The sequence below is a fragment of the Anguilla anguilla genome, chromosome 2 (genome assembly GCF_013347855.1).
Source record: "Anguilla anguilla isolate fAngAng1 chromosome 2, fAngAng1.pri, whole genome shotgun sequence".
Lineage (NCBI taxonomy): Eukaryota > Metazoa > Chordata > Actinopteri > Anguilliformes > Anguillidae > Anguilla > Anguilla anguilla.
The window spans coordinates 12,166,011-12,453,621 of record NC_049202.1 but is presented as its reverse complement, the minus strand read 5'-3'; the positions used below and the strand labels follow the sequence as shown (position 1 = coordinate 12,453,621).

Genomic DNA, 287,611 nt, shown 5'->3' with positions numbered 1-287,611 from the left:
GTTCAAAGGAGAATGCTATTAATTATATGTAGATTAAGGGGATTTTAGGTGGGGGTAGGGGCCCAACAAGACGAAGCACGCTCGGCAGAGAATGTGAATAAAATGTTATAATTAAGTTGCCTAGGCGTAACGAGGGAATGAAAGGGCTTAGACAAAGAAATAAATAAGACCTTATTGTACTATGCATTTGTGAAGTCTTAATGAATTAAAACAGCTGACCATTATATTTCGTCCCCTTTCAATGCATTATGATAGACGAATGTGGTTAATTTCCCCATTAAAATATTTATGAAGGTAACATCTTTTTAAAAACATGTAATTCAAGCTATTTGCATATTTACACCAAAACCAACCCTCTATAGGTGATTGCATGCGTAACAGTAGAAAACAGGAATAGGCCCACCTGAACCAAGTAGCCTACATTAGTCCCAAATAATTGATCTGTATGATCACGTACTATAGCAAAACCAGAGCGTATTGTAGTCGTCACGTTTTCGTTTTGTCCTGTTTGTCAGTTTCTCTGTCTATGTGTCACGTGCAAACATTGAGTAGCAGTAGAATGGCCCCTGGACACTGACGTAAATAATCAAGTTTAAAACAGCTTAAACTGTGCCAGGGTTGATGTAAGCCTCTCTGTTGTTAACACACATGCACACATCAAATATTATGTTAAATCTCAGTGGATCTTACAAAAAATTGGCAACCACTCCAAATTTCATAAAATTATTGAGCTGTAACAAATTTTAATATTGGTGACAGATTGTTGGTGGCGGGGGTCGGCTATATGAGGATATTAATTATTTTACTCGCTGTTTGTGGCAGTAAAGTCGTAAAGTAATGCAGTGATTAAGCTGCTTTCTTTCTGACAGTGTGCGAGAAATAGCAAGTGTATTCAAGGCACCATCAATCACCCAACTGATGTAAGACATCAAACAGTGACACACTGACATCAGGGGATGAGAAGACTGCTCCTGCAGTGCAATATAAATAATGTTATCAAGTGAATACTTCCACGTCCAAATGTGTATGAACATGAAACCATCACAAAATTTCAGTAAAAAAAGGCTGCACTTCCAACAATACATTTGAATAGTTTTTATTATATCAAGCAAGCACACACACACATACACACACAATGAACAGGTTGTCTAGACAAAACAACAAAAGGATAGCTCTACAAACACAATCAGATATTGCAATTCTTTCTGACTGGTGAAAACGTCCAAGTAATAATAAATGATGATAACATTGCTGAGAATAATTTGGTTTACAGATTGTATGTTTCAGTATCTTCTGTGCAGCATGGATTTCTCGTTGTTGGTGACAATATGAGTATAGCAGATTGATAGCCTAATCTTTCCCTCTTTCTGAGCTCCTGGGAACATTTGCAGTGGGAAAGGCTTCTGAAAAAAAAAACAACTGAATTCTGTATGGGGGAGGGGGGGGGGGGGTCTGTGTGTTGAAATCTATGTGGGTGTATGGGTGTGTGCTTGTATTTGTGCATCAGTGATCAATACATATAGATACAATTGCATAGATTGTTAGTTCAGTCGTAAATAAATTATGCACATTGCAGTGAATAACATCACAATGATTGTTTAACATACATTCAAAAATACCAGCTGATTCAATTCACATTTTAATTCTCTACATTTAAATGATGTGGATCATAAATTGTGTTTTATATTATTTAGATCATATAAGTCAGGAACATGAATGATAGATTCAGTAATTTTCATCTTTGCCCTGCAATTCTATTAGTATTCAACATATGTAGAAAATGCATACACAGTCTTGTGAGGTTTAAAAACCTGTTTTGAATTCAAATGGTGCTGTTTTAAATGATTGCTCCAAGGGATTCAGATGCTATTCATCATACTGTAAGTAATTCATAGAGCAGGAGCACAAAAACAGTGTCAGCATTTTTCTCCCTTTGGAGATGATATATAAATTAATGACAAGCCATTATGAACTCTACAGCGCAGTTGGTGGCGAGAACTGTGTATTGCATGCTTACACATTCAAATTATTTTTTTTACACTTGTGGGTACACCTTCACTTGCCAGTAAAACACAGTAAACAGAGATAATGTATTCTTAGAAAATGCTGCCTTATCCGGGAAAATTAAATTTTTCGTACAAGGTGCCTTCATGTCATCCTGATAGTAAGGGAGCTGCTACTAACTTTTTTACACTGTAGAGTCTACACAGTGCTGCATATTTTTGGATGGTGTGCCACTGACAGAGTGGTCCATGTATGTATGTGTCTAAATTGATGGTAGGTAGAATACTTTATAGAATTTCTGATAAACAAGAGCTGAGTGTTTATACACCTTATTCACATTGCATGGTCTATCATAACTTAACATCTAGTAAACAACATTTCAGAAATAACGGGACAGAGCTGGTTTCTGTCTTCACTTACTGTCCATACATATATATATATATATATATATATATATATATGGATGGCAAAAACTGGCTGAAGGATAGCAAAGTCATTTCTGAAGGGTAATAAAATAAATACTTCACACTGGAGACCCTTGTCCTTAAGCAGAATATTCACATTGTGTTTCAGAAGTGGGCATCATATAGGGCATAGTTGAACCATATTTCAGGAAGATTTGGCTGAAATATGGCATCGATATGGGGCCTGACAATTCACCTTTGATACCATCAAATCTTAAATTAAAAGATGTTTAAGAACAGCAAAAAAAAAAAAAAAGAAACAGCCTGAAAGGATTAGCAACAATGTGTTCCCATCTCTCCAAAATATTCTAGAAAATCCAGATTTTTACATGAGAAAAAACATCCAATGTACTGAGTAAAAAGGCAAGTACATGAAATTAAAGTGCATAATTTTTAGTTTTTGTTTTTAATCTCGGCAACTGCTGATGGAAAAAACCTACACCAGGTTGGATTGAATCATAATTGCACTGCCAGAGGGGAAAATGTAATAATTCAATATTTGTAGGCTGTTTTTTTTTTTTAGATTTAGAAAATCAAAGAGCATGCAAACAGGGCTGCACCTCCTTTATAAAATGTAATTTTGTGTGGAACAAAATTATGCTTAATGATCCTGTAACACTGAGTGTTATTTATCCCCAAGACTCTATTGTTGTTTTTGTTTCACCTATAAAATAATAACATTCATTCTAATGATCTAATTTGTTTATCCACAAATTGGTCATCCAATTTTTAGTCTGATAAGTGAGACTGACTATAGTTCTGACTGCTGTTTTATTTTGCATGAACATAAAAATTTCATTCAAGAAACTCATGCTGCAACCCTGTTGAGGTACCACAGGTTCCTCAACAAAAATAAATTCACAACATGAAGTGCAAAAGATGACCAGCGGCCTGTTTTCATGCACTTAAAAACATTTTCTTTTAACATTTCTGAGCACCCCATACACTGCAACTGCTTATTGTTTGCTTGCTCAATATGTAAAATTAGATGTAAAGTTTACTCGCCCTACTGCCAGACTGAAGCTATCAATAATTTATGATGAAATGCTTCTGCCAAGGGGCTGAGCAGATGGTTTAAATGGGGCTTGGAATGCCTGCAGTACCTGTAAAACAATCTACTAATAAGTGTAAACAAAACAGCGAGAAACGAATAGCATTTTGTCTCATGGGAAACGAAAAGGTAAAAATTTCCGCAAGGTCTGACAAATCGTATTGCACACAGGGTTGCAGGCCATTTTCACGGAAGTACAATCTCCATAATTATGATCTGTATCCAATACATGGGGACTATGGTTTCAGTATAACCGCAAATTATTTTTTTAAGTGTGGGAGCACAGGGCAATTGATAATTAATGAGCTAACGGTCATTCCGTCGAGCGCAAAACCATGTTCATTTTAGGCACATTTTATGAAGTAAAATGACATGAGACAGAAGCAATAAAAGAAACACATTGAGAAGAAGTAGAGATGTATTGCATTGGCGAAGGATCATAGGTGTGATAAAACAGGATTGTGGGAGTAATCATACAGTATCTTGCTGTTTATTTTTGGTTCAAAGAAATGTCAGTGGATGTTGATGAAAAACATTGGGGGTACAATGTGTTCATTAATCAGCTATGTAGGTGGCACCAGCCTGTTTGGTTGAACATGAATATAATGATAGAATTATACCGTGCAATACCCTGTGATAACAGAAACATCTTGGATATAGTTAAATATTTTGTGAAACAGAATACTTAATTAAGATTAATTGATATTATGAACTACCAATCTATCATTAGCACAATTTATTGAAGGCAGTTGGTTTTCTGTGAAATACAATATGATCACAAAACCATAACTATCAGGAGAGTGCTTGCTATACATCTCCCACATATTGTGCATTTTGTTGATCATTTGGTATTTGGGTGCTGTTTCAAAGGGTTTCTAGCACACAAAAAACCTGAAGCTGCCTGCAGTGGTTTCCTCATTGAAAAAAGAAGCTTTTATTTTGACACTAATATTACACGCTGCATGCAGACAGAAACAAGACACAGCTCCTTTGAGCAGGTCTTTCCAAAGTGTTGTCCCCTAAGTTTCCCCAAAGCTCATATGGGAATGCTACCCAGGATTACAAATAATTCAGGAATAGATTGTTCTTAAAATCAAATTTGGTTATGTTTCACTTTTGATCAACAACTTTCAAAAAGGCCCAAACACTGTTTGCTAATGCAAACGTGATTCCAATGCAAGTGCTGGAGGTTTCAAATCATATTGACTTGTTCAAATACTCTGACAAATGGCAATTCCCCTCTGTTGTTAATCTGTAAGGTTAAAGTATCAAAAAAAACAAAACAAAAAAAACAAAAACAGTCCACCTCTGAGGGTACAGGTTTCCTCGTCTGCAAACATGATAATATGCAGGTCAGAGTCTCTGAAGACCATAATCATCCTAAAATTCAACAAACAGTTCTTTGAATTTGTACACAATGTTTGTTTTTTTGCCCTTGTGCCTCTTATTATTATCGTAAATGTTCACTTTGTAATCAAGGCTGCTGTCTGATCCTCCCTTGGTTGAAGTACTAGCTCGCACAGTAGTTTCTCACCTACAGAAAAAAACAGGTAATGACATTGTGTTTCCTGAGAGCCCTTTACTCCATCCTCTGCATGTTGTTTCATTTCTCAGTGCAGGGTGTCCTACAGTATGCTCACACACCCCTTATCAGATGAATCTATAAGCAAGCTCACGTGATTGAAGGACAGAAAACAATGTTTATTGATCCTGTTTATCATACATCCCAGGAGATGACACTTGGATGAACAGCTAATTGGAGACACTTCTTGACATAACCTGTCTGTGATTGAGTCCTCTATTAAGCTAGTCTTTGAAATATTCTCTATATGCTAACAGTGCACCTATTAGGCAAAACCCATTACAATATCTCTGACACTCCAGCTATTACATTATTTAAACTGCTGCTTGCAAAAAAATGCAATTCATTACAGTAGAAGCCTGCTTTAAGGATTGTTATTAAAAATGCATCATTCAGGTTGTTATACAACATAAGTTTCAGCTGTCACCTCAACACATGCCCACGTTTAAATTATGTAAGTCCTAACATTATCACACACAATAAGGGGTTAAGCAGTACATGGAACATGCAAAAAAAAAAAAAAAAAAAAAAAAGACCAAAGGCTGAGCACCCACTGTAACGTCAGAGCTCGGTACTCGAGGTGGTTTAAAATTTCGGATTCAATTATATTACACAGCTATCGTGTGTCCAGCCATTCTTTTTGAAGCCCTGCGGCCTTCTGAGACGTTGCTCCTGCCACATTGGATTGAACAAGAAAATATGTCTTGTCACAGCAGGACCTCAGTTTGTAACATGAACAAACACGCACGCACTCGTTTACACCACCGTTTATCAAAAATGACAAAACATGTTTCACTGTGTCCTGTGCTGACTAATAACATGATCTCTGCTCGAAGCTCTCATCACATTCACATAGACCCACATGTCTAAACAAAGCCAACAGGGCAGGATAAAATGGGAGAGAGATTCAGCGCACTGTGCACATATCTGTCTGGATATCATTGGACCAATCAGAAATGGACAGTTAACAAAGTGAGTGCCATCTCAAATTCTCACAAAGCTTATTTTAAAATCATCAATATCACCCAGTGTCACTACTATCTTAAAACATTTTCAAGATAATGTTTATAATGATTATCAGGCTATGGCAACTAAAATTCTACTAGAAACATAGCCTAATACAAGGCCACACGTGCCAATTTATTTTATTATTATTTTTTGCAGTCATTTGGACACTTTAACTTTAATTAGAGTGTGGTCAGAATTGCAATTTTCCAAGAGCCAATTAATATTTCAATTTCAATAATATTATACTAACATTCATAAAATGCCCCCTTTAGCTCTTTACCATACCATACTGGTGAGCACCCCTTTAAGAGAAAATTATTATGGGATTCTGAGGGAACACAGTGAATGTGTAATGTTAATTCCACCAGTTGAACAATAACACTTACTCGTTTTATCTACCATGCTTATTTACTCCACTCAAAATATGTATTTTACTCAAACTCGTCCTGTCAGGACAAACTCTTCTAACCCATTTCTTGCCCAACCAAAGATAGTGAACAACCATGACCTAGAAAGGTAAGTATTAATTAAGATACACTTTCCCTCACAAAGGCAGTCAACATTCCAAGTTCTGTACGTGCTAGTATATCGTGCCTTACATTGTATACATATCCAACTGTATCTACTGCAAAGTGCTGGGTTGTCAATAAAATTGAACTTTGCCACTGTTTTCAGCTTCGTACCACTGGAGAAGTAAATTCAAGAACATATTGCAACTGATAAGATATGTTTTAAAACATTTGAGCCCAGGACAATTACTCAAAAGCAAGAGACAAGGAAGGTGTACCGTGAAGTTGATTTACTGCCGCTTGTACAAGGAGGAATTAATGATTTATGCAACAACCCCTTAAGACTCAATGAATTTCATTATATACGTGACGTTAATGGTGCTGACCGTGAATATAAACAGTATTGTATAATAGGGTTCAACCACGGGCTTCACTGAGCTCAGTTAAAGAATAGGTTTTTTGTTGTGTCCGGTTTCTCAACGAGAACAACGACTGAGTCAGTGTGACTTAAAAGGCATCTAAAATTGCACAAGCATGACGTAAACAAGGAGAAGTCATCTTTGGCATTTGCCTGAATCTGGGGGAAAAACCTTCACGCTAACATGTACTGTACTGTCTATATAAGTTACTATAGGTTTAAAACAGCAGAGTGCAACAAGCACATCAAAAGCTCTTTTTTTTACCTCTTTTATTTTTTGGACTGAATGAGTTTTATTAAACAATGCAAACATTATTATTTTGTGTTCTACATTATGACTGTAACCACACTGAGCTGAACGGGACATTCCAGTATTTTGCAATGAAAACAAGGTTTTAAATTACATGGTAATTTAGGAATGTGTGGAAAGCCAAAAGGCTGTTATAACAGTCAGGAGTTTTGGATAACCCTCATAACTTTCCGGCTAAAAGAAAAGTCAAACATCTGGCTTTATGACTAAGCCAGACCAAGTGTTTATATCCTGAAACAATTTTAAACATAAATTATTCTTTTCAGATGACATAGGATTTTTCCCTTAGTTTTTTTAAAGTGAAAGCTGAGCTTATCTTCCATCAGACTGAGATAAGGCTGTTTAATAGTTAAAGTTAAGCAACATTCGGCTAGCATATTAATTCACAGTGGTACGTACATGACTAATCAAAGCCAGGTGGCTGGAGCATTTGACTCATTTTGCATGTATGAAATCCTGCGGGCTTTGTTCAGCACTTTGGCCCTCACACAAATTTCTTGAGTCAATAATACAATAAGAAAAAAAGACAAATGCGAACTTCGCCATTCAGGAATTTGTTTGTTTGAAACTGCCACATGTCGGCAGTAAGTCTGAGATGGTTATTTTCCACTGATATGCATTGTGCTATCTCATATTGGCAGAGGAGATCAAAGAGTGTTACAAGCTCCCTGTGACTACAGAGAATGCAGAAAAATAAACAGGTCTGTGTATGCAGAACATGCAATAATAAGCTCAGCTCAATATCTTGTTTGACTAACAATTATGTACTGTCAATGGGAACAGATTATGGGTCTATAGCAGGTTTCTGGTTGCTGGCTTGAAACGTTAAACCCATCTGTAGAACTGATTACAAAGTCTGGTTCTATGGTCCTGATAATGCTATGCTATTTCACAGAAAGAAAACATACATATCTCTGTAAATGTCCAGAGATGAATGTGAGTTCAACAGAAAATAAATAAGTTAAATTACTAAATAAACAATTACCATACGAAAGAAATGTGTAGGGGTACATATATATATATATATGTGTGTGTGTGTGTGTGTTGTACCATATGTTAAATTTCACATGCTTTGTCATAAACTTTGACTGGTGTTGACTTCAGGCAAGTGTTACACTTTAAATATTGTGAAACACTGCATGTCCTGTAGTCTCTGAAAGGTATTTTTGTGTTCACATTCAATGCACTCAAAATAATGTGATACTTAGAATATTAACAAAGATTACTTATTCAGTTAATATCAGGATATAGATTCAAACATTTCTTCAGTAACATGGTGTTAGAAGCTCCCTTATATATATATATATATTTCATTGATAAAGACCGTATGTCAAAAGGTTTGACTCCAGCCTCAACTGAAAAACACAGACTGCCACAAACGCATTTTCTGAATTCTTTGGATATATGTGCCTCTGCCTTTCAATTTAAAGGATTGAAATAACAGCATTATTTCTATTTATAATGAATACTTACTTTGCAAAATACAGTTTGACCTAATAATTACCTTTCCTTGTACCTGAAGCTGAAGGCCAGGGAGGGACATGCTCTCACTTGCAGTGCAAACAAAAGATAGAGGACTTGAAGAGAAGGACTGTAATTTTAAAACCACATACTCTCCATTGTTCAGAAACAGTTTAATACCAATAGGTGTGTTGAAAAAAACAAGCAGACACATAATATTTTATTTTATAGCTTGGTGAGAGCTGATTTATTTTTGACACATCTCATATCTCAAATGGGATGGCATGCAGGATTAAGCTCCTGAAAAACACAACAGAAACAAAACAACGACAGGGGAAAATAGATTAATTTATTGGTTCTTTCATCTCATTTGAATGAAGTTGATTCCAAAACCAATGTATTTTATTTTAATGGAATAAAGGAACAAACATTTGCTTCCGGGGGGAGGGGGGGGGGGGGGGGGGTGTTAACAAATAATGTCACAGGACAATAATACATCAGTGTCAAAAAATAAACCTTCTAGCTTTCAAAATATGTTTGAATTTAACAAGCTTAGCTCTGATTCAGGACTAAACAAAAGGTGATTAACTGAGGGCTCAATCTAAACTCCCCATTGAAAGATCCTGATATCTAGTAACATCTATGTAAATGTATATCTCAAAGTTACCCTGGAATATCAATTAAGCTGGGCCCAAGTGCATGGAAAGCGAGTCAATGAAACATGAAAATTACTTCGGAATCTCCTGTAATTGTAATGCCTTACATTTGTAATTGGAAAGTAAAGCCACACATAACACCTTGCACGTCTATGAATGGGCTCCTAAAATCCTTCATCAAATCACGTGTTGCTGGCTGTGTCCACCCATTTGGAAAGCCATGATACTATTCAAATGCCCCAACTTCACCAGCAGAGGGCACCGTGTGACACATGAGAGGGTCTTCCCTACCTGAGCTCCTCTTCAGCTAAACACCAAACCAGATCAGCTTGCAGTTGGCTCAGACACAAAACTATCAATCAAATTAGGTGGGGGGGGGGGGGGGGGGGTTAAAAAAAAAAAGTTGTGCCTACATGTTCTCAAGGAATTTGGACAAAGGTTCTCAACTTACCTCCTCAGGCTGAGCTCTTTTTTATTTTTTTATTACAAAATTCTGAAATGAATGCAGCATAAACAGCTATAAAATGCAACAGAGGACACAAAGTTAAAGCACTGAGGAGAAATTCATCATTATGTGTGGCTATTCTTGCTTGAATGTAATTAAAAGCTTTGCGATGGATAAGAGTTGTGACAAATGAACTTGTCACACTAAATGAACAAAACCGGGCTGAAATATTCTTTTTTTTTTCCCCTTGGGAGCCCAGGTTTGTCTTAAACTATTTTTCTTCCATACCATTCCCACAACTGAACTACAAGACAAAAGACAAAACAGACGACAGCAACATTTTATCAGCCTCCTTTCTTATCTCCCCCTGAGTGCATTTGCTGTGCTTGCAGTCCCTTTAAGTGGGAATGTTCAAATAACCCAGCTAAAATAACCATTCAGCTTTGATAATACAGCACTTTGCATAGCCAATCAGCTCCTTAGCTGGTGAACCACGCCGGGTTGCCACAGCGCTGGAGTATTTAAAGATAGTTAATGGCTTAAGAGAAACATTTACTGTAAACATTATACAAGCATTAATTTGGATATGGGCTTTGCTTGCTAAACGACGATGAGAAGCTTGCTTTGCTGTAGCATTTAACCCGTTTATAACTTAATGAATGTAGAAGATTTGAGATCCCTTAGTAGTACTTAATCAAATAATTAACATTGTTCTTTCTTTAAAATACTATATCAAACCATAAGTGTCTCAAGAAGTATTTACAAGCAATCAAGCCGGCGTAATAAAATGAGAGGTCTAAGGAACTACGCCATTACAGAACTACAGAGATAATGCTTTTATGAGCCTATTGTTCGCATTTGTCCTTCTGGCCTTCAAAAGGCAAAACAGGTTTGTTTTAGGTGTTATGTTATTGCATAATGGCAAATGATTCAGTGTATGGCTTAAATACCAGAGACAAGCTGCTATGCCAGAGTGACTGAATCCCACATAATTCTTTTAAAAATCTGTCAACAATATTATTTATATTTTACAGTTTCGTGATAAGAAAATGTTTTAAAGGCGACAAACAAAATGACATTTAAAACAGAAATCGAATACAAGCGCAACAGGGAAGTTTACGGACATTCATTAGCCCCATTTCCTAAATGTTACTTGGAAGAAGTTTTCTTAGGTCTGCCTTTTCTGGCTGAGGAAGACTCCTTCTGGACCTGTAGCTTCTCACTGACGTCCTCCTGCAGGGGAAAAACCAAGAAGGGCAAGTCCCATTTCAATCAGCTCATCGTACCCAACGCTGCCACCTCCCAGCTCTGGTAGGCCCCTGACTGTTCTGGGGCCTACAGCCTCCATTCTACATTTCAGGTCAGTATACAGGTGGGCCAAAACTAGTGTAAGAAGATTCTCCGGCTCATGTGTCCCTCACCATAGAAATGTCCTGCCTTCAGAAAAAAAGGAGAACACACCACAGAGGGGCTCGCTGAACATCCCTCCCTGAGCTTCTGGTTCATTGTCAGTCCAATTAATTTTCTTCACTATTTTAGCTCCAAAATTCTTAAATAGAAGCAGCACTCAACATAGGCTCCAGAGATAGGGAGAATGGAAGTGTAGTTTTTGCTCCTTTTTTCAACCGAGTGCCAGTCTTATTCTCCCTGATTGCTGCAGGTGTTTATTATATCTAACGGATATATATAAACATAGAAAAAACAACTTGACTGCATACATTTAACATATGTCTTATAACTCAAATACCACCCTCAGGTTTGTCAGATTAAGGGCAATTCATTTTTAAAACTGAGCTGTTGGTTTTTGACTTGTGACAATGAAATTGGCTTAAATTTGATTCATGAGCTAACTTAGTTTCAAGAGATATCAAACAAGAGTTTTTGATAAAAGTCCACATGGCACATATGCATACCAGAACATAAAAGTCCTTTTTTTGATTCCGCATTCATAAAAAGCCTTTCATTGCTCAATCCTCTTATGGAAAGTTAACAACATGGTATGAATATATGGAATTTAACTACAGCCTCCACTTGATTTGTAAATTTAAGAGTTTACCATATAAGGAGCAGTCTGATGAGCTCCACGTGAGTTATTATACCCCTGGGGAACATTTAGAACCAAAATATGCTTCAGAAAAATGGAAGCCGTTATTGAATACTGTTCTTCTGGGAGAAAAACAGCTTGGAGTGGCACAACCAGCCCACATAAAATTTACATAAATACAGAAAAGCCCTCATACTGAATGACAAGATTGACTACAGTTAACACTGAAGTTAAAAGCATGCAAATTCTGAAAGGGATTCTTCTCAAAAGTGGTGTGTGACCTGAAACACCAATACAATATCAAGAACCAAAATGTTCATAAAGAGTCAAATGTTTAACTTTTAAAATTTTAAGAATTACATTTTTTAAACGTTTCTTTATTTTTTATTTTAGGAATTTTAACATTTAAAAGAACAATGCTTCAACACCTTCAACAAACATTGCAATGTGGGGTAAGCCATTGGTATGGATTGAAATAGACTGGTCATACTGTATGGCATGCAATCCAAATTCAGGATGTACATACACCATATGTACACTTGGTCTCAAATTACAGAAAGCACATGTAATAAATTGAAGGGCCTGACACTGCAGCTGTCCAGCTATTTATGAAGCAGTGGGTAAAACTAAATCCGAGCAGTATTCATTCATCAAACATATTTTCATCTCCTTTTCTTTCTTTTGGAATCCGAAGCCATTTCCACTCTGACAGAGTCCCCGGTCATGACGAGAGAGCACAGGCTGGCTAGCGTGTCCTCCGAAGTGTGCACGGTCAGCCGTCAGCTCTTTTCACACTGCGGCCCACCTGAGCAGACCCCAAAGTAAAATGTCCAGTGTTAATTCAACTCCAACAGAGTACATATGAGTCCAACACCGACCGCACGTACTCTGTCGGAGTTGATTAGACGCCGAACATTTAACCGTGCGGTCACTGTGCTGGAAGAATGTGCAGCTCGTGCTGTGGGACGGCGGACTGCAGACTGTGACCGGAGGAGCTCCATTTGACCAATGAGACTAGGGGGGGGGGAGGTACCCTGCTGATTTAAACCCTCCCACCCAGAGTAAAGCTGTGGCAGGCTACACACTGCTTTTCAGAATGCCAATTATGATGCAGGATCAGTTGCTAAGGTCATCATTTACATAAAATGTGGACATCAAGCCTTTTATGAATTCGATGGCTTCCGAGGGTTAACAAAGAGTGCGTTGTTCATCAGGGCCAACCTGTCCAGCGCTAAATGAAAATGCCTTTTTGAATTTTTTGGAGGGATGTATGTCAATACAGAATGAAGCAATGTTCCCAAAATGAAAAACAGGCAAAAGATGCAAAACACAACAGCACTTTCAAAAGAGAAAAAGAGGCCTGTTTTCTGCAACCATGGCAATAACACAAGTAACCGCATTCAGCTTACAAAACCCTCAAAGGAAATTGAAATTTAAAATATCTGTTGAGAACTGCCTTGCGTACTTAATGATATTCCTGGAAATATTAATGTTATTAAGAGTGCAGGACGTTTGTGCAGATGATAATGTTGTTCAGAAACGATAATCGAGTCACACAGACGCAACTTCATCATTAAACCACATGAGATCGCCCGCTGTGAATACCAGCAGTTTTGAAAAACAAGGAGGCGTGCGCATTAAATTGATTTAAGTGAAGTGAACGGTCTTGTGCTTCAAATTTGGGTTGCTCTTGGACTTCCATTGTTCTGGTCCGAGTTCTCTCTGATCACACACATTTGGCATCAATAAGAATTTGCAAGAAATGTCAAAATGTCCAGAAAAGACTGTGGTCTCCAATTTAATGAACATTTTAGTGTATTTTAACATTGACCTTTCTAGTCACTGAGGCACTGACACATTGAAAACAAATACAAAATTAGGAATAAAACTTGACAAAACAAGAATTCTGTTCCTCCCCACATATTATCTTTATGTTTTAAAAGGGTAGCTGCGTTTCAATGAGAAAATAAAACCCAGCAACGTGTTTGGTTAGACATTCCATGCATTTATAAATCAACCTCATGAGCCACTGTCTTGATGTGTCTGTTTAACAGCCACATTAGTCCCACTCCCTAAAGTTCACGTACAAATATTTAATGACATTTTTTTTTCAAAAAACATTAAATGGCTTTCATGCTACAACCAGATAGACTTGTTAATGATGCCCGTAGGGCAGTAATGTTCAGAGAACATGCCCTGGGGTGCGCTTCACGATGAAGCCAGAATAGGCCAGGTAAGCCAGACACAGATTCCCGAGTCAAATATGGCCTAAATACGTACCTGCGGATTTTCGACTGGGTCTTCAGTCACCTGACCCAGAACCTCCTGAGAGGCGTCTACGGCGCCCCCATCAGACGGGCCCTTTTCCGCCGATTCGGCTTCCTGCTGTTCCTCTTCAGCGATCTCTGGAGGTCCTTTAAGCACCTGCCCCCATTCAAATGAACTTGGTCATTTTGCGTGCGTGTGTTTGTGCAACTGTACCTGTTTATAGCAAACAGAAGATTTGTGCCATGGATTGCTCTTAACGCGGTGCTGGCAGGGCACAGAAACAACACAAAGCAGGACAGGGACCCGGAGCTCAAGGTGAACAGGAGTCCTTAAGTTCTATAGGCCAGCTGCCATCAGTCCGCTTACTAAAGAAACCGAAACTTAAGCTGCTCAATCAGGCATACGAGGCAGCTAGAGAGCACAGAGACAGCTATTTATGCCCGAGCAACATTCTTCAAAGGGATTTTGAGTGACGCTTTATTGAGAATGTTTTATAAACCTTTGCTGTGACAGGGAGAAAATGCATTAAATGCACAAAAGGAAGTCGCTCAGGGACAGGTCTTTGTTTCCTGCAGGTAGCGCGCTACAGATGGTAGACTGAAGATTATAATTACTTTACTGCAGAACAGTTTAGGAGCTATGAGCTGACAGGCCATTAGGGCTTTGAGAAAGGCGCACGTGAAAAAGAAGCTGGGGCACAGCTTGGTGTGAACCTACCTTAAAACCCTGCTACAACTGCTCTCAGAAATGAGTCAATCTTTGCCACTGGAAAACCTGAACATACACTATATGACCAAACGTATCTGGACAGCCCTTGGTCTGGGGCTGTTTGTCATGGTTTGGGCTAGGCCCCTTAGTTCCAGTGAAGGCAAATCTTAATGCGACAGCATACAATTACATTCTAGACGATTCTGTACTTCCCCATCAGTTTGGGAAGGCCCTTTCAACATGACAATGCATTACGTTACATTACATTACATTTATTTAGTAGGCGCTTTTATCCAAAGCGACGTACAAAAGTGCATATCATGGTCATTGGACAACTACAAAACACAGGTTCAATAAGGTACAATACTCATTTCATACAGCTGTTTATAGCCAAGAACACAGTTCAGTTCATGCAGTGAACATTATTCTGACCTAACTTATGCCAAGCCAAACTAGGGAGAGGAACAAGCTATAATGCCCCCCCCCCGGGCACTCAGCGAGGTCCATATGAAAGAGCTTGACTGGCCTGTACAGAGCCCTGACCTCAACCCCATCCAAACCTTTGGGATCAATTGGAAAGCCATCTGCAAGCCTGGCCTAATCGCCCCAATCAGTGCCCGACCTCACTAATGCACGTCTGGCTAAATGGAACCACTTCCCTGCAGCAATTCTGTAACATCTATATGTATAAAGCCTTCCCAGAAGAGTGGAGGTTGTTATAGCAGCAAACAATGAACCAACTCAATATTAATGCCCATAATTTTGGACGAATGATGTTGGATGTCAGGTGTACACATGCTTTCGGCCATGTAGTCTATCTACAGAGAAGGTGCTCAGAAGTGGAACGGCACCTACGTGTGGTCGCCTGAGGAACAGCAGCACAAGCACAGTGTGGATTCTGCTGTTCACCGACAGTAGAAATGGAGTGGGCACAATATAATATATCCAATACTGCACTGCTGCATTCCGGTGTCTTAAACGCAGACAAATCAGGCAGCCATTATGCTGCCATGGCAGAGGTACAGGCCTCCACCCCAGGAACCCTCTCAGAAGTCAAAATTTTGAACAAAAAAGAAACCAAAAACATCGAAGTACTTAAGGCAATAAACATGTCTTCCTTCAAAAAAGAGCACTTCTGTGCTTTCTATTTCAAATAGCTGAAAAAATCTTTTTCCTTTTATTAACAAAAAACTGAATGCAACTTTGTATTATTGTTATAATATTGTATTATACCCTACTTAGAGATTCAGGATTTATTTCTTTTCATGGAAACAAAGCGCTTCAATTGAAACCACATATGTTTCGGATAGAATTTATGTAAATATGATCTATCTGGGAAAAAAAGCAAGCTGTTTAATACATGATTAGCATAACAAGAGTGGACTAGATCTTCTCCTCACATCACAGCAGATGATATGAATTATTATTTTGCCGTCATGGTTCCTTTGAAGTACAAAATATTCATTCTCGGTTCAATGCCAGATGAATGAATATGTTTCTTCTTACAGTGAAGTTAATGTTAAAATGAAACAAACCATATTGTGGGAAAATTTTGCGCTAACATTTCCTTATAAGCTTTCTAAAAGGTGTCTGGTTCTTGAGACTAGCTGACAAACAGCCCATATTTTCCTCCCATTAATGCAGCGGTGGCTTCAGATATAAGACACAGATACTCTTCTCTATATCACAGTAAATGAAAAGCCAAAGTGGGTTTTCAATGGTACCTCTTTGGCCTCTTCCACAGGGGTCTGGGTCATATAACGGAAAAAGACATCAACCGGCATGCCCTCCTCTAAGGGTGGAATGAAGTCTGTTGGGTTGACCACCTCAATGTGCTCCTGAAACAGAACAAGATATCTGTCAGCACACCTTTTCACCTGTTACTTAACCTGCAGTCCTTTGTACACCGGGCAAGGGCCTCTGTTAAAATATGCAGCACAAATTCTGAAATAACAGCAGCGTGAGACTTCACTTAACGGTATTTCGTTCTGTTCAATGTACACGCATATCTGCCATTGCCAAGGACAGCCTGTTTGTTATGATCAACATGAATGTTGCACATTTGCTCAGTAAGAGCAAATCTCAATGCTCTTATGTTGAAGAAATAAACAGTGATTGTTTTGAGCCATGCTCCTATTTTGTTTCCGACAAGATGTTAAAAGAAACATACTATATATTCAGTATAGTCGATGTATATGGAGTGTGCGTATGCGTGTATGTGTATGTGAAAGAGAGAGAGAGAGAGAGATAGAGAGAGAGTATGCATGTGTATGCTTTATAAATAATTCAGGGACCAGCTAGAGAAACACTGCCCTCTTATGTTTGGAAAGAATATTGCTAACTTAAAATGCTGATTTAAATTTCCAGTTCATTTTTTTTTTCAAGTTTTATGTTTTTCCTGGGAGCAAAACACTAACCCACATCTATAATCAGCTGAAAAAGCCACACGATGTTAAGGTTTATGTACAGAAGAGAATTAAGCTGCCAAACTTACAACAAAATAAAAACAGCACAATTTCATCCTTTCAGGCAAAATTAATTAATGAGAAAAACTATTTTGTCCCCATGTTTCCTTTGGCTGCCCTATTGTGAGGTGGACAAAACTAATTTTATTAATAGAAATGAATTGTATGCTAACGTCTATACTACGTGCGCTTCTTTTTCAAAAAAATAAATACTAAAATATTTTCAATTTATAAAACTCATGTATAGATGTTAAAAAGATGCTGAAAGCCCTTCATCAAAACGAATGAAAAATGGTTCTTTTTACATAATCTGACATTTGGGACCCATTATGACTGTGGCGCAGTGCTTGACCTAGATACTGTTTCTGATTCATGATACATTGCAGCACACTCCAAAACAAAAATCATAATCAGCTCGCAACCACTTCCAGCTCGCTGAAAAATAAAGAATCGTTCAATGCTGGCTGTCAGAAAACATTTGGATGCAATCAGTATTTTAAAATTAGAGGACATCTCCATACACGTAAATGCATGTAAAATCAAAACCCGCCAACGTTCGCTTATTAAAAAATAAAAAAATACCAACGAGCGCATTTCTCCCTGCCTCAAAAGCAACTCATTAGGGGATAAATATAGCATATGCAGCATTCAGATGCCAGCGGTGAATGAAATAGCCAGAGCCAGACTGGCGTACAAGTCGCATCCTGAACGGCTGATTTATTCCGCTCGTGTTTTTGTTTCTCTGACATGGAAGATGAAAACCCTCATTAGCATTATTTAGCACGTCTAAAGCGGAGAAGAAGACACGTCTGTGCTATCGCCTGCTTCGGTGTACCAGTCAAAAGATCTATCGCTGTTTACATAAGGCAGACCTAATTCCAAACAGATCTTGTTTCCACCTCAGACGTTGCTGTCTAGAGACTAGCTGTCAGAGGCGGCTTCAGACATGATATCAAAGCATCATTAGCGGATGGGCCTGCATACATTTCTCGTATTTCCAGTTAAGGTCCAAAGTACGCCATCTCACTCAAAATCTTTTAAGGTTTGAGCATAATTTCTGTTTAATAGTCCATTTTACCTTATTGATTTTCCTCTGCTGGGTGAGCCACGTTACATTTTTTCCGGAAGTAATTAGTTTACATTAGGCTATTTATACGACGTCCTTCGGTGTGCCACCGCCGGGTTATTGGCCTAACTAAATAGAACACATTTCATGATCGTCCGTTATTTCCCCCAGACAACATAATTAACTTGTTCACTGCTTTTTCCCCTCATATTAAAATTTTCAGTTTCTCTCTATTCTGATTTCATTGTATTTTTGATTCTCTGAGCATGGACAGTATAGGGGCTTGGTGTAGTTACGTGGGTCTTCGGTGTGACAGACAACTTGGAACAAAGACAGGAAAGGTCTGTCTCTCTTCAAGGGTCACTGCCCTTCCTAGCAACCTGATCTAGTTTCCTCCCCAGAGGAACATTTCCACCAAATCAGTTTGAATTAAATGTCAGACTATACTGTGAGGTAAAATATTCACAAGCAACTGTTTTCAGAGAGAGACCAACAGAAATTTGTTTCGTGGAATGTGATGCATAAATATTAGGATTGTATCTTGTTTCTATATTTATTCATAGAGTTTCCACAGATTTATTGGCTGGCTGTCTATTTGTTCTGGATATTATGGAAGAAGCAAAGTAAAGCCAGCTTGCTAACTATTCAGACCATGACTTAATTTCAGGGCAAACATAATTAATCATAATTGCCTATGTGCTGACACTCTATAATGGTGAGAAGGCTGGGGTTGTTTTTCTGATTTTAGTCATTCATTTATGTTGCCTGCAGTACTACTAGACTATAGTCAAGTAGGTGTAATACTTGATGTTTAATAGCAAATTTCTGTAATAGCAAAATCACTGTCAAATTTAACAATGGAATCAGTCACCATTGATAGGCAGTCAGACGTGCAGAAGGAGTGGATTCTGAAGCAACAATAGATAGATTTATTTAACCCTGAAATCAATGTCACATGGTGAGCAAATCTTGTCAAAAAAAGAAAAGGCAGGGGCAGCTACTGAGGGGATATTAACCAGGGTTATGTGCACCTCTTATTATCCAGGAGATGCAGCATTAAAGTCATGCACACTACTTTATTTATAATACAATATGAGGTAAGACAGAAGACTCTTACTTGAGTGGAAAACAGTCGTTCCTCTCTGGGCTGGGTGAAGAGAAACTCATATAGTTCATAGTGCTGAAAGAGACTGAGCAGGAAAGCCAATGTTAGTTTCAAGGTCCCCACAATGGGTGTGAGACAGTCTCAGCATTAAGCCACCTTTGTGAACCACATTAGCAACTGAGATCTAAAGAGATAAGAGCTGTCAAAATGATGCAGTCTTCAGCCACTATGCCACATTCAGGTTCTGTGCGTGGCTACAGTGTGAGCTCTGACAACAACTGATAAAAATTGTACGCCGTAGACGGCCAGGTTTGAAAGTGTTGGTGCGAATGCTATTTTTCATAGCCCCAAGCAAACAATCAACAGTGGTGAACAACGGATGCTGTTTATGATATTCTATTTTGTACGGAATTCAAAAATTCTATTTTGCATGTTTATTACCTGGTGTCTTCACCACAGAATGTCAGGTAGGGCTTTCTTCCCTTCTGTCTGTTTATCAGTTTAAAACTTGGTCCAGAATGTTACTCAGACCAAAACAATTTACAAAACACTAAATGTGCCATTTTAGGAAATTTCTGTTGCTGATCATAAATACCTACGAGTGTACATAATTAACTAAATTTCTGTTCAAATCGCATGGCCACATACTACACAAAGTACACAGCCCTGTATTCCTTTTAAAAAGTATTTTAGTGTCTAATAGATTACTTATTTTGTAAGAATATCTGATATGAGAATATCCATCAAATAATGTAATAACAGCTAGTCAGATGTTCTTGCATTCGTTTAGATCAATTCAAGGCACCTAAGAGCACTTTATTTCATGCTGACAGCTACAATCTCCAAAAAAACAGAAATGTAGGACAAAGTGAACACTTTCATGCAGAATGAATTAATGAAAGCCTTGCCAATAAAACAGAGTGAATAACAGGAAAACAGTCCAAATCTATGTCACGTTGACTCGTAGTCTCAGTGTAGTCTCACAATGATTCTATTTTTTTCCTCTCAAATAATATTTAACCACAATAATGAAACCATTTTAAGAACACAATGATGTCATTCCTAGAGGGCAGACTCAGGAACTGTATGGGAACAAAAGGGTGGCTGAGAGTATAAAGCAATATATTGTTTCAGCTTTCAAACTAAATGAACGCAGTGATTCATTTAGATTGTGTGACATGACTTCATGTTATAGACTCATCTGCAAGCATCTTGGAATGAAACTGATTATTTAGTGCAGATTATTTTTTGCGGTCGGGAAAGTTTCTTTTTTTATCTCTCGAGACTGAAGAATATTCTGTCTGCTAATGATTGCAATATGCGTTCCTAACCTTTTCACATATAAATTGCAGACTGCCAAATGTTGGTTATAAAATATCTGCGGTCATTTTAAAAGTATGCAACATGAACCACTGCTGTCAAAGAATTCAGTGCAATAAGAACTCATGACTGACTTGATTATTTCTGGAAATAAATATATTCTGAGAATAAAGTAACTGAATTATTGAAATTAGGATAAATATAGTTCAGATTATAATATACAAATAAGAATCAGTCTCTACATTCCATAAAAAAATAACAATTAGTCTGTAAATAGCACCGTTCATTATATTATATACAGTAAAATCCTCAGTGTTAGCTATAACAGAGTTTATATGAGTCAACAATCGATAGAATGTACTCTAACACATTATGAGAAAAAATGTGCATAAAATTGTACCTAAAGGAGTACAATGGTCATTGGGGCAGTACCCTCAAAGGTATGCCCATTGTACCCTTTACCCTTTTAGATTAGTACTCTACGGTACAAATATTACCCAGTGAGAGAACATTGTAGCTTAGAGAACAAAAATGATCGCCTACTGCACCCTCTTTTCTGATTGCTCAGTCAGCACTGATTTAATACTGAGCATATTCTTGGGTATTTCATAATTCAAATCAATATTTTTCTCCCAGACACGATCTCCACTTTCCAACCCCGACTAAGGTCTATACGTGTTTTATGAACAAACATCAATTAACATTTTCTGCTGAAATCTGAAACCAAACGCTTCTCTCAACATTATTGCTTGTTTATCCCAAAAACCACAGCACAAACTGGAATCTGGAATACTGAAATGGTTAATAATTTTTTGAGTTCAATGCGACATTAGGCTATATAAACAAGGTTTTCTTATTTTGGCTCTATTCTTGTGAATCGTTATATGCCTGCTCTTAAGTATACTCTCCATTGGGAGACCTGGACTTGCTAAAACACTCACTGAATCCTAACTATGTTGGTGCTGACTTTACCCAAAAGCCCCACAATGCATCAGATATTTTTCTATAGTATTTCCCAGGGAGAAAGTTGGGCAGAAAGCACATGCAGTCCCAACTGTTGCTTGAGCCCCTGATCTTTTGCCTGTCTATCGTAAAGTGCTCAGTTTTTTTTTTTTTTTTTTCGTAAATCACAGGTGGCCTTTCCGATTGTAATCTACCCCCACTTCTTAATTGCAGTGTCAGCCAGTAAAAGACATAAGCTACTAAGAGCAGCTTAGAAACACAACCTGGATTTGAAGTAGTCAGTAATGGAAATGGCTTGATCCACATCAAACAAAGGACTTGAGTCTGGTGGTGACAAAGGCTGCCTGGTTCCAGCAATTGCCTTAGAAAATTCAGCGAAATTATCAACTAGTGGCATCTGTTTTTCTGCAGCAAAAACAAGAAAGCATTGGTTGGATTACATATTGTTCGAATCACTGTGGCGGAATGATATGAGCAAAGAAAACACATGAATTCTATAAGTGCAGTCTTGTGTTCCATTGCCCTTGTTGGAAAGTGAATCATTTTTGTTTTCAGATGGAGGACTTCTGCATGAATAGAGCAAGGACCACACTACTGCACCCCACATTACAAAATTTACCTTGACCAAGGAAAGTGGCACAGGCCTTCACTGTGAATGATACAGCTGTCTTTCAGCTACAACAATCCTACAGAATATTCTCACTGTACCTCTGATATTATCCAGCAACAGTTGCAGCAAAGCCATGAAGCCTGAAACTTGCTGACATGTAAAATGCATTTCCTTGGCCCACCAGAACCCAGAGACAAAGTAATCTAACAGGGCAGCTTCCTTCAAACATGTCTGGCGGTGTTTGAAGTTGAGTGTATCTTCCAGCTGTCTGTTAAAAAGATAAAAGGCAGAAATCCAACATATAGGTTAAGCGTACCAATTAAGCCCACAAAATGCACATTCCAGTGAATTAAAAAAAAAAAAAAAAAATTATTTACAACCTCTGGCTGAAATTCCAGCCACCAGCCTAAATTGGAATCTAGCAAGAACCAGTTTCTGCTCCAGCTGGATGCCATTACAAATTTGGTGATGGTCTGTTGTCTGTATCAACCTGGTCCACCAACTGGACATGGTATTGCCAGCACGGTTGCTATCTCAGCCATCTTGTCGCCAGATTGACCACCTCCAAACTAGGTGGAAGTGCATGCCCATTGTAACCCATAACTTAAAAAGGCCTCATCTGAATGACTGGACTAATAATTAGTGTAACTAGTAAATTGGTGGATTGGTAGAGACATTTTAGAACAGGAGATGTAGTTTTGTTGTAGTTTTATGTATCAATTTTTATTTGACTTGAAAATGGTAATGGGTACATGGGCTTAATGTGTAGGCTTACCATAAGTACTTCACTACATCCTCCTGTGTAAATCATATACTGTGGGTGTATGGGCTTAATGTGTAGGCTTACCCTCAGTACTTCACCACATACTCCAGTGTAAGCCATATACAATAGACAAAGGTTAAGAAAAATATTCAGGCCTACTCTAAAAGAGAAATAATATTTCAAAACCTATACAGACAGATCCTTCCAGAATAGCTACATTACATTTTCATCTTCAGTGTTTACAAACCAAATGTTTCACTGACAATGCGAACTGTCAAAGGGAAGGACTATGTTTTGGACAAAAATGTTCTCCAAAATCAATCATATGATTTGCTATTAGGTTACCAGTGGTTTTATAATGATTGAAGACAGCGAATGAGGTCATTTAAGGGGCAATACTTAACTGTAAGAAGTTCCCATTAGCATGCTAGGATAATAGCTGTAGTAATAGAGTATTCAGTCTAACAAAGACTAACTAAATAAAGCTAAAAACTGAAAAAGTGCTACTCACAATTGCACTTCTTCCACTGTTAGGTCTAACAGCAGGTTAATTTGTTCGAGGGTTAAATGTTTCCATTCAGTGACGATAGGATGTTCTTTTTCACTGTCACCATTTTCCTGAAGTTAGATTATTAAAACAACAAATAAATAACTGCATTGAAACAAAAATGTAAGTAGGCTATAACTCCTTAAAATAGCAACATAACAATTATCAGCGAAAGTTACGTTAAGGTAGTTAGGCTACCTAGCTAAAGTTAAAAACTGCTACGTACTTAAGCGTTTTCAAATCTCTAGGAAGTTTTTATAAATAAACATTTCAGCCGATACGTACACGCTCTTTTGTATTAATTCCAGTAGTGTCTAAATCTGACGCTTGGGATTTGTTATTCGGTTTTACTTTTTCTCTTGTAGCAGCCATGTCTTATACATCCGTTTACCCAACAACGTTGCCATAGTAACCAGGAGCCAGCTGGGTTGGTAAAATGTCTACAACGCCCCTGACTGGGCGGGACAAAGCAGGATACTCAAAGTTTTATTAGTTTTCTTGAAATGATGCTCGGTCATTGACGACATAATGATCATGTCATAAATGATTATCATTCTTTGCATTGCCATTAATTGCTAACGAATCTGTATTCATAGTTTTGAACTCACATTGCTGAGCTCCGTTTTAATTAGGCTGCAACAAGCCAAAAGCAGTGTTTAACCTATGGATAAACCATAGACTGTATAAAGATTTGCAAATGCTAACATGAATTGAAGTATACAGTGTGTGTAATGGCCATAATAGATCGACCATTCATCTTTAAACAGTGAGCTGAGAGGCGATTCTATCACCACACGAAAACAGTGTGCCGTAGAGCCTCAAAATATGGTAGCGCACGGCTTCAACGTCAAGAAGTAAAAGAGAGCTCAATAATGATTGGTTTTCTTTGCGCGCACGGAGCGCGATACATTTTGATTGCCTAGAATTGGCTCTACGGGTATTTAGGTATTTAAACCAATCAAACAATTGTATCATTAAAACATGCTTGGACGGCATTAGACAAATAAAGTCTACTAAGAATTTTACAAATACTCTGCTACATTTGAGAAGTAGTGCAAAACGTCCCGACATCTCCACGAGACAAAGGCTACTAAACAGGCAATTCTATATAAACTATGTTACAATGCTGCTGCTGCTGCTGACTCTATTAATTGCAATGTAAAATACATTACAGGCTACACCCCCGATGGAGGGGTTACAACCCCTCCATCCCCCCGTAATTTACGCCCATGGGCTAACCTAATAGTAGCTAATAGCCCACGCTGACTTCGGACTAATTGGCCGCGTATGTTATGGTCCATGGTTATAATACCTAATGTAATGGTAATCTATTTGCAATCTGCATTTTAGGAGGTATAGCCTATATGCTTAGGAAAATTCAGCATTAACCTAACCGAGACGATATCATACGTTCATTTGGAACAGTCTGACAACGAATCAACGTGCATCCGAATAGTTTTTAGCTTCCTCGAACCATATCGCAGCAATTTTTCTATCTTGTATTTTGTGTCCAGCGGAGGGGAGGATGTAGATGAGACCTAGACCTAACTTTCCCCTTGAAAAACGGGGACTTCTGTCAAGGGGCGGCGCTTGTGCTTTCATTTTTTTTCCTGGAGGGTTACAGAAATAACGGGACACAGTAGGAGGTTTGAGGTTGCATTTGAGGTTGTGGATAGTCTACATACTTTATAGACTAGTCTACCGTGTTTACATAGCCTACAATATGATCCTGGTTAGTTTTATATGCGCAATTGTTACCAGATCATTGTTCATTCTTGTTTCGCTCATTTCTGTCTTAAGAGTGACATTGGTTACAAATAATTGCCGGTATTGGTTTCTGACCTTTTTGTTCTTGCCTCTGATTGTCGAAATGTTTTTCACTTTGAAAAGAAGAAAAGGAAATGGCTACAAGTGGTAAGATGAAACACATTTACAGTTTTAAGCCTAGTTCACATCACATCCTTTAAATACGTCGACTTTTCCCGTTTATGCCTTTTTATATTGTGATAATTACACAGAGATAGCTAACATTGGTTTCATATGCTTATTGAATGATTGCCCACACACACACACACATACACACACACTGCAGGTCTTTCTCTAAGAACTACACAGTTGTATTGGCTACTGCATGATAGGCATGCATTTCATAATTGTGACTATAATTAAACAGCAGTGTGCTCTGCTACGGATGTCCTGCAAATTCCATTGTTACTATACGGGGAAGGAAATCTCCGAAAGTAAAACGTGTCCGGGTCTGTAGGTGTTTGCTGGTGAACAGAACTATCTACATTTTAAATACCTTAAGAACTTTATGTTTCTGTTGGTTTCTCATCTGACAGGTTTTCGCCACCTCTCTTGCTATTTCTCATGAGCATTATACCATCTATGTGGATTTTGGAATTAGACGACCACATGAATAAAACAAATGATCTTCAGGTAGGATTTTACATATACTTACAAAAATGCTGTATCACATTTATTTCCCCCTTTCATACTACTGTGGCCTCAGATCATTGTTATGTCTTCATGAGTATATTTTATGCTATTTAATATTTTAATATTCCCTGTCATGGATAGGGATGTTTTCAATTTTTCGTCCAGTCAAAGTAGCATAAAATCTCCAGGCCTACAAACAGCATGCTGTTCTGTGTGGTTTGAATTTTCACCTGCGGTAGCTTCCATGACAACTTTTTCTGTACTCAATGCACATCTTATGATGAATGTACTGTATTTTTTATTTTCAGTGCCGGAAACTGAACTCAGCCAAGAATTGGAAAAGCATTATAAATTCCCTTATAAACAGCCCCATGAAAAATGACACCTCTGAGGTATGTTTATTTTTCTTACATTTTCAGTTATATTCCTAAATATTACTTGAGATTTTTTCCCCAAGTGCTTGTCTAGCTTAACCATTTACGAAGTGGTTTGTTTGGTAATATTTTTCTGTGCCACCAAGAAGCATTTGTGAACAGAAGGAAAAATGGTTTTATACTATACCAATAAAACTATTTAAAAAACTGGCCCAGCTTGTAATAATGACAACAAAAAAACAAACATGCACATAGGTTTTCTAGAAAAGGGCTATAGCTTGTACCTAGACCTTGCAGACAGCCAAGTACTCATAATAAAGGACTCTGAAGAGAAGTTTAGATTTTTCTGTTTCCTAGGTGGATCTATTGTTCTTTTTTAGAAAAGAGGGTTTTTTTTATGGAGCTGTTGACTGTTTATGTTCTTCTGTGCTTCTGAAGGACCCTTTAAAATTGCTGTCTTCTGTGTGCGCTGATGACTGGATTCTAGTCCTGCATGAGAGCCTCCTGGTCCTGCTTATTGTGGGGAAGTGGCTGCTGCCCCTCGGAGGTGGGGTGACCCGGGACAAGCTCGCACAGCTTCTCCTCAGCTTTGTGGGAACCGCCGCTGACATACTGGAGTTCACTAACGAGACGCTCTCAGACATAAAGTGAGTTTGCTGATCTTTCCTTTGGTACAGCCCAGGCATAGCAATGCATCACCCTCCTAAACAAATTTCCCTCCCCTTCTTTTCTCCCCAATTTGGAATTGCCAGTTTGCTTCTCAAGTGGCCACTGTGCCACCTGAATCTGTGCCATGTGCCCTCTCCTGCTTGGGCAAACCAGTGACAATTTGAAACCCAACAGACCACATAGTGCTACAGCAGAAAGGTAGTGCCAGTTAGTGGGGAACTGTAATTCCTTCTGATGAATACGGGTAACCTGTGTGCATCAGGCACATTGCGGGGAAAAACAATTGTGGCGAGAACTCTAAGAAATGAAGCCAACTAAAACACACTCTACTCAGCTAATGACATAAGGTTCGCCTGTGCTTGCACTTGTGAATTTATTGATTCTAATGGGTTTCTTTATTCTTTATTGAGTCTCTCATGAACCCACTGTTGCATTTGAAGAGCCGCCTCTTAGGGAAGCAAACCGATTACCATGCATTAAGCATTAGTACTGTGAAAGCATGTAGCCGAGATTCCAGGAAGGTATTAAAAAGATGTAAACAAAAGGCCAACAAAGACTGCAGTGGTTTTTTCAACTGTTCCAATAAAATTTAATGGTGGCCTTTTTTTGAAGTCCCTCCCTGCTTGTGACAGCTCATGGCGAATGGGAATTTGCTGAAAAAAAGATCTAAACTTTCTGTTTCTGTTTCATTGGATGTTGCTTATCCACTCTGGGCTCTGGACAGTAATACTTGGTGAAGAATGAGAGAATTTCTCATTTGTTTGATATCTGCATGTCACTTGGGAAACTGTGAGGCAGATCAGTTATTGGAAATCATAACCCACAACACCCTCATTATGGTATGTATATGTACCTACTGAGTGTTAGATTGAGTCAAGACAAACTCTAGAGGTCAATTAAAAGAGCTAAAGTGGGCTGAAGTCATGCTGTGTGTAATATGTTTTTGATGGGTCTTCTGCACCATGTGAACCAGCTGTAACCTGAGTACGTTCAATCCTGCCAATCAAGTCACAACTCTGCTTCTAGGAAATTAGCTGCTTTGCGTCATATGCTTACAAAAACACATTTTCCCCATACTCCTCATTCAGGAAACCAAACTTTGATTTCCTGGCCAACCCAAAACCCTTCTCACCCAGATTCATCTCCATTCCACAATAATATGTCCAAAATGTATGTTTTCAACAGGGACCACAGTTCTAAACTGGTCTATCTCATTTTGGCAGTGTGGACATGGAGCATGCTTCAGTTTCCTTTTCATCTGTCAGGTCAGTCTTTTAAAACATGTATCTGGCTGTCTGCTTGCATACCAACCTACCAGAAACTGTAGACCATTACAGCACTCTTGTCCCTGACCCAAACTTTTTTGTCCTATTCAGATGAAACTTAAGAAGCTGTATTAGACTGCAAAAGAATTCTGAGAAATGTTTTGTGTGAGAAACTTTGGATCTGTTACTTCCTGATTCTTTGAAGTAATTATATCCCTGGCTGGAAATTTTAAAATAGATATCTTCCCATTAAGAAGGAAGTTGGCATTTACTCTTGAGGGAAATGTTGAAATTAAACTGTGAGGCCAGTCTTTTATAGGGTTTTGAAATCCTTACATTAGCTTAATCAATTTTGCAAGCTGCAAGGACCCTTCATTGTTGGGATTTTTAAAAACCAATTTTCTTAAGTGCACCATGCTTGTGTTCCTCAGTGGTGAAATCAACAGAAGACGAATATTGTGAGGATCAGAGTGACTCTCTTCTGAAGAAGCATGGAACTGAAATCTGGAACATCATGCAGAGTCTCTTTATCCAGGACGGACCCTTCCTTTTGGTCCGGCTGATGGTCATGATCTACTTTGAGGTCTTGCATCCAATGCTGGTCTTCTTCACTGTCAAGAATCTTCTGATGATATTACTGAACCTGTACTACCTGGTTGTCATATGCCAGGATTACAGATCATCTGCCTTGCAGGTCACATGAGAGGGAGTTGTGGACTTGCTCACAAGAGTCAAGAATCAAACACGAGTCAAGAGTCAAACACATACTGAATCCAAACACAACCGCCAAAATGATCAGATAAGATCTGTACTATTTTTTCCGGTGAACATATCCGAGTTCACAAGCAGTCTAAACAGCATAAAAGCAGAAATAGTCATTTTGGCAGAATCATCTCAAATGGTTGTACTTCCCTTTTAAAGAATGTGTTGTTGAATTTAAGCTGGCTGATACTCTTTATATGGGAGCACCAATCTGAAGTGAGCATTTTTCTGTAGATTATTTTCAAGAAGATGAGTGTGAGTAAGAATCAGGGTGATATGTCTGCCAAACACTCAGTTGAGCCTCGACACAGCACCATCCCTGTTAATTAAAGGCATATGAGCTAGTGAATCCGAGAACACAATCATTGTTAAGGCTGGTGGATTTAAAAAAATCTTTTTTCATAGGTCGCTTGGTGTGGCTGATTTGTAGGGGAGCCCCGTACTCTAATAAGTGACATTATGTAATATATTAAGGTAGAGAAATTCTGTAACTCCCTTTGAGCCTCTGACAAAGTCAAGATCAGAATGGAGAATAGAATAGAACAAAATAACTGTTTCTCCCAAGGTGAACTTCAGGCATATGACAATCATACATTACATTCACAATGATCAGAGCTGTCTAAAGGTCTTGGGTGGAGGACCCCCCCCATTTCCTGACATTATTGGGAATTAATTCAAATCTGTCTGTGTTTGTTTTCTGTGTCCCCTGGGGAGGGGGGTTCAAGTAAGGCGGAGTTGTGGAAGGGAGGGGGTTTGGGTAGGGGGTGAGGGAGTTGTAGTTAAAGGAAATTAAGATCTGTGAATTCTTTGCTGATGTGTTGTTTTAACACGTTTTTGCATTCACAAACAGCCATGAACTATTTTAGTCGGTCAAGTGAAGTTCTATTTACACGTAATATGTAAATGACGCCCTTGTCACTTTTGTATGGGTGAGACAAGCTAAGTTGAAAATGTCAAAGCATTGCCCCTTCTCTGGATGCAGAAAAAGCAATATGCTTTTTTCTCTTCACAAAAATAAAGAGACCTACAAGAGATGGGTTTTATTTCTGGAGCCCATGGGCACTGCAATGTTACAGTATTCTACAAAGTTGGTATTTGCAGTGCCCATTTGCACCTGAAACTTGCAGATTGTGGTGAATCAGTAAGTTGGCCTACCGTTCGCTAGCGGGAATTATGTCGCCTTCAAGCATGTGGATCAAAAAATGTCTTTATTCTGGTGTAATGTTCAGAGTTTGAGACTGCTATAGAGTCTAAAGTTAGTGTACAGTAGCTCAGTTTCACAACATTATTACACATTGAATGATCTTCAGGTTTAACTATACACTCACCGGCCACTTCATTAGGTGACAGCAGTGGCACCCGGTGTGGTCTTCTACTGCTGTAGCCCATCTGCTTCAAGGTTTGAAATGGTTTGCATTCAGAGATGCTCTTCTGCATACCTCGGTTGTAACGAGTGGTTATTTGAGTTACTGTTGCCTTTCTATCAGCTCAAACCAGTCTGGCCATTCTCCTCTGACCTCTGCCATCAACAAGGCATTTTGCTTGGCTGATTAGATATTTGCGTTAACAGGTGCAGTTTGCAGTTGAACAGGTTTACCTAATGAAGTGGCCGGTGAGTGTATGATGGTAAAGCCTAGTTTATGTTTCTTTCTTTCGTTTTGCCTGGTGGTCTAAGGTTACTGCATGGGACAATCTGCTCTAACCAGCTCTAACCTAGCTAGAATGAGGAATGGTTTACATATGACGTGTCTTACAGATATGAATGTATATGAGCGCATGGTGCACATCTACCCTGTCTTTGTCTGCTGAACAGGGCACAATAATCTAATAGTATTTATTACAATTTAATGCTCCATTAAATCATTTCTATTTTGAAATAAACCCTTCAAAAACTGAACACTCAACTTGTTCCACATGAGGAAATACATTTTAGTTTTCACATTTCCTTTCACATTTGGCAACAACTGTGTCATATCACAGAATGTTTAGACTGAAATGTCCGATGGGTTATGTAAACATAGCGATTCTGATGTTTGATCATAAAAGATGGCCTACACTCAAGCCGTTTAGCCTTTCAACTGGCAAGGCACGCTGTCAAGTAAACAAATGAAGAGGGGGAAAAACTTCCTGTAAAAAGTCAGCCAAAATCCAACCCTAAGTGCTGAGAAAAAAGGATGTGATCCTTACAGATCTTGAGCGTAAAACCTCTCATAGAAGGATCTTGTAAAAAAAATTGCATCAGTCCATGTGATTTGTTAATACCATTAAATTTCCATTATCATGCATGGGGGTGGAATATTTGTAAGTGGATCACGGTGTGCTCTTAGGCAGAGACTGCCAAGTTTTTTTTTTTTTTCATGTTTGGAGACTTGCACCATGTTACAAATCAGCGGCCAATGTCTCAGGTGATCTTTGTAAACAAATCGGTCCATTTGGTGTAGTTACTGTTGCTTAAGTTGTGTATTGAAAGTAAACTCATTCCAGATGTGACTTTCTGCATGAGAAACTAATGTTAATTGGAAATGTCTGTCCGATGAATAAGAAGAAAAGATGACATATCTCTTCATATTAAAACAAACCCTGTCATAAGCGAGGTTTTGTTTTCATTTTTCTTGGAATAAAAAACAACGATTATAGTTTCATTAATGCTTCTTTTCCCCTCCACACTGAACTTGTCATATTGGTGATTTCTCACACCAAAGCATTTGATTTTATTCTGTTCCATTGTTATTAAGACAAGTGCCCTCACACAGAAATGGTGAGTGCTTATTTTAGAGTTTGAGCAGACACAATACTGATAAATTACACAATTTGACCAAACATATTTGTCTTTAAAAAATCATTAAATCTAAATCTACCATGATACATTATTTTGCCCAAATCAGGATGAGGGCCACCAAGGATACAAGATTAGTTTATGAAACTCAACACTGTCAGAAAGTACTCTGCCAAAAAAACGTTTTTTCAAAGAATCAACCGAAATCATGAACATTTTTATAATATATTGTCATCATACTAAGACATCAGGAATTATAACTGACTGCTATAGTATGACTGACTGACTACAGCAAGCAATGTGTGTGTTTTTATGTTTAAAAGCTTTGATGTAATCAATTTACACATATAGATATAGACTCCGGGGAAAACCACCCCTTATTTTCCATGGTCAGAATTAATTTAACATTTCCTGTAATATTTACTATACAAATAAATGTACATTTTATTATTTTTTTCTTTGCAAACACAATACAGTGAGTTCATTTGGGTGATTGCTAAATTGGTTTTGGCTGATTTATTTGTAAAAAAAAGAAAAGAAAAAAAGGAAAACCAAAAACACAGGCTTGTATTTATGTATGATCCAAATTAAAGAAAAATGTTGATTGAAAACAGGCCGTATTTTGCTGAAAATATAACAAGGGTTGATGGTTCGTGAATGTTCATTAATCTGTACTTCTTAGTTTCAAAGCACACAGCTGACGTGACATGGTATGAGCTTTCCCAAATCAGCCTTTGTGCTCGGTAGTGCCCTCTACTGCTCTGTAGTGCAAAAAAGTAATAGCACAATTATTTCACCAGATGGCAATGCAACATTAGGAAACAGTTAAACAAATCCCAAGACTCTCCCTTTGTTTAGTAAGATGGGCAAAATACACAATAAAAACAAATAACTACAATAAAGTGTGTTTCTAGATAAATTAGTTCACATGACATTAAAGATGCTTTAAATGAATGGAAATCTCATATTTAGCCTTGGACAAATACAGACCAGGTTCCAGGTTTAAGGTCAATATCACATTGATCCAGTCAATTCAGGAAGTGAATTGCCCACGACCAAGATTTTTAGATTCATAATTAATTATTTGAGGTTCAATTCACTTCCTGAATGTACATGAACTGGAATTGACCTCAACACTCCCCCCCCCCCCCCACACACACAAAGAACACAAACATATAAACACACACACACACACACACACACACGCAAATACAGCATATAACCTCAGTACAATCTATTTTGGCACATCCAAAATATTTTCTTCTCATATGATATAATATGATGTATAGGAAGGTAGCATAACATCGGACAAAACCTCAGTATAAACATACACATAAATAATTTTAGAATCACTCAACAAATCCCAGAGTGATCACTGATCATCACTGGAATTTCAAAAACTAACCTATGGGGAGACATAAATTCCTTTAGGAAATAATTTCAGCTTAGTTTATTAGAGGGGCACGAGAGTTAGATAGACAGACAAGGAGTTGTGCAGTATTCCATTTAAAATGTATTTAATTTTCACTTCATTTGCATAAATATTCATAGTTACATTTTTTTATGGTCAATAAATGAATGCCAGTTTATTAAAACTCCACAGTGACTTTTAATAAAACCATAAAATTCAGATTTTTTAAAACCCACAAAATAAAAATAAAAAACGGCTCAGCAAAGATTGCGCTCATACTTATTACTTATTGTTTATCAGATTACTCATGTTTGGTTTTTGAGTTGTCATGTAAATACACACGTTTTTCTAATGCAAATTCAGGAAGGTGAGTTACATAACTATGAGATAATCCATACTTATGCAATGCTGTCATGGAAACTGCTGGGGGTCTGCCAGTAGCACACCCAATCCAGGTGTATTGGTTTGAGAGGATTAAGTGAAAAACAGGAAGTTTGTGGGGGAAAAAAAGACCCAAAAATATATGTATATTTGTATCAGTTATGCTGCCCAATCCTTAGCCAAAAAATCAACTGAGATTTCACACAACACTGGTTCCATAACTAAAATAGGAACTAGTTAGAGATGACATGGCAGTTTTATGGAGTGATTTTCTAATGTGAAAGGGGACCAAAATCAAGAAAAAAATGTCTGTCCCAACCTTGCAGTGGCCTGGGGACAGAACATCACAAAATGTTTTACAGGAACAATAAATAAATATGTGGCCCATGATCCTTTTAGGAATTACAGGCTTTTGTATAACCCTACTCCCCCCCCAACATTATATCTATTCAGAATAAAAGCATGCATTGTCTATCTACAGTAAGGACATTTTTTTGTTTAGCATCCTCTGGCCTGTTTCGAATGAATAAGCTGTGCCGTAAAATGAACAGCAGTTTAGATGACCACTACTATGGTAGTGTGGTGTTAAATGTAATATGACAGCTTTTAAACCATACCCTGTGAACACTGATTTTCTGTACCAGCATTCCTAGTGTACTGGAGTGCTTCTGCTTCTGTTGAGCTCATTAATAAAGATAAACGGTGTATTTAAATCTCATGTTTAAGACAGGGGCAACAAACTAGAAACAGTCCCCTTAGGAACAAGTACAATAAGCCAAATCCATAGAGTATGAGAATGAAAACATGCACAAGTAAATGCCTCTTTTGTACTGAAACATCATGCATCACTCAACAAGCTGAGAACGGAAATAGGGTCAGAGTTTGCAGTGAAATTCAAGGCGCTGGAATTGCCATCTCTCTATATTGTACATCTTGCGCGACATATACCCATAGCCCTGTCTGTGGCTGCACCGTTACATTTTCATACTGCCCACCCTCCACCCTTTGTGCAACCCACTCAGGAAAAAAGGAAAAACAATCTCATCTGACTCATGGAAATCTAAAATTGCCACATTGTGAGAGCTCTATGAATAGCCAGTGTCAACTGACTGCTTTGTCCCTGGGTGACAGTAACTGAATATACCAAGGACTCAGCCTCTACATGAGCCCTGTCATTCAAGTTCTGGTAGTGATAAGATTTGGGTATTTTTCCCCCAGCAATGAATGTGAGCTTCTTTGTCAGATAGATAGATAGATTGGTGGTCTTCATAAAGTGATGACAAGCTTAAAGTGTGCCACAGCGCTTCACATAGGTGACTGGATGAGAAACAAAAGTAGAAGCTTGGAAGTTTATTGCTTTTTTCTGCCACAAATAGCTGTCAGCAATAATTTTATATAAAAAGGCTAGCATCCTCAATCTGAATCATTAAATTTTTTTTGCATCAGATTCTGGCTGTACAATACCCAATATAAAGGCACTGAGATGTCATATAATGCCAGACACAAAGCACTCTTGACTTTCAGTAGGTTCATCGATATGCTGATGGTCATCATGAATATATATATATATATATATATATATATATATATATATATATCTTAATATCCTGCAGTGTCACATGCTTAAATACTGCCCTTAAAAATTGTCAGGCGGCTGCTTTCCTCAGTCTAAAAGTTATGTTTACATCGGGTGTGTTACCTTTTGAAAGCCTGAAGCCAGTGATTTTCTGAAGAAAGTATTGGAATGTTGGAAAAACACCCAAATTTAATCAAATATTGTCATTTTCATGAGTTCATTAGTCAGTCAATTCCAAACTCCTTCTCAAATCCTACAGGATTTTGGACAGCAGTCTTCACATACAGGCATGCTCACCTCAGACTAAATTAGTAATTTCCTTCTTTTTTATGAAGACACTGCCTGCAGTGCCCGGAGAGAGACTTTTCCTGAATAGGTTAACTATTTTTGCCTTTTTCCCTCTCCAGCTTCCATAGTTCTACTTCGTTTGGCTTCTGTTTTCCTGACTGCCGCAAGAGAGGGTAATACAACAACTGCTGGCCATTTCATCCACGTTTGGTAAATGGTAAATGGACTGCATTTATATAGCGTTTTACAATTGATGCCTCTCATTCACCAGAGCAGTTAGGGGTTAGGTGTCTTGCTCAAGGACACTTTGACATGCCCAGGGCGGGGTTTGAAGCGGCAACCCTCTGACTGCCAGACAATCGGTCTTACCTCCTGAGCTATATCGCCCCTATGTTTTTGCTACCTCTTCCACATGCTTGCCTCTAACATGAAAGCACGTGGGCTTCTGTTTGACAGAGAGGGTTTGATCAACTAAGTGGTAAAATATTTGTGAAGTTTGGATACACAGGAAGCCCTTTAAAGCTGAAATACGTCAGACCAAAGAGAACAGAGACCGACGCATGAGTCAATGGCAGTTTGACTGATGACTTGTAATATGTAGCTATCTTATGACATTTCGTGTGACATTTAACTCAGGTAACAGAAACGTTTTAAAGAAATCAGTACACGGTCTTTTATTGTGCTAAAAAGGTCTTTAAAATGAAAAAAGAGATTGTCCTCAAACATCCCTTTGAGACTAGCATTGAGTGTCCAGGAAGACAGTTTAATGTCCTGCTCATACTATAAGAATAAAAATCTATATTCTTGGATTAAACAAAAGAATACAAAAAGAAAAGGCTAGTATGCATACACAGAAATGCACACCCTGGAGGTCTACCTGATTAAATCAATACACCACTACCTGGAATATTTGTTTGTTCATTTATTTCCATTTTTATGAGAACTATTAGCCATTTCTGTTCAGTTGATGCAAACGAAAATTTCAGACCATCCTTCAAGCACTGTACATGGCTGGAGTACATGGTACTTTAATCCTGCATCATTTAAATCCTAGATTCCTTTGTCTAATCATATTGCCATTAAGTTTCTTAAAAGATCTGATGATGTCTAGGAATTGGCGTTGTCACCTCCAGTACCAGTACGCTTCATAGACTGCTAAAACAGAATCATTTACAGCTGGAAAATAAGAAATGAGAAATAAAACCAATATTAAATGTTTTGATTAATACATGTGCACCACAACAATCACAGTGAACTTAATATAACCCTTTTTTGCTTGTTATGTTCCTTCAACCTTTCTTTTATTTTGTACTCAAAGACACATTGATGGATCAGTGCTCTCTTTTTCAAGAGTGCAAACATCTTTCTTTAGCCATGTCCCCAGTTATGATTGATTCCATTATTATATGCACCATCAATTATGTTCCCTATAGTATGGCAGTCATTGCATTCCGAATCCTTGTAATACAATTGAATAACCGATAATAGACAGGGTTCTATATATTTCTAGAAATGTACTAGAAAAGACAGATTGCTAAATATTTTATCATTTATTTCAACTGAGGTCCTGGCTCAAAAACTGGGTCAAAGTCTTCCTGTCTTGTTTCATATCAACTCGGTCGGAGCTGTATTGATTTTATTAGAGTTTATGTACACTAAAACATAACATTGCTGTATTTTAAAATGCACACCTTAACAATCTTAATAAATAAAATAATGGAGTTGCAAGATTACAGGAGACAGGTATCACAATATCTTGATGTAAGAATTGTCTTTAGGATGTTACTTCAAACTTGCTTAGCAATGACTAAAGTTCGCCTTTGGGAGGATATCCTTGGAGCAACAGTGTTATAATCTCATCTGGTCAAACAGCTGGCACCACTACAGGGATAAAGGAAGACTCTCCTACAGCGGCTCTGCCTGGCTTTAGGTGGAAGTAGGTGACGAGCCTCTTAAATTGCAGGAAGTTAAACAGGATCTGGCGTACTGGGTTACTCTGAAGGAGCATGTATGGAACCCTATCCTTCTAACCTGGTGGGGATATTCAGTGTAGTCAGGCACCAGGTTTTAGAGGAATAAGGAGCAGGCAATTTTTAAATGGGAGGGAAGGTTGTTTCATTTGAGCCTGGTCTTGTCGTTGGAGTCCCAGTTTTTCCCCTCATAAACCATTAGTTGATTTATTTCTTCTAAAATGTCTAAGATCCAAAGATAGAGCTGATGGATTAGATGCTTTATTTTCCAGCCAATTTCTAAACTAATGGATGCAGTATCATGAGTGTTTTGTGTATGCTAATACACACTTTTCATATTGTGGGGACATCAGCAGTAAGTATATCACACATTATCACACATAATTGGTTGTTGCATGTTCATAATCTTTATGTAGGCTATATTGGGAAATATGAACAACAATTTGTTTAACCAGTAAACCTTAAGGTCCGTGAATGTCCATGTAAACTAAATGCAATATCTGTGAAACAATGGCAAGCAACTTCTAGAACATATTGTGAATGTAAATCAGGTTGTTTATGACTCAGCTGTCGTGGTTGATGCTTACCTGTCTCAGTACTGTATTTAGAGTGGAAGAAGACTGAAAGCTAATCAGATTAGGGGCTTTGAAGAGAGTAACATTATAGTGACTTCCCTGCTGTTCCACAGATTACAGATACAGATATCGGTGACCCAATGGCCCAGAAGGAAAGGTCTTCAAACTAAAGGTTATTACCAGTTGTTACTATCTTACCATGGATGTATTTATATGGTATCCAATAAAAACATGGCGATTACAGATTGGTAGATGATTGTGCTAACCAAAAAGTAACCAGTGACCTTGTGATGACAAATGTATAAGCGCTGCTTGGATGATGTGCTTATGATCAACCTTACTGATTCTGACGATCGCTTCGTTAAAGGTCGAGGCGAAAGTGAACAAGAGCAGATTTTTACGAATACCTTTGCATTGCATTGACACCGTGGAAATACAAACCAGTACTTCTAATAAAAGCAAAACTGATAAAATAAGGTGAGTGTCCATACTTTTTTTCAGGATTTGGCATGTAAATTTTAATTTTAAAAAATGTTTTTTTTTGCATACGTTTTTTTGCGTAAGTATATTAAAATGAAATGCATTCATTAATATTATTATGCCAATGGACTGATTGTTGCTTTTACTTTGAAAGACAAAATGTAAATGTTTAATTAATTCCACAATTTTACTGTACTATAGTGGTAAATATAGTGATGTTTTAGAACATAAATCCTTTGCAAGTCGGTCGTGTAAGACCTTCGTGCTTCCACGTTATTAACTACTGTTATTAACATGCTTAATAAAACACCTTACCGGAAGTCAAATCGGAAGAAAGGCGATTGCTAGTAGTATCTATGAATGACACTAGATGGCACTGGAGAAGTAAATTAAAATTTAGGAGGCACTATGAAATGATGAAGTTAACTTATTTTATATATAAAGTGTATTAATTTGGAGGATGTAGGACAAATATGACATTTTTGTCAAATAAAAAATACAGTTGCTGTATTTTCATAATACACTTACTTAGTATTGTATTATTGGTGAAGATCTATAAAGGCGCCTATAGCAATTCACACTGTCTTGTTGATGTTTCCCTGAGAGTGGCAGAGCCAAAATATTATACTGGCATTTCAAATAGAATAACTGAAAATGAAATGCACTGCAAAGATATAAAATAAAAATATAAAATGCATTACATACATAGTTAAATATACGTCAGTTCCCTTTGATAATACATAATATTAATATGATCAGATTCAAAAGGCTTTCTTCCATAGCACCTTCATGATGTGCATGACATAATGAATGTGTCCCCCTGTGTCACCCCACTGATAACAGAAATATCATATGGCAATTTAAATATTAGCTACTTTTACAATTGTTAATACGATAAAGAGACAAGCTATTCTAAATTAAAATAGAAAGGTATGTGGCAGTCTATTGAACAGGGAGCTTAATGTGACAAAGTTTAAGGAATGCTTCAAAAGACAAAGAAATGCCTTAATTAAAAATTAAATACTGTCAGATTATGAGCAGCTGTAAGTGTGATGTTATCACTGAAAGAACAGTGACTAAACTGGAAGTTTCTCTGTGGGAAATTGTATGTGTTTGCTTGCAGGTAATAGTCATGGGGGGAAAACACTATCAAAAAACCTTCACTAGTTATGTTACACATGTAGCCAAATGTGTATCGGTCTTGTCAGTGCTCTAGTTGGCCTGCTACTGGTTGCTTGGAGGCGGAGACTCTATTGCCAGGAGAATGCTGTGATGGAGCTGTCTGTTTGATGTGTTCATAAGCTTGTTTTAGCTGGCTGTTCTGTATCAAGTGTTGATTCTGTTCCTGATTGTATGTATGAGACTTGGTGAAAAATACTGTGGCTGGTATGTTACCCATTCATATAACTAGACTGCTGGGTCAGTAAAATAAATGTGCAAATTCATTTTCAGTAATTTCAGTAAGTAATTTCTTGGTGCTGTTTTTGGTGGTTCTCCCTACTGTAAATTCTACCGATAAAATCAGACAGAATAGATTTGTGCTGGCTCTTGCCTTGTAAAACTATATTTGATGGCTTTGTAAAAGAGTTTATTTGAAGCCTTGTCCCTAATTTGTCATTTCAGTGCAGCTATCTACAATTCGATGGAATTACGTCAGTAAATCATCCAAATAAGTCCTCTCATCAATCATCCACCTCCAAGTATATTTCCGAACATAAAAGATATCTCAAACCAGCAATGCCAAGATTTATGTAGTATCCTCACATAGCGACCGTCGCATCCCACGACATGGCTTTGATTACTAACTCCCCGGCTTTGCTGACATGCCGTTATAGCATTGTTGCTTGGTAACACATGCATACAAAAGGATCCACTGTGGCCGAGGATGCAAATCCAGGATCCAGCGCATCACAAAATATCTACCATCCAGATGGAACACTGACTAACAGCCCAACAGGGATAAATGAAATGCGGGACCTGGGCTTGTGATCGTGCTTACCCACACACAGAACTTACGTAACGCAGTTGTCTGAGCAGACTCTGCAAAGGCAGATTAAGCATGGCTTGGCTTTTGCCATCTGTTTGTTTCTTAGAGTTTGATGCGCAACAGTTCTGTGTCAGCGGCCATGTACTGTCACATGAAAACACTTTGGTTTGTGTAAGAGGATCACCTCTACCCATGGTCCAATCACCTCACACGAGTCCGCCCGCTTTGCAGCAAATAACATAAATGCAGCTATCCAGTAAGTGTGACATGATTATGTAATCCAAAATAATAATAATAATAATAATAATAATAATAATATTTTTCCCATTCAATTGTGCTGTTCAAGCGATAAAACAGGAAGGGAGCTGGATGAATCTTCCCTCTTGCTGAAGTGCCTCTTCGAGTCACATGGGTCTAACACTTAGCTAACGGCTGTGGGAGAGAGAGGGTTTGTGTGTTCATATGCTGTTCCTTTAATCAGTGTAGAGCTGACCCCTGTGTGGTATTCAGGGAGGGAGGAGGGAGTGAAGCACTGTGCCCGTACACACAGGGAGATTAGTTCTAACACCCCTTAAAGGAGGAGACACCACAACCACAAATATCACGATCAAAATTTAACAATGTGACTACTGATTAAATATTATGCCCCTATAACCTGCGGCTCTCCTGTCACTTTAAAACAACTGGAGCCGAAAGGCAGCTCAAAGGATGAGGAAGTATATATTTATAGTATAAATATACAGTATATATAAATATATACAGAGTATATGTATGTGTGTGTGTGTGTGTGTATGCGTGTGTGCGCGTGTGTGCATGTGTGCGTTTGTGGATCTCATGTAACATTCACTATAAATCACACATAAAACATGCCACTTTGTGAAGTGCATTAGACAAAAATCAATGTTCAAAACATTCAGCCTGGCCTATGCTAGTAAGCTTAGAATGATTTATTTACAGTGACTGAGGCTTCCATATAGTGGAGCCATAAAATGGCTGGTGTACCAGACTTTCTGGTGCCTGATGCCATTATGCATTGGCTGTATGCTGTCTATGTAGGTTAATGCTATTATCTTACATATTTGTAGCTACAGTATAGCTATGACAGGAATGTTTTTTCTTGCCAAATTTTCCAAGGACGTGTGTAGAATTTTGAGTACATATGCACTGCAAAGGGTTCTGGGAAGTTTTAGGTTATTGAGCTAGGACAGAGAAGAATGTTTAGGGGTAAATCATGGTGGTGGCACTGAAGCAGACTGTGCTGTGACTGGTTCCTTTTTCTGGACATGCACAGTTGCACATCTCTATAAAGGTTTTCTTTAGCCAAAGGAAGATGAAGGTCTTATTTAGGTCAGAAAACTTCAAAATTGCACATGCAAACACAAAAATGAACTCTAAACAACAGTGGCAGTGTAGTATATTAGAGACTGGGCTTGCAGCCAGAGATTGCAGGTTCAAATCCCAGGCAGGGCACAGGCATTAGACACTTGAACAAAGTACCCATATAACCTTGGTAAATATCCAGATGTATCCGGGGAACATTTTGGATATGTGTATGTGTAAATACAATGGATGCTCATTTGCTCCTAGAGCCCTGAAAAAGGACTTAAAGGTGTGGGATTCAATTTTGTTTAAGGCAATTACATTTAAATTTTAAGAAAGGATAAATAAATGCATCCTGCAGCTTTTCAACAGGAATGAATGTTCCAATTTAGGATTGTAAGAGGTGACAATGTGTTCTGCTATGTCATTACATGAGTAAATACAATTTCATGGAAAGGCGATTACACGGTCAATTGTTTCCTGTAGTGTGTACGTTATGGGTGACTGTACACTTCAGTCATTTTCCTCCTGCCCCGTCAGTAACTCTCTCTCTGTCACACACGCACTTGCACACACACACACACACACACAGCATATAACCTCAGTACAATCTATTTTGGCACATCCAAAACATTTTCTTCTCATATGTATGATTGTATAAGGCCTTTAACAGGAAATGGATCATCAGAAAGTATTTTATCACCTCGTAAAATAATGTTGACATGTCAGGTGCTGTGTGTCAGAAATCTTGAGCTAATAACACACGCCTGTTGTGCGCATCACTGGGCAGGGCTGGGTCTCGCATAATGTCCCCTCAACAGTAGCAATCCGAACGAAGCGGTCCAAGGCACGCCAGCCAAGCCCGGAATAATTTAACTCCAGGAAGACGCAGCACTGCGATCAGCAGGGAGGTCTGTCTCTCAAGGGCAGCGGGAACCGCTCTTCCGGCTCACACTCCCCTCTCGCTGAGAGTGGTGCAGCTGAAATTATGAATGAATCCCCAGCAGAAAAAGTCAGACAGCCCAGGTGCTGCTCTAAGCCTCAGCTCTCTTGCTGAATGATGAATTTAGTGTGGCTAGAGGAAGACATATCTATCTGTGCACCAATCAGCTTTGGATGCCAGGTGGAACAAAAAGCCTCTATGAATTGGTTACTTGAGCAGCTAAGCGGGAAATGAGTATGTTGCTTTTCTTTCTAGAAAGACTTAAAGGGAAATCGCATGTATTAGTATGTATGGTGCAGGTCAGAGGGGGGTTTAGGAGATTGGTAAGTGACTGTATGAGAGGATGCCCTCTGTGGCCTCTCTGTGGGGGATGACACTAGTTATCTGAGCAAACAAGCAAAACAAATGATGCACCTTAAATTACTGTGAGGGAGTTGAGAGAATACCCAATGGATAATTATTTGTACTTTAAAGTCCCCTTATTCCTTGTTCAACTGACATTTCATGCATTTCTGTGCTGTGAAATTATATTCAGTCAGGTTTAAGTAAGGTTTGATTTTTGTCTCTCGGGGGAAAATGATAAAATGTTAACAATAAATATGATGCTTCTTATAGACTTCTTCAAAATGATCAAGTGACAAATTAAGATTAAATCCAAGGTAATTTCATTGTACCAATATGGGTCTGGATGGACATACAAACAGAAGTAGACTGGTAGACCCTTCCTGACAGGAAAAGATTATGCTAGGAACTTGCTCATCATTGTAACACCTTATTTATCTTCACTAATGGACAAAAAGTATTCTAATTTAACAGCATCATAAAGGGCAATATTGTGACATTCTGTCTATACCAGAGAGTCAATCTATTGGAAATAAGGTTTTGGCTGTTGGCCATGGTATCCTCTAAGAGCCTGCATATGAAACATAAACCATGCAGATCATGTTTGTTAATGCCAGAGTTCAGAACGGCTTGCTCTTATGAGAAATGAAATGCAAGAATTAACATACAATTGCATGTTTCTTTATTACTTATTAGATGTATTTGTTGCTAGAGGTATTGCGTGACTAAACTACACTAAAAATTGGACATCATGGGCTTAAAATATTGTATTTTTTATACTTTAATGAGGCCAATTTGTATTTTGAAATAAGTCTCTCCAAAAACTGCGTGCACTACAATGACAAGTGACTGCACCTTTTTAAAAGCTTAACCCAGAAGTCAATCAAGATAATGAGGCCTCAGATGTGAGGAACCATTTTAATCTTGTAAAGCATATAATGGACTGGCAGGTATTTGGGCTGTCCAGTGTCCTACAGCTGCCCACATCACTAATCCTTCTTTAGCCTTCCCTGTGTCAGGGAGCGTGGGGGGTTAGGACCCAAACGCAGAGTGAGGGGAAAAAACTCAAAACTCCAAATGGTAATTGAAACAAAGACTTTACTTAACAAAGCACGAACTAAAGCAGGGAACAAAAGGCCTCGCAGGGCAACTCTCAAAAAAAAACAAAGAAAAACCAAAAATCCAAAAGCACGTAAAAATGGAACGTGGGTAGAAACACACGGGGAGCTATTCTCAGGAGGAGACACGCAGGGCAGAAACATGGGCAGAAGCGCACACACAACCAAACACAGCCAAGGATCCAGCACCTGAGTCAGGGAGAAGGGAACTTAAATAGACAAGACACTGACGAGACACAGTAGGGCACAATGCACAATCAGGCCACAGAGAGGGAAGGGAAAACGAGACAACCAAAAAACAATAATTGAACAATTGAAAACAATAATACAATTAAACAGGGTACAAGCAGGACACAAAACAGAAGTGCCGCCATCTGGCGGCCCAACAAGGAAAGACAGAGACGGAAACACAGAACCATGACACCCTGCACAAAAGATGGTGTCCAGGTTTCCAGGTCAAGAAAATAACTTCAGGGAGTCAATAGAGGACATTGTCCAACGTGTTGTGTTGGCACGGAAGTGTTTTGGCATGGTGTATTTTTCACACTAGAGGTCACATTGGAAGACAGATACTGTAGAAAATTTGACTACCTGGAGCTTGGACTTTTGGAGTTTTGATTTGTCGGCCTGGTTTTCTCAAAAGAGTCTTTTATCATCTGAGGTCATAGATATACTTCATCACTGATACTATAAATTTAGCTGTTTTTAGTATAAAGTTTGAAATATACTGCAGTATGCAGCTTTGTGAAAATACAGCCCACTTCACATACCTCATGATATGCATTATTATTTACAAAAATGCAAACATACTGACATTGAGCACGTCTTTTTGAGGAGATAAAGAGTTCACCTATGTACAGTATATGGGAACTGAACCCTGATGTACAATTAAGCAACATTAAATATTAAACCTAAAAGCAATACTTATCAGAAACAGGTCAAATGGAATTCTGTAGGAAAAAAAAGTTTCATAGCTGAGCACCACATTGGGAGCACAAGCAGGTGAGCTGCTGAGTTGCACAATTGTCTGAAAAACTTTACAACAAGGACAGCAAAAACAGAATTAAAGGCCTGTACAACACCGTTTCTCTGTCACTATTTTGTCTGGAGCAAGGCCATCGAACCCACGAGACTATCACCTATAGATCAGCGTTTCCACATAAATCCTGTGGTGGTTTAAGACTATTAGCGTTCAAACCCGGTTTTAGCCAGCGATTTCTCTAATCTCCGTAAAAGTAATCTCTGAATAGTGTTTTTCTGCCAAAGCATTAGATATTGTGTCTGCACTGCCGTAATTAAACGCAATTTATGACAGCTAATTGTGTTCTTTTAAATATTTATTGATATATCTGATAATGCTGCAAGTGTTGTCAATGGCGTTTCAGCAATGTAGACTATTTGCAGCGCAAATATTAATTCAATGTAAAATTTTAATTTAAAATTATGTTTTGGCCCACAGTCATTGCATTGCATTCATTTAGCAGACGGTCTTATCCAGCGTGATTTACTAGTAGGCTACATATCACAAAATCAGACTCAGAAGTGACATATGCACAGTTCCCTAAATATTAAGCCGTAAATGTCGGCAGACATATTCAATCAATGTAAACAATGACAGCATGTGTAGCATCTTTTCTGCGATCCGAAATTTAAGTTTTACAGGCTATGTTGTTCTGTAGCTGCACGTATTAACTACTACTGATCTGACCTTATTGCGTAATTTCATTCGAAAGTGATTACAGTTGCCCTGTCCCGGCGAACTTGAAACCGTTCACATCCCTATATTAGGTAGAAGAGAGGGATGGAGTCTGTCGTATCGTAGTGATCGTTTGATTTTGTTTGTGATAGACACACATACAGCAAGCTAAACATAACAAATAAGTGACAAAATAAACATTTTTGTTGTTCTTGAAATACATGTTTCAGATACTGGTACGCGCATCACCACACCAGACTGTGCTCGCTACCACCTTGTTTTCCTGAATGAAATCTTATGCTCTGCTATAAATAGAACAGGGTCGTTGACGTCACGATGAAAGCTGCAACCACGTCCGTGCTGTGTGCTCACAGATGATTCTCTCAAAGAGCATTTGGATGAGAAAAGGACGTTGTTTTGGAAGCAGCGAGCTGAATAGCCTATATAGACAGTGTTTTTGCATTGGAAAAAGGATTAACTTTTTGCAAGCTGGGGGATAACATTGATTACGAAATGATATTTATGCATTTCCCAAGCTAGCACCGGCGGGCTGTTATATTGTAGGCTAGGCTACACTAACTACAATAATTGTATGGCACACTTTAAAGTATTTCTTTGAGTTCAGTTTTGGGTATACAAGAACAAAACACACAATCTCAAAGGAACGGTAGGTGCTTTTGTCATTAAAAAAATCTACTCCTCACCTTAGCTACCTAGAACAAAGACAGGGGTGGTGTCCTCGTCTAATTAAATTTTCTGAGCTGTCTTCCCTCTGCAGTTAGCTGTGCGCGTTTTAAGTTAGAATATTTCTTAATTGATTCCCGGTATCTACAATTAATTGTTTCACTTGGCTAATGAATGAATGGATGGATGTTGCTTTCATTTGCCCGTTCCATGTAAGTTGGCTATAGTGCAGTTGGGGGGGAACTATTCATGTTGATACAATATATTTATTTCGGTCCCGTTGTATTCACTTTAGTAATGTCATTCCTTGATACTGTAGCTGTCAGGAGGTGAGCAGTCAATACAGTGTTACAAATGAATGATGAAGAATGTATTGAGATCTAAACAAAACCCAAATATTTAAATAACATTTTTATTCATCTTACATGAACATTACATATACATTGTCCTTATCTACGTTTTAAGGGCACGCATTAACATTTAACTTACAAGTACTTGCCATTTATATTAGAAATCTTTTTTTTTTTTTTTTTTTGTTAAACGCTGTGCGGGTTTTTTCACCTTCTCCTCAGACATAGACTATAGCCTGTCATAAATGTATGAGTGGCGCTCGACTGTCGCTGTCAATGCAGCACCTGTATAATTGTTTACATTGTGCTCTTTGGTTTGCAAGCAAAAACTATATTCATATAGACCTACCAGTCGCTATTTTTCGACAGCAGCATGTTCATTGACTGACAAGACCAGGATAGCGATAACATTCCCAAATGTAATCGGATAAGTGCTTGACATTTAAACAATGATACCAGTGGTTGCTCATTAATGCGGTTTCGAAAAAGGCTATTTCAATGAACTTGACAAAATTACGGAGGAGTTGGTGCTGGGTATACTTATCTTCGTAATTGGTTAAATAATCAATTTCCGAAGGCAGATGAATACAAATGTCTACGAGCATTGGAGACAATTCAGAGTCGTTGCCAAATTGTGCGTTGACGTCAGAGCTTTGTTTTATGGAGCTACACGTGGCCCGTTGAGTGTATAACCGTCATCAGGATCAGCAGTCTGTTTTTATTTTACTGTATCGACAACCAAGGTACCTAAACTTCTTTTGCAAACGATCTGCAAAAGTGTCTGTGCTGAGATTAGAAAATCCTAACATGAATTCTGAATTTGCGTTATTGCATACATAAAATATGTTCAGTGTGCACTGATATACACAAGCAAACTCACCAAACAAGTCTAATCTTGGCAGAGAAGTTTTTGTTACTCCTATAATTATTCTCAAACAGCTCAAATAGAATTCCATGGAAACTATGAGGATGTTGGTACTGGGGTGTGTTTTGGAAATATTCCAGTCTAATAACGTGCAGAAAAGAGCTACGGAAAGGCAACAATGCTGAATCAAAAGAGGTTCACTGTTGGGGTCGCTTTTGAGATAATTGGTTTGTTGATAACTAATGCGTTAGTTTTGTCTGTATTGCACTGGTTGCAATGTTTTTTTAATGAAACGTGCATTTTTTTTCAGGTTTTTTTAAACACACTGGTTAATTTTGTCTGTGCTGTTTATTTGTGTCACGAAGGGAGAAAGTCAGTGAGCCCTGAAGTTTATTATGGACTACGAAAGACCGAACGTAGAAACCATCAAGTGTGTAGTAGTCGGAGACAACGCCGTGGGGAAGACTCGACTCATTTGCGCCCGAGCATGCAACACAACCCTGACCCAGTATCAACTCCTGGCAACCCATGTACCAACCGTCTGGGCTATTGATCAGTACCGGGTCTGCCAAGAGGTATGAGAATTGTATGCCCCGGGGTGGGGGATCTCAGGAGTTGGTTAAATGGCATTGTAATACAGGGACACACAAATCCTATGAGGCTGTTTGTTGTTGAATTTACTTTGGTGCCGTGTCGCTTTGACAGACTGTTCCATTAACTGCTCATTGTATTTTTTGTTTTGTTTTGTTTGTTTTTAACGGGATGACTGGTTTCAGGTCTTAGAGCGTTCTCGTGATGTCGTGGACGAAGTTAGCGTGTCTCTCAGGCTGTGGGACACTTTTGGGGACCACCATAAAGACAGACGCTTCGCATATGGAAGGTAAGCCTGGCGTGCGCTCCAGTGCTCAATTTTCAACTCAAAATTATTGTGCCTAGTGTGTAGTAATTAAAATGGCAGATGGCGTTATAACTAATAGCACTGACCTTGTAGCAAATCACAACAATATTCCTGCTAAGGACAATATTGAGAATGATATGACTTAAAGAGGATAATTTCTACAACAATAAACAGGACTGCACGTTATGAGTGTTGTAGCAGTTCATTCAGAATTAGTGAAGGAAGTTTTATCATGGACATAATACTTTGTAAAACTGATATTTTTCATGGAAGAAATATGAAAGCCACCTCAAAATCACGTTCAGTTTTTGTATGGTACTTTCCTTGTTTAAAAAATGTAGTCTGAAAAATATTGCTTGATTGCTTTGACCTGGTGACTTCATGTCATGTTCTTTTTTTTGACTTAGTGGTTGTACTTTGTTTCATAAATCACATACATGCATGTGACATTAATCCATAAATGTTTTTGTAACCAATGAGTATATTATCTAACCGTGCAAGAGCAGTTAAGATTCAAAATCAGAGAGTACAGTGAAAAACTATAAGAACAAACATTTGGACCCTTCATGTTACAGTGGTATCATCAATACGGGTCGTTCTGCGTTTATAACAGGAACAACAATGCAAATTCAATATTCCAATTTCTGTGATGTGAGAGTAAGGTGAGCTCTTTAGGATGGAGAGGGCGCCAGACCCTCTGGCCACCAGGTCATGTGACACAAGCTGCTGGGTGAGGCAGGTGGTGCCGGGGAGAGATCAGCTGACCCGTATTTGGGGGACTGCAGTCGCTCCGCTGTCAGGTGATAACGGCGGGGATGAAGTTCACAGAAGGCTCCGGAGGGAGGCATACACTTTAATAAAGGGACAGGCAGTTGTGGAGAAGCTGGGCAGGCAGTGTGATAATGAGATAGGCGACGGATCCGCCTGAGATTTCCGGAAGCCGTTCACCTTTAAGAGCTCCACAGCTCTGCCTTACCGTCAGAGCAATCAGGGAACATTTCCTGCCTGATTTAGTGCAGTGGTCAGCTTACACAGCGCCAACCATTTTTTTAAGATGACAGGGCTTGAATTCTCATGCAGTCCACAACCACCCCCTCCCCCCCACCACCCCCACCCCTCCACCCTCTGCCTGCCCCCACGCCCTTGGCCTTCTCACCATCTCAGCCGAATTAGTCTTCATGTTTTATTGCTTTCTTAATATAAATTAATTGATAATATGAAAAAAGGCATGTCCCCAACATGTCCCCAGACCAGCCACTGATTTGGAGGTGAGGGGATTCTGTGTGTTGGAGACACACGCAGAGGCTCTGAAGAAGTCTCAAGAGCGTTTCCTGGAGCACTGCCTGAAAATCTCAGATATTATTATCGCCGGATCCTATGCCCAGACAGCAGAGTGTGATGATGAGTGTCAACCAATGTGAAGGGAAAAAGGAGCCCATCAGTAACATGTCTGTTACTGCAGATACGGTCTGATCACACCAAACACTTCTATCTGGCTCTCTGGCACATGGCATCCTTATTCTGAAACACTTCTTTCACAGACGGAGGTACTCTAATGGAATATGGGAGAGTTTTAGTGAAGGAGACGTCCCCACTTGACAAATACTTCAAAAGCGAGCCACTTCAAATGACGATGAGTAAGGACTGGATCATCGTCTGTGAAAATGTATATTCAGGAAAATCCAGTTTGCGGTGTTCCTTTTGTGTCTGTGATTGTTGTGAGCAAGTGCTGAAACCACAGGAGCTCAGAATTCCTCCTCCAGCAATGCAGATGTCAGATTGTGCATTGAAGCATAAATAAAAGCATCTTGAGGGCAAATTCAGATGGTATAAGGATGCACACCATTGGCAGTGTGATGCTCAAGGGCAATTTGTTCACATCATCGGTTTTTCTGGAACGCAATTGCGCAATCGATGATTTGGTCAACCATTGATCAGCAAGTCAATAATTTTTTTCTGGCCTCCCTACATTAGCCTCACTATAGACCAGATGGGTGTTGAAATAATCAGGACTCAATAACCTCCTTTAAAGTCCCCTTGAAAAGAGACCTTTAGAGGTTTTAGTGCACTCTCTTAGCTTTGTTGTGCCAGACTGAAATACTTAAAAGTCTTACAGATTTCATTACCCTTCACTGGACTTCAGCCTAAAACAAGTTAAAGCATTAGTTTGCCTTTTGTCAGTTTTCTCAGTTCCACTCAGGGTGCTCTTTAAACAGGTGCTACACAATGAAAGTGGGCCAATGCTAAAGCTCTGGTGCTGATTTTCATCCAGAAAGGGCTGGTGTGGGTGCAGGCTTTTGTTTCAACCAAGCGGTAACATACCCAATTCTACTAATCAAGGTTCTTAGCACAGACTCTAGTTGTTCGCATGGTTGGAATGAAAGCCTGTACCCACACCAGCCCTTTCTGGATAGGATTGAGGACCCCTGCGTTAGAGCATCCAGCTAATTGGGTACCTGCAGTCTGCCTCCACAGATGTGTGTGAAGTGTACTTGTCCGACACAATGTCTGTGCAGTCCAGTTGATAGCTTTCAGATTGAAAAGAAGCGCTGGCAGGCAGACTGTGCCTAACGCATGCTCGTCTACGCACTTCAAAATTGACAGAGGATTTTGCAGAAATTGACCAGATATACCAATATAGTGTATTGGCACCAAAAAAATGTAGCTTTAATTTAAAAAAATGTAGGACAGTGCTCTATTTGTCAAGCTTAACTGTATGATTGTGTTTACACATGCAGATTTGTCTTTTTTTTTTTAGCCTGTTTTCATTTAACCTTCAAAACCTTAACCTGAATTATGTTTGTGCTTCTTTTTCAAAGGCTATATGTAGCATTGTATTGTGCCTGTTTTTGTTTGTAGGGTCCCTATGATCTATATACAGGACTTGGCAGTGAAAGAAACTGTAAGTTTGTTAGTCATGTAGTCACTCATGACTCATGCTTTATGCGTTTCCAGTCTGCAAATGAAATCCAGTCTTGTGTGGCCCTCGTAACAGAACCCCGTTGCTTGCCGTGTCAGCTAGTGGTGCACGACTCCTTATGTTCCAATGGTCAGGCAGCGAGCATACATTCTTTATTTTACCTGTATGATGAGCGGTGTTGTTCTCAGACTAGCCGATGCACTAACCTCACTTTGAAAAGGTATGCTAGCAATGTGTCAGTACTTGTGTGCATGGTTTCAGTTTTTTTGTCGTGATTTTTTTTACTTATATTCACCAAGGCAGTCTGAAAAAGCATTGCCAAAGGAGTTATTCACTAACAAAAACTTGTTGAAAGCTGGTGAACAAGGCAATATTTTCATCTTAACTCATCAGAGGTCAATGTGACAGTCTCTCTGGCTGACATTGAAAATGTGGGGAAATTCTGCATGAACACCTGATACTACAGGACTGCGGTGCTGCAGCTGGTACAGCTTGGCGTCTGTGATGTATGACACTTTTTCGCTGGGTATTGTAGCATGCGGTGTAACGTGTTGTTTGCTCTTCGTTGTTCTTGTATGGTGGAGTGGGTGTGATGCACCGCTGAGATGTCCTTGGCTGTTCTCTAATGTCTTCTGCAGGTCTGACGTGGTGGTGTTGTGCTTCTCCATCGCCAACCCCAACTCCCTCCATCACGTCAAGACCATGTGGTACCTGGAGATCAAGCACTTCTGCCCGCGGACACCAGTCATCCTTGTGGGATGCCAACTCGACCTGCGGTATGCTGACCTGGAGGCTGTCAATCGAGCCAGGCGGCCATTAGCGAGGTATGGCTGATGCTCAATGTCCCTTTTGCTGTTAGAATATTCAGTTCAGTTCAATTTTATTTGTATAGTGCTTCTTACAAAGAGCACTGTCACAAAGCAGCTTTACGGAGATTTGATCCTGAACCTGAATGCGAAATTACTCAGGTCCATGCTTTCGAAACGTATGCTCACACCTCACAATCGAAGTGGACAAGACCAGACAAGATTAAACATGACTTCTGGATGAATATCCAATGACTTTTGGATGTTTTCCCTGTCCTTGTCAATATTGACTTCCAAACTGCTTCTCACAGATGACTTATCTCTTGACTTTAACTTGCTGCACTGTCCTTCACCTAATTAGCATTTTATTTTGTGAAAAGGTTCCATCTTGACACTTGTAAATCTTAATTTCACTAATAAGGGGCTCTATGAACTGAGTGGCTCAGTAGACTGGTGATTTATGATGGACTGACAGATAACAACAAGCACTTTCTCACAAAGGTGGTGTATCTCAGTCCTGCTAAAATGATAAGTAATAGCGAAATAAAACTGGAAGCAGTCTCACATGTCCTCTCGGTTCTATCAGCTGTAGGTGCACATACTCAAGACCTGCAACAATCATATGGGATCCACCCCAAACCTGAAACAAATTAAATTTTACATCCAGACTGGTCCTGGTTCAGGTCTCTGGTAATCAGGTTTTGGTTAACTTGAGAAGATTTGTGTAATAAGGCAAAAACAAGAACTCTTTTTCTTTTAAATCTCAAACAGGCCTATAAAACCCAGTGATATCCTACCACCCGAAAGTGGCAGGGAGGTTGCCAAAGAGCTTGGCATTCCCTACTATGAGACAAGTGTCTTCGATCAGTTTGGCATCAAGGACATTTTCGACAATGCAATTCGAGCCGCCCTCATCTCCAGAAGGCACCTGCAGTTCTGGAAGTCACACCTGAGGAGGGTGCAGAAACCACTGCTGCAGGCCCCGTTCCTGCCTCCCAAGGCTCCCCCGCCCCTCATAAAAATCCCAGAATGCCCTCCGAACAACCGAGATGGTCCACGGCAGCTGCTGGAGAGTCCGCTGTGCGCCGATGTGATGTTCATCCTGCAGGACCACATCCACATCTTCGCCCACAAGATCTACCTCTCTACCTCATCCTCCAAATTCTACGACCTCTTCCAGATGGACATCTCAGACGAGTCCCAGTGCTTGGTGGTGACTGAGCGGCAGGGGAGGGACCACCTGATGCGGACCCTCAGCCTGGACACGGAGGAGGACGCTGACGTCCTGCACACTCTCTCGCCCTGCTCCCTCAGGGCATCCAAGAGCGACGGCACACTGAAGATGATGAGCTTCAGTGGGAAGCACCGGAGGACCAAGCTGTCCCTGGCCTCCTGGAGCAAGGCCTTCTACAGCATCCACAAAGAGACGGTCACCAACCCTGTGACCGCCACGCCGGCATCCATGACCGTGGTGAAGATGGACTACTCCATCCAGCTGGGTCCCTTCAGCGCGGTCCTCCGCTTCCTCTACACGGGGGAGCTGGACGAGAGGGAGAAGGACTTGATGAAGATTGCGCAGATTGCTGAAATACTTGAAATCTTTGACTTGAGGATGATGGTTGAGAACATCATGAACAAAGAGGCTTTCATGAATCAGGAAATCACAAAAGCATTTTACGTTCGAAAAGCAAACAGAATTAAAGAATGTCTGGCCAAGGACACCTTTACAGGTAGAGACCCACTTGCCAGTAAAGCACTGTACAGTTGATATTATGATTGCAGACACAAAAATCTGAATTCGTATTCCTGAAATATGATTGCATTGAGAATCGTTTGTTTATACTGATTTTGTGACAAAGCTGGAGATCTTAATTGTACTGAGACATCACCATAGTCTTGGAAAATCAAGGTAAAGAAAACCAAGTAGGCCTTCTTAAAAACAGTTAAGGTATAGCCCACACTGTGCCAACTAAGACAAACAGTACTGAAGCAGCTTCATAGTATTTTGAAAAGTAAAGTATAAAGAAATAGCCCAGAAGGCATTATGAAAAAAGGTTCTTAAAAAGTAATTGAAGGTAGATTGCAAACGGTGCCAACAATGCAGGTACTGTGTGCATATTCAATTACTTAAAAAAAGAAAAACGAAAGATAATGCCGTTTCCCATTTTTCCTGGCAGATGTCATATTCAGATTGGATGATGGAACCATCAATGCCCATAAGCCTTTGCTGATATCCAGCTGTGACTGGATGGCTGCTTTGTTTGGCGGGTCTTTCTTGGAGAGCGCAAACAACGAGGTGTGTGAGACACAGACTAATGAAGTTTTGGTCATTAATCGATTTGTTTCCCTGCTGGTTTTTCTTACATTCTCTTCTCTGCTCTTGAAATGTTGCCAGCCCACAAGTAGATGGCACTGTGTCAGACAGCTTGTGCGATCGCACACGTTTTTGGGCTGTCAAAGCATGTGCCCGGGTTCAGTAATTCAGTATAATCTAATCATGGTGTCATTAAAAGTGTAGTCAATAGTCTGGTTTTAAAAATCGGAAATATGTCTATCAATACAATATTTTGTCACTGCCCAATCTCATGCAGTGTTTTCATGCTGCCGTCATTGTGGAAGCCTATTTTTAATTCATAAAGACTGTGACAAGCTGCGACATTGCCTGCTCTTCACACACCAGTTTTTCAGAAACCCTGCCAACGGAACACATTCAGAATGATTACTTAAGCCTGCCTTGATTTAAATAAAACAAGCTCCATGTAGTATTGAGGCTAACAAACACAACAGGGTCTTCAAGTTAATTTGAAAAGATTTAAAGATTCACAAGACCTTAAAATGCCCTTCAGGCTATGTGGACACACAGATCCAAATACAGTACCAAGTGAGATTGTAATGGCTGGTGTGCTGTGCCCAAACAAATCTTTAAAGAGACCTTGCTTTCGGTTACCATTTCATACCAAGATATGATATGAATTAGGACAGTTTTATTTTAGCTTGGAGGTGTCCTACTTTTCGCTTTAAAATTGAGCGCATTGATAGAAATGCAGTATTGACAGATATGTGGCCTTTGTGTTCACCTCAGTGCGCTGTGCACCGTACAAGGTTTACCCTTGAAGAACATCATGTAATTAGCTTCGTAGTAATTTTCTTTGCTCCTGCTGAAATGTGCTTAGTAATGCCACACTGAGATGAACTTGATATCGATCACAAAGAGGTTTAAGTGCCAAGATGAAAACCATTAGAGGCCAGGGGATAAAATGCACTTCTTCCACTGGAGAGAAGTTATTATAAGATTGATATTAGACATAATTTTATAAACGTGTTAGAAATGTAATTTGTTCATAGTTTGACAGCTGCAGGGGGAGGAGAATCGGGCTGGGGTTTATGAGGAGACAATGTGAATAGTGTTATAGCATTCTGCCAGAGGTATGAACTGGCTCCCATTCCCCATGCATGTATATAATCTATACATACCCATTCTCCAGTTAGCTGTATATATTGCTAATATATGTAAAAAGAATGCATTTAAAGATAGATGGTGAGGTATTATGAGAGTACACTCTTGTGTGAGGATGCATTATGCTTGTTGTTGTGTATTTTCGTTATTGAGAACCTGCTTTTACTTCTCTCCTTTCCTTTGGCTGCAATGTCATGTACAGATTATAAATTCCTGTTTTTTTGAAATATAAAATGTTGGACTGCTTCCCTGATCAGACAGTGAGATTGCACATTTATATTCATCCTTAAACTGTGAGTGTTCTCAGAACAAAAATAGCCACAAGCTGTGTTTTTCCTTCTCATTAACACCCAGAGAGTGTAGCATTTATCCCCCCCCTCCCCCCACAGACACAAGGGCTCCTTGGACTCAAACTGTGGGAGGGACTCAGACATTAGGAGGGGCAGACGGTGGATAGTGGGAGGGCCAAAAACAATGGGCAGTGGGATGATCAAAGGCAGTAGGAGCAGCAGAGAGAGAGAGGAAGGCATATTGGATTTTGGATTTCAGACTGTAGACAGTGACAGAGACTCGGGAGGAAACCGCTCATACTGGGAACTGTTTTTCCGCATACTTTATGTGTAAATTTTGACAGCATGCATATACGTGTGTCATGCCAATAAAGAAAATGGAAATCCATACAACTAAAAAATAATTGGAAGAACATTAACTTAATTGGTGGTTCTCTGCTCTCTGTCTGATTACTTTGGCAGGTGTCCTTCCCCAACACAAGTAGGGCGTGCCTGCAAGCAGTACTGGAGTACCTGTACACCAATCAGCTCTGCCCTATGGCTGACCTTGACCCACTGGAATTAATTGCTCTGGCCAACAGACTGTGCCTTCCCCGACTGGTGGCTCTAACAGGTCTGTACTATGTCAGTGCTGTCACTTGCCTGTTTCTGCCTCAAAGGGTAGTGTTTAAAGAATAAAAGGTTTTTGTGAAGTGTGTCACTAAAATATTTTATCACGTGATCATGTTTCTGCATGTAACCACACTTGCATAAAATACTGGTTTAACCACCTGTGACACAACTGTTAATATACAGTACTTACATAGAACATAACTAATGTTCTAATGTTGAATGTTATGTTATATTTGTGAAGCATATGCAAGAAGGAATACAACTGTATTATTTGTTCCACAGAACAATATGCTGTGAGTGAGCTGGTGAAAGCTTCAAAAGAGGGACAGGACACAGATGGAGAAGTCCTCACATACCTTGAACTGGCTCAGGTCAGTCACAGAGTGAAACATTCAACCTTGCACTTTGTAAATCTTAACTACTGCACCTGGATGATTATCAACATATTTTTCAAAAGATTCTATCAGCTTGAAGGTATCTTACTTTTAGCTTGACATTCTTGCAGATAACATATTGTTTAAACCATTTTATTTGCAGTTCCATAATGCTAACCAGTTAGCTGCTTGGTGCTTACATCATATCTGCACTCATTACAACAGTGTCTGTGCCAATTACCGCAAGGAAATCAAATCTAAATCAGCAGGTAAGATGTATCAGTATTTTATGGAGGCTATTCGATCAAAGCAAAAAAAGCAGTTTTACTTACATTTCAGGAATTAAATTAATTAAGCTTCAAAAATTCAGCAGAAGAAAAATGAATGAATTGTTTGTGAATATAGTGTAAATGATCCCAGTCAAGGTCACTCCTTCTCATAGCTGGGCAGTGCCTTCTCTAGAATCAGTCAGAGTGACCCAGATAAATGTGGTGCTTTATTGGGTGTGTAATAGCCAGCAGTGCTCTGTGCCCGCTGCATGGGATAGAGGTTTGCGGGGCTGTTTAACAACGGCATTCTCCTAAATAAAACCGAATTTGTCTAAAAGGATACTAAAAATAACGTGCGGTCATTATAAGTATTTCCACTTGCAGTATACAGTGACCATGGTGGAATCTGTCCACCGGGGCTTTCTAGCCCTGAAGCTCGTTGTTTTCTTGTGTGACGTGAACAGAGAATCAGGAGTACTTTGAGAAGCACCGCTGGCCTCCGGTGTGGTACCTGAAGGAGGAAGACCACTACCAGCGCGTGAGGAAGGAGAGGGAGAAGGAGGACGTCGTCCACAGCAAGCACCACTCCAGACGTAGGTGGTGTTTCTGGAGCACATCTGCCGTGGTGGTCTGAGCAGCCCCCCACCCCCCTGTGACAGGGAACCATGGCAACCGCCGCGGTGAAGTGTTGCTCACTCCCCCCCTCCTGTATTTCTGTCTTAATCTCCAGAGGACATACAGTATCTATCAATGCACTGACTTTCATTTTTTGTCTTTAAAAAAAAAAAACTAAATTGTGGGTCGTTACTGCACTTCTGTGGTCCGAAGCACAACCTGTGTGCACGAGCAACACGTCGCCATCGGGGAAGGAGGGGTCATCATTGGAAATTGTTTTTTTTAAGTGGCTTAACTCCCATTGCTTAACACACCAACGAATGGAAATTGTATCCGTTTATTGTACCAGTGCTTTTCGTGACTGTAGGTTCTGTGGCTTGCCAAACAGCACCTGGCTCAAACCACAGTCTGGGCATAAAGCCATTTGCCAGCAAATGTATGTAAAAAATGGGAGTTTTTCCACAATTATTTGTGAATAAGACATACCAAATACTGTTACAAGCTGCTTAGGTTTTCTGTTTCATGTAGATGCCATTGTCTTTTACATCCACAAAGTGATTTAAGTGCTAAAGTACTCATTGTAATAGCAGTACTAGTAAGAAATGTGTGCTATAATGGCTCATGAACCACCACAAGACTCACAGGCACGATGACCCAGTTTCCAAGTGTGCTTTGATTTGAATGTTATTTTGTCACTTCTGACATTGAATATTTGGGCACAAAGCTCACCGTCGTAAAGTCTGTGTTTGCTGTAAGTGTGTAACCACATTGGTGTAACGTGTTAAATATTAGATTGCTGAAGTTTAACAGCAGTCACCAACCCTTAGATGGTATAAATCAGCATTAATGCAATAACTTTTTGCCTGGAGGAAATGAAGTCTTGTCAGACAAGTAGGTCATCAGCCTACCAAGTGTCAACAGACTTCACCCAGAAATGGAAATATACTAGTCTTGCTCCAGATAAGAAATTATTTTTGTACAACTTCTCTATATTCTTTGTTGTTGCACAGTATTAACCTATGTGGTTCAAGAGTTATCTCCTATGGTAATTAGAAGGGCTTAGTACTATGAATTAGTTCAGGGTTTAGTCATGGACATTAACTTCACAACACAACCTATATCTGCGACTGGCATAATATATTATTGTTACTATTGCCCTAGTAGGTGTTACTTAGTTTGTAACACGAGTTGATTTACTTGGAATAAATAACATATCAGCCAATATCAAATCCATTAAGAGTGTTCTACGTAGATATTGCCGAAGGGAATTACAGCTTTCAAGCTTTCAGCATAGGATGAAAAATTAGAGGATGATAATTTCTGCCTGTGTCATTGTAGACCAGTATATAAAGAAGCTGTGCAGTACTGTGCTGTACTGTAGGTGTTTGTGTTTGTACCTCCAATGTATGAGCCCCCTGGAGATATGGTCATGTGATCCAGTTGGGAAAATGTAAGCGGGTTTGAACCTGCCCATCAGAAAGGGGAAATACTTGAAAAAGTGTTTAATTTTCTATTCGTAGAGTAGATTTACTTAAGTTAACCGAAATGGTACGTAGACCGTCACACTTATTAGATACCATGCAATTGTTATTTATTGGCGAATTTGCTAAATTTCTTCATCAGCTGCTAAAAAAAAAGAAAACCAAGTGGCTGGTTCATTTGGTTCCTGCTGTCAAAGGCCTTTGATCTTGCTGGTAATTATCCTTAAAGCTGTTTGTTTATTTATTTATTTTTTAAAGGGAATACTGTTAAATAAATTATTGATTTTACCTAAGTACAGTGTGTCTTTTCTATTTTATTGTACTTTGTTGTACTCTGTTTTATGTTTTACACCACCCGCGGTGTAGATTAAAAAACAATGATATATTTATATTTATTTATATTATAATAAATTTGGCATGCAACGTATGAACACATGGCTGAGCATATCCGATTCCCACCCTAACTGCAGCTGGGTTAATGCACGAACCTCACTGCTGATCCGTGGTTCACCTCCAACACACAAGAAGTTGCTAACTGCTTCGTTTCATACAGCAGACTACAGCTAAGTTTGTATAGAATAGAGTTGGAGGAAGACCTGTCATATTCCATCTATGTAATCAAGCAGTGCCCGATCGACCAAAGGGGGGCGGGGGAGGGGGGAGTTGCTGAAAAGCAATGAGATGCCAACCTCTCACCAACTGAACTTTCCCATACCCTGGGTGACACAATCACCAAATGCGCATCGCCCTTTGATGCTATACACGGTAGATTTTTGACTGAGGAAAACTCTTGTCTTGGGCAGACGTTTTATTACACGGGGGGGGGGGGGGGGGGGCAGCTGGATCAACCAGTCAGGGCACTGTTCATGTGTTTGGACACTCGCAAATAAAAGGTATTGAATCTGGACTGTTCTAGTACCGACCCATGGGGTGATGGAAAATTGACCATAGCATTGTCCAGGGAGGAATGGTTTCCATTGGCTGGGACAGCCGCATCTCTTCATTTACCGGCGAACCCCACTGGTTAATTGGACAACTATAGCCTGCTTACTGCACAAAAGGGGGAAAATATTTAAAAGGAGCATGATTACACTGCATGATTCATCTACAGAAGTTCAGGGGTTTTCATCCAGAATCTGACACTGGGGGAGTTAGTGATAATTTGGTATAGAGTCGTAACTGTGTTATCTTGTGATAACTCATGAGTAATGCTCTGTACCTTACTTCAGTGTTGCAATCTATTGTCCTTTACACTAGAGTGAAAGCTAAGTGCATTACTTACTATATTGTGTGACAACCATGTCTTCTGTAGCCCTCTTCTGTTTCCCTGCTGGCGGGGATGTTTTCTTGTAATTAACAGGCGTGTTGGGTAGCGGCAGTGCTAACCTGATTTGATTGCTAACACCTGGCCTGCCCTTATTTAGAAGACTTATTTGCCACTCTATGGCGTCTCACGCTTTTTCCTCTCCATGCAATCAGGTGAATGTGGTTGTGCAGTTTGCTTATTTTTTGTTGTTGATTTTGACTTTTTGCCTGCGCAATACCTGTTTACTGGTCTCATGGTGCTCATACAAGCAATCATTCATACTCCATTTGCGTCACTCTTCACACCTCATGTTTGGTAATGTCGGATGTTTGTGAGTGACGCGTTTAATTTCATTGTAATAAATTGTTTCTTGTCATCTCGTGCATGTGTTGTCTCCATCTTGTGCCGATCGTGGCCGATAAATCGGCACAGCTGGCATTTACAAGACATTATCAGCAGATGGATAGGCCTATAAGCTTGGCATGATCAACGGCGGGAAAAAGAGCCATCATACAGCTCAGGGCATGGAGCAGTGAACCTAGGGCTGGAATTCCTGGCTGGAAACTGCTGTTGGACCCATACTTTTGAAGTCACCACCGGTAATGTGATGTCATTTACTGAGCTAATTCATAACATAAAAATAAAATATAATTTTAAAGCTTTTGACAAATTGCTTGTTAGATAACATTTTAGACTTTTGAAAGAGTGACATACATTCATGTTAACTTTGGTGGAAGAAAATTCAGGTTTAATGACAAGTAGGCCCATGTGTTTTATGCCTTGAAAGGTTTCGACAGTTGTAAATTCACCTAAGAAAGTTTCGATTAAGCACCTTGCTTTAGGGTACAACGGCAGTCTCAGGCCTGGGAATTAGACCCACATCGCAGTTACAAATATTGCCCTTTTTATTTTGATTGCCTGAGCAACAACCATATTTCACTGCCATCTGCCATTGACTGCAAGAGAAAAAAGCATCTTAGATCACAAAACGCTAATATATTTGCCTTCAGGAGCAGATGTCTGAGGATAGTAGATCATGTAAAATGTGTATCCAGCATATCTGCATTATTTTCAGTTTAGAATGATCTGGTCTGGTCCAATGAAGAAATACAAACATATTTGTATATAAACATATATATAATTTATAAGTATACTTCCACACAGAACACAATTTATCCAAAACAATATGTATAATTGTTAAATCATGCAAAATATGAACTGTCTAAATGTATAATTAAAAATCAATATTAATGGCCTTTTACCTCTTCAAGACTATTCAGGAATATCCGGTAGATTCATTAGTAGAACACCGTGTGCAATCCGGGAACTCGATTATGAAATCATGGAAAAGGCAACAGGAAATACAATACGGATGTCCCGGGTAAATATATTCACAATGTCAGAAAGGACAACAATTTGCAATTTTAAGCCATCACACTGAGCTCTGATCCAAGATGAGACAATGTTCTTTCAACAGCCCTGCAATGGGATAGAGTTACAGCAACCTTTAAGAAATGTGATATAATTACATTACATAACATTATGTGTTCGGTAGGATTTAAGGCCCCCTATGAAATGTTAGAAGATGGAACAATTTATAGCCAACAAAATCCAACAAGGTTTTTGCAAAGGTCATAGATGACAAGTGGTCACTGGTTGCAGTGGGTACTGATGTTTGGTCTGTGGTTCAAAATAATCAGGCTCACACTGAAATGTTTGTAGTGTGACACATTTCTGACAGACAGCTATTGGAGTGTGGCATCTCTTGCTTTTTCTTTGTAAATGAGACGTCAGGGAAACTGCCTCCAAAGACGGATGAATTACAAACATCTTCCCCTTCCACATTATCCATTCCCAGGCTGCATTTGCATTTTGTAAAAGAAACAGAGCATTGTTCAAGGCATAGGTTCTGTATGAGCAGCGGTCATTCATTGGAGAGAATGTACAGTATGTGCATGCCTTCATTTTAGTTACCTTTGGAAAAAGCTGATTATGCAAGTTGACTTTCATATGTGCATACATACAGTACCACATAAGGTGTATGTGATGTATTTTGTGTGTTAGCTCAGGATTGCACTAATACCCTGGCTTGGCAGGCTGAGTAGAGTTACGGTGGGTGAAGGACTCCTTGGCGGAGGAGGTAATCACGTTGTCGGCTGGAGAGGGTCGTTGACTTTGTGTAATTGCACAGGCAAAGCTCTTCATGGGGTCACATTTCAAGAGCAAAGTGTCCCTTGGAACAGGAAGTGAGACCCACATATTGTTTTTTGCTATAGTGGGTATACACTGAGCTCACACGCTCAGAAACTGTCAAAAGCCAGACTAGTCAAATGATGAGGCTGTGTTTTGCTTTTGTTAAATAGTGTACACTCATCCATCAACTATGACTATAGGAAAGATAAAGCATTGTGAAAAATGCAATTTAGCACCACAGAATCAATCCAAGGTCTGAACTTCCAAGAGAAACAAACAAGAATTTATGGACAAATCTTTTACAGCTTTAACATTTTTCAGTGTTTCTCTAAAAGATACCAAACCTCCATCTATCTTGCATATCAGTAAGAAATAATATAGGCTTGGGATTTTTGAAAATACAGTTGTCAGTGCTTGAGTTAAACAGCTCACCACAGTGCACTTAAAAATAGGGCCTTTCAAGGATGTCTCATATTAACCAATCAGATTGAGGTAATGAGTAAATAATAATAATAATAATAATAATAATAATAATAATAATAATAATAATAACAACAATAACAACAATACAAAAACAATTGAAAATAAAATACTTCTTTTCATTCCAGTATTTGCAAATAGTGCATAGTTTGCCCATTTCATAGTATCACATAGCACTATAACACTCCGCATAACAGTGCATTGTGCTCAAACTCCATTAAATTAAGTCATGATACCAATATACATATAACATACATTAATTCAGAATACATTCACCCTTCAGACACATGGCATACAAGCAACAGGGTAATTCAACTACTTCTTGCTGGGTGCCAGATTCTTTTTAGACATGCATACATGCCAGCCATCTCCCAACTGCTATTTAAAATACAATTTAAGAATGCTTGCAAACATCAAAGACATCAATATAAAATTTGCTTGGCTGTTAGTTATTATTCTGTCACTAGCAAGAGGTATTCTGACAGAATGCAGAAGCAGACCTGGACAGAGAATTTATTTTTTTTTTTTTTTGATGCTTCTGAATTATACTTTTGATATGATTCTTCCTTTCCTCAGAATGATGAATGGGCCAAAAGCACATTTTCAGCTGACCACATTTCAGCTCAGGGCTGCAAGTTAAATAGTCCTTTCCAACATCATGCTGGCCTATCCTGCAGGATATCTCTGTGATGTTCCCAGAGTCGTTGAGAGGCTGGTATTATGTGCTCCCTCTGACCCAATAGCCTGGATATTGGACTTCTTGCTCTGTTCACTGCCTTTAGCTGAACATACAAGTCCTCTGCAGACCGAGTCAACGATCCCTACATGTAAAAATGTTTCCTTGATGACAGAGACAAGGTAGATGAACAACCTTAACCAGGACAGCAGCCAAATCCCATCCCAAATCCCAAATGATGCCACTTGGGAACTATTTCAGAAGATTGATCTGGTATACATTTTGGCAAACAAAAGAGTATGTCAACTCCTTAGCAGTCTGTCTTTTATGGTTTTTTGAGATTCTGGTTAGGCTGTAGCCTGACTAAACAACCTATTGCTATCGTGCACCACAGATACGGCACAGTCAGTATGTTGGCATGAGAAGCGCAAAAGGTGTTTGTATAGGGACACCTAGTGGCCCAACTCAAACACAGTTTTGGGATAAAATATTCAAACGGCCTCTTTTACATGAAATACACTGTAATCCAGGGGTGGGCAATACCGGTCCTGGAGGGCCGGTGTGTACGCAGGTTTTGTTTCCAACAATTACTCTGACTAAATGAGCCAATTGGCTGCATACACCAACACTGGTTCACTTGTGGATTAGATCACAGTAATACATTTCATTTAGGGACACAAGAACAGTCTTTGGCTCTCAATCATTCACTTATCAAGAAATGTAGGTGACATGTCAGATGGCGTTAATATTACGGCTAATTAAATCATTAAGGGCGGAAGTTGGCATGAAGACCAGAAACAGATACGGCCCTCATTGCCCACCTCTGCTGTAATCCCTGTAGTGGAGACTGCTCAGTGTTCACTGTTAAATCAAGGATTTAAATGAATTGCAAAAACATACAAAGCATGTTTGCAACAGAAAAAAAATAAAAAAATACTACGGCACGTTAATCCACGGAAGCATATACATAAATACTTGCATAGTCGACATTTTAATCGCAGACAAGGAAGATGCCTATATAAAAATATAATTCACATATTTTCCTATGCACCATTTCAAATATCCTTAAAACTGTTGAGATGTTAAGACAAAGGACATCCTATCATTCCATTCCAAACCACACCTTTTCCTGATCAGTATGCTGGAGACACACCCCACCTACTTGGCCAGTATTGATGAGGAATTGTGTGCATATGACAGCTCCCCTCCCCTGGTGGCTGTATGGTCAGAATGTCAGATTGTTTCAGCTATTTTTATGCCTTGATCTGGTGATGTTAGCTATAAAGTTTATTCCAACAAAATGAAATGAAAAAAGAATGCTTGTTTCGCAGACATATATGATTGACGGCGAACGTCTTAAATCAAGTTGAGATTTTGAAACCTGATGTTTCACCTCTTTAACATGGAAGTTAGGGACTGCACCACAGGTTACAGGTAAATTAATACAGTAGCTGCATAATCTTATAGCTCAGTTTTTCCTAGGTTGCTAAATACTTGTGTATTGCATGGACAACAGTGGACCAAGCCTCATTATATGCCAATCCTCAGCTTTGCGACAGAACAAAAATTCATTGAATAGGAGAGTTAGATTTCCAGTGTAATAATAAAAGCAGTAATTTTAAGGGTCCTTTTTTTTGTTGCTATAATTTCCACAATGTCCATGAACCTTGGACTTAGCAGGTAGGTGCAGAAATACATTGACTAAAGATTTTTTTTTAAGTAATTGGTGCCTGTAAAGACACACACTTTGATAGTATTGGCAGAAAATATCAGTCACCAGTAACTCGGTAACAGGATCAGCATGAGTGCAATGAGCTTCTGGGCAATTGCTGAATAAACTGTCAACATTATGAGTGTTAAGCATGAGTTACATAAAATAATCTAAATGGAAGTACAGAAAACCAGAGGGTGTCAAGATCGGATCTCAAAAAGTGCACTTTATTAGCATTTCTTGCAATGAATATACAAGAACAGATGATGAAAAATGGGAGCTCCAAAAGAAATGCCCTTTACATTTGAAATTATATACATATACAAACACCTGTCTTTCCATATTTGTCTGGTGGTATTATACACAATTTTGAGCAAAGATCTTAGACACTATTTACAGAACACGAGGACCAATAAGAGAAGAACTCGGTGAGTATAGTGATATACATGAATATGTAACACAAAGACAGACTGGAAAGCACACAGAAATGAATAAAAATACATAATTATGGGTGATTATTCAATGTGAGGGGTTTCAGAATTTGTTGATTGTGCTGGCTGGGAGGGTTCTCTTGTCAAGGTCATCAAAGTAGGGGTGGCTCATTGCCTGCCTCGCTGAAATTCTCTTCGGAGGGTCATAGATGAGCATTTTCTACAAGAGAATGAAACAAAGTCAAAGACATCCAAACTGAGAATAAACCACACAAATCATACATGGATAGCTATGCTGACAGGGTTCCCACAGAAATTCTAATCCAATATTCAATGACATTACATGTAAATTACCCACAAGATTCTATAGGCTATTTAAAAACATTTGTTTAAAGACACCCTCACTAAACAGTAAACAGTTTATCAGGGAGTACGTGCTCTGAAAGATGGGACCCTGTGAATTGACAAAATCAAAAAATGTCCATATTATAAAATATATGAAGCGCAAAAGAAAGGGTTCTGTGAACTGCATAAACCAACACAAAATAAAGCCTATCGCAAATTCCAGCCCTCTGACAACTAAACTTCCATTCCAAATCAAGATTAAAAAAAAAAAAAAAAAAAAAAAAAAAAAAAAAAACCAAACATTTTCCATTTAATTTAGAAACTGTTCAGGTATATTTCAAAATGAGGAGGTGAGTGGGGGACCTTACCGACAGCAAGTTGATGCCATCGTCATCCAGATTCTTCACCGCAGAAGAAAGGTTGCCCGCCTTCCACTTGGGAAAAGTATTCTTGTAATCCGGCAGGGACTCCACTTCTGGCCAAACGTCGTTGTTGGGAGTTCCCAGAGTCCTACAAACGTGACACAAATCCACACAATGCATCATTACTACAGTAACATATGAAGAATTCTGCCCATCTCACAGCACCAGTGCAAGGACAAGTTCTCAGAGGCAGCCTCCATTGCCTATCCTCCATTACATTTAAGCACTCGATATAAAACGAGCTAGCTGGACCAACCTTTTCACCATTTGCGACCATATCAAATATGTTAAGGATTTAGCAGACACTTAGATTAATTTTTACAAACGACCCATTTCTACAGCAGGTTCGTTGTAACGAGACAATTCAGGTGAAGTACTTTACTCAAGGGTGCAATGGCAGTGCCCCACCTTGGATTTGAATGTACAACTGTGTAGTTGCAAGCCCAGTTCCATAACCATTATGCCACATATCTGCTACTTGGCAGGGAGGACCAATAAAAATACAGACTGCTGCTCGTCAGGATGAAAAAAGCACCTCAGGATCCTTCAGAACGGGCGTAACTAGATCTGCCTACTAAATCTCAAAAATCCTCTCAGAGCCTGCCCAAGAAACACAAGACTGAAAAGAAATTTTAAGCCCTTACCCAAAAATTAATCAATTTTTGTTTTTATTTCTGGATAGTAGACAAAGAAAGAATTGATAAGTTATCTTGAGCCTAACATTAGACTTCTGTTACATTAGCCTTTATTGTACACATTTCCCCTCACCAACTGCCACTTCCCTACCCAGTCTACCCAGTAATCTTATCGCACAGAAAATTTGTCCAATTACTCAAGTGAACACATAAACCACAGCACTTTTTTGTGTTCTGCTCCTGAACATTGCAGAGGTCGGTCACCCCTGTCAGGGGGACACTGTTAAGAAGTGAAACATGTAGTAGGACATTCAGCATTGCCAAGGACAATGCCCCCCCCAAAATACTATATTCCCTTAGCAGCAGTGGGAATAGGACACAATGTTCTCAGTATATATCACTGGTGCCCTACATATATTTCACATTTTTAATTGACTCATAAGACTAGTTCAGGACACATACCTCTTCCAGAGTCATTAGCACAGTGAACATCTAGTCTTCATTTTTTAGAGCAACTGGTTTTATAACCTTTCTTGTAGCAGATGACAGAACACTAGCCCTTAAAGGCCAGCTCTGGTATCTGACCTTCCTGTACTACATTAGTGTTTAATATTTAACTCAATTGTTTTCCATTTCCTACTTACGTACTGCCAATGTTGCAAGACTCAAGTTGGACTAGGCAACTCTACATCTGCGTGCAATCGCCATACCTGAAAATCCTAAACAGCTGGTCGATTTCGGAGTCGCCATGAAACAACGGCTTCTTTACGGCCAGCTCTGCGAAGATTGTTCCGATGCTCCACATGTCCACCGGGGTAGAATACCGGGAGGCCCCCAGCAGCACCTCAGGGGCTCTGTACCAGAGCGTCACCACCTGCGCACATAACCAGATTTCACATCACAAATCAACCAGTGGAGGAGCAGCCGTTGCAACAGCCACATGGCTACAGATCATGAGTCACACAATCACTGGGTACAATACACCACATGGTACCTCGACCCAGCACTAGCACAACATGGCCGCTCACCTCGTGAGTGTAAACCCGCACAGGAACACCAAAGGCCCTGGCCAGCCCAAAGTCAGCCAGCTTGATCACCCCTTTGTTGTCTATCAGCAGATTCTGTGGTTTCAGGTCTCTGTGAAGGACTCTTCTGCAGTGGCAAAACAGTATCCCTTCCAAAATCTGGTACAAGTAGCTCTGAGGGGGCGAAAATAAATGAATAAATAATCAAATCAGCAAGAAACACAAACATGCAATTGCTGGTTACACAATACACAAACACCACGAAGAACAAAGTCCCATTTACCAACTGACATCCCCAGCCCTTGTGTTTTCACACTCCTAAACAGAAATCTATACCATAGTAAAAATAAATAATGTTAAAATGACATTTAAATTAACATAAGTGTGACAGTATGTGCGTGGCAAGTCGGATTATAAACTACAATTTCATACCTTCACAAGCATAGGGTCCATGTACTGGCCAGACGGTATGGAATCCAGGTACTTTTTTAAATCCATGGACAGGAATTCAAAGATGAGGTAGAGCCTTGAGTCTTGCATCAGGACATCCAACAGGCTGCAGGAAGACTCAAAATATTTTAGGAGTCCCAGGGTACAAAACTTAAGATACAGGCTATTTACTGCTTGAGAAGTTTTTATTTTTAATAGACTATGCTTCCAAAGGATGGTCACTGCAATATACTGCACGCTGGATGTGCAATAAATAAATAAAAGCTTACCAAACAACATTGGGATGCTGAAGTTCCTTGAGCAATGAGATTTCTCGAACAGCTGTACTGGGAACTCCCTCTTCCTCACTTTCCAGCCTAATTTTTTTCATGGCCACCACCTGGCCTGTAGTCTTGTGCTTTCCCTTGTACACGACACCATAGGTACCTGGCCAAAGGGAATGGTTGGCATATTACTAAAGGAGTCAAATTGTGTACGTTAGATGCTGGTTTACTCGAAAACCAGCCTACACAGTTAACGTTACCTAAAATAGAACCGTTGAGTATTAAGTAGGAAATGGACTCTAGTCTTCAAAAGGAAGATGAATGTGTTCGAAAAGGAAAGCACTGGGAGGCAACTGGACGGATAACGTTCATTGGAAGGGTTAGCATATTTAGTCACATGCATACTCACCCTCCCCAATTTTCTCTATCTTCAAGTAATCCTCCATCGCTGCAGTTTCCTAACGAAATGAACATGTCAGCCAAACATTTGACTCATGGTACGCTAACAAAAACGTTAACTGGCTGGGCTCGTAGAGTGCAATAATTATCAGCAAGAACGGTCTTAGGGCGCAAGCTAGCTACGGTTAGACACATTGGCAATAATCCGCTAAATAAAACCAGATACCAAATGAAAGGAATGTAACTAGGCAGTAACCAGAAACCCCACGTTATCCAAATTAGCCAACGTTAGGTTAACGTAACTTAACGTTACCTAGCTACAACCTAGTGAGCTTGTCTCATAAGCTAACTTGGATAACTCATAGCCTGTTCAGTTAAATCTCCCAAATTAGTCAACGAACTTCGAAGGCTAGGTGATTAATTGCAAAACTGGCAAAATACTAGCTTGCTACGTTCGAACTCCCTGATGTCTGGGCTAGCGTGCTAACGAATATACTGACCGGCTGAACTTAGCTAACCAGCTAGGTGAATTATCTTGAGTAAATTAGCTAGCCTAGGCTAGAGCAAGCAAAAACTCGCAATAAGCAACTTAAAGTAACTTAACGTTAACTAACTCTGTGTTAGATTGAGTTCAGCTACGTTTCTGAAATATTATAGACCTTAAACCCTTTTACTGAGGTAGCTACCCAAACAATTACTGTACTAGATGTACGTTGGCTAACTTTATTTTGCTAACAAAATTTACCTCAGTGCTAGCTAGTGCATAATTTTACATAATGTCATAATGTTGAACCATCTTACACCAAGCTTGGTAACGTTAGAAAGGTAATGTCAGATTGTTAGCTAATGTTTCAATAAATGTTTTTCTTTTCTCAGCCCAATTAAAATTCCACATGTAAACTGCTGAAGTGGTGAGGTAGAAAACTACGCATCATAAATAGCTTAAACAATATTATCTTAAATAATCTCCTTTTAAACCACGTGTATACAAGTTACTATAAAAGTTAAAATAATAACGTGAAAATTACCTTCGAGAAGTATTTCTTCTTGCGGTGCTAAGTTACACAGGCTCTATGAATGCTGGATGACAATATGCTTTCAAACTGGCGGTGCTGATGCCTTTCAAATTCAAGCAATCATGTTTCTCGATTACATTCAAAGGAGCCAATCGGGAAGTAGATGTTTTGAAGCGGGAGAAGGGCTTTAAAACGCGGTGATGAAAAATCAGAAGGGGGCGGTGTTGAAAACCATGAAAGTGACTTCCATGTTTCTAAGACTTTTTATCGAAGAAAAATGATACAGTGGTAGGGAAGGCTTTGTTTATTCGTCGCCAATAAAAACGAGCAAATATTACAGCTTATAAAAATCTTCAGTTTTCAGTGCTCAGGTTTCATACCATTGTGGATAACCAAGTTCTCATGGTGAGAACAGGCTACTTGTCCCATTTTTACTTGTCTTTTGGTCAGTGCTTACTGACTATTTGTGGTTTAACATGAACAAATACTTCTTGCACAACTTTTTTTTTCACAAATTTTTATTTTAAATCTGAGATCATCATAATTTAGGGCCCACATGATAACTAAAATTGCATATTAAACATTACTAAACCCCAGAATTAAGTCAATGCAAATGCTTTTTTTTTTTTTTTTTTTTTTTTTTTTGCTGCTGCTGCTAATGCCTGTAAGCACCATTTATGGAAGAGCCTAGGCCTCAACACCAAACGGTGGATAAGTCCACTTTTTATGACTTGTCAAAATGTGATTCTTTTTTCTAGTCTTTGGCTTATCTGAGTGTCTTTTCATTTCTCCGTATAACCAATTTTGTATCCTCTGTGAGGCAGGTTAATTCCAACAGGCTGCAATTTGACAAGTTGGTAGTTCATGAATTCCTTTGAAAATACAAATATTTAATATCCTGAAACATTTCATGGCATCCTTAAAGTAGTCCAAAATATTTTTAAGCATCGTATTCAAGGTTTGTGCAGTGCCTTGGTCAATGTTAGCTATATTACTCCCCCCGACCTTGTGAGTGGTTTTTAAATTTCCTCCAAGTTGTTTCAATACATTTATCCCATTGTAGTTTCCAGACTCATTTGGGTGAAGCAGAGGTATCCAATCTAACCAAAAAAAAAAAAAAAAATGTGTGGATGCAGATTTACTAGCCCAGCACTAAGACACCTGATTCTAATTAGCAAAGCTCTTGATTGTGGACGATGATTTGTTAATTATCAGGTGTCATAATACTAGGCTGAAAAAAACCCCCTGCTCCCACACTGGCCTTTTTGGATAAGATTTGACACCCCTGGGGTATATTCTATAGAGCAATGGTTCACATCCCTGTTCCTGGAGCTCAGCCTGTAGGTTTTCATTTTAACCCTGATTTGGCACCCCTTACTCTACTAACTAGCAGCTCACTGAGGTCTCCAGTTGTTGAATGAGGGCTGTGTCCCATTACTCTTCATTCCTCACCTCCTTTCCTCCACTCCCACTCATCTTCTACCTGGAAGTATATGGAGGAAAGGAGAGAGGAGATGAGTTTGAAGCTGCTTCACCCGTTCTGGATAAAATTGAGGACCCCTGCTCTACAGCAGGGATCAGTAACTCCAGTCCTAGAAAGCTGCAGTGTCTGCAGGTTTTGTGGTTTTCTTTCAATCGGCAGGCAAATGAAGTCTTGGAAACAAGGTTTGTGGATTCTTTAACCAATCAATCTTTGTAGCAGCTAAGCATTTAAGTGTGTAGCCAAGCACTTAAGTGCTGACCCTGAATATGTGTTTTTATGATGCAATCTATCCAGATCAGAGAATTGTGTTCATGCATGTCCACTCTGTATGAAATACAGAGGCATTCATACTATTCAGACAGGGTGAAAATTAGCAAGAAAAACTTTGAAACTGAACATTTATTCCTTGCCAAGAGGTCTGGGGCCTATATCACAAAGCGGGATTACTAAATTTTCTAGATAACTGCACTGAACAAAACCCAGAACAGCTGTTTTTACTTCAGTCCATGTTCTAGATTTGGGAGTGTTCTGGGTTTTACTCCATGCAGTTATCCGGCTAACACAGGATGTTCTCACAAGGTTACTGGAATTATGTCAATGTAATGTCATAAAATTGTCACTACATGGCAGAAATATTGTAAAAGTTTTGTGTTACATGGGTCTGTAATCCTACTTTACAATACAGGCCCCTTGCCTTTTGGTTTCTGTGGTCTGTTATGGAGTGAGAGACTAATTTGGTTCTGCCTCAAGAACCCCTCGCTAATCAAAATACCATTGAATTCCTCAAGATGACATAAAATACCAAAAACCAAACTAAAACATTTAATCAATATCATTAAAACTTCATACAATGTTATGATGCTCAATATGGCAAAATTTCATACATTGAATCAGATGTGGTAGCCCACAGGTATATCTCTACACGCCACTTATAATATTATAATTTTCAATATTTTCATTAATGGAAATTTGATTTATTGAACATTTTGGCTGCAGCATCACTGCATGTACATACTGAAACCACCCATAGCCAGAATGCAATAGTGCTATTTTACACAGATAACATAAAATAAGAGCAAAAACAAAAAACACTCCACCAGACTTCAATCAATTTTGTTTGATATTGTTTATTCCCTTCAGTGTCACCAAAAATAAGGAAATCTGCTAAATGACAATTATAATCTCATCCCTGTCATCACAATAAATGGGAAGAATGTGGTTAATATTAGAGAAACAAAACTGCATTTGGCTACAGTTTTTGTTTGTCCATATTCATGACTGGAGTTAGAGCTGTTGACAATACATGCTTACAGCATATAGCAGGCATGTCCAGTATTAACCAATAAGGACCGTGTTGGTGCAGTTGTTGTTCTGGACTAGCACTTTGATTCTACTTATCGAGGTCTTGATTGAAGACGACTTGTGCAAAATTTGCTCCACACCGACCCTTTTCGGATAAGACTGGACATCCGTAGCTTAGCCTCCCACCAGGAACTTTGGCACCCCCTGTTGATAAATATTGGCGAAATTTTTACGAGCAGAAGAATAAATAAAACGACAATGGCGCCATCTAATGTTTAATGTCATTAAATGGATTAAATGCATATGATATGAATATGAATGCTTGTAACTCGGGTTACAGTTAAACCTCTTCCAGATGGAACATGTACATAAGAAACGGCCAGGATTGGAAAGTAATTATTTAGTAGTCTGTTCTGTAAATATTTATTAAGCAGCTTGGTAGGCAACTGAAACTAGCACTTACTGCAAGGGTATATGAATATATAGGCTAATCAATTAAAGTTGTTTTTCTGCATCCTTAAAAAACATGAGTGAGAGGAACGGAACTTCGGTTATTAGCCAAGAAAACTGTTACTGTAAGCAGCATGTAGTATGCAAATAAAGTGCAAATCCCAACACGTATAACGTTTTTTGACATAAGAAAAACGAAAGTGGTTATTGATTTGCGTAGCCAAAGTGCCGCACCCTGCCCCCATGGTGTGCTGGGCTATACGGACTATGGATACGTAAAATGGAATTGCTCCTTTCTCCGCTCAGCCCTGAGCAGCAGTAGACTTTACCTGTTTAGTCCTGTCCCACAGGAAACTTGTGCCATACAGTGCCGCTTGCGACTCCCATTGGGGAGACGTGCGCAGTTCGCAACAGTTGTCGCGGTGTAGTGAATTTAACCGAGTAATAATTATATAAATGAGATTTAAAGTTTATGGATTTTGTTGGAAAGTTTTCCGGTAAAAAGGACGAAAGCAAGATATTGTGAACCTGTCCGGTAGTGCTGGCTTCTGGTGCAACATGGCCTCCTCCCCTATCGCAGGTGAAAGCAACTTCGTACAGGTGAGAGCATATTGGTGAATCTGGAAATGTAGATGTGCTGTTTTATTTTATTCAAAATTAAATGTTTGAAATCAGTGTTTTGCTCTACTATGCTGGCAATTGCGGATGCGTCTTGTTTAGTAACTCGCAGTCAGGTAGGCTATTACTGCAGGTTTTGCGAAACAGAAAGTTGCTGTATGGACGTCCGATTGGATCTGCAACTTTTTCCAAGTATAAATATGTTACTTTAAAAATATGCACTCCATCAGATATATTTAAATTGAAATTCATATGGACTATTTGAGATTGATTTCAATATATGATCCATGCCCATTACGTTTACCTTTCTCACGGAAATTTCACTCGACTGTAAACTGTTGCATTTGGAAAGGACCAGTGGTATGCTACCGATATTCTATGTCACAACATGATTTGAAATCAACACATTTGGCCTTTATTTGTAAAATTTTTATATTAACATTTTAACCAACTTTGTTATAAGCAGCAGTGAACTTGCGTAATTTTGGAACTTTCTTGGAGTAGCCTAATGGTTGTTGAGTTCACATTTTTCTTATTTCTAGTGTCAGCACAGGGGGTCCGATTTTTCCGACATTGTAGTTTACACTATTAAATTACCCCCAAAAGGCAAAGTTAGTGTTATGATTAGTTCTAGGTACTACAGACAGCGCTACATTCTTGAGTTGCGAGGAGATGCGAAAGCGTAAAAATGGGCTGTCCCCGCTGTTCTGTCACACATCCTTGAAACGAGGCTATGTTTAATCTTGTCTTCTTTTCGACTAGCCTTAACCTCCTGATTAATCGAGGGCCAGATAGGCTATTTGAGTAACATGTCCTCGTCACTGATTTCTAAATTGAAAGCATATACGCATTTCCTTTTTCAGAGCTCACAATGGGACATTGATGACTCAGGATAATAATACTATAATTAAAAGGACTGGCCTACTATTACATTGTTTAACTGAATATGGATCCGCACATAGATACTAGGTTGACCCATACAAGGTTAACCAAACCCATTTTATTTTAAGAAAAGGCACAGCATTGTTATCCCATGGCAAATTTTAACAACATACTCATTCATAAACGATACATATAAAAAAAAAAAGGATAAAACATGGTTTTTTAAAGCTTAATGTTTGAATATTGTCATTATCTTGCACATTTTTATTTTGCATGCAAATTTAATTTCAGTGGAGGGCTTGAACCAATAAATTTAGTTCTGCAGCAAGACTGATATATTTTTGACAGTGTTATGCACGCTGAATACTCTCAGTACATGCCAGAGATTCTGCTGATTTCACCATAGTTCCAACTACTTTATAGTTGTGCTGTAGGCATTTCAGATGAAAACATCATCCAAACGAATCATGTGGAAAAAAGCCCACCTTGCTGAGTGATTTGGGGCTGACAGTCAAAATGCACCTCGGGTGCCTGTATCAGATTCAGTACCTCTTATGCGGAGAACAGGTTGTACTACAAGCAGGTGTAAGTTGCTCTTATTAAAGCACTCACTTGGTGCATGCCTTATTAAATATGTGCTCTGGGGATTATTTTCCAAATACATACTGATATTTTCATAGTAACTGAAAATACATTTTAAAGTCCAATCAGATGTACAACTACAATGATCATTTTAATGTCCTTTTGAAGTTATTGTCAAAACCACTGTTAGTGAATTGGACAGATCTGTCTCACATTTCATTCTGGGTCAGCTTTTTGGGCCACTGGCATAGTTAGATGGATATTTTCCTATTTTGACATGTTTTGTCCTGAATTTGTTTCCTGACATAAACTACCAACTGCTGTTTCCATTATTGCCCTCTTTATTGCACAGTATTCTATTATTAAGTAATATTTAATTGCCATAAATTGTTGAGAAGCATTTACACTGCAAACATTACTCAATGCACTGAAGCACTTATGATCAGGTCTGGATAGGTAGTCATTTTCATGCAAGCATGCTTTTGAATGAAGAGTTTATTAAAAATGTATTATTTTTTTCCTTTTCACTATTGTACAGTGATACATGACTGCTTCATGAATCAGAACATAGAATCTCTGTAGAGCCAAATGCGTCAAACCAGCTTTTTAAGTAATGGTTGTCCTGTGATTTAGTTTAGGTAGACAAGCTGGCAGGAAAAGTGGTTGTAATCCCAGTCTGAAGATGCCAAGAATGAGTTTGATTATCAATTATTAAAAAGTGTTCTGAGTGCTCTCTATTTATGAACTCCAGAGAGACGCTTGCCAACACATCATGTGTGAGGTAAGCTGCTCAGTGTAGGGGCATCCTCGTGTTACTGGTGCACTACGTCTAGTGCTTTTAATGCGACTGCTATCAATTTTACAAACTTGTATTGATAGCAAAATTTGAATAAATAATTGCATTATTTAGTGTTCGATTTGTTAATGTGTGTGAAAAATTATGCAAAAAAGTTATACTTTTAAATCTCATGTCTTCAGGAAGACTGAAATTCAAAAATTATAATTTTTGATATGACAAAGTGGTTGAGAGGTTGAGACTCCAGCAAGGTTGAGACTCTAGCACCAGGTCTCAAGTGCGGTTTTCTTTCACTTGAACACCAAAATATTTTCCTTGCAATTCATGCCTTTTATTTGCTTTCTCTTACGATGCAGCAGTAGCTAACCCGGCTCATATGCCATATGTTCTAGTTTATGGGCCTTCTCACTCTGTATACACAGGGAACACACCATTTTTGTGTCTGGAGCTACAGTCTCTATTGTTGAACAGGGGAAGGCTTAAATGTACCGTTGCGACGACGTAAGCCACCGAAGTGTCCGTTCTGTATAGCAAACTCCTCAGCAGAGCAGATGAACAGATGAACTAGTGTGATGCATTTTTCACGAGAGGGGGCGTGTATTGCCCTGTGTCTGCCTAAGACTGTGGTCCCCTTACAGCTGCAGCTGTAGGTGATTGTAAAATGACTGAATGGGCCCTGTCAGTCGTGACCCAGACTGGCACAGTGAGAGAGGGCCAGGCTTCGCGCCAGGGCTGAGCTTCGGGAATCATCTTGGACTTCACAGGTTTTTTTTTTAACAATACAGGGGCCTGGCGCTCACACGATACCGTTTACCATGAGTTTCTGTGCCACGTCGACCCGGCGACAGCTCTCGGGTCATAACAGCAGCACTCTTTATGTTTCGCACCCAGCTGACAATGATGTCACGATCGAGTGAGCGGACAGCCGCTTTAGTCCCGTCCTGCTGCAGCCCTCCCTGATGACACAGTGCCACCCATCTCACTGGTGCTTCAGTTTCCACTTTCAGAAAACAAAACAGCCATTTTGCTTAAAAAAAAAAATCCAAAGGTTATTAGAGAGTGTCAGACTTTACAGGCGTTCATCTGAAGAGTTTCACATAAATGATTGTCCCTATTTTGTCCATCTTGCTGATCACGTGTGTGATTTGGTACAGTGCTGGGAATAATCAATGTGGAAAATGTCAACTGAATAGTCTCAGATGACAACAGTGAAAACAGACTTGCCTGAGTGTTTACCTCTTAGTTTGGGCTGAAATGTAACTGATAAATGGGGTCATAATATCAAGATTGTGTGAGATGTAGTTTGTACACAAACGTGATGCGTATATTTTATTGCAATGTAGGATGTTCTTTTTCTAGTCCAGAGGAAAAATTCAATATCGGTCGTGTGTTTTTATGATGGTTCCGTCTTTACGTCCTGCAATTTGTCAACTGTGCTGCCTGTCCCACTAAATTGGGGCCGTAGGACAGAGCCTGGGCTTGAGAGGTTAGCCACATATGCTGAGGCAAACAGGGTTATTTCAGGCCAGTCTTCACAGTGTTACGGGTTACTTCCTCTGCTGGGCTTTAGATGAATGATCCAAATATCACATTTAAAAAAAATAAATAAATAAAAAAGTTCTGTTTGGTCTGCCAGCTTGTTTTCTTTTGCTAAGTCACAGTTATGGATTTTGAGTAAATAGCACATTTGAAACACTAAATGAGTGTCTTGCAGTCTCTTTCTTATATTGGAAAATATATGATGGTGTTTATCCACCATAGTGACACTTTTTAGGGGTTGTTCTTTTCATTTTGACCCCGTAGTGGTTAGTGGCAATGGCAATTTGATGCACCAAAAGAAGTCCTGCATGGTGGTTCACTGGTATTATACAAGAATACAGTGTAAAATAACCTTTTGAGCCTGCTTCTGCAATTTAGAATGTACAGTCAGTACTGCATGTAAATCCTTCAATAGGTTTACCCTCAATGTTTGCAACTGTGATTAATACTGTACCTTTAATTTAGTTGCATCTAAGCCAAATTGCTGGCCAACAAACTTAATTTGCAAGTTTAGAAGTGATGCAGCCGCAAATGTTATCTATTTGCTCGGAGACTATACTATATATAGTATAATTAATTTTTCCATTTGTATCACAATATTCACCCCCTTGAACATGAACATGAAAAAATTATCTCATTAAACAAATATGAGTAAACTTGTACTTATTATAGATTTCTGTTTTAGCAAGACTGTGTCTGCAATTAAGACTTAATTAGATGTGTGCATTTCAGAACTACATGAGGAGTCACATTAATCATTCAAGGGACAGTGTTAAGTCCTTTTCTATGCATAAGTGGCCAGGGAGTACATTATAAATAATTTTTAGAGGATCCTTAATTGCATTGATTTAAAAGATTTCTATCATTGTATCACAGTGCACTGTGTGGTAGATATTCCTTGTTGTAGTGAAACTGCTGCAATAGGGAGCGATTATATTGTGTAGTTTAAGATTTTTTTGTGGATTGTTCCAAATATGGGGTTTAGAATAACTGAAACCGATAGTTTTTTTTTTTAGAAGTAGCTATGACGTGTCTTTTTATCCTGAAACTAAAACAAGACTAAAGTCTGACTAATGCACCTTTTCCTGGAAGGAATTATTATAGCTATCATTTGCCAAGTCTGATTGCATCACTTGCCTAATGAGTTGGAAAGGGACAGCTTCATTCTCTTGCTGCAAATTTAGAGTGATATTCAATCACCATTTTTACCCAAAACTACGGACGTGTTTGGACTGTATCCTTGTTCTGCCTAATTCGAAATGCTTCCAGTGTTTCCCCTCATTTTGGTGCCAAACCAATTCAGCAGAGAGTGGTGTAACAGACATTTTTATTTAGCTAAAAGCTTTGTGGTACGTGTGTGAAATATATTGAGATGAGAACCTAACAGAAAACATGATTTAGAGGTTTCTCTGTTAAAGAACATCATTGTGTTTTTTGGAAGTTAAACAACAGACCCAAGATTTCAGAGTCAGCACAAGGGTTGCTCACCTCACCTCATCTGTGCAGTGTAACCAACTGCCTGAATTTTTGTGCAACAACCAAAAAATTGGGAAATTGGGGGGCAGGGCTGTGGGCCCTCTAATATGCAGCCACCCAGTGACAATCCCTGTCAGCTGATGTGAAGGAAAGGCAGACTGTCACTGATGCACCGTGAGAGGAAGTTCCGGATTCCATTTCGTCCCAATAGCCAACCCACTCCAGCATGTATTTTCAAACGTAAAATTTGTCATACAGTCAGATGAAGTTGGTTCTTTTGCACTGGGCAGAACAAAGTCTGACCTACCTTGAAATTAACTGAAAACATGATCCTGTTTCATCTCATGATCAAGGGTGTATTCAAACAGTGGTTTTTACATAGGTTAGAAGCCTGGTCTGGCACTCTGTGGGTTATTAAAAACAGACGTAATGACTTTGTAGCTGTATGCTTCCACGTATGTCATTGCACAACTCTCTGTGAGGTAAATAAACTCAGGAAACCTCCCCCCTGGTTGGGAATGTTTCTGTCTGGTGCCTCTTAGCACCTCGACACCTCTATAATTTGGAAAATGACATCTGTCAAACTGTAATGATGAGTATTTTGTGTGTCCAAAGTGACATTTAAACCTGAGGTACAGGAAGGAAGTTATGTTGCTGTTGCTGTATACATCAGGTGTGCCTTACGGAGTCACCAAAGGTGTGTGTGCGTGTGTCTGAACAATTACCGTAGATGGTTATTGCTGAACTATTTGGCCACTGTGGGTTTTGCCATAGGTAGATTTTTTTGTGCATGACTTTGAGCAGGTGGCGACTGGTCACAGTCCACATTGGAAATGAGAAGTAAGCTATGTCACATGACTGCTGTTTTCTCTCTTTTTTTTGGCTCTTGAGGGAATATTCTTCTCAAGAGAATGCTTTAAATTTATGTCAACTTGGAAATGGTAATAGCCAGCTCATGCTGGAATGCTGTGCTCATTGGCTGTTCCTTGTCAAAGCAGGTCTTGTTTGGACTTTATTGGTGTCACATTTCTGGATATACACTGTCGTGCTCGGCGCTGATAAGTCTGTCAGTGGCTGTTGTGGTCAGAGTCTCCCCTTTCAAACTCAACCCTTGTTTTTGCAGCATTGAGAAGGAAGTGAACGCTGGCCTTCAGTGCTGTAACACTCTTCCGTTGTGCTGTTTGGACAGATTCATGTTTCTCTGGGATGACAAGGAAACAGTACAGGTGTAGGTGTTTTTGCCAAGTGTATAAGGAGACTTGGCATGGTTCTTCTTGCCAGTGTTTTAGAGTTACCTGTTGCTGTTTTGTCAACACTAGCGAGACAAATTAGCAGAGTTTCTCTGTATCTAACTGATGTATGTAGCATTAGCATGCACAATCATTTGCCTTTGTTTTTGTGAAAAGTTCAAAAGACAATATAGAGTAGGTGCATTCCCCTAGGTGACTACGAGTCTAGTGTACTTTGGGTATCTCAGTGTCTGCTACTTTGCTATTATGATCAAAACAAGTTTAACAACAGTGCTCACTGCACATTACCTGGTGTAAAAATATTCCATGTGTTTTCATGTCTGCATGGTCTTTAATTACTGGTAAGCATAGCTTGAATGGTGCTCTAGACATGTGGAATTCCATGAACTTGCTTATGATGTAACAGGGAATGTGAAACAAAATTGATTGAGTGGATGTGGCATTTAACTGAATAGATTACGATTTTTCTCCTTGTGAGGGACACTAATATGATGGAAAGATGCACTAAAATTATTATTTGATTGCAGGTGTAGGGCTATGCTGCTCCAAGTTAATAATGTGTTCCACCTGCATGTGGGCATTGTTTTGCCCAAACATTCCAGCACATTTTATTTTTAGACACGACATGCCAAACTTGTTTACACCTCCAGCCCCTCCCACCATTAACCTCATTCATGTCACTTTCTCTGTTTTACTGTCTTCCTGTAGTAACAGCACTGCGTGTGTGGGTCAACAGAGCAGTTACTATGGATATCCGTAAATTCACTGTGGAAGTTCAGAACTGCCCTCACGGTTCGCTCACGGTTCTGAACAAGTGCACACATTACCCTTCAGCCTTAACCTTCCAACCTTAAAAACAAATGCAACTTTTGTCATAAAGTCAAAAAGAGACACTATCGAAGGTATCTGAAACCTAACGAATGGTGTGAATCTGCAGATCCCCTTCGCACAACCCATGGGCCCAGCACTCAGGTCTGCTCTTTATTTCAATATCAGGAGTTGATACTGCTGTTCAGGGAGCAGTGATCTCGATAATGACACTTTTGAATGCTATGATGTATTTTGATTATTCAGCTAGGAAATTTGTATTTACGACTGAAGTCAAAGTATTGTGAAGTCAAGTAACTGGGAGCATGCAATGCTTCAAATTGTATTACAGGTTCATGTATTTTATCATTTAGAATTAATGTGTACTTCAGATATATATATAATTTTAAGCACAGTTTAAGGATACAAATGTAAACTTCTTCACATGTTAAAGAGGTTTGATGCTTGTAGGCTCTTCTATAGTGTATTTCCTGCAAAGAGATGAGGTAATCTTAAATGCTTAGGTAGGGATGTAGGGGTTCTAGCAGTGATTCCTAGGCATTTTATACTGTGAAACACTTTGACCAATGGGAACTACTTTTTTTACATTGGAAAAAATGCAAACAGTCACTGTTTAGAGCGTTTCCAAAAACAAATTTGCGCACCTCATTTGTGTTCACCGTACAACCATTTTAGGAGTTGAAACATGCCTTTTACTGGCTTTTGAGTGTAAGCCAGAACATAAATCTGACAGTAATGTGTGTGTGTGTGTGTGTGGGGAGACCTTGCTCTCCGATTTTGTGTTTGGATCTGCAGTTCCTCAGATGGACTATCCTGTCTGGAAGCCTGTCTTTTGTAAAGACCCCGGTGTTCTACATGGGAATCCTTTTTAGTAAATGCCTCTTTGGTTGTCACAGACACTGCAAAATAAACTCTGTGTTCCCCTGACTTACTGTTGAGGCTGCCGGGGTCTTCTTTTAGCGAGGGTGAGAACTCCGGGGATGGTATGCGGCTTGTCGGCGATGTGAGTTTTACTACCGAATGCCCTGTTGTGTGCCGACGGGCCTTGCCGGGCCTGCCAAACAAATCCTTTTAAAATCGCCACCACAGTGCCCTTGGACAACACCAGAGCTTTCTTGTTCAGGTGGAAATGTAGCTTGGCGTAACCTCATTACAATGTGACCCCCTATAACGGGGGACTGCCATAACTTTCTTTGTCAGCCATTACACTTTTACTGTCTTGGTGCCAAGCAACTGCTTTAGCAGTCTGCGTGGCCTGATATTGATCTTGACAATGCCTTAATAATTAGGCGATGCTTTGTTTTTGTTTCCGAATGACGAAGCCTGAAAGGGGCTGACATGGTCACATGGTTTACTTCAAAATGGCTTTGAAGAACGCCAGTGTGAACGTGTGCCGCGACCTTAAATGTACTCTGAAGTGTATCCTCAGTGCAGCTGGAAATGAAGTGCTTCATTGTGCTTTGTTCACCCTTACAGTCATTGGACAACACCTGTTTCCAGGTAATTGACAAACAGGCTGGTGATTTTAGGATCTTTGTTTTCTTTGGAGTACGGTAATAGCAAACGGTGAATGCAATACCCCTTCTGGAATTTTTTAAGTAAGCGCATTATGGGAAAGATCTGCCCCTATTCTCCACACCATTGTGGGCAGGGAAACAATACAGACAGGACAATACAGACAAGCTGTTGAAATGTTCTTAAACAGATCTTTTTATTTATTAAAGATTAATTTGTTGTAGGTTTACTTTCACTTTCTCTGCTTTAGTTCAGCCTGACAGATTTGCAACTTGCCTTCATTTAAAAAAAAAAAAAAATTCATTATTTTTGGACTGGAAACAAGTAATTTTACTCCCTTTATTTAAAAAAAAAAAAAAAAAATCCTGCCAACGATGTCTGCAACAATAAACATGCAATTATGAGCAAATCCTTTCAGCTGGGATAGACTTTCGTTGTGGATTAGTCCTGCCATACTTTTAAGTAAACATTTGGTGTGGACAAATTATTTGGATCAATAAAGCTACTTTGAAGTATCTGGGTGGACACATGCCAAACAGAACCCCATTAAGGCAAGGTCAGTTGGTCACCTCTTGCTTCTGTTATAATATAAATGTATTGGACGAGTCAGTACTAGTATATAGTAACAAAATCAAAGTTTGGCCAAGAGTCATTCTAACCACATTGTGGTTTGACTTGACAGTGAAACAAAAAATAATTTCTGTTACTTTCTATGCTATTTATATACATAATAATGCACAAACCCAAATGTGATATTGGTGTCAATTCAGTAAGGCCTGGAAGGTACCCGTTTGCCAAGTGTGTACAAAGAGGGCTAATCCATTTCTTTACAGCTTCTGCACTGAACCTGAATTTTGCCCAGTTATTAGTTTGATATGAGATCATCAAAAAAGTCACAAGCCACATCTGTAGACTGCAACTGTACCCTCAATGAAAACATTTATGCCAGTAATCTTCATTCCTGGCCCTGGTGTGTTGCAGGATCTGCTGGTTTTTGTTTTTTGCCTTAATATCAGCAACCAATTCCGAACCAAGAAACCCGGTGAGGTGCGTTAACTGTGTAATCGACTACTTATTTAATCAATTAAGTGCAGAGTAACAACAAAAACCAGCAGACCTTGTGGCCTGCCAGGACCAGGAATAGTGTATGCAGCTTTTTATTGGCAATGAAGCCAAAATAACTTGGTTAGAACAAAAACTAGCACATGCACCGGCCCTCCAGAATTAGAGTTGCAGATCCCTGCTGTAAGCAAAGCTGATGTGGTTTATAAGAATGTGTCGGAAGGCTTCTGTAGCATCTGTTTCACTTTCAATCACAAGTAGTAAAACATGACTCGATAAATGTACGTCATTTGAATGCAAGAGACACGGCCCAGCGATGCTATCTTCATCCATAAAACGTGTCTCTCTTATGTCCTGCTCAGGTCTCAGCTTGTGCAACGTGTCACAGCGTTTGTGACACCCTAGGGCTGAACTGTTGTATTGCTGGACCACGCAAACCTTCACAATTGCTGTAAAACGCTGTGGCACTGTCAAGTTAATTCACGCCAAGGTGAAAATCCTTTGGCACAGGTGACATGTTGTTCTCTGCCTCAGACCAAAAGAAAAACAAAAGTCCTTTTTTTATAATGTGATCAACATGTGAATACTTTTTGAACTGTTATTTTAATTGATGAGCTGCCTCTCTCTGTTTCAGACTGATAAACATTTACACAGAACAGGTCCTGATATGTCCTTTGTACTTTGTGGATCAGAACCAGAACAGGGTGTCAGTTGAAGAATAGCACAGTTCTCTTCCTCTGCTTTGTTTGACTTGCAAAGAGTTCAGAGTATAGAGTTTTTCTATACCAGCACATGCCATTCCTAAGGCTGCTTTTTATCCCCTTTATTCACTATCTCACAATGTTTGCTGAGGCTTGCGACATTTTCTTTTTACTGGCAAATTGACTGAGAAAGCCAAAGTCTTATTTCTCTCTCAGAGGTCCAGGGCAGCTCAAGGGCAACCCTAACTAATTTTCCAGATAGTTTAAAGATATTTACTCGCCCTCTGACCTGTGCACTCTGTGCTTGAAGGCAACTGACCACCCAGTCATCCAGTTCAGGTAGGTCTTGTCACAGCTGGTACAGTGATCTAAGTTAAGCCGAAATATTTAAACAGAGCTCTACAGCTGCCTTATTGCATATGTATGTGAATAAATCTAATTTTACATTACCTATCACTTGAAGCAGGTAGTGTAGGTCACAGAGCAGTCCAGAGCCATGTTTTCGAAGGCTTAGAATAAAGTGAAGCCAATTTTATTTAAGGTTGTAGTGTTTTAATTATGTTCTTTTGTAATGAACGCAGTATTATTTCTTAATTATTTCTTTCCACCTTAAAAGAGTACCTGAAGACAGGAGTAAGTAAACACATCCTTTTCCAAGGAATATAGTATGTGTTCAGCATACAACATTGTCATGTAGAGGAAAATTGATTGCTTTCTGTAATGTAAAATTCAGTGTTCAAAAAGTAAATATTATATACGCTGATCACCAACATGCCTAATAGTTTGGCTTAAAGCTGTACAGCCAAATTTTAAAAGAGACAATCCCAGTTCAAATGGCGGAGTGGAATTCTGTATAATTAGCGTGGTGAGAGAACACACCTTTTAATGCTTTCTTTTTAGTGATGAGTTTTCTTAATGAAATGGTGTGGTAGGTACGATTGGACTTTAATCTACCTTTATTGCCAACTGTATAAATAAAGTCTTTACAGCCTAGTCTGAAGAAGGGGGAGGGAGGGGCAACTGAATCAAGGATAAGTGACAGGTGGTGAGCTTCTTCTTCAGAATTGATTATACAGTGTGAAATTAGAATCTATTTATAACCAATTGTGATGCCTTGCTTTTGTGAGTTTCAGTAAGAGGTGATGGCTGGACAGAAATAATTTCGTTTGCCTTTCTAATGTGTGTGTGCATTTGTTTGTTTGTTTGTGTGTGTGTGCGTGATTGGTGAAAACAAACCTAGCTTTGCACATATCATGGAATGGAAGTTTTATTATATATTACATTACAGGCATTTAGCAGACGCTCCTATCCAGAGCAACTTACACAGCTTCTACATAGCATTTGTATTGCATCCATTTATACAGCTGGATATACACTGAAGCAATGCAGTTTAAGTACCTTGCTCAAAGGTATAACGGCAGTGTCCTACCCAGGAATTGAACCTGTGAGGTTACAAGACCAGTTCCTTACCGATTATTCTACACTGCCGCCCTTGGGGAGATTACGGCATAGTATTATGAAGATTCATAACCGGTAGGAACAATTAAAACCACAGGTGTGTCATCACTGTACTGCCCTTGAATTGAACCTAAAGTGTCTCAGTAATTATTAATCTATTTAAGTCACACACAAGCATCAAGACCTGAAAGAGTTCATACAACTTTTTGTCCTAGCGTCCACAAGACTGCATTCATAGATAACATTGTCTTGGCTTGTCCTACCTATGATTTTTTATGACCTGTTCTGTAGGTTTCCTTTTGACTGGTCGTGTGAGCGTGTGAGCGCGCGTGAGTGCGTGAGTGGTAAGCATTTGCTAAAGAGATCTGGATGTGTACTTAATTTATTATGGCCTCTAAGGAGGACCACCCCTGTTATGTGGACACCAACCTAACCTAAAAAATGATAACATATCTCCATGGAAGGCTGGTCATTTAAAATTTGTGGGGTTGGTTGTTGTTACAGTAAAAATATGTTTTCATGTTGTCATGTTGAATCGGAAACTACTCAATTTAGAATTGTTTACTCAATCATGTACACAGTCATAAATAGATTTTGGGTATGTTAAACTACCATTTGCTTGCATATTTTAAAGCCATATAAATTCACCCAATTTTCACATCAAGGATATGTAGTTTGCATATCGCCTACAGTCCTTTATAGTTGACCTACTCCTTGCTCAGGCATATAACTGAAATGGGCAAGTGTGACACATTACTGATTAAGTGATATATACAGTATTTTTCATATCAAAAGATTGATTATGGAAACACATTTTGCTCTTGTGCTTTTTTCCTTACAACACAAAGAAATAGCAATTGATTTTAACCCCTTATTGCAGAGCTTCTTTTTTTCTTCCTGAGTGCTCCATAGTCCACACACATTAGTATTCCCATGGAGTCCTGGTTGCCATGGAGAAGCCATGAAGTTGTCCCATGTTACCATGGGGATTTCCTGCCATAATGCACCTCAAGCAATCAAATGCGAGCATTTTTATGCTTCACACAATGCTTCCTGTAGCTTTGGCTGTCAGGTAAAAGGGAAAATCCTTTGGAAATATGTGCATATAAAACACATGCCTGACACATGAATTTAAGCAAACATCATTCCATTTATTAAACGTTATTCTAATTCTGGAATAACATTTTATGGAATGGCCATTAATGCTAATGTATTGCAGCCTCATGATTCATTTTAGTTTTCTATTGTTTAAAATATGTTGTTTTTATGGCTTATTCAGTATTTAGAATTTGATAAGTGCTGCCTAAATCTTTTGTTAGAGCTGGGATTGCTATTTGTATTCTGTCTGGTGTGATCTCCCACCTGCTACGATGTACACACACAAACGTAGGGCAAACATGGAATATGGCCAGTTTCCTACGCATATACGCACACAGACGCACGCTCACACGCAAACACACACACGGACCCCACAGGCACGTATGGCATCATAATTAGACATGTAATCTCATGCTGGCTGGTATACGCTTTCACCCAGCTCAAAATGCTATTGTGCTCTTGTTATTGACATTTTCTTTGCAATAGCTGTGGGCTAATGTTGCGTGGGCTGCAGTGCGCTTTGACTGTTAACTGTGTGCTGTGAGCAGAGGGCATTGCTCTGCCACTTCCCTGTGCCATATGACATTATACAGGCTGTCAGCGGGCTGTTATTGCACAGTTCTCTGGGAAATCCCCGAGAATAACATTGGAGGGTATCCTAGGAACGGCAGAACGGACCTATTCTCCATTCATAACGGGTCCCGTTCAGCTGGCAGAGCATGGCAAGTGAATACGTTAAAAAATGACCCATCTTCAACGGCATGTTACCCACAGTGCTTTGCGAAGCCGTTCTTCGTGTGGTGGATGGCCTGTTGTTGCACCTTTTGTGTGGGTGTATTTATGACTTGTGTAGCTCCCAGAAGAGAGAGAGACACTACATCAACCTGTGTTTACAGCAGGCTTTGTGCAGCGGCAGTGGGAAAGCAGCCTTCTTTTTTTCTGTGGAGATTATCCCCCTCGCCTCTGTTTTCCAGAACTCTCTGAATTTCCACCTCAATTTCAGGATTTTTATTGAATATGAAATGTACTGTTGTTGCCTTTAAGCAAACATGGTTGATGATGGTGATGATGATGATGATGATAATAATAATAATAATAATAATAATAATAATAATAATAATAATGATAGAAGTTACCTCCATGTACCTGAGAAGGAGTAAGTGGTTTTGAAAGTGAATGGATAGATGGATAATAGATTGTATTTATATAGTATTTTTCATTATCTCAAAGCACCTTATACTGAAAGGGTGAAGCTCATCTCACCCACCATCAATGTGAAACATGCGCCTCTGTGATTCAGGCTTGCCATTTTACACCACAACTACACTTTCACTGGGAGGGATGGGATTGGCATGCCAGTTATGCGTGAGTGGGGATGATCGGGAGGTAATTTGGTTAGGAATTTGAGCAGAACACTGGGGAACCCAATACCCTTTGCGGTAAATGCCTTGGGATCTTTATTGACTAAGGTGAGTCAGCACCTCATTTAAACATTTTGTCAAAAAGATAATAGTAGGGTCCTTGCACTGGGGCTTTTTATTTTTTTTTGGCTTGGTCCAGAGGGGAGACCTACCCCTACTGATCCAACAGTATGAGGGCATTAAAATATGTGATTCATTTCCTGACACACACTGTTAGAAATATCTGTCATATAATTCCTTAGATATTGTACTGCGAAGAAAGAAAGAGTGGTGTATAACTGCCTAAAATATTCTCTGACCTATACTAGATTTTATAGATTCCTTTAATTATTTTGGGTCATGTAAGACGTGATTTGCATGCGCTTTGAATGATTAATTGTAGGGAAGCTGACAATGGCTACGTCATACAGCATTCATGACTTGTGTGACAATATGAGTGGTGGATGGAATGAAGTTAAGAGTGGAATTTTCCATGCTGATATTTTAAGACAGATGGAGGCCGTCTTGGAAAAAGAAGAGGGGCTATGGTTGCAAGCATGTCACAAAACTAGCACCTCTAAACTGGGAAGTTCCCTGTTGGCATGGATCACAGGCCTGTTGTTATTTTTCCTAGAAGTACGGCTTATTTCCGGTAAATTCCACCCCACCATTGTTATCTCTCAGTTTCTCCCGCTTGAGATTGTGGATCAAAGAGAAGACATCCCTGGAGGCAACAACAAATCCAGACACTCGACACACACAACCCGTTCTATTAGACTGCACAATTAAAACTACTGGCAGAATTAAAAAAAAAAAAAAAAATTAAAAATTAATGCACCAGTTTAAGCATGCAGTGCATTGCATATGCATGTTTACTTGTATTTACCGTATTTGATGCATTGTTATACTGTATGAGGAGAGAAAAATCTTTTTTTTTTTGTGGGCTTACAGAATAAATGTGAATGTACTGAAGGGGATTGTAATGGTGGTCAGTGTGTGTTTGTATCATACAGAGCGTTAGCTGGGAATGTGCAAATCCCAGCCACTTCACAGAGAGAGTGTGGCCTTTATGGGGAGCCCCATGGGCTTTCTTGAATGTCCTTTTCAATATGTTCAAAAATAGAACAGATCGAAGCACAATACAGTTGGAATGAATTGGTTATGATTGAGTCACTGTGCAGTCAGTAACATGACTTTCCAATATCTATGTTAATTACACATTGGATGCATAAAGGCAATAACATGCACTTTGTATTATAATTCATGTAAATTATGCAGAAATGTATTTATACAGCTTGAATAACCTCATAAAGTTGGCAGATGTTATTCTCTTAGAGATGTGTCATTTACGTATGCTACAGCAGAGCTGTGAATTATTCTACCAATTTACATAGATGGCTTCTTGTTTTAATTTGATCTTAGTTTCTACTGTGTATTATATGAGTGAGGCTGTTTGAGCCAGATGGTTTCCTTCTATTCCATGTAACTACAATACACTTCGGGTTGTATGGATAAAAAAGACATTGAACAGGTATTACTTTTTCTTAGTCTGTGTCACAGTCTTTTTCAGTTAATATCTGAGACTAGTAAGCAGGTGTATAAATCAAGAGGAAATGCTGGCTTCAGTGTTCATGTGGGCTGTATTTTTAAATTCAGACTCTAAAAGAGGACCTGTAAGGTGACACTGTTTTAGGGGTAACATCCGTTGAGAATGATCTCAAGTTTAGTTTTTTTTCCCCCCCTCCACATTCTGGAAAGTTGAAAGGCATGAAGGTTTTAGTACCTTTTTTGTATCACTGATGTATATTCCATCAAGAAAGGTTTGTTCCAAGAGAGAGAAAATTGATTAGCAGGTGGTGATTCCATTTCTGCATGAGTGACCCTGCTCGATTTGCTTTCTATCAGCATGTAAAAACCTCTGTACTTCCTAGATTAACTTTACATGTGACCAGCTGGCGACATTTATCAAATCGCTTAAGCTGACTCACAGTGACTTTTCTGTATATTGGCTGTGCAGAGAGATTCATCCAACTGTCTATGGGAGCAAGTTCCTGTCAGAGCTCTTTTCTCGCCCTGCTCTCTGCGTACCCACGGGTTTGTTCATCTCATTAGGTTTAATCATCATTCTTGTCATAGGCACCAAAGCCAGTAACAGCCAAAGCACTGGGTTCAAGCAGTGGGGCATTTTGACCGAAGATGATCTGGCAGCAGATTCAGCTTTGCACTGATACTTTAAACTGTCCAGCGCTGTAGATCTGGGTATCATTTGATCTTCAGTTTTGAATATACTGCCGTTTCTGAATATAAATACAGTACATTGTCTGATTTGTGCAATTGTTGTCTGTTGTGTTGTGATCTGTGTTAAATACTGACTACCATATTTGTACTGCATATTACATTATGCTATATAATAAACTATATAATGTATATTGTGTTTTGTCAGGGCTTTTAGTTGGTTTTTTTTGTCAATGGTTGGTAAAGCCCACAATGCAGTCATTTTTTCCATTATTGCAAGGTTTGTAAGGAAAATTTTGAATTTAATGTATATTTAATCATGAAATTGTACAGACCCAACTGGCCAGCTAGATATAGCTAGGTAGACTTATCTCAGTGGTATACACCACTTGTAGAATTGGATAGCCTAAGCAAAAGTAATCAAATTAGACATGTATGTTCTATTTTACAATATAAGGAATCTACAAAAGTACATTTGAGAAATGGCAAGAAGGAAAAGCATAGTAGATCAAAGGCAAAAATGACTGATTTTGAATTAAGTTCAACGGGGGACACGGTCTGTTTCCCCTTGTGCTGTGGACATGGCCTTGTGATGACGTCAATGTCATCTTTATGTCTCTGTCTCTTCTGGCTCCTCCCACTCTAGTAGCTCCTTCGGCTGGTCTAGCTCCTCCCTTAGCCAGCTCCCAGACAGTAGAGCCGTTTAACTGCCTGTGAATTTTTATCTGGTCTCTATGGAAATTCCAGCTGTCACTATCACTGCAAACATGGCCTAGAGGACTTGTAGGTCTTGCTCCTGCTGTAGTGTGTCATCTAATATAGTTTATTCAGTGGCATACAAGCTTATGTTTTATGCGGAAATACATTCCTGGTTAGTAGATACATAGGATTTATTAAACATACACAGGATTTATTGATATGCTGCTTCCTTTTAAAATGACAGTCTTCACATGGTATATAATTGCCAAATAAATATTCCTTCTTTTGTTCCATAACCAGGGGTGCTTACAAAGGATTAGTATAATTCTGGAAATGTAATTGATGTGTTTGCAGTTTGTTGGCACATGCAAATCTTTTCTTACGGCCTCAGTTCACCTGAACCTTATACTTATGTCAATGGAAGTATTATTATTATTATTATTATTATTATTACAAAACATTTATTGGGATACAATGAGGATTTAATGAATTATGTTGTTCACCTAAGCAATGTGTTTGCTTCTCAGGAGTAGCAATGGTGTTCTGCAGTAAAAAATAAGTTTTAACGGTCAATTGTCTGTAGCCCAAAGAAGAGTCACAAACGGAAAGCACCTTATACTTCTTGATATCAAAGTCAATTCCAAAGGTCAGTTACTCAGAGCCCTTCTGCTGAAGCAGCCTTCTGTCTGAGTGCAGCAGACCATAAAAAGCGCCTGTGTACAATGTGAATCTAATATTAACCAATGGCAAACTAAGAATTTAGAAGTCCTTCCCAGTTGCGAGTATTCATTCTTGCAAGACGGCAAATTTGTTGGCAGCTGCATCAAAAAGAATTCCAGTCAATTCAGATAAACATGCTAATGCTGAACTATTAGAATATTCTCTGCCAGAACACTGTCTATCAATTGGTCAGTCTGTGTATAGTGTTTTATTTCATTACATTTACCCATTCCTTTGTGTCTGATTCCTGACTCATGCTGGTGTGTTCAGAATCTCTGGTAACGAGTGATGAATTAAGAGTTACCTCGGGAAATGACGGCCAACACGCCGCTTGATTCGTTTTTTATTAGGTGCCGTGTAAGCAAAGGCCAGCTCCACCCTCCTCCCCCACCCAAACAGATTTTGGGATAAGCGTGCTGGTTGTCATGGCGACAGTGACTGGATGCAGTGAAGCGGTGGGGGACTGTGGGAGGGTTGGGCGCGGCAGCTGCCAGGCAGAGGTGTTGCTGAGCAGGCAGATGGACGTAAATGAGTGCGAACGCTTGCTTTCATAGCAGGTAGGCCGCCGGTCGGTTAGAGCGAGCTGTTCTGCCCCCAAGCTTCTCCCCGCTACTAAAACGCCGACCAGCGCCATGGGCTTTGCGTTTGACATTCAAGATTGATCTGGGATCTCAGATATTGCTTTTATCCCCCGCAGAACACCATCCCGCCCGGCACAGAAATGGGAAAATTGGGTTGATGTGAAACCTCAGCTGATAATGCAGTTGGCCTCTTTGGCAAGCGATACACGGTTATTTGCTGGCTGCCGTAGAAGCATTGATATAAAATTACATCACTAGGTGTCAGGGGTGCCATTTCAACATGTCTCAGACACAACAAGAGAATTAGTGCTGCTGCAGTGGAAAAGATTACATTCATTATTTAACACTCACTGCATTTTATGGGTTTGCTTTTTTTATACAGTAATGTTTTTACAGTGTCAGGGCTCAGGGAGTCATCCTGTATGCCAGGAAATCAGATGAATCTCCACAAATGTCACATTCAGATATTATACAGAATTTAACCCCGAGGGTTGAAATGTTAATGATAACCACATGCAGCGACAGCGTTATGCACAGTTCATGTCGTCCAATACAAAGAGACATGTTTCAAATGCCACTTTTGAGTAATGGGATAATGCTAACATTTTAACACTGAGTGTCTCCTATGCACTATTTAAAAGTGTTTTGAAACCCTTAAACTTATGACACTATAGGTGATTTGAAGTTCAAGGCCTTTTCATTATACACTAATGAAACATTGCCACTGTACTGAGGTCTGCAAAATTGCATGTGATTAATTTAAATTCAAGAATTTTAAAACATTTTAATGTGTTTATAACATCATTTCATTTTATCTGAGGTGTGTTACCAGCTTCACATGTACATTACTTCCTGGCCAAAAATGGGGTTGGTATAATTATGTGGTGCAATAGCATCTTCAGAGTTGCAAATAAGTAAGTACTGCATGTGTGTGCAGATCCTTTGAATACCTGAATGTGTGAAAATGTGTTAAGCAATTATACTGCCATGCCTTGCTCAGGAGGGCAGGAAGAGTGTATTTCATAGAACTCAAATACGCAACCCCCATGTCCACAGTCCCCTGCTTTAAAAAATGTGCCACATTGCCTGCTAAATTTGTGAATGCACTTTTTGTCTCCTGGGAAATCATGCAGTTTCCCAAAAAAAACCTCTCCTGGGCTGAACAGGGTCGCGTTGCGACCATAAAGCCATCAAGTTATTGTACAAATTACAGCAGTGATCTGTTAAGTGAGCACGGAAAAACCCTCATCATAATGCAGGGTGCTTTTCAGGATTAATGTGTGCAGAGTTTGTCAGATCAAAAATGTTGAAACAAAAATAACAGTTGTAGTTATATTACTTCTGCTTTTCATGTAAACCACAATTATGTAGAGCAGAGGAAACAAAAAGGCATTGATTTTCACATCATATTCAAGAACACTCCATTCTAGTTATGTATATAGTCAACTGAGAAATCTATTATGATTTGCAGTGATTACTTAGCAGGAAAATGAAGTGGAAAAGGAATGTGAAAGGGATATTAGGGGCTAAATGTAGAGCCAATTTTTTTTAGATTGAATTAGATTTAGAACTCTTATCAGTGTATACTTCTCAGTATATCAGATGCATGTGTCTTAAGCTTTGACACAGGAAACATATTGATAAAATCTCTCATGAGAAGTATTATTTTATGCTAATGCTGTTTCTGCTAATGTAAATGATAACATATGGCAATATATTATGAATATGGAATTGAATACATGTCAATATACACTGTATTTATATGTCTCATTCTTTACACTTTATATGTCTGCATGATATGCACTTCTGTGTTTAAATTGTAAAATATCTGGGCTTTATGCATAAATGTATGCATATGCAATAATATTACATCCGAGGGGGAGGGAAGTATACTTTCCACATGTGAAACTAAAAATGGCAGGTATGAATTTATATCTCTGTAGTGCCTTGGTAGCATGTGAAGGGTACTGCTGCTTTATGAGTGTGACACGGCAGGCTCTTTGATAGCAGGGCTGGGGAAGCAGTCGTGGTACAATGTGAGCGCGTGCCCTCAGGAAGGCCCCGAACCCGAGCCACTGTTGACTTCAGAGCCAGGCCTACTAAGCTCTCAGGCACAGCGGCAACCCTGCACGCGAATCGCTGTCACCCGGGATGCCTGCGTCTTGCGATGGGGCGCGTCTCTACGGTTTGAGTTTCTGCACTTTATGCAACTGCGTTGCTTCAGAGCTTTCAACATCTGCATTACTGGACTGTTCCCACCCAGTGTGAGGAAGCGTTTAGAGTTCAAAAAGACAAATAAGGAGCCTCCTAATATTAAGGTTAAAAATATATAAAAATCCCTCTCTATTTCATATATCCTAAATACCACAAATCATGCCCATTGGATAACAAATTAAAATGAGGAATCCATTTTGCAATTTGAGACCTCCACAATTAGTAAACTAGAAAGTTCAGATAAACAAGGGTTCAAAATGGCATACAAATTAGGAGTATATGCCATTGTTCTGCACATCCTGATGTCATCTTAGGAGTTATGGTTAAAAAAACGTATTTGAAATCCGACTGAAGGAGCAGCACTGCAGAACTGTGTTGATGAGATACAGATCTGTAGTGCTTGTGATAAATCCTGCTTGTGGTTTTCTCAAGCTGTGTGCAGCCATATGTGTAACTGTAAAACAATTTCACACGTGGAGCTGTGGTTTTATTTCCCTCATTTATTTTGGCTCTTCCATTCAAGGTTCCTGTGTTGGTTTTTAGTCCCAACTTTTTTTTGAACTGTTGTGCAAAAACAGTAACCAGAGTAACAGGTACCTGGGTCTGTTATTTAGCCAAAGTAATGCATGCTGCAAACAACACCAGTTTTTCTTGGAAAATCAGATGTAAAAATGAATAAACAAGCAGAACTGCTTACTGAGATGAAAGCAACACCACCATTTTGTTCAAAGTGCAGTCCCTTAAAGTGCTTGCATTAAAAGGTTCTGTTGTACTTAACTGGAAGTATTTAAGCATTTCTAAGAATTTTTACCTCACAGTTATAATTTAAGTCATTGATTTACAGTGATTCTCACTCCGTTTGACATTTCATGAAAATACCACTCTGCTACAACCTAGCTGTGTGGTTTACATTATGTTTTAAAATGGATGGTGATATTTATTTTCAGTTGCTTCACTGACATCCTTCTTAATACAGGATGTTGAGCAATTGCTGGTGGCATCCATACGTGCCCGTTGAGAGCAACGGCGTGCGGCGAGCTTCCAGTGAAGCAAGCTTAAAGTGAAAGGGCACGGAGGGATCCGCCGTTTATCCAAAACAAGAACAGGAGAAAGTAGCGCTGAGGCAGGATGGAAGACGCTCACGGCAGACAGGGGTTCGGATTCAGGCAGCGGCCCAGACGGAGTGAGGTAATCCGGCGACGAAGCGCTCGTCTGTCCGTACCCTTCTGCGCCAGCGCGCGCCTCGCTGGCTGTTTTAGGGTTGCCGTGAGTGCTGTCTTTGCTGAGTTTCCTCCCTGTTACTCAAGCGCTCGCTGCAGTTCCAAATGCAGGCCTGTGCACATGGTCATTCTGGAGCCTGATGATGGAAAACAAAGCTCTGAGCATCTCTCAGAATGACTGAGCATCTTTGTAATGATTCAATATTAAGTTATAACAGTTACAAGTAGTCATAATAATCATTTTAGTCTTGCTCGTCTTGTTCTTGTTCTTGTCCTTCCTGGTCTTGTACTTGTTCTTGTTCTTCTTCTTGTTCTTCTTATTATTCTTATAGTAGTGGCAGAAGTAATAATGGTGGGAAATGTATGCTAGGTCCAGGTAGATTACTTAATTCACTGTGGCATGCATTCAGGTAAATTAGCAATTAGTATCTTATCTTGCCCATGGCGGTTGAATGTGTGCATTGGGATATGTAGTGTATGAATAGCTACCACTCACATTCCCGGATATATATGCTTTTTACTGTGCAGATACACAATGTGGAGGTTACATGCCTGGTTGTGAATTATATTTCTCATTCTTTGAATAGAATCTTGAAGGCTTGGTTCACTTGCTGGCAGTGATGAAATTAACTGTGTTTTTGGGTAGGACAGTTAGTTGCTAGTAGTGCTCATCAGTGGGTGTAAGTTTCTAAAAATAACAGTCAGAAAATTTGCTCACCTTCACCTTCAGCAGGTATGAAATGTAGTGTGGCTTTGTTTTTTGAAGCTCGCTTCCTGGTCTTGGTGAGAGACGTTGCTCTCTAGTGACAGTATGGTTGGCTCCAGCATAGGTCTCTCAGCCAGGCAGGGGGAGGGGGTGGGGGGAAGGGGGGGTGGTGTACATCACACACTTAGTAATGGCCCTGGGCTGTCAATCAGACTGTGCTTCGTGACCACATAAGGGTTCTGCTTTTCCCTACTGCACAGTCTCCAATTTGTACAACATGGCAGCAGGGGTACTGCTTTTCAGCAGGTTCAAAACGCTTTTCACAAGTCAGTTGGTGTCAAAGTCAGTCACTTTGTATTTTTTTTTTTGTACAGCCTATGATTCCACCCGCTCTCTTCACCCTGCGCCTTCCTGCAGTGAACCCCCTGCCCTGGAGCCCGCTCCCTAATTTCACTGTTCAGCTATGGGCAGAGCTCAGTCTTTCAGCCGGTTCAGAAAAGACAGGCCTGAGCTGAGCTCATGTGCCGGGGATGGGCGCAGGCCCATGTGCCTGACCGCTGTGAGAAGCCCACTGGGCACTCTGCCCCTGCCACATTCATGCTGTACAGATTAACTTCTCAGTAGTTATTAATTAACCGCTTCATTAGTTAATGCCAATTCATGTGACCTTATTGTAAAGTGCTACCGTTGCTTTTTCAGTTCTTGGCTTCAGTATTGAACAATCACATTTCTTTCTACCCCTGCTACAAATAAAACATCTTCCAGTAGCTCTTTTTCACAAGCAACTTTTGGAAGCTGCTTCAGTTTTAAAAACAAATCTCAAAAGCAGATGATTAATTAATTAATAATGCTGTGGCAGCTAATTCTTGATCTACATGTTATCAGATACACCAATATATGCAAATCTGCGGAATCTTCTATGGTATTCACAACTGCATGCGCTTGCTGCACTTGTGGAAGCAGGGCAACAGCTTAGCAACAGTTAGCATAACTAGCAGAGTGCAACATGAGTAGGTAAATAGTTTCAAGGACACGCTGGTCTCTTTCTTTGTATTTTCTCTCTTTTTTTGGATAATGGTATGTCTGTTTGCACTGTTGGCTTGCGGAGAATACCGACAAGTCCGGTTAAACAAGAACATTAATGCCAGTTTCCTCTTAGTGCAGCTGCCATATAGCATTTTTCAGACTTTAGGTTCTGCAGTATTACTCATGAATATTGTGATTACATGGTAAGATTTGTAAGGAAACTGGAGTCTTTTAAAAAAATATTTAAAAAAATATATATTTTGCAGCTGTATATCATTTGTTTTTATTGCACCTGTTCTCTATATGAATTGTGTTATGTAAGGATTGAAAAAGCCCTAGTCACCATGTAATCTGTTAATTTGTCTCCTGTGCATATTAAATATAATATGAAATTAAATGAGTTGTAAAAACTTGAGTGTTTGCAATTTAGGAGAAAAAAAAATTAAAAATATAATTATGGACAATAGCTTAAAGTTCCATGTTCACGGTTAAGGGCACATGCTGTGGTTTGATTGCCTTTGGATTACCTGCCTGTGTTGGGTAACATATCATGCTGTACAGTACGTTTTGTGATGTGTAGACTGATAATTACATGTGCCTTTTCCCCAGAGGACAGGGTGTGATGCTTATTAAAATTCAGTGTGTTGAGGATGTCAGGAAAGTAATGGTGCCATGGCCGTCATTGCTTTGCTCCAACAGCGCACCCAGAATGCAATGAGTTGAGCCTGAGTCCCAATCAGGTCGATCAGCAAAGCCCCAGCAGCCATTGTTGCTCAAGGCATGGGCTGTGTTTACAACGTCATTATTCCGACAATAACTGGGGTCCTTCGAGGCTCAAAAGGCACAGAATGCTCTTCAAAACCAAGCTGTTACCTTGAACTTTACTCGCTCTCAATCCATTTGGTCACAAAGTGTTATTCTTTAACCAGAGAGTTTGCAAAAATCTTTGCAAAAAAAACCCCTTGCATTTCACCTTGGTTGTTGTATGTCAGAGAACAGTATCGCATTTGTACAGCTTACGCTTTTAACTATAACGAATGGAAATTTGTGTTGCATGCTTGCAGTTTGGAACTTGCAGTGTGTGCAACCAAACACATGCAGGTGTAGAACAGTACTTTCTCACCATTTCATTGCTTTTTTACCAGACAGATTAGCCTAGCTTGTGCAAATTACTATCACGCTGGCTTTACAGTAGCAAATCTACTTCCTGCTCTGCCCACACAGCGATTCATTTGTGCTTTTTTTAAACTAGTGCCTTATCTTGTATGTACTTTAGCTTGCTATTGCTTGCCAGGGGAAGGTGGGTGAACAGTGCAGCCTGTTGGTAGCTGTGCTCTTCAGAGTGACAGATCTGTCCATGTTGGTACCCTGTTCAAGGACAGATGCTGAGTCACTGCTATCAGATTCAGCAGTTGCCAGTGTGTAACACATTTGGGTTCTGATAGCGTATTATGTGCAGACCCGGGTAAAAGATCCCACAGGCCGAAATGTTGGATAGAGAAATGAAATGCAGGATTATAGAGAAATCTATCCACCTCATGTACTCAGTATGGTTTATCCATAATTATTATTTTTTAAATGTATTTTTTACTAGATAAGTTGGTGTTCAATGCTGACAAAATTATTTTGAGAAGGACCTGACGTGGGATGGAGTGAACATTGTCCCCATCAGATTATGCAGGAACCAAATTTTCATTTAGCATTGTCATCCGACGGTACATCCATTTATGAGGATGACGAGTGAATTTCTGATTGGCCTCATAAATCTGTGTTGAACATCAGTTTTACAGAAAGTGTTTCTGTGAAATTGCCTTTGTTAATTATTCATTTTGAGCAGCTCTGTGCCCTCAGCATTGGTCCTTCCAGCAATTGGGGTACTACATTCCTAATGTGACATACACTCTCAGTAGGAAAGAACACTTCAATTTATGCATGTGCACTGCATTGTAAATTGTAGAAATGTTACCGAGACCTTTACCTCATTTTGCATATAAAACTCAACCATGAAGTGTCAGCTTTCTGCCACCTGTTGAGCAGGGTAACGGTGAAGACAGTACTGGGCACTGAAATTACTTTTTTTTCCTATAAAAAATAAAAACAGTATATATTAGAGGCTATGTTCACAAGTGGATAATTGTACTTATTGCAAGAATTAGAGCTTGTAATTAGTTGATGCCTGAAATGAACTCAGAAGCACTCACAACAGACAGACAGAGAGAACTTTACTTTTCCCAAAGCAACTTAAGTGCTCACTTCATAATACAGTTTGCAATATGCAGGGGACTTTGAGAAAGGAACATTGTGCACAGTTACACAGTTGTCACAGGACTCCTAGCCTGTACTAATGGCTCTGGCATGGCCAGAGTACACTTCCAGAATGCAGGACGTGTTACTGCATGGGAAGCCAACGCCTTAGCTGGATGCGGCACCAAGGAGACCATAAATAAACTTTTGCTTGACTTTCTGAGAATGATAGTGTCCTCTGGCGAACCACGACCGCGATCCAAACGCAGGCGGTTCACCGAGTCTGTCGAAACCGTGCGGCCAGAGGCTCCAGGACGGTAATAAACCACCTCAGCGGGAGCCTGAATGGAGGCTCCAGAATGGCGGTTGTGCGGTTGGCCAGGTTGCTGCCGGGTCCCTTTCACACTGTGGTGATGGCGGTGTCCCGTAGCGTCGCTTTCCCAGGCAGACTGTCCTGCGCTGTGAATGGAGCCTGTGTTACTCCTACCCTTCATGACACAGCTAGCAATGCTAACAGAAGCCACCAAATCTTCCTTATTACCTGCAATGTATGTTATAGCAGAAGGTGGCGCCTGAATTTGCATTCAGCTTTTATGTGCTGCTGGTTACTTTAAAACACCATTTGTCTCAATGTGTCTCTTAACCATGCTACAGTTCCCTGCAAGATATCAAAATAACTTTGTGAATGGTTTAGTAAATACAATGAGGTCACGGTAACCCTGAAAAACTGAAAATAGCTCATGAATTTTCTTGCTCTTTAGAAAACAGGAAGCCAGACATGAAATTGTAAACAACTTGAAGAAAACATGCAATTTTAACATGCGTCTTGCCAGTGGATGTGGTCTTAATATTTAAATAGTGTGCCATGTAACATTTCCTTCTGCTGAAGGAAAATCTATATTTCCTTGTATTTTTTTGAAATTCGGAATAGAATTAACTTCTTTAAAACACCGCTTGTAAAGGCTTTCCCAGTGGTGTCCTTTGCAATTTTAACTCCACTCTTATTAATTGATTGTGGAATGAATGCCAGATAATGATCTGAATGCATTACATGTACAGTATAGCACCTTCGTTTATGATGTTAGTTGATTTTCTGTTATGAAGGCACAAGTATCAAGGAACAGTGCCTAAGAGAACAACGTGATTACTATTGATTCAGTTGTGTTGTTCCGTTAGCTTTAGGCCGTAGCATTGGCTCCCAAGTTATTCTGTTACCTTGCTAGCCTGAACGGACATCAAAGGGTTGGAATTCACATTGTTAGAGGGGAAGTGTTTGCTATGCTATATGGCTCTGAGACTTTGAAGATTTAGCTGGGATAGAGAGAGAGAGACAGAGGGAGAGAGAGAAACGGAGAGAGAGAGAGACGCTCAGGTAAGCATATGCTAAAACTCTGTGTTTGCCGTGATTTCCAATCCCTTATCCCTGCCTCCCATCCTCCTACCCTCCCACCCATTTAACAAATAAGAATTTAAAAGGGTTCCAGTTGTTGTAGACAACCGGAGCACAGATGCAGTTAAAGGGACAAAGAACAAGTGTTCTCTCTTGTATGTAGAGAGCTGGCTCTTTAGGAGTTGGGATATTCCTATCCTCATTTTTATATGAAATGCCGTCTTTGAAATTGCACTGCACTCCATTATATTTAGGCTCTAGGTTAATTTATGTAGGCGAAACCCAAGCTTTTGCTTAACACCCCCTGTTCTTATTAAATGCATAAATTATGCTTTTGACAGCAACATCACTGCAAGATAACATCCTGGCATCTATGAAAAAGCTCCTTTGTGTGTTCTGAAGTGTATTACATTTCTTGTGAATAAATTTGCTCTTACTTTTTTATTTTTATTACCAGTAGCATACATGTACAAATACTGCCCTTTTTAAACATTCCTCTATATTTTTCTTCAAATTTTCAGTTCCTGAAATCGTTTGTATGCTCATCTCATTGGCACGACATCGTCTATCAGTCTGTGAGAGTGTAGACCAGCACGCACATCCTCCGAATTATGTTTCTAGTCACTGCTTCTTTTCACTTTGCATGTTGTGAAGTTGCCGTGAATATCAAGTTGAGTGGTGGGGGCTGTTAGAACAGGTATTAGCAGGATGAGAGGCAGCCAGAAGAAGAGGAACGGTGATTAATTGCTTTTATGGAGGTGACTAAAATCCCTGACCAGAACAGCAAACTCCCACGCATGCTCAAATGTTTGTTTCAAACATGTGCGTGATTGACCCAAGGCGAGAATTACACACTCTGCAGAGGAGTTTAAGCAGAAAACACTGCTACGAGGGCCCTGCATAAATAACATAACAAATTAAACGGTCTCCTCTCATTGCTTCTGAATGCCACTACCTCCCCTCAATGTGGAATAATCTTTGTTTTCCGCACCGTACAGCCAGACCATACGGTGCCACACATTTTTCAGTGCAACTGGTTTTGGGCCAAACCCTTTGAGGTGGAGGGTGTACAAGGAACAAACAGATAACTGTGAATCCAGCCTGTGTGCTATTGGCTTTAGAAATCCCCTGGCAGTCATCATCACCTACCTTCTGAGATTTATTATTGAATGGCACAAATACAACACTGGTGTATCATATGTAGGGAACGAAGCAGAACTACATTTTCTTGTGTTTATTTTCTTATTTAAAGAAATAGAGGTCATGCTTAAAACTGGATTTATGTCAGTAATCAAAATGCATTTATTTTGTGATTTTTTTACCCAATTCATTTTAGATGGCTAATGCCCTCCCAGATAACTTGCTTCCCTCCTGATGCTTTTAGCAAGTCATTGGAAGCTTGTGATCACTCACGTCGATATGGAATGTGAATGGTGTAAATGTCACAGGAAAAAGGACCATTTTTTTGAAAGCACCTCTTGCTGGGAATGAGGTCATGGAAGTGGAGCACGGCGGGGAAAAAAAGAAGACCTCGTGTAAATCTCTCGCCTCTGCCTGAGTGTCAGAAAGCTCGAACAGCCTCTGCGTGAATGAACTGAGAGAACAATTACAGCAGGGAGAGGCGACAAGACCAGTGCTACTCTCATAGCAAGAGAGACTGACGGGGCTGAGTTTCAGGCTCTCAGCCTTGCAGTGTTTGTGAACTGTCATATGTATTAACAGATGCATCATGGGACGGCTGATTAAACCAAACCCCAGGCCTTCTGGGAGTGTGAGCCGCTGCCATTCGTTACCCTGTCTTTGTGTGGTCTGTTTATGTACTGCGAGAGTTGTGTCTAGCTGCTAGTCAACTGATTTTGAAAAGATATTTTGCTGAAGGTGGATCCTGATTGTCTCACCTGGCCCAACATTGTTCCTGAGAATATATGTCCATAAATACTCTATCCAGAAATGAGCATGAGACAAACAATACTGTAAGTTTACATTACAGACATTTGTGGACACTCCCCAACGATTTACACAACTATTTACATTGCATCCATTTACACAACTGGATGTATAATGAAACAATGCAGGTTAAGTGCCTTGCTCAAGGGTACAACAGCTGTGTCCTTCCCAGGAATCATACCTGTGACCTTTAGGTTACAGGACCAGTTCCTTACCCATTATCCTACACTAACAGCCCATGTTGGAGCCGTTGTTTGCAGAGTGCTGGTGGGTGAGAGGTGAAAAAGCCCTCGGGGTCTGGAGAGTATCTGTCAGTTATTCCACCGGGATGATCCGTCTTTCAGCATACTCCTGTAGGGGAATTCCTACAAACCCAGGGCTGATTTGCCATGAAGAAATTCCAACATGTTATGACAGGATGACCAGCATGGTTTAGTGGTTAAGGAGCAGGTCAGATTCCCAGGCATATCCTTAAGCAAGTCACTGTCTCAAATTGCCTCAGTAAACACACAGCTGCATAAGTAAATAGCATGTACAGAGTAAGGTATGCATATTGCTTAGAAAGGAAGTGTTTTATAAACCACAGAGTAATGTAATGATGTACATAGTTTTCCTTGTCTGACAAAATGCAAATTTTTACTCCCAGGTAATTAATTATCTGACCTGTCATTAGCATTTGGTTAACTTGATGCCTGATTATAATTTCCTTGAAATCCAATTAATGAGGCTAATTTTCACCTGAAGTCCTACACTGCATACCTGTGATAATTATAACAGTAGAGCAGGCAAAGATATATGATCATAATGAATCATAAGGGAAAGGGAAGAATGCCACTGTAAACATAACCATGCTACTGTATTTCTCCTGTCTGATTCATTTGATGACGTTCAGTTTACAGCCTGAGATCTTACTCACAGTGTGTGATTATCACCGTCTTACCTGTTGGTGTGAGCAAAGATGGCCTTGCTTTCTGAGTGCCGTGTGGAGCGGTCTTGTTTATGTCATGACTCCTTCTGACCAGCAGAGGGCAGACTGGGGAGTCCGTGGAGGGAAACTGGTGTGACAAAAGCAGGGAAGCTTTTCATCATCATTTAAACTGACATATTTAAGCTGAAATGCCAGGTTCTGATTCATTTCCATTTCACACTTTTAGAATTTATAATAGCTATACTGGTGCTGTTAATTATTGTGCATTTATGCCATTTCTATCATCAATGAGCAAGCTGAAAAAGATTATTGCCAAAAAAACAAACTATTTACTTACATTTTTTGATCTCACAGAGATCAAAAAAATTCCCTCAGATACAATGTTGTATTCTCAGAAATTCTATTTGGTAGTAGGTCTGGACACAGTCAAAACATTTACACTGTGTCTGCCCATGAGAATTATTGTATGGATACTGTAAATTGCCAGACAGCATTAACTCAGCTGGCACTCACAAATTGATTATGCAGGGCTGCCAAGCACCGTGCACCGTCTAGCAAAGGATGGATTAATCTGCCTGGAATTATACCCTGCTGCTAATGCTACCTTATCTGCATGCGGTGGTTTCTCCCCGTTAAGCTCTGTCACGGATAAATCAAAGCCACTAGTCTGGGGTCTCAGTGAGAGTGGGCTATATCACACGGGCCTGCCGGCGCTTTATGGGAGATACATTGTCGTATACCAGATTTTGTGATGTCACTCATTTGAGACTGGGATGAAACCTGGATCACGAACAATCAGGGTGTAGGGCGGCGGCAGCGGCGTCGTGCCAGCGATAATCTGTCCCCACTTAGGGCATCGAACCAGAGGGGGCTGGGCTTTGTTCATTATTTATACGAGAGAGAGAGAGAGAGAATGCGCAATCAAAGCCAGTTTGCCCGGTTGTGTGAAATCCCTCTATTGCCAGGGAAGTGAGTAGTCTCTCTCCGGGTCTCCATCGCCCACAGCTCATTTCGTGCGCGGTCGGCATAAAGCCGGGTTTGTTTTTCGCGTGGCGGGTGAGCTCTGACCGGGGGAAGCCTGGGACTCCGTGCTGGGCGCCGTGCGCTCGCCCGCGAATCTGACGCCGCTATTGTGTCTGCCGCGAGGCGCTGGGTGGCGGTCAGCCGCGGCAATAAAGACCATTTTGTTTATTGTGCATTGAGGGAGGAAAGAAAAAAAAAAAAATCAGTCGAACAATGCAACAGATACCCTCGCTCATACCTCTGACACTGTCATCTGACAGTGGTCTCCTGCCTGTGTGTTGTGTGTGTGTGTGTGTGTGTGTGTTTATTGTTTTGTTTTTTAAGTCTGCTGTCCTCTAAGGCAAAGGGAGGGGTCTTCTTCAAGATCAAGTAACCTGATCTTACGGGCTCTGGTCCTGGAGACTTCCTTTTCTGGAAGGACCTGAAGCATCTGGCGAATGGGCAAGCCTCTCCCCAGCCAGCGGCACACTTGGGGAGGGGTTGCATTTGCGATCGCAGCGCTCCTGGGCTAGAGCAATGCTTTTACTGGAGGGTGGGAAGAAAGCCTTGCACTTGTCAGCAATCTGCCATTAATTCCACTCTCTGTCTCCCTCTCTTTGTGTGTGTGTTTCTTTCTCGCTCCCTCCCTCTCTCTCACTCCCTCCCTCCCTCCCTCCTCGTCTCTCTCTCTCTCTCTCTCTCCCTCTCTCTCTCTCTCTCTCTCTGGCTGCCTGTAAGACTCCCCATCAGCACCAGTTAGAGTGAGAGGATCACCAGCGCTGTAGAGGCAACTGCCTTTGGGTTGGCACTGTAGGCAGGCAAGGAGGCAATCCTACAGGATATCGATTTGCAGGAATATTTATTTCTTTTGATTCTTCCTCTTCGTGCTCTCGACAACCCTGGCTTTGTAGAGCGTGTAGGAGACGAGGCAACAGAGGCAGGGCTTTGAAAAGTGGGTGAGAGAGAGTGCAAGAGAGAGAGAGAGAGAGAGAGAGAGGGAGGGAGAGAGGGAGATAGAGAGAGAGGGAGGTAGAGTGTGCATCTGCCTCCCCTGTCACTCATGCTGGCCTTCTCCCATGGACTTTGGGGCTGCTTTCCTTTTGAATTGAGACAGAGCTCGCCACAGCTCTTCATGTTGGAATAACAAAACGGGAGGAGACCTGTAGCCCAAAAATGAGCGAGGAAGCCAAGGAGAAGGGCACCAGCAAGCCGGCTCACCGCAAAAAGAAGGGAAAAAAGGTAATGGAGACATCTGTGCAAAAGTGATGGCTTTTCTGAACGGGAAAATAGGTGGCTTATCTCAGTGCTTTGTGTTACTCTCTCGAAAAATTTAGCACGCTCCTTAAGAGAAATATGTCTGTATGCCCTGCCTCCTATTTAAAAATAGAGAATGTATCCTTTTGTTTCTAATGTAGAGAAAAAAGGGGTGTGTTCTGTTGTGACATGGTTTTGTTTTGGGGAGCAGCACATTGCACTGTGACTTACTGTGGGGATGCGAAGGGACGCTGCCTGCTGTGTAACGTCCTGTCTGAACTGAGCGTCTCTTTGTTCGCCACTTCGACAGCTTTCTCCGAGTTTCATTCCGGCTGATGTGAAGGGGCGCTCCTCCGTCCCCCTCCGTTTTTCGAGCCGGTTTGTTTCACATGGTACCTGTTGCCGTCGAGGCGCTCGGGAGCGACGCCGGGCGCTGTGCTTTAGGCGTCTTGCCTCTGACAGCGCCGCGCTCGGGCAGGGAGAAGCGCCGCGACCCAGAAAGAGGGGGCTTACGTGTGTTTGTGCAGCGTAAAGGGAGATGCACGGGAGTGACTCTGAGCCGAATAAGCACGCAGGCAGCATCTTTGTGTCTGCTCCCGTCTCTCTCTCTCTCTCTCTCTCTCTCTCTCTCTGCGCGTTCGGGAGTGTAATCAGCTTAATTACGGGCGCTCTGATTTTACGGGCGAGGCCGGCGCGTTCGAGCGCGCCGTGATTTAAGAGCGCCGACGCGCGACTCTGCCCTCGCCGCTTCCGCAGCAGCGAAGGCGGGGTCACTCCCGCCTCGGACTCGTGTAGAGCCGGGCGAGGGGCGGTCCCCCGTTTCTGGAAGGCTCCGCCGCGGCGTCCCGGACGGACTGCCCTCTCCCCTCTCCCGTCTCCCCGTGCCCGCTTGCTGGGGCGCAGGCTGAGAGCACCGCGCCGCTCCAACCTGTTGCTAAGAGAGCTCAGCATCGGTACCTCCTAACAAAACAGGGACAGGAAGTCAGCCTGTGTTCCACTGACTATCCTAGCACAGCTGAGAAGGGAACGATTTATGCAGTGTCCTATGGTGACACACACAATGGGTGTGGTCCCCTTTAATTATATTACAACAAAATACTAATAGTAGTTATATATTCATCAAAATAATGATGTTGGGACAATTACTGTTAAAACTATTGTTTTTCTCACTGTCATATGATATTATTTGTACCATTTCATGAGGTATATTTGAAAATGAGATTGAAAGCAACCTTGAGACAATGTCTTAATTACTTCAGACAAAGAAGCTTAGAGACATTTCTGCAAAGCACAAAGCGATGAATAATTCATTTGGGGTTAAACTGGATTCTTTCAGTCCTTAGGTTGTCTTATGGGAAGGGGGAATCATTCACATCAAGACTACGCAGCACAAAACGCTCAATAAATCAAGGCAACGCCAAGTGCCTTCAGACAATGACTATGATAATGAGCAACACACTATTGAATCACACCAGGAAATTTGGTTTAAAACAACTAGCATATTTTGATTTTTGATGCAGTACTTGTTCACTTTCTTTGCATATAATAATAATAATAATAATAATAATAACACAGTTCAGGTAGCTATGATTATTATTATTACTGTTATTGTTCATGGTGAGGATGGTGATCTCAATAATAATAAATTAAAAAAAATTTCAAGCCTATGAAGGATTTTCATAGTGATGTATTAATGACTACAGTCATGTTATAATCAAGCCTCATGCTTTGCACTTTGCTCAACAGAAATAGGACCTGCTTTGTTATCCTTTTGGTCTGTGTGTGTGTGTGCGTGTGTGTAACATGCGTGCATGTGCGTGTGCATGTGATTATACATGCATGTTGTTTATAACAGGGGACCTCTGCTTCTGTGCCTGCTTATGTTAAGTGGCACCCTGGTAGAAATTTGCACCCTCTGCTGAACACTTGTGACCTCATCACTAATCTGAGACTGGGGGTGAATTCTCCTTCCACACCTAGCTTCTCCTCCCCCATGGCAAAGCATCGGCTGGCTGGTCTCTGCCTGTTGGCCATAGTGTAGATAATCACGCAGAACCTCCCCCTCTTATACTGCCCCTGTAACACACAGTTGGAATTCTGATTTAATCTTGGCTGTTCAGTGTGGTATAGGCCCGACCCCCCTCCTCTTACATGTTAGTGGGAAAGCACTGCTGGCTTGGATCGTGCTCTGAAGTCAGAGACACCGATTAGGCGAGAGTCCTCTCTGAATCAGTATCCTGCTGGTGTTTAGAGAGTTCCTGTGAGGTAGGATCTCTGAACACCTGTCTCCTACATAGGGTTAACAGGGCGCACACATGATAATGGCGACTGACAGGATCAGTTGTGATACGGAGGAAGGGATGGCAAACTGGAAAAGAAAAGTGCTCCGGCAGTCACACCGGCTCTCTTCACCCAGCTGGTTTATTTCTTCCTTCCTAATGGCTGGCGTTCACGTCTTGGTGAGCCGTAATGGCTGCCTGAAAGAACACGTCTCTGGCGAATGCCGCTAATCGGACAAGTGGGGAAAAAAAGGAAGTCTCTGAAAGGAATTGGTATCGAATCAGATAGGAGCCAGCACGTGACGGGAGACCCCTGTAACCATGACAGGTGCATTTGTGGCTGTCGTTATGGCAACAAGGGGGTTGCCAGAGAGAATGAGAGATAGAGACACAGAGAGAGAAAGGGAGAGAGAGGGTCTCTGTTTTTATGTTTTGACTAGATTGTGAATCTATATAAATTAACTGTTATATTACAAAATGAATAAATTATACTTAATGATATTATGAAAATTATATGAAAATTTGAAATTGAACATGAACTATTTTTTTTCCACCAAAGCCTGTGCATTTATGGTGTACTTTTATAAGCATTCTACCAAAATAATTCCCAATTTTGGGAACATTCTGCATAAGCTTGGTAATGACATGGTTTGTGGAATAATGTAAATTAGCTGAGCCATAAGTATCTAGTAGAAAGCTTTCCCTTTACATATATTTATATATGTAAATATATTGATATATTTATTTATGTCATCTCCAGTCAATAAAATAAATATTTCTTCTTACTTAGAGGAGGCTGACCTTTAGGTGTGGAGAGGCGGGGCTTTGTGTGTGATGTAATTCGGGGAAGTGGCAGACACAGACTCATCTGTCACTGTCCTTCAGCTTGCTGTGCTGTGGAGGGCTGCCCGTCTGTGTCTGACTGTGCATCAGGTGCGGCTCTGATTGAGGGCCTGTCCAGACGAACACCAGGGACAGCCCGGTCTCCCTCCTCTCTTCCAGGGCCATGCAATCACAATCAGAGAGGAAGAGTCAACTGAGCCCCTTCAGTCAAACAGTGCCAGACAGCATACAGGAGTGCTTTGCGTCATTGCATTGGAGCTTATGTTTAACAAAAACACTTTGACTTTAATGCTGGGACTCCATGTGCAGTACTAGATGCACTATGAAGTCAAATGGAAAGACTTGCTCATCGTTAAATTAAATAATCGGAGCTGTCCTTGGAGCGGGTGAGGGGGCCGATCTTGCTTCAGGCGTGTTTATGCCGAAACAGAAGACAGGGGAAGGAGTAAAGAAATAGCTTCCAGGTTTTTGAATAATCTCACTGTGTTTGTTTTCTTCATGATATTGCAAAATTAAAATAACAGTGTGTGAGCATGCATCAATTGAATATGCTTTCTGTTTTTGAATCATCAAATGATCAATAATAATACTTGTAACTACACATCCACATGGTTCACTGATACAATGAAAACAAAATTGTACTCCACACTGGTCTTTGAGCATTAGGCATAAGTACAATGCTGTGTCAACCACACTTGGCATTTTGATTCATTATGGCACACTATAATCATGCATTTATGTAATGATTATATCACAGCATTCAAATTCAATGGAATAAATGCAGTAAAGTGTAACAACTTTGAGCATATTGTTTTACACTTGGTGAACCATTTTAATTAACTGCTATGGTGGACATTCAGTTGGGCCCTAATAGGTGTGTTGAGGGGGTTTTACTGTTTCTGTAGTTTAACATGTAGTGTACTGAGTTAAAGCTCCAGGGTCTATACCATTAACCCTTCATGCTGTAGCCAAAGATAGATAAACAGGTAAATATTCAGTAAAATGGGAGCAGGATCCAAGGAGCGTGCCCAGGTCTCGCAGGAACCATGGAAACACAGGTGAAAGTGAGGCTGCATTGTGATTGGCCAGCCACGCAGAGAGCGTATTCAAAGCAGGGAGGCACGGTAAATCACCACCGGGTTGTACCCCGCTGTGCGGGCACCGTGTTCCTGCTGTTAGCACGATGTAGCGGGGCTCAGCGAGCGACGGGCTAAACGACTAACGCATCTGGCGAATTTCAACCTGACCCAACGCCTTGATAGCATTTACAACATAATTGAAAACCAATCTGGACGCGCAGTTCTAATTGGGGTGCAAAGCAGGAAGTGAGCTTGGCGGCTCCTGAGGGGAATGGAGTGGGGGGAGGGGAAACACGGTGGAGAGAGATGGGAAGGGACTGCGTCTCACCGCGGAACATGCCAGAGTATTCTGAACCTGGAGACTTGCCTCGTAACGCTACTGTGCGATGCCACCAAATCTGTTGTCGGCAGGCAGTTAATTTAGGAAAGCCTCTATTTAAGACTCAAAATTAAGGCCCTGCGATGCACGGGGGCTCCTGCCAAATAAAGGGCAAGCCCTTTTTTCCGTTAATGAGGCTTAAGATCAGCCTTTAATTAACCGAGCGACTGCATCCGTTGCTTCGCATCACCACAGCACAACTGAAAGGAATTTCATTCATCATTTGTTAATGTGAATGCCTCTGGTATTGTGAAGTTTGCTGGCATGTCTGTTGGCACAAAGGAAATTAATTTCTTTGTCTTCTACTGGTTTCAACAGGCTGCACTGCACGTGGTTGTGCGTGCTTCGATAACATCATGATCAATCATCATCAAAAAGGCCCCTTACCTACCCAATATCAAATCTTCTCTGGTCAGACCTTTTTTGTGTGATCACAAAGAATTCTTCTTGCCTACTACGAATCATTATTAATTCATTTTGAAAACCCCTGCCCCCCTCCCCCATTTTTGTATTTCTCATCAACAAGATGAAAAGCTGTTGTCGGAATCCTTCCGTGGGGAAATGGCTGTTAAGTGATTTAGCTTATTGCCATGTGTAGAATTATCTTCCCTAGCCTTGGTACCAAGCATGTAATAAAAGTGCATGGAGTCACCTCCACTGCTTATAATCTCAGTGAGTTATTATAGCTCAGATGATACCAGTAAGCGGCCTCAGTGCAGGGACTAATTATTACTTAGTGAAAATTTCCTTTGTTTCTACTGTAACTGTGTAAGCATGGGTAATGGCAGGCATAGATTCGCTCTTTATCTGGGACTGTTGAAAACCATCTTAAAATGGTAATTATATTAATGTTAACATTATTTTAGTTGGACAATGCACATTGCAGGAGCAGTGCAAATTATATAATCTGACACTTGCATTAGTTTTACCAATGTGGTCTATAGGCTGAAGGAGAATCATAGGTACGGTTTGGAAAACAATACGGTGAACTGAAGAAGCAATTGCTTTGAAGTGCTCACTGCTCAGTGTGCTCTCCTATTGTAACACTACTAATGTATGCGTGGAAAGCAGTTTAGAGGGGATGATAATATGCATATTAACGATCGTATTATTAAATCCTGCCTTTCAGCTCTCTCAAGGCCAGAAATTATAGTTTTCAAAACCCAATTGGACTGTGCAGCTCACAGAACAATTACAGGTAATTAGTCCTCGCTTGGTTGTTGTATTAATGGCTTCAGTATGAGCCAATGACAATATGGTGGCAATGGTGCCATTAGTGCCCGGTAGCAGATGTGAACTTTCAGAAAATGTTGAAGTGATGAGACTGAGCCCCAATTTGGAAAAAGCAGTTAAAGGTGTTCCAAGGAAGTGGGGTTTGTAGTGGAAGTTTTGTAGCATGTGATGACGTACTCCACTAAGTATAGGAGCAGAGAGCAGGGAAGTTTTACCAAACTTTGCGACAATGTAAATGTCCTAGTCAGCAATGGTTTGTTTGTAATTTGTTGGGCCTTGCGTGGCTAACACGGCTAACGTGCTACGTAGCGCCGGAAGCAGAGCCCGCGGGGGCAATTGGGGTCAGAGACAGACGGAGAGAGTTCAGCTGTAGCGCGTGTCAACCGGATCCTATTCGCCACGCGGTTCCCTCTCACACCAGAGAGACCAGGAGGTCGGGGGGGGGGGGGGAAGAGAGGAAAAAAACACCCGGCGAATTCCGGGGCGCCCACATTTTGATCCTGTAACCTTAGTCGGCATGTGCGGCCGCCACTCCGGAACAGGGCCGCGGGCCTGCCTTTCCCAGGCTCTCTGGTGTCCCCGGAACCCGATAGCGCCGGAGCAGAGCCGGGGACGCAGGGAGCGCGTCTGGAAAAGCGCTTAAATGTTTGAGCGGGATCCAGCATTCCCCGGGGGGGTTCCGGAGCGATTCGACAGCAGGGTAACCGGACCCCACCGGATCACCACCTGGGCCGTGCCCAGTGTGGGCCTGGATGGAGGGAAGGATATATAGAGAGAGATAGATGACATGTTAGATGTCAACAAATTCTGGACAGATCAACCTCTAATTAATGATTTTTTATGAATTCTTTTGATTAGCTCATTTGGATGGTGCGATGCACAAATAGTCGCCATGCCTGCCTATTTATTATGCTGATTAAGGGTGTAGTTCGACTAAAATCTCAAGTAAGAGGTACGGAATACTGTGGAGTCAGGGGCCGTCATCAGAAATAGAGGGGTGCTGTTTTAATTTCAGGACTCATCTCATTAGACGGTAAAGAGAGTTTAATCATAGAAAAAAAAGCACCTTGTGTCATAATATATTGCGTCTGTTGTTGCCAACGTGGACATTTTGTCCAACCATATTGAGTTTTGCTGAGACAAGCGCAGTGCTTAATTCTGAATTTGGCCTGCGTTCATGGGAACAGAGCAAGCTGCTGTGATTATTTGGCCTGGTTAATGTAAAGCACAAGGTTCAAACTCCAGGTCCAGAACACTATTTATTTATTGTATTTATTTTTTTATTTACCAAAGAGGGAGACCCATTAAGATTATCAGTTCTTTTTCCCTAGGAACCTGACCAGCAAGTTCTGCAGTTCTGATATAGTCTGTCTGGATTGTGTTTGCAGTCGGAAAGGGATGTGGCTTATCTTTTTGCCATTGTACTGTATATTTTTAATCGGCCAAGGCCTGCTAATGAATTCTAATGTTGCTAACTCCCTCGCAGGCATCACGTGCATTGCTGATGGAGATGCAGGAACATAATTGTCAGATCTATTACTGACTGGACCTAAATAATGAATCTTTTGGTGGCTTTTAAACATGCGAGCCATACACAAATTTTGGTGTGATTTGAAATGTCTTGTTTACAGAGATCTACAAAGCAATGCTACTTCACACCTTCACACTGGGGTGTTTTTTTTAAATGTCTGCTCAGGTTTTGTCTCTGTGGTATTTCTGAGTAATTGCTTTTTAAAAAGTTGTCGTTCCATTTCTGGTTGCACAGTAACAGACATTTTACAGTGGCCAATCAATGGCCTACCATTGAGGGTTAAGGGCCCTGTCACAGCTGGGGAATAATGAACAAACTGCCTCTGATTGACCAGCCTACTGCCTTTTTGTAGTGGAGAGATTTTGTTTTCTTCTCATTTCGGAGTGATAGAATTGACCTTGTGGGCCATACAATCCTTCAGCATGTTATTAAGATCTCATTGTGACACCACTGCATTCCTGAATGTTATTAAATAAAATAAGGCCCTCAAAAGGTTATTCTCTGGGTTTTTTTCTGAAAAATATATATTTTTTCCTGATATCATTGATCGATTGTGTAAATAGCAGAAATACATGTTTTTGATCACATAACTAAGTACTTGAGGTTCATATAGTGTTCAGCAGTCGTTTGTGCACATGTGAATCTTTGGTTTGGAGATTTGCGTTCCCCTGTATTAGCTTGTAATTTGTTTAGGCAAGTGCATAAAACTCCAAATGTGGGGATTTGGATTAGCAGTATTTTTCTGTGGGTAAGACAGTGTTGTGACAGTGTGGGAATATCCTTGTTAAATGAATACCCTGAATTTCCTCAGCACTAAATCTCTGTATTATTTGGCCACTAGCCACCTTGTAGAAGGGCTTTGGTGTGATCTGAATGTGCTCATCAGGAAGTCAGTCTTCGCTCTTTGGTTGAGGGTTTGAGAAAGGGTTTGAGAAAGAAAACAGGTGTCACCTTGTAGCAGCTCCGTAGAGACGAAGACGGACATCCCTCCTTTCAGGAGTCCCTCTGAGCGTGAGAGACAGGGCGAATCTCTCCCACAGAAACGTCCTCAATCTCCAACTGCCAGATCACCCTGTTAGCCATTCACCGGGCTAACCGACTTCTATTTGAGGCTCACAGATGTAATAACCAACTGTTAAGCCCCGTTAATGGTGTACTCCAGGAACTCTTAGCGAACCATAATTTGATCTCTACCCCCCCTCCCACCCATTCCATTTTTTTCTGTACAGGAAGTTCACTGTTCTAGGTTTGAGACTGGTGAGTAATGTTACAGATCTAGATCTGCATCATACCCCTAAGATATACCAATACCAGCCTTTTGCCTTGGTGACATTTTGGGAGTACCATTACAAAACAGGAGAAAATTGAGTTTTCAGTGTAAAGCACTGTGCATAGTCATGACAAGAGCAATCTACATTTCCCTCAGCTTATAAAGGATTGGAGAACAGACATCCTCTTTGCCTTTACTGCTGACTTCATCACAAACAGCACTGTAAACCACTGGATGTGATGTCTGTTGTGGGTTTTTTTCCCCCTATCCCTGCTCTGCTAACCCAGAAACACTGTAGTCAGCACAATTTTACAGTAGTCCTGCACACATCTTTCCCTCTCCCCCAGCCACACCTCAACCACCAGCATTATATAAAGCACACTAACCGACTAGGGCTTGCAGCAAACCTGTTTGACTATATCTCAAATAAACCATTACCTTTTATTTGCTTTGCCTCCTTTAGAAAGTAAATCAAATTGCTTCATGAACGCTGTGTTGCTTTGAATGGACGAAAATAGTTCATTTGTGACCGTAGGTGGAATCTCTCAGCTGATAGATGGTGTTTAATAGGGCGTGTGTGTTGGTGTTGCCTGGAAGTGCACTGTAATCGGAAGAGGGGGCGGAAGTCAAGGATTAGGGGTTGTAGGAATGAATATGTTGAGTGAGTACGTGCCAGCAAGAGGGGTTGTAACTGTATTAAGAAGTTATAGCGGTGGTGACACCTGTTACAGTCTGGACCAGTCTAAGCATGACAGCCCCCCCCCCCCCATACCCCTCCCATCACCTCCAGCTACACAGACACTGTGTCAACCTGCTAATGACACACCCCACCATGAAACGCCTCCTTCATCTGCTGGAACCGCAGGCTCCCCAAACCACGCTCAAACCGCATAAACGCCCAGATTCCCTTCCAGCCATAACGAATTAACAGCAACTGGTGAAGCAGTTACCGAACGGGCATGATTTGCCGAGGCAAATACGTCAGGAGCTGGCTTATAGATTTGCACTCAATAGATAAAGAGGCAGAGCTGTTCCTCTGTAGCACCAGGGCATTTTTTTGTTCGCTCACAGTTTTAGAAAATTGAATTTATGAGCAGCGACTTTTTGAGAAAAAAAGAAAAACAAAAAAAAAACAGGAAAACCTGATTCATAGCAAGAGGTAGCTGCGTATTAACGGTCCCTTGCTCCTCGGATTGATTTGTAGATGGGGGAAAATAAACGGGCAGTGGCATGTAATGACGTGATGTGACTAATGTAAACGCGGGCAGCACCAGGGCCCGGGAGGTGATGTAATGGCATCAGGGAAAGTGCTCCAGCTCGTTTCCAGGACGTGGTGCCTGAGAAATCCTCTCCGCTACTTCCAGAACGAGTCCCATGATGAAGTTGATTCCTCCGAGTTATTTCCAGACCATTGACGTTTCTGGGTGATTGGTTATGGTTTGCCTGACTGTATTGTTCCAGACAGCTAGCTCGGTTTCATACGAACAATACAAAGTATGAAACACCAGTATGAATGCAGGAAAGTTTGTGCAGTGCATGTCCTAATGTTCCTAAACTAGGAAGCATTTGTTTGTTGATTGTTTCTTGAAATGTAAGCTATAAATCCTCACCATAGGCCTATTTCACAAGATGGCGACCAAAACCGGATGTAGGGATACTTTGTTTCCGGTTACCGTTGCTACGGACGCAAGTCCATTTCTGACAGCGAAAAATTGAGCCTAAACAGCGACGTGTGTTCTCACAGTCCCTGATAGCTCTGCCAACGTTCACTGTCCGATGTTATCCGTATTGTCGAAGCATTGCTAGTGAACGTTAAGCGATCTAAACTGAACAAGGGCTATAAATTATTTTTTGAGAAGTTTATATTCGGTTATGAAGGCAAGTATAACGTTAGCTCTGGTTCACCAGAAAGCTAAATAGCTAGCTTGCTAACCACATCAAGTTAGCCGATTAAAGAGATGTTTCACTTCGACACAAATTCTTTTCTGGAGGCGACTCCATTGTGTTTTCGTAGCGTGAAGCAACATCTGCTGTCCGTTAACAGCGTCTCTGTTCCTCTCGGTTGTCCCGAAAATGAATGAATGGGGAGCCTGACAACTGTGAGGAAAAGCGATTCTGTTAACATTGACGGTCAACAGGGGAGGCAAATGCTATGCAAGTACAATGTTAGGCTCCACAAAATTACTTATGTTATTATACCGAAGTGAAATATCTCTGAATTAAGTTTTGTACTACCGTTACTATTTTGTGACATGTTGTTTGTGCTGTACTTGTTCTAATAAAGATTTATATTGCTTGTCAGATCGCCTGTGTAATGGTGTTCAGTTCACCACCGAGCTGTTTGTTTTCATCGCTGATAAAAACTACCCACACATTTTTAAATCAGCTGATATATGTTAAGTAGGCTTGTCGCGATGTCCGTCAATACATTTTGTAATTACAATTAACAACTAAAATAAACGTGCATCTGCAGTTTCAACATTGAATATCCAAATATGTGCTTGCTAACAAGCTAGCTGGCTAAAACGTAATTTGCTAATCATAACATAACATATAGCTCGCTAACTGATTTTATGACATTCCAAGTTCCAGCGCTCACCAAACTACGGAGGAAGAGGTCTGCATGCTATTTCGCCGAGGCTCTCAACCAGGCGAACGTTTCCTTGCTCTCGTTTACAACCTGAGACACTTCTCCAAACCGCGCAAAGAGTACAGATGAGCTGCTTAAACTCCGAATAACTCGCGATGTCGGTGTTTGAGGTGCTTGGCTAAGTTAGCTAGCTAGATGCGTTTCCTCTTTCAGTTTAAAATGAGCAATGACAGTGTTTCCAAACGTGTTTTTGACAATGTTGTCTTGATTATATAACCAAGGGCAAAGTATTCATACACATGAATTATTATTTTTTTGTTTCTCAAAGAGTGGTAGGGCCTATGTTTGGTGGAACTGTCATGGCAGGCGCACTGCCGCTAGCCATCTTTACCTGTTATGAATTGTTTTCATGTTTTTAGCCGTTCTCAAGCAGGCCAATTCAGACTAGAGTAAGGTACGAAAATGGAAAAAATTAGAACTGTTACAATCACTAGGCCTGTGTGATTTTGATTTGACAGTGAATTATATATTTTTGTATATTTAATATTTTTATTATTTTATATCTTTAACAGTAGGCAATGCAGCTAACTTAGCCAAGCACCCCAAACACCAACATCGCAAGTTATTCAAATAGTTTAAGCAGCTCACCTGTACTCTTTGCGCGGTTTGGAGAATTGCCTCAGGTTGTAAACAGGAGCAGGGAAACGTTCGCCTGGTTGAGAGCCTCGGCGAAATAGCGTGCAGACCTCTTCCTCAGTAGTTTGGTGTGCGCTGGAGCTGGCCATTGAGCCATAACACGGTATTCTGTCGCATGCTGCAGCAAGGGTTTCTATGAAACTCTCGCTGGTTAAGAGATTATTTTCTATTTCTCTAGCTCTTTGGGCCATTCCCTGTGAAATTTGGTGCCCCTACTTGAAAGGTCCTAATACCAAGAAAATAAGGACCCCTTAATGAAGTCCGAATTATTGCCTCATTCAAATTTTAATTATTTAACGTTTTTGTTTGCTTATCCTTGATTGTACTGTCAAATTTTACTGATGCTAATGTTAAACTTGTTTTTCTCACTCAGTAGCCCATGAAGAAAAAAAAAGAAATTATTCAAAAAGTAAAAACGGCTGTCTTGTGATATGCCTGATTATAAACCGAGTTATATATATATTCAGAATTGAAGTTATATATTCGGAAATTGAATTTATATATTCGGGAATTGTACTTATATATCCAGAATTGAATTTATATATTCAGAAATTGAATTTATATATTCAGAATTGTACTTATATATTCGGGAATTGAATTTATATATTCAAGAATTGTACTTATATATCCAGAATTGAATTTATATATTCAGAAATTGAATTTAAACAATGGCCTATTGTTTCTTTTACAGTATGAGGAAATGGAATATTTCTATACATTGTAGAGTTGTACTAAGAGTTCAAAGAATTCTCATCAAATGTATTCGATTAGATAAGCTCAGTTATTCCTTCAAGCCTTCTCCGTGAAGCATTGGAGAAATGTAGAGGAGATTGAGAAGGAAGGTAGCAGGTGAACACCCACCAGATGAGGGCATCATGCTCTGGTTCTATGCAGCTCTACAGGGGCAGTTTTGGCAGGCCTCCAGTGGGGCTCTGAGCTATCTCTGTTGTAATGTGGGTGGAAGCAGGTATCAAATGCGTCACATGGGGATGGAGCACGCTCCCATGGCTGGTCCTCAGAGTCCTGGGCTATGGAACGGCTTCGTGACAATGGCTGCACATGGCACGGGGCATGACAACTGGGAATATGGATCCCCTGCTTTTGCTCCATAACACAATAACACTATTAGAGCACTACACTGAGAGGAGAATACATTTTTTACACTGAGAGGAGAGCACATTCTTTACCGTGAGAGGAGAGTACAGTCTTTACACTGAGAGGAGAGCAGATTCTTTACACTGAGAGGAGATTAAATGCTTTACACTGAAAGGAGAGTACATTCTTTACTCTGAGAGGAAAGTAAATTGTTTACACTGAGAGGAGAGTAAATTCTTTACAGTGATAGGAGAATAAATCCTTTACAGTGATAGGAGAGTACATTTTTGAACGATTCTTGTATTCTTGTGGCAAACCATGCTGTATGTCTGATGGGACAGAGTCATGCCTCTTTTTGGGCTCTTCCCGGGCTCGAGTGTTACTCATCGGCTGAGAGGCGTGGTGCCCCCAGCACAGGGGCCCAGCGTGGGCCAAGACTCCTGCCAGCCGAGGCGGGGCAAGGCGGGGCCTTCGGGACGGGTCCTTCCGGAGGGGCCCTCGTCCCGCTGACTGACATCCCCCTGTCCCCGCTGGCCCCGCGCCCGCTGGAGGGGCCCGGGCTGTGAGCACACTGTGCACCTCCGTCACCGGCCCGCGTGGGGGAGGCCAACTTTTGGCCCGGCAGCGCGGATCGTGGAGCTCGACCGGGGCCAAAAACACACTCAGAAAAAACGCTGAGTTCAGCATGTCAACGAAACCGAGGCAACGGCGCATGAGCACTATGGCCAATTCACATAAGTGCTTTTTTACAATAATGAAAAAAAAAAAATTCTGTCGCGTAAAACTGTACTTCAGTAATTTTATGTGTTGATTTTATTTTGTAAGTTTTGCACTGAATTTTTAAAATGGCTGTAGCTAGAAAAGGCAGTGCCTTTACTGCCACTTATGCACGTGTGTGTGTGTGTGTGTGTGTGTTTGTGTGTGTGTATGTGCTGGCAAACGTGCATTTCTGTGATGTTTAGCTGCTTTGATGTTCCATAGCTGGTCTTTTATTTGTGTCTGGTTCAAAGAGCTGTCAGAGATGGTAAAATCCAGTCTCCAATGCCGCTCTATTTCACTAGGTAAAAACCAAACTGAAAATGGCACTCGGATCAAAAAATGACCATTCTGTCAAAAAAATGAGCAAATTATTTTATTTTGTTGTTTTTTTTTCTTCAACTTTAAGATACTTAATTTGGTGCCAATAACTCAGTATTAAGTGGTCATCACACCTGGGCATGCCTCAGGGGCATTTTTTGTTTTGTTAAAAAACGAAAATAGGAAAGTAGCCTGGTCCCTGTAGCCACAGTTGGGTGATATCAACAGTCGACTATCGCCAGGACTGCGCTGAGGCAAAACACAACTGGTTACATCTGCCAGAGTTAGGGTAGCATCTCCATTGTCTCACAGCATCAGTAGCTCCAAACCACACCTCTTCTCTAATCAGTGCTAGCTCTCCTTGTAGTACCGTGTGGGCTGTAGGGTGTAAGATAGTGCTAGTTTCCAGAACTAGGGCATCGGAGAAGTACGCGCACTCCAGGTGCAGTGGTCCTTGTATGAGTCCAGGTGACACCTCTGTGATCTGGGAGGAATGATTGGCAGTTTAAAATTGAGGATAAATGAAAGAGAAGGACAAACAAACAGCCGGTGGCTTAGTTACTATACAAGCATTCAGAATAGTATGAAGCAATATGTTTTCGCTGGTCTGATCTTCAGGCAGAAGTCATGGTTGTGCCGTCATTGGTGCGCTTTGTCTTGTTTAACAAAGAGACAGAAATCCCTGGATATTCACACAACTTTCTCTCATAACATTTCTATATGGCGTGCATCATTACTGAACTAGCTGCGCCTTTAGACACAAGTAGGTGGTGTTTGCCTGTCTTGTGCAGCTTAACGTCCATTCACATCATGAAATATTCATCCTCTTTGTGCACTGTAAGCATCGTCTTTGTCAGTGTCAGCAAATAAATATCCAAATGAGCAATCCAATAAAGCGCAATGTCTATTGATTGGACTAGGAACACAATAAGGATTTCTTCATGGTGAGCTTTTGGAGCATTTGCACACACATGTATTCAAAACAATGTTGGGGATAAAGTAGCAATACATTATCAATCTCAGCAAGATTTTCATTTATATAGAAATGTTGATATTTCTCGGCATCCAGAGTTTGCCTAATTGATGGTTATATAATCCATGTCACGGCCGGGTAATGCAGGCAATATAATTAGTATTGATGGCGTTCCTTTTATACTTTGAAAATGCAATAAGCTGGGTGTTCAAAAATCACTTTAAAGGGGTAATATCAGAAGAGCCAAACCTAAACTGAGCGGGATTTATGTCTTTGGAAATTCTCCTGAGTCCTGCAGACTTAAAAGGGCATTTACTGAATTATGCTATGTATAATATGTTCTTATTAGAACCAGAGAACTGCTTTTACTGTCAGCTAACATGAATGCATACATTGCCATTGTGGGTCAGTATCAAGTAATGTCATTCTATTATTACAATGGAATCATGTTTTTTTCCATGTTACTTTCTTTTTCCCAAAAACAATTATACATATTTTTATATTGTGAATTCTGGTTTCACAAAGTCACATCACCCAAGATAGAAACATGATTCAGGTTTCATACAACATGGCTGTTGCTGGCACTATTTGAATGCATCTATAAATTATGTGTTATGATAGCATTCAAACAACGATCACTACTGACTCATGGTATTCAGACATGCCCACTTTTATAAACAGTGCATTGTGAAGTTTTGATTGATGGATCGTTCAAATCTACCCTCAGCATTGACTCCAGAAATATTGATAATTGCAATTACCAGATGATAATACTATCTGAGGCTGATCCCACATTGGCCCAAAATCAAAACAGTAATATGTGCAGTTTTGCATAATAAAGGGTTTTCCAAGCTGAATGAACCAGTGCCACCTGTAGGATCTGATTGCACATGTATAAGGACCCAGTAGCACAGCCAACAGTCAAATGGACCCCAAATCCTTATTATTCTGCCGTAGACCCAGAACTGTGTTATTTGTGCTGGCCCAGGGAATACACTCCTCATCACCTCAAACATCGGGCTGAAAAAGAGCAACATGAGTCTCACTGCCTCATGTACCTCTATATCGTTTCCATAGAAACATCAATGATGGTATACCTGAACCAGAGGGTGGAAAATTACCCTTGTGAAGAAGCCAGTGCGTTCAAGACTGTGCCAGAGTTCCACAAATTTTATTTGGTTATGCAGTTGTTGGTTATACAGTATTTACTAAATTGAGGTGTAAGAGCCATTTTATGTATCTTTGTTTAATTCTTTTGTTTTGTTTTTGTTTTTGACCAGAGCGCACACCTCTGAAAATGCATTTCCAGATGTTTTTCCTCTTTTTTTAAATAGCCAATATTCAAGGATGAAGTCAAAGAAAATTTAAGGGATCTTTAAAAAAGCACATTTTACATTCTATTTGTATGCTAAAAGTCCCATATAACAGTAAATGTCAATCACTCAGACAAAAGAGAGAAAAAAGACTTCATGAAAGATTTTTTTTAAAGTGACTCTCTTTCTCTAAATTGATTTATCTATGGTGCACAGTTTGAGTTTTAAAGGTCACAGTGACGTAGATGCTTTTTTAGAAGTAGAAAGGAACTGGAGAGTGAAAGACAAGACAAATAAAACCTGCATTCTAGTAATGAGTAATTAACTCCTCCAACTGTTCACCAAGCCCTTTCTCATATCTGTGCAAAGACTCCCAGAAAAGATGCAATTCCATCCCACAAGCGGAGGCGCAGTTCTCTGGGGATGCTGTCGCCCCGGTAGCTATGAAGACGTATCATCTAAGCTTGACCTGGCGTGAACCCTCTCCCCTATTCCACTTCAGAACAGAACACCCCTCCCAGGAGGGACGTAGGCCCTCTGAACCCCCGCTTGACAGGCCACGCTAAGGAGGTTTACAGGACTGACCTCACCCCGGCCAGGCAAGGGTGAAGACTTCACAAGCTCTTCTGCGAGGACAAAAAGTCCCCCCCCTGGACATTTTGCGGCCGGCTGTCAGCTCGAGCGCGAACCTCTTTTGTGGCGAAGTTTTTTTGATGCTGCGGTTCGGTGCGCCGTGATAATTAAGAAAAAAGCAGACTGGTGGGAGGAGGGGGGGCATTGGGCCTTATGTCTGACTGGACAGCTATTTCCTCCCCTGGCAGGGGAGCGTGCCACTCGTGCTGGCATCTGGAACATTTCCTGCGAGTCTGTTTTTAAAAGAAGCCTGGGGAGGGCTGCGTGCGGAAGAGATACTCGCACAGGAAAAAAAAAAAATGTTGTTAATTAAAGCGAAAGGGATAGTGCTTGGGGTGGATAGAGGTGCTGACCGGATGTGTGCTCCCTTGCTCTAGGGTATGGCTCTGCTCTCGCTAGGTCTCCGTTGGACGGTGCGCCCCTATTCACCATCGTCGGCCACGCCCACCTGCAGTGTTCCCCTGCAATGCCACGCCTCTCTGGGGCAGTGACTTATCTGTACCGTCCTCAGCAGCGGAACGTCTGATCAGAATGGTGCTGAAGGACTGGCTGACTGAGGGCTCCCTATGCAGTCCTTTTTTGTGATGCATTTGTGTGGTTTCTCCCCTGCTTAGAAGGAATGCCTTGGTACAGGATGTGCTGATTGCCATCTCACTCATGCATGTAGGGAACTCAAGCGGAAGAAATGCTGTACCAGAGGCCTGAGATCGAGAATGTTAAAGTGGTCGAATGGATTTTTGAAGACACCATGCATCACAATTTGTCCATGTACAGCGAATTAACCAAGTGAAACACTAATGACCACTGACAGATATTAGAGTCATGTTGTATTTAATGTGCAGTCAACAGGATATACATAATTGTACTAAAGGCCAAGTAATTGCTTCTAAAGGATTTGGCATGTTCGAAGGTGTTCCAGAAAAAAAGTCTTCATCACTCAAGATGGTGGATTGCACCTGCAAATCCATTTGTAAGTGTAGTAAATCTGCACTTGTTAAAATCTCATGCTGACAAAAAAAAAAAACAACAAAAAAAAAACACATTGAGAGAAACTTGCAAAAATATATAAATATTCAAAGTGATTTAGTGATAATTCAGTGGGGATTTTTGTCAACATCTCTACAGCAGAGCCCAAAAAAGAATAAATAAATAAATAATCTCTAAAATGGCATCTATTGTGTCTGCTGAGTAGCCATCAGCTAGAAGACAAGTAGACTGGTGAGGAGGGCGTAGGCAAGCCCGCAAGGACACATTAAACACACCAGCTCCACATCATAATTTAAAATGAGCTAGATTTTAAACCAAAGAATGTGCCTGAAAAGACAAGGGATTCGGGGGATGAAATGCAAATGAAGAATGCGTTTCAGTCGCATCTCTTTGTCCGCGAACACACAGGTGCTCACCGTTTCGGTCTGGCGGTCAAAACCTTCCACGACGGCGGTGTTTTAGCGGAAGAACACGAGCGCGAAAACGTGTGGCGTGGCGCGTCTGAATCGGGATCAGAGCGGAGCGGGGCTTGTGCCTGTTCTATTTGTGGCTCCTGAGCGCTCATGTCAGTTGCCTAGGAGATCCTTGGCTGAGTCCCAGCAGGGGACTGGCGCTGACCTCGCCTGTAGAGGCGCGCGCGGAGGAGCGCCTGACATCAGCTGGGCGTTTTCCGGAGCGCTCCCCCACCCGGGGGTCGCGTTCTCCGGTGCCCCTCCGCCCACCTGGAGCCCCCCCCCCCCCGGGTGGAGGTCCCCCCCTCCGGCAGATGGCCCCCTCGTCCCTTTACCTCTCCCGCTGTTGCCCCAACCCTGAAGCTTCACAGGCTAATTCCTCCTTAAGCCCGTGCTAAGTTGCTGATCTCCTCACCAGAATAGTTGCCGCTCACTCAACCCCTCCTCTCCTCTCCTCTCCTTTTCTTTCCGTAGGTAAGTCTCCCAAACCCACCGCTACAACCACCGCACACTTTCACCGGACACGCCTCGCCGCCCAATCACAGGCGGGATGTAGGCTCGTGCTAAAAGTACCCAGAAACCCCCACCTTAAGGGCTGTGAACCATGGTAAGTCATTTGCCTGTGGTCATGGTTTATTCATTTGTCTACTTTTCGTTTTATTTTTTTTTTTGGCTTTCAGCTTGCGTTTGCTCGGGGATGCGGAAGTGCAGGAGGGCCAGCGAGGGCCCGACGCGTTCCCGACGGGCAGCCATGGCGGCTGTGCCAGGGGCTCTCTCCGGCTTCGCCAGAGCCGGGCGCAGGTGTTGAGGGAGAGTGCACCTCTGGCTGGCGGAGGACATATTGATTTGTATCAGGCAGCTTTAAGGGTTGCTAAGCGTTTAGCCTCGGGTCAGCGTTTTTTAAACCCAGCGTTCTGGTTGGCAGGGCTGGGAAGCAGACAGAGCGCATGAGGCTGATGGTAAAATGTAGCACAGACAGGGAGAATTGCCAGAGACTAATGGAAGCTTCTCACATTAAAACTAAAGTGGAATTAGAAAAAGATTTTTTTTTTTTAAACCTGATGTAAAGTAAAACACAATTAATTAGCAACTCAGGTATTTATTTTATTTCTGGATTGTGTCTTTGCTGAATTATCTGTTGCTCACCCCATAGGCTGTTTGAATTACAGTAAATTGTTTATTCAAGGGATTTTGTAGAACTCCTCTGTCTCCAGTACCACTCTGACAGACTTACTGTAAAAATAATTGTTCTGTAGGAGTTTTGGCATTCTAATTACTAGTGGTACCATTTTTCAGCCACCTTTTAGGGAACATAATTATGGAAGTCAGTTTTTCACAATTTATTTTCCAAAAGTCAAATTTCTGTAGTTTCTTGTGCTAATTGTAAACCAGATTCTTTGAGTGCTTTTTAGTAAAGTGAATGCCTTGTCATGCTCCAAATTGTAGTGTCAAAATTTGGGGTTATTTAATTGAAATGGTATACAGCAGTATACAATATTAACTCAGCAAAGTGGTTTTGTTGTTTGCCATTTATTGCGGGATGATTTCCAACAGCGTTCCCTGTGTTTTCCTCCCAGGCTTTTCTAATTCTGCGTTCAAGCTTTTCACACCTGGCAGCCCAGATTTCACAGCCTCATGATGACTCACAAAGCAGCAGTATACCTTAGCCGGAGAGCCAAGCACAAGTAACCAGGACTAAAAAAGGTGGACGGCTGTTGTGTACAGACACAAATAAGACAAAACGTTTACAGCAAGACAAGCTGTATAAATGAGAAAAGGTACTGAGGTAACACTGCATGTGTTGAGGGCATCGGCCCTTTTGGAAGATCCACAGATGGAGGGCCGTGTTGCCAGGGGTGTGCTTTGATAGTCAGGCGTTGTTGCCGGGGTGCTAGTTAAGGGCTGGTACAGAGATGACGGGCGGTTTGGCCCGTGAAGTGCCACGGTCTCCTCGCATGATGCTTGCCTCTCCATGCGTGACATTTGGGGACGTTGCTGGTGAGGAGAGTGAGGGAGGAGGGAGCAGAGCTTATCAGTTTGCACAGGAGCAGCCTCAGATGAAGGGGAGGTGGTGTACGGTATCCATGCACCCCCCGGTCTCTTTTGTGTGTGTTGTGCGCACCTATGGAGGGGAACGCAAAGCTGCAAAGGACGGATGGCCCCTTTACATAGGAGTAAATGGAAAGGAAGGCAATGTAGGCTGGGGGTAGGGGCACTCTGTCAGGCTGGAACGTCCGTTAGGAGGGATTTATAGAAGCATCGATTCAAAATGGAAGATTTCTGGACAGTACATTTTTCTCCCCGTGCATTCCTCTAGATAATTGGCGGGCCTGGTTAAAGATCTCTGAAATCAAGGGCCTTGAAGGCGAAGCCTTTTGATTAGTGACTAAGTTAGCGCAGGCTTTCACATCATCGCTGGCATTCATTCCAGGGCGTATTTACTTAATTAAGAGCATCCATCTGAAGAGATGCACAATAAGTTACTATGGAGCCCTTTCCAAAGCCCAATCAGCACTCCGGCTGCTTGCTTGTCCTTGTCTTTGATTCATTGAGAGTAATTTATGCTAATTTCACGAGTGCATTCAGAGCAGTAGCCCTTGATGTGCAGTTCTGTGGTACAGAAGAGCAGTAATTGTGGCCCCTTCATTGCACTGTGTCACTGGACAGTGGTTGAGGTTTCGGTTTGAATCCGATGTGTTAGCTACCTTATTTTAAAACGGCTTATTGTCTCAGGAGTTGGTTTCCTAACCTCGAGTTTACAGGTTAAATTCCCAGGTGGGATAATGTGGTCGTGCCCTTAAGTAAGATGCTCCACCTGCTTCAGTTGAGGTTCAGCCGCAAAAAGGAACAATATAACAATGTTTAGAAAAAATGAATAAACAAGACAAAATAATGGATCGATAAATGATGAATTTATATATAAATAAATGCTAATTCTTTATACTTTTTCCCAAAGGTAAGATGATGATTGGTATGGTAATTAAAAACATACCTGTGTACACTACTAGGAATAATTTTTTAGATACTCAGTAATTCCTCTCCTTCCTAGAATATGTATTATGCCCCTAGCTAACACAATGGGTCTGATCTGTGCTTTTTGCTATAACAGTTCATACAATAATTTGTAATCAGAATTATCATTTTTAATTTGTCGTTTTGACTGAAGAATATTGATTGGTGGTGAGTGGCTCCATAGCTCTACTCTGTGTCCATGTATGGGTTTGTTCCCCTCCAGGGCGGGAGAGAGCTCGGGGAAGCAAGAGATACCACTGTGGTATGGAGAGCACAGTGTTTGTATCATCTTCAGTGCAAGTGTGCTATTAAACCCCTTTGTTTGTGCAAACCCCTTCCATGCCAAAGGGCTAAGAATTCAAGGGACCTTGACGTTGGTTTCTTGAATAAAAAAAAGCATGTCAGTTGGGAGAAATTTGAATGCAAGGGCCTGTCTTTTGTAAGTTGCTACAGCTAGGATTGTGTCTGATTTTAACATGTTTATTGTTTTTCATGTCGGAGGCAATAAGACTACTCCCCATACCCACACACTCATGAGATTTTGATATTAATGTTAATAAATCTTCCCAACGTCTTGGTTCTGGGCCATGCAACTATTATCTGTGGTATTCAGCAGTCCCTGGAGCACACAGTTTTACATTGGGCCTGAAGTAATGTTGGAAAGCTAACAACAGAACTGTGGTGAGCCAGGTATTTACAGTAAGCAAAACCTATACATTAACAATATAGCCAGGGGTGCTATATTGGGGTATTGGGAAGAGGGGTGAGTTAGGATGATTCCCGGGCCATCGTTTCATGGGGCCTAAAATTCAGGGCAGGACCCCTGCCTGTAGCTAGTTTTAATAACTTGAGAGGAAAAATGATTGAAATAAAGACTTGAATGAACCAATGTTGTTCCAGACATACTCAAGTCAATGCTGAGTACTTCAATTTAATTTTGTTTTAAAGTGTGGCTCTTGGATGTGTTCAGTTGCTGAATGATAGCTCTAGTGGGAGAGTTTTTGGTATTAGCTTTTAGTTCCAAGCTGGTATAGGTATCTAAGAAGAATGTTTCCATTATGAGAATGGTTACGGCTACCTATTGGTTTTGTTAGTTAGTTACTTGTGCTTCATGAGGTGAGGTATATATCTGGACCTCTGAGGTGACAGCTCAGTCAGAGAGATTTATCGGATATGTCTAAGTACAGGTTGGGTGCTGTTTATGTAGCACGGTCGAGTTCTCCTTGACCTCTTCGAAACGGAGCAGGGTGCTGCCTGGGCGTTAGTCCGCGTGCAGTAAGACCAGGATGAGGTCTGGCCTCACGGCTGCCTGCTGATACAGTGCGTAACAGCAATCAGAGACAGTGGGCGTGAGGATCTGCTCTGCGTTTCAGGCCCTGCTCCGTGGGAAACCAGACGCCCGTGTTAGCGCGCTGCACATAATGTTCAGACGCCCCCCGTGATACTGCTCTAATCAAGCATCACGTCTCTACCCAGGGCTGCGCTCCTCACCTCTGCAAACGTGTTTACAATGCAAACGAACACGAATTCATAAGGACGCTTTCATGAGGAGAACCGGCCTTTTAGCCCATCTTAGGTCTGTCATGTTATGGGTGAATGTGGCATTTATGAGTTTTGGAAACCGCTGTATTTTATGTACATGTTTTCGAGGCTGTTAATGCCTGATTTGGAATAAACCATCATTTTCATTCTAGAACTTGGTTCATGTCACCAGAATTAAGCTCCAGAATTAAAATGACAAATCTAATGAAAAGCAAAGCCAGAGTACAGAAATAGAAATGTTTCCAGCGCTTGAAATTGTCTTATCGGTACATTCATGTTTCTGGCTTCAACGGTTGCCCCCTGGGTGATTCGTCATTGTAGGGTGATGGGGCGGGGATGCGGACATCTAAATTCTCCATGTCACATATGCTGGCAGTATTTAAACGTTTGTACTCTAACTCTGGGCTGTCAGAGACAGTGCATAACCTCTCAATTGACCCATGAAGAGCCACTGTATGGGGGCTGGACAGGCGATAGCTTCATGCAGGGAGGAGACAGCCCCATGGTAAGACAAACAGTGCTCTCTCTGTCCAGCTCCTGCTTCCATCCGACCTGTCGCTCGGGCAAGAGCTACGCTGAACGGTAATGTCACCAGACAGACGGTTTCACTTGAGCGCAGAGACCCTTCTCCTCCGGGCCCTGAGCCCGTGCCGACGGCGCTGTCGTGGAGACGGTGTCGTCCTCACAGGGGTTCCGGAGGGGATGGGAGCGTCGCGGCTGTCGCTCAAGTTAAACCCTCTCTCTCTCTCTCTCTCCCTCCCCAGGTCGCCCACAAACAGGTTTGACGTTGATTAAGATCGAGCAGCCAGAATGTACTGCCTTCATAAACCCAGATAAAATATCCAGCTAAAAATAAACACGCAGCCAAACTGATACAGCTGTCCATGCACTGTGCGCAGCCAGTCCCGAGGATATGTAAACTTGGTAAAAGCACAAACCTCAAGTCGATTTTTTTGCCAAAAAAAAAAAAAGATGCCCTCGATTTGAATAGCTCTGGAACCGTACCACGGTATCGGCAATCTACAGCTGTGCGCTTCTCCGGCTGCCAGGAAGCCGAACTGTGGCTTCACTCTTCCTCCCTCCCTCCCTCCCTCCCTCCCAGCGCATTGAGGAGGTGCCAAATGGTGATGAGCCGGCATTGAGCCCCGGTGAATGGGCCGGCTTGCTGAGTTCTGCTTCCCCCAGAGAGCTTCCTGCTCGCACGCTGGGGGGACGGGGCGGGAGCCTTCTGTGTGTCAGCACATCGCCGAAAATGCGAATCCGAGCTCGCTTTTATGATCCAAACCTGCCCCCCCCAACCCCCACGTCCCCGCAGCCCTTTTTGGTCCAGAACCAGCCTGTTCGCCCCCTTGCCGGTCACCATCGCCCTGAGACGCGCTTTTCGCCCTCTGCCAAAGCGCCGTGAATGGGTCTGCTGTTTCACGAGCCGCGTCCCCAAGCCGTCCCTCCTCCATGTTTTTATAATGACATACGCGGCGTCATTTTACCACCGATGGCTATCGATTCAGTTTAGTGTTCCTAGCTACGCCTCCTCGCTGTCCTGAGCAAATTGTCCATGCGCTGGAAAATTCAGTGCTGATCTCGTTTAGTCTCTGCTAGTCTTTTGCTGTGATGGAGACTACGTCAGTCTCCATCTTAACTCACTGACAATTTGCCTCGTATTTGTTTTTGTTTTTGTATTTTTGTTTTGAGGTCCGCTGTTCCTGGCATTGGTGTAAATTGCAGCTATCCGCATAATGTTATTTAGTGGTGTGCTAATTAGACCTAAATGGCCTACCGGAATGGAAATAGTTGAATGATTTTGTGGCCAGACTTATTTGTACAGTAGTAGTCCAACAACAGTTATGTGCTGAATGTTATTGTGTAGAGCCCATTTCATCAAGGTAGTCATCAATGTTTTTATTGTATTGTGTGGAAGTAGTTGAATTGTATAGAGATTAGCTTTTTCCGTGTTAACATAGAAATGTTTGAACAAGGTGAGATCTGCCAAATGCACAACTGCCACCTATTCAACACAGGCCAAAGTCAATACCGCCATTCCTATAGAAATCTTCCATAAATAAAAGGCGGGTAAACAGCATTTTCAGAACATTACATGCGAGTGTGTGTGTTTGTGCATTAATCTCTCCACACATTTAAAAAAAATAAACAGTGTAGCGGAGAAACATGGTAGCCGTGTCAATATTTGTCACTATGGTATAGTGGGGCTATTTCATTCGGCGTGGGGAGAGAGTAACAAAGCCGTCCGCTGTTTTATTACTTAGCCAGGGTCAGACATTTTAGTGGCAGCCCCTCTCATTTAACAAAGGAAGAGAGGCTATTTTCACACAGTTCTGCCTTAAAAGCTGCCCTGTTCTTGATGCACCAGGATTGTAGCCGTCCCTGTGATGTTCCTCAGGCCGGAGGGAAGCTAATGAAGATGGACGTGCCTCCATTGTTTATTGGGGGTCATTCGGGAACAGGGCAGGAGAGCATAACAACCTCGGACAATTATTCTTCTCAAGAGAAACACTTCCATAACACATCTGTCAGCCTTGAACCCTTTAACATTTATCCAAACCTCAGTGCCGTTTTATGTCTACATTCACAGATTAACCAGATTTTATAAGCATGAGCAAAAGTGTTTAACATCTCTTTTCTCAAAGTTTTTTGTCACTTTTTCCCCCAACTTTAGCTCAATAAGTCAATTCAACAAATATCCGCAAACCCAGGCCTCAGTGCTAGTGGCTATTTTGATGGCAGGGTGTATTGGAACTGGACTCAGCCATGTTTCTACTTGACAGGAAATTGGTCAGCTGCACCTCGAGCGAGTTAGAGGCGTTTCCAAGGAAAACGGACTTGAGCCGTTGGCATTTTCACCAACCCAATGTGTGATAGCTAATTGGTCCAGTGCCCAGCTGTCTGCCCTTGTTAATGCTCTCATTATGAAACTGGCAGCCCATTTTGCAAGCTTGAACTCACAATGACTATTATTTGTATTTGCATTTAACATAAACATAGTAAAGCAAGCTTGTAATTACTTAAGAAAAGTAGATGGTATGGGCTGTTGTTAATATTTTGGTTGATGACTTGGATGGAACACTCTGAATCTTGAAGATTGATGCTAAAATATGGGACTGTCTGAGAGAAATGTGGGCAAGTGCAACTGTTACGACCGTTAAAAGATACAAATAGACTAACAGACAAAGCAGAAATTAAGGCAAAACCTAGGGCCTATACATTTTTGATTTAGTAGCATCATGGGGTTGTCTTCACTGTGAAAGGTTATAGGGATATGGGCTGTTCACTCTCCTTACAAAAAGACTTCCATGTCCCCCAACCACAGAAACAGATATTCCACAGGGAAATGCTGAATAATATCTATCTATATATATAGATTAATATATGGTTTGTTATTGAAAATAATAATGTAATATTTGTCTACTGTGCTGTGTGCTGGATTCACAATATACTCAGCGTTGATTACTTTTGTACTACGAGATTTTATACTACAGTGTTGCGCCGTGTAATGCAAACACACATATCATTTTTGGGTGAACCATTCTTATTTATAAAAACACAGTGGGAAAGCTAAGCTCTAATGTTGTTCTAGGGTCAGCAGACCTTGAGCAAGTGGGAAGTGGGATAAGACAAAGGGCAAATGTCAATGCAACATGGGGGGGGGGGGGGGGGGGGGAGGGTAGGGGTGGGTTGCATCTGGGGAACATGGATTTTAGTAGATATGATTCAACCTAGTCAGTTTTCACTTCAGAAGCAAAAACTTGCAATGTGCTCTTGTCGATTTGTACAACAGAGACATAATCTGCATTTATCCATACATTAATTTGCTTTATAACTTTGGTCGCCTGGTACAAAAACCAGTTTTCATCAAATTATGAAAAGAAGCATAAATTGAAGCTGGGAATATGGAGCTCTCTGGTGATGATTTTATCTTGGCGATAATTTGAACAATGCAACTGCAAATTAGGAGCCATCACCATTTACTTTGTTAGAGAGCCCCAATTCAGAACTTCAAAGCAGGTCTTGAACACATACAATTTTTTCTGTGTTGCGTAGCAAGCTGATTAGTGACAGATTCCGTTTAAGACCACTGACCTCAGCACTGGAATTAGTCAAAATGTATAATTCCACAAAGTAGATGTCTCCACGCTTTGACCCCATTAGTTCTTCAACTTCTGTGTCCAGATAATGTTCTGAAAGAAAAAGACTTATAAATAATTTTGATAAGAGCAGAATCTTGCATAATTCCTCTTTCTTTTCCTTCTGACCTTCCTTAAGACTTTATATTATCTCATTGGTGTGCTATGAATGCTCACCAATATCATACGAGGAACAGCTAAGTCAAGCAAGTCTTGACTTGTAGAAGACTTGAAAACAAATTTGGCTTTCTGATGCGATAAGGGAAGGACTTTCAAACGGAATGGGCATGTGGGTCTCTGGTGGAATTTCCAAAAGTCAGGGTATGAGGAGAGGGGCCCTATCACGCATGCGTGCTCCCTGTAGACTTGCAGCGCTCTCTGTATGTGGCTAGTGGTTTGCACTGATAATGCTACAGGGCACCCCTGACTCCAGACCCTCTTACTGCATCTGTGATTGATTGGATGTCTTTGTCTTCCTCAATGCCACTTTGGAGGATATTACCATTGGCATTTGTGCAGTTAACGCATATGTAAGCTGACAGTTGCTGTGCATATTTACCATAGCAGAAGCCTGATAGGTGTCATCCTACTACACCAATACCACATTATTTTTCTGTGTAAAATACATTTTTTTTCCTGCTGTTTGAATAAAAAAGCTAAAAGGGTGGAAAAGGGTTTGTTATTTCACTGATTAAATGCATTATGCAGATCAATCTAACTGCTTGAGTGCTTTGTCTTTGAGTTATAAATGTATGTTTTACGCTCACGTTAGATGTTTTATTCATTTAAATGTCTGTTGGGTTTATAATGATTTGTAACTATTATGCAGCATTGATCGGCAATGCTTTTTTTTTGCTGAAATTTAAGGGTACTTCACCATTGACCATGGAAGTTAGATTACATGTATGTTTTGTGTAAATTGCATTATTTTGAGCATGTTGCTTATACTCAGGTGTGAAATCTGGATATATGTTTTGCTGTCAAATACGAATTTAAATCATAAATAAATGAGCTATCACCTTTAAAATGAAATGGTTGTGTTTAACCTCAGCCACATAAGCAGCTGTGTATTTATGCTTTTGACAATAACTGACAACAGCTTTTATTTAGTTTTGTCCAGAAATGAAGAAAGTCTGTTTACAGTTTTGATTTTAGCTGCTTACCTTATCTCCTATAAGCTCCATACACAAGCGGAGAAAATATTGCCAAGGGCTGCTGCCAGCACACTGCTGCCCTATGGTGGAAAACTAAGGAATTGCACTTTGAACTGATTCCACCGTGATTGATATTGACACAAATGAAAGACGAATATTTCATCTGCGAAGGGTCCCTTTTATACTGGGTCACAATTAAACACTGTGGACCTCTATAATGGTCCATGTTGCAGTGCAATTTTTGCAAAAAATCTGTACATAATTCCAGGAAGGAATACAGTGGTGAGACGATAACAGGGCTATGTGGTAAAAACACAAAGGTTGATTTATATGTATATGTATGGCTTTGTGAAGTAGACATTCATATTACATAATGGTTTGTTTGCCATTCCTTTGACGGACAGTGATTTACTGATACGCTCGACACCTGTACTGCTCCGAGCAGGAAGATGACCTAAATACATATCCTTTCTCAACGCCAAGGTGTGCCAGAGGTTGAACTGAGGGTGTCGAGCTGCGGCTCAGGTTTCTCTCTTTCTCCGTGGCCCTCTGTCGACATTGTAAGCCATTGTTCTCATCGCAAGTTTAACCCTCCTGAGATAAGACCCCGCGTCAGCTGACTGCACTTTGACCCCCTGACCTTTGTCTCCCCTGAGTCTCCTCCTAGCCCCTCCCCTTGGCACACCCCTTCCCCCCTCCCTCCCCCCCCCCCCCCCCCCGCCCCCACCTGTCTGTTGTCTTTGTCAGCTCATCTGTGATAAATCACCACTCTGCTGATGATGAGGAGATGAACAGCCTCTGGAACTGTTCGCTATCAGCGTGCCTCGGCAAGCTGTATCCAGACTGGGATGTATTATATCAGATCTGATCTGGAGCCCAGAACGCCTCATTGATATCTGGAGTATAACACTGTGCAATGCTCCAAACTCTGAAATTTACATGTCTATGTAAACTGCACGTCACATATTGGTTATTATTATTATTATAATTATTAGTGGTAGTAGTAGTACTTCAGGGAAGCTATAGGTACAACACTGAAACTGTCAACAACACTTAACTCAGCCCTAGATATCTTCATATCCATGAGAGCCAAAATAATTTTCTAAAAAGATGTTCAAAAATTCTACATCTATTGAATGTCCATCAGTCTATTGTTCTCTATGATTGCAAGAGGGCGCCATGGCAACTGCAGCTGGAGCCTGGCTGCATACTGATCATCATGGAGATCCACTGCATGGTCTCGGATACCAGTATCTCTTTGGAAATATATAATAGAAAATAAAAAAAATAGAAAAAAAGTGATTTTTAAATTTTATTCTAAAGGATATTTTATTTATTTCAGTTTTCAGTGACAGCACGTTGCCTAGCTTTTCATACGGTTGTATAGCACATGTACCTTGCGTTGCCCACCAGAGGGACTCAGAGAACAATAATAAGACAGAAAATGATCAGTTTGGACAAAGAAGATTGGTGCTCTATGTGCAATTTCACGGACAATTTCCTGGAACAAGAGATGTTTATTTGAAAATGGAACACGTTTATTTGAATTGTGTTACACAAGGAGATGAATTCTCTAATCCATTATCCTACTTTATGAAATTGGTAGTACGCATGCTGTACTTTAAGTTCCATATATTTTTCTGTTTGTAAATTGAGTACAAACAACATGTACAATGAGGTAAAAATGTGTTTGTGATCGGACAGACAGCTGACTATCTCCAGTTTTTTCAGAATGGAGTTAAGCTAAGGGAAACTTAAACAGATTTAATGGAGAATAAGCAGCTTTGGCTGTATTACTGTTTGTGATACAGCCATGAGTGTTGCAAGTATTTGAGTATCCTAGCTTATCTTCCATTTGATGGATTTTCAAGATCTCTCATATTTATTGTTGACGAGCAAGGTGTGAGTGTATGAGGTCTGGCGTTGTGTAGGATGCTTATAACTCCCACTACACAATATAAAGGATTAGCATGATGAATATTTCCACTATTTTCAATAGCTCCACGTGACAAAGAGACTAATGAACGCCTGAAGAGCTATTTTAAGGCATGACTAATTTTAGCCAGACTTAAGACTTTTCACCTGCTTTCCAATATGACAGATCATACCCGAAAGGAATCTATTGCTTTTCGCAATTCCTTTCGCGCACTCTTTCTCCATCCCTCTGAAAAAGTGTCACCCACACTTTCTATTTTGAGAGAGCCTTTTCTCATTTTGACAAGAGTTATTGCTTCGTCCAGGGCCAGACGCTGCCGCCTGGAATCAATGCTTTACAACAGGTAAAAGTCTCATCGTCAGGGGCGCTTTGAACTTTCACCGCCCGGCTCCCTAATAGAGGCGTCCTCATCCGTCACCGCAAACTACCGCAGAAGGTCTCTTGTCACTTGTGGCTTTCTTCGTCCTTCCCCGTGGTGTAAAAGCAAATTTACAGAGAGGTAAAGACAGTAAAGAACGATCCAACCCCCCTTCTCCCCCCCCCCCCCCCACACTGTGTGTGGAAAGGCCTTGGTCACACAAAAGAGGCCACTCCTACTCTGCTCTGACAGAGAACAGTGCTCACACTTCAGAGTAAATTAGCGCACCCCAGTCCTAATCTACATGACAAATATACAGGATATCATTGTCTGGAGGACCTGAATCATCTGTGATTGTTCTTTGTTAGCTCTATACTGTAGGTCCTCAGACACACACTGTTGTGCTGGCAGACTGCATGTATGCATTGCTTTACTGCAGTGTATTTATGTACCACTGTATCTCATCGACTCTGCATTACAAATTCCATCTCAGATCATCTCCCTTACCGGGTATCACATCTCCCACCTGATGAGTACATCTCCCACATCGCACTTTTTTTTCCTGAAATTGTAGTTTTGCTTTCCGGGCAAGAGGTGTGTGTTTGGGAGCGGCCGAGCCACTCTGGGCCATGAGAGTATGTGACCAATCTGGCTTTTGACTCATTTTTGACCATCAACTTGAAAAAAAACCCCAAGCATATTTCCAGATGGCCGGGTGCCATGCGGGAAGGTGAAATGGACCCGGTGAAAATCCATCCCTGGAGCTGGCCACTTGGCAGAGGGCCTGGGGCTGTCTGAGGTGGTGCCTGGCTTTGTTCGTAGTAGCGAAAAAGCGTACTGGCCCCATGTATAGAGCCTCCATCAGAGGGCTCATTATGCACCTTCTTGAGCATGATGTCATCACCTGATTGGCAGCAGGTGCTGTTTAGGTTTTTTTTTTTTTTTTTTTTTGCACAGGCGAGGCCTCTGGCCTCATTGATGGAGGTCCCAGCATGCTCACAGGTCACTGGCTGGAGTCTCATCAGTCGAGCTCTGTTCCAGTCCAGCAGTCGCGGGCTCGATGCGCTGCCAGGGGACCCGCAGGCGCTGCATGTGTGTGCAGGTTCACTGGGTGGGGTTCGAGGAGAGGGGGGGTTGTGTGTGTGTGTGTGTGTGTGGGGGGGGGCTTAGTGGTGCAGCGGAGAGGCGGGAGCTGATTGGCGAGCGAGGGGAAGAGAGCGTCTCCGCGTGCAACTGTGGCACAGGAGCCGGAGCACGCCACTTGAGGCCACGCCTTCCCCTAACCTGCAGTCTCAGCACATTTCCCTGCTCTTTTTTCCACTTCCTGTCTCGCTCCTCATTCTTTTCTTCTTCGCCACCCTCGTTGGATTTCAGCACTGAGTTCATATATCTCCACTTTGAGCTTTTTATCGGCCAGCCGGAACCCGCTCATTAATCAGGAGCACCAGCCCGGCCCAAAGTTATTTTCTTGGCGGACACGCCCTTGTAATATAGTATTGATGATGCTTTCTTCTGATAAATTATTGATATGATACTCCTTAATGACACCACTGAGAGCAGTTATTTTTTTGCTCACTTTCTCTAATTGTGCAGTTGCCGTTTTTAGGAGCAGTTTGTGGTTATGTGTATACATGAATGTGTGTGTGTGTGTGTGTGTGTGAGTGAGAGAGCAAAAGAGAAGGAGCATTCACCCACACCACTTGGTAATAATTGCATTTCAAGCCATTTTTCACCTCGACATAACAGATTTTTTTGTCAGTAAAGCCATTTTCAGAAATGAATTGCTTGTTACTCTGGGAATCACAACCTACATTACTGTAGGTCCCAACAGCACACACATTTAAAACCCATATGTATACTGTGTGACACTTCCATATATCTTATATATCTCCATCCTGGAGGGTATCCTCTCACAGAATCATTCAGCCTTGAAAATGGACCAATTGGTCGGGGCTAGTGCACCATAGGATACCGGTAAGGCCGCGTGTTCACTGCAGAATTATACTGGGAAGTACGCCGTTTGCCTGGTGCACGATGTACCGTAGCTGCAGCCCCAGAAGCTCTCCACTGGAAGTGTGCAGCGCTCGTTTTACGCAGTAGCGTGACGCTAACGTCTCCTCTGCTGAGGGCTGGCGGTGAGGCTCCCGCCCTGCGGCTGCATCTCCGGTTTAATCTGCACCAGTGAGCGATCTTTAGAGCCATTAGGGCCCGCCGTAGCTTTAAGCGCACTAGAGCCGCGCTCCTTTCTCTCCTCCTCAGATCAGCTAATAATGCGGGCTTTTCCCCGCTGAAATACAGCGATCACGCGGCTTTCGCATGTAACACCTTGGTATCTGTCGTTCACGGGTGAGAGATGATTAATTTCTCTTTCATCATGTCCTAAGAATACTAAATCTCCACCCCTTGGTATTAACGTGCTGTATTGTAGGGCGGGTTCTGTACGTCGTCTTTGGCGGCAAGTTCGACTTGCATTGCATTGGATTGCGCGCCAAAATGCTTCCCAACATTTCCTGATTTTTTTTTTTGTATTAAGCCTCAGTTATTTATTTTTTTACTTCTGAGGAATACTTCAGAGGGATTTTGTAGAAAGACAGCTAGAGACACTGTTTCTCCTACCTCCTTCCCACTCCCTGCAGTAAAATTTAAAATGGATGAATTTGCCTCTGCCTGGCAACAAAAAAAAGAAATTGGGGTTTGACGTGGTACTCAGTAGTGCATGATGGGGAGTGAGCGCAGGTCACGTGACACCATGCATTTCTGCCGTTTAGGTAAAGGGATTTCTCATTGGCTTCTTCTGTGGTTGCTTCCTTTAATTTTTTTTTTTTTTCACCCAGCTCACCTCCTCCCCGCATTTTAGAGTGTTTTTGTGTTCCCCCTATCCCCTCCCCCTCCCCCGCCCGTCTCCGCCATACCTCTCGCAGACAGCCATGCTACAGTATGGCACCCGTCCACAAAAAAAACCCTTTACACACATCATTAATATTCAGCGACTGCACTCTCTTACCGTGGGCTCCGGTTGCCGAAATAACATGGCATTTTTGTGTAAGCATCTTGAGACTATAGAAGCCCTCATCTGCAGTGGTATCACAAAGAATATCTGTTATAAAATCCATTGTTGATGCTATTTAAATGCCTCGTGACCGCTCTTCCAATAGCAATCTGTTATGTTCCCAACACAAAAGGTTGCCCTTGTCCTCCGTAGTCATGGCATTTCTCAAACCACCATGGTCCACCATCACATGTAATCTAGTGAGGACCACAATGCTGAAATGTGTTCTGCTGCTGCAGAAGAAAAAAAAATTCCTTTCATATATTTTTTTCTTCCAGAATCAGCAATTTTATGAGAAAGGGGACCCTTTCGGTGCGTTGCTGGCGGGTTTCACAGAAGCACGTTATCGCCACCAGTTTGGCCGTGCAGCAGTTTATTCCGCACCATCAGGACGAAAGAGAGGGAAAAAAAGCCCCAGCTCAGCTCATGTATGACAGTATTGGTTTATTGCAGGCGGCCCCCCTCCCCTCCACACCCCTTCCACCCGTCCCCCACCCTCCCTCCCTCCCTCCCTCCCTCCCGTACGCTGATCTGCACAGACGCACCATCAGGAGCGTGTCTCTCTCGCCCCCACCCCCCCCTCCTCCTCCTCCTCCTCGTCCCTCTCCTCACTTCTGCACTTTCAGCCGGTGGCAGAGGAAAGAGGCGCATCACAGTCCCCCCGCTCGTCCCGGCAGCCTCGCTCTCCGCGCTCCCGCTCGCCCCGGCCGCCCCTCTCTCGCCGCGCACCTCCCCGTGCACCCCCACTCCGCTCCGGACCGGCCATCGCGCGCGCCCATCGGCTCAGGTGGAGGCATGGAGGAGCCAGCCTGAGGGAAGATGCCGTTTCCGTAGAAACTGCCGCGCGCAGCTCCTACCGGTGGTGATGCTAGCCCCCACAGCCTCTCTCTTTCCTGGGCTAGAGTGCAGCGGATGACTTAAAAAAAGAGGGCTTTCTCCCCCTCCCCTCTGTCTTTCCCTTTTTCTCCTGCTTTTTTTAAGGAGAATCATCACCCTTTTTTTCTCTTGTGTGTGTGTGCATATATATTTTTGTATACACATACACGTCCTCCTGCAGTCCCATTGTTTTCAGGAGGGGATTTCTGACAGTACATTTTGACTATGGCACATGCAGCCTCTCAGCTGAAGAAGAAAGCGGATTTAGACCTCACTGCAGCGGAAGATGAGAAAGAGAAGAAGAGGAAGACCAGGAAGAGGTCCCGGGATCTGAAGAAAAAGGTACTCGGGGACGGGAGTAGCAGCGCTGCATTCCTTTGTCTTAAAATTGTCACATTGGTCTTTTTGCACCCTGGGTGGGCTTCCAGCAGGGACGGGGCAGGCTCCCGCATCCCTTTGTCTGGGGGGTTAATACCCCCCTACCCCCCCTTCCCCACCCTCTCCGAGCGATGGAGGAATTTCACCTGTTTTAAAGAGCAGGGCTGTGGACTGCAGTGTGACTGCATCGGCAAGGGTGGACTTATTTATAGGGCAGGCATGTGCTTCACAGGCAGGCATTCTGCTGTGGCTGGAGGCTGAACAATTTGAGCATTTAGTGGAGTTTTAGTGCTGCGGTACTCGCAGAGTGCATGAATGCATACCCTCTTGTCTACAGGTTTGAGCGTCAGCTTGGAGATCTTCTGTTGCTTTGCCTGCATATGTTGCATGTGAAAATGTATGCACGCACTTATTGGCTGATCACATAACAATACACCTCTTGTGAACTAAGATTAGGAAGCTTTTTTTGGTTTTTGGCAAATGGCCATACGCCTTGGAGAATCGATTAGACTTTTCATTGATTCGGTCATTTTATTGGTTTCACCCGTTTTTCCGAAAAGACAGTAGCCACGTCCCTCAGTCCTCCGGTGATGCAGATTTCACCCTTAAAAGCATCCCTGTCTCCTGTTTCAGATGGAATAATGCGTGATAACATTAAGGATGGAGCAGCGTTCCAGCCCTTTATTGATTGCTTTTGGAAATAAGGCACAGGCACGCTCTGCTAAAACATTCATTTTCTGAGCTCTCATGTGACATGTCATTTATCATGACCTGCAGATAATATGGTGGAGACGCTGTGGGTCTCTCAAGATTTCTATATGAGCTCTGATTTCCAGAGGGAGGGAGGGAGGGGGGGAGTGAGGGAAAGAGAGAGAGGGATAGAGAGAGAAAGAGTGAGAGTGGTCCGGCCCCAGTTGACTCCCTAAGGAGTTGGGCTTCCGATTGTTTTTGTTGTTTCCTGTTGCCTGGCACTGCTGCCCATCAAGAACGGCTGAAAACCCCACCTCGTCTGCGATCGTGCTCCACAGGAGAAAGCCGAACACAATGGGTTGTGTCAGGACATTTCCGCTTGGCTTCACGTCTTGGCAGCAGAGGCTTCTTCTTCGCTTCCATTACATTACATTACATTACATTCCCAAACGTTCACGGCACTGCGTGTCCTTTGATGGCAACATCGCTGCCGTTCTCTCTGCAGCCCTCTTTAACGCTGCGCTACATTCCAAAACCAACCAACGGGGACGGGCTTTTGCCGTTTACATACGTGAAGGATGGTGATAGGGAGAGAGAGAAGGAAAGAGGAACACGTCATGCAAAGCATCTACACATTCAGCACAGGCTAACTGTTTAATTGAAATTACAAATTGTTACTCAGTAGCCGGGTGAGAGAAGGAAAGTGAATGTTAGTCACTTTAGGCGTGCAGAAACAATAGCTGTGTGCTGCGTCCCTGCCCCCTCGACTCCGTATTCCACTAATAAAGATGGAGGTTAATTCCTTCTTCACTCATGCATATCTAAGGTAATTGCACGGCTATTGTTAACCGGCTAAGTACAATGCAATTACCATGAAGATGCCGGTAGGACCTTTGAAGACCTGCTGTTGCTATCTAGCTACGTGCTAATGATTCCTTCAATGTGCTATGGAAGGTTTAGCTTTACTTGGTTTCAATAGTTAAAATTGCATTCTTAAACATTTTATTATGGTTCACGGTTAAATTTAATTGTGTAGGATACTTATTGCTATGTATTCAAATGATGCTCATGGTTATGTAGTAAAAATGAAAAAAAAAAACGTTCTGGTGAAAAGATCTAACCATACATTTGTGAAAACGCAATGTTGCGTTAATGATGTATTACATTCTGCATGGGATCACTCAGGTTTGGGAAAAAGGATCAACAGTGAAAGGCAGGACTCTGCAGGTGCAGGGTGTCCCCAAATATAGTCGGTGTGGCGTCAGCTGATTGGAAGGGGAGAGCAGCGACGCTGACCTGTAGAGAGCCCTCATCAGTCAAGGGCGGGTTGTCTGCCACTCACACCACGCCGTGATGACCCCGGTGTAGCAGGTGCGGGTGTCGCTGCAGACAATGGAGAAAACAAGGCTGAAAGCTGAATTTTCAGCGGCGCGCTTTTTTAGCCCGTTCGCGCCGAGACAAAGCCCTTGCTGGAGTCGAACTGCGCTTACGCGCGCGTTAATGCTGGTGCGTGCAGCGGAGGCTTCCGGCAAATAAGGGGCCCGGTGAGGATGGCGCTTGCCCATTGATCGCTGAGTTGTCTGAGCTGTTCCACAGAGCCGTTCCAACTGAATCGGAGAGAGGAGCAGATTCCTGTGAATTTTACGTGCCTTTTTACAGCTCTGAAGGAGGAATCAAAACCTCCTTTTTTCATACTGTCAAACAAGTGACTTTTGGGAGGATTATTGCAGCTGTGATGTACTCAGCCGTACATGGGAAATGAAATAATTATATTATTTTTAGAGGAACAGGAGTCACTCTCAGGCTTCACAGAGGTGAATTGAAGGTGAAAGAATTCCTGCCTTAGTTTCTGTAAGGGCCCCATCTCAGAAACCAGTCGAGGAGCCGTCCTCACGTTTAGCTGCCCTCTGAGTGACCTACTGTGGCTGTTGCTGTTTGTGTGCTATAGGCTCGGCTGGCTCCTGTTCAAGGGGAAAGCGGGGTTCAGCTGATCCTGCAGACTGTCGCCGGGTGCCCTCGTCATTACCAGAGACACAGAAATCCATACTACGGTCTGGGGACAGTGTAGCGGCTGTAGCTGCTCGGCACATCTCCGTTACACCCGCGTGAATAGAAACAGGGAGCCGACTGCGTGTGTGTGTGTGTGCAGTCAGCTGCCCTGACAGGCTCAGCTAATGACAGTTTCCCTCCCCCCTCCCCATAACCGCTCTGTCCACCGGAACAGGGACCTGACGCAGCATCGCCACACAAGCTCACCGCATATTGAGATTCCCTCGCTGCCTCACAATTCAAACATCTTCCTCCGAAGCGCTGAAACTGTCCTCTCGATGACGTTTTTGAAAATGAACAACGTAGCTGCCTGTTGTCACATGGGAATTTTGCTGTCTATGTTTTGTTGTCTGGTGAAGTCTGTGTTTGTTTTTGAAGGATAGCATGCATGACATGCAAAAATGGACCTTCTCTGAGCCCTGTAAAGTGGCCAGTTCTGCGGGTGATTATTTACAAGGACAGGTAGCCCAACTGCGGCTAGGCTCTTGTTTGAGGTCTCTACTCGTCGCCGTAACTCAAAGAGCGCTTGACAGCGTGAGATTGCTCAGGCCGAGCTGTATTTCAGCGAGGAGCAAATTTAATTTGTCGACCAATCGCCAGCACAAGGAAGCAGTAAAAAAAAAAAAAGACTCTTCCTGAGTCCAGTCCCAAGCCAGCTCTGCTTCCTCAGCTGATTCTGCTGCATTGGAACACTGTTTGTTGTTCTGGATTTGATAACCCTGAAATTAGCAAGATTGCCCTTTGCGCTTCTTCACCCGGTAGCAGGGCCTGCTGTTTCTGTGGAGCCAGACAAATTGCTTCTCATCTTCTTAATGTTGACCTGTTTTGATTGAGGACATTCATGCTGTCGTCATGGTAGTCCAGATAATAGTAGTGTAGTTTCCATCTCATTTTGTTGTTTTTTTTGCAGTGTAAAATGTACTGTACGTTGGCGGTGTTCTGTGCCAATGGAGCGATGGCACAAGCATAACAACACCAATACCTTATTTATTTACTGTCACGTATTTCAGCATGGAAGTCATTCCAGACGCATTAGACATATTGTATTGTATGACTACTGTAATTGCAGGTAATAGGACTGGCGTCAGCATTGATGCCTAGAAGTGGTGTGGCTTCGGTTTTGTTTAGAGGACACAGTTCAGCCCAACAAGCTATTTAATGCTCATGATCAAGGCAAATTGAATTGTAACATCTCAGATCTTTTCCCTATTGGATTTAAAGTTCCAAGAGTTTGTCATGATGGTTAAGTAAACACACACACGCACATTAATTTTTACTTTAGTTTTTTTTTGTATTACAAGCTTCCGGTCCCCAAAAAAGCACCAGCATCAGAAATTGAATTTTTAGATCAAAGTAACCCATTGGAATACTGTATTTTTATAATGAGTTTTTCCGGTAACTGTAATTTTAGTATTCAACAGATACTTAGGCAGAGTATAAACCTTTGACCCAAAAAAAGGAATGTATACTTTAGTCACTATTAACCCTAAAATTCTGAATCTTGACCAAAATAGTTCTTGTTGCGATTCTCCATGTGTGAGCTTACCCATTGGTGCTCCCTACAATATGGCCGCAAACAGAAGGCTTGTTTGTTCTCATTGGCTATAATGAGCCCTCTGTGAGTTAAAGGTTCAAGGCCTTTTCCTGAACTGCCTGGTGGAGATGCATGTTTCCGTGGACCTGCTGCTCACACACAAAGGGCGATGGAGCTCCTGCCCTTCACACTCACGCATGGAAGATTGCATTATGATGGATGCGACAGGATTATTGTTTATTGTGGACTTGTTTACTGTTACTGTTTCAGGTATTGGTTGGGTGGCTTTCAGGGCTTATTCAGCACAACAGGAGCCTTGCAGATGGTGTAAACCTTAGAGGAACTTAAGTGTCGCCGGCTCTCTCTGTACGTAGAGCGTTCGTTGTTTCACGGTCCCTTGGCGCTCACAAGGAAATTTCAGAGACCTACTTCTGCCAGTTTTTGTCATGATGAAAAATAGCAAACTCATATTCAGAGAAAGAGAGAGAGAGAGAGAGAGAGAGAGAGAGATTGCGGCAAAATATTAGGAGGACTGTATTGGAAGAATTAAGCTTGTCAGTGCTGCGTTTTACTGCGCACAGTTAGAACGAACCAGATTCAGGACAGCAGTGTGCACTGCGGAAACAGAAGCAGAGAGCTTTAATATCAGCTCTGCAGTGCAGCTGCTGAGCGTGAGCTCCCCGCTGGTGAAAATATCATCTCCGTGAGGAACAGCGGTGGAAAGCGGCAGTTTGCTGATGCCGATGATGATGATGACGAAGAAAAAGACCTAACAATGAATAACGCTGTGTGGAGAAACCGCTACCTCACTTAAAACACTGCACACAGTGTACGGGGAGTGAACCGAGGATAGCTGAGGACAGAAGAATTGGGGGGAAGGGGGGGGGGGGAGGTGTCAAAAAGAAGAATCTCCTACTGTCTTGCCTTATATCTGCGGCTGCACACCTCCTCTACCCCCTCTCGCTCTCCCTTCCTTTCTCTCTCTCTCTTTCTCCAGCTCCTGAGCGTGGTGCTGTTCATCACCCACCTCTCTGCTCCACCGCTCCTGCCACCAGCTTCCTACAGGATGGGTGGGGGGTGGGGGGTTCAGCAGCTGACTCCTCCCACACCCATTATAACCGGTCCCTAAACCCCATACCCACCACAACCCCCACCTCCAGACACACCATGCTCCTACATTAATCCCTTACTCCTTATTAAGGATCAGCCTCTCTTTTCTCATCCCATCCCCCTCCCCCATTTTCCTATTGTGTGTGGAAAGCACGCGCTCCCCGTGTCCCTCTCCCTCCCCCCCTCCATCGCTCTCTCCCCCTCATTCTGGCATTGTCACCACACTTTTTGGAATTCTCTTGTCTCTACCCCTCTGGCAAACCCCTGCCTGATTACCAGTAAGGCTATCTACAATCAGAAATTCATTTGTGTGGCGTAGCATTCTGTGATTTTTTTTCTGCCACATTTTTTTCAGTTGCAGCCGTTAATCCTGAAAAATATTGCTTTTTCTGCTTTTTTTTATCGCTGAGACACGGCAGAAAAAATGATACGTTTCAGAAATTGCAACAAACACTGTAGTAAAATTTTAAATCTGCAAAAATGTGCGGGTCAACATGGTTTGTGTGCCATTGGCTGGTAGGTCGGATGCTAATGACTAAATCTTTGGCAGTCACAGGAGCCAAAGCTTAACCACAGCAAATATCTAGACCTATAAATGTCTTCCTTATGGTATCAATGAACGTATGCAGTACGACAAAGGGACAAAGAGACACGCTACACACTGTTGATGCGATGGGGAGCCCCCACGCATCAACAGTGTGTAGCTCTCTCTGGGGACCAGAGGCGCAGATTCTGGGGGGAAAAACATCCCCCAAAAAAAACCACACAGAGATACCTTCGTCCTGCTCCCCTCAGTAGCATTCATACAGGCTAGCACGAACGCCAATCGCGCGCGCAGATTCGCGTATTTATCAATGAAGGGAAAACGCGTGGTCGTTCACGAGCCTCGCGAAGACGGACACGGCCGCACAAGGAGACTGCGGCACTAAGCCGCGAACGCCACGTTCCTCCCTCCCTCCGTCAGGATTTATGAGACCCACATCACAACTGCCGGTCGCGTGGGAGGCGAAATTCCTCCGCCGTTGCGGTGACACAACATGCGGTGTCGTCTGCTCGCGGCTGCAGCGCTCTCCGTCGAAGACTGGGAAAAAAAAAAAGGCAGATACTAGTTTATTGATGCGAGACATTTGGCAGGGGATGATGGTTGTGTTTGTTCTGGAAACATATCAAGCGTTGTGGCTGAGTTTGTGTTTAGTCTAGATGAATCTCTGGGCCAGTTCTTTGGGAAAATCTGCCCCGACTAAAATAGATAATTTATAAAAATACACTCTTTATAAAAAGAGCAGCGTAATATTTATTTTTGACAGATATTACTTTATTAGGCTTGTAGCCCTTGTCGTGGTGTATTCCTGTGCACAGAAGTACAGTTCCATACTCAGTCATGTCATTAAAAATCTCTCAAAGATTCTTTGTAGGTACATGACAATTATTACCATACTTTCTGAGTTAACTCGAGTATAATTACAGGTAATTGACTGTTCAGCATATACCACCTGACTTTGTATGTTAGATGCTCTACATAGCTGTCAGTTGCAGTTTTGGGGATACCTGCGAGTCTAGAGGATGCTGTAAAAGCAACCATGTGGGTGGAGGGACAGGTTTCCTCAGATATTAACCTTTTTCAAGCTCAGATGTAAGGCAAAGTATCCTTACATCTAAGAGTTGAGTTGCTTAGCAACCGTGCTAAGCAACTCAATTTAATCTCTGTGCAAATACATGCAAGATACACACCAGGGCAAGAAAAGCTTAATTGCCTGTTTCTCAAATGGAAAAGTGAAGTATCTCGGTGTCAGAGGGCTCCTTCCAGAATAATCTCATAGCGGCGATACACAATGCTAGGTTCTGCTCCTTTGATTATACTGTTTACCTGAGACTGTCACAGCAGTGTCTGGCTGTGGATAAACAGTGCTCCTCCGCACTGCTGGCCTGCACTGACTCCTCCGCACAGCCAAGCTCTGTTGTGTTTGAGGATTCCTTCATCTGCGACATATGTATGAGGCAGCTGTGGAATCATGGCTGTCCGCTGCCATTCTCTCAGCCTGTTTACTCGTTGTAAAGGCACTTAAACAAGTGAACCAGTTGCTTGTGTGGGGGTGTTCACCTGATTAGCCATTGGGCTACACTTGATGCAGATAGATCTTTGGAGGGTGTGGTCCAGCTCTGGTCCCACAGAGCCGCAGGATCTGCTGTTGCTCAGCACTTCATTAATCAATTAAAGTGATCGATTACGCAGATAACTCACCACACCTAGTTTCTTGGGACTGAATTGGTCATTGACTTTAAGGCAAAGAAAAAAAAGAACAAAAGCCAGCAGACCTTGCAGGCTTCCAGGCCCAAGGCTGGGGAGCCCGGGTGCAGCAGGCATCAGCTCATCCAGCAGCAAGCTGTGACGGATGCCCCGCTAACAGGCTGGTAACGGACCGTCAACCACGCAAAGCAAAACAGATTTGAGCCAATCAGCACTTCAGGGGCTGAGGGTGTTTGCTTGTCTCTCACGCGCCTGGCTAGCATGGCTAGTCCTCAGGATGCCAAGCTCCCAGGATTCCAGAGGACGTTCTGAAGGTGAGAGGTGGGAGAGTATTATAGTCGCGCTCGGGCCGGCCGTGACGATGATTCACGCGGAGCTCGATTTTTCGCGGGGAGAGCGCTGTGATTTATCCCCTTCTCCCCCCCTCAGCTCGTGCAGAGGGACATGACGTCCGAGCTGCCAGGTACAGTGCTAGCAGCAGGCCTGCTCCGCCATGTTCTGCTGAGCTGGGAAAACAGAGAGAGAGAGAGAGCAAAACTGGCCTAATTTCCTCCTGATCTTCCTGCTGTAAAAATCCATCAGACATTCAGTCCTGATGGTCATAGGGGGATTAGGACTGTCTTTCATGGAGAAGATTTGAGTTTTTATTTCCTGAAAATGTGCAAAGGTTTGCACGGTTTGTATTGAATAATTTGACTGGAAGTTTATTGCGTGTTTTCTGGTCCTTGGCCTCAGTTGGTAAAAACATGGTTACAGATTTAAACTCTGCTGAGCTGCACCAAAATAAACTGATTGCTTTCGTGACTTTCTTTGGCTTATCATTTTGGGGTCACAAGTTACAAAAAAGTCTTGTAGCTGTACTAATCTCTCCTTCCTTATTGTGAAATAGGATACACATTGCTGTAGCTTGCTGGAAAATCTGCTTTATTCATGGATGCCTACTTTTACTGCGGGTAGAGTAGATTTATCTTAAAGATAAGTAGTGCTTTTTATCCAAAGGGCAGTTTCCCACTCATGACTGCACAGTTTACTAATTTGTCTTCTGCAGTTCGCAATTGAAATGCAGCATCATAGAAATTGAGTTTATATACATCATTGTGGATGATATTACATACGTCACCATTCGGGTTCTCCCCCTCATGCACCTGCCAAACGGCCAGGAGTGCATTTGTCTGCCATCGATTTGATCTCGGGTATCTTACTGGCATAAAGGCACTTTTGGAGCTGAGTGGATTACGGTGGGCTAATAGTGGTAGGTGTTGTTTTTGTGGCGGTTCAGCTGAAGTGTAGGAGCCTGTTTTTTTTTTTTGCTCTTCGCCATCCAGGGACATCAGAAAAATAGCATTGCTGATTTGCGCGTCGCCGAAAATAGCTGGCAGGTGGTTTGCCCAAAGGGTCAGGACCAGTCACCAGGGTTGGTGTCATTACAGACTGCCCTCTTTGCTTTGAGCTGATCTGTAATGAGAGGCCGGGATGTCTGGAGGTCTCCTATACTTTCTTATCCAGCCTGTGGTTGGAATTGTACAGTCGTGCCTCCAGATACCTTCAAAGAAATGTTCATGGACACTAAATTTACTGTAGCACAGAAATAGGTAATCCAGGACCTGTGCTGTTGTCATCTGTATAGTTGCTTATCTGGAGCTAAAGAAAAGACTGTTTCTATATTTTACTGTACACATCCAAATGTGCACAGATATCATATAATTTATACAAAAATATGTTCAGTAACATTTGACCTTTCAGTTTGTAACATCGGGCTGTGAAGGTGTAGGACATGATTTTAGGTTCTTCTTCCTAATATCTGAGCCATACAATACTCCCTTATCACACTGTCTCATTTTCTCTGTGCATTTAAAATCCATTTAAATGCCAGTTTTACTGTCATGATAATGACGATTATTAAAGTATCACTGTGTAAAACTGCTCTCTTTGAAGTGAGACAGCTAAGCTGGAATTCATAGATCAATGTACACTATGGTAGAATCTCCTTTAGGGTCTATTTTTTTGCTAGTGACAACAATGAGCACCATCTATTTTTCAAAAATATTTTGTTGAGCTTAGCTCTAATATTTCAAAATAACCCCAAGATAACATTACAGTAATGAAAGATCTCATTCTGTTTTAGTCCATAACAGGCTGTCCTGATTGTCTCATGTCTTCCAAGACTTTCTGAAAAACAGATGGAACAGCGGGTAAGGACCAGTCTGTTCAGTTCAGGACAGCAGTCCATGTCATCGTGTCATCTTTAGCCTGCGTGTAGCGTTCTTTACAGAAACAAAGCTGCTACTCTCCCTGTTTTTGTCACAAGCTGGTTTACATTTGGTAACTGCAATTTGGAAAAGTGCAAAACCCAAAAAGCTGTTTGGTCGTATTATTGCTTACTTCTAAGGCCACTTGCTATGGACAGCATTTAAACCCACACTGCGTATACCTGCAGAACAAAACGAAGAATCCAGAAAAAGGCCATTTTTACCAACTGAGGTCAAATTGCATAATTCTGTGGATTCTGGTCATGCACTGAACCAAAATATGACCTGTGCCATGCAGTTAGCACATGTGCAATGTTTCATTTTAAATCTTTCCGACAAATTCTGGTTCCTTAACTTTCACATACTTTGTAGTACTACTTAACAGACTGCTGGCTCATGCTGTGTTTTCTCGCTACATTACCATTAAGACTTGTTTTCAGCTGTTTAACAGTACAAGACAATCCACTGTGTTGGAGTTCAGACCACAAAGACTTAACCTCCCATTGTTAAACCCCTATTTTGTTTGTATCCATCTGTTATTGTTACAATTTCAGTTGAAATCTGTGTTTGAGAAGAATATGTTGTAGGGGTTGCAGTCTACTGTGAAATCAGGAACCCCTGATTGAGAACAAAATCAGGAGCTGAACCAGAAGACATCCATCTGTGTGCTCCTTGGGCCTGTGTTTGGAGCACTTGTAGTTGTGTTTGACGGACAATTGATTAATCCTTGCATTTGCAATAAAACGCACTAAAGATACATATGTCGATGACACAGACCTGTGCCTGGAAGTTGAAAGCTAATGAAAGAATTGTGCGAATTTTTAAAAAATAAGCCCATCCCAACAAAATTAATGGTCAGTGCTCTCCATTTAAATTTCGCCCGATGAATTTGATTATCATGGAAAACATTTGCCTAACGATCAGAAACCTGCTGATGACCAACGTAGTGTCCTTTGCTGTGACTACAGGGAACATTTGATTGGGCTGCAGAAACAAGACCGATTCCTTTTGTCTTGTTTTTGTGAAACAATGGGGTCACTTGGGTTGGTAGACGACAGATGGACCAGCCAATCATCTGGCTTGAAGGAGCTTTCACCAAAACTAATAAATTATGTGAAAGCTTTATTGATCGGGATAATCTTTAAACCAGCCAGGTCATAATGGGTCAGCAGGATTTAAGGACAGACTGCAAGTTAGAGTAGAATTGGAAATGGTCATTTAATTAAGAGCGCTAGAATAGGTCTAAGGGGAATAAATTATTATTTATTTGCATAGATTCCCCTAACTATGGATAACTTGTAGGTTATTTGTTATTTATAAGTATTTGCTGAAGCATGTAATTTATTATGCGACATCATTTGAATATGTGCATATTATGATTTATATGAAAACACGGAATGCTGCAGAAGCTGTATTGTTAATCTGATCTTGATGTTGAGCTGTTATTAGTGAGGCATCTCAGGTCCTCTGTGTGGGATTGTTGGTACTCCAGAGAATTCCCAAAGTCGCATTTGTCTTTAAGACTGCAAACCGGTGTCATCTCAACAAGCTTTCTGAAAATGGTAAATGGACTGCATTTATATAGCGCTTTTATCCAAAGAGCTTTACAATTGATGCCTCTCATTCGCCAGAGCAGTTAGGGGTTAGGTGTCTTGCTCAAGGACACTTCGACACGCCCAGGGCGGGGTTTGAACCGGCAACCCTCCAACTGCCAGACAATCGGTCTTACCTCCTGAGCTATGTCGCCCCATAATGTTTAGCTGGTGCAGATCGTCTGTATTTCTATCTCAGACTTTTATTTTAAAAATAAAAGTCTACTAAGGCTGTCTGAATTTCAGATTATGTCTGGCTTCCATTTCACATTTAATACATTTTAAACAAAACAATAAGAACGTTTCAGCAAAGTACTAAAGTCATCCAAGAGAGAAGACAACTTGTTTTATTAAATTCATTACTTTTCTGCTATTAACTGTAAGGCCATAGTTAAGAGTTATGCTGCTGCAAAGATATTTTCATTTGGAGAAACCCAGTGCTGTGTGAAAGTAAGGTTACAAGTGTGAGCTTCCAGCAAAGAAAATCCCATCGGAGAGTTAATGGTGAAACGAAAATTCCATTTTAATGCAAAACGACCACCAGCAGCACAAATGAAAGTCTTAAACACTGTAAATGAGCTTGTGTGGCCTTTCGTTAGCATCGATTCCCCTGAAATGAATCTGAGAAGCTGTAAACAATTTAGGAAGTTAGGGATGAAATTCATGGTCAGAGGAATCTTTTGAATGCACAGCCACCCAGGGATAATAATCTGTCATATTACCAAACATTAATCCATGCAGGGTTCTGCAGGTCTTATTAGGCTAGAGATTTAATTAGGGTGCTGCAGACATTTTAGCCTTTTTCTTTTACTCTTTCCATTCTGACTAACTATCACACACTTTACATTTTTACATAACGCAGTACTATGGCTTCTCTGCAACTTTGTTTAAAATATGATTCATTATGTGCATATCATTATATGCATGTATATGCGCATTATATGTTTAATTAAACTTCATACTTAGGCTAATCTTATATAAACAATAGTGCTTATTGCTTTATGGTAAAGCGTGGCTCAGATTGACAATCACAGTTGCTCTTCTTTTGTTGTAACACAGAGGCTAGTTTGATCCTCTGAGATTACACCTTGGTTTGCATCCATAATGTATGTATTTGTGTGCCCCAGATAAACAACAGCAGCAAAGAAAAATACAGAACTAAGGTAGTTTCCGTCTGTGATATTCCTCGCCCTTCCCTGCAGACGAAACCTAGGCGAAATTCTCAGCGGACAGCCTTATTTGCAGCTCCTCGTCCTGCTCTGTCAGCAGCCATTAGGCTGCGGGAGACTGAAGGCTGTCAATGCTGGCTGGAGACGCAGCCTACTCTGCTCAGCACATGTGGGCTCTGGAGATGGCCCAATCCCGCACCTGGACCCCCACTCCTGTTCCGCAAAGCGCACATTTTAGGGGAATAAAATCCCAGGCATCTGGCAACCTTGAGTACCCCCCCCCCCTCCCCCCACCACCCTCCAACCTCCCCTCCACTCCCCGGCCTGCAAACAACAGAAAAGGAAGGGAGAGGGGGGAAGCCATGGCTTGTATTTCTGTTAATGCAAAAACCGAGAGAATATCGCAAGACAAGAGCACCGGTTTGTTGGTGCCAGTTTGATGCCAGTTTGTTGGGGCCAACAAACAAAGAAGCGGTGGATCTGAATGCTATCCTAATAATTGCATGCCTTCAAAGCTGGATGAAAACAGTACTCAGCTGTTGATTTGGCTGTCAGACCCCCTTTATTATGGTGAGCTAAAGGGTTTACAATAATGCATCTTCATTCATTCAAAGGGTGGGCTCAGTTTATCTATTTAGGCTTTGTTTACCCGGGCGACCCTAACGCTCAAATTGGATTCGCTTTTCAAATCCGGTCTTCTTGGGTGACTGTCCACACAATAACTTCACGAGTGGCCAAACTGGATTCATTTATTTTGAGAAGCTGCCTGTTTCTTAGTTCTGTCATGAAATAATAATGCAAGTCAACGCTGTGTATCATGGGGTCTGATGGAAAAAAAACACTTTTCCCAGATTTGACTGGTCAGTGGCAAGTTATTGGATACGAATGTGATCCAAATCATAGCTGAAAATATCTGATTAGTTGTGGTTAGTTGCTGTTTTTTAATAGGAAAATATTAGCTATATATCAGATATGTGGGGAAAAAATGGGATTTGCATCATATTATCGGTCTTAACAAATCTGTTAAATTAGCTGAATGCTGCACCAAAGTATATTTCACAATGTGGCCAAATTGCTTTTCACACACTATATGAGTATAAGGTTTAGCTGTCGGACTAATTTTCAGGGGAAATGTTGTGTCCAGACTGTGCTAGCCTGCTCCCGGTTGAGAAAGACTAAAGCTGTGAAAATGACGCATGGTGGTTGTGATTGACCGATGCTGTTTTGTTTATGTGTAATGGTGGGAATCGGTTGGTATGTACACCAAGCTGGAGTGATGAGGTTATATTTTCATTGGATACCTATAGATGAGGGCATAAGATCAAGACCCTGTTGACAGGAGTATTTTTAGATATGGGAGTAATGATACAAGAATATGTAGTAATTATCATAGAAGTGGTATGTGGAAAACTATTGTGTAGATGTGTGTGTGCGTCTGCTTGCACGAGTGTGCATGTGTGTGTGTGTGCGTGCACGTGTGTGTGTGTGCATGTGTGTGCACGTGCATGTCTGTTTCTGTGTTATATGTGTGTAGGAAACGAGCCCTGTTTCTGATCCCACTGATTCCCCCCCTCCTCCTAAATGGGATGGTCCCCCAAACTAATTTGTAACCCTGGCTTTGAACAGAGCGTGACAGCAGTCAGGAACACTGGGGGCTCCGCAGAGCTCTCTGCAGATCTGTTCCAGACGCCCCATCTGTGCAGTGGATGGGAGGCAGGGGGTGTTGTGGAGGGGGATCATCCAGAGCTTCACCGCACAGCACTGATGATAACAGTCCCATTTTAATTTACACCTAAAACTCACTGATGCTGTCTGTCGAAACTTATGCTTGTGTGGGTGGGTACAAACTTTAAACATTTGTTGACATAAAATTTGTCTAGACAAATTCAACCTCATTATCGACAAATTCAACCTCATTATCAGCAAATGCAAAATAAATGAGTTTTAATGTTTTTGAGACTACGTGTTGAATTTTACTTGCCATATTCCTTTTGTACTTAACCTATAAATTAGGCAGGTGAATCTGGTGTTGGAATGGCTCATTTAGGCTTTATTTATGGATTTTAGAGAAAGGTATGAACTATTATACTGGTCCACTGGTGCAGTAGTATCTAAAAAACCAATACTATGTACTGTATCTGTATTTTACCACAATATGATCAGCATGTCTCTTGTTATCTTACCACAAAAAATTATCTGTGTCTGAAAGCAAATACCCCCATGTTCAGACTGTATCGCATTATCTATTACTGTGGGAAATTTAACCCACCATTTTCAGTGAATGTGTTTCTCCACAGCTGGTGTATTAAAATGGTATTCTATCTCCTATACTGCGCCGTTACGGCAGAAACAACCGCATAATTGGCTGGTGTGAAAGAGGTAGAGCTGAGGCGTGGGCCAATCGCATGTACTGTATGACCCGCGCGGGGGGTGGGGGTGGTAGTCAGCATACATGTGCTGCTACGCTTTGGATTAGAGGCTGCGGTAGTGAGCAGGATGATAGAGGAAATGGTCTTGCTTAATATGCACCCCGCATCAGCTGATGGTACTCATATAGCGGCAAGGCCTGGTGACACTGTTATGTTAATTTCTCTCCACTAGAGTCTGATGTAAGACCGCCACTATGACTCCCCCTTCGACCCCCCCAGCCCCCCCCCCCCCCCCCCCCCCCCCCCCCCCCCCCTCGCTGGCTCAGCTCCCCATTTCACTATGCTCAGCAGTCCTGTGGGTCCCACTGCTCACCAAACACACTCTGTGCCTGCTGTAAATGCACAGGCTGTCTCAGCAGAGAACTGCACCACACCAGACAAATAAAAGCTGAAAAGAACAGGCACTGATACAAACACTATGTATGGGTAATACCATAAACACCACATTACTATGTTCCCTCTCTTATACTCTTATTGCACCCCTCTGGCTTTTAAAACGAATGCAGAATTTTAAAAGAAGAGGGAGTCACAACAAATTGATATTAAATAAATAAAGACTTGCAGCCTGCATTTTAGAAGTCCCTGGTAGAGTACAGGCGAGAAAGTTGGGCTGTGTTTTCTTTAGATTTTTGCTGTTTGCGGGTTGGGGAGACAGCAGAGTGAAGGATGACTGTGGTTCAGTGCATCAGTTCTCTGCTGAAGCCAAACAATTGATTGGCTGAATTAATGACCCACTGCCCCACACAGCGGTCCTCGCAGGGAGTTATTTTAAAACCAAAATGGCGCACATTTGAAATTAATGAAGCCCACAAGGCCGTTCAACCACCGTTGCAATATGCAGCCTAGAGGGGAACGCCAGCACAACAGCAAAGAGACTACCAGCAGTGCAATCTGGGGCGAACGCAACATACGCCCCGCAGCTAATACAAAAACAAAAACAAAAATAGAAGACCCAGGAGGAGGAGGCTCAGAAACAATCCCCTTTTTAAAATCAAAGCAATTTGTATCGATGACCTCAGCCATGGCCAAACATACTATGCGCACAGCAGATGGGACAAAGGGAGCAGGGATTGACCGGCAGCCATTGGTTCCAGGTTGCGGTTGGGTTGAGCTCGCACGCACGCCCACATGCCCACACGCCTCCTCAGCTCTTCGCTCTCCAGCCATGTGGAAAATGAGTTTGGCCCAGCTCAGTGTCATTATTGTACACGTACAGTTCAATCTGCTCGTAGCTAGTATACTGAACTGGTCACTGAGGGGGGATGTGTGCGGAAAATTTTAAATGGATATATTGATTGAGTGAGTAGCTTTTTAAAAACATTATTCCATTTTTTGTTTGATTTACTGTATACAAATCTTTTCTCTGTCCTGGTGTAATATGTTCTATCTCATTCTTAAGAATCACAGGATCATCAGTTATGTTTTTAAAAGCTCTATTGCCAAAAAGTGCATGTGCCTGTGTGTGCGTTCCCCCTTTAACAAAGAGAACCATGGGCTGATGACCAAAATGATGATGTTTTTGAGGCCTTTTTGTATTTTGAACCCCAATTTGACTTTTCACCAATTTGAAATGCCTAATGCACATACTGCATCCATCTCTTTAACATTCTCCAATATCCGTGCAGGAGAGTGCAGACAAGTGTGCATTCTCCGGAGTGCAGTCTGCCAGCTGGCTTCTCTTTTCACTCCGCGGTCCACCAGCTACGCTGTGCTGTCATCGCATTACAGAAATACTGTTCTCACGGCGGACAGACTGCACGTGCTTGAATGGCCAGAGGAGTCGCTCTTGCATGGCGAATCAGGGACAGCCCTGTGACTGAAACACGCCCTCCCTGAGCCAATTACTGAGCTGCCCTGCGGGGTCGCTGACCACAATTACCAATAGCACGGCGATCGTTCACTTCCAGGTGCTGGGCACGTAACCAAAAACCAGTGCTTATGCAGGATATAATATATAAAGGCAAAATGGGTATTGTCAGCACTCCTGCTTTGACCACATCTGTTTTTGATTCACCGTTTCCAGTCTGTTTTCTTTTAAACGTTATGACTTCATGACTATGGGAAGACATGAGCTACTGTTGACCTCAGTGTCAATTGGTTTCTCTGATAGATATTGAGTTTCCACCCAACTTGGTCAATTTATTGATGCCAATACACATCCCTGTGGTCACAACATGTCACTATATGTTATCTGAAATATCAATATATGTTAACATGTTATATAATAACATATTAACATCATTATGTTCATTTTATTAGTTTGTAAAACTGAATGTGGAGATATTTGTTTACATAATTAGACAAATTCAACAAGTCTGTATAAATCATTTGGAAGATTTAGTGAAATTTTAAAATGACACAAACTAGGAAAAAAACTTTTTTTTTTCATTTAATAGTGCTTGAATACCCCATGCATTTTCTTTATGCAGTTATTTCACTTAAATACTGCACAAATATGGTCTCTTTGAGCTCCTGTATACTTTTTTATTCTACACAGTAAAATGTTCAGTGTTGCATTTACTCTTACAGAGTACATATGGTCCCAGTGCGACTCATATGTACTCTGTTAGAGTTGAATTAACACTAGAAATTTACTGCGTATGTAGAATGTATTACATAAAGCCTATTCTTTGCTAGCATTCCATCATATAGAGCACACATTCCCCAAAACTCATAAACTGGTCGTTTATATAATTATCTTCTGGGGAAACATACCATCAGCACCATGGAAAGACTGTCTTAAATATTAGTGTTTCTATCATTATTCAGTGTAGATGACATGAAGACCCTCAATCTAAAATTTTAGGAGATGGCTGTAATTGGTATTACTACTGGGATTGGTGCTACTCACGGACATGTCTGCCTTTAGTATGAGGTACAGTAAGAACATATTTAGACTGGATTCTAGAATCCAGTGCTCCATTTTCATGCCCTGCATCATCTCTGCACAAAGGTTCCATCGCTATGGTTACGCCACACTTCTGAAGAGATCAGAAAGCTAGTGATCCACCAGTCACGTGTCCTGCTGCATCTTTGGATTATCCTATGCTCTTTGAAGCAGACATTTTGTCATCTGTAATGCAAATCCAATATTTCATAGGCATATTTTTTCAGCCCCCGTGACTGACTTTACAATAGCTAGCTAGCTCTTGTGAAGCTCTGTGTATAATGTTGTTCGTTTCAAACCATGCTGAATGTAAAACATCACTGTGAATGATGCAATGGTTTATTAGCAGTGCAGTTCCATACACGAGTTCTGGATTTATTATGTGTAAAAAATCAAGCTGCTGAAGACTCTCGCTCTTTGTACACGCTTGTAGTAGTGTGCACAGTATGCAGAAAAAACGAAATAATATAATATAATAGTGTTAATGCAAAAGTTCAATTACATAACTGTGGTGCCACAACAAACTGTTCAATGAAAATCAATGCTGATGGTACTGTAGCACATTAAACTCTAATTATTTTTTTTATTTAACCTTGGTTTGAACAGGGAAAGAACTGTAAGGGAGAACTATACAGGACAAGGGAATCTAAATTCAGTGTGATTTTGAGTAGATTCCATGTCTTTGGTGCTTGGCTATTGCTTAGCATAGTGCATGTGCTTAATTGCGTTAGTGATGATCAGTGATCTTGGAATGATGTTAGCCAGATCAGACACTATTACAGTACTTATACGAATCAGGTGAATGCACTTACTTGTATGTTCTCCTACATTGTAAGTTGCTTTGGAGAGCAGCATCTGCAAAATTAATGTAATGTAGCTACTGTATGCTATCACCAGAACTAACTTGTTGGCAAGCCTATCAATCTGAATATTTTCATTTTCAATAAACAGCACTCCTCAGAGGAACAATAAGCCATGCCAGAATTAAAAAAAAGATTCTTCTGTGTCCCACCATTCAGTTATGTTTGGTGTGGAGTCGATAGTTTGTTATGGAACCAGTAGACAAACTGTAGACAACAGTGAATACTCCATTGTCCTCTTCCATTGTGTTCCATTACAATCTCAGCAGTGCAGTTTCTTCCACATGTCATGAAGCATGATAGACAAAAAATGGAAAAGTTATCAGATCATGATGAATGACAACCGCTCGGGATTAGTGAAGTACCTATCATCATCATCATCATCATCATCAATAGTTCCAAAGGGATCACCACAAATTTCTGTGAAGCAAGACATTTTACATAGTACAAATTTTCAGTTTGTATAATGACAAAAGCTTACATTTTCCTTACATGTAGGCTTGCCATGATGTGCATTATCAGTTCAGTACTATTAGGGAGAGGTGAAACCAATGAACCGCCTCAAACATTTCACAGCAAATCCTACTGCTCACTTCTGAGTGGGCAAGGAAGGCCTCACGTGTAAGCAAATTTAAAATATATGAAAGCTGGCTCCTTGATAAACAAATTCAGTTTAACTTTCATTTACAGGTTTGACTGCATACTCCATGGTAAAGAAAACCACAGAAGCACAGAGTACTATTGGGGTTTGCCCATGAACGGCACAAACATATGGCACCGTGACTCGATTACGGTCAGCTGGTAACAGGAGAACCCGAGACCATTCCTGGTGTCAGCGTGAGTTACTGTACCGGATCGATCCCATGAATCAGGGTGGTGGGCTAAACGCTATTAATGCCGCAGGTGGGGGGGGGGGGGGGGGGGGGGGGCGACATAGAGGGGGGGCCCCCGGTGGTCCCGCCGTTTGGCCAACCCGGGGCGCGCTTAATACCAGGGGGAAATTCGTCCAAATCCCCCTAAGCTGTGCCAGTTGATTTTGCGCGCGCCTCCCCTGCCATGGCTGATTTGCTCCTAATAGCGGCGGGTGCCTGACAGAGCCCGGCTGGCCGCGGGACCCGCATTGTAGGGGGAAAAGAGCTGATAAGCAGGATGACAATGAGGCTCGCGCTGCGCAGATTCCAGGCTGGGAGGCCGGCGGGGCCCAGCGCATAGCTTCTGATTCCGCTGCTATTTCGGTTCCCCTCCGCATGTCATGATTACGAGCGCTCCTGAGTGACTAGCGCCTACAAATATGGTAAGTTGGGGAGTGATCCCTGGGCCGGGCGGGAGTTGCTTGGACTGCGCTGGGGTGGCCGTAGCAGTGCTAGCGTCACTGGGCTTCTCACGGGGGGGAGCCGCGTTTATTTTGCAGGAGGGGGGTAGGGAGGGTCCTCTGCTCGCTTCTGTAGGGAGAAGAGCTTTAGCACCGGAACTCGTATTTACTTTCCCCCCCCACCCCAGGCAGGTATTTTTAGTCCTGACATAATGTCCCTCTCCACTTCCCAATCCCGGGCGCTAGCTAATTGAATACTCGGGTTTCACTCTTGACTGCAGGGAAAATGGCAGTGGAGGAGGGAGCAGAGTTCTCAGCTCCAGTAAGTGGCTCTTTAAAACCTTTTTACCTTTACGGTCGGAATCGTTTGCTAATTCGTCTGAACGGGGCAGTGAGGCTGGGGCTTGTGGTTGTGTGCGTTGACTTGTTACTAGAGGTGAGTTGATGGAGGGATCAGGATAACCGGTGCATGCTCAGTTGTTTACGGGGACGTGGGCGTACTGTAACATGACTGCATTGCACTGGTGCATTGTCTGAATAGGGGGGAAGGCATTTTAGCTGACTGGGGCGATCTGCTAGGGGGAAATGCTTTAGACGGATTATCAATGCTCAATGCTCGTTTCTTAAGTTAAGGCAGGTTACAAACAATTTAAGATGCTTCTGCTCTCTTTCTCGCAAGCTGGCTGACCTTGGATGCCGCATGGTGGGGGGGTCTGGGGTTGGTTAAACTGTTCTGTGGTCGCCCAGGAGCTTGTTGGAAATACCCTTGCGATATGAAAGTACCTTCAGTGGTACTGAAACAGGGGTTTTACTTTTGAGTGGGTGGGGGATGGCGGGGGGTCTGCAAAGGAGAGAATGGAGCTCGGCAGGTGTAAGGGTGTTCATCTCTCCCCGCGACTCTCCATAGCAAACGGGACTGTGAGCTGACCTTGAGCGAACACCCACCATGGGTTATTTACCATAAGCACAGATGCTTATGGTACACATGCATCTGATGTTAGAATATAAATCTGCAGTCTGAATCTGAATATGCTTTCTTGTTTTGTTTATGCAGTGAGATCTCAGAAAAAAATGTGCTGCGCTTTCATATTGCAGACAAAAGCCCATCAATGTGTAGGGTTTTCAGTGTGTCTTGTCTATCTATAATACACCATTCCCCCTGGTCGTATATTTTCCTGAAGCATATATCCTCTTGAACGCATAACTTCACATTTATTCTGTTGCGTGTTTTTGTTTAATTTTTCCGTTCCCTTTGTCAGTTTTGTTGCTATACTACAACTGCTGACTTGACAAACACTCCCCTAAGAATCTCTCACGATACCTGGCTGTTTACAGTATTCGTGTGTATAAAAAACTGATGCTGAGGTCATAGGACTGGACCTGCCATTCTCAAAAGCAGATCTAGCAGTCCGTTTTTAAAGAGCTGTGGAAAGTTATGGTGAACTGTGCACTTTATAATAGGCAGGTTATTTAATCCTTGCTAAAGCTCTTGACATGTGATCTAAATGGTATCTCTACTTTAGCCTACTTAGTGGAAACCGAGACAAGCCCTATCCTTTACTTTCCTTTAATGTGTGTTTTTGACCTGGGAACAGTCCAGCTATATGGCTTTCAGGAGTCCAACAATAAGGCATCCTGTTTAACTAGTCCGTGCTTGGGCTTCTCAGAATTTCCAGTGTCAGGTTACCAACGTGCAAGAAATCGTCCAATGAGTAAAGGAGTCGGCTGTGCTCAGCCAATGGTAAGAGCCATGGCCTGTGAACACCTACACCGAAGACAGACATCGACAGAGCGCTGCCCAGATGTGGCCATACGTTCTGGCAACGGGCGTGCTGATAGCTTTGACTGCCCCGCATACGCAAATTGTTATCTGAACATTTCTCATGCTGCGTGGATTAAAAGGCCAATTGCGAGATGCGCTGTGTCAGTCGACACCTTTTCTCTGATGGCTTAACACGCGGCCCCCAAAGTCTTTCTGTTTAGCCGTGGGCATTATGAACCCACACAATGGGCCGTAATCCTCTGGCCGGGTTTTTGGCTCAGCGACGCTCTTGTGTTGGTAAAGACCAGCGGAGATGCAGGTTGAGAGTTGAAAGTTTAAAGAGAGCCGTGCGACTGTGTGGACCGGCCCCCGGGCACCATAATGGCTTCTTCTGAAGTGTCGCGTGACTGACATATCTACAGTGATAGCTGAGGTGCCACAGACATGGACACTTATGTTCCTGGGTGTGTGGGTCTGCACAAAGAAGTCGTGCCCAGGTCCAAGTTCAAACTGCATTCAAAAAAGCCCACCAGCAGACACCATAGTCATAGTCAACATAGTGAGACACATTTTACCCAGTGTGCACTGGGGGCCTCCAATCTTTGAAAAACAAGCACATATCTTGGTCTGCTAAGGCTGAAAAAAGGCTACAGAAAGCAGCTTGTGCCCGGAATATGATAAGTATATTCAGAGCATATGGTATATAAACTGAAAAATCTCACACGCTGAGTCATAGAATGGTCCAGTGGGCATTTTTCAGTGGAAATGAGAGAACCTGGGTCACATGGTCTTGCTTCACGCTGTCGCCTCACCACAGATGCGGGGGACACACTGTCTGTAAACAATGACAAACACGGCGAGTGGTCAAATGAGCTCTGAGTCACTCTTGTCACTGTGAATTCCAACCATTTGCCAAATTCACTCTACTGTGTCTTTGACTAAAACATTGTGGTAATGATGGTAGAGGCCTTTGTGGAAGCCCTTCCCTTCTTTAGTGTACAGTTACTTATTTGAATCTACTGTTTCATCCTGAAAGGATGAGACAATGTCAGTCTGGACTGAGAGCAAGTGCTTTAGCTGGCTACAAATTATATATAATGTACTGGTATTTGATATCATTAAGATGAATGGCATGGCTAAATGGCTTTAGCTACTTTACAGAGGACTTGTCTCTATTTGAGAGCTCTTACTCTTTGTGTACTCGCTTGCAGTCCCCTGCTCATCCCTTTAGGGTGATGATGAGCACTTTTGTCTGTGGTGTGGCTTGCTGATCTCCCTCCCCTGGCGGTAGTTTAAGGCTAATGCTAACGGCGGTGGAGATAAATGTGACAGTGCACCCGTGGCTGGTCTCAGGGTTCGAACAAAGCCTCGGTCTGCATATCAAACACACACAAACCTGGGGCGGAGGAGCGGCTCCGCCTGCAATGCCGCTGAGCATCGGAGCTTCCTGTTACATACTGGCTTCCTGACAGCTCTGAAAATGACTTCTGAGAGAAAGGAATAACAAACCACTAAAATGAAAATTAATCAGGCCAAATTAAGAACCTAGCAATTTCCAGCAAAATATGCCATCTTATCATTTGACAGACTTGATTGGTGAAATAAAAATAGGAACCAGATTATGTTAGACACTTGAAAGGGTGAGACGCTGGGGCTGTTGCAGACCTGTCTGTACTGGTTCCAGGGCTGATGTTAGCACCCCCATGGCGGTTTTACATGTCAATGGCCCCAGGTGGGACTCAGTAATAAAGAGCAGAGGTGAGAGGTGAGGAGCAGAGGTTGAATCTCTATTCATCGTACAAGGGGGGGACTGGGACCCAGTCACAAATGCTGTACAACAAAATCCTGCAATAAATTGGCCTGGTGCTTTAGCACAGGGGTCTATGTCCTGTTAAAGGGTGACACAGGGGTATTGTATTGTTGGTCATGTTAACTGATTCTAATTCTGAGCTGTGAATTATATGTTTTGTGGCACAGATCATGATGCAAAAACTATGGAGCATATGGCATTTTAAAATTATGAATGACAAGAATTTATTTAAAGTGGGCTGGCCGTCTGTGAGGATTATTTATCATCTAATGCTCCCAGACGTCCCATCAGATTGTCCGCAGTAAAACCAAGAAAAAGACTGACAGGGGATCCATCTGTAGGTGATGTAAGAACCAGCAGCAGCAGGTTATTTTGGGCAGGTCCAGATGCCAGGTTCCCTGCAGTTCAAGGAGAGTGTGAGTGTGTCAGCGCCCCTGTCTGCGTGCGAGCGTGTGCGTGCGTCCGTGCGCCATGGCCATGGGCGTGTCAGAGATCGACGCCACGGCACTGCAGCACCGGCAGCACCCGTCGCCTCGCCCCCCACCATCCCCCCCACTCACCACTCCCTCTGCCTGCACTGACAAAGCCAGATGCCCAGCCTGAGGACTTCAGACACGACCACGCCTTTTCAAGTGCCTCAATCTCATCTCTGCAGTGCTCCCATTTTAGGAACATTTGCTACTGAAAACTGATGTGTGCTTATTGGAGGAGCACATCTAATAATCAGGATGCATTAGTGTGCTCCTAAATTTTTCAGCTAAGGAGCACATGTGCTCCTCGGAAAAAATGCTAGCGTAGAGCCCTGCAGCACAGTATATTTTATCTGCTTTCTCTTTTTGAAATGGTATCAATTACTTTTAGAAGCCAGTACATCATAAGTCTGTGTTTTTTGGTAACACATCTCATTATTCCATATTGCAGAAGAAGCCATTTATGTCTTTTTTTATTCATCATGCCTTTTTACATTCCTGTCGGAAGTAGCCGTGCTAGTTCACTGTGCTGTATTGCTGGTTTTGGAAGTGATTTAATTGAATATTTAATCCGTAATTTAACATATAAATCATACCATATTAACATATTAATCATACCACATATTTTTATTAATAAATTATTAGCGGTCTGGAGATTATGACATCCAATTTCCTCAGTTTCAGATTAAAATTTAAATTTCAGCATTAGTGTCTGTTAATCTCTGGGCTCAATCCACCAGCTCCATGTAATGTCCTTTACCTCCACTTATTTGAATTTGCGACATTAAATCCTATTTTTCCAAGGAAATGACTTTTCTCTGTCCTAATTCCTAATTGAATGGCTACGCACGGGGCACGTTTCAGTGCACACGGAATCCTCGGCAGGATGAAATTAACACAGTCAGTTCTTTCGCCAGGCTGTCAATGTCTGTTAATGTAAGTGTCTCTGGAGGTCAGGGGTCACCTGCTTGCAATTCGAGCAGTCCTGCCGTGACCCGGCAGGTGCCCAGGCAGCCGCAGGGATGCAAAAGAATTTGGGGCATTACATTGTGCATTCGTTACCTCGTCCCAGGCTACAGCTCCCAGCGATCACGCTCCTGACATTCAGCGAATCAGGCTCCGAAGAGGAGCGACTGACAGGCTTCCACCCTGATGAAGGACACGCCTCCAGGGGTTCTTCCCCGTTATGTAACTCCAAACAGCTGTTGTTTTGAGTGGGGACTGGGGGACCGCGTGTGCTCGGTTGACCGTGTGCACACGGTTGCGCTCCCGTGTATGTAATGGGGCCTTGGGGGAAGACCAACCCAAAGCGTGTTTAGCTTTTTTTGTCCCTGATTAGGGTTTCACACAAGGCCATGTTGGTTTTTGGGCAAGTTGATGGCCATCTATGCATGGACTTTGTCCCTTTTCAGAGGTGACATCATATATTTGTAGCAATGACTTGGAGAGAATAAATCAAGGAGCGCACACTCATATGAGGAGCAAATTACTCTGACATGAACTCAAAGTATGGCACATGTCTTTTTAGTTTTTGGCTGTATTTCTACTTTTTGTCTGAGAGTCATTGTTCTTGAGACCCACTTGTGCTCTGTAAGGCTGCAGTGGGCAGGGTAAGCCAATGATGTGGTCTGGATAATAAAATTATAGTCTGAATTAGCCAGTGAGCCTCTGGAGAAGGGCCAGTAAGCTAGCCCTCCAAATAGAAAGGGCAAGGTTATCCAGTGGATCAAGACAAAGAGACTAAAATAGCTGAGGCCCACCGCGTCTGACTATCAGCTACAGCGCCTGTCAATTAGAGAGACGCTCCAGCAAAAATAAAGCTGGCTGTCAAGCCTCAGATGCAGCTAACAGTGGGTGAGGAGAGAAGTGACATTAAGAGTGTAGTTTTTTTTATATCAAAGCGAAAATAAATAAAAAATTCATAACTCTGTTGTCCCTCTCGGCAATATTCTTCACTATTGACTCCCCGGGGGTTGTACTGCCGGTTGAAATTTTGACGGTCGCCTGATTCGCTGAAGCGAACTCCTCGTCGGTTGGCTGCACTGCAGCTCTGAGCCTGAGGAAGAGGAATCTTCCCCGGAACAGACGCCGGCGTTGCTAGCCGGGGTGCGGCCAGCGCTGGCTAATGCCGTGGAATTCCCCCCTCCAGCCAGGAGAGAGGGCACCGCCGCCTCCGAGGCCCCTCCTCCGATCCCCACTGACATTTTCAAATCCTCCAGTACATTTAACTTCATAATCAACTGGAATCTCACTGCCTCTGCTTGCCTCCCTTTATGGCAAGTAATAAGCAGCCATTTACTGTACATGAACAAGCAGATAAATTAGTGAAAACCAGCCTGGAGAAGAGGCCTCGGTGTTCAATGTGACAAGCTCAAAATTAATCCCTTATTTTTTTAAAGAAATATGTTTACATAAACAATGGCAGAGAAGCAAGAATTTAGGCTGAGGTCCAAGGGTAGGCTAACATGGCCAAATTGCTGTGGGGTCTGTGGGTTTATGCTCTTACGAGCAGAACGTGCTGAGGGAGAGAACAGCACCAGAACAGTATGAGCTACTCTGTCCACACCTCTACGCAGTGCATTCCATTCATGTCTGGTTTTCCTCTTTAATATCCCCCCCAGCACTGTGCCCGTAGGTTTGACTGATCGGTTTTGGCAAATGTCATTACTTTTTTCATTTCTCGCTTTGAAAAATGTTTGCCAATCGGCAACCCACCTTACTCATGGTGATCTCGTGATTATGGACGTAAACCAACTCTTGTTTGAATTCAGAGCAATTCTCTTGTGCGCACGTTAAGGAGTGAAATTTCATCAAAGCTCAATTTCATTTATAATACTGTACATGAGAGAGCGGCAGAACAGATCCTAATTTCGTGTAATCCCTGTAGGAGTGAATGGTAATAAGTACATCAGAATGTACCGGATATTTTTCATCTCCAGGCATCAGCCTGCATTACTTAATGGTCACAGCGCAGAAGCTGTAGTTGGAGAACTCTAACAGCGCATACTATCTGACACTGTCTGAATTCCTTTTCCCCGGATTTGTTTTTGGGGAGAAGGAGCAATTATGTTCCTCAAGGTTGGCGAGCCAGTGCTGCACTGCAGGGTTTTGGTGGAGAGTGAACAATGTGTTTCGGTGGAATGGACTGACTGGGCCTTTTGTCTTGCAGTCTGACAGCAATGCCAGTTACCTGAGGGCAGCCCGGGCCGGGAACTTGGAGAAGGCCCTCGACTACCTGAAGACAGGGGTCGACATAAACATCTGCAACCAGGTCAGGTGACCTTCCTGCCACTGCACATAGGCACACTTCTGTCCTGTGGCACGCACAAACACACTCACTACAAACAGTATCTGGCAGAAATGGATTTTAAAAATCAGTGTATTCCGATTGTTTCTTTCTCTTCATCACTTGTTAGTCACGAGAAGGTTGAATGCAACTGTTTGCGATCAGAAAAACATTTGGGACTACCGTATGATCTATTCCTGAAATCATATATATGTTATTTTACTGTTATTTCATAACTGGTTAACTGGTTTAGCAAATGAATTGCTCATGCAAGCTGGGATGTTTTAGTTGTGTAATGTACTGAGACACGGTCCAGGATGTATATCGGATACACACCAATGGAAAGCAGCATAAACTTTGAACATAAGAACCCATTTTAAAGGTCTGAACTCTGGAAAATAATTAAAGTTAGCAATATTAATTCCTAATTGTCGTGCTGGTTAAAGAACAACTTATGTTTCAGTTGTCCTTGAGCCCATTATACAGTCACTTGACGCACCATGTTATTTTTGACCTGAACTTCACCATCAACAACTAATATCTCCAAGCAGATTGATGTGCTAGCTCAGAATCCGTGCTACGTGTTTGCACCTGTGTGACCCTTGAATTTGGCTCTTTTCGTCTCCGCAGAATGGGCTGAATGCTCTCCATCTCGCCTCGAAAGAGGGCCACGTGGAGGTGGTCGCCGAGCTGATAAAGCTGGGGGCCAACGTGGACGCGGCGACCAAGGTAAGCCCCGTTTCTCCTTGGTCCGAGAGGCCGAGAGCTCCACAGGGGCGCTCCGAGAGAAACCTAATTCACGAGGGGCGGGGTCCTGGCAGATGCCTTCATAATGTCACCGCGCTTAACGACATCGAGGAGCCCCCCGCGCAGCTGCTCGACCGACTCTGCTGCGTCAGGGGGATCGCAAAAGTCACATTGCAGCCGAGAGTGATTAATAGCACCGAACGTGAACCTAGCCCGTGGTGCGTCCGCGCATGCATTCTCACGCGTTAAAACCCGAGACCAATCGTTATTCACATTCACACATGCATCTGGATGTATGTATGTACACCTGCATAATTATACTCACAAGCACACCTGAAGCAGGTGGCTGGCTTAGTTCCCAGGTTAGGGATTTGCGGAGGTCCTTTAGCAAAGTGTCAGATTGCTTCAGGACATGCTCAGCTATATAAATGGGTGACATTTAATATGTATAAGCTGCTCTGGGTAAGAGTAGCTGCCAAGAAAATATACAGTGTTTAGGTTGTGGTATATTATATGTATGTAAACAGATTATATGTATATATAAATTATATGTATGCCTCCGATTCACAGAACTGAATTGTGCATCTGTTTAAGAGCACTGCCCATGTAATCCTATTACGGAAAGGGGGATGATATGGAGGTGGAAAAATCTCTCATTTCCTGTAAATACTTGTATTGTTCCCTCTCAGAATACAGGTTTATAAACATGTTTACTTCTCTAACTATTTTATTTGTTTTAACCGCACCTTGCAAACACAGAATTCGAACCCTAAGCCTGACCCACCCACCATCTCTGCGCAACACTAAAATGTAGGTGGTGGTTGGGGGTGGAATATGTCTCTGGGTTGCCTTGTTAAATGTAAGCAATGGGTTTAATGGTGGTGCAAAGGCAAAATAGGACCATAAAGAAACAGACTAGAGGCTGTACGGTAAAGATTACAGTGTGTGCAATGAAGGCATTGTCAGGGAGAGGTCAATGCTGTATGGAGAGATGTAGTTTAAAAAAAATCCATTTTATACCAGCTCGCCATATATCTTCTGGATCGCACTGTTATTTCAAAATACTAAAACTGACACCAAGAGAGTCGCGTGGTCACTCACAACATCCATGCGTCTGCAAATGCGCACGAATGAGAATGCGCTGAGTCTATATTCAAATAAATAGTTGCACTAAATAGTGCTAAATTGTTTTATTGTCATGGACATGTGTGGAATGAGAGATGTATAAATAGAGGGGGGGCATCGGAAGTGCAGCCAGGCTCGAAACCACATCCCAGACGGTCGGTGGGGTCCTGGGGAGCAGACAGGTGTAAAACACATCATGCAGCTTCTCCTCGTGTCTCTCTTAATCCAGAAAGGAAACACCGCCCTGCATATAGCCTCCCTGGCGGGACAGACGGACGTGGTGAAGGAGCTGGTGACCAACGGAGCCAACGTGAACGCGCAGTCTCAGGTAAGTGACCCGTGCCCGTCAGACAACTTCTGGAACCGCCTCCTCCCAGTTTGACACCTGACCCTGTTCATTTATCCGTAGTATATTAATATTCACCCCAAAACTCGCTCCATGTGACGTGTGCGTGAGGGGTGGGAGGGGCAGATGAGCAGGAAATGCTGTTTGTAGTTTCTCTTCCCTGCTCACGGTGATTTCTGTGAACATCGTTCTAAAGCCAAGGAGGCTCCTGACTTCAGAGATCAGCAGAAGCTGCTGACGGGGCAGTGGGGCGTGTCGCTGTGTGGGGTGGGGTGGCTCGAGGGGTGGGGTGAAGTGGTTCGAGGGGTGGCGTGAGCTGTGGGCTCAATCATCATCAATCACAGACTAATGATCTGTACAAAACACGATCACACCCTATTTCTGCCTTACATGCACACCATTTGCGGAATACGCATAGCACACATACTTCACACACAATATATATAGTACACATAGTGCACGTATCCAGTCTGTATGTATCCCACACCCATACTAAGCAAAACAAACAAAAAAAATCTATGGTTCTGGAATCCACTTTGACCTTCGACATGCTGATGAGACTAGTCACATGATCACACAAGACTTGGTCATATGATCACATGTCCCGTGTGTCCCCGGATCTCTGACACACATCTCAGGACGCACAGAAACTCAGACTCGAATCTCTGCGATCAGGCCACTCGCTGCTGTATCACTAACTGCATTGTTACGTGGCTAGCATGACTAATGAGACAGCCCCTGTGTGAGAGAGAGAGAGTGTGTGTGTGTGTGTGTGCGGATTCCCAATGACGCGGATGAGTACCACGCACATGGCTGTGGGGGTTCATGTCCACACACACACACACACAGACACACACTTTGCAGTACATTTCAGAGTTTAAAAAATGCAGTGTAGGTGCTGGAGAGGGGGACAGCTCTTGGCTGCTTCACCTTCACACAAGCAGGCTGCTGTGTACAAGGTTTCACCACCGCAACGTGCTGAGAGGCTCTGAGATAAAACCACACTCCAAGCAGATACGCATAATGCTCGCAGGATGAATAGCTCCCTGTCAGCAATTCCACTCCTCCAAAAAAAAAACACATGGAAAATAACAATGCATTCAATTTGCAAAAGAAACCTGAACCCACACATTTAAGCTTATTATCTTCAAATCGAAATAGGCAAAAAAATGAAATGACAGTCTCCCTCCTACAGTGAATATACAAGATTGCCTTCCAGTTACAATGTGTCCTCGAATAGTTTCAAGAAGATGTAAACATCATCCTCCCCTTACTGGAAACGGCACAATTAACCGCCTACCCCTGGGCTGCACAGTGCATTAACTCCCTGTATTGCTATCACATTTCATGCATGGTTTACATCCTAAAATCGAAGAGCTTAACCACAGTATATGGAAACTTCAGCGTGACATAATCCTCGGCTTCCCAGTTCCAAATAAAGCAACTGTGTTTCTATTATAGGGAATCCCATAGCATTTGTAACCAATGAGACCTCGTCAACAATGGAAATCTTGCACTTCAACCAATTAGCTTTACACTCAGCAAGACAGATTTTAATACATTCAGCTCCACGATCCCATAAAATGCTAAATAAACAATGAAGCCAGCAAAATAAACGAGGATGCCAACGTTTCTTGGCTAACGTACATATCCCATGGTCCTTTCTCAGTGTGGGAGGTGTAGACTAACACATAAGTCCCGTCATCCTCTCTCAGTATTGGACAGACGGACTAACACACCTGTCCCATGGTCCTCTCTCAGTATTGGACAGACAGACTAACACTCCTCTCTCAGTATTGAATAAACACAGTGACACACCTGTCCCATGGTTTCTCATTATTGGACAGACAGACTAACACACCTGTCCTATGGTCTCTCATTATTGGACAGACAGACTAACACACATGTCCCATGGTCCTCGCTCAGTGTAGGAGGGGTATATTAACACACATTTCCTCTGGGGCACCAGCAGCTTGCCCTCTGCAGTCGTGTATTAGATGCCAGTGTGCTTCATGCCCAGTTGGTGCTGGCAGATTGCAGGCATCTGATCCCCCAGAGGAGTTGCCCTCGTACATTAGAGCGGGCTAAATCTCACTGCACGAAACCCGCCCTGCCCAGGGTAACAGTATGACTGACTACTGTACATGTTGCCCTCTTCAGCTTACAGCCACAGTCAGCACTGGCCCCTACGAGATCAGATTCCACTCTGAGCCATTGGATAACTTCACATGAACCACACAGGAGACCCATTGTCTTTTTTGAAATTAGAAACTTGTTTTTGGAAGCCCTCTAATTGTATGCGGCTTCCTGATGCATCGTACTCATAAGACTCCAGCACGATAGTACCTGAACCTTGACTTCTCAGGCACCCAGCTCCTGATCTAATTTCTCCACACATTCATGAATATGCACAGGGTGCTAATAACTGCACAAGCAGCCTGTGGGGATAGTCTGTGTCTGCCTGGGACCTAAATTCCTTCTGTTGCAGTGTCAGAACTGAACAGCCCATACTGCCTGCAAGCAGGCATGCGTTCATTTACATTTTACATTACATTACATTTCTTTGGCAGATACTTTTATCCAAAGCGACGTACAATAAGTGCATACTGAAGGCCATTGTAACAACTACAAAACACAGGTCCTATAGGTGCTATACTCACAATACTCATTCACTGCACTATAGGTGCCGGTCCCATTTTGTTTATATCATTCACCCAGGAAACATGCTGATAATGTAATAAGGTGTCACCTGGCAAATATCCAAACTGGGTTACCCCATAGGATTTTGCCATGACTGCATTTAAAGTTTCCGAGTGGGGGTGTGTATTTTATTTATTCATTTATTGTCACAGTTCTGTCTAAATCTTCAGTACTCAATCATTTAGGGGATGGAACAGTTGTGGAGATGTTCTTGTAGCGGTGATGGGTAGAAGGCAGAGTGATGTGATACTTCTTTCTGCTTGGATTGGCACCATTTACTCTTCACACACTGGGTAACAGTGCAGTAGCACTGGATCCCTGTACATTTTTCTCACACGCTTAGCCAAGGATGAAAGAATCAGCAAAATCAGTGCGTAAAACGCAATGGGGGTGAAATGACGTTTCTTGTTTTCTCTTTGCAGAATGGCTTCACACCGCTGTACATGGCCGCCCAGGAGAACCACCTGGAGGTGGTCCGATTTCTCCTGGACAACGGCGCCAGCCAGAGTATCGCCACCGAGGTGAGCGGCTCTCTTTCCTACTGACCCCGCTGGGCTACAGTCCAATACAGCCATTTTACATTATGTTCAGTCAGCTAGCCTCAAGACGGCGTTATAGTTAACATCACGCTTGTTGCATTTTCCTTCTTTTCTCAGTTTTTCTTTCATTCTGTTTCTCAGGGAAACAAATATTGATAGCTTTATAGACTAATACATTTTGCTGCAGTATCTATATATAGTTTTCTGGAAGTCCATTCCCACAGGCAAAGTGTTTGGTCAGATGTGCTATGCAGATATGAGGATGACTCATAGATGCTTGGTGCATCCAAACAAATAACCCTCTCTCTGGATTTCACTTTCTCATTGAAAGACCCTCTGTGCTTTTTAAGATCTGGATTCTTTCCAGTGATGAATTGCATATTGTAAAAATTGCATCAAAGTGCCTTGAAACACAACAGCGGTTGGCAACCTAAATAACAGTGAGCTGTTCCATCACTAAGCTACTGTAACTTCTGAGGTAGTCCTGAACTGGAGAACACAATCAAAGCTGTAATTTAAAATAAGTTATGCTTAGATTTGATGTAGGTGTCTACATTATGAAGCAGGTCAGAGGTAGGCCAAAACAAATCGATTTTGGGTTAGTCTTGGGTCCAAATATCTGTCCTGTCCATAGTTATAACATAATTTCTCCTATGACAATATGTTGAGATGTAGCAACGCAGAACATTCTAGACATGAAGAAGTGAAACGCCCTGCGGGAGGTGTTTTCTCACGGTCATCTAGAGAGAATATTCACCCGCTAGACACCCAGCTCTTCTCCAACGTTAGCCTGCAGCCACACCCGAAACTGCCCTGCCCTGGAACTCTGCACTTAGTCCGCGCGGTGACTGCAGGGACTAGGAAAATGATCTTCTTCCGAAATGACCTTGTGGATCTTCGTTATTACAGAGTTTGACTTTCTTGATACCTGATGCTTGGCGCGGTTAACAGCGCAGCCGGGCTGTAACGGAAACCTCGGTTTTTACGTGCGCCGGAGCCTACCGTCCACACAGCGGGCGCGGTGGCTGTTCGGGAGCCGTCCTTGGGAATATACGAGACCACGGTGCAGCCAGAGCTCAGCCAGCCTGAATTATGTATGATAGGGAATATATATCCATGTTTGAAGTGACTCCTGCTGGTTAATAATTAATGTTTCATAGGCAGGCTTCTGATAAAAATACAGTCCCGTGGAATGAAAAAGATTTTTAAAAAAAGATTAAACGAGAGACGTCATTGGTTGTTATGTAGAAAAACGAGCGTTAATAATCTAATAAAGACTAGAAATACTATGTCGTAGTATTTCTTTGACTTTATTTTTTACTATCAAACTGTGATAATTCATGATGAAAATAATTTTGGTGTTCTTTTACCGACTCACAGCTTATTCTGAATTTCCTAAAGACACCCACTTAATGATTATGAAGCTGTTATAATAGTAATTAGTGTATGGTTTTCATTTTCAAATATACAAAACATTTCATGGAATGGAACAGTGTAAGACGTTAGTTCAAATATAAATATCCCTGTTTAACAGTACCAACACTATTGGATATTTGAGTTAATATTTTAAACATCACATTCCCAAGGACAATTCCATGTACACTACTTCCATAGTCTAAGTTTCCAGACTTGATATGTTGAGGAATGCTGGAAAATAGGTTTGGCCTGTTACAAAACAACAGAATCTAAAAAAAAACTAATTGTGTTCAATGTGGACATTCATATTTTTCCTCATTTGAAATCAGGTTTTGAACATTATCTTGTTATCCTTTTTCCTTTACTTTGGCTTCCATGCCCAGAATGAAGTATACTGTGTATACACTGTGTAAGTCAGAGATTAGCACTGCATTTCCACTAAACTGGATGTGGACCTTTGCAAAGGCACAGCACCACAGACAGTGCACTGTGTGGCCAAGAGTGTAGTGGGTTCTAAAAAAGCTGTTGCTGTTAGCTGTGTGCTAACAGCGTCATGTGGCACCCTTCTCCCCGGCAGGACGGCTTCACCCCCCTGGCAGTGGCTCTGCAGCAGGGGCACGACCAGGTGGTGTCCCTGCTTCTGGAGAATGACACCAAGGGCAAGGTGCGCCTGCCCGCCCTCCACATCGCCGCCCGCAAGGACGACACCAAGGCGGCCGCGCTGCTCCTGCAGAACGACCACAACGCAGACGTGGAGTCCAAGGTGTGCCCCTCCCCCTCCCCCACTCCTCACTTCACACACCCTCCGTATGGACAGGGATTTGTTTTTTTTTAGTTGGGTTTTATTAACTAGATGGTGCTGGATGGTTGATGGATTGTAGAATATGGTGGATACAGCCAAATTCATGGAAAATCATAAATATTTCATTCTTTTGCATTACTTTACAATGTTCGATTAATATACTAGTATTGAATAAAAGTAAATTAGGCCATTAACTATACAAAAGCTGGATGAAAGATAACTTGTAAAAAAAATGCAGTGCAGTAGGCCTAATTGTACTTGAGTCTAAATCTTTATTATAATGGCTCTGCTCCACACTCACAGCTGTGTGATAGATCCACAGCTGGGTGTGTTTGAAAGAATGATGAAACGAGCTGTAATTCAATCCCTAGATGCCAGCATAGTTTACATTCAGATAACACAAATGCAGTTTTCCAACTGCTGTGGTTCTCGTTTCTTTGTGTAACCCTGTTGACATCATACAGTACATGGAGTAGAAATGATTTGAATATTCCCAGAGATGAACCATTAAACTATCAAGTTCCTCTGGATGAACCAGCCCTCTTAACGTTACCTAAACAGGACAGGAATGCACCATCCAGTTGAGCTGTGCTGTTTTTTGTGTTTGTTCTCGTGACTCCTCCTACCATGTCACCATCCTATAGCTTGGAGCTTCCATTGTGACATTGTGTACACTAACAGTCCATTTTCTCTTCTCTTGGCTGGTGGTTTTGCACCCATAGATGATGGTGAATAGAACGACAGAGGTATTATATACATATATATGCATACTATACTCTGCACACTGCACACTCCCATAGCCTAGTGCTGCTGCTATTGCTACTGCTGCTGCTGCTGCTGCTGCTGCCGCCACCTCATCTCTGTCCTCTCTATGCATTTCTTTTGTTTACTTTTAGTTTTTGCAAGACTTGTGCTTTTAACTGGGAAAATGTAGCATGTATTTCTGACAAAGGTCCAGGTTCAGTCTAACTGCAATATGCTTTGTCCTCGATCTCTTATGAGTGCTGATTTTAAGTAAGTGTTTTTTTATTATTATTCAGTGCTCTTCTGCTTTGAAATACGTGAGTTGGAATTTGAGTGGTGAAATTAATTCTGTGTAACAAAACGTAAAAATCAAAAACGGTTGCACTTCCTTAAAATCATGACTCAGAGGAGAGGGAGAAGGCCATATACGGTCGGATTGAATCTGGACTGTGAACTGAAGATATCTGCAGCTGAAGGCTGGGCTTCCCGTTCCAAATAGAAAAGAAGATGAATCCCTTAATTGGCAAATGACGTCACACCGCGGTTTGACATCGCATGATCTGCATGTCGGGTCGGGGGTGGGGGGGGGTATGACTATTCTGTCCGTGAATCGGTGATCATGACCACACTATTCCCGCCAGCAGAGGGCAGTGGTGTGGCGGTACTACAGTGCGTGGAGGAACCTGGCTGCCCAGCTGCAGAGAGCTTGCCTGCTAGTCACTGGTCTGCCTCTGGACCTCGATCCTCAGGCGTGTGCATGACACTTACTCTCGCAGGTGTCAGCGAAAGACAAGGGCCCCTAACGACTGCACAATCTGTAGTCCTGCTCCAAACGTCGTTTGTTTTATATATTCCTGTCTACAAAGCTTGCTCTGGCTTTTGTAGGTGGAAGTTTTCATAGAAGGCTTGGGGACACTTTGTGTCCTTGCAATGCATGGTATCTTTTAAACCACAGCAACAATAAAATAAATGAATAACCAAATAAATAAATAAACAACCAGTTGATCACGTGGAAATGATTTATATTGGCCTGCACACTTATTATAAACCTAATAGAGCCTTCTAATGGAAACATACTGGGTTGCATTTGTGGCCCACAGTAATTCAAAGTATTAGATTTTAAAACATTCCCTTTTACAGAGCATGAAGTGTTGTTAACAATTGCAGATTTATAGCTGAAAAGTAGCAATTGTTTGTTTAAATCAGTTAGATTAAGCTCTGTTTACTTCATTCAGTCTATGTTGCTCTTTCATTTGCAGACATGGCCATATGAGCTCTGTGCTCCAGTGGTTTATAAAAGTGATAATTCCTTGCAAAGCTGGCTTGATCCAGATATGTATATAAATACACTGTGTATAATGTAGGGTTAAAATGAATTAGAGACCACCTGCTTTGTAAGGGATTATTGAGTTGTAGAATATCTGGTAGCCTGAAAGGTTCATACTGGGGCAGTCATTGTCTTGCTTGTCCTAAAAAACTAAGTTTTACAAACTAACATCAGTAATCCTTTCACTACTCTGGGACTCTGAAGAAGCTCCACAAACAACATGTTCCAATTAATGCTATTACTTCTATTAATATCAAAGTTATACTGTGCCAAAGAACGCCACAGAATCTGAAAATCAGTTATTGATCTGTAGCTCTGAAAAAATGACTCTTACTCCCCAAAAGTAAGATGAACAAGATGGCCACCTATATATATGTCAATTCGGCATGTTTTGCCTGTGAATTTCAAAGGAACCCAGAGTAAAAGCACTTTGTGCATTGGTCCTATTTGAGAGTCTCTGCTACGTTGCACTATCATGGTTACAGGTCAGTGTTTACAGTTGGTTTTTTCTGCAAACCTGAACTGTGGTACCATGATTTCATCTTTTCCATTGGCTAGTATACTGAACTTCCTGGTTCAAAGAAGCTGTGATTTGCTAGTATAAAGCCACTGCAGAATCCCTTCACCTCAGTAATTCTCACATGTGAACGATCCTCACCCTGCACCCCTGGCTGACGGAAGCCACATGCTGTTGACCCCAGGAAGTGCTTGTGACCCCTGCGCTTAAAGGATTAGATGCTTGAGTCTGTTCTAACATGGTTCACTGGTGACTGGGCGGAGGTTCTGGCTTGCGCTACACTCTCTGGAAGCAGTAGAAGCTTGCACCCCTTGCACATTCTGTAACATGGTATCCTGTTCGTCAGCACCCCCTGTGGCAGACTGCTGAATATGTTCTGTTTTTGTCTCTCCCTCCCCTCCCAAAACAGAGCGGCTTCACCCCGCTCCACATCGCGGCTCACTACGGCAACATCAACGTGGCCACGCTGCTGCTGAACCGAGGGGCAGCGGTGGACTTCAAGGCCCGGGTAAGGCCGGCTGTTCCCGCCCACACCCTAGGCCTAAAGACACGCCCTGTGCTGTGCCACCTCGAAAACCAGCCCTCACAAACCCCCCCACTAGAGTCCCTTCTCAGACTGCTGTCCCACTGAGTTTGAATGGGGGGGGGGGGGGGTCCCTCCTTGTCAAAAGCTCATGGCATATGCTGTATTTCCATTCATTCGTAGTGTACAGTAGCTGAAAAGGCACCATTTTGCTGGCCTCTCATTGTCTCTGGATCATTAGCACTGTGCACATAGCTGGAAGGAAAATGGCTCTCTCAGTCAGACATCTGAGAAACTTGGTCTTACTCCCCCTGTGAAGACCTTAAACACACAGAGGGTGTAATAAAGCACTCGCCGCATAAAAGTGGGGAACGGTGGAAAAGGACAGCTGTGGTCAGCGTACCGGCTAGGTGGCTAGCCAAGTCTTGGCAGAGGCACTAGCAGGCATTCTCGCGTGCACACGCCCTACGAAACGCACACTCGCTCTGACACGCGCATCGCAAACAGGCCGGAGCTGACTGGCAAGGCCTTCTGTTTCTGGTGGGGGTGGGGCCTCTCCCCGCCGCGTGTGAAATGTGAGCGCGCAGATTGTGATGGAACGCAGTCCTGCGTTTCGGAGGAACATCCCTGGATCGCGCGGTGCGTCAGGATACCCCGGGCCCTGGCGAGCAGCTCTAGCGCAGCCGAAGAATGCGCCGGGGTATACCTTACGCCAGGCGGTGAAATTCGAGCCGAGGGGCCGGGCCCCTTCTTGGACAGGAACGCCGTGCCAGAGAGAATCCCCCTGGCATTTGTGCTCTCTGGGGGGGGGGGCGGGGTTAGAGGGAGGGATTTTACAAATTAGATGCCTTGTTCCTTCATTTACATGATTACAAGATTGTTGCTTTTCCTTCATAAAGTAGATCTGGCAGATTTCCTACCATTCTCTGTTGTGGACACTTAATGCAAAGCCTCACGTAATGCTGTTGATGATGATTACACAATACTTATATATCTTTTAGTCCTGTGGTCATGTCAGTGACTTCAGTAGAATACACCTTTACAGAGATCACATAGCAGCTGTTTGTCTCATTGGCTGTAGAGCCAGGGAAAACAAAGGCCATGTATTGAAAGTGAATAACAGACATGGCAGATGTAGAAATGTCTGTACCATAGTAGTTGAAAATGAAAAGATGTCACTAGAGGGTGCTGCAACTCAATTCTGTTTCTCCGCTGTTGTTCAGTCAAATATCGGAAAAAACAAACAAACAGATTTTTACTTGGAATGGACATATTCAAATCATGGCCTTCTTTCAAGTGGCAATTATGTTTTGACATAAAACTGTAAGGCAAACAAACCTGTGCTCCTTTACTAATAATTACGGGTTTGGCTGTTTGTCTGCATTACCTTGTGTCAGTGTTTGTTGTTAATGGCACAGGAATGAATGAGACAGCTGGAACTGTAATGAATAGGTACAGTCCTGTATTTCTGGGAACATAACACTTCTAGAATATGCGGGAAGCAGTTGATTGTACGAAGAAGCAATTCAACCTCTTGCAGGTCTCATTGTGTACATTATATTGTATTATGGAGTGACTTCAGATACCCCACTGTCCTAATGGAGGTTTTTTCAGGGTATACTAGATCATCAGTTTGTTTGATATTAAAAGAGCTGTAATTGTTTAGGTCAATAGACCTGAGGATGTAGGCAGATTAAAATGGTCAGGCTCAATACTGAAACACACCAGGTCATTTTAATGTGCATATCCTGTCCTAATGCCGCACTTTTGACTTTTCGCAGAATGACATCACGCCCTTGCACGTTGCCTCAAAAAGAGGAAACGGAAACATGGTGAAACTGCTGCTGGAGCGGGGAGCCAAAATCGATGCCAAAACCAAGGTGAGACCCCACTGTGCCTCTGAAACGCACCGTGTGGGTGCGCTAAATAAAACCCTCACCACAGAGAGGACGTTAGCTTAGGTCCGTCATTTCCTGCAATGTGTTCCCACACAAAAGCTAGCCCTGCGCGCTCTTCACAAATGTAAAACAGGCACGGGCATGTCAGCCGTTACCTCCTTAAGTATACTGATTAAGGCCACAAGTAACGGTTTTGGTGTGGGGCATTTTAAGACCTGTCTGCGAAGAGAACGGTCTAAATCGTATAAACCTCGTGGTGCTTGACCGCGAGTGACATCATCGCTCCCTCAGACGTGTATGGGCAGGTCATCCCTGGATGTTCCCCAGTCCCCCACCCTCGTCGCACTGCAACATACTTCCCCTGGCAACAGTCACTACGTTCACAAACAAACCGCACACACATTTATGCACGCCGTGCAATCTGATCGGACGCGTGGGCATTACTCATGTAAACAGCAACATATTTTATTTCAGAGGCATGTGTTCGATATTAGAGTCGCTCAGCAATTGTGTGCAGCTGTGCAACGAATCTGAGTTTTCAGGTACAATTAGAAAAATGCTGCACCAGAGTTCCATGTATGGAACGTGGTCTTCCGCGGCTCATATTCTGGCTCCAAAATGGTGATTCTGGCACTAATACAGAAACAAAGGGCAGGAAAGATTGCTGCTCTGATGTATTTCTTTCATCAGCTTGGAAGTAAACTGAAAGATTATTAGATTTAAGTTACACTGAGCAATTTTTTATGACACGGAGTATATTGAAAGCGAGTAAGCGAGTTTAGTACTGCTTGGGTGCATCGTGCTGGAGACTGTGAATGAGATTTATTTTTTTCATAAATCCTCAATCCTGACAAACCCTTAAAGAAAACAATGCGAGGCTTCTATAATAACAAATTAAACTGGATGTCTTAAGGGAGCACAATAAACCTTTTCTGAGTGCATAAATGCCTTCATTTTATATGGCAACAGTGTTTAAAAGTCAGCCATAAGAAGACACATTAAAGGTACAGCACCCTTGTATGGTTCTGACTAAACAGAATGTATATATTTATGAGAATTTTACAGGGTTCAAGCCAATTGATTTTTCTCCTCAGATAGTATGTGCCCAATGCTGTTATTGACTGTGCTTTGACCCGCTGCTGATGGCGTTTTGGCCTGCAGGACGGACTGACCCCTTTACACTGTGGTGCGAGGAGCGGTCACGAGCAAGTGGTGGAGATGCTGCTCGACCGCGGAGCGCCGATTCTGTCCAAAACGAAGGTACGGTATGTCACTGCAAGGTTGAGTGTAAGGTTGGGCATCTGCACTCTGAAGTTTCCATCTTAGCTAATGTGTGGTGAACGTTCTGGCACAAAATGGCTGCCGTGCATCACCCAGGTGGGTGCTACACATTGGTGGTGGGTGAGGAGAGTTCCCACTCATCACTGTAATGCACTTTTAGAGTTCGGAAAAGTGCTATATAAATGTAAAGATTCATTCATTCATTTTATTCATTCATAAAGTAAAGGCGTCATAACATTCTCTATTAAAAAGCTGTCTCAGTATAGCGGCAAGGTTTTTGTCTGACCACATTCAGTGCTAAAGACACAGCCCACTGAACCAGTCTAGGGGCCAGAACTTTTGTAACAATGTCTGAGATGTTTTTTGTAAGGAAGCCAACCCCTCCATAAGAATGGGCCACGCCACTTTGCGTTGTGTTCGTAGGCAAAGCGAGCGCTGATGTAATGACTGCTATCAGCGCCAGCCTGCCCTCCCTGCAGTCATGCTATGCTGATACTTTGTTTTCTGCTCCTGAGAGACACAAGACGTTCACGTTCTTTCAAACTAGTCTGTTACTCAGATACACTACTAGATTGAATTCAGCGTTTTTACAGAAGGGAGAACTAAATTTGCAGTGGTCAATGTACCCTCGAGAGTTATCATTGGCTGTCACAGGGATGTGTGGCTCAAATGCAAATTTAACCCTGTGAAATCATCTAAATGCTGGCTTTCAATGGTTTAGATATGCTCCAGAGTACCAGGTTAGCTACAATGGCACCCACATAGCTACAGTATTGTTTGCATTTTTCCAGTTACTGTCATTTTCTACCATGCACATACTGTTGTCATGTAAATAAGCCTGATGATGTTTGCATAATTATATATTTGCTTTAAGTTTTCATTTGAACTTTTTTTAACCTCACGGACTCAGCAGTCAATAGTTCTTGTTTGTCATTTACTGGTTATAAAATATACTAATGACAGGTTCAGCAGAATTGATGGTATATAATTTAGTGCAATCTCGTGTCTGTGCTCCACAGAACGGGCTGTCCCCACTGCACATGGCCACTCAGGGAGATCACCTGAACTGCGTCCAGCTCCTGCTTCACCACGAGGTGCCTGTGGACGACGTCACCAACGACTACCTGACGGCGCTGCACGTCGCCGCCCACTGCGGCCACTACAAGGTGGCCAAGGTCATCGTGGACAAGAAGGCCAACCCCAACGCCAAAGCACTGGTGAGTTTTAACCGGCATCACCCCAACCCCACCCCTACAACCCCAACACCAAAGCGCTGGTGAGCATCGGGCGAGTTTAAACCAACACCTCCCCCCAACCTCAACACCAAAGCGCTGGTGAGCATCGGGCGAGTTTAAACCAACACCTCCCCCCCAACCTCAACCCCGACGCCAAAGTGCTGGTGAGCAGGAGTGGAGGGAGGGGCACAAATGCCTTCAGCTGAGCTTAGACTATTTCTGTACGAAGGGCTGCTCAAGTTTATATTATGCTCGCTGATGTGCAAACTATTCTGCACTTAGGGATCCTCAAGTCTTTTCTTATCCTCGCTGGGTGTACACCCCTTCTAAACTGGAGTCCTCAAGTTTATCATTTATCATCACAGATGAAAGACCTTCTGTGCTCACAGGTTTTTTTAAAAATCCTCTCTGAGGTGATACTCCTTCCACATTGAGAGGTTCTCAGATCTGTTTGTAACCCCTCCACTCTTTCTGGGATTAGCTTTCCCTTACCAAAGTCAGAGCCCATTTATACAAGTCATGTTAAAGTCTGTATTAAACACGGGGTGAATGGAACAGTGAGGCGCAGTTCTGTCTCCCCTGTCTCCGCGCTTCTCTCAACTTCAGCAGAAGCTTAAAAGGTTAATAAAAAAAAGACCGACTTGGCAGAGGACGGGGAGTATACTGTCATGGCCTTTAGTAATTGGAACAATATGGGCGTGTCTGAGAAGTAGACTGAAAAAAAATGGGGAAGAAACAAAGGAAACGGAGAAGAAACGGGGCTGCGCCAAAAAGCCTCGAGAGTAGAGCGGCGCGGGGACCGGCTGCATAGTTCCTCAGAAAGCACACGCGTGTTTATTTGGTCATCTGGACTGGCGGACCGAGCGGTCGGCGTTCCAGGGCCCCGCTCGCACAGTACGCGTGCGACCGCGCCAGAAATATCTGAAGCGTAGTGCGTGTGTGTTTTTTAAATTTATTTTTAGAATGGATTCACGCCGCTTCACATTGCTTGCAAGAAGAACCGCATCAGAGTGATGGAGCTGCTGCTGAAGCACGGAGCGTCGATCCAGGCTGTGACCGAGGTAGGGCTCCGGGTTCCAATCCCAGAGCTTCCTTTAGCGTCTCTCGCCGCGTCTCCAGGACCGCTAAACCTGTGCCAGACTTCCTGCTAAACTTCCTGGAAAGTGTGACGCACGTTTAATGTGTTTATTTTTTTTGTGGTGACGCTGTGATTTAAGGTCATGATGGACGGACAGTGTGAGGTGTGCGATGAATTGGTGTTTTGGCTGTGTGGTGGTGCTTCCCGCGCGTCACAAGCGTCTGTTTCTGGTTCTGTGACAGTCGGGGCTGACGCCGATTCACGTGGCCGCGTTTATGGGACACGAAAACATCGTGACTCAGTTGATGAGCCACGGAGCTTCGCCAAACACAACCAACGTGGTGAGTTGTATTTTTTTATTTATTTTTTGGTGTCTGCTTCAAAGGCACAGGCAACTCTATGGAAGACATTTCATAACGTCAAAGCAAGAAACTGGATGGAGTGTGACAGCATGACCCCCCAGGGCTAATCCCTGCTGTCTGAAACTAGACTTGTACCAACCCTCCTGTTCGAACATTTAGTTTTACTGTCCCCGTTCAGTACAGTCAACACTTTTTTGGTAATGACAGGATCGTGCATTTTTTTTGTTTTGTCGCACCACGGCACGGGCTGAGCCCACAACAGTAATTAGAGAGGATTCCCAAACCCGCTCTACAGTAACACTGTAATCATGCGCTCTCCGAAGCGTTTGGTCGCTGGTGGGACTTAACGGCTCTGCTGTCGTTGCCGTAGTAACGTGACTTCAGCTTTGTTGTAGTGAGGCCAGGGCTCTGCCTCCCGTTCCAGCAGTCATAACAAAGCGGGCAGACAGTATGGGGAGAGGGGCCGGACTTGATGAATGGCCCGCGGGAACAAAGGCTCTGTGTTGTAGCCCGCTTGTACCTTTCCAGAACCCCTCTTTTCTGTGTTCCAGAGGGGAGAGACGGCGCTCCACATGGCGGCCAGGGCAGGGCAAGCCGACGTGGTGAAGTACCTGGTGCAGAACGGGGCCAGGGTGGAGGCCAAGGCTAAGGTACGGCTCTGCTTAATGAACTGAGATTTATCTGCTCTATAACTTTATCAACTTTATGAACATGTTCCATTACATTTACTACAGTATTTCGACTGCACTTCATTATAATTGTAGAAGCATACTGTACTTAGTTTGTTTGTGTTCTGATGGATAGTCAGTGTACTGAATGAAAAGTTGTATTTCGACTGCACTTTATTATAACTGTAGAAGCATACTGTACTTAGTTTGTGTTCTGATCAAATAGTCAGTGTACTGAATGAAAGGTTTCTTCAAAATACTGTATTCTGTATCACATGTACATTTATTTATGCAGGAGTGCCTTAGTTGTTTGTAATGTACAAATTAAGTTCCACATTTTGTGCAAGTGTATGCTAACTGTCCTAACATATCCACTGCAGTTAGTCTCAGGAAAAAGTTAAGTTTTAAAAGTGTTCCATTGAATACGGGAGTGTTTATAGAGTTTGTGGAGATTTCCATTACTACACAGCCAAAGTTTTGGAGGTGCAGTATCAGTAATGTAAACACGAGTGTCTGAGAAACACATAGAGCAGTGAACTGTAAGGGTGCTGATGGATCCTTTCGCCCTGTCTGCTCCCGCCTCGCCTCGCCCGCGCGTGCGAACGCCCGGACCGCAGGACGACCAGACGCCACTGCACATCGCCAGCCGGCTGGGCAAGCCGGACATCGTGCAGCAGCTGCTGCAGCACGGGGCGTCGCCCGACGCCTCCACCACCTCGGGCTACACCGCGCTGCACCTGGCGGCCCGCGAGGGCCACGAGGACGTGGCGTCCGTGCTGCTGGACCACGGCGCCTCCCTCTCCGTCACCACCAAGGTCAGTGACGCACGCGCGTGCCACCTCCTTCCCTCCGAAACCGGAGGTGTGGATGCGAGCCCTCCCCTCTCCCCCGGGAGGCCCTGTGGAGATGGGGCACGGCTAGCTGTGGGATGCGAGGGGGATTGAGAGAGAGAGAGAGATCCTCCTCCATAAAATAAATTTCAGGCGTTAATTAAATTCTCGTAAGCCTTACAAAGAGAACATCGCTTTGGAAGCCGCAGGTCCTCAAGATAATTATTCATAAAATTAATTCCAGTATAAAATGCAGTGTAGCCATTTTTTAACAGCAATAGTGTGAGACTGCTTCAGGTCAGACACCCTGCTGACATCTGTTGTTCCTGTTCCAAATCAGTTCATTCTTAGTCTTCTGGGAAGGTCCTGTTCTCAGCCCACTTTACGTCTTTCAAGGCCAGCTTAAAACAGCAAATGATTGGCAGGAACTGATTTTTGATATTTTTGGATAGAAGGATCATTGATTTATGTGTAAAGAAGGGAAAAACTAATCTATCAATCAAATGATAGCCACAGTGTGGTGACTCGTGAAGCTGAAGAATTTAAAAGAGATGTTATTTATTAGTCTTGTGCGTGAATGAAATGGGTGGTGGTAGAGGTCACAGAACAAAGGCAGGTATGTTAGCAGCGTGAACCAGCTGTGGGAGGGTTTCTGGAACAGTCTGTGTCTGTCTGCCTATTTGGTTGTGTGTGTACAAGTGTGTGACTGTGTGTATGCGTGTGTGTGTGTGTGTGTGTGTGTGTGTGGGTACGTATGCTTGGGTGTGTGTGTCTATGAAGTGAGGTAGGCACACTAAATTAGACATGTTAGCAGTGTGAAGCATGTGTGGAATGGATGCTGACATAGTGTAGTGTATGTGTAACAGTCTGGATTGTGTGTGCTTCTGTATGTATCTATATGTGCGTCTGTGTATGTGTGTGTATCTATACGTCTGTATGTATGTCTTACATAGATGAGAAAAGGAGAGAGAGATAGAGTGGGAGAGAGAGACATTTGGCATCTCAGTGTTAGTGTGCACTGATCTGAGCTGCAGTCTGGCAGAAGTACTGGAGTTGTATTCTCCTCGAAAGGTGACCCTTGTCTGAGGAGCAGATTAATGGCAGCTAGATCCAGCAGCGTGTACTGGCACCCATACCCAAACACATATAGACACAGACACACACACACACACACACACACAGAAGGAGCTGATTAAAAGAGCACACCCCAGAAGGCTGTGCGCGTGGATGACGTCACTCTGCGGGGGAGACAATAGACGCGCCCCCGCCGCGCGCTATTGCCCAGGAGAGGGGAAGGACCGAGCCCTGCAGTCTTAGCGCCGCTGTGACCCCTCCTCCTCTCATCTTCCCGCCGCGAAGGCTTGCGTCCCCCCCCCCCCCCTGCCCCCCGCCCCCCGCCCCCGACATTACATTAACCAGGCCGAGTGGGAATCAGCTGCGAGAGGCGGATTGATCTGTAATGTGTTCCATGTGTAAACATGACCTCATACTTCAGGCCTCTTCCCATGATGAGGAGGCCCATGCATGCCAAGGTCAAAGCCAATGATTGGTTGACCTCGGTATCTATTTGTAGACCAGAAAGACTAAAGTAGCGGAGAACATGAACTACTGTCAAATCTTTGTGCATGCTGCATTATGATATTGTCCAGGTTTGTGTGTTCTGCCAAAATCTCTTAATAAGGCAGAGCTATCATAAATGGTTCCTGTCTAGGGTGAAAACACACAGGAAATGTTTTAATGCTTTCGGTCTCCAGCGCTTAAAATATCCTGGGAGGAGTCAGATTTCCCTCAACAGATCTCTGCTTTGTTGGGCTTCCTAACACGCCCTCTCTTTATTAAGAGGTGATAATTTACGGTCGCTATACAAATCAAAACAGGCCGTGGGGCAGCTATGCACAATAGGAGCGAATGCTATTGAGTCCGGCACTGTTCATTTATCTGATTGTTTTTGGCTGGGGTTGCTGCGTTACATTACTGCGGCATTACTTTCACCATAGAGGCTGTGTATTGTAAAATAAGGCTGTACATGTATCTCGTTAGTAGTCTATTTTGAATCCTTCTGTTGTTCCGTTTTGGTCGGTGGGCTCTCACGGGGGTTGTCTTGGGTCTGTCCTTGCAGAAAGGGTTCACTCCTTTACACGTGGCAGCAAAGTACGGGAAGATTGAAGTGGCCAATCTCCTGCTTCAGAAGAGCGCTCCCCCAGATGCAGCTGGAAAGGTGGGCGACACTGAAGAGAAAACAAGGACAGAGTAGCTCTTCACAACTGTACTGTGCTAACAAAATGCTGCGGCTAAGCTAGCATTCAAATATTTTGCTCACATTCTAAATTGCATTACAGATAATTACATATAATTCAAAGGATTTCTACATGATCTTTACATGTATTTGATGCTACATATTTTCAAGTCTTTTATTAATGTGGATGGATGGCCAGTGATCGTGATGTATGGGGGTAATTTTTTCAGTGCTGTCTAATGCAGCCCATGTTTCTGAGAACCAGTCTGCAGGGGGAATTGATGTGCTTTTCTCTCTGCAGCTCTCCCCTTGCACAGTAATGGAAGGATGTGAGTTTAGTCTCAGAGGTTCTAAATGAGAGCTAGAAACACGAGCAAGAGGCTGAAAATAAATTCTGAAAATAAAAGTTAGTTTCAGTCTGATGTCATTCTAAATGAAAATATTGTCGTCATCCATTATCCTTGTCAGAACTGAGCTGGACGTTGCCATTAAGAAACCACATTGTTGGTCTAGATTTTCAGACAGATAATCTACAATTTCCTCCCAAAACGTATCGTGTAGCTGCACACTGCTTAATATCACTTCGCACCTCTTTGTGATGCACTAAATAATGGGATACAAAAGAGCTGTAGAATATGCCAGTGATTGGTTTCACAAACCTGCAAAAATTGTGTTCTTGTAAAAGAGGTCCCCCCTGTCTCTCCCCCTGTGGGTGGAGTCTTGGTCCAAATATACAGTTTTTTCCTCTTAAAGGAACAGTGCACATACTGAAACATATCTGACTAGTCCATGCAAAATTCCTCACTTGCCCCTGTAAAATTTTGAACATCAGATGCTAAGGTCTGTCATAAGCTTTCACAAGCTGTTCTTTTTTTTACTGACCAATAACTGGAATGTGACACCTGGTTGCTCTAGTGTCCATGGTGTGTTAAAGCACACGTAGATTTGTTAACCCTTCTATGGTCGTGAAAATGTGCAGTAAATTCATAAAATTCACATTTGGACAGCTGAAGGCGACAGGGTTTAACCCTTTCCTTGTGTGTAGCTCATGCCTCTGGTTTTGAGCAGCTTCCTGGATTACCCATATTCCTGTTCTTCGCTGTCCCTACTTATGAGCTCTCTGCATGTGTTTATAGAGTGGACTAACTCCACTGCATGTCGCTGCGCACTACGATAACCAGAAAGTGGCACTTCTCCTGCTGGACCAGGGAGCCTCCCCCCACGCTGCTGCCAAGGTACGGGCCTGACACCGGAAGGGACCCCTCTCTCTCTCTCTCTCTCTCTTATTCTCTTTTACCTCTTATTCCTGTCCGCCATTGTGACACAGTCACACTGTCTAGGAACACAGCTCAGCACTGCCGCACTGCCGCAGGCCCTTTTTCCATCTTTGGTTGATTTTTCTTTGGTTGTTTTGACACTGTCTCTAAAACAAGACATGTTCTTCCCTTGAGGGTCATTGAAAATAATTGGTCTTCATTTCTAGTGGAAAGAACAGTGAACAAAAAAAAATCTAGACATTGCTAGCCGATTACAGGTTTTGCTTTGTAGTCTGTGTGCTTTTTGTGTTTGGTGTTTTTCACATAGATTTTCCTTGGACATCTCTCTTTTGAGTAAGTGGATAATTGAGTTTAATTGGGTAATTAACTGTTAGATCCGTGGCATTAGGGTGGAGGGTTAGATGGTGGGGGGGGGGGGGGGGGGGGGCGGGGAGGCCAGTTTGCCGTGAGGAATGGAGAGACTGGGATTGACGAACAGAGTTTGTGACAACTTGGAGTCACTCCCTGTGGAGCCGGGTCCCGAGGCATGGCCTGCAAATGAAGCTCACATAAATTTGTGGGAGTTCAATTAAAATGAAATGAAGAACTTGAAGCACTCCGCCTTACTGTGGACTTGACTTGACTCAAATTGACTGACTTTGCACAGGGCCATTAGAGAAAATTATGAAATGGGGGGATGAAGCTTGATTTCATTTCAAATTCATATATATATATATATATATATTTCCAGAAAGAACCTTTGATCATGTGTGCACATGATGTAGCTGATGTTTAGGAGCTCAGCTCTGGCTAACTGCAAGCTTTGGTGGGTTTTCTTTGAATGATGAGGGAAGGCAAAATTCAGCCAGTTTTCTCCTCCTGCCATTTCTGGTGCCTGGAGGCTCAGTGTGATCCCCAAGCAAACATGGTGACCTAGTTACTGCCTTTGTTCCCCCGTGACAAGCAATTACTGTGCCAGTGTGGACCGGGTAGGTGACGTGCGGTTGGACAGGCTGGTTTCCAGCCTGTGACATCAATGTTGGCTGGCCCCACCGTCAACTGACATGAGTAAATTGGTCCATTTTCAGTCTTCCAAACCTAACTCTTTTTTTAGGGGGGGGGGGGGTATCTTAGCAATTTGCATTCGTATGTCTCCAGTGTAAGAACAGTACAGTTGTTGCTGTTTTGGAAATGTAATAAATCTGAGAGCTGTGGCTTTGGTGGTTGGAGGGACTGGGCTTGAATCATGCTGCGGGGTAAATGTATTCCACAGCTGTGTGTCCTCTGGATTCTGCCCTCACTGAAAAAGCATTAAAATGTCTGAATAGACAAGGCTGCATTGAAACAACAGGGAACAGAAAATGCAACATTTTCCCTCCTTTTCTCCAAGTATTAACAAGAGGTTTTTACTTTGAAGTGGAGAGAGTGGGAGGGAGAGAGACATTTGGTGTCTGAGAGTTAGTGTGCACTGATCTGAGCTGTAAAACATACTTTAACACTGGAATCAGTTTATTGCACAAAATGTAAAACCAAGTACGTATTTTACAAGTATATCTAAACCAAAAAATAAATGTTAGGGTGGACTTCTTTCCTTTTTGCCCACTTCATCAGAGTTTTAAATTAAGGGATGCATTTGTAGTAAATTGCTTCATATGTATTTCAGATTTTATTTTCTCTTTCTCTACTCATATAGTCTTTGGTTTCTACAATCTATGTCATGGTGCTTGCTTAGATAAGAGTCTTAAGTGCTGCACTAGTGTCTCCATATCAATCTCTGTCTCCGTGTTATTATCCTGTTCTTCTCAGCTTCCTGGTTTTATTACCAGTTCAACTTCAACTTCATTGTAGTCTCTCTGAAGGTCTCCAGGGAAACAGACTGGAAAATGTCAGAATGAGGTTTTGCTGTTCTTTGCTTGTTTATTGCCTTCCCCTTATATGCAGTATAACTTTGCGGCAAAGCTTTACTGTGTAATTTTCCATAGCTATCGGTTTTATGTTGGCCTGCCCAATGAAAAAAGATCAAGTGATGTAATTATTATATATATATATATATATATCTAATATATGCAATTTAAATTTGAAAATAATATTTATCTTCTTTAGATATGCAGTAGCCTGTATGTTTTCATTTTCAAAGTTAACCCCTGAGTGAACTGTAGTTTGAAGTCCTTACAATACTGTTTTACAAGTGCTTGATGTAGCCCTTCTTCCCTTGAGTTTGTTGTGGTGTTAACTCCACCCTTGGTATGCTTTTGACACAATCACAGACATGACTGTCACGAGATGTTCTGCACACAGAAGCTCTGCGGATCTGTTTGTAAAGCAATTATCTCAAACAGTGCGGAAGGCTCCGGTCAGGGCCAGTGTTGATCCAATGTCTTCTGCCGGGCATGCTTCCAGAACGGCTACACTCCCCTGCACATCGCTGCCAAGAAGAACCAGATGGACATCGCCACCACCCTCCTGGAGTACGGCGCCGACACCAACGCCATCACCAGGCAGGGCATCAGCCCCGTGCACCTGGCCGCCCAGGAGGGCAACGTGGACATGGTGTCTCTGCTCCTGGCTAGGAACGCTAACGTCAACCTGGGCAACAAGGTGAGGGCTCCTCAGTCTTTATTTTTTCATTTACAGCATCATTTACAGTCAGCTTGTGACACAGCTCTTCACAATCAGCATTGTTCAGAGGGAAACACTTTTTAGCCGATGAGGGAAAAGTAGAAAATGATTCCTCGTACTTTCAAAGTCAACGAGCCCCATTGCATCTTCAGTCTTAAAAGTAAAAGTGTTGTTGACTCTCCTTCTGTAGCTACAGGGGTAATTGCTTTGCTTGCTTTGTAGACGCCCTTGTTCAACTTACAAAGACAATATTTTTTCACAATTTCCATTTCAAGCTATTCAGGTTGAATAGCTCACTCACTGTACTGCAACAGCCCCACATGGAAACCAAGCCTTGAAAATTTCTGGTTCCAAACCAATTTGTCATCCCCAAACCGCCACCCAGTTAGTGATGGTTTAGCCTAAATTAGTGAATGAAAGTTGTATGATTCATGTTTGGAGTTTAAAAAGGTCTGGGGAGCTATTTTCCAGTCCTACATTAGACGTTGTTCGTCCAGCTGGACCCAGCCACTGCCAGACATCTGCTTGTTGTAACAAATTGCGTGTAATATGATGACATTTTTTATTTGGCGAATAATATTGTAAAAACAACCTTAGCGGCAGTTGCATTCACTGAATTTAAAGAAGATGCCACCAAGTTAAATTAAAATTGTGTAAGCATCTCAGCAACAGTTTATGTTGACTTGTTTGTTATGTGTGCTCAGTATTCTCTCTACCCATGTTCCACGCTGTCATTTATCCACTGGATTTAAAATAATCCTGAATAATTTTCCACGTGTGGATTTACATTTTCATTGCCCTGTCCTTGCAGATTTTTATGCATCCCTAAATTGTGTTGTTTATGATGTGGTGGCAGAATGAATTTTCCACTCAAAACACTCAAAACCCTGGAATTGAACTAAACAAGAGTAAAAAACCGAAAAGAACTGAGATTAAAAAAGGATAAATCACATGGATCAGAGAGAGAGAGAGAGAGAGGAGTCAGAGAGGCTTCACCCCGCTGAGGGACAGTGTCTGACTGCGCGCCTCTCTTTCAGAGTGGCCTGACTCCCCTTCACTTAGCCGCTCAGGAGGACAAAGTGAACGTGGCGGAGGTTCTGGTCAACCAGGGGGCGACTGTTGACCCGGACACAAAGGTAAAGGTCGCGCCGCTTTCTCACGGGTCCCCCGACAAAGCCCAGGAACCCTGTTCCTCTGCTTTAGAATTCTTCCTACCGCACAGGCCTCTTTTGTGAACGTCGAAGAATTAGAAACGGTCGAGAACTTTATTCGCATATTCAGTGACTTGTTCATTGTGTTGTCGAAGGAAAGCGGGGCCAGTTATTTTGGAAAGGAACCGGTGTATCTAAATGTTGGTGTTGGTATTCTGTCCCTGTTTCAAAGAAGTCTATACAGACATTATGGCCTTCGGCATGTTTGATCTAGCTTGATAGAAATACTGTGTATAAGCTACCTAGTGTATGTGTGTGTGTGTGCATGAGTGTGTGTTTGTGCGTGCTCTTGCATTTGTGAGTGCGTGCCAGTTGGTGTACGGTATGAAACAGGAAGTCACATGTGTAATCAGCAGTGTGTAAATAATGGATAGGGTGGCGTGCAGTGCCAGCTGAGTGGCGCTAGCGAGGCTAAGCTAAGGTTCTGTGCGTCAGGTGATATAAGACCTGGAGCAGAACGAGCCTCCCAGCAGCGTACATGCAGGAGTTCCCCTGCTCCCCCACAGCAGGATCAGGTTCGGGGTCAGAAGCCCCAGAGACTGGGAGACGGGCATCTGCGCTGCGCCCCCTGGCACTGCCCGCGCGCTGGGGCACCCGCTCACGCCTCAGTGCAGGCTACTCACGCAGAAACAGACCTGCAGCGGCTCAAGGTTGTGCAGCAGGGGACCGCTGCTGTGTGCCCGTGCCAGAGAACACAGGCGGTACCTGACACAGAGAAATGAGATCGATACTGTGACACGTAGCACACATGCCACATGTGCAACAAAAGACGGTCTTTTTTGATAGTGTACTTTACATTTATACACTGGGTTCTAGTTATATGGCTTCAAAGAAGGTATATATTAATAGATATATACTGTCTTTGTGTGTGTGTGTGTGTGTGTGTGTAAGGCACAGCTCATGCCGTGTGTCTTTTTCTGTGTCTGACAGATGGGATACACTCCACTGCACGTGGCCAGTCACTATGGAAACGTGAAGATGGTGAACTTCCTTTTACAGAACCAGGCTAAAGTCAATGCCAAAACGAAGGTAAAAAAAAGAAAAATGTTTTCTGTGTGTATTTTCCGTTCTGTGTGTGCGTGGGCGTGTCTCCATGTGTAGATGGGTATTTGCCTGTGTGTGTTTTTGGCATGCACGTGTGTGTGTGTGAGTGCTGTTGTGACCGCCGTGCTGTCTCTCTGCAGAACGGGTACACCCCTCTCCACCAGGCGGCGCAGCAGGGCCACACCCACATCATTAACATGCTGCTGCAGCACGGCGCCTCCCCTAATGAGCTGACCGTGGTAAGAGATCCAGCGGTCTGGCATCCTGGAGAGTTCTCTGAGGGATAAGAAACAGGGACTTTCCCACACACTGTTACACCCCTCTACACTACACACTGTTACAAACCACTACTCAACACACTGTTACATAACTCTACTCTGTACACTGTTACACACCTCTGCTCTACACACTGTTACACACCTCTACTCCACACACTGTTACACACCTCTACTCCACACACTGTTACACCCCTCTACACTACACACTGGTACACACCACTACTCAACACACTGTTACATAACTCTACTCTGTACACTGTTACACACCTCTGCTCTACACTCTGTTACACACCTCTACTGCACACACTGTTACACACCTCTACTCCACACACTGTTACACCACTCTACACTACACACTGGTACAAACCACTACTCAACACACTGTTACATAACTCTACTCTGTACACTGTTACACACCTCTGCTCTACACTCTGTTACACACCTCTACTCCACACACTGTTACACACCTCTACTCCACACACTGTTACACCCCTCTACACTACACACTGGTACAAACCACTACTCAACACACTGTTACACCCCTCTACACTACACACTGGTACAAACCACTACTCAACACACTGTTACATAACTCTACTCTGTACACTGTTACACACCTCTGCTCTACACTCCGTTACACACCTCTACTCCGCACACTGTTACACACCTCTACTCCACACACTGTTACAAACTTCTACTCCACACACTGTTACACATCACTATTCCACATAATTTTACGCACCTCTACTCCACACAGTTACACATCACTATTCCACATAATTTTACGCACCTCTACTCCACACACTGTTACACACCTACACTCCACACACTTTTGCACACCTGGCCTGTGACACACACTCTTTCACTCACTCTGAGACATGCTGACGTGTTACACTGTCACACACCTGCTGTTATTCCCTACCTGACCTGCTGTCATAAGCTTTTTTACTCATCCTGCTCCAGATGCAGATGCATACGTTGTCACACACATTTTAGTTTGCTTTAGGACCTGATAGGCCATTATGACAGTGACAAAACACAGCTTATCTCACAAAATAAATGCAATTATCTTATTCACACTCGGTTCCAGGAAAACTGCTCCAGGGTAACAGAAGTTTCAGTCATATGTCATCTATTCCACTGCAACTCTATTCAAATTGAATTGCTTTGGAGATAAAATAACACTCTGTCATGCTCATTTTATCGGGATATTTGAAGGCATGTCACAGAGTGCCATTTAAAGGCACTTGAATAATTTTAAGAATAATTTTAAGAATGGTGTGCCTTTGAGATTTTACCACACCACCCCATTTCTGTTTCAAAGTTTCAAATTTGAAATAAGGGGAATTTTATGGAAATCATGTGATACAATATAGCCAAATATTTCAAAAGCATCACTTTCTTTTTAATGGTTTGTGGGGCGGTTTTTGAGGCCTTGATCATATAAACTCGATACAAGGCAGTAATGCTGCAGTAAGCCTGTGTCTGTGCTGCCTTTGCCCACAGAATGGAAACACAGCCCTGTCCATTGCGAGGAGGCTGGGCTACATCTCCGTCGTGGACACTCTGAAGGTGGTGACGGAAGAGACGCTGACCACCGTGGTAAGACCCACTGTCTCTGTTCTCACCCGCTTGAATACTGAATGAGCAACATGTGCATTTAATTTTAAGTGCACAGGGGATTGTGAGCTGAACGATACAAAAAACTGGGATCTAATCTCATACTCCCCATTCAGTATCCAATGTCACATTCATTTGAATACACTAAATGTAATTTCTTTTTGGCAATTATTGTAACGACCTGCTTTCTAAGCTGCCGTGTTGGAAATACTTTTAGATGATCTCTCAGTGTGTGTAACATTATATTCGTACATACTACACAGTATGTAAAAATGGCGGAAATGCAAAGCTTCTATTCAAATTCATTCATTTGTGTTGTGGTACCGTACTGTTCCAACAGAACATTGCTCAGATACAAAAAGCAGATTAAGTTATCCCTGTTAGAGCCATCTTATCAGCATACAACCAAACACCCTTTTTACGCTTTTTTGAAAGACTCTTTGTCTTTTTCAGGGAACCAAACAGCAACTCAAAGCACGTTAGCTGATAGCATTCAGTGCAGATCAAGTAATGAGAGTTGAAGCTTGGGTGCCCTTGCCCTTGCAAAATCAAAGATTGTGAATTTAAGGATCCACAAAGCCCTCTGTGCTTTTTGACATTGGAAGAGACAGGAGAGTGATTATTTTGTACTGGCAGAATCGCAAATCCCTGAGAGTAGGGAGGCTGCTGTGAAAACATGCACTTTACCTCAGGTTATTGTTTTTATTTTTTACTTTTTATAGACCGTGACAGAAAAACATAAGATGAATGTTCCCGAAACCATGAATGAGGTCCTGGACATGTCGGACGATGAAGGTGAGAGTTCACCTTTTTGATGCACTTCCTTGGTTGTGCTGTTGCCATTGCCTTGCTATTGTCTTGCACATGTTGCACATATTTATGAAGAGATTTTGATAATTGTAATTGTTTTATATATTCTGCATGTGTCATGTTTGTGAATGTGAGTTTTACTCCATGCCATTTCTTTAACACGCTATTTATTCAAATTACACAGTTCATAAAGCCTATGTACCCGAAATGCTCAATGAAGACTATATTTCAGATGTTGAAGAAGGTATTTGTCCCATTTCTTATGCTGTGATCATTTTTGCAGATGTGAAAATTGCCCCCTTTCCCTTACTATGTCAAAAACTAACAAACTTTCTATCTGTCACATGCTATGTTGTCATGGATCCAATATTTCCTGCTTTGGTATGTGTGGAATATACGTTCGTTTTTTGTTGCTAAGCGCACTCTTAAATATTGAATTCTTAGATATGCAAAGTTTTCCTCCCTTTTGTGTGCGCTGATCTTTTCCTGTGTTACTTTTTTTTTTGGGACTGTCAGTTAGTTATTGGAGTGCAAATGTAGGCATACAGTAAACATTGTCTCAGTTGCCAAGGGGCTTTCTCTCTTTAAGTGAAATCGGAACAGAGCCCTGTTTTAGACGATGGCGAGTTTAGTACTGCTTAGTTATTTGAGCTTTCCCCATTTTGTATTTCAGTGCAGAGTTTGACCTTTGCGTGGTTGCCCACCATGCTTACACTGAAAAATATTGGGGCTTTCAAAAGCTGTGCAGATCCTACACTTTCAGTGCCAGCAGCCTTGGCAGTGAACTTGCATGTTGTGCTGACTGTGTTTTATAGAGGGATTTTAAAAGAATTTTGACTCTTTAAATCAAGTTTTTACTCTCTGGTTGGTATTCTTTTTTGAATAATTACAGAGATTGCACGGATTGCCTATTTCTAGCTCTTAAATGTGTTCTTTGCAGTTGCAGTAAAATATTTGAGATCCATGACCAGTACAGCATGACCTGGATGGGAGCAATCTATCCTCTTTATTTGAGCGCGGGGATGAAAGGTGTTTTGGGGTTGTTGGCTCGTGACGGAGATCTGAAGATCACTGTTTTTCAGCCGCTCCATTGAATCTGGGTAATTTCGGGAATGTAAATGGGGTAATCGAGTCCTGTCGCAAAAGAAGGTCGTTGGCGTGTATACTGAACACGTGCCCCGCCCGTAAACAGATTCTGTGCCGAAAAAACATGAAGGAATTTAAACTGCGTGAACAGGCCTTTATTGGGCCAGTTTCGGATGTTTGCTCTCTGACGGGCCGTACAGCTAGTGAGCAGCCTTTAAAGGTTCCACTGCGTGGTGGCTCGTCGGCTGCTGGATGTGTGTCAGGCAGGTAACTTTAGAGGCCGGTATGAAGTTACCGGCTCAGCTAATGCTCCTAAATATTCCAGGATTCCAGTGACATGACTTGACGGAGGGGTTCTGTCTGTAACTTACTGGCTCACAATGACTGCAGTATTAGCTTGGTTTGATGTGTTCCCTTTATTATAATTCAGTTCAATGACATGTCATTTTCAGAGGTGCCTTTTTGGTGTACAATGGCAATACATTGCTGCCATTTTGTTTGAATGTAGCAACGGACACCTGTAGTGTAGACTGGCGCACTGTAGTTCCTGTGCACAAAGCTTAGTTCACAGAAACTGCCTAATTAGCTTGATCTGTTGGCTGTCTCTGCAAGCTTTTCCTGCAAAGCCTTTTTACTAAAAAAATGGAGGTACTCTTTTCAGAGTCCAAAAGTGGTAGAGCCAGAGCAATGTCACGAGAGATCTTTCCATCCCTATTATATCCCTCTCTAGATCTGTAACAACAGCAGATATGAAAAGGAGAGGCTGGGTTACTCCAGAGTAATTTAATACTGTGTGCGGGTAAGGGCTGAAGTGGTTGTTTAGCTTCAAGCCAACATGAAGTTGTACATTTTAAAGTTGAGATATGTGACACTTTTGGTGTTCCGGGTATTTGGTGTTTTATGTCGCTGAAAGTTGAGTCTGTTGTTGCAGCTGCATCTTTCAAGGGGACGCACCACTAGCCTTGCATTTTAAAATGAGCTTTTAGGTCCTCCCAATTCAAGTGCTGCCACATTACCTCTGATATAAAGTGCAGGTTCAGCCATGCTGTCCTTCAAAGTTCCCTTTTCTCTCATTTGTAGCCATTTTATTCATCTGCCTCCAGAAGGGCTCATTGTTAAGCGTCTGGTTTGCGAGTGTCAAATTACTGAGCACACCTAAGAATCCCCGGCATTAACATACAAATAAGTCCCCCCCCCCCCCTCTCTGCCTTTGTGCTGCACCCCAACCGGGTTACCGCAGAGCCCGGGAACGTCCCCTAAAATCCAATCAAGTTGGGGGGGCTTTTGTGAGGCTTTGCCCGCGGCGTTACCTCGCTCAGTCGTGACCCGGGATGGCTCGCGAATGGAAAGCGCTTGGCGGCGGTGCGCGCGGGAGCCGCGCTCAGTTTGAACTTAGCTAGCGGTCGGGGAGCGCGGAGGCAGAGCAGACAGCGGCAGCCTCAGGTGCGGCGGACAGGGCGGCGCGAGCTGCTCCCGGACTTAGCGTCGCAGGAACCGGCGCCAAACTCGCGTCCCTTTTGGATTAACCCGGGAGAGGGAACGGGACCTTCGCTTTGCCGGACCGACCTTGCGGAGGGCAGTTACATAACGAACGGGAGGCGAAGGCGCAAGATAAGAGCGGTGATAGAAATGGCTGCCCAACTGTGTAAGAGCGGTGCTCATTTTTGAAATGGCTACTATTCTGGTCTTGAAATTGTACTCAGGGTCCTGAGCAGAGGGTAATCTCCGCTGATAAATTGCCGCCCGAAATAATAGCCGTGTGTCTGGCCCCCGGACGGGAGAAAGCTGATCTGTTTGTGTGTACTCTGGGAGAAAAAGCCGGGAAGTTCGGAAAGTTTTCAGACTGCGGGCAGCTCTCTCTCTCTCCCCCTCCCTCTCTCTCTCTCTCTCTCTCTCTCTCTCACTTTTACTCTGCCTCTCTCTCACATCTATCAGAGAAAGGTCACTCAACTTTCTGTGTGGCATAGAAACTTTTTTCAGAGGAATAAGGAGTCTTTGAATGGAAATAGATGGAAACAGTGTGGGGACTTTCGGTTGGTAAAAGTACAGTGAGAGTCTGAGAGAAGTAAGAGGAGCTGAAGTTTAGCTGGGGCCGGCTCTGGTTGTGTGTGTGTGTGTCTGTGTGTGTCGGGGGGGTTGCCGTGGAGAGCAGCGGGGGGGATCGAGCGCTGCTTTTGTCGCTGTTGGAATGCTGTCCACCCCCCTCCCCTCCCCTCCCTTTGCTGATGTGCACTTGCTCTCAGTCCCCACTGTTTTAACCCTTTCCGCTTGTATGGCTGCTTTCTGAATGTGAAGTAACAGGCTGTGCTGCCACCCCCACCACCACCCTACTCCCTCACCCCCACCCTTACCCAGGAGCAACAAGCTGCAAAATTAATTCCTCCTGTAATTTGAGCAGCGCATCCTGCAAAGCTGATTCGCTTTTTTAACGCGTTTGATTTTGGAGTTTTGTGTGCTTTTGTTTTTCGTTTCTAAACTAGCCGACAGCGTTTTCCCTCTCGGGCTGTGCCAGCGTGTGAAGCTAATTCAGCGGTGTCCAGCTGCCGCACAGCTCTGGAGTGATTTGACAGTTAGCGGGTGGGTGGGTGGGCTGCTGGAAAAAGGCCTGTGGGGTGGTTTTTTAGATGACATCGATTACTGTGCAGAGGCCTCCCCGCTGGACGCCGGGGTGCTGGAGGTGGTGAGAGAGCGGCGGCCAGGGGTCTGTGCTTTTCCCCATGCTCTGGAGTAACGCTCAGGCTCTCTGCCAGGTGAGGATGCAATGACCGGGGACACCGACAAATACCTGGGGCCCCAGGACCTGAGGGAGTTGGGGGACGACTCCCTTCCTCAGGAGGGATACATGGGCTTCAGCCTTACCGCGCGATCGGCAAGGTAACGTAAGCCTTCTGCATTTTATCTACAGGGGAAGCTATGCATGTTGCGTAACACAATACAGGGCATCATTTTGGTGAAAATGTTTGAAGGTCTTTTATGTTCACGAGTCTTTCATTTGTAAACAAAGCAAGCAGTTAAATTCAATTGTTGTAATATGTGTAGTCATTAGTTCATTTTTGTGATGTTAGCCAAATTTTTAAAAGAAGATGTCAATTTCTCAGCGGAGTAATTTTGTTCTAAAATATCCCATTCTGTATTTGACGTTAAAAGAGGATCCCCGGGGTCAGTGCAGTTATTAAATTGTGGTAAATTTGGAAAGAATGAGTCAGTCTAATTCATGTGGTATGCTAAAAAAAAAAGGGGGTTTGTCATCATAGGAGATGCAAATTCGACAGAATGAAATGGAGACACGGACGCCTGAGGGGAACGCGTCGCCTTATTGTTTATGTATGGTGCAGTGCACGGTAGCAGCTGCTGAATTACAGGGACGCGTGAACCAGTTCAGACAATAACAGCAAGAGGCGGCGGGGGGGGGGGTGGGGGTTTTGATGGAACTGTGAGCTGGGTGGTGATTGAGCAACAGTTTGCTGACTGGCTGCTGACGGGTTACACAAAAACAAAACAAAAAAAACAAGCTGCTGGCTCGGCTATATTAGTCTCGAGGCTTGGCCAGCGTTTATGTGTTGATGCCGCTTGTCCCCTGTTCAACAGACTGCACATGTAGAAAACAAGGTTCACACAGTAGATAATTTTTAACCTACATTTTCTGCACCCTGAGGGGATTTTCCCTTGAACATAAAGCTTGACGGTATTGGATTTTCAGGCTATATTCAAGCATACTGCACGACAGGAAATTAGAAGAGCATTACGAGCCTTAGGCAATGGATATCCATCCACGCAATGGATATTGGGTGCAAGACTGTCCACAGCTGGTCTTACACCTAAGCATTAGTTTTAACTATATTTTCTTAGAACTAACATGTCCACATTGGTTAAGAGTATGTAATGTATAAGTGAATGCATTCTATTGAATTGTCAATTCTGTGTAAATACCAATGTATGGTTTTTGTTCAATCTAATTGCTGTGCACTTTGCCTTAACCTAGAAGAATGAACTAAAACAAGTGTTACTTTTTAAATTTCCTACACAGCAACACAAGCTCGGAACTCACTGGGATGAGTTTAAAACGGTGTGTATTTAATGTTAAAAAGTAGCACTTGGTTTCATTTGTTTAGCCAAGGTTTAGGGAAATTTGCATCGTGGTTCGATGGTATGCTGTCTCCCAGTATGGCTGTGAAATGCTAGAGCCCATGGATCCCTGGTTTTGATTAAATCATTCCAGCTCAGTGTTGAGCTCCTTTTATTTTATTTATTTCCCTTTTTTCGGCATTTCCACGCATCAGCCAAAGTCGGCTTGCATTTTATGCCCTCGGACAGAGGCCGCGCCCCCGCCCAAACTGTTAACCACCGGCCCCTGAGGCGTGGCACGTCTCTCGGGTACAGGCCCTCGAGAGCGCGGCGCTGTCTGGGAGCATAAAGCATGCAACGGCCTAGCGTCAGCGCTAATGCCATTAAACCCCGGCATCTTCTGCTTTGTCCTCCTCTGATATGTTGCTTTCGATATCTTCTGTTTTCTTCCCCTCCCGCCCACTTCGCACAATTTCTTACCCATAGCCCTAAAATCAGGTAAGAGGGCATGACAAATTTACCACCGCATATTAATTTTTTTTTTTTCGTTGTCCATCACAAGCATTGTCTCATGAAGCGTTGTCATGTGACGTGTGCCTCATCTGTCGCTGCTCATTTCATATTGAGATCGTTTTTGGATTTGTTCCTCCGTTTTTACTTTGGCAAAATGTCCCTGTCGCTTGTCGAAAGAAATGCACATTCCAGCGGTGTTCACCTTTATGCAGCAGGGAGTAAAACAAAGAAAATAACATTTAAAATTGAAAATAAAACGTTCTCATTCTCCCATTCATGCTAATTATTGTAAGAAGCAACATGGAAATGTCAGTGTGCTTGGTTAGCTGAGTTCTAGATAATGCTTTTTGTGCTTGGTGTGAACACTGAAGGTGATACATCCCATTACATTGTTTCTACCATGAAGTGCTAATTTATGTAGCTTCCCAGGAACAATGATCAGCCTGTCACTGGCTGGCCCAACAAAATCCCTTGGGAATTATATATTGCCCTGCGATGGATTGTAGACCTGTCCATGGTGTATTCCTGTCTTTTGCCCTGTGCATGCTGGGATAGGCTCCAGCACCCCCTGTGACCTTGACCAGGAATAAGCGGGTTATATAGTGGTTAGATGGATGGAATGATATATTTACACTGAATGCACTTGATTTGTTCAGTCTTTTTGGAACAAATACGTATCGTCTGTTCCAGAACCCCAGCAAAAGTTACATCCAGGATAGGGAACATTTGCCATTCTTTAACTAATATCCAGTCTCACATTGGCTAGACATGGCTGAGGTAATACTATGGTATGTGGAACATGCCGTGGAGCTGTAAAATGCACAGACGATTTTTTGACCACACCAATTTATCCCTTGGAAAGAAGCAGCTTAGTTGTAAATTGAAACTCACACCCGCTCTGGAGTGGAAAGATGAATCCGAAATAGATTTGTATCTAGAAACAGGAAGCGTTTTTGTGTCACCTCAGTGCTTGGATTTATGTTGCCTAGAAACGTTCAGTGAGCCAGAAAACGTGCTTTCCTCCTGCGTTAAATGCCATCCGGACATGCTGATATCAGCAATTCTGACACCACGCATTAAGTACAGCACACAGGCATTAACTGGAACTTTCCAGGAAATGTATCTACTCCAGAACATCCTATTATTATTTTTTTTACCATCTAGCGGTAAATAAATGATCGCTTTGCTGCTTTGATGGAGCTGCTCACTTTGTCAGCAAATGAGCACGTGAGTTGTCTGTTCTTAGGCTGTTAATCCACAACCAATAACTATAGCTGCACGGCACCTCTCTCTCTTTGGATCCTATTGCAGAATGAGGATGACCTGTTGTCATTTGATAGTCATAGAGTGTATCTATTCATTTGAAAATTATAAGTGTGTTTTTTCCATTATAATGGTAATTTAAAACATTTCCATAAAATGCAATGTTATCTTTTTCTCAGCTACCCTCTCTTACCACCTGCTTTGAATACATTCATGGTTTTGAAAATATTCTTATGTAACTGTAACTTGATATTAGTTTAACCCGGTAAGAAACCTTGCTCAGTTTGATGCAAAAATTCATACATCGTCATCATAATCCTTGGTTCTGTGATATCCGGTTACACGGCCACATACATTTAATTAAAATCTCTGTACAGACACTGTAAAGCCACCCCCACCTCCCCAGCTCGGTGTTTACCGCCCCTCTCACTGTCTGGAATCTGCTCATACATCCATTCCCCACTCCTGTCCTGTGCTGTGGGTTTTCGTTTTGAATTATGCAACAGCTCCCCGGAAGTTGCATGCAGTAATCAATTTTACATTTTGTTTTCTGTTTGTTTGTTTGTTTGTTTGTTTTCTGTTCATCTCATCATCACCCCCTACTGTGTGATAACTTGTAAATACACCAGCCTCCGCTCCTTCAGTTCGGATAGGTCCAACACGCTCAACCGAAGCTCCTTCACCCGGGACAGCATGATGATCGAGGAGATCCTCGCACCCAACAAGGAAACGGTACACCTCCTCACCTCTGTTTCTCTTCAGGGCATTTCATTATGCAAGTCATTATGTCATTATGCAAAAAAACCTATTCGACAAGGGGAAGGGAGCCAAAACATTGCGAGTGAGAGATTTATAGACTGCAAAATGATTGTGGTTAGAAATGTTCGCAATATTTATTCAGGAACAAAACCAAAATGCCGAAGGTGATCGTTGTGGAGTAAGCAGAGAACCTGCTCGAGGAAGGTTCTGGAACGGTTTCAGCCGTTCCGCACAGAGCATCCAGCTCTGCTGGTTTACTCCTTCCCGCATGAATCAAAGAACAAAATTGGAAAAATCAGACCAACTAAAGCTAAAAACAAAATATCAGGGCAGTGTTGTATCAGATAAGGTCACCGTTTACAAGATGCAATGATAAATTTGGCAATTCTGTGGTTTAAAATGGTGCAGTGTGACAGTAACGGCCGTGACCTTTCACCTGTGTTACTTGCTATGTGAGCTGCTCAGCTGATTGGTTGTAGAGTGTGAAGGAGGGAAATCACAGCTCGTCTCTGACTGCCTCCAGGCACACAGTGAGGCATTGAAATGAGGCCCTTGCCCTCTGGGGCCCCGTGGCAAAACTGTGCTGAGCGACACAGCAACACTGAGGGGTCTGTTTCGAAGCACGGAGGTCTGAGCCGAAATGTGAATCATGAGCTTTTAAAACTCAATACGGCCTGTCGCCTCTGTGAATTCTCTTTGAAGCATCAAATAACCCCATAATCTCCTTATGCAACAAAAAGCTCAGGTGTGACTGGAAGTGTACAGTAAGATCTAAAGTGCCAGATGCAAGTTTTCGCTGTTAACTGTTTCCCAAGTGACCGCCACAAGTAAAGGCATCTTTAGGATGCTACGCTTTCCATATTTAGAATACAGGCAGAATATTTGTGAAAATAGCTTGCGGATGTTTCAAATTGCTTTGATCACTGAAGATATTTACTTGAGGATATCTGTTTTCAGAAGTAGAAATAGATCTGAAATGCTGGCAGTTCAAAGCCGTACGTCATGTTTACTGCAAGTGGATGGAAGACTTTCTCATGCAACGTTTGTTGAGAGTACTCCGTGTTCTTTAGCTGATATATAAATAAGAGATTCATTCATGAAGTTGCATTTATTTATAGTTGCCAGCGGATGCAGCCTTGGTCTGACATAATCACCACACAAATATCTCACTGGTGTTGTCTGCGCTTGCAAATGAGGAGTTCCTTTCACATAAAGCAGAGAGGGTATTCTCCTGATGCCTAATATGAAAAATAGGTCCTACTACTTATCTCTGCCTGAGGAACTTGTATTGTGCTAAGCACCTTTGCCAAATTTGCAGAGCCATCCGTGTAATTAAAGATTGTCTCTTCTCTTTGAAAGCTTCAGAGTGTCTGTAAAGACATCTCCTTCATTGTTGAGCCTCAGAATAAGGTATATGATGCCTTTGGCATATAACTGCTGTATTGCATTTTAATCTACTGTTCAAATGCAGACAAACGATGGCTTTGCTGCATTTGCTAATATATATATTTTTTTGCTGCAGTCAACAAACTAAGCTGTGCCTGAATTTTCATTTCAGTCATTTGTTGCGGTACTTTTATAATTAATTTATCATTAAATATTCATTTTGCATCCCGGGTGTCTTAATACACGGCTGTTTTTTCCCCCTCAGTGTGTATACTTGTAAGCCGGATTTTTTCTTTTAAATGTTGACAAAACTTAATTTCGATAAGAGCATGCTTCATTTCAGTGCTTTGGTAACCCAGACAACACCCTGCATACTGTGTCGTTTTACGATCTTGGGTCCGTATTCATAAAGAGTCTCAGAGCCGAAGTGCTGATCTAGGATCAGTTTTGCCTTTCGGCTCATAATGCATAAGGATAGTACATGGACAGGGCAAACCTGATTGTAGATCAGCTCTGCTCTAAGATGCTTTGTGCATACGAGCTGTGTCCTCTCACGTGGAGGGTGGTCATATAGGGCAGCGGTATGCTGTAAATGCACAGACGCGCTTTGGTGTGGAAGGTGGGCTGCGCCATGCTAATGGGAGTGCAGTGACTGAACCACTTCCTTTTCCAGCACCTGGCGGCGGCCAGAGAGTACGACACGGACTCTCTGAGACGGTACAGCTGGGCTGCCGACACCCTCGACAACGTCAACCTGGTCTCCAGCCCCATTCACTCCGGGTAAGCGCCAGCCCTGTCCCTTAGCGCGAGGGGCACCGCAGGAAGCTCTGAACATGGAGGTGCCGGTGAAGAGCAAGAACCATTTAAGAGCACTCTCCTATTCCAACAGGATCTTTGACAATCATGTTTAATTTAGTGTTTAAAAAACCAAACTCTGTTTCTCTGCTACTATTTTTAAATACTAGAACATACATGAGGAAGACTCCAAATTTATCCCACAATCAAAATGACCTTCATGTATTTATGTTGCCCTGTGTCTATGTATGTGCAACTCAATGATATGGCCTCAATGAGAATCTTGTACTGCAGACGTGCTTGGCAAATATTACTCACAAGGCAGTCTGCAGTTGTCTTTTGCTACTAATCTGCTGCGCACCTTTCCCTCTCTTCTAGTACCTTGTGGTATTTTCCCATTTCCTCTGCTCTTTTTCTTTTCTGCTTAAATGCTTCGTAATGATAATAATGTTAAAACTAATGAGCGAGGGTGGGTGCAGCGTTAATGTTGAAGGAAGTGAAGCTCTTTGATTCATGCCTGCTACATTGTTTCATTTTATTTTGCAGCTTTTCCTCACCACTTCCCCAGTATGACTCCAGGTGATAATTGTGACCTGTGATCACAGTTTCTCTTCTCTGTGTTTGTGTCATCTGTGCTGTACCCCACCTAGATTGCCGGGCCGTGGTAGTGTTCAGTGGTTACATACGGTTGAGAACTAACTCTCGTAGCTCTTATCAGGAGATATTCCGGGGGTTTGCTCTCAAAGTATTTTTAAACTGATGATAAATAACAGGAGACAACTCTAGGGCAAACAAAACACACTAAAGGCTTGTGGAGAGTCATGTTACATCTGCTAGGATGAAGTTACCTATATTCTGCATTGAACGGTTTTTCTTTGTTGAAATTCACATAGCTATATCGCAAGTGTCCTGAAATCAATACACATGGTTAAGTCCTCTGTCATTTAAATGGCTGGATCAGCTGGCTGTCTCCCAACATCTGAATGTTGAAATTCACTGCCAGCTCTCGTCACCATCTGTTTTGTGATGGTACATCAAACTAATCCTCATACTAACTGCAGCTTTAACAAAGGAATGCACATTTGCATTTTCATCGGAGAAATACACATCAACAACATGTGTTCTGAGTAAGCATTGTACGTTAGTGATAAGTCATACTGAGAAAGTCGCAGCAGTTTTGTCAGTAACACAAAATGCGTCTAATATTGATCACAGATGGCTTTAGAGTTCTCTATCTTGGCAGTGTCCTTGGCTTTTGCTAAAACAACATCTTGTGCCCATTTTTTTATTTCTCGTTCTGGAATGCTTATTCATATTTGAACCACGTCCCTTCATTGCGGCATTCCCCAAAGATTTGCTGGGCTGCCTGCCTACTTCCAGCTAATTAATCTGCAGATGCCTGCCTGTACACATGCAGCAGCTGCCGATTCATTTATTTTGTATTGTGGTCCATAAGCAGAGCTTTTAAAGCATTGCTCAAGCACACAACTGGTTGCAGGTGCCAAATTCACCCTGGCATATCCTGCCAAGTGAAGCTCTTCCTCTTTGGGTGATGCTATGGCCAGGTGTGCATTGATCCAACAGGCTTGCGGGTAGAGTCGGCAGTGGCAGGTCAAGATTTCATTCCAGAGATTTGGTGCCCATTGCCTCATTGAGTGCCAGTGCTTCAGCTAAATGTACCGACACTGAGGCGCTTGGCAGTATTCTTGTTTTTTATTCATGAGTTCATTTAAAGATGAATAGAATTGACCAGTTACCCAGTACAGCTGAATGGATTTCTTTCATTTGAGATATTTTTACATGGCATTGGAAAAACAGGAGCTATTACAGATCAGTGGGATAACTGCCAAGGTTGAAATCTCAAAGCATGTTCTCTGTCTCTTTCTGTCTCTCTCTCTGTCTCTTTTTCTGTCTCTCTTTCTCTCATTAGCTTTCTCTCTTCTGTCTTTTCATCTTTTCTCTCTTGAAAGCTTGAAAGTACATGTGTGAGTACCTGATCACAGCATGGAAAAGGTCTTCACTGGTGTTGGTAGAGTGGTCTGGTCTCTCCCCCGCCCCATGTCCCTGGCCCCTCTCACCCCCCCCTCCCCTCACTGAACCGTGTGTGTGGGGTCCTCAGGTTCCTGGTCAGCTTCATGGTCGACGCCCGCGGCGGCTCCATGCGGGGCAGCCGCCACAACGGCATGCGCATCATCATCCCGCCGCGGAAGTGCACGGCCCCCACGCGCATCACCTGCCGCCTGGTCAAGAGGCACAAGCTGGCCTGCCCCCCTCCCATGGTGGAAGGAGAAGGCCTGGCCAGCCGATTGGTGGAGGTCGGCCCGGCCGGCGCCCATTTCCTCGGGTGAGTCGAACCGGCCAAACGCTACCTTTATGAACTCGTCGCTATGGAAACCATCTTTTTTTGCAATGAATGCCCCGAGGGTAAGGTATTTTTAACAGTGAGATGATGGAGCGACCTGTCCAGCATTGTTCCACCCCAGCACCAGCACCGAAGCTGCAGTGTTCCTCGCATTGCACAGTGTCCATATCCTTGTGCCAGCACAGCACCTTGCAGGAGGCCAACCCTATGCTTTAACCCCCCCTCCCCCGCCCCCCGCCACATTACTTTCTTTCCTTTGCAATGCAATTATTCCATCTCTCCGGAGAACAGAAAAAAGGACTGCTAAAAAAAAGAATAAAAAAGCCAAACAGTCTTAAAAAAAAAAAAAAAAACACTGAGTAAGCCTAAGGGGCTGGAGGACAGTCCTCTGCGATGCGGTGAGATGTTGAATTTGTGAAGCCTTTTCTTCGCTCCTGAAGCAGTGCTTTGGAAAGTGCAGCGCTCTGAGGGAATGACAGCTTGTTCTCTATTTTCCCCCCTTTTTGTTTTCTCCCACCGCTGCATGGATGTTACTCAGTAAACTCCATCTCCCCAGCAATCTCCCCTCTCTTAACGAGGGGGAGAGCATGGTTAGCCGAATCCTGCAGCTCGGGCCCCGAGGAACAAAATTTATTGGGTAGGAAAGTATGCCTAGAAAAGACGCGAACTGTCCAAATAAATAACAGACATTATTATTATTAAAATTATTATTACTATTTTTTTTTTGGTCACGCCCATATTTTTCTGTTTCTCTAAGGCTTTCAGTCGATTGTTTGAGCTTCGGTGAAAGCCCGCCATGTTAGCTTGTTACTCTGAGCTGTGCTTGCTGGGCATGAGCATCACCGCGAGCATCGTGCGGCCATGAATGCTTTCTTTTCTCTCCACCCGGGTTGCATCGAGTCGTCCCACCGTTGCATCAAACTCATTTATCAGTGTGGAAGATTTTCCATTCGCGTCGACCATGGAGAAGGTATCCGTTGACTCTGTGAAGGAAGGACAGGGTGGGCTCCATTTTGTGTCGAGAAATTAAAGCAGCTATTTGATATAACTGCAATGCGGTTTGCCATTAGATTGAATAGAAGCCACAATTATGAAGCAAACAGTGATGGTAAAATTTTATTCAAAACATGGCCAATAATTTACCTGAAATTTACTTGAAAATCAATTTTTGATCGTCATTTGCTTTTAATGTGTCTATCAGTAAGAATAATTGATAAATTATGGAGATAAATTATGGGTAAAAATAATATATACTTTCACCTATATGAAAAATAATAATATATGTTTATGCACACTTACAACTGTTATCTCTGGTACCTTCTCTGTGTCCATTTATTTCACATTAGATGTTATGCACTGAACTGTCATGTTTTATTAAATGCTGTGGTAGACAGTATCATTCTTGATAACTACACAGGTAGCATTGCAAATGTTTACCCATGCCCAGAGGTCAAGTCAAATTTGCAATTAAAATTCAGCCATTTAGTGAACTAAAATTTAACCACATTTGAAATTGGTAGGTCAAATCATCAGATGAGGCACTGTAATTCGATTTTCAGGTTTCAAATAACCAAACCCTTTGTATTGGAACAGTTTTCATTTTATGGGATTAAGAAAGCCCAACTACATGAATTACCTTTAAGTTTACTGTTTGCTTTTTTCTTTCTGTACTTTTCCACTTTGCTTAATTTAAAGCATATAGTATATGCCTCAGTTCCTGAAAATTTGACTGCAGATGCAACCAGTGTAGAAATACAAGGATACTGTCTAAGGGTTTCAAAGCTGCAGAGTCCTAATGATTGGTTTTTAATCACCTCTCAACCTTAATCTGAATCTATTTTTGATACATGCTATGTTTTCTTTTTTCACATCTGGAACTTCTGCAGTCTTAGGTGCAAGGGTCTATATTGTTACACATTGTATAAGTGTATACAGCACAAATGTTTCAAAGCCAAATCTTGTTTTTCTGTTTGTTTTTTGACCTCGCCCTCTGTCTGTTGTGCTTTGTCCAGTACATAAAGTGGACTGTCTACCATAATGTACATATTCTTATGTATTCTGCCAAATTCTGAAAATAATTTTTGTGATGATTGTGGCAACTGCAATCCATCAATGTCTGTATATCTCTGATAAATATTGATTTGATGTTCACTCCCAGTTTACCCCTTTTCACTTATTCTTTATGAAAACCCTTGCTACTTTTCCAAATTTCCTTGATTTTCTCCCCATTTACAATTCATGTTGCAAGGATTATGCAGCTTTCCTGATGCTCTAATCTTGGGTCAAGTGTAAATGGCATCCTTTTCATAAATTTAATGGAAATTATTTGAATTCAATCATCCTATTGAAACTGCTACCACTTTCAAGGTGAAACATTGCAAGTTGTTGTGGGTTGATTGATGTCCTGGGTTTGTACGACCATTTTTACACCTTCGCCTCTTCTCAGAAAACAGATGAAAACATAAATCGTCCATGCACAATCGGTGATGTAGCCCCTCCCCCCCCAATCACCAGCACGCCTCACCACCCCATTCACCTCCATTTTCCCCATTCTGGAATATGGAAGAGGCCTCATTGCACTGTGGAACACACTGCTTACAGCCTGTGTTCTTTCCAGCCCTGTGATAGTGGAGATCCCCCATTTTGGCTCAATGAGGGGCAAGGAGAGGGAGCTGATAATTCTCAGGAGCGAGAACGGCGAGACGTGGAAGGAGCACCAGTATGACTGCAAAACCGAAGACCTCAACGAGCTTCTCAACGGCATGGATGAAGGTATGCCTCAGTCAGAAAGGACTAGTATGGATGCAAATGGGTTTAGGATCCTGATGGTATTGCACACAGCCACTCCAGCTTTGTCTGTGCTGTATCTTGTGGCCTTGTTTGAGCATATAGCTATTGCTAGTATTTGAGACCTTATGATAAATGCATTGCTATTGGGCAGCGTTTTTCTTTTTGGCCAGCAGGTGACATATGTCCCTATTTCTGTACCATTTAGATCCGTCCATTTAGCATGTTACTGGGGACACCTGTAGAAGGCATAGTCTTTAAGAGATGGGACTCCAAAGTCCCATTTGCTTTTGGTTATTACAAATTAGTTCTTGTCACGAGGAATAGGAGTGTTAACTGCAATTGGCAATCAATTAATATTTGTACAATCTTTCTGTTGTAAAATATCAGTGATGAGACAGAATGTGTTCAACGCTGTTGCCTTCCACAGAACTGGACAGCTCGGATGAGCTTGAGAAGAAACGCATCTGTCGGATCATCTCCAAGGACTTCCCACAGTACTTTGCAGTCGTTTCTCGAATCAAGCAAGAGAGCAACCAGATGGGCCCAGAGGGAGGGTTGCTCTCCAGTCTGACGGTCCCACTGGTCCAGGCCTCCTTCCCCGAAGGAGCACTGACCAAGAAGATTCGAGTAGGCCTCCAGGTATGTGCCCTGCTTTAGCTCATCAGCATAGTTTCAGGCCCAAGTACAATACAATGGTAGGGAACAATGCAGGCTCTATGTGAAGAACAAGTACATAAGCATTGTTGTATGCAAAATACTACACTACTGGGTTAAGAGGATCACAGGTGATGTGATTTTTTGTGTTGAATGCAAAAAAATTAAGAATTATGAAATGAACTGATACAGTTTCCGTATGATTTTTATCAGTTTGTCTCTTATGGAATAACCGTCCGTGACGCAAACTATGACTTTCTCTCACTGGCCAGGCTCAGCCTGTTCCGGATGAAATAGTGAAGAAGATTTTGGGGAACAGGGCCACATTCAGCCCCATAGTGACCGTGGAGCCCCGAAGGAGGAAGTTCCACAAACCCATCACCATGACAATCCCCGTCCCTCCCCTGTCAGGGGAAGGGGTCACCAACGGCTACAAAGGGGACAGCACCCCCTGTCTGAGGCTCCTGTGCAGCATTACAGGCATGTGCAGCTGAATGGCTTCCATCAGAACCTTCTGGAAATATGACAGTAGTATCCCTGTCTTACACAGAGAATGCCAGAATTTCTTACAGTGAATACAGTTCATTAGAAGTACCAGTGATGCTCATTCGTTTAAACACATACACATATATATATATAAGTTATTTCATTTTTATTATATGCTTTAATGTGCATTATCCCTGAAACATAATTTCAAGGTTTTTTATTCCTACCTGTAAGCATGCTTGTGAGATTGTTAGTAATCCTGAAGGTTGTTGAACTGTAGTGAATGGAGTTGGTCTGGCCTTACAAGGCTGTAAAGTTATCTATCCAGTCACATCATGAGAGGGCTCCTTATTACAGGGGGCACTTCACCAGCACAATGGGAGGACATCACAGGCACCACTCCTCTCACCTTCGTCAAAGACTGTGTCTCCTTCACCACCAACGTGTCTGCTAGGTATGACTTTGCACCTGTGTGTGTGTGTATGTGTGTGAGCGTGCGTGTGCGCGTGTGTGTTTATGGAATCGTGTCTCAAGACATACAAGTACAGAATATCTCACATAAAAGGAATGGAGAACGCATACTGCATCCAAGAAATGTATGAATCGCGTTACAATCACACACCTATCTGTAAGTGCACGACATGCTAAAAAAAAGCATGTCTTCAGGATTAGACTGTCCCTGACCTCTGAACATCAGGCTGATATGATGTAAGGCTTTCAGTAACTGTGTTGCTAGGCTACATTTCAAATACAGAATTTCTCCAGTCTTAGATACACAAGGGGACACAGATGAGAACAGCCAGTAGAAGTCTTTGTAATTTTTTTTATCCCCTACTTGCTTATTAACATCCATCTGCTGTGTCTGTCATACTATACTTCTACACGTCTAGGTTTTGGCTTGCAGACTGCCACCAGATCCCGGAAACTGTTCCTCTGGCCTCTCAGCTGTACAGGGAATTGATCTGTGTTCCATACATGGCCAAGTTTGTGGTGTTTGCCAAAATGAATGACCCGGTGGAGTCCCGCCTGCGATGCTTCTGTATGACTGACGATAAAGTGGACAAGACCCTGGAGCAGCAGGAGAACTTTGAGGAGGTGGCCCGTAGCAAAGACATTGAGGTGCGTTTGGATATTCTGCACCTATACATCCACACACATGCATAGACCCATATTGATTTCTCTCAACACACTTTGATCAGAAAGAGACATATTTGGTTTAATCTTTGTACGGTCAATGTCTCAAACTAATGTTTAATCCACTGGCCCCCATAATTATTTGTAGGAATGTTATTTAGCAATCTTTTGGATTCCTGCCAAAATGTTTCCCATGATAGTGCTTGTTTTATAGTGTATATTTTGCTAGACAGGCTTAATTAATTGCTTGGTTTCAATGGACATGCTCCTGTCATTTTACAGGTTTTGGAGGGAAAGCCAATCTGTGTGGATTGCTATGGCAATTTGGCTCCACTGACGAAGGCTGGGCAGCAGCTGGTTTTGAACTTTTACGCGTTCAAAGAAAACAGGCTTCCTTTCTGTGTGAAGGTAACACACTTGACTTTCAACCAGACGGGGAAAATTTACTTTTCTGAATTATGCTGGGGGCACATGACTTATTGAATTCTAACATCCATAGCTGTCTTTTAAGTACCCAATGCTTAAAATATGAATGTGAACTGCTTTCTGGGATTTCAAGTTCTAACTTAAATATGCAGTTATTTGGCATCATCTGTACTGTATCTCTTATTAATAAAAATTAACCTTAATTCCCAGAAGGTTTGCAATCAGATACACTGTGTGTGGATGTAACTGACTAACTGAATAAATATACAGCAAAGCTGCCTCTTATTTTGTAGGTCAGAGACAGTAGCCAAGAGCCTTGCGGGCGACTGTCATTCCTTAAAGAGTCAAAACCTACTAAAGGTCTTCCACAGACTGCCATCTGCAACCTGAACATCACACTGCCAGCTCACAAAAAGGTAAGTGGCAGTCTGAACGGTCCATCCTCGTGTCACATCACATCATCTGCATATGTCAGGAAGACAGAGTAGTGATTTCAGCGCAAAGGGCTAAACTTGGCTTAGGCTGCCCAACTGTGTCTTTTATCTGTTTCAAGCTTCTTCTAGTTGTGTCCTTGCTGTTTCCTTCCGAGTTCGTTTTTGTTTATTTATTTGGGTCTTGTGCTTTGGCTGAAGGTGCACAGGTTTCCTTTGCTTCGTGGTGGCACTTTTTGTTTTGTTGTTGTCATTGTTGTTTTTTTCTGCAAAGGCTGGCCTTGTTTCCTCGCTGGCTTCGTGGTGGCTTTTCTGACCTGATATCGTGTGCTGTCGATCGCCCCTTTTCACTTCCTGGTGTTTTCTTTTCCCCTTGCTGTCCATTATGTTATTCCCTGTTTCCTCAATGCATCTTGGGAACCAAAAGGATATGGATTCAGATCCAGATGAAGAGGTAATATATACCCTCCATTGCGGCCTTGTGGTGTGCTGGTGTTGTCGTTGTCTTAGATGGGAGGCAGTGTTCTGTGGCGCTTCTTTGTGCAAACACATTCAGACCTGTGCATTTGCTTAATATCTTCCTCAACATGAGATATAAGCCTGGAGGTGCCACATAGTGTTGATCAATGATTAATTCATCAGTCCATCCCTGGATATTGCTGTGAATATGTCAAATTCTGGCTTAGTTAACTATGGTATATTTTCACAAATAACTGCATTAGTGTGTTCCTAGATAAACAAATACTGCCCTTGAACAATTATTAAATCAGAGTAGCACCTTATATGAACAGTATACGCAATAGGTGCCAGATTCTGTGCTATATGTTTGTTTTACATGAGCTAATAATGTTTTTGCTCAATTATTTTGTGCTCCTACAATTTCATAAAAAGAAATCAACAGATTTCAGTGTGTAGCAGCACCTTTATTAGACATACAAAACTCCCTGCATTAGAAAATGTTAAAAATGTTAAATATTTTGTAACCAGTTGTAAGTTGTAACCAAAATTTTTCTATGTACATTCCCATAAATTCTCCATAAAGAAACAGTCCTTTCCCGTAACCATTAAACTGATCCACAAATAGATCTTCTGCATATTTCTCAGGAGTCGTATTAGAACTACAGACAAATTATGCTTTTTACCAGATATTGATCACAGATGGATTTTTAAAAAAAATGATGCGTCACTCCCACCCTTTTTGTAATTGAGTGAGTTGATACAGTGAAAGGGGATGGGTCCACAAGCGTTACTGCGCCAGCCCGCTGTGAAAGCAAACACCCACGCGGGCTGATCACTGCAGGCCATGGCCATCTTAGTCATCGCCAGAGCTCACTTACAGTCTCCCTTACTGAATCACCAAATGTGGAATCAACCCAAAATGGAATAACACAGTCATTTGTCCACCCCCACCACACACATTACAAATTAATGCACCAAAAAATAACTCAGCATTTTTGAGCCTGTGACATTAACCCATAGTGAGATCAACAGTCCTGCCCAGGAATAGAGTAGTTAAAGTAACAGGAATTTTGTTGTTGTTGTTGCAGACTGAAAAACCAGAACGACGTCATACCTTTGCATCTCTAGCCTTACGTAAGCGCTACAGCTATCTGACTGAGCCTGCTCTGAGTGAGTGTGACATTTTCACTAACTTCTATTGATTTATTTTGCAATGCCAATTGCCTGGAAAATAATTAAAGATTAATATGTAAGAACAAGTATGACCTAATTCATATTATTTATAAAACATATCTATATATACATATGTATGTGTTTTCTGCATATTCTTATCATACATAACTTGTAAGTTCACATGCTTGTTTCTGACATGGCATACTTTGCATGATTTATTGTGACTTTTAAGTTGCTCTGTAGTGCTTGCCCACCTTGTGAGATATTATTTCTGTTTTGTTTATGAATATTTCTGTTAAACCATTTGTGAGCAAGACAACCTAAATTGCAACATCCATTTAATATTTTACTTTGATTTAACTAATCTAATAATGCACATTTAAAGTTGAAGTCAAAGTAAAATTTCTCCTTTGGTTTGCATTCACCGTGGGTTTTTAAAAAATAACTTTTCTTGCTCTTATTGGCTTTGTGATTGTGCAGCGTTTTGTTTTGTTTTTAACGGAAATGCATGGAAGGTCGCAGGTTGACTTTCTCCCAAGTGCTTCTCAGTTTGCACTTCAAATGCCTGTCACCGAAGGGTACTCAATATTGCATGACATGCATAGATATTATGGACCTAAAACCTAGCTTTGGAACCTATGTTTTTCCATAATATGATTTGCTTTAATACAGGAATAGGGGCTTTTTGTAGTTTTCTGTTTAGTCGGAACTACAAAATTGAACTAGAATCATTGATATGGACATTCAGACCAAACAGATAAAAGGCACGCTAGCAAAAAGAGATAGCCAGGGACAGAGGAATGCAGCACATCTAAAGTCAAAAGAGTAGAGCTTTTTGAGTTACTCAAGTTTCCAGCGTATGTGTCTTGCCATTATTCTGTTTTGTTCATCATTGTTTTCATTAATGTTGTGTTGCTATGTGTGCTTTACTGTGCTGATTGTCTTTTGTTGCTGCGTATTTTGCGTTGGACCATGGATCACAAAGGATCAACTTTCTTTTTGGCTTCATTTCATCCATCCTTTTCCATTTCAAAACCCCATGAATGTATTGTTCTTTCTCCTTTAATAATACAAGACTCACTGACTGATTTTTCCTCTGGTCTCTCTGTTTTCCAATCATTTTTGTTGATTTTATGTTGGATTTTAATTTACTCATTTAAGAAACAGTTGAACGAAGTACAACAAGAACACTGCCTGCTGGTTACATTCACAAACCTGTCTTTTCAACAAGATCTTACCAGGCATGGTCGACTGCTCCTATTACCGTCCCTGGCCAAGCAAAGTCTGGACTGGGTTCCATCTCCAGCTCATCGTCCAACACGCCATCTGCTTCGCCACTAAAGTCAGTGTGGTCAATAACCTCTACTTCTCCAATCAAGTCCACCCTTGGAGCCTCACCTGCATCTTCAGTCAAATCAGTTAGCGACATAGCTTCTCCCATCCGGTCATTCAGAAGTATTTCGTCCCCAATAAAGACTATAACTCAACAAGGCCAATATCCCATTCAAGTCTCTTCTTCTCTGCTGTCTTCACCGGGTAAAACTGGACCAGATCCTGTGTCTGTGAAAGGACTGGCTGCATCACTGTCCTCAAGAACTTCCGTCACCACCACTGGGTCTGTGCTGGAAAGGTCTTCAATTACCATGACCCCTCCTGCCTCTCCAAAGTCAACCATAAACATGTACACCTCCAGCTTGCCATTCAAATCTGTAATGGCCCCTATGGAATCGTCACCCACAAAATCCATATGTGGCCTGTCTTCAGTGAAATCCACTGCAGATGTTCCTATGACAGCCAAGGGAATATTGGTTTCTTCCCTGTCTTCACCAGCAAAATGTCAAGTAACTTCCATGGAGACAGCTCTGCTAAATGGAACTGCCTCACCAATTAAATATGCCTCCTCTTCGTCCAGCTTTGGAGGCAGTTTACAAGAAAGGATACAAGCAACTACCCATGCAGCCACAACGAGTGTCAATGCGGTTTTCGACGAAGCAGAAAAGTCCTTTAATTCCTGTTCTGCTTCAGGCTACGGCACACTCAAGTCCATGTCTTCCTCTGTGTCCTCATCTTATCAGTCCATGAGATCTCCCGCTGCAAGTTCCATTTACAGCTCCATGAGGTCTCCTGTTTCATCCACCACCTCTGTGACATCCAGTCCGATAACCGTCCCTGTGTATTCCCTTGTTAATCTTTTGCCAGAGGCACAGGTAAAAAAACAAGCTGATGTAACCTCTGCCACGAGACCAGCCTCCCCTCAGAGGACCACAGCACCCACAGATGCCCGCACGCAGGCTGATTCTTCCTTCTCCAGGACCATGTCACCAGTCAAAACTTCTCTGTTCATTTCCCCGGCAGCCCTTAAAACAACTGCCTCTTCCACATTATCGTCAAGCCAGGAGATACTGAAGGACGTAGCAGAAATGAAAGAGGACTTGATACGGATGACTGCTATCCTGCAGACCGACACCAGTTCTGCAAGCAAAAGCTTCCAGACAGACCCTCCGAAAGAATCTAAAATTGAGGATGAGGAGCCCTTCAGCATAGTTGAAAAAGTGAAAGAAGATCTTGTGAAAGTCAGTGAAATCCTGACAAAGGATGTTGTGACTGATAGCAAAGCCTCTATGAAAGACAAAACACCTGAGGAAGATTGGGAGGAGTTCTCTAAAGATGAGATAGAGGAGGCCCAGCAAAGTGCCAGGAGATTCTCCCCCAGTTATGACACAGAAACCACCCCTGTCAGAACCCAGTCTGTATCTGAGAAAGATTTCAGTCTAGCTAAGGTGGCTGACTACTTAAGCAATGAATTTAGTGCGAACTCCTTGTCAAAAATGTCAGAAATGAAGCAAAGGTATGATGAGGTAAAAAGAGATGGGGAGGAAAAGCAGAAACGCGTTCTCAAACCTGCCATGGCATTGCAAGAGCACAAGCTTAAAATGCCGCCCTCCAGCATGCGCTCCTCTTCCTCTGAGAAAGAGCTGTGCAAACTTGCCGATTCTGTCTTTGGCACTGATGCCATATTAGAGTCCCCCGAGGACTTTTCACATGACCAGGACAAGAGTCCTCTCTCAGACAGTGGCTTTGAAACAAGAAGTGAAAAGACCCCTTCAGCCCCTCAGAGTGCAGAGAGCACCGGACCTAAACCCCTCTTCCAGGATGTGCCCATTCCCCCTGTTATTACAGAAACACGCACAGAGGTTGTTCATGTCATTAGAAGCTATGAGTCCCCTGAGGGGGTTCCAGAACCTGTAATGGAAGAGGCAGCAGCAATCACGGTACCTGCATGTATCGAACTTGAACCAAAAGCTGGATCTATCAAAGACAAAGTAAAGGCATTTCAGATGAAAGTAAATACTGAAGAGGACTCTCTTGTTAGCAAAGCCATGCGTCTCAAAGAGGAAACCCACATTACCACCACCACTCGAATGGTGTACCACAAGCCCACTACTAAGGATGCTACATCTGAGAGGATTGAGGAAACAATGTCAGTTCGAGACATAATGAAAGCCTTCCAGTCCGGTCGGGATCCCTCCAAAGAACTGTCAGGCTTATTTGAACACAAGGCCGGTGAGTCTCACAAAGGAAATGAGATATCACCAAGGTTTCTTGACAAAGACATTAAGGCAAAACCAAAAGTTGAGAGAATAATAGAGGTTCACATTGAAAAAGGCAATAAGACTGATCCTACTGAGGTTTTCATTCGAGAAACAAAAAAGCACCCCGATAAAGAAATATATTTCCACAAGGGGGATCGAGCGATAAAGGAACTACCAGACAAATTCTACGGTGATGACGAAGCACAACAGGAGGAGGAGGAGCTTACCGCTGAAGAATCGCTTCCCTCTTACTTAGAGTCATCCAGAGTGAATACACCTGTCTCTCAGGAAGAGGACAGTCGGCCAAGTTCAGCGCAACTTATCGCTGATGACTCGTACAAAGCACTGAAGCTACTGAGTCAGCATTCCATTGAATACCATGACGATGAGTTGTCAGAACTGAGAGGAGAGTCTTACAGATTTGCAGAGAAAATGCTTCTCTCTGAGAAATTAGACATTTCTCACTCTGACACGGAGGAATCTGTGACTGATCAACCTCACATCCTGAGCTCAGATATGCATAGTGCTGATAGTCATTATGGTGAGAAAATGTCCAGCGGGACCCAGAAGGAATTTGTTATGAAATCATCAAAGGATGCATCTGACAAAGCAGGTAAATTTGCTCGCAAGGATGAGCACATTGACAAACTGACCGTGTTGCATTATACAACAGAACCCGGTAGCCCAAAACATGCCGTATGGATGCGCTTTACTGAAGACAGACTTGACAGAAATCGAGAAAAGCTCATATATGAAGACAGGGTAGATCGAACAGTGAAGGAGGCTGAGGAAAAGCTGAGTGAGGTCTCTCAGTTTTTTCGTGACAAAACTGAGAAACTAAATGATGAGCTTCAGTCACCTGAGAAAAAGCCACAAAAGAGAGAACCCAGAGAAACACGTTCTGGACCAAGTTCTACCTGTGGTAGTCCAGAGAAAACACAACACAAGAATGGTGCAAGTGGCGAGGAATGGGGTAAGGGCAGACTAAAAGAGCCATCTGTAGGGAAATTGTTTGGCAGCTCCAGTGAAAGGAAATGTGCTAGCTTGCCCAACAGTCCTGAAAAACGCATCGGTTCCCGCTTTAATGATGATAAAACAAAACAAGGAGACATTGCAGCGCAGAAAAAGGCCAGTGAAACCTCACAAACTGTTCAGCTGAAGTCATCCAACGTAAGCTCTGTAAGGCTTAAATTTGAGTCAGAAGCTCAAAAGCAGGACAAGGGTCCACAGTGGGGACCCACAAAACCCCCTGTGAAAAAACTCCAGGAAAGTAAGCTTCCTGTGTATCAACTTTTTGCTGGAGCAAAGACTCCCAAATCAGCCGATAACACAGATGAAGCAGGGGGTCCAAAGAAAGTTCCAGATAGTGACAAAGTCAAAGCATCTCCCCCACAAAGCCCTGAGATCATTAAGTCACGGGTGCCTGTCATTGCTCCAAAACAATTGGGTGACAAAATATCAAATAAAGGCTTAACAGAAGCCACAGCTCCCAAACGCTCACAGGCTGAGAATGGCAGGGAACTGGATGCTGACAAAGAAAAAAAAGTCTACAAGACGTGGGAGAGTCATGGAAATGGAAGCAATAAAGCGCAAAAGGAAAAATTAAGCCATACCCTTGTTCCTGGCACCATAAAAGAGGACAGTGGTTGTGATATGCAAAATATCATCTCTGACCAAGAAACAAAACAATTTTTAAAAAACGGATCACCTGTGAAGGAGGCTACACCAATTCCCATTACAAAAAAAAACACCTACACTGAAATTTTGACACGTAACGATGCAGAATTTGGTGACGCGCAAAGTAAGATGCAAAAAAAAAAGTCAGAATCCCAAATTCCTGTCTGGATGCCAAGCAGTCTGACAGACAGTGATCAGGCCAAGAAAGCAAAACCAGACACTTTAATTAAACCTTCTGAAAGAAGTGTGTCACATATACCCACCTTAGCTAAAAACAAATCCCAAGGCAGCTCAGAAACAAGCACATCTAGGGATGAGTCTTTAGAGTCTAGCTCAATAAAAGACTCTAATGATATCAGTGATCCCAGCCCAATAGAGTATATTGAGAAAGAGGCTCCAATTGTCACTCCAGAAAGTTTCAAAGGTATTAAAACTTTACCTGTTTACGTCAGTATTCATGTAGGCAAGCAGGGTGAGAAAGAAACTCAGCAGGGGACTTACAAAAAGATTGTCAGTCAGGAAAGCCGTACTGAAAATCGGGGAGCATTTTACACGGTTAAACAAAAACAACCTACATCCCCACAAGGTAGCCCTGAAGATGACACGCTAGAGCAGGTATCTTTTATTGACAGCTCTGGTAAAAGTCCTCTGACCCCTGAGACTCCTAGTTCTGAGGAAGTGAGTTATGACCTCACTTCCAGGACCCCTGATTCATTCATTGGTTTTTTGCCAAGCAAACCTAGCCCAATCCCAGAGGTTTCTGAGGAATCCGAGGGAGAGGAGCATTGCAAAGCTTTCCCCTTCAAAGAATCTCCATCGGAAAAGCCAACAACTTCCATGGCAGAGTCCACAACGGAAAACCAGGAGGCAGAAAGTCGAACAAAGGATAAAAGAATTGCTTACATTGAGTTTCCCCCACCCCCTCCTCTGGACTCAGAACAATCAGATCCTGAAAAAAAGGGTTCCTGTCCTTCCTCAGAGGCTGAGACAGAAATGATGGAGGTCAACCTCCAAGAGGAGCATGACAAACACCTTCTTGCTGAACCCATCATCAGAATACAGCCCCCATCTCCTGTGCCCCCTGGGGCTGAAGACAGTGACTCCACAGAAGAGGAATCTGTTTTTCAACCCATTCCTTGTAAGAAGTACACCTTTAAAATTTCTGAGGAAGAAGAGGAAAAGGCTTCTAAAGCCAAAAATCAGGAAAATAATGGAAACCATCGGGAATCTAGCCCCAATGGTGATGGAAAAGGCGATGATTATGACTTTGAGCAAAATGGGAATGATCAGTCAATAACGGACTGCTCAATTGCAACAACTGCAGAGTTTTCACATGACACAGATGCTACAGAAATCGATTCTCTTGATGGATATGACCTTCAAGATGAGGACGATGGCTTAAGTGAGCAGGACCCAAAACCACTAAGTTTCTCCTGTGATAACAGAAAGGATATGTGGGCCACGGAAAGTATTTTAAAGCCGTGTGATCGCTCATTTAGCCAGACCAAGCTTGAGGTCATACAAGAAGAGGAGAGGGTAGTGCCAGAAGAAGGGAGGAAAGCAAAAGCAAAAAGTGACTCATTTGACGGAAACGTAACAGATGAAAATAATGGAGTCTGCACCACTGATGGAAGACAGCCTGGGAGAGAAGGACTATCGGATACTTACTTTAGTTACAAATTAGACGATCAGTTCAGTAGCCCTTTTAAAACTGTTGCAACTAAAGGTTTGGACTTTGACCCTTGGTCCAGCAAAGGAGGAGATGATGAAGTCTTTGATTCTAGGATAAAAGACGAGGAGCCCAGACCCTTTGGATTAGCAGTAGACGACAGGTCACAAGCAACTACACCAGACACTACCCCTGCCAGAACCCCAACTGATGAAAGCACGCCAACTAGCGAGCCTAATCCTTTCCCTTTTCATGAAGGGAAGATGTTTGAGATGACTCGCAGTGGTGCGATTGACATGAGCAAGCGGGATTTTGTTGAAGAAAGACTTCAGTTTTTTCAGATTGGTGAGCATACCTCAGAAGGGAAGTCAGGGGACAAAGGGGAAGGGGTCAAAAAGCAAGACGTAATTATCTCACAAGCTCAGACAGTGGAGAAAGCAGTAGGGAGCCCCCTACTTACACTAGAGGCCCCCTCAGATGTTCCAACATCCATGTGCGCCGCTCTGATGCAGATTAGCAGCGACTGCAGAGACGCGTCACCTGATGACAACATTGAGGAGACATCTGCATGTACAATGATAACCTCTAAAACTGATCCCAAATTACGTATCCCCATTAAAATGGGAATCACAGCCTCCATTACTGTAAAAAAAGATGCTGACTCCATGGAATCGACAGATTCTAAAACTGATACACCAGACAGTCAAACTCCAGGCCACACATTACCAGAAGCACAGGCACAAAGTAAGCCTTCCAGAATCACAGGTTGCCTAAAGCCATCTGAGGGAAGGGGCTCCATGACAGAGAACTGCAATAACAACAATAACCTTGAATCCTCTAACATCCACGCAAACTACATTCAGTGTGGCAGTGTAGTGTTTAATTTGCAGTCATCATCACAGCCCACACTTCAGCAAGTCAGAAGGGTAGATGCTTCATCCTCTAGGGACTCAGAGAAAGTGCTGGAGAGCAGTGTGACGTGTGACAAAATAAAGACAGATGGAACCAGGAAAACAAATGCAAGGCAGCCGAAGTCGAGGCTGCCAATTAAAGCGCGGGCACCTGCACCGTGTTTACAGGCTACCACAACAGGAAAGGAGAAGCCCAAGCCTAGAGTTAAACCAGAGTCCAAAAAAAGAGTAGACAACTCTGCAAGCGTGGGACCTAAATCTAGAATTCCAGTTAAAGAAGTGAAGAGGGGTAAGGTCACACCTCCAGTGCCAGTGCAGGGTAAACCCCAGTCGGGGAAGACAGAGCCTAAAAGGACAAGACAGGTGCCATCCAGATTGCCAGTGAAAGACAGGTCAAGGACGAGCTCAGAGAGCAGTTCAGCTGTTAAGAGGGGCAAGGAGAGGGCAAGTGAGGTTCGCGGGCACTCCAGTGAGTGCGTAAAAGGTGTTAGTGGCGAGATGCTAAAACCTGTGGGTCGACTCTCTGATGAAGAGAAAAAGAAACGGTCAGAATTGTCAGACGATGAAGACAGCACATCGAGGAACGCCTCACTGTCAGAACCATCCTCTCAACCATCCATTACGTCGCGATCTGCTAGAGTTATGAAAACTGAGGCAGCGCCCGTAAGAAAAAAGGTTGAACAGGCCGGCAGTGAGAGAAGGAGGAGTAGGCGGACGGTTGGGAATGAAGGCAGTCAGGTTTCGGGGCCCTGCGTGGCTCCCAACGGGGAGATCAAGCCTAGTTTGTAAAATTTTCAACTTGTTGATCTTAGTGCATGAGCCGTTGTGATTTGCCTGTGGCGTGACTTAACCGTAGCCGTCATTCTGTCATTGTCATTTCTGTGTACTGTCCTATCAAGACTCAGATCCTCTCAACTGGTTCAGTTACTGCAGCATGCTAGAGTGACTGGTGCAGCCGAGTGGTCCAGCCGACTGGTTCCTTCTGAGACTCAGGGCTACTGAGTCTCTGTCTGTACAGCTAGTGGTAGTGCAGCTTACACGCAGACATACAGCATTAGCGCAGCATAAAGGTTGTCCGCATGTGTGCTCTCATCAGTAGAACAACCGTAGTCTTTCAAACACAAACGTTCAGTAGAATTCTGTAGAATTCTGATTTTTTAATTATTTCTTTTATCTTTCTTGTGAGCCGAAATGCCTGTGTAGATTCATAGTATATATATATATTACAAAATGTGAGCACCAGTGATTAATAGACTCCAGGGTGAATAAAGTTCCTGTTATCCCTTTTCTTGCCATTGTAGATTGCATTTCTAGTGCTTTTTGTGTTGTGTGTTCTGTGAGTTGGGTGTGTGTACTAAAGAACAATCAGTAGCAATTACATGCTCAGCTATATGAAAAAGATTACATTTTCAGTTTATATTTCACCAGAGGTCAAAACATTTTTTATTTTATTTTATTTTATTTTTTTGCATCTGGAGAACATAAGTGTCTGTGGCCAGAAAAGGGTACAGTCTCTTTTAATCATCCACAATTTAAGTGACACAATGAGATAGTAATGTGCTCTTCTCCACACCCAGGCCCACAGAGTCCCTGTGAGAGAACTGACCTGCGAATGGCAATCGTAGCAGATCATCTGGGCCTGAGCTGGACTGGTAAGAAAAAAAGCAGGGAATGTCCCCACCTAGAGGACATCTGTAGGAATTACTTCTGCAGTGGCAGCATGCCATTTTATTTTTCCTGATGATGTTCTTAACATTGACTGTGCGCTCGTCAGTGAACTCGTCCTGGATTCTGAGTGTTATTTGTTTCTATGGAGAACTGTTTCTCTGTAGGTATCCACTGCAGTGTTTCCAGTTTTATGTTTCGTATTGAGTATGGTGCCCTTCGTCTGGTTCCACGCCTGTTTTGTCTGGCGGGGGAGTGTCATCTGCAGTCTGAGGATTCGTCTGCACTGCAGCACTCTCTGCATGCGTCTGAAAGAGGCTGCTAATCCATTTTTAATGTGTTGCAGAGCTGGCCAGGGAAATGGATTTCTCTGTCGATGAAATAAATCACATTCGAGTGGAGAACCCTAACTCATTGACAGCTCAGAGTTTCATGCTATTAAAGAAATGGGTTAGCAGAGATGGTAAAAACGCCACAAGTAAGTGTCCCTTTTCATTCTTAATGAAGATTTCAACCTTACTGGAGGAGAAACAATATGTTTGAAAGCATACATTTTCATTAGGGAAGAGGCATTTTATGCGACCATTATGCTTTCTAATCCTCCCAAAACTCTTATTCTGACAATTAAAACGTATCTATAAATTGTACAAGTATTGTTATTTCACAGGCCACTAGGAAGAGAGAAGGTTTCAGGCTATTTTCCTATTTAAAGCCTAATGCTGTTGATTGGGAACTCAGGGACTACATTCACTGCAATTTGATATTACTAAATGAAAGCCTCGATCTACAATAAACATATCTAAGATAATCTAGCTAACATAAGAAAAAAGACCTGTCAAGTGATAAACTGGGTTGACCTAGTTCTCGTCTTAGCCTGCTGGTGTTTCTGAGCTCTCTCATGTCCTTGGAGATTTGTGTCTGTGATTTGGTGTGAATGAGTAGGTTTAGTTAGGAGGGAGGGGAGGGGCACTGCATAATGTTTCTACTTCAACTTCTTGGTCTTGTGTCTCCATGAGAGGCTGAAGAAAATGTTGTAAATGTTGTTCTGAAAATACTTTTTTTTCCAATGTATTCTTTAGATGTTGGTTTGTATGCTGTGGGAAATCAAAGTAATTATGTTTTTCCTTTAGATGAATTTGATATATTTGTGTTCTAATATAAATAATAGTGTGATCAAAGTAAAACAGCTTTTAATTGCAGTGCAGTCTGTTACAAGATAGTCAGACTATGTGCAAAAGAGAGTATCGTTCCATTACAGGTTTGTTGGCAAGAATAGGATAAAAACATACCTTTAACATATCTCTGTTTATTTTGCTTTTATTAGATCAATAAAATATAATATAATGATACTTCCGGCATTGAATTGAATGCAGTTAAATGAAAAATATAGTGCATATCTGGATTTAGCTTTTAATATCAACAAATCTTTGATTTTCTCCCCTTTCCAGCGGATGCCTTAACCGCAGTGCTGACAAAGATCAATCGGATGGATATTGTGACATTGCTGGAAGGGCCAATATTTGACTATGGTAACATTTCAGGCACAAGATGTTTTGCAGATGATAACGCTGTTTTCCGGGATCAGGCTGATGGTAAAGTTTAGCCCCATCTAGCTGAACTCTATCTGTCCTTTTATTTCTCTCTTGGAACTGTGTACACATGCAGAACCCTCATGGCTAAACACTAGCTGTCATGCAGACTGTAGTGGCAATGAGGCCAATCTCAATTCATCCCTCGGTATCTGATGAAGGCTTTTCCCCCCCACCTGAATCTTTTCTATGTACTGTACTCAGGTGTGTGTAAATTCAAACGATTACTGTGCTGCCTAGCAACAGTAACTGTTTTTTTTCCCTGCAAGGAGAACTGCAAGGCATGATGCTGTTCCTCTGTGCATGGCTTCAGTCAGCTCTGATCCACCTGCTAATCAGAATGTATAAAGCTGACAGTGAAAACCTTTAAAGAGATTTAGGGAGTCTTTGTACAGGTGAAGTCACTGTCACTGTTATCAATGGTGAGCAAGTGGATTAAAGTCTTGATTCAATAATAGTTTGGTTCAACACTAGTTATGTTTAAATGTACTGTATGCACCATTTGTAATGGTCAGTTGCAAATATGACTTGCACATATTTAGTATCTATAACAAATATGGGCAGTTGTTTTTGAAACTCAAGTACATCACAGTGCCAGTACAAAGCAATACAATCATTATTCACCCAATATTTATATAGGAGTTACTTGAATATGAATTATTGATATAGGTACATGAAAACATACTTATGATACCTCTGTTATTGCATGCTCTTTCAAGCTTTTAACTTGCATATTTCTCCTTTCTTTGAGTAACAGGATCAGATATTTCTAATATCCATACTTACCTCTCTTGTTAGCATGGCTGTGGCTAAAAAAGAATGTCTGCTTGGTTTGATGGACCTGCTTATACCTGTAGAGAATCTCCTATTTCTCTGAACCTTCCTGGTAGAGTGCTTCCTCTGCAAAACCAGACTACCTGCTCCCTCTCCCTGCGCACTGGCAGACCCAGTAGCTGACCCCTACCCGCGTCCCCCTTGGCTCGCATACGGAGTCCTTTCTCTCGTAGCGTAGAAGCTGGCATCCACGCTGGTGCTGTGGCTGTGCATTGCATTCCTACTGTCTCACACCATCATTAATCTTCATCAAATCATGTCTTTCTAATAACACGTGGGATTTTCTCTCTTGTTCCATTCCTTGATGTGCTTTGTAGCTCCTGGTTCGTCTTCTCCTCCCCTGTCCCCCCCTGCCTTCCCCAGCGGTCCCTGCCCCAACCCCTCCTCTGATGCTCACCCATCTAACTCTTCCCCGCCCCTTTGCCCGTGCTCAGACCCTCTGTGCATCAACCTCCTTTTCCCCTCCCCTTTCCCACAGGGTCTACGTCTCGACCCCTCCGTTCCCGAAATCTACATTTAGAGTTCCCTTGTGTTCATCTTTCCAAGTCTCCAAGCTCATATCTAAATATGGCTGAATTCCTTCCATCACATTCTTCATTATAACTCATTTCATTCATTGAAATAAATGTCATTTCTCATAAATCATGCACAGCATATACTGCAAATATACCCTTTAGAAGGCTTTAATCCAAAGAGCTAACATTTCTTGGCATGACTAATGTCAATCTAATATGCATTTTGGCTATTTTTGATCTGCACTGTAATGGGCTAAAAGCAGACTTACGTAAAGTCCAGACCTTGCATTTTGTCGCAAGTGTGTGGTTCTCAACCTGTTCCCTCCGGAAATGTTGTGCATGCACGTGAGAAAAACAAAACAAACATTTGTGACATTTTCCATCTCATTTGTTGCATGCGTTTGGTCTGTGGCTCCTGTGACGTGTTACTTCATGTCAGTCCAACTGTGTCATCTTACTCAGGTTTCGACAACATCGAGCTGGAACTGAAGTCTCCCTCTGAGTTGAGCTATGAGCCCCCCACCCCACTTCGGAAAGATGATTACTTTAGCGAGGGGTATAGCCTAGACTCTCCCAGTAGGAGCCCCTGTAGACCCAGCGATCTGTCCTTGTCCCAGCCGCCTTACGGCCCTGCCGCCGGAGCGGAGCCGCCCACGGTCGTGTGCGAGGACACCTCTCTGGACTGGCGGAGAGATAGAGACGGAGAGGAGGAAGAGTCGGGCTCCGCGGAGCGGCGCGACGGAGCGAACGCCGCACAAGCGCAAGCCACGCCCGCGCAGCCGTGCCAGGCGGAAGAGCGGGGGCCGACGGGGGACGCCCGTCCGGGGGCCCCTGGCCCCGCCCCGCGGGCCGGCATCTTTGCCGTTAGGGAGGGCAGCGAGTCTGGTTCTGACGAGGAAGAGGAGGAAATGACGCGCGAGAGGCTGCAGTCCCTTTTGGAAGACGTTAAGCTGGAGGAAGGCTCAGAGGGGGAGGAGATGACTGAGGAGAGGGTGCAGGCTATTCTCTGTCAAGTAGAGCAGGCAGAAAAAGACATGTCTTCGATTCCAGGTTGGCGCAGCGAGACCTCAAGCGTTAACGTGGAGCCGCCGACCCCGGGTCGCAGTCTGAGTTCCGACCTGCTCGATCGGCAGGAAAATAGGTACAAATTTGTCGCTGCTTCCGTTCGTTCTGTCGCTAAGCGAGGACCAGCGGCGTGTGGACTAACGGTTGTTACGGTGATGTTGTCCTCTAGCTCGGAGAACGCCGATGACTCCAATACCTCAGCGTCCAAAGGACAAGCAGGAAAGGCGAAGCAAAACGGCGAGCATGTGCAAGCCAGGTCACTTCCTGCTGGGCAGGATTCGGCCAGCGAGGCCCAGAAGATGCCGAAAGAGACGCTGCGCGTTGAGGGGTCCCAGGATGATGTCCCGGGTGACAGCGGGGCAGGACCAAGCAGTAGGGATGGCAGTCCTGCATCTGAGCACAAAATCCAGGTAAAATTTGGGGCTGTTTTTTTACCATTGGAGATTATCTTACACCATTCTTCCTGGCAACAGGTGCAGCAATCCAGAACATGCACATAAAACAGTGCCTGCACTTAATGTACTGTATGTATGTATGTACCTTTTATGTTTTACTGTCACCACACTGACATAATCAGGGTGTTTTTACATTCTACAAGATAAAACGATATAACCTTTTTGTGTTCGTGGCCACTTGTTTGAAGGATCCTGTTACAAAGCAGTGTTCCCTTTCAGAGATGATAATGAGTATCATTCCTGTTCTACTGCACATTCTTGGTGCTCATTGTAGTACTGTGCGGCTGTGGTTTGATGTGGCGCTGACCGAAGCCCTGCCAGGTCACTAGGTTGCCACGGGTTGTACACACACACACACACACACACTCGACCTCCCTTGTAAGATCTGCCTAATCTCTTTGGTGATGAAAAAATTTGCTGAAACACGTCCACCAGGAGGGTAGAGATAATGAGTCCAGCTCGGACGAGGAACGGACCATTACCACCAGGGTTATCCGGCGCCGGTTGATTCTTAAGGTACCCGGCAGCGGCGTGTTGGGGTGTGGCCTGCACGCGGTTTTTTTTTTTTTGTTTTTTGTTTTTTTGTGTGGTGTGGTCAACCAATGCGGTCGGTTTTGTGTGGGCTGTGCGACCGCAGGCACGGGCGCGTAATGGCGTCTGGCGCTGCGCCGGTGGAGCCGGGCCAAGCGGACAGAGGGCCCCGCCCGGCCGTGCGGCCTCTCCCTGCTTTCTCTGCTCTCCTCTTACTGGCTGTTGGCATACCTCCTGCTCGCTTGCTCTTATCTCCTCGTGCTTCCAGATGCATCGGGGAGTGTCTGTTTCAAGGCCTTTTCCCACGCAAAATCTGGACCAATGTATTAAAACTCAGTGAAGGCTGTTCAGATATGCTTGTGTGAATTTTTCTTTCAGGAAGGTGTGCAAAATTAGAATGTCATACGGGAAAAGGTATAACAGTGAGAACACTTAAGTTTATGATGTTCCATCATTTATTGAAGTAAAATTCTTGCACTTTTTTTGGTGAACAACTTGTTATGACATGTTAAAATAATTTAACATTATATAGTGAGTTTTGTAATATACTGCGGTCTTATGACTGCTGTCTCAATTTTTAATAGTCTCAAGTTCATAAATATTTCAAATATTATACGTTCTTTTTTTGCACACCCTTAGCTGGTTTTGCATCTTGAATTTGGTCAGAAAATTTATGATCACCACATTCTGTAAAAATTTGCTCCTGACACCTCAAATTTCACATGAGCTTCATGGACAACCTACGGCTAGCTCAACCTACAGCTAGGTCTAAAAGTTGCGGCCTCTCTTACTTGACAGAACAGTGGTGATCCTAAACGTGTGTGTTTGGGTGATGACTCAGGGTTGTGTGTAGGGGGTGGAGTTATCCTCCCGGCAGGTAAGCGGAGGTGATTGTTCTCCGTGTCCTCTCCCGCGCCCTTTAGGGAGAGCAGGCCAAAAACATTCCTGGGGAATCAGTCACCGAGGAGCAGTTCACGGACGAGGACGGTAACATCATCACCAGAAAAGTAACGTTCTCAACCCCCGTCCCCTCCGGTTGTTCTCTACCCATTCTCCTGTTTGTTTCATCCTGTTTCCCTCGTCGTGTGGAAGCGGCGCCGCGTGACGTGACTGTCCCCTCTCGCAGGTCATCAGGAAGGTCATCCGCCGCGTGGTTACCGCGGATGACAGAGCCCGGGAGAGGGGGACAAAAGAAGGGGATTCCAAAAAAACGCATATGTTTGAGGAGGAGGAGGACCGCTCCGAGGGCTTAGGAAGCCCGGGGGCGAAAGCAGAGGTTGGCACACAGACGGAAACCCGCTGCCCTGACTGTGTTGCCGTGACTGCGTTGCTGTGACCGCATTGCCTCTGGCGCAACGCAACGGCCTGTGAACCACAGGCCACAGCCGGCCAGGATCTGAGATCTGAGTTTGACTTTCTCAGAATCCGAGTTTGCTGTGACAGAGCTGTCAGTGTGTTTGCCAGAATGTATAGGTTGCATATGCGTCTGCTTTGGAAGCTCAGTAGAACTAGGCTTTACATTAATTGGATTCTACATGGCTACAATACTTTCCAGAGTGGATTCTTATTTCCATAAGAATTTCTTATCACGCTATTGCGTCCATTTACAGGCATATGCAACATATATTTTCAACTCTGTATTGCAGATAGGCAGCTGCCATGAAGCCCTCCTTTTCCAGGCTTTTGATGTCTACTCTTGGTTTGGAAAAACCCCTGTGCTTCTTGTGTGGTTTAACAGGAGTGTTTTGCTAACACTTGTACTTGTGCTTACGTTTAATGAGCAATGCTGGTTTAAAAGATGAATAGAAAACTAAAAAAACTGTCTTTCTCAATGTTTCTTCCCCCCCAGTGCTTTGTTTGGACTTCAACATCTTTGCTCTCTGATTGGCTGCTGCTTCAGCATGCTTCGTGTACGTGGGCGGAGTCAGGACATTTTTTTAACTGTTGTTCTCTGCATTACAGCACGGGGAAGGCGGCAAGACGAAAAAGACGGAAGGGAGGGAGAAAAAGGTTCAGTCATAATGGTCGCTCTGCTCAAACTGGTATGTAGGGTACACACTCACTGTTGCACATTATGGGTGTGGAGGGGAGGGGAGGGGAGGGGAGGGGGGGCTGAACAAACACTAAAGCTGACGAAATCCAGGCTGAGGTGCCAGGCGCAGTTTCTCTGTAAACTACAGCAACAAAAGAAGCACGCTCTGCAGTGCTATTCAATGCCATTGAAATGCTCCTCTCTCAATAACATGCGGACTCTGCTAAACAGTATATACCAAAAGAAGATGAGATATTCTTTCTCTTTGTCCTGCTAATCCCCTGCCAGCCCACTCAGTCAGAACTATTGTCCGGGGAATTTGCATCGCTGAAAACTCACTGTCTGATTGGCTGGCTTATTAAGCCCTTTTAGAAATGTCAAAGGCCATTAAATGATTCATTGTAAAGGTGGTGGCATGACACAGGGATGAGCTGGTGTTTGGGCTTCTATTGCTAGTTTACAATGCTAGCAGGGAACAAACAGTTGGAAGTCCCACAAATGGGACAATGCTACTTTATTTGTGCTGATGCAATGACTTACACTGCAAGCCTCATGACATTGTTTGCAAACTAATATTAAAACTACTGAGTTTTTATAACATATATTTTCTATAGCGAGTGTGTAACATTAAACATTTTGAGATTTTATGTAGCAATTTATAAAACAGCTGATGACTGTTGACCTCAATTAAACAATTGCAAAATGCCAGATGCTCTCCCCTTCTGAGAAGGGAAGCACAGCCAGTCATAAGAATTTGAGTGTGTTTTTAAGGTTAGACAGAAATGGATCGCTATCGCATTCTGATGCCTTGTCTTTATGTTTGTTTGCTTCTAGGTTTTGGAAATGTTTTATTATAATTTTCCTGCGGGGAGACTACTGGAAACCCGAATGCAGGATATCAATCGGCCAAAAGAACGTGTGTCTGCAGCTTCCACATTATCGCATGGTTTTCAGCGAAGAGGACATTTCTCTCCCTCCTTCTTTTTTTTTGATTTAGCATGAGCATGAAAACTCACTTTTCTGTCAATGATCTGGGGCTTCATAGTCAATGACACATTTGTGCCACGGTGTCATGGAAACCTACGACACGGTGTTCGGCTTCGGACAAGCCGGCAGAACGCCGAAGACAGCCGCGACGTCAGCAGCGCCTGAGCAAACATTTCTGTGACCAAAGATGGCACATAAACAAATTGGATCGGTGAAACCAGAGGAATACACTTTTGAATCACCTTCTACACTCGCCTTATATTTTCTTGGACCCATAATGTTGGGGTGTAAAATGCTGTTTCGCTTCTTTTTAACAAAATTATTGGTGATCTTGCTGTATATAAATTTCACTGTATAAATTCTAAAAGTAGCTCTCGGATTGTGGAGGCACTGGCTGAAAAGGACTGTAGAGGCTTGTCGGAACAAAATGCCAAGATTTTGTTCCCTGTTTATCGGAAAGGTTTGGGTGTGACTTCACGTTCTTGTACAATTACTTGCAGGTATAATGTTTGTAAATGGAAAAACAGAGCTAGCTTGATTTTAACAGAGGACATTTCTTGAAAACCTACTGCGATTCTCTGTGATTCTCAAAATGGGAATATCTGTAGTTCTGTGAAAATAATTCCTCAGAGTACTAATATTTTGATGCATGTGATTCACCTTATTTTAATTACAATTTTTCTAAGTTTGCAAACACTGTATTAAGAATAACATGAAAGAAAAATCTTTTATCTGTGTACACACATTACCCTAACATTTGTCACTATTGCTGGTTTTCTAAAGACAATATCTTTAAAACATTCACCATGCATAAGGGGATATTTCTTTTTAATGCTTCTTGAAGGTTTACTGCTTGCTGATAAAGGATGGCCTCTGCAGACATGGGCTTGTACACTTGGAGAGAAATCAGAATGTACCCTGTAGACTGGCACGCTGTAAAATTATAACTGTATCATGTGTATTGGCTATAAGATGTAGAAGTCTTTACGTAAGCCGGTCGTTTGTAATCATTCTAGCAGTGTATTAATAGGATTTAAGGCTGCTGTGGTTAAAAAGGGCATTTTTATTTGGGTTTTTGGTGAAATATTTCCTTCCATTGAATCTCTTCATATGAAAACACCTAAAGCATTCATGGATAGTAGATCAAATAACATGTATGAAAAACCAACAAACACTGGATGATCTAGTTGATTATTTAAGCATAAATAAATTGTGTTTAAACTCTGAGATTGTGTGTTGTTTTTTAGGCTTGAAAATCTGTGTTAAATGTATTGCTCTGTTTGCATAGCCAGCTGGTTACTCCATGATTCAGTGGACCGCTCTTTGCTAAATTCATTTTAAATGAATACCTCTTTGTATCAGGACTAGTCCACCTACACACACACTGACCTTGCTGTGAAGCCACCAGAAGACATTCATTTATTTACTCAGTAATTATTGTTGTTGATTGTTTTGCACCCTGTTTTTCAATCCAACCAGCCAGTTTGCTATGCAGAAGTATTACTGAGTTTGGCCATTTTAACAAGACAATTTGTGTTGGTTGCTGGGCTTATTAAGGTGTTTGTTATACAAATATATCCACCGTTTTAAAGCAAATAGACAACAACTATTTTACTATATGGGTTTGGTTTAAAATTATTTTAGCATCATAATGTTGAAATACCTCTGGTATATGAAAGAATCTACAATGAACATGAAATAGTACCTGTAGGTATCTGATTCTGAATTTAATGTTTCATGTTTTACCACAGAAATATAGCACTTATTTTAATTTCCATGCAAAATATTATTTTACAGTCCTCTGGTACATTTTCCTTTGAGACGTGTGTGATTAAATAGCACGATGTAGGACCTTGTGCTGTTGAATTTAAGCTGCAGTATTCATTGTATTCCTGATTTCTGTATTCATCATATGCTCCCCCAACAGCATAACCACATTGTATTAGTTGGTCAAATGTATTACGCATTGCCATTTCTAAATAAAACCCCAAATAAAGTGCATACATGAATTCATAATGTTTTCTTTAACAACAATATTAAAGAAAGGTCAATGTTATTTTTTGCCTCCATATTCTTCAAGGAATTTATATCCAAAAAAATATGGGTTCAAAATGTCTTAAAACATGATAACGATAATGGGTATCTAATGTTGCATTCATGCATAGATCCAGCACTAAAGAAACATATTGAAGGGCAATTTTTACAGAATTTTACCTTAGCGTTCTGTTGCCAGATTCAGAGCAATAAAATGTACAAATGCTAAATTCATCATTTTTGGCCAATTCCTAGCCTTCTCTTAACTCTCAAAGTAACTACTGTCCACTGGGTAACTTTCTGCTTCACCAATATTGTTTCTTTCTTTTTTTGAAGATAGATAGATTCTATATTATCCTCCAAGAGGGAATTTGTCTTATAGTCAGTACTTGCAATACAAATACATAATGCCAAAATTAACATCACTACCGATAGTACACATCATACATACATTCAGCAAGGATCCTTATATGTATTCAACAGGTGAGACATATACATATATGCAGGTAAGACATACAGATTACACAGTCAACGTGGGAGGTTGTTCAGCGCTGATATGGCCATAGAGACCAAAGTGCACCCCTTTCCATTTTAGAGTGCTGTACCTACAGCCTGAGGGGAGAAGGGAGAAGCAGGAGTTCAGTTGCTTTATTTTGTTGCTCATTTCATCTCATATTTTACATTATTCACTCATGAATCAGTGCATTGCACACATAGCGCTGATGCATATTCAGAAATAAAGGATCACCTTTGTGTCTCTGGATGTGGTAGACAAATACCATGCAAGTCTCAGAAAGCACAAAGGAATGTTCCGGAGGAACAAAATGCAGTCATTTTCGTATAGCACTTCAGTAGGAGTGGAAAATTGCACATCAGGATAAACTTTACTCACTACAATGGCATGAATGTGTAGCTTTGTAGTATCTTTATCAGTCATACAACCAAAGAAGCACAATACCTTTTCATGCACCATTTCAGATATATCCACAGTACTCATCTGTATTAGAATACTGTGCTGCAACTATCATCGGCTACAGAAACACTGGTTCCAGACAATACTCAGCACTGCAATTATGAAAAACAACAAGTATGTATTATCTAGAATTTAAGTGTATTTCTTAACGCAAATCTAATCTGTAAAACAGCTGTTGTTAATGATCAGTACCAATGTATCGTTACAAAATCATCGCTGATGGATTTCATATTCAAGCCTGGTGCTGTGCAGAGCGATATGTTTTGTGCGATGACGCATTCATAATTACCTACCTGAATGCAGAGGCCATGAAGCACTATAGCTTCTTCGCCACGTGATGTCACTACTTCAGCAGCAGTGTAATTTCGGTGGTTAGCGTGAGGGGTCGCTCGCTCCGTGTGCCACTCTTCCATCACTGCGAAACATGAATCATTGCGCCCTGGCTGCAATCGCTTGGTGATCATGGCGGACAGCGCAAGCGAGAGTGATACTGATGGAGCGGGGAGTAGCACGGCCGCCCCACAGTGTGCATCGTCCTCATCTTCCAGTAAACCAGGCATAGTCATTTCCCCGTTTCGACTAGAGGAGCTGACCAACCGACTAGCTTCCCTGCAACAAGAGAACAAAGTGCTGAAAATCGAGCTAGAAACGTTCAAACTGAAGTGCAAAGCGCTTCAGGAGGAGAATCGGGATCTGCGTAAAGCTAGCGTCACTATTGTGAGTAGCTATAATAACAGGCTGTGTATATAAATCAACTGTGAATAACAATGATAACAAAAACTTTCCATCGCATGCTATATTTACTGGAGTACACTACGACAGTGTGTGTGAAGAATGTCGCCCTGTCAGTTGTTTTGATTAGCTAGCTAAATTGGTTATTATTGATTTCTTGTTGGTCATAATTGGCTAATTTAGCTTGCTAGTTAGCGGGCTAGTGTTCGCTCACTACTTCGCATATTTTCCATCCGAAAGTCGATGTTCTTGCGACTCGCTACTTAGCCTCCTAGCATAGAAGCTAGAACGGCCTATCAGTGTACATGAGGCGATCCTCCCCTCAGCCAAGTAAATAGGGAGTTCCCAATACAATATGTCGAGTTACACATGCAGATTGCCTTTGTTAGCCTGGCAATCGTTAATCTAGCCAGCAAGCTAGCTAATCAGCAGCGCTGGAAAATATGTGCAGCTGGCTTGTGAAAGGGCAATTATGCAAGCATTTAGTTAAGCTGGCTAGGCAATGCTGGCCAGGTTAATGCATAGTTACTACGGAGTTGACAAGGAACGCAGGCGCGCTAGCACTTGCTAATTAGCTAAATGGCAAGCTAACTGGGCCTGGTATTCAGGTAGCGCGGTGTGCTGAATTGCAAACCATTGTCTTTGCACATTTCAGGTAACATTTGCTTTTTGTGTACTGGAATGAACATGGCGCCACAGTTAGCTAATTGTGTTTACGTACATGAAGTACCGTTATGGGGAAAACCTTGGTTACTAGCCAGCCATATGACTGCGCTAAATAAATGAAGCACGCACAGATGGACGTACTCGCGTGCTGGAGAATTCAGTCAGTGACATGGATGCACACTGAGTTGCAGGTGCTGGAATGCTGGCTAGTGCGTATTTAACTATAACTCGGAACAAAGCGTGTCACCTTTGTTCAAATTTAGCTAGATTCAGATTCGACGATTCACCGATACGTTATAGTTAATAAACTGGCTGTTGTACTGTTCCTCAGATCCGGCCATGTAGTGTTAGTTTTGGCAGTATTCAGTTACGAAGCAAGGCTGTTCAGATTTGAGTTAGATAGGCTTGTTTGTGTGTGGTCTAGTATGGACACATTGCACGAACAGAAAACGTCTCATCTTGCAATTGATTAAACGGGGTGTAATATACTGGCTAAGCCTGGAGACAAGAATTTTCGGTTACATGCTAATTTGAGAATTAGTTAACTTGCTAAAATTGGGGGCGGGGGCCGTCCGCAATTACTCAGTTGTTTGCACATTCTGTGCAAGCATCAAACCCCGATAGGGGCTCAAGATACACAGCGTTGTCTTAAAGCAGGTCTGACAGCTGCGTGCTGACATCAGTATTTTTCGTGTCATACATTTTCTGTATATTTTGCTACAGTGCGCTGCAGTACCATCACAAGCGATGCACACGCAAACGGCAACACACATTTAACTTGTATGAAATAAACCCTTATGCATTTCCTTTGTTTCTTGTAGTGCCGTAGTCAGTTTTCAAAACAATTATCAGTATGTTGGTCTTTTTTCCTGCGATTGTACTGTATTATTATTCAGATTGACTTAGTTGTTACCCACAGAACATCATGGTATTCCATTGATTATTTGTTTCTGTGTTGTCATGTTTGTAAGTTACAAAGTAATTCTGTTGCGCTTCATTCTACTTTAATGGGTAAATTCAACACATGTATGGAAGATTTATTTATGACCCTTGTCGATATTTTCAGCTGCTTGGAGTGGGGCGTTGTCCGTATTCATGAAAACCATTGTTCTATGGAGACGCACAGCCTTTATATTTGGTGTGCATTTCTGGCAGAGTCTAACGTCTCCACCTCTTATTGTACCCTCTGTGATAACATTTGCCTGAATTTTCCTTCTGTCACAGGTACTACTCTCTTCAAAGTGCATGCCTTTTGCTTTACATAGTGTGGTACATTTATGGTAGTGACTATCGTGCCTGCACAGACTTCAGTTGGGGGTTCGCTACTTATCTACACAAAGCAGGTATCATGCAAAAGTGCACTTGATGCAGACATATGCAAAGGTTTACTTGATACATACACAAGGCAGGTATAATGTAAATGTATTTTACTACTAGCCCTTTTTGAAAATGGCCTACTATATGAAGACCGATGTATACATGTCTCCTGATTGTGTGATTTTTAAAAATCGTTTGTTCATTTTTGGACAGATTGAATTTATAATTGCGGTTACACCTAATTTAATATGAATATGCATGTTTTATATCTTATTATATTTTACACAGTGATAATTAGCAGTTAAAACGAATTACTCTTCCATTGGTTTGTTTATTGATTGATTAACTGAATCATTGAACCTGAATTGGATTGAAACTCAGTACATGCACACTGTAGCAGTACTCTGCCTGGTATAATTTTGGTTTTGGTGCAGTTACCTTGTGTTCTAGTCCTTATACCTGGAATATACTGGACTAGGTTAGAGTGGGGATGTAGTTGTGAGGATGTGGCCTAAATTGTGCCGTTTTGGTTACTTCACCCCTGGTTATTAGCCCATGCTGTTAGCCTCAGTATCACTGTGTCCAGTAACAGTGGGATTCATAAACCTTAGATTTTTTTGAATGAGAGAGTGCAAGTAGGGAGTGATGCGTCCGACTTTGATTTTTAAGTGAGAATCATGCTTTAGATCTGCACCATTTTAAAAATCCCATCATCTTATTTAGTGTGCATCAAATGAATCTCTTCCCTAATTGTGATTCCCATTGCACAATCTGCATCTTACTTCCCCATCAGTCAGGAAGCTGTAATACTCTGTTGCTAAGCATTACCCGTGTGTGGTTTTTGTACGGGAAGTTAGCAAGAATTTGAACAATTGGCCGTTGTCTATTGCTTTCGAGTTTTAGGAAACTACAAACTGATGCACTCAACTGCCAACAAAATGTATCTGTGCACAATTACATTCAGACTTGGGCATTGTAGTGCACTCCTCTGTGCTGGTCCTAACAAACTCATCTTAAAATTACAGCATGTTCAAAATTATGTTGCCAGGGTTCCCACTCACCACAAAAAGGCATCAATCTGCACAGACTACACTGGCTCCCCATTAGGGATATGGATCACCTTCAAGTTGTGATGCTGGCTTTTAAGCCTTGAAATGGTCTGGATTCATTATACATCAGTGACCTGCTCCCAGTGTACGTCCCCATGCCCTGCCACTGCTCTGGGAAACGCACCTTCAGTGGCGATTTCTGTGTGGCTTCTCCTAAACCCTGGACTGCACTTCTGCAACACGTCCACTCACCGTTGACCTTTTCACTCTCCCCTACAGCTCTGCATAGCCCTCTGTGTTCTTGTCTTCAGTGTTTCGTGTTGTCACAGTTTTCCTCTTGTTGCTGTACTCTGTATAATTACCCAGTCGTCCTTGCTTGGTGACATGGCCAGAATAATCATATCAGAGTTTTTCCCCCAGATATTTTGGCAATGCATTCTGTAGCTATATCACAATACTGTTTAATAACCAGACACTTCATGGTAAAATTATTAATAAAGGTTTTTGCTGGTTTGTTTTAAAACAATTTTTTTTTGTTGTCAGTGGTTGTCTGTGTTTTGTTGTTTTTAAATATTGAGAAGTCCTTAACTTGAACTAACATTATCAATTTTTTCTAAATCTGGAAACATCGGGGCATGTGATTTCAAAGGTGAAGGTATAGGCCAGTGGTAAACAACCCTTGTTCCTGGAGATCTACCATCCTGTAGGTTTTCACTCCTACCCTAACAAAGCACACACCATTCAGCAGCTAGAGATCTTGTTCCGCTGATGATTAGTAGAGTCAGGTGTGCCAAGTTTGGGTTGAAATGAAAACCTACTGGATGGTAGATCTCCCGGAACAGGGTTGGGTACCACTGGTATAGGCCTATACATGAAAATATTAATTAATGTTATTCATTTATAATAGTGTATTTATGTTACTCATTGATACTATGGTTACCGGTTACCCGTTCAGCACAGTTATCATATTGTTTCAAACCCATGCTGTGACATGTCTACTTGGCAAGCGATCATAAGAACCAAAAATAAATATTGTGCGGAAACATACTATGCAGATGTACTGCAGTTCTACTTCAGAATAGCAATGAAATCCACTACAGTTGGTTCAGAGATCACTAAAAACCAATGGAGGCTTTTCAAAGGAAGCAACACTGATTACCATGTTGGTTGGTTAGCAATCATACGGCAGCTTTTCAGAAAATTGTGAAGGACTAATTCCATGATTTACATGAAGAGGCATATCATGGCTGAAATTGTACAGCGTAGAATCGTGATATAACCCACACCTGCTGTATTGTAGACCGTTTGTTTGGCTTTTGCATTTTGTTCTTTTCTAATTCAGTCACCCAAGTCAAGTCAGGCCGCTCTTCTTACCACACCTTCAGACATTTACAACCGCTCATTATCCAGGAATGATATTTTACATATCTCTGTGGTGAACGCTCAGTGCAGATACTTGCTCTGCTGAACCGTGGAAGAGGAAACCGCCTGAGCTTATGTCTGACATGCACTGGTTAACGGTGGGGAGTGTAGGGGTGCCAATGCATTTTTGTCAGTTTTTCTTTCTCGCATGAATGTTTTCTGCTTTGTGGCCAGCTGTATTTACTGTTTACGCATGGATTCGCCACAAACACCGATGTATAAATAATGTGCGTGTGTGTGGGTGTGTATCAAAGATATAAACCCGGTTTGCAATTGTGCCGTTTGTGTAATCATTGAAATGGCAGAGAAAAAAAATTCAGGAAGACAACACCCCACATGATCAAGTTCAGTCATTAAAATTATGGCTTTTCTTGCCCTTGCTGTTGGAGAAAGGATAGGCTGTAGTGACTGCGCTGTGTGAGGTTTGCTGTACCCCATTATGAGGGAAAAATGAGTGAGTGAGGGTGGGACTCATTGTTCTATGCACTTTCTCGCTCAGTGTTTTAATGAGCCTGAGTCGCTGGGGGGAAAAAAAAAACTGCGTATGGAAAAGGCATTTTGCTGACACTGTTTTCTTGAATCTTTTTGATTTGCAGCAAGCCAGGGCAGAGCAAGAGGAGGAATTCATCAGCAACACCCTCTTCAAGAAGATCCAGGCTCTGCAGAAAGAGAAGGAAACCCTCGCCGTCAATTATGAGAAAGAGGAGGAGTTTCTCACTAACGAGCTCTCTCGAAAACTTATGCAAGTAAGTGTCTGAGGGCCACCCGAGAAAGACACCTGGACAGTTCCCCACCCCCTTCCCCTCCCCTTCTGGCTTGTTTACTGCCTTTGTGACGCAGACAGGAAATGTTGAGACAGGCCTCAGTTTGCTCTCTCTGTGGCTCGCCTATCTATTAATCAGGAGCGACACTATTTCAACAGTTTATAAGGTTATTGCCTTGTAGAAGACCTGGTACAAGACAAAGCTTGTGGCTTTGTGCATATGTATATATAGACACTAGCACTTGTAATGCTTATTGATGTTTTAAAATTTTAGGGGTATTGTACTGAATTAGTGTGAAAGGCTACTGTAAGTTCAGTTATAAAACAAGGCTGTTGTAACAATAGGTCTGTGAAAGACTATGAATGCAGTTCCTTATGCTTTTGTTCAGAGCGTAAGCGCGTAATGGCAGTTGTGCCCGGAACATCAGATCAGTGCTGCAGTGAGTCAGGAGTTTACTCACTGTGCGCAAAGTGCCTGGGGTCTGCCCCGACTCACGCCGCTCTCTGGCGCAGAAATGCCTGCGGAGCCGACGCCGCGGCGGCGTGACAGACGGAGGCTGTGATTAATGCCCGCGCGATTAACGAGCTCGCCGCTCGCATCGCACATCGGGGGGGTGAGCTCAGTGCGTCTGGAACAGGGCTGCTGTCCTTCCCTCCGCGTCTGGAACAGGGCTGCTGTCCTTCCCTCCGCGTGAGCGTCGTACGGTAGCTAGCGTCGTACGCTAGCCAGCGGCGTCCTCAAAGCGCAGGGGGAGGCGGGGGGTCCGAGCCCGTGCTGTTTACCCAAAAGATTCGCATGAGAGAGCCAAAAGGGCCGATGCGTGGTCGTCAGCACGCCCCAGTCCCGCTCACGAGCGTGACTCATTTGCGCAAGTTCCGGCTCTCTCAGGTCAACAGCTGATTCAGCCTCGCGCTGGAAACCTCGCCGTACTCATCGCCGTGTTTTTCCTCTCCTTCTCCTTCTAAGTCCTGCCTGAGTGACCTTGTGCTGAGCAGTGATGAATAGGTCTGCTTGGCTCGAGTCCTAACTTTTGTCCTGTTCCACACATGGGAACTTCCTGTTCTGGGCCGCTCAACGCGTTCACCCACTTTTCCCTCATTATTTTATATAGCTTGATTTATCCAGTTCTTTGCAGTTACATAAAGCACCGAACCATGCACCAGGCTCTGTATGACAGCAAGCATAAAGTAATTTGCTCTGTTCCTTACTTGAGACTGTCTGTTAATGCTCAGTCCCTGTCACGTCTGTTAATGCTCAGTCCCTGTCACGTCTATTAATGCTCAGTCCCTGTTCTTGATCACGGTGCAGAAATAAGAAGAACAGCCGCCACACACGCCTTCAGCTCTGTGTGCTCCTTTTCTCCCTCTTTCCCTTTTTTCCCTCCCTCCCAAGTTACAACATGAAAAGGCCGAGCTGGAGCAGCACTTGGAGCAGGAGCAGGAGTTCCAGGTGAACAAACTGATGAAGAAGATCAAGAAGCTGGAGAATGATACAATCTCGAAACAGCTCACCCTGGAACAGGTACTGCTACAGAGAACCAACCTCTGTTGCCGCTTGGTGTCTGAAATTTAGGACAAGACTTCATAAGCTTCATCCTAAAGCACAACAGTTTTTGTAATGGATTTCCCCATGGGTTCAAATAAAAGTAGTACAAACAGAACATTAATTTAACTTTAGTACTTTGTTGAGAATAATGTCATGTTTTCATGCGAGATTTCCAGGAATCCTTAATTTTCTGTTAAAAAGTAACAAATTGCTTGACCAAGTTATCCCCATAATATTAATGGTTGGCAAAATAAATGTCCTACATCTTATTAAAGGCATTTGCACAGCATAAATACTTGTAGAAGGCCACTTAAGGTCACTGAGTCTCAGCAATTTGGGAAGTGTTTGGGGCTGTCTGTCTCAGCATGTGGTTGATACGGTAGAATGGTTGTGCCTAACCTCAGCCGGTGTGGTCCAAATTACGATGGCATGCCTCGTTCCCATAGTCAGATTTGCTAAATGGTTCACAAATAATTGTCCACGGAGCTCAATGTTTTACTGGCAGTAGATCTGTAGTGGCTACTGCTCTCTGGAGGCTAATGATTAAGAATCTCTGCAGAATGACGTTACTAATTGGTTGTGTGCTGAACTCAAAACATTAATTTTGATATTTCACTGACGCTGCTGAAGGTTTACTCAAGATGTTGTTTTGGATATTTTTTTGCAGCTCAGACGAGAGAAGATTGACCTTGAAAACACGTTAGAACAAGAACAAGAAGCGCTAGTTAATCGACTGTGGAAACGGATGGACAAACTGGAAGCAGAGAAGAGGTCAGTTTTGAAGAATTGGAACATATGCCTGGTTGGGTCTGTGTCAGTCTATGGTCAAAATATGATTTAAAAGAAAATGGTTTCTTTATTTATTTTCAAATGTGTCTAAAAAAATCTAGTGTATGTCCCAAGCCAGGCAGATTTGTTGGTCACACTTCACGAGCATAACTGTAATGAGACCATACGGCTCATTGAATTTAAAGTATTAAAAACTCTTTGATTAAATCCTCATCTGGGTGACAGATTTCCCCAAGGGGTAGGCAAACGACCTGGGGGGTAATTTCTCCAGCTTTTGATTTACAGGCAAATCAAAAAGGGCCTTCCTTCTCTACCCCCGCAGAATTCTGCAGGAGAAATTGGACCAGCCCGTGTCAGCCCCACCCTCTCCCAGAGACATATCCATGGAGATCGACTCCCCGGAGAACATGATGCGCCACATCCGCTTCCTGAAGAACGAGGTGGAGAGGCTGAAGAAGAACCTGCGGACAGCCGAGCTGCAGCGTGAGTGGGGGGCATCGCACGCCACCGGCCTCTCTCTCCGTCATCTCTCCATCTCCCACTTAAAATCCTCGCTGCCCCAACCCGTGTGACCCCCTCAGTGAATCCATTCCTCAGGCTCTGCTTTGTGGTTTAGCTTCATTTAGATGGTTTTGTTAACAGTACAGTATTCCCACTAGGCCTGGACCCTGAGCTCTAGAAGAGCATCAGCATGGCGAGTAATGGCTGCTGTGCTGTGCTTCGTTTCTACTTTGGCTTTTCCATTTAAATTCCCTGTGCTGCCGGCAGATTCATTAATTAGGCCGTTTGTAGTCTGGAATTATCCAGGTTGTTTTTATAACAGCACAGTGCAGTAACCTTAATGAGCTCTGCTGATGTTCTCTGAAAGGTTAGGGATGCAGGGCTTTTTCAGCACGAATCGCATTTGTGTGTACGGCACGCACCCTTACAAGAGGATTTATAATTTGGGACTGAAACGCTCTTATGAATGCTTTCTTTATAATGCAAAAATTCTGTTGGGTATGAGCCAGTTTTTTTTAAAAACATATTTTTCAATGAAGAGACAGCAGCTTTATAGATTGTTTTTGCACTTTTATTGTAGTTTTTTAAATTACTGGAAATAGAGGTTGACATTATGTTTTGTTAAACTAATGTGCATGAATCATTATTTTTAACACATAGCCATTGGACTTAGATAAATAATAGCTCTACACATATTTTACATGCATATACAATAGATCTTATTTATACATACATCCATTACGTATAGTGTGTGGAAAATATTTGAACTGTAGCTACCTTTAGGAAAAAGAGTCTGGCCCCTAGGAGGTCGTTAAAGAATACTGGTGTACGGTATGCTAGTTATGAACGTTCAAGAATGTCAAAATCTGTTCTGTTGTAGCACCTGTGTGAGTCGGTCAGTTCCATAGTGCTTGTGCAGACAACTCCCATAGGCCTCTTCAGACCTGCCAAGTCAAACTGAGTTCTCTGGAATTTATAGCCGTTTTCCCAAAACAACGGGGGGAGGGAGGGAAAAATCTATATGGTGACAAAACTGTGCCTACACACCTTCAGTTCATGGAACTGTAGTTATGCTTTTTTATTTTGTCTGGCAAAACTTCTAGACAAAGCTTTGGTCAAGATAAGGCAGAGGTCCTTTGTCTGTTTTGAGGGTCTGCTTCTCCCTTTGGGGAAGCAGTTTGGCTGTGTATTTAAATTGGGCGTGCCATTTTTAGTTGTTATCCTGCCATTGGGTGTTTCTAATTTGGATCACCCTTATTTTTCCCTGGGTGTGACCCTTCCCTGTAAGCATCATTCCCGTAGCTGCTGCCTGCAGCTATTTTTCAACAAAACATTTTTAAAATAAGGTCTGGAATAATAATAATAAGAATAATAATAATAATAATAGTTCCCTCATCATGTTATATTAATTGAATTGTCTTAATTTGGTGGATAAACTATGTTTTACTCCAAGCTCGACGTGGTAGTTTTTGAAGTTCACCTGCCAAAAGCAAAAATCTCATTAAATCCTGAGCCGATGGTGTATGAAAAGGGAGATAAATTCAGCAAGTCAGCAAATAAAAGAATGAAATATACACACCTGAAATTGTCATATATTTTTAAAGACCGAATTGATCATATTTTATGCGAGTGATTTGCTGTAATATGCAATCACAGCAGTGGGTCCTTTGAACATAGGAAGTTTTAAAGCTCTGTTTTAAAAGTTAGTGTTTAACATTTCAATAAAAAAATGTTCAAAAAGAATTTCAGAAGTCATTTCATGGTACATTCAAATCTATAAAAAAAAAAAATCAAAAACCATGATTAATTACAAAAACAGAATGAAACCAAACTCGTAAACCACTAATCGCTCAGCACCAATCAGAGGCCATAAGCCTCACATCTGCTCACCTGCAGTTCCCAAAACATTTCATTACACTCCAGTACTCCCTGTAACCACAAGGGGGCACTGTTACCTTGGCTACGCAAAGCTGACCACCATCAAATACGGACCTCTGGCTGATGAAATCCTGTGCCGTGTTACTTCACTGTAGGGTTGCCAATTTCAGTATTTATATTTCAAAAAATAAATAATAATTTTGTTTAAGAAACTGCAGACTGTTTGATTTGCAGCTTCCCGGGTGAAATTGGCTGCGTCACGCATCATCGCTCGCGTCCCCCCTCTGTGCTTTTGTGTGATTGGGCGGATGGTTGTCCCCCCCTTCGCTCTGTTCAGACACGGAGAAGCGGGCGCAGTACATCGAGGAGGAGCGGCACATGCGGGAGGAGAACATCCGGCTGCAGAGGAAGCTGCAGAGGGAGATGGAGCGCAGGGAGGCGCTGTGCCGCCAGCTGTCCGAGAGCGAGTCCAGCCTGGAGATGGACGACGAGCGGTACGGCCTGGGGGGGGGGCCTGAAGGGGGCCTGGGGGCCCCTCCATGTGCGGCCCTGGGCCCCGCATCACGGCCTGGGTGGGTGGGCCTTGGGGGTGGCCTGTTTCCCGATGCCGCCGCATAGGTGGCGCACACTGCTTTTTGGGGTGACCGACGGCCTCGGAGAGGAAGCCCAAACGGGTGCCAGCTGTTCCATTTTAATTTGAGAAAACGTTGGACCGGAACCAAGAACACATCTGTGTGACTGACTCGTTAAACAGATGAAGTATGCGGTGGCAGGAACCAGCGCTGCCCTGGGATGCAGCCGAAGTGGCGTCACTCTGCGGTACCTGTAGAACAGGGCGGCCCAGCCCCGTTCCCAGAGGCCTGCTGTTCCCCGGCTTTTCATTTCAGTCCTAATTTGGCACACCTGATTCTACTCATTAGCTCAACAAGATGTCTGGCTGTTCTTTTTTTTAAAAGCGTTTTAATGGTTTAACTGCAGAAAACATAATTGGCCAAGGTATCAGCCAGATACCCCTGATCTGCTTTGTTAATATTCTAAAGTACATCCAGGAGCAGTGGGGAGGCTTCCACAAGCAGATCAGAGAGGCACTGTCCATCGAAAGTCCTAAAAAGCAACTAATCACACCTTTTTATAATTAATTTAAAAGGACTTTGGTGTTGATCTCAAAAAAATTATGCATTTTAATTCTTTATTTTATATGCAGATATAATCTGTTTTCTTAGTTTTATTTTTGTGCCTTTAAATTCATATTTTGCGTTTTTTTCTTCTGTTGGTTTCGTGTATACATTTGACACCAATTTGATTCTTCAGCTATAAAATGTGAAGGAGGCCAGAGGTTCGTAATGGCTCTTGTCCAAGTGTCATCTTGATATTCTGAGCCGAAGAAGTCGTTAGCTTCTGGCTCAGTCTGTCTGTCTGTCCGTCCTTCTGCAGGTATTTTAACGAGATGTCTGCGCAAGGTCTTCGCCCCCGGACGGTGTCGAGCCCAATCCCTTACACACCCTCCCCCAGCTCCAGCCGACCCATATCGCCAGGTATGTCGGCCATTACGTGCACCGAACGCCAGAGCAGCCCGTCTTAATTATTTTACTGCGCCGTGTTCTGGTACCCTCGTCCATAAAAGACCACCTTTGAGACCGTCAAGAGTGGGTTGCGTAACGTGAGGTTTAACGGGATTGATGATAATTGGGTTAATTATTTCCAGATTGATTCCACCTGTCTGTTGTAGGTTACTGTGCTTCAGTGTTCTGCTTGAAGCACGAGCTATGGGAGGTCATCTCAGTTTCAAGTTTATATTTATATAGCACCTTTCATGCAAAAAGCAGCTCAAAGTGCTGTACAAAAGCATATCTAAGCAGATCTCGGTGCTATTTACGTGTATGTGTTTACAATCAGGTTACATAAAGCAAGGTTACCTGTTCCTCAGGAAAAGATACAGGGGACTGAAGATGTTAGAGATACAGATGTCAGTGCTGCCTGTTTATTGTTTTAGTCAGTGCCAAAACAACTTTTGAACTGCCATTTTGTGTTAGACAATCACGAGAGACATTTGCCAATTCCGGAATGCCGAATTTGTTTTGTTCAAGGTTTGCCTGGCTCTTGCTCGGTTCATATAATAAGCTGGAAAATAGACTTCAAATGGAACTTGTTATATGTATGGTGTTCTTCATTAATGCTTTCCAAGTGGTGTTGTGTTGGCCTGCCTGTCAAATTGATTTGTACTTTCTCAGAAATAGGCCTGTTTTTGCGAGCAGTTGTTTTTTTGACATTTGAGGAAAGTGAAGAACACTCATTAACCACTAGGGGAAAGGACAAGAGGGAAAAAGGGGGGCATACTCCAGGTCAACCATACAGAACAAATATCTGGTCAGCAAAATAAAGGGGCATAATTTGCCTTGTGCAGCCTCGGCATTGGCATCTCTTTTGTATCCCTGTTCTGTGGGTGGAAACATTAATGTAATATTGCTTTATATTAATGGATGTGGACCACTTCTTTTAAAGAAGTTTTCTTTAAAATGAATGACAAAATTCACCTCAACTTTGCGATTTAACACGCTCTTACAGAGAGATTTCATCATTTGATCAGTGGCCAAGGTACATTTGATTGCTGAGCATCCAAAAGCAGCCTGGAGGTCAAATTGTTCCAGGAAACACATAGCCCACACTGGTTAAATTGAGCACCTTCCATTACCCGAGTTCCCCTTTCCCCCAGTTACTGGCAGTGAATTGACAGTAGGACTTGCAGGTTTGTTAAGCGTCGGTTGCAGCTAGCAGCGCTAGCGCCCTGCCATGTCAGCGGCCAGGGAAAGAATGTGTTGCGTGTGCTCACACCTACCGCGTGTTTTGGCCTCTGCCAGATTCCGTAGCCGGCTCGGAGCGGGGGCTGGCTGCGCTGCCGTGGAAGAGGAGCCCTGATATTTATTATACCCGCTCAGCATCAAAGCCCCCAGTGGGACCGGCACACCTTTTAATCACAAGATGTAACTCGACCCGGCGGCTCCCGCTGTAGCTCCGCGCTTGGCTCCGGCATCCCAGACTAACTAGCTGACATTCCAGGAGCCAATGTGCTGTCTAGACAGGATCGTTTTCTGCCTTCAAATGGTGATGTGATCAAATTGATACATGTGTATGTTTTGTGTGTGTGTGTGTGTGTGTGTATATATATATATATATACACACACACACGTTTATGTACACATATATTTATATCTTGGACAGTCTGTTATTACAAGTTGCATTATTACACTATAATGTTTTGTGATTTCCTAAATACACTGAAATGGCCTTGAAGTGAATGTCATATGGCTGTTGAACTGTTATTGTAAATGTCTTGCTAACTGATATGTTTTTATCCTGATGATATAAACTTCAGTTATAAAGGCATTTTGATTAGCGCGTGTTTACAAGTCTTCTCTATTAATGAAAGGACATCATGAAGTAACTGTTCAAAAGTTCTTTGAAGTATGTCCATTACATTACATAATTTTAATTGAGAAGACTTTAGGACAAACTGCAATTCTTGTTTATGCAATGTGAATTTCCCTACATAAGAATATAATGTAACATAGTATACAGTGCCCTCAAATTATTCACACTCTTGACAAAGTTGAACTAAGAAGTAGCTCTGGTAATGAGCTATATTGGCTAAAATATCAATACAGTTGTTCTGAGGAAGAAAAAAAACATTTTAACAAGAATTGTTCTTCCCATAAAGATGTCCCAATTGTTGTTTTCAGTACTTGGTGTACCCTCCCCTCCCTACCCAATAAGTGCAGTACCGAGTCATCCTTTATAATGTTTTATGAGATTGGTTGAGCTTTCTGAGGGGGTTTTTGATCGGGCCTCTATTCGGCTTCTTTCAAGACCCTTTACATCTTTTGGTCTGTGCATGTGGACTGCGCCCTTCAAATTTACAAACAGGCGTGGTGACTGAGCTGTCCATCGATATAGTGTTGACACTGCAACAGTGCTCCTAGTGGCTGGTCTTAGTATTACCCTGCCCTATTTTCAGAAAGAATGGAACCTGTATTACAAGTGAATTTCTCAGAATTCTCTGCAGTGGAGTACTCTGTTGTTTTTGTGCTTTTTAGCTGGGACCTGCCCTGTGTATAAATGTATTTTAAATTAGTGGCAGAAGATGGATTTATCTGTAAATGATACTGACATTACACTGCACTGTATATCTTGAGTGTTGAAGCATGGCTATGTTCCATGGCAATAAAGAATGTTTACCCCTTTAGTAATTATCCTATAGGACTTTAATCAATCAATCAAATTTTATTTATATAGCGTTTTTCACAGACTTTGTCACAATACTGACATTGTAAAGCGAATGCAGGAACCTCCTTGCAACTCCAACTAGAAACATTCACGCCTTACACATTAAGACAAAGTTTGCGCAATAGTACATCCTCTCAAAGGTTAACAGATTTCCCTCTTGCAGGTCTGTCGTATGCAAGCCACACAGTGGGGTTCACCCCGCCAGCCACCCTGACCAGAGCGGGCATGTCCTACTACAACACCCCCGGCCTTCACGTCCACGTGGGCTCCTCGCACGGCATTGCGGTGAGTCCCGGCCTGCCGCTGACCCGTTTCCTGTTTCCATGACCGATTTCCCGGACAGTCGCTCATTGGTTTCCTTTTTACGGCAGACATGCTAGGCCTCCTGCATTCACGGCCTAGAGCTGTCAGTTATCCTCATGCCATTTTATGTGAAAATGCAGATTTCTTTTTCAGATGTCGCAAAATGGCGGCGCAGTAGAATGTTTATATTAAAGTAGCAGCGCATGAAAAACAGATGACCTTTATTCCTCCCAGTTTTTTTATTTTGAAGGATATCTTCCTGTTGACTGTATTTCCTCTAACAGACAGCTGCCCTGTAGACCCAAACAGTGTCTTGGTAATAAAGCCGTCGGCGATGGGCCAGTCTGGCTGGCGTTCAATGCGGGTGGCACAGTGAAATTTAAGAGAGTAAATGTCAGATATCATCTTAGGCGTGGGGAAGACGTTGTACAAATAAGTTGTTGGTGTTCCTGTGCCCTATAGAGGAGTCACAGGCAGCCTGAGAGTGCTGACGCATTGGTATGGCACAGAAGTTGTTTTCATAACCACATCCTCTCTGTACGCCAGGTGCTCTAAGTACTATTGCTTGTCTGACAGGACTAGCTGGATGCTGTGCTCGTACTCTGGGTTCACACAGTCATGTTCCTCACCCATTTTTATTTACCAAAGCCACGCCTGAAAACGGGAGATATGTCCGTATAGATTCTGTGGCATTATTGTCAATAGTAGAGGTTAAACTGTATGTTTTTAAACTTTTGGCATGAGGACGACTTGAAAGTTTGTGTGACGACCGTGGTCCGGGCGACCTAACACAGAATCATGTACAGTCCCCTCCCACACCCGTCCGAGACCTCACTCCAGAACCATGCTCCGGATAGGTTGTGTCACCTTCTGTTTTTACATCTGTAGGCTCTCCTTTGTCTGGGAGAGGTCTTTATCACCTATGTGATTTAATATGTCCATATGTATACATTAACGCATGTGAAAGAACTTTGATTTCACTTATCCATCCTGGAAGTCTACCACCACATTCTGGACCATGTAGCTACCTCTGAGAATGATGAAGCAAGAACTCTTGAGTGCACAGTGATCTCAGGTTTTGGACATGCGTGAGGGTAGACCCACATCACCTTAGAAAGGGACATTATCCAGCAGAATAACCCTGGCTTAAGAGTGGATGTCATAATGTTTGAGTCTAGTCTTATTTTTCTTTTTTGTTTTTAAGTGCAGGTCCTAAGATTTTCCTGTTGCTCTTAGAAACTTGGGTACAAGCCTTCCAAAATGTATAATTTATTGTGGGGATTTTTGTCCAGCCCAAAAGATGTAAACCTGTCTGGAGTGTAAATAGGGGCTGATCTTAAAGATTGTGGCAAGGTCTGCAAGAATCACACAAAATAGTTAGGTAAAACTGCATTATGGATTGGTTATGTTTCATGTCATCAGTACTGAAAAGCCATTTGTGCTGCAGTTTTTCATTATTTGGAGCTAGCTGTAGAATGAAAAAATTATGGGTGGGCGACGTCGCCGGTTCGAGTACGACCGCCGACCTTTGTCGCATGTCTCTCCCTCCCTCCCTCTCCTCCTAGTTCTTCCTGTCTCTGCACTATCCTGTCTAATAAAGCTGAAAAAAGCCCCCCCCCCCCCCCCAAAAAAAAAAAAAAAAAGATTGTGAAGTAAGCTACTGGCCATTTACTTACGGAGAACAGCCTTGGTTATCGCGCTGTAAATCTGTGAACGAGGTAGCATTTTTCACAAAGGGTTCTCTAACGCTGGGCAGCTAACACGTTGAAAGAAAAGCTTTGTGTCAGAGCCCAGATTTTGGACTGGGATGTAGTGAGTTTCCCCTTCTGCAGCATCCAGTTACCCTTTATCCGAAACTGATCTTGGAAGCCTTTCTCTCTCTCTTTTCCCTCTCATTACGTGGGTATTTATGAGATTTCATTCTTCTCTTTCAGCAATTTAGGTCAGGGCGACCCATTGTCTCATTCTCGTTGACGATTGGCCAATATTATAGTACACCTCTGGTGACGGGTTTTATTTTGTTACTTAAGTTTTTGGCTCAAAACATTTAGGAATCAGATTTCCCTTTGTGTAGATTTTGTCTTGTTTGTCATAGGGGCCCATTTGTGTGCAAGGAGTAGTATCCTGCTCTTGTTCTAACAGTCAATTAGGAGCAGACGTTTGTCTAAATTCAGGGTGGATCTAGGATCTTCTCGTGCTGAAAAATCCAGGCAGAGAACTCGGTGCAATTTCATGGTCACAAGTCTACTATTACACAACGCTGACATCATCATTAGATAACTTCTATATGAACAGTGTCTATCTACACCTTCAATTATTCTGACTCGATTAACAGCCGTTAATCGCCGCATGCGTCGCTGCTCTTCGTTTCATTTCATCCCCCGCCAATTTTCCCTTCGTGATTTTGTGGCTTTCTCTCCCTTTCCCCCCCTCAATTTTTTCCGCTCGGTCGGTTGTGCTCCGCGCTCACGTAACGCGTGCCAGTTCACAGGACTGAAATCAGCTGAGCGCATGCTTTTCTTCCGCAACGATCCCCGGTTACCTGGCAACCTGCGCGCGCCCCCCGGTGAGTAGCCAGGGGGCTCTTATGTAGCAATGGCTGGCCAGCTTAACTCAGCGAGGCAATGCTACGTGCGTCCTGCCAGCTGCAGACAGCGCATGATCCGTCCCGCTTCTTTATACCTTTGCCCCGTTTAATCGTTTGCTCCACTTACTCTTTTGATGATGTGCGTTAAGCGCCTTTTTTTTTTTTTCCCGGTTAAAGCGATCCTGTTTTTGATGCTCCGTTGACCACGTTGCCGTGTTTGCGGTCAAAATCGGCGTCGAGTCAGCATTCGAGACGAGCGGTAAAACGCTGATTCGGCGGGTTTGAAGGGCGCCGTAGCACATCGAACTGGATTTGCGTGATACTGCCATCTTGCGGCATGCAGCCGTGATCGGATTGTGAAGTTCTCAGATGGATCCAGTTGGAGTTGTTTATCTGCTTAAATTGGCTCTTGTTCAGGAAGAGGAAGGCTACATTTTACAACCGGTTTTTATTAGGGGAGACCACCTTAGGCAGCTTTTTTTTTGTACTAGAACCTTAGTGTTACGTAGGAGATGTTTGGATCATGGACAGCATTATGAAGTGTCGTGAAGGTCATAGTGAGGTACAGTACAATAAATTGGATAATGTATATTTTGGGGGTGGGGAGGTTAGGTCAGACCATGATGTCATTGCATTGTTTTTTACTTAAATTTGATTCCCTGTCACCATCTTAACATGAAAAGGAGTAAGTCTTCTTTGATTTGGGTTTCCAACCAGTTTAACAGATTTCTCATGATTCTCCCAGATTCGTTTAAGGAACTGCAAAAATAAAGACGACAAAATAAAGATGTCATCACTGCCCCAGAATATAACTAGAACTGAAAAGTCTGATGAAGTGTGGTAAAATGAAAACATTTATTTCTCAAGGGCTTCAGGTCAAAGGTTCTACTTGATTTGATTTGATTTGATTTGAGTAGTTGTGGATAAATCTATTGGTAACAGGAGATGGTACTTTTCCTACATGCGGGTCTGGAGTTGCTCCAGTTTGTTGGATCACCGTTCCTAACTGTGTTTTTTTTTCCTTTTACCCAGCAGAGGCCCTCCCCCAGAAGGAGCAACAGCCCTGATAAATTTAAACGTCCGACACCTCCACCCTCCCCCAACACACAGTCGGGGGTGCAGCCTCCACCCCCGCCACCTCCACCAGTTCAGCCAATGGCAGTCCAGTCCTCATCTTCCCATGCAGCTACTTCCCAGCATTCAGTGCATCATCCCTCACAGCCATAGTGCATGGCCTCTGCCGCTGTGGACTTGGACAGAGCAAGTTACCGAAAAGCCAAAGGCTTACCTGTCATAAATGGAGTGGACGTACTCGCACTGAGAATATATAGGCTTCACTGTAACTGTGTTGTAAATGTTTAGAATGCAGCCAGTGTTGTGGCAGTACAACACTAAACCCTGCAACACATTCTCGTCAGTGCTTACTGGAACTATGTGTGTCTCGATTTTTTTTTTTTTTTTTTCCTTTTCAGATGCATCGATACGTTTACCACTCCATCTATGATATGAAAGATGTAATTGTCAAATTTCGTAATATTCAAGTTTAAAGCCTTTGAGGTCTGATTTGTTAAAAGGGAACCTGTATCTATATCTCCCTGTACAGCTTCAAGTCAGACTGACCACAGAATTAGTTTGAAGTATCCTTGCCAGGATATTAGATTTTCCAACCATTGTAGATTGAGCACTACATTTGAAATGCACAGTGTTGATAAATACTGATAGAGACACCCGCTAGCTGTCAGTGTTTGTGTGATTGAAATGCACAGTCTCTTTGGGTGTAAAACAGTGCTTCAAATATCCTTAGTCTTTTGGGTTGAAAAAAAAAAACGCATTCATTTCTGCTATGAAAATTATATAAATATTCAACTTCAAGGTACGGCAGAACAAGAAAAATAATGTAGTTTGAAAGCTTGTATAATAATAGTATCTCTTTTCTTAGTGTGGGAATTCTTGATATTATTTATGTAAACATGTAAAAAAAAAAAATGCTTTTGTGCATATGAAATCATTGATCACAAGGTTTTTTTTTTCTTTCCTCTTTGAACAAATTTTCTGAGCACAAACCATAAGTGCTCCCAGTAGATTCAGAAAGAAAAGATGTCATCATTGCTTCTGAGAAACACAAGAATTTGGTTCAAAACAGCATAACAGACAGCGGTGTACTGGCAATCCAGCAGAACTCTCAAAGCAGGGGTCTTTCAGAAAATTAACAACAACTGTCCTATTCACAGTTTAGCTATATTTGTTCATACAAGTATTGTATGGCCTACTGAACTGACTAATGTTCAATACTTTGGTTGTGACAATGTTCATACATTCTTTGCACCGTTGTAAGAAGTGAATCAGTTAGCAGTGGACTGACGGTACTTGGGTTGTTTAAATGACAGAATATAAGGCTAACAATGTATTGCTGGCTGCAAGTTTTCATTTGACCCGATATTAATCGGCCGTACATTTAAAAACATTACATCTCTGCTGTAATTCCGAAATTCCATGAAGAAAACCACCCTCTTGAATTTAAATTGAAAAAAACGTTAGGATTCTCAGCTGTGACTTGCGTCTTTCGCCTAATGTGGTAAATATTTCAACATGCAGTGTCTGTAATTGCCATCGCTGTGATCTTGCTGATCTTATAGAATAGCTCCATGATCCTCAGATCATTGTTAAATACTGCAGTGGTAAATGGCAAACTACATTACTTGCAATAATGGCACGAGTGAACATACCATGAAAGAGAGACGTTGTGCGTATGTACATGTGTGTTTTTAAGCTTTGCAGAGCTTGTGTTGAATTCTCAGAAAAAACATCTGCCTGTAATTAGTCTTAAACTCTGATTTCATCTACCATGTTGCTGACTGATTTAAGTGAAACTTCTTGCCGTCCTCCAGTTTGCAGAGGTAAATAAGTTAATTATGGATTGACCCCTGGATCTAAGTCCTGTCTATCAAATAACCACATTCATATTTTAAGTGGCTTTGAGGACACTTGCAAAACAAACAGAAATTTGTGGTCTTTTGATGATATCTGTCAGTTGCCATAACACTGAGGCTGAAAAACACAATTCACAAAATCTGCCTTTACTGCTATGGTGACTTTCCCCTCCACCCATTGTTTAGCATCATTGTATAACATTTTGACTTAAGTATTTTCACTGAAGATTTGGGGCTTGTGTTGGGATGAATTAAATTTACATCAGTGGTGAATTTTTATATACAGGGTGCCAGGCACTCATTCATTTCCTTTTTCTGTTTTTTGTCTTTTTTTAAAATTTCATGTTGTAAATATGCTTAATTTCATTGTTATAAGAAATTGTTTACCAGTGAAGTGTTCATACACATTTCATAGTTTTACCAGGCCCATTCACGAGTATTTTTTTTTTTTCTTCCTGTTGAATTTGGGGTGGGGGGTGTTTATATCTTCAACAGACTGTTGACAAATGAATGTAAAGTTTGCTCATGTTTTACTGCTATCATTAATGGATGGAACACCTTCGAGCCTTAACTCACTGTGGTATTGCTCATCGTCAGCATTATCTAGCTTTTCCCCACATGAATAATTAAAGCCTTAATATGTGGTATGACCAGTGTTTTGGTGTAAATTGTCCTAAACTACTTGTCTTTACATAGCATCTTATTTAAATGTTTGTGACCTCGAGGAAGTAGATCTGTCTGTTATGAACTGACCTTCTTGAATTTACGTTTTAGGAAAAACGTTGAGGTCAAAAGTTCACATTAGCCATGCAGAACAGGAACACGAGGGGTTGCACTGCTTCATGATTTTCTTCGTCCCACCTAGACTTGTGTTTGGGGAAAAAAACATTTGGCAGGGGACTTGGGTTGCGACACTCAATTCCCTACACACATACTTGCGCCTGCATGTGTGTTTATCATGTATGTGTTGCTTGTTTCACAGGCATTGCAAGTAATGTGGACATAAAATTGTCGTTTTTTGCAACAGTCATCCCACTACTGCCTTACTCTTAAGATCTTTTTTCCTGTGGCACATAGATGGGGAAGTCAAATCACTAGTCAAATCACTAGTCTTGATGGCTTTTCAGTCAACTCCTGCATTGTCATCGGATGATGGTTACTCTGAAATGGAAACAGGTTTTCCTTTTCCAGGTATGCTCTGGAGATGTATCGTTTACACATGCATTTCTCCCCCAGTTTAGCAGAATAAACTGAATTTAGTCTTGCTTCATAAAAGGTTTCATGGCCCAAACTGGTCTGCAGTAGTTACACAGGCAAGCAACAGGATGTGATGACATCTAGTTTAACTTTTAGTTGATGCGATTAAGAGTTTCTAATGCTCAAAAGTTAAATCCTATAATATTTATAGCTAAATTATTAATCATTTTGCTATAAATATTCACATTAAGCAAAACAGACTCTGGAATGTTTTTTTTTTTTCTTTTTTTCTTTTTCCGAATATGCTGTATCATGGAAGTTCTAAGAAACCCATACAAATCCATGGAAGAATTTGGACTTCAAGGATCAAAGAACCCTGCAGTTTAAAACCCGGTGTTTAATCAGGGTAGTGCACAACACTGGGCGGTGAAGTGTTTATTTACCCCATATGGTGTCTTTGTGTTCGCTCTCCCTTTGCTTTCCACAAATCACTTAAACCTGAACGCTAAGTTTTAACTACTGTTTGCGCACATTTTCTATTTACTGTACGTTCTAAAACTGTGAGACTTGTGGTGTCGCAAAAAGTAAAATTGCTTTAAATGTATAACTTCAAATTAACGACCTGCTGTTTTTCGGCTGGGCTCAGCCTCTTGAAAAATGACCACCCTTCTCCCATTTGTCTATCTAGTGTTATAATTGCAAGTCTCCAGTTTGTCAGGTTTCACCTCGTGTTTGTATGGTGGTCATATTTCCTCTCTAAGAAAACAATTTAATCTGCCAGCATTTGGTCATAACAAAGATACTGTTCTCACTTCTATAGGAGATATTTAGAAAACAAGATATATTGGCTGTAAAATAGGTAATACTTCTATGTCTTGGTCCAACCATCGAGGGGAGCTGTGACTGGGCAATGAGGCAAGGGTTACCCCGGCGACTGAAACTCTGTGTGTGACGACACGACTGATTATTTGTTACCCCGCAATTCTTCCGGCTGACAGGCAGTGAAATAGCCCTGACTTGATCTGGCCCATAGTGTGCCATAATACCCAACAAACACCTGTCCTTTGTGTATGTGAAACTACTGTACTTCATACAGTTACAGTAATTACTGTAATAATGCCTCTTGAGTGTGTAAATGATGATAGCATAATTTACGGTATTAGTCTAGCCCTTTTCTTGTGCTTCATCAGTTTCACAAAGATACCTTTTCATTTTCATAGCTTATCAGGAAAGACATCGAGTCCTCCTGCCCAGCCAATGGTGAAGACTTAATGTTTCAAGAATGTTCTGTATCACTTCTCTGAGTGGATTTTAGATTTGATAAGTATCCATCTTGGCTGTAATCAAGTTTTGTTCCATTTTAATGCCATTAATCTATCTTTGTCTCCACCTTTATGTGAATGTGGACCTTTTTTGCTAAACTGGCTTTGATTTAAGACACTGACTGAATGCAATTAACTTCCAACTTACGTAAGTTTCTTTTTTTTCTTTCTTTTTCAAGTTAAAGAGGATTAAGAGTTTTTAATCCATTTAGTAAGTCCTCATTGGTCCATCTGTGGGAAACCCCATCAAAGTGTCTTGGGAACATTGGGACCTGTTGAAATAATGCGTATCCTTTCTTTAACCCTGGAATTAGTATATACCTCATCTGAAGAGCCAGAGAAAGGCATGAGATGTCAGACTTAGGAGAGGACTTATCTTTGGCCAAAATATAGGCCTTGACATAACAGGCAAAGTACAAGAATAATTTTTGTTTCAAGTTCTTAATGTCTACAGTTTGAGGGTAGTTAGTCTCGCTCTAATAATCTGACAATTCCCCTGATTAATATTTGACATTCTAGTCAAGCATACCCTTGAGGGTCAAGACAGTCTGGGAGAAGGGCCCTTTGTACCGTAGTGCAAGTCATACTGTACAATTAAGAGCAAATGAAGTGTATAATTGCTGCTACATGAGTCTATTATTGTGTAATTACATAAAGCATGTTAGTTAAGGCTCAGAGTTAGGACAATGGCAGGAGTTAAGGTGAAAGGAAAGGGATAATGTTAATTAGATCATATGCACCCTCATAATCCCTGATTTGTGTAATTTATCTAGTACTTTTTTATATATTTGCCAGATTCCAAAGGATGATTAATAAGCAGGGCAATCAACTACCTCTGTCCTGTGAGCTTTGGACATTGTTAGAGGTCCAGAAATTAAATACTGTATCAAATCTTGATTGAGACGACAGCCATCTATAAAGTATTGTGCTCGTGTAGTGTGTGATATAACACACAAAAATAATATATGTTTCTTTCGGAAAGAGACATGGGTTTTGGAATTTTAAATCCTTACTTTGCTCTGAAAGGGCATCCTTAAGGCTGACAATAAAACCAATAGGCTCCTGTGACGCGTCCCCGATGGTTGCTTTTTTGTGATTCTCTAGTAGGCTAATTAAATTCTGAAAGAAAAAAAAATCTCACTAACCCACTGTAGCCTGAAATCATAAACCATCACAAGCACAGGCTATACCACCTCGTGTGAGATTTCGTAGGCTATCTTCATTGCAATATGTTTATAACGGAGCCTGTGGTGAAGCAGATTATGATACGCCTCATTTCTCATAGATATCAGATCTCTCCATGATACGTTTCAAACTCCTATACACTGCACCAAAATCTGATTTATTATCATTATGCAGTATTTCAACATTTCATGGGATAACAGTTGGAAAAGTGCAAACCATGTTACTCTTTATGTAATTTAGCTAAATAGCCTATGTCAGAGTCAAATATGAAATATTTTATGTCAAACTGCGCTTAATAAATTGCAGAAAAATAGTAGGCTACATGTTGTTTGTGATTATAGCTATTTGATCACCCAAGAATGAAATTACGTAGAAGGAACTGGAGAAAAAGACATGATGTACCAAGCCAGAATAGGCCTATTACTTTGCCGTAATTGTACGCACCTATATTATCATTTCGTGGTGAATTAGCCTCCTCTTAGCTATTCAAGTGTTGCCTAGTGTTATCAAATATTTTGTGTCGTTTATAAACTGCATTTAATATACATAACTTTAATTTTGAATGAACAAATACAAAACACACGATTTGGAGAAATAACGCCTGCAATAATTAGTGTGTTTGGGATTTATTTTCATTATAGTAATTTCTCTGTTTTGTGGGGAACTTAAAATCCATTCGTTTAACCAGTTAGGCCGAAGCCTGGTTACAGTGATCCATTTCTCGAAACGAAATACCCTGTGTTTGAGATAATGTAGGCTATAATAAAGTTCTTTGTCTAAATGCTAAAAACGGGGATTGCTATCGCGCCCCGAGTCGTTGCATCAGTGGCACATAGGCTACATCTGTTCTAGTACGCGTTTGAGAGCGTAGCGAGCTGCGACAATTATCCTACATTTTAAATCGTGAGCTTGTGGTTTATGCGGCAGCATTAGTGAACGTGGGCTGCTAAATTCAGACATTGGCAAGTGTCCTTAATGTTTAAATTTCTTTATAAACAATGACGTATGAATAAAAATAAATAACGTTTCCATTAGAAAACATGTTATACGCTTGTGAGGAATAATCTACATCGTAGGCTATAGCAAAGAATGTATTCGAATTTCTTACACAGTCGCTCAGGTAGCCGATTTGACAGATTAGGGTAGTGATACCATCGTCAATTTTATTTTAAAATATCAGGCCTAGCCTATCATACACTAATAAAATACTATTTTCTGAACATGAAGCCTATAGATTGAGGATTTCACACAAATAGCATACAATTGGCTAAAAACCTAAATATATTCACATAAGCAAGTGACAAGTAAACAGTTCGACGGTGTGATCAGCTGTATACCAACACAAAACAGGAGGAAGTTTAGCATCGTATTTTAGCTAGACCAGCGAGAACAGCTTCAAACCGGTTTCCACTCCTGGCAACAAAAGCGGTACCTAGTGGAGCTTGAGCTCACAGTTGCTATTTAACTGTAGAGGAAGCCTCTTAGCCAGGGGGTTAACGTTATACTTGAAGAAATGACATGTTGCCTACTTTCATCCGTTTTGTTTTAATTTCGTGCAAAGTGCTATGATATCGTCCTTCATGTCGGCTCACCTTGGCAACTTTGCGCTCACTTGATCGACAGCTTTGCAGGTGTCTGTAATTGCCGTGGTAAGTCGAAATGAGTCGCTTTTTTTAAAACTGTAAACTATGCAGTCGACAAGTTTATACTTAATAATACGATACGACTGAATCATGACTTCTACTGAATTGGTTTGGCTTTACAGTGAATGTAGTATTGTCATCTCCGATCACAGAATTAGCTCTCAATCTTTATCCACATTAAGTGTTTTTATGTAGCTGAAAGGGTTGAAAAGAGTTCCTTCTAAATGGTGATCATGATTAGAACGTACGTTTCGGCTCACGGTTTGCTCGTAATACAGTATTACTTATCCTATGGAAAACTATTAGCCAGCAAGGCAGGAAAAGGATGTTACTGGTACTTCGCCGGCGGTCTACCAGCTTGTCCTGGTGGATGCAGTTGTGCAGTGCGCATAGGATCTACTTTTTTAAAATTCTCGGATACCACCAAAAAAGTTGTATTCTTTGCATTACAGGGGCGAGAGTTCAAGAAAACTGTCAAGCAGGGCAAATAATTAAGTAGGTTGTGTCCTACGTGGATCTCCTTCCTTTGAAGGTGTGGTTTCCAAGCAGACAAAATGAGACGGTGGACTGATAGAGAGCTGCTGATTAGCCAGGACTTGGTTTGGCAGACTACCTGCCTGGTGTACCAGGCATAAAGGATAAGGTCTTAATTATAACATCGAGGTATGAGAAAGGACTATATGTCTCCTGTTATTTGGTTGACTTAAATGTTGTTTTCTCTAAACAACGTTATGTCTGTTCGTTATAATTCTTTGGTGATTATATTTGTGTGGATTGGCTTACAAAACATCACTTGATATGTTGTTGCTGAATTTTACAATGTCTTTTTTCTTTGTGTTTTTCTCATCTCTTGTAGGAAACCTTGTTAAGACCTTAAATCCTAACCGGCAGGATGAGTCCACAGAGCTCTGCAAAAGCCCTGGATGGGGGCTGGGGATGGGTCATTGTGGTGGTGTCTTTCATGGCCCAATTCCTTGCCTATGGCTCCCCCCAGTCCGTGGGAGTCCTTTACCCAGAGTGGCTAGATGCTTTCCAGGAGGGCAAAGGAATGACTGCATGGGTTGGTTCTCTGGTATCTGGTGTTGGATTGATTGCAAGTAAGTACAGGAACTGTTTGACACAGCCAAAACACTTAACCTGTTTAAATGCTGAATACTATAGACACGTATCGATGATTATTTTTGGAATAGTGGAACAATGTTCAATAGAAGAACCAGAGTTAATTATGTAAAATGTTGTAGCCCCAGCCTTTGTGGAATTAAAAGGAGGCTGTTAAAAAAGCACTGGCCATTAAAGCAGGTAATATGAATGGTTTGTGGGTTTAAAAAAAAAAAAAAAACTAGCACAGGGGTTTTCTTACTGAACTCTGCTTGGTTCTTATCTGCTCTTAAATTGCAGGGTCATGACCAGTGGACCGGTCTCTGTGCTAAAGTGTTATTCCTTACTTTGAGCAAAGTGGAAACAGACGGGAAAAAAACACAGTGCTGACAATGGCTTCTTCCCTATTGGACCATGACTGTTATGAAATCAGCCCATGCAGTCCTATAGCATTGGCTTCTGAAGGGCTAATTTCAGCCAGTGCCTCAGAGATATGCCTGCTTCTGGCTTTACACTCACTACCCTGCCACAGACTGATGCCAACAGGGCCATAAGTCAGGGTGACCAATAGAGCAATACAGGACTATGGCATCAGATTGCACTGACCCGTTGAAGGCGCCTGCCTGATCTTTAATACTTTGTAAGTCAGCAGATGGTGTCATAAGAAACAGGTGATAAAGGGGCGCAACTTCTCTTTGAAGTCTTCTGTTGAAGTCTCCCCCCACACCCCCACCTATTTTTTTTTACCAAAGGGCGGAGTTAGCTTGTTATTTTTTTTGCACATTGTGCTGTTTATTCTTGCTCTATGTCAGTGAAAAAGGGCGCAGTTCTCATATTCAATGAAGGAAAGAATGATCTTCATTCAAATAATGGCAGTAGCAGAGCGTTAGAATGTAAGAAATGACAAAACCAACTGACTTCAGGGGAGTTAATCCCAAACCTGATATGAGATTTGCATGGGTTTAAATCCCTGTTATTTCCAGGGAAAGCTCCCTTTGTCCTTACATGACTTCAGAACTAACTCATGAACATGCAAAAAAGCTATCCTCATTTCACCAAACAAAGAAGAGGTCACATGTGATGTTTGAATATAATAATCCATGAAAACAGTGGCCTTGGATAACCTCTCCCTCTGGCCCCAGAAGGTTTAGTGGATTTAAGTGGTGTGACTTCTGTCTCTCCAGGCCCAACTGTAAACACAAAGAGTCAACAGCTATAGTTCTACAATGGCATTCCTGTTCCTGTCAAGACAATGACGTGTAGACAGTGCAGTGTCACAGCGCTATGGTATTTTGAGTGCGTGTGTATTTTAAAAACTGTGCTTGTCTTTGTGTTCCTAGGTCCCATCTGCAGTGCTTGTGTGATGAACTTCGGTGCCAGACCAGTCACAATCTTCAGCGGGGTCATGGTGGCAGGAGGCCTTATGCTTAGCGCCTTTGCCCCTAATGTCGAGTTCCTGATCTTCTCCTATGGAATAGTTGTTGGTAAGAGGATCCCTATTCACTGCTTTTTGGCTGAAAATGCTGCTACCCTCTGACACAACATGGCAGTCTGAAAATAGGTCAGGGTGTTTAACAAGAGTCTGTGAGTCATCCAAATGTTGTAGGCTACCCCTAGAAACCTTTAAACAACATGGAATGTTTATATGCCAGCATGATTTTACTTGCTGTCCAGTTGAAGGAGGGGGGAGAATTTAAGAGATGAACAATGGCAGTGGCCATGGCTTTTGTTATGAATGCCACCTATACCCTAATGATGCCTCTCATTAATCAAAGATTAATTAACCTAATGAAAAGAACCTAATAGTGGTGCTCTTTGTGTTCTTCATGGAATGATGTTTGTTTTGTGATTCTTAATAGGATTTGGCACTTTGATAGTTCTATGTATGTATGTTTTGTGTATGACTTAGTCTTGCTTTTGGGATACTGTCGCTGATAGATCTTTGCTTTGTTTTGCACAGGACTGGGCCTTGGGCTGGTTTACGCTGCCACGGTGACCATCACCTGCCAGTACTTTGACAAGCGACGTGGCCTCGCGCTTGGAATAGTGACAACAGGTACAGCCACCTCTGCCTACTTTTCACTTTTGTTGGAAGCGCTGCAACTTTGTTATATTTGTTTGTCTGTATATGCCTTGTGTGGTTTATCACCTAATCTCCTCCAACCTGTGTGTTTTTTTCCAGGAACAAGTGTGGGAGGATTCCTGTACGCCACAGGACAGAACGAGCTCATCGAGCTCTTTGGAATTGACGGATGCCTGCTGATCATCGGAGCCATCTCTCTGAACGTCATCGCCTGCGCTGGTCCCATGAGGTCCCTTCAATTGCCCGGCTACTACCTCAAGCAGAAGGCGGCGTATGAGAAGGCCGAGGAGCAGCTCTTCTCTCAGTCCGAGAAGCTCCCCGCCCCCAAGGAGTCCATCATCACCACCACCCCTGGCACAGCCGAGAAGAGCGCCACAGCCACCGACCTGCTGATCGCTGTGGAAACCAAAGATTCTCTGGCCTACGAGAAGAGCTTCCTGAGCGGCCTGGCCCTGGTCAAGATCATCAAGAATAAGCAGAAGGCCTACTCCACGTACTTCCACTCCACAGCCGAGTTCCTGCACGACCGCGTCTTCGTCTCCTTATGCGTCACCCTCTTCCTCTTCAGCCTGGGGGCCTTCCCGCCCGTGCTGTTCATGGAGGATGTGGCCCTGAGCGAGGGCTTGATCGACGGAGTTAGCGTCATACCGCTGGTCTCCATCGTGGCCATCACCACAGGGCTGGGCAAGCTGGTGTTGGGCATCCTGACTGACATTAGGTGGATCAACAGCCTGTACCTTTACGCCTTCACCGTGGCCGGCACAGGGGTTGCTCTGCTCGTCATTCCAGTGACCAAGAGCTATGTAGGCCTCCAGGTACTCTCAGGGATAGTGGGGTTCTTCTCGGGGAACTGGGCCATAACACCCTACGTCACCACCAAGATCATTGGCATCGACGGCCTGACTCAAGCCTACGGGATCCTGATGTTCTTTGGTGGTTTCGGAATTATGCTGGGACCTCCAGTTGTAGGTAAGGCTATTACCCTGCAGCTCCAAAAGATCTTTGCTGTGTGTCAGTCTTTGTTGTGTGTGTTTGGACACGCACCAAAGCTTACAATTACTGTACAGGTATGCGGTGTTGAACGTCTTGCAAAATCATCCAAAGGGATAAAGTCAACTGCTGTTGTTTCGTTCAAAGGGTGCAATGCTTGTCATGTTGTGGACTCGGCAATGCTACAGGTAGTCGTGTCCTTTAATGAAAGTCTTGTCTCTCTTTTCCAGGTTGGTTCTATGACTGGACGCTTTCGTATGACCTTGCGTTCTACTTCAGTGGAAGTTGTGTCTTGGTAGGAGGGATCAGCTTCTTCCTGTTTGCTTTGCCTTGCTGGGACAAGAAGAACAAAGAAAACCCTAGACGTGACATTGAATACACTAGTAGCTGTGACAAAATAGCCTCTGTAGCTTAAGTAGTTGTCAAGAAAACCCTGAGCTGTCCTGCTAATAGTTTTTGTGTAATTTCATCAACCACTGCAGACATATTTTCTCACCTCCACAAGGTCTGTCTTGTTGGGAAAATAGTATTTATGGTGCATTGAATTTGGCTTTCAATGTTTTGTGCATTTGCAACAATGGTTGGAGCAGGTTTTCCGTTTTTCAAAAATGAATCTGAAACGAACAGTTTTGACTGCAGCATCTTTTCGGCATTATATATTTTCCGTCTTCAAAATGTATCATTATGGCCTTGTTTTAAGAGGCTCTAGTTAAATGAAAGTGTTGGCATTGGTAGACATTTTGAAGACTGAACTATTGTTTACTGTAAGAGTGCTGTTCATTGTACATTTCACATGACTTGGACTCATTTACATTTACACTGACTGAAAATACCTTCAATTCCTTCAAGGTCACTCATGTTGGGTTCAGAGGAGAACTGTTTTGAACTCTCTAGGTTTCTTTTATGAAACAACCTGCAGGAATATTATATGGACACTGTTGAAGACAACTACTTAAAAAAGAGCATTGAATTGTGTTACCATGCAAATTCCAATTCTTGTAATTCACTGTCCATGCATGTGTGTTTGGATGACAGGGATTGGAGTGTATGAGGAAATGCACTTTAATGAATTCTGTTCAAGTACAACCGCACAAGATTTTTTCCAAAAATATATTTTTTATTTATACACGTAACTTTTTTTAAACTTCACCCTGGGGCATTTTCAAAGCCCAGGGCCTGGGGTTCTTCAGTACTGCCTTGCAGTATACACATTATGCCTAGTGAATTATGGTGCCTTATTCTCAGAACAAGGTGGCACCAAAACCATGTTTCTTTCTTACTGACTTTTCAAACTCTTTGTACTTGATTGCAGAAAGTAATTTGCCATTTTGCCATTTTCAAAAGACATGCTCTACATAAGGAGATGTATGAATAGAATTAACGTTAGAGCACATTCAGTCCAGTTCAGATCCTTTTGCCAATGGCTATTGATGATGTCGTTTTTCGCTAGGCTGGTCCTATTTCCTTGACATGCAAGCAGTAGCCATTTTTGTTAGTGATTTATACAATTACTGTATATCGAGTACATTTGTCTACTAGTCTTGAAATGGTTGAAAACTTAGTAAACCTTAGTAAACAATTTGTAAGCTGTCATACGAGACAACAGTCTTTTTAGTGATTTTATATGCACTGATTCAGGTATTATTATTATTATTATTATTGTCATCTCTTTTAAAGAAAATATTTAAATGTTTGTCATTTAAAAGTAATGGTTTTAAAGTATGATGATACAAACATTTTCTTGTTATCCAAAAAGATCCCTGAAGATGTTTTATGCTGTAGTCTTCAGCGTTTGAAGCTTCACTTTGTCTTAAACCTTTATATTTCATGTCTTTGTTCAGTTGCCTTCTGTGTTTTGTTCTTTTTCACTTTTTTCATTTTTCTAAGAAAATTGGCAATAAAAAGAAAATTACCTCTCAAATGTGGTAAATATTCTTTGCTGATTTCAGCGTCTCGAGAAATCACATTATATTGGGCGGACTTTTCCTTAAAGGATATTTATTCATATTTGAATTGTTTATTTTGAATGCCATATTTTTAGAGCACTGTTAATGTAATGCTCTTCCGAACATCCTGTTCCCATGCAGACGACAGTCGGATGGGTGAAACATGTAGTGTAAGTGGGCTTAGCAACTTGTGTTTCAGACAAAAAGCTGAAATGTGAGCAGCAGAAGCAATAATGTCTTCAAGTATCAACAAAACATTTCTACGGAGGAATTTTGAAATGTCTCAATGCTACGGTTTACAAAATGAGAACACCTTTTATTTGGTCTCAACCAGATGCTAATCTTACATGGCACTCATTAATCCTTCCTGTAGTAGCCTTTGTCAAGCTTCTTTCAGTAAAACATAAAATAAACTGTCATTGTCAGTTTATTTTTAAAGATACCAGACATGTATTTTGCTGAATATTGAAACCAATGGAAATATATACATGTGTGGTCAGACCAAGTTTACCTGCTCAATTTGAATGAAGCTTTTCAAACTGTAACAGTTGGCTAATACTTAATCGTAGGCCAAGCATATGGCTTTCTGCTCTGACCTGAGAGTCTCCATGGATACTGTGACCATGGAATGAAGGAACGACTCCCTCATGCGTACACACTCTCTCACACAAAATGTAATGCTCTGGCTTCTTAGCCAGACATTTTTAGCTACAGGTGTAAGTGATTGCTATATGTTTGTTTATTTGTCACTTTATTTGTTTACTGCTGAAATTTAGGCGCGCATGATTGGATGGTGGTTGTTGGTCGTTTCAATGGCTTAACAAGGCAGTCTGGAGTCAGCCTCCACCTCCAATTATATATATATATATATATATATTAGATTTTTATTATTGATAATGTAGTGGTTGCTCCCCAGTTTACGAGCATAATGTTAGTTCTTACTCTACGAGAGCAAGAGTAACACAGAGAGCCAAATGGAGGACTGTTGAGTGTGGTAGCACTTAAAAGTAGCCCCAAAAACAATTTTCTATGCTACAGGTACTATACAGTGAATGACAAACAGGCTGATACTAAATTGTGTTCCAGCTGATGGGCTAACTGTGGGTCTTATGCATATTTGCAGAGATAGGTCTAGCACAATTTTCATCCCAAAATCCTCCATTTCCTGAACACATTGCAATTTTGAATACTCTATTACCCTCCTCACTAAGGGAGACACTGATTCAACACACAATCTTACACGCTCTCCCCCATTTTGTCTGGAAAGATCCTTAGCACAGAAACATTTCCAAAGGATTATTCAATAATGTTGACATAGTCCACATTTTCTTTCTGCTAAATGTAAAATGCTTATTTGTGTTATCCTGTTCAGAAGAGCTTCCTGTTAGATTGCAGACTCATTACTCTGTCATTTCCTGTTGAGAGTGACCTTCCAGACCTCAGCCAATCATGGCTTGGGTGAACCAACACCATTGTCATTTTACGTCTGAAGTGTATTACAAAAAGAAACGGTACATAGACAGTTTGGGGGACGGTGTTTCAAAAGGTTATTATAAGTTTAATAAATTTAATATATATTTATTATAAGTTTGTAAGTAAGAAATTGAATTTTGAACAATAATAATGTAACTAATCAACAAAAATCCTGCAAAAGCTAAATAACATTCCTCGAATTGAAACTTTATAACATTTCTTAAAAAAACAAAAAAAAAAGGTTCTCAAACTGATGTACAAGCTTTTCATGCTGTTCCATATGTTTGTGCATCCTATATCCTTTTCTGGCAAAGAGGTGGGCGGCGGGGGAGGGGAGGGGGGTTGGGTTGGGGGCCGGGTTGGGTGGTAACCAATAGGCAGTAAGGGATCAATATGATAGGAGAGACATCTGTTTTTCAGAACTGGTAAACAATGTGACCTTCTGTATTTGGTAATCGCCCTGTCGTGCGGAAAGTTGTTTGTGGCGGCTGCTCTCTGCACCGCGTATAAAACTGCGTCGTCAGGTCACGGCACTTTGTCGTCATGCCATAAGTCTCTAGCAGCAGTGTAATGGGTGGCACGTGTACCAGCATCCTCCCGGTGTCTAAAAAAGGCCAGCGTTAATGCCATCGGGGAATGAGAGGAACAGCTGTAACAGGAGTATGGGTCTATTTAAAGACATTGTTCCGTCCAATTCGTCTGCCCTTTCGGATTATCTAAGCCTTCTCCAGTTCACTCGTATGTAAACAATGTATTTACGGAACTCAAAACTAGAAATAAATATCAATAAATAGGGATTAGAATTCTGTACTCAGCAGGTTCCCTCTCATAAAAAAGGATGTTTTACATCCCAGGTGACCTGTTGATATATGTACATTGTGCAATTGCACTGATAGGCCCATATAAAACAAGTGAATTTTGCGCAGAAGATAGATTAGAAGATAGAATTTTAACCTACATTTGTCTCACTGATCTGCTATTGTTTCTGCAGGCAACTGCATGGTAATGTCAAATTATCTTATTCCATCCTTCCCCAATCAGTTGCACTGTTCTATCAATTACACTAGAGGGAGCTCTTAATTTTTATGAGTTTACTATCTAGTATTTCTATCTTTTATTATTGTTTTGATTTTCAGACACCCATTTCTGGAGCAATAATTTCTGGACATCAAAGAAAAAATAAAATAAATCCTGTTTATTAATATGGAGTAAATAAGGCACAGGTATCTCAGTCAATGCAGTGATAATAAAGTCCCACCTGACCATGGCTCTCATCTTCAACAATCTTAAATAACTATTAAGCTTTTATGTAAAGTTTTATGTAAAGTTCACAAAGTATGTACATGGATGATTAATTGCTATTTTTGTTTGCTGTTTGGTGCAAATTATCCTTTGTGTTAATACTTGTACTGTGGTTGGTAGGTTGAGGTGAAACCTATATGAATATATAGTACAATAATACTACAATTAAAAAACCATAACACACCTTAAATAGGCCCTGTTTACATTGTTCTTAGTATATAAACACCTGTACAATCCATTTAGTTACATTGCTTCTTGCATGTAGCATTCCTAATCTTACCTCCAAAACTCTGGGCAAGAGACAAACGCTTACCTGAGGACTTGTAAACAAAGTGAACATTTGCTCTGCATTGTCGTGAAACACTTTTACATAATAAACAGTGATTGTGTGGGGACTCTGGTGACTGTAGGGCCACTCCTATCTTGAATGTCCCCACGGCAAATCCAGAAAAAAAAATCGAAGCCTTGGTTTCCATGGTAACTGTGAACAGGCCAGACCTTGCTCGTTCTGTGCTGGATCCTGTGGAGATTGCTCGTTATTGTCACTGCTAAGGTGTGTGCTTTGTGCTGACTAGCATGTCCTTTAATTCCTGTTTGCTCTGCACTGGCACTGCCCTGCCTGTCCCTTCCTTGTCTTGTACAACCAGTCTTTGAATGTTAAAATAGTGTTTTGTGCCAACTTTGCATTGTAACTTCATTCTTGATAAATGAGATAAAACACTTAACTGAACAAGACATGGCAGAATATATCACAGAATATATAACTTGAAATATGATATATATATATATATATATATATATAATAGTATAGTGTTTGATTGACAGGAGAAATGTTCATTTTCCTTAAGGAGGACCAGATGCCTGGTGTTGCTAATGCAAATATAACACAACACCCCACATCCCCCAAAAAAATAATCTTGGTTGAGGTTTCTAAAGCTGAGAAATTCCATAATGGCTTTTAGGACGGCAGATAGGCTTTAAGAAACAGAAGAGTATTTTAGTGTAACCCCTAAAAGAGGACGATCTGGTGATTTATTTATGAAGTGCATCCTGTTATTGCCTGCACAAAGGTAGGGATGTACTGTAGATGGAGGTGAACTGGGCATCGCTTTACAGATGGGCATGTTGGTGTAGTTTTTATCATGTGAGTTCACCATTCCATTTGGGATGTTTTAACATATGTAGGATTGGGAGATTATCTACACACACACACACACACACACACACAAATTAAGCATCGTTTTCACAACATTTCAACTTCACAACATTTTTTTAGGGACAATTGTGAAGGCCTTCATATAACAGGATCTACAGAAATTCCGGTCATGAGCTGTGGTGACCCTGCTGAAGGAGATTACCTATTTTGTCCACTTTGTCACCCCAGTTCTTCTGAACCTTACCTCATCTACCTCATCCCTCAACCATTGAAAGTTGGATGTTGTTTATACTGCTTGAGGGTTTTGGCCCCACGTGCCATCTGGTTAAGTGTCCTTCTCCACCTGATTACCTCTTCAAACATTTCCTGGCACACAGCACTGCAGTTCATCAAAGGGCAGAAAAAACATTTTGGACTAGGGGATCAGGTGTCAGCGTTTATGCTGAACTTTGTGGTCCCAGAAGTCAAACAGCCATTCGCAGTCAGGTGGCACATAGTTCAGAAGTCGCCAATAGTCACTTTCAGTGCTGGTTTCCTTGGCCACTAACAGGTGTTCGGTTACTCCACCCTGGACTGAGGCAGTGTACGTCAGCAGTGACTAGTGCGAATCACACTTAGTGGTTATGTTTCTCAAATCTTGTCTATCCCAGCTGTTGAGAAAATGTCAGAACATGTTTGCAATTAGGAAGCAGTTTCTAATCTAGCAGTTTCCTTTAGACTAAAGAGAAAGCCTGTACCCTTTAAATGCATCAGCATTAGCCAATTTACAGCATCATACCACTGACATAAAATTGCATTAGAACCTAAAAAATTACTTATGGTTTCTGAGACATTAATTGAAAATGAATGTAATATACACTTTTTGTTCTGTTACCTGTTCATTACACGTTCATGTACTACTGTGAAAGTTTACAACTGGAAATACTGGTTAAACTATTGGGATTAGATTTTCCCCCCCTTTTTTTACTAAAAATTTACAAAGAAACTGTGTTGAGTTAACTCGATTGGTACTCCACGTCAAATATTTGAATATACACATTTTAACGTTTAATTTCCAACTCACCACTACTCTCCTCAGACCCCGTCCCCCATACCCAATATTGAAGCTGTGACTCCACTGACCACTGACAGCCCTCATAATCTATGCGCATCAAAATTATGATGTGGAATATGTTGTAAAAAGCTAATATGTACTGCATCTACTATATGAAAAAAACATATGAATCTTTCACATTCATCACAGGTAGATTCATACCATTCATGTAATCTCAATTTACCTGGACAATAATTGCATCAGCTATTCCTTATATGATTACATTACCAAACATATGACATTACAGTACATCTCTTGAGTTCAGAGCAGAATATACTATAAAGAGATATTGATATCCTGATTTAAATACACCTGAGCTATTTCTAGGTGATGGCCTATTGCTTTACTTCACAAGTTACACAAGAAGAACGTCTTATATAATTTATCTGACAGCTTAGAGTTCAGAGTTTATCTGTTCTCGGTACTGTTAACAAGATCTTTATTGCATGTGATAAAGTGGTTGATTCTCTTGATAACAGAAGTTCAGGACGGTAGGAAAAGCAAAGAAATTATGTGATTTCACGAAGATAATCACTCAACTCCAGGCAGAATTTCACGTCAGCAGAATTTCAGTCCGTATCTTGACAGGATCTACTGTAATACAAATCGAAAACATAGAGGCTGTCTTGTAAGTTAATTTTCAGCTGATTCCAATGGTGAGTTTTCACAGTTTTCTGTGGTGGAGGCAACACCCAGCAAAATAATGCAAATAAGGTAGTGACATAAAGCAAAAACAAATGGCCTCAATGATCAGCTTTTCTAGCAAAGGAAAACATCAGGGAACGGGCTATCGGTTATTCAAATAAAACCCAATGACTTAAACAAAAATTAATCTTTCAAACTTGGTCAGTTGAATATTTTTTAATCTGATAGATAATAATAATAATAATAATAATGGTAGAGAAAGAGAGGGAATTTTTTATTCAGTTAAGCTGGGGAATCATTATGTTGTCAGGTTAAGAGTCAGTTTGGAATTATCCCAAGACCCCAGGGAACCCCTTATACCTTATGCAAACTGCCCCTGGAACTTTGGTAAGTGAAGGGAATTCCCATCTAAAAGATGGTGTCAACTACAGCACAGCATGCATTTTAATCCCTTTGTTGGCACTGACGGATTATGTGAACGTTTGATGCAGTTGTGAAACAGAATAATTTTTAAAGCTATGCCACTACAGACTGCAATAAATAGTGGACTGAGTTTATCAGGTTCATTTTTTTTCACAGATCTGATGCATTTACAGTGAACTCCATGGCATTTGGGACAAAGACGAACATCATGATGCCCTGAAATAAGGAGGGATGATCTATTTAGAAAAAAAAGTTTTGTAATTTCTACATGGAGAAGCCAAAATGTATTTAAAAAATACCCATAAATGTAAACAGGGAGTGTGCACTTTCACCACATGTGAATTGCTTGATTATGCTTCTAAAATGGTGGAGTACAGAGCCAAATCAAGAAATAATATGTCCCAAATATGTCCCAAACGTTACAAAGCTCACTGTAAATAGTTATGAAGACTGCATTACCTTTAAAAAGATTCCATGTTTAATCTACTGTATCAATAAAAATGAAACAGTTGCTTTATTTTTCCTTTGATAGATGGTGATCATTCAGAGGTAAGAGAGTGCACTTGTTCATTTTATGATACTTTTATATGCTGGATTTATAGCTTGTTTGTCACTCTAGTCTTTGGATTATGAAGTATATCTTGATTTGGGCTGGCTTGGGAATGATAGTTGACCTATATACCGGATGTTACTTACAGTATAACCTGCAATACCTGAACTGTACTTTTACCTGAAAAAACTGTTGGATAAATCTATCCATTAATGATTTGAGAGCTGTTTTGCCTGGGCAAAATCACAAAAGCTAATATCTTCTCAATGACTGAAGCCCATTAGAAATAACTTCAGTGTGTCAGCACACCAAATTAAATCACTCCAGTGTGTATTGTGGAAGACTCAATTATTTCATCCTCAAATGCACTTTACAAAGGACTCAAAATATACAATGCTGTCATACTGGATAATAGCTGACACTTGTTTTTCCTTCAGTGCCTTTTTTCTCTCACATTTCCCTTTCAGTGTGACATATGGTGTCAGAGTTTTGTTTGCTGTCTGTCATCTCACTGATTGCTGCAGAAGTACTCGAAGGTAATCGCTACTTGGTTGCAGGTCATATTGTCAACTTTCCCATACCTAGGTTTGCCTTCTATGATAAACTCAAGTGTTATCAAAGGAAAATAGTAAGCATTCAGAAGGCGTAACTGTATTGACCTACCTGTTTCAGCAGTTATGCAAATAAAAGAGGAAGAAACAATGACTATGCACTATGCGGGAGGACTAGTAGAAGCCTTTTGTTATAAAAAAGATGGAAAAACAAAGGCAGGAAGCCATGGAGTCAAAACATAGACTCCTTATTACAAAATGGTATTGGAGGAAATATTTTCAGTTTAACTCATATGTTGGCATCAGAGAGAAAAAAGAGAGAGAGAGAGAGAGAGAGAGAGAGAGAGAGAGATCTTTTTCCATTCTCTCCTATCCCTCCTGTCATAATTGTTTACAGTGAGATAGTGTGATTATACAATAAGGACCCCCTCTCCCTGATACTGTATCCTGTAGGAATATTTCAATATATGGATGATACAGTTGCCGTCTTCTTTTAAGCTTTGTCTTCTCATATTAATTACCTCTGGTGTGTTAATACTTATGGTGGCTTTACACAATGATCATTTGGAATTATAGAGTGAGGTAAAATGTCATAACAGTAATGATTATTTACGCCAATCCAAACCAGTTTTTAATGAGAGGCAATGTCCATTGTAAATGGAGTTTCCCCCTTTTTCCTGGAAAAGTGCTGCTTTATGGACTTTGTGGTTTATTCACTGGTGCAAACTTCCCCTCAGAATCAGGAGATCCCTGTTCTTAGAGAGGGGCATGCTGGGACATCGCACATATGTAGACTTTGGTTGCCTAGGACCGACAACAATCTCACTTTACTGCAGTGAAGTGATTGGCAGATGTGTGGAGGCCTTATCAGGGCTGGGCAGGGTGAAATGAATGTCATGACAGCAGTACAGAGAACAGGCCATTAGCCTGTCATGATAAAGGCAGTATAAAGTTATCATTCACATTGTTCCTTTGTGTAGCGCAGCATTAGCGTAGCACAGCATTAGCGTAGTGCAGCATTAGTGTAGCGCAGAATTAGTCAGCTTCTCCCTTGCCATTCTTGTGCACAGGAGACACAATTGTGACACATTCAAAAGGAATGCTGAAAATTCATTCTAATTGATTTCGTTGGAAGATCAAAATGAAACAATTATTTCTTTGAATTAAATATGGTCTTAATAATATATTATTCTAAATTTAATATTTATTATTATTATTATTATTATTATTATTATTATTATTATTATTATTATTATTATCATTATTATTATTATTATATATTTTTGCATAACAACTTTATAATATAGTATGGCATAACCAGGTTTATATTAAATGTAGATAAATGATCTATCCTGGACCCCAGACACTGTGTAATAGTTTTAATCGCATCAAAAACCTGGAGATGATTCTCATGTCCAATTAATCACTGGCCACTCAATTAAGCTAACAAGTGGTATGCTGTAAATTGTGCCAAGCCATGATTGTTCCCATGTGCAGTAGTTATGAAATATAGCTGAACTGACACAATAATGATTTGCAATTTTACATTACAGACAATAGCCTATCGATAAGTCTGTAAAGCCACAAAGGAAACACAGGCAATTAACTGAATTGAGATGGTATGCCATCCTGCAAAGTACTGTATATACGATACTCTGTCATAAACATTAATAATATGGCACACTCTGGAAAACTTTCAGTAAAGATTCATATCAGCTGATGCATGGTAATCCTCACACTCGTAGGTGGCACCCCTACATAATTTTTAATTATGAATCTTTGCACCACTGGCCTAAAGATGTGTCAACAAGACTATGGTGCCTCTGCTGTGCCTGAGACTATGCCACAGGCTTACATAAAGACAAGAGAAGGACTATGTTAGTGTCATTGGATAAACATTTTCTTTGGACAGGATCCCTCCTGCAGCACATTCAATATCTTTCAATATCTATGTCTAAAACCTGAGTATGTTGTCTTTTCAATTAATTATTTTTATAGCAGAGACAGACATTGAGAAAAAGAAGAGAGAGAGAGATATAGAGGGAGATGAAGAGAGATAGCAAATCAGAGCAAGTCACAGAGAGAGAGAGACCGAGGGAGAAAGATAGATAGATAGATAGATAGAAAGAGAGAGAGAGACAGCCAGGGAGAGAGAGACTGACAGAGAGAGAATGAGAGAGAGCGGGAGAGAAAGAGACTGAGATAGATAGAGAGAGAGAGAGAGAGAGAGAGAGAGATGTTAGCAATGATGTCATTAGCCCATAGGCTATCTTTAATGAGAGGCGCACTGTATGGAACAGAGGGTGCTCTCAGCCGGCTGCTTCTCTTTCTCCATTTGAGCCGTTTGAAGTGCGGCACCCTCTTCCACTCGCTCCGTTCTGTCCTCCGGCGACTGTGGTGAAGAGCAGCCTCTTCCTGGGACAGAGTGGAGCTGCCTTCTCTCCCACCCCCCCCCCCCCCCCCAGCCCTCTATTATTCATGCTTTACAACCCGGCCAGCATGGATTCATTTACTGCACTGGTGACGTCTGTGTTTGGCAGGCTCAAATTAGGCCACCGCTCTGCTCCCACAGCATCAAAGGATGAGAAAGATCAACTGTAAAATGTCAGGAAAAAGGACTCGGTACACAAACGCTCTGGAATAGGGAATGCACAAAGGACTTGATGGTTCACTTGACTTCATGGTGCTGGTTTGCAGGTAGCTTCTACATGCAAATTTAAGACCAAAGACCATTTGATCTTCTTAATGGCTCATTAACTGGAAATGAAAGATCAGAAGCTCAGTCAATGTTCAGTCCTACTGAACTGATGCAGGACTAGGGATCCTCTTGTAGGCATGAAAAAACTATAAACACATGCCTGGACCATATGATTTGGGTTACTGTGCAAAACGCTTTATTGTCATGGCAAGCTATGCATATGTGAGTACCCTGTCTACGTGGGAGGCATTGCCAGAGCTTGGCAAAATAAAATAAGGTCAGGGTCATGACAGAGAGAAAAGGCTCAGTAATAAACATTGCATTGCTTTTGTACTAAGTCATTAATCTGTACTGGAAGCGATTCTGAGAAACACTTCTCCTGCTGCCAAAATTTGATTTTCAAATATTTCTTTCACTGGCAGCGACAAGGTGATATAACCAGCTTGTCAGTCTGCCAGTGGCATGTGGCTGGCTTTCGGGTGTGAGCACATACACTTTCTGCAAATTAACTACAGTATTTCTGTTTTTATTATTTGAATATGATTATAATATAAGATTTGAATGCAATTGTCAGCTATAGTGACACACATTTTGATTTTAATGGCACGAATATGATGGCATTAAAAAACCTTACTACTTACTACCTACTACAGTATCTAGAACACTTTGAGAAGTAATTATAATAAGGGCATTATGAAAATGAAGAAGTAGAGATTGGTTTGATTTCGTCTGAAATTGAAGACTTTTCTCACATGGGAATTGCTTGAGATGTGAATGTTGTTATAAAGTGGCAGTTTTCATCTTTAGTTCAGCCTCACGCCTGCTAATGTGTCACGTCTGTATGCATTTCAGAACTTTCTCTGTGAACTGAAAACTTTGTTTGTAGTTTAATGGTGGTTACAACCTTGTTGATCCAACCTTGTTGAAGGAATATGGAAACATACAAATGCAGGTCTTGCCTGTGTGATAATTTATGCTCACCCCTCTTGCCACCAACCCCCAGATGTAGATTATTGCATTTTCACACCATTTTCTCATTGTTCATGCACATTAAATGTATACCGTACATACCATGGTTTTACTTTTTCACATATAATTATTTTGCATATCATTCTTCTCTCTCTTGTTCTTTCATTGATTATATTAAATTTTCATGTATTAAAACGGTGATGTTTCCCGTTGCTTGGATGTTTAATTGGCTCGTTTTCTATATGAGGATGCACACAGCGCAGGTTCATTTATGCACTGTTGAAAGTGAATGCCAAATGCATTTCCATTCATATTGTTCTATTCATATAACTCTTTTCTTATCCATTGTTAAGGTTTGTTCTTTTATAGGATGAATGCATGCCTGTCTTACTTTACTGTCAAGTAAGTTCATCTACATAGTAAATAACTCTGTTCATGCTTAGTATGCCAACCATAGCCATTTTCTCCAGGGTTCATTTTAAAACACTGAACACACAGTATTGATTTTCAAGTAATATTTACATTCCATCTCCTGCGCATACTGAATGATGAGTCTAAGGTCTTCTGCAATTTTTTTCAGGGAACACTCTTATATCCTGATTCCCTGTGAAATACTCCCTGGACATTTCCTCCTGTATCTGCACAATTTGAAGCATTCTGGATATGTAATATTGAAAGGATTCGGTAAACCGGAAAACCAAGTGTGACCTCTGTGAAGTGCTTCTCCTCCTGCTGCGATGGCGCCCTTTTGATGACCCTGCTCACACCGCTTTTCATATGAAAGTACGCTGGGCTCAGTTTGGCCCGGAGCCTGCAGGACAGTGTCTCCGGAGCATGCCCTTTGTTCTTTCGTTTCCTCTACACAAATGACCATGGTCCCCTTTTATAATTCCTGACCAGTAGACCGACCGGCCCTGACCGAAATAGCATGTTATGTCAAGCGCTGCGCTTGTAAACAGGAGCACTGCCTCAGCATGGATCAGACGGTTACATTTATTAAAGAGATCAACAAAATGCTGACTTTGTACCATGTACATGCAATAGAGAAAAAAAATATCATTCTGTTTTGCTTCAGATCCCAGTGAAGGTGATAGTCTAGTGACTTATCATTTTGTGGGTTTACATTTGTGCGTATCGGCATTAATGTTTCCTGAAATCATACTTGTACAGCAATTCACCAGTGAAAGTATAGTGGCTCTTTTGTACATTGACATTGCAGCTCTCCATGTGCTTATTAGACATAGAAAGGAATGTGTTTTTGTTATTGTTTCTCGTTAATTTGCTTGCTTCGACTAAACTGAAGTTTCAGTCAGTATGTGTCATGTTATGACACCGTGCTAAAAATAGATACTCAATCTGTCACCGGGTCCTTCGGGCTTCAGGCCTGAGGTAAGGTCAGTACTTCTTGTGGACGGTCTTCTCAGTGCGAGCTTCACACCTGACTAAAGGCAGAAGGATTGCAACGGATTTAAGAGCTGAAATTATTGCCTCCATGAAAAACTGCTGCTAATGTACAGCTGTGATGTATTACCTGACGTTCTCATGAGTATCGCATTATTGCTCAGCTGCCTCATGCGTGGTGAATGCATGCTTGGCGAACAAGCACCAGGTGGGAGAGAGAATACCTTCAGAACAGCTGAACCGTAATTCATCCGGTCAGATCGCTGGCTGGCTCTCTGCCTGTCTCCGAGCAGATTGTATGATTAATTCCTCTCATGAGGATGAGTGGTTAATACTGTTAAACTTACAGTTTAGTCAATAGCTATATATAAACCAAGCAGATGAGAGAAAATGGATTCTTCTGGCAGCAAGTCAGAAAGTGCAAACTGCACTGTAAACTTGAGAGACAGTACTCTACAGACAACCACTGTCTTCGATGTCATTGCTTGTAATGCAGTACTAGTTCTCAGCCCAGTCTTCGACATACAACAAAGTGCTGTGATGCTTTGTTGCGTAGACATCAGTTGATTCAATGACTGCGGTCATCTCCTGACTGAACCAGAATTGATTCCTGCAGACTTTGTGACCAGTGTTGTCAGTGCAGGTGAAGTTGACCCTCTGCGCTTTCTGCAGCCAAAAATAAGTACTCAAAGAATGGGTACAGAAGGTTGTGGCAATTCACAAGTGATCAAAGCATAAATGCACCACCTAATTTTTAGGAAGTATTTCTAATATGTAGACAATGTCATTATTCTCTAACAGGTTTCAGGAAGGTATGAATCTATCATCAAAGGCCAGGAAGAGACCCGGTGAGATATGGCTGATCTCTGACAGGCGTTCTTTGGGTCTGCTGGGAGAATGTAGGCCAGCCAGATGAAAGGCGAGCCCAGCTGCACCAGTTCTGTCACAGCCCATTGCGTGATCAGCCCCACGCTCTGCAGGAAGGCGTGGATGAGTTAGTGGCCAGTACGCGTCTACTCAGTCTACTTTTCCATGAAGGCTGTGTTCCCCCATTTCCCTTGTTTTGTCAGGTGCATACCAGCCATGGAAATGGAGGGTCTGCCACACGCTTTCAGGAGAGGGAGGGCAGGCGGCGTTTTCTGAGGAAATACAGCTGACCGTCCCATGTCCCCAGTTAAGGACGACTCCAGCCATGGGACCAAACCCGAGCGCTAGACGCCTCAAGACCGCAGTCGAGTAAATCTGGATGTCTAATTCAGGATGTTATTTCCTCCTGGAATTCCAGCAGTTTTTGCTCTGATATCTCTTCAGTAAATTATTTACCAAGAACGTGGAATGAGTGACACAAGGGCTTTTTCTCTTCCTGTGTTGATTGACACAAGCTGAATTGGGGCTTGCATCCTGATGCCCTCCGTCCACTCTGGTGAGCCCACAGATTTGCGGAAATCAGCTGACTGAGGAATGGCTGTTGGTTTCAGCGCAGTTTCTACCACGATTCACATCTTGTTGATTGTCTGTACAGCTTGTGCTGATGTTGGCAAAAGGCAACTTCTGAAGCTGGGGTGCGATTAGCCATTACAGCATTTTTTAAACTGGAAGCAAACTATTATGAAACAGAGGCCTGCAGTTTTTAGCCATTGGCTATGAGAACAGGAAAGTTCATACTCACCAGCTTCAGGGAATTTGTTCAGTAACGCAACGTTCAGCAAACCCCCTTCACTTTAGTCACATTCTGCACGCCAGTGTTTAGATGTAGAATTTCCCTTCTCTCAGTGGATTGCCTGGTAGCAAAGTATTGATATTCACAGCAACACACAATATAGAGAAACAGAGATATTGTAACAGGTATCCAGGGCTTTTAACAGATAGCAAAATACAGATATTGTGTCAGGTAGGACCAGCAAATATTTTGCTAGTTTCTGTTCTCGTTTAAACCCCAAATAGCATGGTGGATGCTGTACTGAATTATTTGCAATGTTTCCTGAGACCTCCTGAGCTCTCTGTCTGGCAGTACTGTTGATTACTGTTGATTTTTTCAGCTCTGTGTTCAGGTTTTGTCGGCTCGTGTGGAAATCAACATGGAAAACTACAGAATTCTTTCAGTAGCTGTACTATATGGCAGTATTCTGTACAACAATGCTGTAGAAATTGAATCAGTCTGAATGCAAGAACGTTCCGGTTTCTCCTTTATAATGTCTGGGTAAGGCTAACCCCTGTGCTAAATCACTTGGAAACAGCAGTTAAACTTTTTTTTGGCTTTCCACCAGATTGCCACTTTATTGTGGCCTGTTGTCCCTACTCTCATGGCAACAAAGAAAACAATGGCAGGTGCAGCTCCTTGTTTTGAGGAAAGTAAAGGCTTCCAGGTGTTTGCTGTTCCAGGACACAGATGATAATCCGGTCAGGGCACACACTGCGGGCTCCAGCAACTCCTCAGCAGAAGCAGAGGAGCCTGCACCCTCCAGGCTGCAGGGCACTGCAGGCTGGACTGCCACATGCTCAGGGCTGAATCAACACTGACAGAGTACACTGTATTGTGATAGTTAGGGTTAGGGTATATTGAAAAAGTATGAAGGAAAGAAAGGTCTGGTTAACACTGTAGATTGGAACAATCTCTCCATGGAAAATTTCAGCCAAGAGGGCAATTAAGACCCTGTATTGCTGCCAATTCCTCATGTTTGAACAACAAAAACAGCCAGAAGATGCTTTTCCCAGGAACACACACATTTCCTAAAACAACACAGGGTTCTGAGTCAACCTCCTTAGTTTCCGAGTTATGAGACATTTTGAGCAAACATAGTTAGATGAGAAAAATGTAATAACACCAGCATCAAGAAATGGACATACAGGTTTTTGGTGTATCATCAGCAATGAACATACTGAAATTTATGTGGAAAAAATGATTCGTATATTTCAAAGCAATGTAATTAAAATAATATTTCCAGTATCTGAAGGTGGCGCTAATATTTATCCTTGTGAAGTGTTACAATATCTTTTTCTGATCTTGATAATCGATTTTATTTCAGCATATTGGCAGTATATTGGTGTATTCAAATTTTGTGGGGGATTGTTAAAACTTGCAAAGGGACAAAACAGCTCAAGTCTTACGGTTAAGTCAGGTGCAATAAATTGGGTACAATAACATGCATGTTGAAAATTACACAGAGTAGATCTGCACTGAGCATCTCTCCCTGTCATGTCCCCCCTTCATTAGCTGCATGACATTTACACTGAAGCTGGGGAAGGCCAACCTGCAGGGCACCATGAACCCAGCTCTGTCTTTTAATGGCCCCTGCCTTTGTACAGCAACATGGAATTTCATACATTCATCTCTCGCACGTCTCAAAGATGTTTGCCACAGCTATTTTAATACTGACTGTGCTGCAGGATGGCTGTTTACAGTACAGAGGTTATTTAAACTGGTTCAGCTACTTTCATCTTATTGACATCCCACTGCTGGATTTTCCCCACACGCAGCAGTGCGGGGAGCAAGGGCCGACTTGGCATACGATATCGTACTTTACAGCCGAGCGGAAGGGGAGGTGAATC

At 42.1% G+C, this 287,611-nt stretch overlaps 7 protein-coding genes and 2 long non-coding RNA genes across 54 annotated transcripts; 5 read left to right on the top strand and 4 right to left on the bottom strand.

The window, feature by feature from the left end:
- Window positions 1-9,261: 9,261 nt before the first annotated feature.
- cabcoco1 (ciliary associated calcium binding coiled-coil 1) lies at window positions 9,262-24,188 on the bottom strand. The gene is made up of 8 exons (XM_035402777.1): window positions 24,053-24,188; window positions 23,732-23,838; window positions 22,556-22,725; window positions 22,111-22,252; window positions 19,577-19,649; window positions 16,653-16,766; window positions 14,233-14,376; window positions 9,262-11,141 (listed from the first exon to the last, which is right to left on the bottom strand). The coding sequence occupies exons 1-8, from the start codon at window positions 24,137-24,139 to the stop codon at window positions 11,058-11,060; spliced, it is 921 nt and encodes a 306-aa protein (XP_035258668.1). The 5' UTR covers window positions 24,140-24,188; the 3' UTR covers window positions 9,262-11,057.
- An 847-nt stretch (window positions 24,189-25,035) lies between these two features.
- On the top strand, window positions 25,036-30,054 carry tmem26b (transmembrane protein 26b). Its single transcript, XM_035403755.1, has 6 exons — window positions 25,036-25,681; window positions 26,110-26,206; window positions 26,515-26,598; window positions 27,019-27,227; window positions 28,435-28,514; window positions 28,946-30,054. Exons 1-6 carry the CDS (start codon window positions 25,491-25,493, stop codon window positions 29,215-29,217), a joined length of 933 nt encoding a protein of 310 aa, XP_035259646.1. The 5' UTR covers window positions 25,036-25,490; the 3' UTR covers window positions 29,218-30,054.
- A 16,434-nt stretch (window positions 30,055-46,488) lies between these two features.
- On the top strand, window positions 46,489-60,053 carry rhobtb1 (Rho related BTB domain containing 1). Of its 2 annotated transcripts, none has more exons than XM_035402646.1 (10): window positions 46,489-46,806; window positions 48,404-48,613; window positions 48,815-48,918; window positions 52,495-52,680; window positions 53,434-54,392; window positions 54,840-54,958; window positions 56,872-57,022; window positions 57,304-57,392; window positions 57,559-57,664; window positions 58,129-60,053. In XM_035402646.1, exons 2-10 carry the CDS (start codon window positions 48,434-48,436, stop codon window positions 58,296-58,298), a joined length of 2,064 nt encoding a protein of 687 aa, XP_035258537.1. In that variant the 5' UTR covers window positions 46,489-46,806; window positions 48,404-48,433; the 3' UTR covers window positions 58,299-60,053. The 2 variants fall into 2 exon arrangements, with proteins under 2 accessions (XP_035258537.1, XP_035258538.1); XM_035402647.1 differs by lacking the exon at window positions 46,489-46,806 and adding an exon at window positions 51,796-51,838 and having other exon boundaries at window positions 48,595-48,613.
- A 6,279-nt stretch (window positions 60,054-66,332) lies between these two features.
- On the bottom strand, window positions 66,333-71,257 carry cdk1 (cyclin-dependent kinase 1). Its single transcript, XM_035400804.1, has 8 exons — window positions 71,125-71,257; window positions 70,107-70,155; window positions 69,704-69,860; window positions 69,417-69,540; window positions 68,988-69,158; window positions 68,670-68,833; window positions 67,271-67,412; window positions 66,333-66,777 (listed from the first exon to the last, which is right to left on the bottom strand). The coding sequence occupies exons 2-8, from the start codon at window positions 70,141-70,143 to the stop codon at window positions 66,661-66,663; spliced, it is 912 nt and encodes a 303-aa protein (XP_035256695.1). The 5' UTR covers window positions 70,144-70,155; window positions 71,125-71,257; the 3' UTR covers window positions 66,333-66,660.
- A 3,440-nt stretch (window positions 71,258-74,697) lies between these two features.
- On the top strand, window positions 74,698-237,793 carry ank3b (ankyrin 3b). 43 transcript variants are annotated; one of them, XM_035403086.1, is made up of 51 exons: window positions 74,698-74,947; window positions 169,933-170,034; window positions 170,680-170,778; window positions 172,151-172,249; window positions 175,390-175,488; window positions 177,500-177,685; window positions 178,447-178,470; window positions 180,722-180,820; window positions 182,617-182,715; window positions 183,895-183,993; window positions 185,034-185,231; window positions 186,212-186,310; window positions 186,570-186,668; window positions 187,241-187,339; window positions 187,975-188,172; window positions 190,307-190,405; window positions 191,560-191,658; window positions 194,080-194,277; window positions 195,336-195,434; window positions 196,440-196,538; window positions 196,694-196,792; window positions 198,338-198,433; window positions 199,174-199,246; window positions 199,446-199,505; window positions 203,098-203,221; window positions 204,899-204,910; window positions 206,818-206,920; window positions 208,307-208,357; window positions 209,007-209,113; window positions 209,675-209,707; window positions 211,248-211,472; window positions 214,108-214,262; window positions 214,708-214,919; window positions 215,207-215,414; window positions 215,778-215,874; window positions 216,311-216,539; window positions 216,837-216,962; window positions 217,274-217,396; window positions 217,839-217,865; window positions 218,959-219,040; window positions 220,205-227,674; window positions 228,471-228,545; window positions 228,905-229,036; window positions 230,007-230,150; window positions 231,959-232,637; window positions 232,731-232,971; window positions 233,452-233,532; window positions 234,471-234,554; window positions 234,674-234,823; window positions 235,510-235,589; window positions 236,414-237,793. In XM_035403086.1, exons 1-50 carry the CDS (start codon window positions 74,906-74,908, stop codon window positions 235,567-235,569), a joined length of 13,593 nt encoding a protein of 4,530 aa, XP_035258977.1. In that variant the 5' UTR covers window positions 74,698-74,905; the 3' UTR covers window positions 235,570-235,589; window positions 236,414-237,793. The 43 variants fall into 43 exon arrangements, with proteins under 43 accessions (XP_035258977.1, XP_035258970.1, XP_035258964.1 ...); XM_035403079.1 differs by lacking the exon at window positions 74,698-74,947 and adding an exon at window positions 107,172-107,703; XM_035403073.1 differs by lacking the exon at window positions 74,698-74,947 and adding an exon at window positions 141,958-142,556 and having other exon boundaries at window positions 206,833-206,920.
- On the bottom strand, window positions 101,208-111,028 carry LOC118219742. Its single transcript, XR_004763831.1, has 4 exons — window positions 110,799-111,028; window positions 105,475-105,589; window positions 104,750-104,913; window positions 101,208-101,656 (listed from the first exon to the last, which is right to left on the bottom strand). It is a non-coding gene; the product is annotated as an uncharacterized LOC118219742 (long non-coding RNA).
- LOC118219740 lies at window positions 237,405-239,997 on the bottom strand. Its single transcript, XR_004763830.1, has 2 exons — window positions 239,867-239,997; window positions 237,405-239,212 (listed from the first exon to the last, which is right to left on the bottom strand). It is a non-coding gene; the product is annotated as an uncharacterized LOC118219740 (long non-coding RNA).
- ccdc6b (coiled-coil domain containing 6b) lies at window positions 239,942-260,987 on the top strand. 2 transcript variants are annotated; one of them, XM_035403119.1, is made up of 9 exons: window positions 239,942-240,290; window positions 245,356-245,505; window positions 246,916-247,044; window positions 247,736-247,839; window positions 248,180-248,340; window positions 250,574-250,730; window positions 251,671-251,771; window positions 254,681-254,802; window positions 258,440-260,987. In XM_035403119.1, the coding sequence occupies exons 1-9, from the start codon at window positions 240,036-240,038 to the stop codon at window positions 258,632-258,634; spliced, it is 1,374 nt and encodes a 457-aa protein (XP_035259010.1). In that variant the 5' UTR covers window positions 239,942-240,035; the 3' UTR covers window positions 258,635-260,987. The 2 variants fall into 2 exon arrangements, with proteins under 2 accessions (XP_035259010.1, XP_035259011.1); XM_035403120.1 differs by having other exon boundaries at window positions 239,943-240,290; window positions 258,443-260,987.
- Window positions 260,988-265,444: 4,457 nt separating this feature from the next.
- Window positions 265,445-271,776, top strand: slc16a9b (solute carrier family 16 member 9b). 2 transcript variants are annotated; one of them, XM_035403118.1, is made up of 7 exons: window positions 265,445-265,690; window positions 266,137-266,347; window positions 266,541-266,781; window positions 268,123-268,266; window positions 268,743-268,838; window positions 268,965-269,834; window positions 270,086-271,776. In XM_035403118.1, exons 3-7 carry the CDS (start codon window positions 266,577-266,579, stop codon window positions 270,268-270,270), a joined length of 1,500 nt encoding a protein of 499 aa, XP_035259009.1. In that variant the 5' UTR covers window positions 265,445-265,690; window positions 266,137-266,347; window positions 266,541-266,576; the 3' UTR covers window positions 270,271-271,776. The 2 variants fall into 2 exon arrangements, with proteins under 2 accessions (XP_035259009.1, XP_035259008.1); XM_035403117.1 differs by lacking the exon at window positions 266,137-266,347.
- The last annotated feature ends 15,835 nt before the right edge of the window (window positions 271,777-287,611 follow it).

Bases quoted from the DNA above. Each gene is read 5' to 3' on its own strand.
- cabcoco1 (XM_035402777.1), bottom strand. From the start codon at position 24,139: ATGGCTGCTACAAGAGAAAAAGTAAAACCGAATAACAAATCCCAAGCG. The intron at 16,767-19,576 runs GTAAGAGTCTTC...GTTCTGTTTCAG, and splicing joins AACGACTGTTTTCCACTCAA to GAGCACATTGAGGTGGTCAA. The intron at 14,377-16,652 runs GTACCATTGAAA...GAATGGGGGCAG, and splicing joins CTGTGGAAGAGGCCAAAGAG to GTGCTTAAAGGACCTCCAGA.
- tmem26b (XM_035403755.1), top strand. From the start codon at position 25,491: ATGATCCTGGTTAGTTTTATATGCGCAATTGTTACCAGATCATTGTTC. The intron at 26,207-26,514 runs GTAGGATTTTAC...TTTTATTTTCAG, and splicing joins ATAAAACAAATGATCTTCAG to TGCCGGAAACTGAACTCAGC. The intron at 26,599-27,018 runs GTATGTTTATTT...GTGCTTCTGAAG, and splicing joins TGAAAAATGACACCTCTGAG to GACCCTTTAAAATTGCTGTC.
- rhobtb1 (XM_035402646.1), top strand. From the start codon at position 48,434: ATGGACTACGAAAGACCGAACGTAGAAACCATCAAGTGTGTAGTAGTC. The intron at 52,681-53,433 runs GTATGGCTGATG...AATCTCAAACAG, and splicing joins GCCAGGCGGCCATTAGCGAG to GCCTATAAAACCCAGTGATA. The intron at 54,959-56,871 runs GTGTGTGAGACA...TTACTTTGGCAG, and splicing joins TGGAGAGCGCAAACAACGAG to GTGTCCTTCCCCAACACAAG.
- cdk1 (XM_035400804.1), bottom strand. From the start codon at position 70,143: ATGGAGGATTACTTGAAGATAGAGAAAATTGGGGAGG. The intron at 69,861-70,106 runs GTGAGTATGCAT...CCCTTTGGCCAG, and splicing joins GATAGAGAAAATTGGGGAGG to GTACCTATGGTGTCGTGTAC. The intron at 67,413-68,669 runs GTATGGCGATTG...TCACGTTTGTAG, and splicing joins CAGCTGTTTAGGATTTTCAG to GACTCTGGGAACTCCCAACA.
- ank3b (XM_035403071.1), top strand. From the start codon at position 142,440: ATGGCACATGCAGCCTCTCAGCTGAAGAAGAAAGCGGATTTAGACCTC. The intron at 195,435-196,439 runs GTAAAGGTCGCG...TGTGTCTGACAG, and splicing joins CTGTTGACCCGGACACAAAG to ATGGGATACACTCCACTGCA. The intron at 214,263-214,707 runs GTATGCCTCAGT...TGCCTTCCACAG, and splicing joins TCTCAACGGCATGGATGAAG to AACTGGACAGCTCGGATGAG.
- ccdc6b (XM_035403119.1), top strand. From the start codon at position 240,036: ATGGCGGACAGCGCAAGCGAGAGTGATACTGATGGAGCGGGGAGTAGC. The intron at 250,731-251,670 runs GTACGGCCTGGG...GTCCTTCTGCAG, and splicing joins CTGGAGATGGACGACGAGCG to GTATTTTAACGAGATGTCTG. The intron at 251,772-254,680 runs GTATGTCGGCCA...TCCCTCTTGCAG, and splicing joins CAGCCGACCCATATCGCCAG to GTCTGTCGTATGCAAGCCAC.
- slc16a9b (XM_035403117.1), top strand. From the start codon at position 266,577: ATGAGTCCACAGAGCTCTGCAAAAGCCCTGGATGGGGGCTGGGGATGG. The intron at 266,782-268,122 runs GTAAGTACAGGA...TTGTGTTCCTAG, and splicing joins TGGTGTTGGATTGATTGCAA to GTCCCATCTGCAGTGCTTGT. The intron at 268,839-268,964 runs GTACAGCCACCT...GTTTTTTTCCAG, and splicing joins GCTTGGAATAGTGACAACAG to GAACAAGTGTGGGAGGATTC.